The sequence below is a fragment of the Prinia subflava genome, chromosome 1 (genome assembly GCF_021018805.1).
Source record: "Prinia subflava isolate CZ2003 ecotype Zambia chromosome 1, Cam_Psub_1.2, whole genome shotgun sequence".
Taxonomy (NCBI): domain Eukaryota; kingdom Metazoa; phylum Chordata; class Aves; order Passeriformes; family Cisticolidae; genus Prinia; species Prinia subflava.
Window position 1 is genome coordinate 11,294,771 of NC_086247.1, and position 288,358 is coordinate 11,583,128.

General features: G+C 42.0%; 5 protein-coding genes across 17 annotated transcripts; 3 read left to right on the forward strand and 2 right to left on the reverse strand.

Moving 5' to 3' along the window:
* The first annotated feature begins 4,479 nt into the window (after positions 1–4,479).
* On the forward strand, positions 4,480–130,264 carry MTSS1 (MTSS I-BAR domain containing 1). Of its 9 annotated transcripts, XM_063414076.1 has the most exons (16): positions 4,487–5,166; positions 21,392–21,453; positions 24,173–24,246; positions 95,373–95,457; positions 96,889–96,980; positions 98,701–98,775; positions 104,689–104,700; positions 109,881–110,038; positions 111,242–111,349; positions 112,323–112,420; positions 114,403–114,613; positions 122,155–122,274; positions 123,274–123,468; positions 125,544–125,708; positions 126,052–126,214; positions 127,336–130,264. In XM_063414076.1, the coding sequence occupies exons 1-16, from the start codon at positions 5,095–5,097 to the stop codon at positions 128,019–128,021; spliced, it is 2,376 nt and encodes a 791-aa protein (XP_063270146.1). In that variant the 5' UTR covers positions 4,487–5,094; the 3' UTR covers positions 128,022–130,264. The 9 variants fall into 9 exon arrangements, with proteins under 9 accessions (XP_063269899.1, XP_063270319.1, XP_063270146.1 ...); XM_063413829.1 differs by lacking the exon at positions 122,155–122,274 and having other exon boundaries at positions 4,480–5,166; positions 127,483–130,264; XM_063414160.1 differs by lacking the exon at positions 104,689–104,700 and having other exon boundaries at positions 4,488–5,166.
* Positions 130,265–132,829: 2,565 nt separating this feature from the next.
* NDUFB9 (NADH:ubiquinone oxidoreductase subunit B9) lies at positions 132,830–136,341 on the reverse strand. Its single transcript, XM_063418900.1, has 4 exons — positions 136,256–136,341; positions 135,931–136,123; positions 133,907–134,020; positions 132,830–132,961 (listed from the first exon to the last, which is right to left on the reverse strand). The coding sequence occupies exons 1-4, from the start codon at positions 136,339–136,341 to the stop codon at positions 132,830–132,832; spliced, it is 525 nt and encodes a 174-aa protein (XP_063274970.1).
* Positions 136,262–152,452, forward strand: TATDN1 (TatD DNase domain containing 1). 4 transcript variants are annotated; one of them, XM_063414675.1, is made up of 13 exons: positions 136,443–136,461; positions 137,871–137,936; positions 138,472–138,521; positions 138,844–138,995; positions 140,799–140,862; positions 142,069–142,212; positions 142,312–142,354; positions 145,984–146,069; positions 146,175–146,215; positions 147,613–147,689; positions 148,391–148,461; positions 149,336–149,462; positions 152,203–152,452. In XM_063414675.1, exons 4-13 carry the CDS (start codon positions 138,939–138,941, stop codon positions 152,303–152,305), a joined length of 813 nt encoding a protein of 270 aa, XP_063270745.1. In that variant the 5' UTR covers positions 136,443–136,461; positions 137,871–137,936; positions 138,472–138,521; positions 138,844–138,938; the 3' UTR covers positions 152,306–152,452. The 4 variants fall into 4 exon arrangements, with proteins under 4 accessions (XP_063270566.1, XP_063270652.1, XP_063270745.1 ...); XM_063414496.1 differs by lacking the exon at positions 138,844–138,995 and having other exon boundaries at positions 136,262–136,461; XM_063414582.1 differs by lacking the exon at positions 138,844–138,995 and having other exon boundaries at positions 136,389–136,453.
* On the reverse strand, positions 151,921–160,333 carry RNF139 (ring finger protein 139). The gene is made up of 2 exons (XM_063414376.1): positions 159,936–160,333; positions 151,921–155,020 (listed from the first exon to the last, which is right to left on the reverse strand). Exons 1-2 carry the CDS (start codon positions 160,114–160,116, stop codon positions 153,210–153,212), a joined length of 1,992 nt encoding a protein of 663 aa, XP_063270446.1. The 5' UTR covers positions 160,117–160,333; the 3' UTR covers positions 151,921–153,209.
* Positions 160,334–193,148: 32,815 nt separating this feature from the next.
* On the forward strand, positions 193,149–224,268 carry TMEM65 (transmembrane protein 65). 2 transcript variants are annotated; one of them, XM_063414894.1, is made up of 8 exons: positions 193,149–194,050; positions 196,735–196,974; positions 214,507–214,551; positions 216,616–216,683; positions 217,429–217,483; positions 218,671–218,713; positions 219,362–219,467; positions 220,940–224,268. In XM_063414894.1, exons 1-8 carry the CDS (start codon positions 193,732–193,734, stop codon positions 221,030–221,032), a joined length of 969 nt encoding a protein of 322 aa, XP_063270964.1. In that variant the 5' UTR covers positions 193,149–193,731; the 3' UTR covers positions 221,033–224,268. The 2 variants fall into 2 exon arrangements, with proteins under 2 accessions (XP_063270964.1, XP_063271054.1); XM_063414984.1 differs by lacking the exon at positions 196,735–196,974 and having other exon boundaries at positions 193,493–194,050.
* The last annotated feature ends 64,090 nt before the right edge of the window (positions 224,269–288,358 follow it).

The following is a 288,358-nucleotide window of genomic DNA, read 5'->3' on the forward strand; positions in this document are numbered from 1 at the left end:
TTTCTAGGACTTTTGTTTGTTTGCCTTTTTTTTTTTTTTCTTTTTTTACTACTGCATTTGTATTTTTAATGTTCCTAGTAAAGCGCTATTATTCCTATTCCCATATTTTTGCCTGAAAGCTCCTAACTGCAAAATTGTAATAATTTGGAGGGAGGGGGGTTTTACATTCTCCATTCCAAAGGAAACTCCAGTTTTCCCTGACAGATACCTGTCTTTCCAAACCAAGACACACTGTAAAGCCCTTGATATAATACACAGACCCAAATTTTTTAGATTGCCTTGCATGGACATAGCTGGGGGCAGGACTTTTTTTCCCTATTTGTTGGTGAGGGGGAAATGGAAGACAAGTTTAGTCCCTTAAAAATAAGCATCTTGTCTTCTATGTGCCCTGAATAAATGGCATCTTGTGTTGAACTTTGCTGAAAATGCTTTTTTTTTGCCTTCTGAGAAAAGCCAAAAATGAGACCGCATTGATATTTTGCTGCAGAGTTGTTGCCTGTAGGTAGGCTTTAGATGGAGCTGTTCTATGGAAATCAATCCTGGTAAAGCAATAACAGCTGTTATTTTGCCAGCACGCAGCAAGCAGAAACAATTGCAGAGGTACCCCCACTACAGCAATGCTACTTGGTAATTTAAAAACAGTGCATGACATAAAATAACCTGGATAAGGCTGGGGAACCACAGCATTGTTATTTCTCCTGTTCTGAAATGGCAGACTGTAAACATGCACTCCTGAAAAGAAGGGAATTATCCTTCACCTCTATGTATGGCCAGTGAATCATGTAATATTTATAATGCTGTTGGGACAGCTGTGTGAAATGGATTCTGTTTGGTTTGCTCCATTTTCATCAATTCCTTTTGTCATCCTTCTGGCTGTATTGCCTGCTATCCGACCTCTCTGTCCAATACAGCACGGCAAAGTGAGCTCATCTGCTTCCATGGACAGAGCAGGATTGTACCCTGTGAGCACCTTGAGGACTGGAGGGATGTGAGAGACTCCACTTCTTAGAGGCTTTTGGGCTCTTTTTTCTTAATCTATAAATAGGAAAACACTATCATCCTTCAACATACACATCATTATTAGAAAGCCTCAAATGGGGACAGAATACACTGGTTTCACAAAAAAGAAAGTATTTATTTGCTTTTCAAGTTTGATATACTTTATGAAGGCTCAAGGATGAAAGATTCTGAGGCAATATAATGGAGTATTATAATATTAATTTGCATCAATTTCTTTAGGAGATAATTCAATTAAATAGTTCAGCCTTTAGCAACCTATTCTTCTAAAATCATATCTCTTTTAGAACTGTCAACCACTTGAAGGAACAGCCCTTGATTCTTTCTTGATTGTAAGCTAGATGAGGCAATTTTTCCTTGGGGAATAACATTAGCTAAATTAGGAACACTGTAATTTAAAGGTGATTAAGTACCTTTTGTGATTATTGTTCTACGACTTCAATCTGATAACACTTAAGTGCATGTGTAATCTAGTCTTCCACAGGGCTACTCTCATTCATAAGAGGGTTTAAATCCTCCTAAGATCAGGACCTAAATAAGTACCACAGTTAAACCTTTTATGGCACACTGACAGAGCATGTATTTGTTCTGATTGCAATGACATTTCACACATGTGCTTGGTGCATAAACAGTAGAAATGCTTTTTAAAATTGGGATTTTCATTTTACAGAAGGAGAAAGCAAGGAACAGGAATGTAAATGGATACATTCTGGTCATAAGGCAAGTCTGCTGGAACACCTGGGAACACACTGTGGACTCCTGATCCTCACGCATTTGTGTCCAGCTTCACTCCAGCTGTACTTTGTGCCTCGGTGCTCAGCATGGGAGGAGCAGCAGGAACCATCCAGGCCAGGCAAAGTGACCAAGTCATTGCTCAGCCTGCCCACTTAGGTATTCTTGGGGTTTCAGTGGAATTTTTGTCAGCAGAGCACCCAACGTGTTGAAAAATGTCAGAACATGGGCTACTGTTGCACCACTGACAAATTTAGGGTTGACATCTGTTGGGGGCTGCTGAGCAAGATGCACTTGGCTGACCCATTGTCAAGAAGTGGTGCTGGCATTTGTCCATGCACCAGGATATTTTACAGAATGTCATCACTTGGTAATGAAATGCTCCCCGGTAACGATGGCTCACGAACACAGAAATAGCCTTTGCCCATAATAAAGTTTTGCAAATAATGCTTGCAGGAAGTGATTTGCTACGAATCAATCAAGCAGATCCCAGAAATAATGTGGCAGATGGTAACCCGACATTACTGCAACATCACCAAACTACTTCTTACTCGCACTTTAAACAACCATTTGGACTCAGGTCTTTAAAGAAAAATGTTCACTCTCACTCTACAGCTGCTTGAAGCTGAATTGTCACCCCACAGAAAATTCTACCTTAGAAGTCAGTAAAAGGCAGAATAAAATTAAAAGTCTGAAATGTCCTTCAATGCAAAAGAAAAAAAATTCAGTTATCAAGACTCCATTTTTATGCCTTCAGGCTATATGCCCTTTCTTTATTTTTAGCTGTTAGGCTACAAACAAATAAAAATTTTAAGTATAAAATGAACACAATCTTTGTTCTAAGTGATATATACAAAGAAAATTTAACAAAATAGACTTGAAAAAGAAAATGCTGGAAAGAACAAAGATGCTCCTGTTTGCATTTGGATTTTTTGTCCTATGAATATAAAAGTTCATTGAAATCATCCCGTCTCCATTTTTCACACCCTAGCACCTTCTGAAGGAAAAAAATATTCCATCTGAACAGTTTTGATTAGATCTCTCTAGGCTGTGACCGGGTACACTTGAGTTACAGTGGTTTAAAAAGTTACTCTTCGTAACCAGTGAGGTGCACTTTCTTAGTTGCAAGGTAAAACCCATTATCTTACATTGTATGCCTAACTTACTTGTTATAACTGAGATTTAAAATTATTAATTCATTTTTCTGTTTATACTTACATATTTTTTCATCACTGTATGAAGACTTGTTGCATGCCACAGAGCAGGTAGCCCTGATTTATTTACTAAAGTATCAATGCAGTCCCTAAACAGCTTTATTTACAGAAAGAGATTTTTCACCCTCCTCTCCCATGCACATCGTTGCACTCTGAAACCTTTCCAGAAATGAGGTTAGCCAGGCCACTGTTTGCACTAAAACAAGGATCATCCCAGAAACAGCGTGGCTGAAGAAAGCAAAGTAGGCCACCAACTTTCCCTGCCGGATTGCTGGCTGTGGCTCTGTCCCACAGGAACGCTGTCACGCTGGCTATGCGATGGCACCTGGAGGTTGGCATGAGATGAGCTGGTGTCATTATCACGAGCTGCTGGGGACATTTGCTGGGCTCTTCTTTGGGAGTGAGGGTCATGCAGAGCTCCAAATGAATTGCCTGGTCAGACCCGTGCGGGACAAAGCAGAGGGAAATTGCTGCTGCAGCTTGTGCTGCCATGGCCCTGCTGGAGACAGGGCACCTGTCCAGCCTTTTCATTCAGAGATAAATTAGCACAGAGGATGCAATCCCTCATGTGTGCCTACCTAGGTACTGGCTGAAATGAAGCAAAATGCCCTGGCACGGACACTGGCTCCTCTTGGGCAGAGTTTGTAGGATATATTTTAATATTTTAATAAGTCGAATTCCCGTATTTCCGTCTCAGCCATTGTTGTTCATGCACCATTGAACAGAAAGACCCTTTGCACCTGTTTCAAGGCCTAAGGCTTATTCTTCCGTACATGCATGTTCCTGGCTCTACAGCAGTTTCTTACTAAAACTCGTAGCAGCACAGCCCGTCTCCCTCGGTGTGCCACTTCGCTGGGGTGAGCAGCAGCGGGACCTTTGGAGCTCCGCACCCCGAGCCATGGGGGCAGTGCTCCACTGACACCCACGGAGGGTCTCGGACCCTCGGGGTGCTCGGCCTGTGCTGCCCTGTGCCACACGCGTGCAGGGTGTGAGCCACCGCCCGTCGGCGTGCGCAAACAGAGGCTTTTGACCACGCTGTTTCGTAAAATTTGGCAGAGTTAATGTGCAAACTGAATTACTCGAAACCCCCACGTTTTATACAACCCACTCTCACAGTCTTGCCTATCGTCTGGCATTTGTGGGAGAGGATGAATGAGCAGCCTCACAGCTGCTGCCGGCTGCACTCCTCAGGCTGCAGCTTTGCTGACGGCTCTCAGCTCGGTATCGGGGGGCTCAGGCAGACGCTTGTCACCAGAAACAGCCGAACTTCCGAGAATGTCACCAGAATAAAACAGTTTTCTTCGCCGAATGCTAAACACTCAATTTAGCTTCTGCCCTGAAAAACGCGACCGTGACCAGCGATGTCCCCGGCGCGGCCCCATCGGCAGCGAGGCGCGAACCCGCGGCCCCCGGCGCACCGGCCGCGCGGGGCCAATCCGAGGCTGCGCCGGTGACGCGGCGGGGCGGGCGGGGCGCTCGGCGCGGGGCCGGGCGGGGGCTGGCGCTGCCGCCGCGGGAGCGGCACGGGCAGGCGGAGCGGGCTGTTCCCGGAGAGGACAGGCAGCGGGTCGGGTGCTTTGGCGATAATCTGGTCCACTGGGGTTGCCAGAGACCCTTCCAGGCTGCTCCACGAGGACCGGCTTGACGCTCGCTCCTTTTTTATAGAGACCGATCTTTTCCCCCCTTGTTTTTTTTGGGAGCGCTTCGCCCAGCGCCGTGGGCGCCCGCTGCCCTGAGCGCTGCCGTGCCGGGAGGCGCGGGGGGCCGGGGCCGCGATGCGCAGAGATGGGGCCTGTGGCTGCTCCCGCATGGGGTCGTAGTGCCCGCTCGGCGCTGAGTGCCCGGGTGCCGGGGAGGTGCGTGTAGGAGAGAGGCGCTAGTAGCGCTGGATTTTATCCCGTTGTAGAGGTGCAGGCAGACAGGGGTTCAGGTGTGTTGGGGTGTGGTTTTGGTTTTTTTATTTTTTTCATCTCGTTGCCTACATCAGCTTGTTTGCCCCTTCCCCCCCTCCGGTTTGTTTTTTTGGGGGGGTGAGGTGGGAGCCCGGGGTGTCTGATTTTCCTCCAGCTGAGCAGTGCAGTTGCAGCGGTAGCGGTGAAATCCTGCTCCTCTGTGAGCTCGAGCCAGGAAAATGGAGGCTGTGATAGAGAAGGAATGTAGTGCACTCGGAGGGCTCTTCCAGACCATCATAAGCGACATGAAGGTAAGAGGCTGAGGGATGTGGGAGAGCACAGGGGAGGGAAAGCGTCTTCCCACCTGGCCCGGCGAAACTTAGCCGCGGGCGGTGCAGCCGCATCGGGGGCTGCTGGCGGCGCGACCTCCCCGCGGCGCTGGGGGGACGCTGCCCCGGGGCCGGGTGCGCGTCCCCGCCGGCGGGGCCAGCCTGGCACAGGGGCGCCCCGGCTTCACACCCAGCGTTTGGGGCTTGCGAGTTGGTTGCAGGACACCACCTCTCCCTCCCTCCCTCCTCCTTCCCTCTTTTCTCTGTTTTTCCTGCTCAAACATGCAAGCTGTTACCTTGCACCAGGGTCAGCGATTTCCAAGCCTGCCTCTTTATTTGAGAAATATTTTTATTCTCCTTTTTTCTCCCCTGCTGTGGGCTGTCAGATCGGCAGCAGAGTGAATGCGGCGGGGCGGGAGCGTGGTGCGGAGGAGCCGGGCACGGAGCATGTCAGCCGTGGGGTGGGGCTGGGAAGGGCAGTGTGAGCGTTTCGGTGCCAAGCTGATGGGCACGATGGAAAAAATCTCTGCCTGGAGATGCTCAAAAGTTGATGTGTGCCTGAATTAAAATTGCGGCTCAGTCGGTTATATGGTATTATTTTCACGCTGTGTGGGCTCGTGGAGGTGGCATTTCCTTCGTTCTGTGAATGGATGCGAAGGTTTCAAGTCCCCGGGTGTCTCCACCAGCCTCCAGAAACCTGACTGTGCTGATCCCGTCTCTGCCAAAGGGTCCCTTTGAGAGCGGCGCTCCCACTCTATCCTTGGCAGCCAAGGGCACTTCTGCAGGGTTTTCTTTGGGTGAGCGGGTGCCTCCCACCCTTCTGTCGTGGAAGTAAATAGCGTAAAAGCGATGCTGTGTTCTGCCCGTCATGTCTCCCCCAAAGCCCAGGGCTCGAGGCGCCCAGCCTCCGGCACACGGCCGTACTGCAGAATACTGCAGTGTTCCCCTGGACAAGGGCAGCTTGTCTTCCTGCCAGGGCCGGCTGGGAACGATGCAGTTGTCGGGAGATGTTGAGGGACGTGTCAGATAATGGGGGACTACCGTAATTTAAAGGCAGCAGCCGTGCACGCTGTGCTTTTCCCAGCCAGGGCACGGGATTTCTCTGGGTGTTTTAAGCCACGCAGGGCTGGTGAGCAGCGAGGGCTGCAGGGGAAAGAGCTGCCAGGTGGTACTGGAGGACAGGGTCTGCTCTCAGAGGCAACCTGGCAGAGGTGAACGGCTTCTAGTGTATTTTTTTTGGGAGAATGGATAAGTTGTTTGCAGTAGAAGTTATTTTTTGGCAGGTGTTCATATGCACTTTCCTCTCAACAGAGCTTAGGAGACATTTAATTAAAAGCGTGGCTTGTCAAGAGCAGGCAGATTGCAGAGAGGAGGGGGGAGTCTGTGTATATCTGTCAAGACAATGCTGCAGACCTGGCAGTGGTGGTCCTCAAGCTTTCAGCCCCCTTGGATTTTTAATAATAACTGCACTTTAAAATAAAAGAACCCCCCCCAAAAAGAAGGAAACGATCACAAATCCTGGAATCATTTTAGTGGTCAGTGCAGGGAACAGGCAGGAGATGTTCTGTTCCAGATGAAGTGTGGTTTTGGGTTTCCTCACAGAGGGACACCGAGTATGTTTATTCTTTCCTGCTTTTCATAAGTGATGCATTTGGTTTTTCTTGCTCTTAAGCCAGTGGGCCTCTGTGTGGATTCATTTTTTTTTTCTTCTACACATTGCTACTTGCATGGGAATGCTGCTCATCAGAAAACATGTTGACATGAGCATATGGAGATGGGCACAGGTGTGAATATTTTTTTCTTAATGCTCCGTAGTAGTGGAACCTGTTTTGTGAACTGGCAGTTACTGAAGGGGGAAGTCTGGAAGGAATCAGTGCAGATCTTTAGCAGCTTGGTAGTTGTTAGGGTTTAAAAAAATCTACTCATTATTTAGTATGAGTAGAACAAAGAATTTTTACCTGTTGTTCAGCAGCTGATGCTGTACTACTGATGAGATTCACTAGGATTCTTTGTGACTTGTGCACAAAGGAGCACAACAATTTCTAAGGAAAAGTAGCTATTTTTTGATAGTTAACCAGAATCTTTCAACTAATCATACCTTTAGTAGTAAAGTGAAAATTAGCATGTTAAGTGCTGTTTCACGTAGTCAGATCTGTGTGGGCAGGCTTCTGGCAGGATCTTGGAGATTCTGCGTGGGGGTCTGCCCACGCATACCCAAGTGCACTATCCGTGCCTATTTCTCATCCCAGGCTGTGATCAAGGCCCCACATGCCCTGCAGTGCTGAGGGGTTTGATGCAGCATCCGCCTTTTTTTTTAAACTAAATGGTTCACAGGTTCTTTTATCATATGCATTACTCTACCTTAAACTTTGTTATAAAGATGTTAGGGTTAATCAACAGCTTAATTACTCTGAAGTCTTGCCAGTGGATGCAGATGGGTGCTGCAGCTGAGGTGATGAAGATGCAGTACATGTGGACTGATTTTTCTCTTTGTTCACAATAACACAGAACTAGCTCAGGTGTACCTGTTGTTAATTTTGAGCGCTGCCTGATCTTGACAAGGTTACAAAAACTGGAATTAAAATTGTGAGCAATGTGATTGTTTCCATTTGTCTCCATATACTGTGTAGGATTTGAAACTTCATTTGGGCAATATAGGTCAGTGTGACTAACACATCACATTTTTTGACAGCAAGATTGTGTCTTGCTGGCTGAGGTCTCTTGAATGGTGTTTAATGTTTTCTCCATATACCCCAAATTTCTCTCCACCCCCTACAAAAAAAAAATTGTGGCTAATACTCAACAAAACCTACTGTAAAACAACTCAGTGTAAAGCGAAGTGATTGGAAGAAATGATGTTACTGAGTAAATGTAGGAACAATTAATAAACATCTCATTTGTACTGCACATTATTGTACATCACGGAGTCACAGAATATTCTGGGTTGGAAGGGGCTCACAAAGATCATCAAATTCAGCTCTTAGCACTGCACAGGACACCCCAACAATCCCACTATGTGCCTGAATACTTTGTCCAAATGCTTCTTAAAATCTGTCAGGCTTGGTGCTGTGACTGCTTCCCTGGGGAGCCTGTTGCAGTACCCAGACACCCTCTCGGTGAAGAGCCTTTTTGTGATATCCAACCTAAACCTCCCCTGACACAGCTTCATGCTGTTCCCTCGGGTCCTGTCACTGGTCACCAGAGATCAGTTCCTGCCCCTCCACTTCCCCTCTTAAGGAAGCTGTGGACTGCAGTGAGGTCACCCCTCAGCCTCCTTCAGGCTGAACAGAACATTTGTAACCTCAATCCCCTGACAAGGGAAGTCCAGTTTTTCCATGCCCAACAAGGGTCAGATTTGTTGAGTAATATGATGGTGTACATGATGACAGGTTTGTTTGTGTAAAGTCCACAATGGGAACTGTACTTGGCCATTGTGCTCAAGAATTGGATTTCTGTGCCTTGAGATTTCAGAATCTGATTAAAGAATCATAAAGGTGGGAGCATGTGTGCCCATCCCATCCTTATTTTGATCCATTGTCGCAGCCCTGATGTTTCCTATGATACATCGCTGAGCATGTGGCACTTACGATTTGTTACACCCTTATGCAAGATCTTTTTCAAAGCAATCAGAGTTTATAAAAATAAAATGTGCATGTCCCCTCAGAGGAGTAGTCCTGTGTGCTATGTGCAGAAGCTGTGCAACTTGTTTTTGAATGTGGCAAATTTTCTGTAGCTCCATGTGGGAAGGGAGTATTTGATCTGAATGGTTTGTAACTCATTTCTTGCAATTGAGAAATGAGATGCTGCAATGTGCTGTTAATTTCAATATCTCTTCTAGTGCAAAGCAAATGATTGCAGTTAATTTTTGGGAGGGCCTGTTGCGGATGGGTTTCAAAAGAACTTGTCTTCTCATGCAGAGCAGATTTTCTTTAATGCTTCTTTTCCTTCAGAGTTGATTTTACATTCCTTTTAATCACATTGTTCTCCGCTATCCTGAAGAAAGAAACTAGCACCTCCGAAGACATTGAAATTGCCTGTGTTTGTAGTTCATCACTTGCTTGATAGTGTTTCTTTGGCTTTTAGCATTCTCTTTATTTGTCCTGCCTCTTCTGCCAGCATGTGTTTTGACAGAGCAGGGGCTTTCTGTGTATGTACAGCACCTGTCACCTGTGGGGTGGGCATGGGAGGAAAACGAGTAATGAACAGTTGGATGAAGACAGGTTGTCTGTGACTTCATTTATACCAAGTCAGAGGATTTACTAAATTTTTATGGGTCAGGTGTGTTTTACCAGTTAGTCTAATTCATCTCCCTGCACGTGAAGGATGAGCAGGTATTGTCTGAAACAAGGGTCTCAGTGGACGTCTGAGTTGTTGGAAAAATTTAGAAACTCTTACTGTATGTGTGTGTGCTTTATTTATATTTGTTTAGCTGAAAGCTCCATAAAATCAACTTTTTGCTTCTGTCAATAACCCCTATTTTAATACTCTAGAGGAGATGCTGGGTCTCCTGGACTAGGTCGTGGTGCACCTTTTCTTTCAGCCCTGCAAAGCTCTTGATCAAAGCAGAAGAGACATGAACATACAGGCATGAGAAACATTTATGGTTTTGCCTCTTATCTGCTTTTAGAAAGTGATCTGTGACAAGCAGCATTTTAATCTTGTTTTTGTAGAAGTTTGGACCAGGGGTGGCCACATCAAGGATTGAGAGTTGTTTGTTAAGTAGCCGTGTTTGCTTACAAGGGATGTCCTTGTGATATTCACACAAATGGCGTAAACTGAGGAAAAATATTTGATGGAACAAATAGTACTGCTAGAACTGAATAGAGACAGTTACTACAGCAAGTACAGCTGCAAGTCCTCAGCCTTCATTAATCCAAGGAACAGCACACATGTACCAGAGAACCTGGGCAAGTTTATTTTACCATGGCATGTCTTAGTGCAACAGCTCTTCCCCAGCTGTGCTTTAGTTGAAGCTTGAGATCTCTGTGGAGATTAGGAATGTTGGGTTGGATGATTTTAAGGGCTAGCTAATCCAGTTGTTAAGGATGATAACTACTGTAAGGAAAAACAAATGTCATGTACTGGGACGGGCACTGTTCAACATCTTTGTTGGTGACTTTGACAGAGGGATTGAGTGTTCCTTTCAGCAGGTTTGATAATGTCACCCAACTGGGTGGTGCAGTCACTATGCTGGAGGGGAGCAATGCCATCCAGAGGGACTTTTGACAGATTTGAGAGGCAGGACTGTGTGAACCAGGGATACCTTATTGCATCTTGAGTACCAAAAGGGGTCTGCAAGAGAGTTGCAGAAGGACTTTTGACAAGGGCATGTAGTGACAGGATGAGGGAGAATGACTTCAGTAAAGAGGGCAGGGTTAGATTAGATATAAGTAAGACTTTTTTTACAGTGTGTTGAGAACATATTTTCCAGAGAAGCTGTGGTTGCCCCTTCCTGGAAGAGTTCAAGGGCAGGTTGGATGGAGCCCTGAGCAACCTGGTCTAGTGGAAGACGTCCCTGCCCGTGGCAGGGGGGTTAGAGCAGATGATCTGTAAGGCCCCTTCCAACCCAAAGCATTCTGTAATTTTCTGTGCAACAGATAAGTAGGTGGAGGCTTGGAGAGGAAGCACACCTGCTATGTTGTACTGGCATGTCCCTGACACAACAGTCCTTAGGACAACTATCTGTTTCAAACCTAGCAAAGTGGTGTTTGTTCCCCTTCACAAAAGATCTGAAATGAGTTAATTTAGAGCTTTTCTTAGCACTTATTTTATTCCTCAAAGATTTTACCACCAAGGCATTTGGAGCATAGCTGCTCTGATTTCTTACCTCTCTGCCTCCCAACAACCTGCTTTCTCAGGCAGCTGGTTTGTGTACACTGAAATTCTTGCCTTTTCCAAGCAGCTGCAGTATCTTTCTGTAAACATCTTGGAGGGGGAGGGATTGACATGCAGCAAAGGCTGAAAGATGTTGGAGGAAGAGAGCCACTGCATGCCTACCTAGACACAGGAGTTCAAGCAACAGGGCATAGCCAGGAACATACTCAGTCACAAGGAGTTTATATTTTAGGAACACATGCTTTCTAGATCTAAATGCTCTTGTGCGAGTGTTAATTTATATGACTGCTGAACATTCGCTACATAATGTGTATGAGGCTGCCTTACCCTGTGATATACCTGGAGCAAGGATTTTTAATATCTGTTAGGACTACTCCTTTTGGACCTGGCAGGATACCAAGAGCTGCACAATAAGGTTTGTGAGGTTCTAAGTGTGGAAGGAGTTGTGCAGTGCTGCATGAAACAGAATTGACTGAACAAATGTTGGAGAACAAGAAGTCTGTGTAATTATGGGCTTAGTGCTGGTTAATACCTAACAGAGGGTGATATTCAGTGGAGGTTGCTGCTTCCTTCTTGAGTTCTGAGTGTTCATGAACTGAACCCAAATATTTGTTATAAAATACCTCAAAAGCTCAGTTTTTTGCCTTTTTTTTAAAGTATAGAAGCTGCGAGAATTGATGCAATATTCTTGTGAATCTGTGAGCAGCATCTTCTGCATAGCAGTTTATGTGTTTTCAGTTTCTGAAGAACATTTTTAAGGTTCATGGTCTGCCCAAAGACAGTGTGGTCTTGAAAATAAGCAGAGAGCAAAACAGGAACTATATCTAAAAAGGCTTTTTGGTCTACTTCAGAGTGTGCAAAAATGAGTACAGAAAAGTTTGAGTTAATATCACAAAGAGGCTACTCTTCAGAATAAAGTAGTCTCTTTAGGCTACATATATAGAAATGCATTTTCCTTTTCAATGGTACATTTTCAATTTGAAAATTATGTCTACCTTGATACTATGAGGTGCCTAGCACTGCTTTGTTTGCTGGGATCTATGCTGACCTTTAAGGACATTGATTGACTTCTTCCTGCTTGGCTGAGATAGCTTGAATGCCAAAATGTTTGGAAGGGTTGGAGACAAAATGTCTGGTAGCTTTGTGGCTAAGGCCATAGCAGCTTTCATCTTCAAAGTGCTCTCTGTGTGACTTGGCTCCAAAGAATGGCTCCCACTTTACAGAAAGGCAAGCTATGGCTGCAGGTTTAGTGACTTCTACTCCCTCCCCCTAGGACAAGAAGAAATTGGGTTCCTCTACAACATGAAGTTAATGAGGGGATGCTATTTATGCTCCCAGTATAATAGGTTTCTATCTTCACGTACTTTGATTTTACTGATTGTGTTGCTGTTCACCCCAACAATAACCTGGTGTTTGCAGGCAGAAGAGATGACACATAAAAATGACTGATAAATTCTCAACAGAAGTGTCCTGAACTCCTCTACTGTATCTGAAACTACAGGACCTCTCTCAGGTTTTAGTGGAGATGCCTGACTGGAACATCTTAACCATAAGATGATTGATCATAAGGAATTTGTGTCTTGTGGGGTTTTGTGTGAGCTCTGTACTTTTCACTCTTCAGGTCAACAACCGTAAGTGATATGCTGTTGATTTGAATTCTAGGATGCCAGCTGGAGTACAGTCATCTTTAACAAACGATTCTTGCAGGAATGAGCTTGTGTTGGTGTTACAATGCTACTGATGAGTGTGTAACTAGAGACACTTGGTTCATGGTACAGAAAGGTTCACATTTGTTCTCATTTTTCCTTCCACATAAATTGCCGCCGTGCTTCTCACCAGAGGATGAGATGTATCTTTTTTTTTTTTTCCCCACCGAAGTCACATGTGTGCTTTGTAATGTCTATGAAGCCCTCTATGTAGAGGCACAATTAGGAATTTTTTGCTGATAAAGCTGTATTTGTGATGTCTCCTAACAATAATGTTCATGAACAAACCACATAGATGCTCATGCCCATGAGCAAACCAAGGGTTTAATTTGGAGCTTGAAAGGGATTGTCTTCTCCTGAGTAAAATGGAAAGAAAGTAGCCTGTGATAAGCATACCTGCACTTCACTGTCTGTCATGAGGCAGAGTTCAATAAGCATTAAAATCTTGGGTACCTGGCTGCTGCCTTACTCCCAGCAGATATCTTTCTGGTCAGCTTGAGTACTTGCTAGTAGTTTGGGTCCTGGAGACTGTAATGACTGCTTGTAGGATGGAGATTGTGTTGAGTGGATGGTAAGAAATTAGGGTTTCTGCTTGCTTGGAAAGGAGTGATGAGACCCCAGTGGTGTTGGTGACATTACCAACACAGGGCTGTTGGCTTGAAGCTGTTCTGTGTAGGTATTAACTTGACTGACTGCCTCCTGATATTTTAATTATCTTCATTTTGATCCAGCAGAAATATTGTGGGTTTAGAAAATAGCTGCTGAGTATGTACAGTGGCCACTTAATGATTGAGTGGATGAAAGGCGGTATTGATGAGTCTCTGAGGAGAAATCTGCTATTCAGGCTTGCAAACTTGTTCAGACCTGCAGTGAAGAATGTAGAACTAAATGCTTCCTCTGGAAGATTACTTAATGTCGAGCTTTTTTAATGTGGCATGGGATAAAAGGTCTTTAGAAGCTGTGGCTAGTTGTTTCCCACCGCCCCCCATGTCTTGTGAATAACTTCCTATGTTTAGAGAAGGAGAGACACTATGTTTATGCATGATGTATTTTCTCACAGTATGAGTCTAACTTTTGTTTGCTAATTACCCAATCTTGGATTTAAACCATGAAGTGGCTGCTTTGGAGCTGAGTTTCTTCATCTTATAAACCATGAAACTGAGCTGTGGACAGTAAAGATTTGACATGGTCCCTACTGACATAGAAGGAGGCTCATGAGTTTGATTTGTAAGCCAGGATGAGTTTTCACAGGACCTTGCTGTACTAAAGATTGGAGTCACAACCGTAGAGCAACTGGTATCCTCCACTGGGGATATTTAAGCATGGGCTAATTCAGTGCAGGTGTTATTATAATACAAATTAAAGACTCCAGAGCCCTGACAACAGAATGGTACAAGACTTAGGTTCCCTCCCCCTCTAAATGGTTAGTGAGATCTAATAAATATGTGTGTTCTTGCAAGGTAGTGCTGCATTTCAGTGCTGCTAAGGGAAGTGGGCCTTCTTTAGAGTTCTTCAGGTGGTTTGAGAATGTAGAAAAAATGGTATCTGTGTTGTTGTTTGAGTTTTTTACTGCAGTGGTGTGAATACCTTTTTCTGGACTTTCTTGACTGGATTTTATTCTTGGGTTTTTTAATGTCATTATCTGTTTTCTTTATTGTCCTAATATACTATTTAAACTAAAAATGAAACAGTTTTGAAAATACTAAACACATGGTTCTGTGATACACAGAGGAAATACCCACCCAGTTGACAGGTTTTTTTAATAGCATATGAGATGTCAGGAGTGTTTTGTTGCATAATTTTCAATACTGTGATAATGTATCACCTTGAAAAGCAAAGCTTAGGATGCCTATTTATACTATGCATGCTGAGGAAAACTAGTTTCTAATCCTGCCATTCCCTAAACAAGAGGCAGAAATAATGGAAGTAAATGTATGGATACAAGACTGTGAATTTAATTACCCCTGCTTTCTTTCCTGAAGGGTAGTTACTGGTTAAATGACATGTTATTCTGATCTTTGAAGTGCTTTTACTTTCACCTGCATGCACTATAATCTCAGACCCTGAGTCTGTACCTGTCTGCTCCTCCATTCAGTAACGTGTGTTCAGCTCTTGCTATGAAATCCTGTGAAGTTCATGTCTTTTGCTGTTGATGCCTTTTCACTCCTGGCCCAGCACAAGTTGAGAGTCCCTCTTGCTGATGGAGCTAAGCTCAAACTTCCCCTGTGCATGGCAATACCTTTAGCTTAGAAAGAAAGATGGAACTTGAAGCCAAGTGATCCCATTCCTTGTCTTGTGGAAGTATTTCTCCAAGACCTCTATACAAATGTGTTACTCTTCCTGAAAGAGTTCTAGTGAAAGGAATCTGCCCGACCTTTCAGAATTGCCTGTTACCCAGTCTCATAGTTGAATGGGTTGTGCAATCTGAAACTTCTCTGCTGAAGCCAAACTGATTGTTTCTTGTCCTGCACCACTGGAAAAGAGATGATGGACAGCATCAGGCTATGGGATGCTCTTCAAATCAGTATTGGGACCTGGCTAACTGAGTTCTCATTCTGAATTTAAGAAATAGAGAGTAGATAGGGAAGATTTAGATTGGACACAAATTCATTGATTTTACAGTGAAGGTGGTGAGACAGTGAAAAAGGTCGCCCAGAAAAGTTGTGGATTCTCTGTCATTGGAAGTGTTCGTGTTCAATTGGATGGGGCTGAGAACAGCCTGATTTAGTAAAAGTTATTCCTGCTCATGGCAGGGGCTTGGACTAGGTAGTCGGTAAATGTCCCTTCTAACTTAAGCTGTTCTGTGATTCTGTGTATTTAAAATGAGGTGGGTAAAACCAAAGGACTAATGGAATAGGTTTTATGTACATGTTTGTGTCATTATAAAGAGCAAAGTCTCTCTTGCCAGCAAAATTCCTGTTTCAGTGTGTTGGAAGATTTGAGACTTCAGATGCAGTTCATGAGGCAGGCCCTTCATGCTTTTCAGAGTACAAAGAGGCAAAGGCAACAAGCAGAGTTTTTTGGGTGAAGAAGAGCAAATATGAATTTCAGGCAAGATGATGCTGTTTCTGTGCTCACCTGTATGCTGCAAGACCTTTTGTGACTTGTTAGGGGTCTGGGCAGTCCTATCCATGGGTCATGGACTTGGTTAAATGAGTGGATTGTACAGAGGATGTATTAGTGTTTGGTAGCACTTTGTAACTCTTGCAGTTATGGCTGGCCAAGTGCTCTTTCATTCAGTTGACTATTGATTCTTCTAGAAAAGAGGAAAAACTTCCAGTGCCAAACGTTGCCCAAGAAGGGAAACTGACTGTCAACCATTGTGTCTTCCAATGTGTTGAGACATCTGTGGCTGGAACCCCTTTTTTTTTTTTTTTTTTTTTTTTTCCTCCTCTCTCCCCTCCTTTTTCTTTCAGACTGTTACTGTTTTCATCTTCTCTTCCCCTCCACTCTTTCCTGATTTTGTGTGTTAAAGCACTCTGGAAAAGTGGTAGTCTCTATGTGCAAACCATACGTGTTGATTGCCATTTGTAACATCTGTGACCTTGTGTGGTGTTCAGCACAATAAAGTCTCTTTGCTACTTGGAGGTAGTGTAGCAAATGCCATAGAAACGAGACATGCATAATAATCCTTTTGATGCTGTTATCTGGTAAAAATATAAAAAGCCATCTTTTGTTTCCAGCATAATTTGCTTTGGAGGGGTAGGAGGACACATGCACAAGCCAAGTTACAATTTTTATTCCAAAAATAGATGTATGGCATTTGGATATGTTACTGGGGCGTGGAGCTCTGTAACACTGTTGTATGTGTTGTGTGTTTGGGACTCAACTTTTTAGCTTGTAGCTGAACAGCAACACTGAGGTGGAAAAGTTCTAACTCCTGTAGCCTGTGCAGTTGGTTTTTTTTCCATTTCATTGAAGTCTTGCAGTTAGTCATTGTTAGTACTTTCCTGGAAGGCATATAGCTCTTGGTTTGATAACCCTTGAGATAAAACCAAGGCGCTACTCTTGCCTGGTTCTTCTCTCTGTTACCTCTCTAGCTGAAACAGCCAAAAATAGATTCTGGCTTTGCTTTACTGAAGAGCACCTCCCTGTCTCTTTCCCCTGCCCCAGAAGTTTAGATGGGTTGTTGCTGTGAACATGATTCCAAACTGTTATGCTGCCTTTGTACTTGATGTCCCAGCAAGAGCTGGTAATAGGCCTGCAAAGCCTTCCTGATAAATGAAAGCACTTATAACAACACTGTCAAGGGTTTTTTTTAAGATAGAATGAGTCTTGTCTGTGGAAATTGAGGCACATGGGAATAAATTAATAAAGTAAACGTCTTTTTGTTTAATGGGGAAAGAAGAATTATAACTTCTTGGCAAAAAGAGTGACAGAACATTTTAAAACTGTCAAGGCTGCTGATACTTAAGTTGTAATCTTAGATACAACAATCTGGGTTTCTATTCTTGCCATTAGATGTCATCAATAACAATTTCAGTAAATAGGATCCTTTGCTGCAAGTCTAACCTTCCTTTTTTGAGAAATCATTGAGTTTCTCATGAGTGTCACTTCTCATTCCTAGTGTGGGAACTACTGGCCTGAAAGGAAGGGAAAAACTATTTTCTATAATTTTTTTGTAGAGTTGTGTTTATGTAGGGTGATTGTGCTGGTTCACCAATTAAAAAAAAAAAATCTACCCAAGGCTTAAATTCTTTTGCCGAGTCTGCATCTTGGTGATAATTTCCTGCTCTTCCCAGGTTTTGTAGGCTGACCTTGGCCAGCTGCTTTTTGTCTCCTCTTCCTCGGTGGGATGGGGCAGAAAATAGAAAAAGCTCAATGTTTGAAACAAAGACACAGAAATCACTTACTAGTTATTGTCATGAGCAAACCAGACCTGAGTGGAGAAGATTTCCAATTAATATAGATGTGAATGGTGAGGAAAGTGGACAAAAATTAAGACATCTACCCACGTCCATGGGTCTGGGTGTCGGATGGGATTTCCCTGAGTGATGATGGTCCACCCTTTTCCCAGTGGCAGTTCAGGAGCTGTGGCTTTGGAGGACTCCGCCCAGGTGTGGGTGTTGGTGTCTGGCACTTCCAGACACACTTGCTGTCCCTGAGGGAAGTTGTTTCATGTCCCTAATTGGGGACTGGCTACCTGAGTGACAGGCACGAGGCACCGGGTTGTTTCTCAGCCCTGAGGCAGAAAGGTGTTTCCCGTGTTTTCCCTGCCTCTGTTTGGCGTAGATTAGCTGGAGCTGGGCTGTGGGATCAGGTGACTAATCACCTATAAGCCCACTAATTAAGCAATGGGCTAGGATAATGGCATGCTGCAGCTTACTGGTGACATGCTGGGCGGGCAGCTGAGCCCCACTGAGGAGCTCCAGGAGCTCTGATGCCATGGAGTGTCACATGGCACTGGAAACACCCATTCCGTGGAGGACAGGTCAGATTTCTTCCTTTGGTGATGAAGAAATAATTGGGCACAAAGTTATTTTGGGGGAAACAGTCCTTGGATTAATCCTTTAACAATTTTTAAGAAAATTATTTAAACAAACCCTCACTGTAATCGATCCCTGGCTTAATCCATGAGGAGCTAAATGGGAATTTGTGACCCAGAATCCTGCCCTAGCTCTTTCCTAAGCGTGGCTGGACCTGGGGGAGGCCTCCTGCTTTCACAGATAACACCAGCCCTGACATTTAAAAGGGGAAAAATTATTTTCTTTATCAGCCAGCTGAAATTGGAAATTGCAGGGGGAGCAGAGGAAGCTCTGGGAGAGGCAGCTTTAAAAATACTGTTATTACTCTTCGGAAGAGGCTTTATGTCACAAAAGCATGTCTTGGACAAAGATGTTGAATTCCACCTGCTGTTTCTTTGTGTTTAAATTCAGAAAGTAATACATGTCGAATCAAGGATGTGTGTGTTTTCCACCCCTGTTGACATTTCTCTTGACACTGCTTTGACAAGAGCAAGAACAGTCGCTGGAGGTGAGACACAGCGGGGCTGCCGTGCTCCGGGTGGCACAGGAAGAGGTCTTGGAGAAGGAGTTGCTGCCCAGGGTAGATTTACAGCACCAGTTTGATTCCTGCCATCTCCTTGGTTTGTCCCCACTGGCATCACTTAAATGGCTTCCTTGCTTCCTAGGTGCTGGAGTTGGTTGGGATAAACCCCTGGTTATTTGGTCTTGTGAAGTGGTAGGTGTTGTGCACTTTTGCTGTAGGTAGGAGTGAAGGGGGTTTTGGTTTCAGCATGGATGTGGTGGTGGCAGTGTTCTTTGGAAAAGCTGAAAGGAATGACACAATTTAGTGTGTAACTTCGTGATCTGAGGGAGAGATGAGCTTGTGGATGTGGCTTCAGCAGGGAAAAGTGAGAGCTAATTATTCTGGAACCCAGATGAAGTACATGCCTCTTACTTTCAGCTGAGTTTATTAGCAAGATCAAGATATGGCAAGCTGAGCGGATAATGTAGGACTTCATATCACTAATGTAAAACTGCTGGAAGGTTTTCTTTAAAAATGCAAAAATAAGCAAAAAAAGAACTCCAGCAAAATCCACCAGCAAAGGTATTAATCCAGTGACATTAAAAACCCCCAAAAGTTCAATTTTTCTTCTGTCTGAAATGAGATCAGGTGCTCTTGACCACTATATAGGGATCCCAGGTAAACAAACTGCATTGATTTCAGTCAAACAAATATAGCAAACTATTAAATAAAGGGAGCTGTTGCAGCTTACTTGAGCAGGCTTGGTTTAAGGAAAAGAGCATTTTTATAGACAAGAACAAATAGTTGGGAAATGTTTGATTTTTCCAGGCTGACCACAAAATAAGGAAAGGTTTCTTCCTGAGCTGTGTTTTGATGGGAGTGTCTTAAGCTTCCCTGGGAAGCGGCTAAACGCAGGGCTGGTGTCAATCTCCTGCGTGCCATCAGGTGTGCTTAGCTGGATAATACACAGTGAGATGGAAACATAATCGGGCTGCTTTGGTATCCTCTGCTTGCTGCTTGCGTTTTGCTGGAGAATCCCGTAAAGCCTTGGGCCCTGCTGGTGATTGTCGGGCTTTCAGGGCTCCTGGCACACACATGCATTATGCATGCACGGCGTGCAGGTGACAGTGAGAGACGGGTTCAGAGGAGGGATTGCAGTAAGACTAATAGGTTTAAGGAAATAGCATTTCTTTCGCTTCTTTTAAATAATTTGGTTTCTTTCATTTTTAAAATGTCTGACAGTTTTTTGCTTAGCACAAAGCATTTTATATTCCAGGTCTTGCCACCCAGATAACTGCTATTCTCTCTTTCCCATTCTCTATTTACCACTGGCTCTGTCATGTGTAGGGTGTAACAAGGCTTTACAAACAGCTGCTTTGCATTGTTTGGGGTCTTTTTTTTTTTTTTTTTTTCCTAGCAAAAACCCCAAAATCCTTGCTGAAAATACAGGGAGTAGAGTAGCAATAAGCTTTGAGCAGGTGTCTGGGAGCTGCCTTGCCAGGGTGTACTGAGGAGCTGGAATGTGTCTCACAGCTTTTGGGGAAGGACCTGTGTTTGCCCTGAAAGCAAAACACTGTCTCTCACAGCAGTGTGGGCTGTGGATTTTGGTTTACTTACAAAAAGCAGACCAGTTTATAAGGGTGGATTGAGTTTGCTACAAGCAACTGCACTTGCTGGCAACCTCTTCCAGTCAGAGCTGGGGTAATGTTAGCCTTGAGGATCTGCCTTATCTGGGTTTTATTGTGTTGTTGCTCTGGTAACAGCAAGTCTTATACCTTTATTGAAGGAAGCAGGGATATTTTATTTTACTCTCTAGACTCCAATCAAAGGGAAGTTTTGAGGTTTCTTTCTACTGCATTTTTGCTGTTAGCGGAAAATTTGAATTTGCTCTGCAGAGAGCAGTTTCAGTCTAAAAAAATCATCTTTTTGTTTGTTTTAACTTTGGCAAATAAAGATCAGGACTTGCAAGAATACTTTGTGTCCATATCCTAAGTAAAACCTTGGATTTTAATCAAATTTTAAAAAATAGGTAGAATTCTACAGGAAACTTGAGGTCAGCAAGAATTAAACTGTCTTAAGCACTTTGTATACACTCAGTGCCATGCTGTTTTATCAGCTTCAATTCATAAATTATCTCCATAGCTTTTGACTATTTTGGAAACAGGTCTTGCAGTGACAAGGCAGCTGTTGGGAGAGTTGATTGTCTTGAGCTGTCACTGTGCTTTTCTGTGTCTGAATACAGAGTTATCTCGAGGCAGTGCTTGAGGTGGTCTCTGGGTCGAGTCACACTTATATTGTACAGGCTCTGAACCTGGAAAAAACACAGATGATCATTTGGTAAAGAAAAACTGTGATGCTGCCTTTGATTTTGGGAGCTTCTCTGTACAGGCTGTTGCAGTATACTGGTACCCTGCTTTGAATGGGCTTGGTTTTTGCTGTATCCATCCAAAGGAAGGCATTTCTTTTTGTTGCTCCAGTTGAAATCCCTTTTGCCCAGTGTTTCTATTCAGAAAAACTGTAAAGCCTCATCAGAGGACTGCTGTTTCATCTGAATTCAGAAGCAATTGATTTTGGTGTTCATGGATTAAGATTTAGTAACATTTTAGTTATTGTTTTACATCTAGTTCGATTTGATCTATAGTATTAAAATCAGAATGCTCAAACTAAGTGTTCATTGTTGTGTTTTGTTTTTCTTGCAGGGAAGCTACCCAGTGTGGGAAGATTTTATAAATAAAGCTGGGAAACTGCAGTCTCAGCTTCGGTAAGTTTTTGTGTTACACAGTCAAGATCCCCTACAGTTCCTTGGATGTGCAAACATTAAGATTAAATGCAGCTTTTGCAAGGATAATTTTCTAAGCAGGTGCTAGTAAAATTGTGCATGTTTCTTAGTCAACACCTGCATGTAATTTTTTGAGTACTGCTACTGGTGTTTTAATGTATTTAGGAAAATTCACAATATGCCACCAGCTATACATAGTAAATATAAAATGAGCTGAATGGTTTTCTTGGATTTTGATGAAAAATTGGAAAGACAGTGTATTGATGTTTAGTGAGCACACATTTGGAGTTAGGTCTATGTTGCCCTTTCTATTAGTGTAGAATACAGAGGAGGTTATGTTGGACGAGGGCTCAGAATATTAAAAAAAATCTTTGGCAGCCTCAACAGTATTTTCATCAGACTTAAAAATGAAGGAAATTGTTTTGCTGGAGCATGCATTGATGATTATTAAAATTTAAGGGTTTGGGGTATACTTTGAAAATGACATTCTGGATTTTTTAAGATATGGCAGAAGTATCACACTCAGACCAATTCTACCTCTAGAGTTCATTCACTTGTAAAATATTGTTTCTTCTAATTCAAATACAAGCGCCATTTCCTCACGGCTCTCCCCAAACCACATTCTCCTCTCTGCTTTACAAAGAGCAGCTGTAGTAGTAACAGGTTATTGGCAGTCTAGTTTGTGGTTCTATGTTGAATTATGAACCATTCCCAGAGAAGCTGGGGGTTAGCTTCATTTGCCCTAAACAGCTGGAATATGCTGTTCTGCTACACCATGCCACACTTGCATGTGGTTTTTTTTTTCCTTTTCCAGCAATTATGTCACAGTGAGTATGGAAGATGCAGAGGAAGTAGAGAAAGAAGAGAAATGGAGAACTTTCCTAGCCTTTTGTACTCTTCAAACACAGGCCTTCTGGGATGGCATAGGGCATAGTTTTGTTTATTTCCCCAGTCCTGTAGTGTTGCATTCAATCCGTGCAGTGCTACAGGAACATGCAAGCAGGCAGCTTGAAAGCCTGTGTTCGAGGATTTGCTGTTTGTTTCTAGCAAATGTGAGCCTTTTGCTGCTGTTTCATTTCTATGTGCTCTGATAAAGGACAGCAGATGTCATTTGAGCTGGAGCCAGGTCTTTCTGGATCTTGTTACTGGGGAAATGGAACTTTGTTATTAGCAATATAATTAATAATTAACAACATAGTACATGAATAAGAGTGTGACCCACAAGTTTGAAAGATGAAGATCACAGTGTTAAGGAAAATTTTAGGAAAGATTTTCTGGTTCCAAGGTCCGATATTGCTAGCTAGCTGTCAGGGTGGGGGATTTGCCCTCCCTTTAATCTCCTGGGCATGTGGAGAGCCCTTATGCGTTTGCTTGGTCCTCGCACGCCTGGGGTGTTTTCTTCTGTGTGTGTTCAAATCTTTTGTGCTGTCAGTAGGCCATTTACTACACTGCCAGTTATGTCCTCTGTACCTTGAGCATATTTGGAGTGAGACTTGCATAAAATCTGACCTAATTAAGCAGTCCTGTGGTCTTTCTGGCCGAGGATCAGCTTCCCTGCAAGTCTGCCGGGTTTTTTGAGGCTAGCAAGGAGCTCTTGAAACAAAGTGAATATGCTAGTCCTTGTTCTGAATTTTGCTTGAAAAGGCTGACTGACACCATCAGGAGAGAAAATCAGAGTTAGTGTTAGAAAAGATGTGAAGAAACAGAACCATGAGGTAACTGTGGAGAGGGCACAGTTGTTCTTTACCTGTAGAGCCCTGGCCCACTTTCTCTTTAATTGGGTCAACCAGACTCTAAACCTTCAGAAATCAGGACTGACCTGAGGTGTTCAGGGCTCTGAGGCGTGCTTATCTAGAACAAACGTGTCTGGAAAATTGTAACTCACGTTTGCTGTCCACTTGAACAGATGTGTGGTCTGTGGGTGCTTTCCAAACATGGAGGGAGACTGGGCTGGTGAGGTTGACACTTTGGATTGTGAAATCTGCCATCGCTGGTGTACCTCTCAGGAAGGGTCCTCCTGGGAGGAACACTGGATCAGAAAGGGGTTTTGTTTATTTTGGGGGTTTGGGGCTTGATGTTTTTTGGGGGGTTGAGTTGTTTTGTGGTTTTTTTTCTTGAAATTTAGGGTTTTTTTCTTCTTTTCCTACTTTTCCATTTGTCCAAGAGCTCCATACCAGTCTGATTTCCAAGAAATTTTCTGTTTCCAGGGATGATCATGCTCCCCAAATGAAAAATGCACAAAATCGTTTGGCCAGGATCCTAGGTGAAAGGAAGTTCCTGCATGTTTATTCTTAAAATACGAATGTTCCCCGAAAATAGCAGTTGCTGTAATTTGTTCACTAATGGGTGAAGTATAATGTGCGTTAGATTTGTTTTTCATGTTTGACTGCTTAATATTACTTCATCAGAGGAAATCAGCTAGAAGGAGAGTGGCTGTGCTCTTTTGAAACAGCACCTGTCCTGTGCAATTCTCAGCATGGAATTAGTGTGGCTGCCTCCAAGTCCATAGTGCTAACACAAAGCGAGGAAGGGATTAAGAAATGAGGGAGGGAAAAGGCTAAGTTCAGATATAAAAGAGAATACTTTTTGTGGCCTCTGCAAGTTCACAGTATTATTCTTTATAAGCCTAAATGTTTTTGGCAGTAATTAAATAGGCATCAATGAGACACTGCTAATGTTTTGTTATCTGTATGCATTTCAGGACTACAGTAGTAGCAGCTGCTGCCTTTTTGGATGCCTTTCAGAAAGTGGCTGACATGGCTACTAATACACGTGGTAAGCAGATGTGTCAATATTGAGTTTAACAGAATGCTGTGTGGTTTATACCATTTGTCGTAATAAAAAGAAGTCTTAACTTGTTACATTGACAAGCAGATCTGTGAGACATCTGTTAGATGGACTTGCACTTTGAAAAAGTGGCACGTGAGAAAGGAAGTTGTCTTTACGGAAAAAAAAAATGCTGAAAACCTGTAATTTAAATGTGTCATCAATCATGTGAACACTTCTTAATTACCATTTGAATTATACGTTGATGAATAATATTTTAGAAAGCAAGATTTACAGAAATCTTTATTCACTGACATTTCTGTACCTTGTGTAAATGTAAAAGGCTTGTTACTCAGCTGGAATAAACAACCATAGGGCTGCTGGAGACAGAGCAGATACTGGCTGATGCTCTGGCCTTTGGGGTCTGCCAGTGATGATGACAGTTACCTGTACTTATATCTTTGAGCAAAGACTTTGCTTGTCCTTCCTCCTTGAGTCTGATGTTCTTGGCCAAATTGCATTTTCCTGGGCTGTGGGTGTCTCTGGGTAGCAGTCTCAGCTTATTGGTGAGTATGGAGAGCCAAAACAGTGCAGCTGGCTTTCTTTCCAGGCTGCTGAGCTGGAAGGAGACAATAGGCTGCTTCTCTCTGATGCTGCATGCCCAGCGACCAAGGCAGCGTGTGCAGATGTCCTGCAGTGGTGCAGGGCATTCCCCATGGTCACTGTCCTTGGACTGCTGCTGAGGAGTAAATCCAGAGTGCAGATAAATCACTGCTGAGGGAGCAGCACTTGGTCACCTCTAACCCTAAAGGTTTTGTAGAATTTTTTAAAGTCCTAATGTGCTGTTGACATTTGACTGGAGAGTAAGAAGATAATATTGCTGACACAAAGGATGTTCATTCCCCATTAGCAGAGTGCAAGCTCAGACTTCTCTTAGCTCTGGTTAACAGGAGTAGTAGCAGCTGCTGGAGTGAGTACCAAGTCATAGAATGACAAGAGGGAAGAATACTTCTTTTTCCTGTCTAAAGCTAATATTTACATTCTGGTAAGAAGTTCCTCATTATATGCATACCTACTGTAAATTATAGGTAATCTACTCAAATAAAATAATGAACATACGGAAAGTGGAATAAACTAAGAATGAGACCCAAGGCAGAATTTAACTTGGATTTCTAACATGTCCTGCCTTCAAGCATCTTCTCTTCTCTTTCTTCTGCCTTCCCCAGGGGGAAACAAAGTAAACTACTAAAATCCTTGAGACTTGTCTTCTAGCTATGCTGGCAGGCTTATAGGACTAGCATTGAGATACCAGAATGACTGAAACTTTCCCACTCTCAAACAAAAATTGCTTGTGTGGGTTTTTGAAGGGTATTTTATACTTTCTGCTGTGTCGTGTCTTGTCTCTTATCTCTTAGAGCACATCCTTTACAAAAGGAGCTCTGTGAATCCAGGCATGCCAAATTTGTATAGCTCCTCTGTTCTGTCTTCTTCCTTCCCTGACTGAAAGTATAGAAGAGAATTTTGGTTTTATTTTTAGAAAGTGATCTGGGCAATGGATCAAAATTCCAAGTTAGCTGGTGGTTCTGATCTGCCTCCCAAGCCAGCTTCCGTTTGTTGCCCATTCAAGTTTATCTCTGAGGCTGCACCTTTGTCCTTTAACAAATACAGATCATTCTGCCTTGCTGTGGACAGGGATAAACACCTGTCCCTGGGGAAGGTGATGGTAAAAATCCCTGTGGCTCATGAGGGCACAGTTCAATAAAAACATATTTTGCCATCAGTATAAAGAATTCTATTCCAAAACTGAAACAGAACAAACTTAGTATTTTTCTTCTCTGATGTGGGGATTTCAACAGGCTCTAAGTTTTCCCTTTTAAGGGTTACCTAAAGTGAAGAATTATTTCTTAAATTTTGCCTGTTACTTACCCAGTTTATAAAATCATGTATCTGATTGTCTAGTCAAACATCTGGCTGTGTTTCACACTGTTTAGAGGGTTAACAGGTAAACCAAATTTTACAGTTAACAGTATTACTGAAGTCAGACAAGTTCATGTTCAGTTGCTGGGGATATATGAGACTCGTGTAGCATTTCCTGTGACAAAAGGCAGGGAGGTTGGTATATTTTCTCATTAGGTTGGTTTATCACTGCATGAACCAAATGCTTCTTCTGGGAACTAACTGTATATGAAAATCTGAAGCAAGTGCCTGCTCTGGAGGGATAGCGTTAGTTCCTTGTAGGATGACTGAAGTTCTGTGAAGCTGCGTGCTGCCTTTAATTTGTAATTGCTTGTAGTTCTACAGAAAGTGGCCTGTTATTTTAAGACTCACTGATCTAGCTGATGAAAGTGTTTTATCAGTCAACAGAACAATTCTGGCTACTCTTTAATCTATTTGCATCAGCATTAACTTTGAAAGAAGAAGAAGTGTTTGCATGGATATACATGTCCACACACATGCAAGGGGAGACAATCTCCTTTCGGTCACCAAGTGTTCAAGAATCAGAGCTTATTTCCATCATTGCCAGTCTGCTTTCCAACTGGTATCCTTACCTTGTGTGCCATTACTGTTGTTCCCAAGCACTGTCTTTGCTCTTTTGGTGCATTTTCTCTCCATGCCATTTACTTCCTTCTAATCCTGCCGTGGTAGCAATGTTCACATTCCCATCTGGAGCTCAGACTGAAGGCATAATTGGAGCTCTGCCTGTGGTAAAATCTATGATTGGATGAGTCAGATAACCTGTACTTTGCTGTATTTTCTTCCCTTTGTAGCTTCTAAAGTAGGAAAAGCCTTGAATGTGAAGTACCTGATGTTTTGTGGTGACTCAATACACAAATTAATTTCCCAACCTGCTCATTTCAGCTTTTGTTTCCTCCTTTGCTGACTCTCCATTTAGATGTGCATCAACCCAAAGTTGTCTCTTTTTTCCTCAGTTCAGTTACCTTGGTTCAATGCTTTGATTTTAGCCTGACAAGAGAAAACACAGGGAAAGTAGTTCTGATGCATGTATCACAAAATGTTAGATTTCTGTGGGTCCGGTCATCTGAGAATCATCATTTGAATAGGGCAGATTGTCAAGTTATATTGCTAATTTAAAGTAGTGCTAGTTGTATAGCAGTGTTTTTGCTGGTATCAGAGATTTTTGAAAACAAAATTCCTTCAGATGTTTTGATTTTTGAGCTCTGACAAAACAGAGACATCTATGTAGCAGTTTTTGTTATTCAAGCTGCATCTGTTTGGCATATAGCCCAGCAGAACCCGGTAGTCTACAGTGGAATCTGTATTATCTCTTACTTTGATTATTAAAGAGAATGCTTACAAAATACTAAATGAATGAGGTATTTCAGAATACCTTTAAATAGTGTAATAACTCTTGATTACCTTAAAAGTGAAGTCTCCTTTTGGGAAGATGTGTGCTCATGAGTTTCAGTTCAGGTTTTTCTTACATGGCTTATTTCTTTCAGTATTTGAGATTCTGAGTGCTTTTACCTGCATCAGTTCTAACTGAAGCATGGAAGAAATTTAAATCTAATTTCATGTAATTTCTGTTTGCTTGATTATTTGTGCAATAAAAATATATTCTCTTATGAAGGCAAGACCTGTGCATCCCAAATATTGTGTTTATATGTGATATATCTTTATAAGTTTGCTTTCAACAATATGTAAAAGGATGTGTGTAAATTGCTTTGCTTTTTGTATGCTAGTCTTCTGCTGCCTCTGCTGCATTTGAATGTCCTTTGTAGATAAGTACTAGAGCTCAGGAACTTGAAAAAAGTAGGTGTGAAAAATAACTATCCTCCTAATGTTGTGAGGGAGATTAATGTGAAGATAGGCACGCTTCTTCTGTATCCACTTAATACACCATCAGCAGCCTCCGTGGATAAAACCCTGCCCCAATCTTGCCTACCTGCATCTGCACAGGTGTAAATTAAAATTTATGGCAAGATGATCTAAAAGCTTTGATTTACCCAAGCTTAAAATTGATCTTCAAAGTGAGATTGTTAATGAGGCAGCTGATACTCAAGTCTTGTGGTTGTTTTTCATTCCTGTTGAAGGGTTTTGCATATACATAGGTGTGTTTGATATTAGCAGATTAGTTAAATCACTTCAAGAGGGTGTCAGTGTATCACACAGCTTTTTCTGGCCGGTTGGATTCCATGGATTGTAATGCTGTTTGAAGTTCCCTCTTGGCATGTGCTACTAGAGGTATGTTTTCCCTGCCTTTGGTAATTCTGACATCTAGTACATTTTCCTTCTTTTTTATTTTACAAATGTCTGAGAAGATTTTAAGGCAATGCAGAGTTGCAGGAAATTCCACTGAAATTCCACTGGAGGGGGAGACCCTCTCTGCTGGACTGTGGGGTTTGAGACTGGGGAGGATACTGTGCATAGTCAGCCAGCTACCAAGGGGCACTGAGTAGATTTGGAAGCAAAACTCAGCCTGTGTCTGCATGGCATGCAGTAGCAGCAGGGTACCAAAATCACCACAGTAATTTTAATGTTACCCTTTTGAGGGGCAGGATATATAAATATGGAAGAAGTGCTACATTAAGTGTCTGCACTTTTTTCAGGCCTTATTGAATTTCAGCAGCACACAAAAATGTAAATATGGATGAACACTTTTACTTACAAAGTTACATTTGATTAATATTTGTGAGTGTCTACGTCAGATAGCTCTTCTATGGCACTACTCAGTGACTGCTATCCATGTTTAATAAGGCTGCTTAAAATAGTACCTCTGCTGCAGATCAGTGTTCCTGGGCAGACTGTGCATCCATGTTGCTCCAGGTAGTGTGTAAACACCCCTTCAGGCCGTCCTTAGTCTGGGTGATCCATTTTTATTTTGGCCTGAATCTATATTGTATGTATTGAAGTAGTTTTCCAAGGTGACAAGGTGCACTAAATGTTGCAGGGCTGGAATTATCTGTGATCTCCCAAGTAAGTGTGCTTGGGCCTCCTGAACCAGTGTCTCGCTCATTGTAAATACGGCAAGGTGTGACCCAAGGTAGGGTAAAGTGTTGATGCTACAGCAAAATGTCATGGATGGTACTGAAAGGTGGTTTTGGTTGATTTATTTATTTTCATGGAGGGGAAAAAAAAATGAGCCATAAGTGAAGCATGGGGAGGAGAAAGACACCACAATCTACAGCAGTAGACCTAAAAGCTGTGTAACATTTGTGAAATAGAGAGCTTTGCTCCTGCCTGTGGACTGGGGAGATATGATGGTGATCTGTGCCTCATTTCAGAGTGAAAACAAAGCTGATCACAAGAGGAAATGCATTCTCATTGTCTAATTCCTTTGTCTTTCTGACTCTTTAATTTCAGATACTCATACTCAAATACCAAAACTTTTGTTTGAGCTTCCTCTCAGTTAAGATATGACTTCGTAATAAGTACTTATTCCTCCTGTGGAGTCTTTGAAGAAAAATATTACAGGCCAGACTTTTTCTTTTGTTATAATCAGGAAGAAAAGTACTTAAATGAACCATTCAGTCTTCCATTATGTTTTCATGAAGATGCAAAACACAGGACCAAAATCAGAATCATTGGCAGATAATTTTGCAGCTGGATGCATATTACCTATCTGTTGTGTTTGGAGAAGTGGGACTTGGGGATTCTGCTTTACAGCAGCTAAAGCTACAAATCCCAGAGGCCGTGCAGTGAGATTTGCTGTTTCCGTGTTCCCGTCTTTCTCCAGACCAGGAGCAAATGTCAGTCCATGTCTGTCTGTGTTGCCCTGAGAACTCTGCTTCTGTTGTGAGCCCGTTCGGCTGGAACAGTCATGTGGGGGTGAACATCTAAAATGCTCAAACACAAGAAAAGTGGTTTGGTTATTAATGACTAGATTTTATATTTAGGGGCTTGAAAGGGCTGCACTAGAGGTAAAACATGGCCATTGTCTTTTCTTTGAGTGAGTGCAGGCATTGCAGCATAAAAAAAATTATTTATTTATGCCTTATTTTTTTACTTGAGGTCAAGACAAAATCTAGCTCAGGGTCATTGACAGCATTTGTGCTGATTTGTCCCTACCTAAGGAGAAATATTTAGGGCAATAGACAAAAATAATTGCTATAATAACTTAGTCAGGTGCCCCTTGGTACAGTGCAGAGAGTGACGCAGGAGTAGAGTTTGCATTTGCCCTACAACCCAGTATTTTTTTGAGCTTGCTAAGGTGCTTACTAAGAGACTTAGATGTTGTTAGGAAAGGCAGTAAAGCCACCAAGTGATTGTGTGTGCTAAACAGAAAATTTGAATGCAAGACCAGCTTCTGTGAGGGAGGAAGAAGCAAACAAGCTTCTTTAGTACTTCGTCCAAGGAGTGGGCTGGTGTGTTAAGATAGGAGTGGCTGGACTTTTTTTACATGACTGAATGTAAGTCTATTCACTGTCATCTGAATTGGAAATCTTTGGGAGTGTGGGGAGGGGGAACAGCTCAGAGTTAATTTTTCATACACTTGCTTGTGGTTCTCTCTCCTTATACAGCTGTGTTGCTTTTAGGAGGGTAGACTATCAGATCCTGGTTTTTCTTCAGGCTTGGGATGGATGGATTGATTGTTGTTTCCAGCTACATGATGAATTTATATCTCTGTGGGCATCTTCACACAGAGCACTTATGCTTCAGTAACTAAATACTGGTTTTGTAGCTGTAAAGCATTTTCTCAGTCTTGGCAACAGAACCAAACTTTTAATGTCTTAAACATCCAGTTTGGGAAGTAATGAGGATAAAACATAAGTGGCTCTAGGATTTCCTTCAGATAATTTATTAGTTAAGAATCAAAGATGCAAAAGCATCCTTTTGATGATGGGATGTGGATTTGAAAGTGGTGGCTGAGGTTTTGGTTGGTGGTTGGTTTTCCCAGTGTAGCACATGCTTCTGTAGTGGGAGATCCCCTTTCAGGCTAATTCAGGCAGCCTTTTGATGTGATAAATTACTAGTTGGCACATAGTTACAATCGTGTAGTAATCACAAGACAGTTGTTGCAGCTCTTATTTATTTTTAATCTGTCACTAGTTGGGTAGCAAAGGTAGCTGAAGATCTGTTCACATTGAGTTTTATTTAGTATCTTTTTTGTTTGCTGTGTCAGAGAAAGGGAAGTTCTGTGTGGTGTGGGAAGAGAATAAAAAAATCAGTTCAGTCTGAGCAAGGTTTCTGTGAAGTAGTGTAGGGCTTCTTGCCTCATGGACCTTGTCCATGACAACCTGTGGAGGTTGCAGAGTAGTTTCTGAGCTTCTGTGGTCTCATGCTTTGCACCTCACAGCTGCCTGGAAATGCAGTTTTGGGGTTGTCCTTTTGTTGGTCACCTCAGTGGTGCCTTCCAAGAAGATGTGCTGGTGAAGTATCACATTTGGTCCCATCAGCTGGGTTTTTCCAAACTTGCCAGACCTCTAGGGATGTGAGTGTGGATCTGACCAGAGTCCTGCAGTTAACTCAACCTCATTACACCCCAGTCCACATGTCCTTAAACCACTTGTGAAGTTCCTTTGTGTCAGCAATGCAATTTGTGCAAAGGTTGTGATATAAAATGTGTTCTTTCATGTGGGGTGTCTTCTCCAGTTCCCTCAGTCTATTCCTACCCTGGCTGGACAAAAACTGTGTTTGTTTCTAATGACATAAGAGAGCTACACGAAAAGTGGAATTACAAGTTGCAGCAGACTAATTGCGAGTGGAGTGTTTATAACAATGGACTCCATCTAATCATTAACAAAAGCAGTAACAAAAGTAATTTTCAGAAGCAGCAGTGACATTTGCATTGTCTAACAGTTTTTTTTTTTTTTGCTCTCCATAATTCAGACTGCCTCCCAGAAGGATGCTCTTCCACACATTTTCGTAGGTGTGAAGGTTGTAGATCGTATATGTTCACTCTGTGTGTGTCCATGCAAACTAGTGTTCCACGGCCAGGTGATTTACTTGGCGATATGATTCATCTCATGTTTGCATACCTGCTGCTTCTCGGGAGGCAGTGCATGTTCATGGTAATAATGAGGTCTTGCTTAAAAATAGACCAGCTTCCTTCATTTTCTTGTCCTTCTGTTTGCTTGATGATTTGTCGGGTGTTGCCAGCACAAATGTTTGTCCCTGTTGCTGTGCAAGCTGTTCACCCCTTCCCTCCTCCCTTCGCGTTAGTTTTCTTCAGTGAAGCAGTTCCCTGCTCTTTTCTTCCCTGGCTGATGTAGTAAACCCTGCCCTGTTCAGGCTTATGGGCTCATTTAGAGAGGTGGGGAAGAGTCCCCACTGGTTCTTGAATTGCAGTAGAAAATTAAGGTCTGCCTGGGACAAGAAGGGCATTGTGCTGTGTGTCTTCCTCTTCCACTCCCACGCATAATGGAGTCCAACCTGTAGAACTACTTTGGAAAAGTTAAAATAATATAATTGCCTCACTGTTTCATTTCAGAGCTCAGAGTCCTCCCTCTTGTCTTTGTGCTTTCTACAACAGGTTTTTTTTTTCTAGAAATTAATCTGTGACCTGCCCTCCATTCAGGTTGTTTTTTTGGACAGGGTGGAGAAGGAAAGGAAGATGGGCTGTTTCCAAAAGAACCTTGGGTTGTGACCTGACAGTACTTCCTGTGAAATGTTAGGACTCTCTGTACTTATATACATGTCTAAATCTTCCTACTGCTTTGCAGTTGGTGCTTCTTTTGTTGTTTTTCACATGGGCTTGCATGTAAAAACGAGTACGTTTTCCAGTCTAATGAAGCCACTGAAAAATGCTACCATCTTTCCAGCAGCCATCCCAATTCAAGCTTTGTGGAAGCCACTTTAAAACCAGGAGTAGTGGCAATTGTGTGTGTGGGCACGTTCATCCACAGTGTCATGGGGTAGAAGAGGTCTGGGTTTGTACAATCAGCTCCTGCAATTGTTGTGAAATTCTCCTCTCCCGCAGCATTTATTACTATGTAAAATTGAAATCTGCATGATTTCCTGCTGTGAGCGCCTGTGCTGAGGGACTGGTTTCTATAGTAACTAATATCAAGGCGCTGGCTGGGACTTCAGTTTGGAGCAGTATTTGAGCCTGTTTTGCAGTTTGATGCAACCCTGTGCGAGTAGCTGATGATGACAAACAGTCAGGCAGGTTTGCAGCTGCCATGACTGCAGCAGTGGTGCTGTGCACCTCGGCATGTGCGCTGAGGGCTAAAAATAGGCATTCTGCAAAATGGAGTTGGAGAGGAGAGGGGATGTCTTTTTCTCTAACACCACTCACTCCTCTCCCCTCCCTTGGCAAACCTGCCAAATGGAAACACTGAAGAATACATCAGTGAGTGTTTGTCCTGGAGTCACTTCAGCCCACCCCAAAGTGAAAGATGTACCTGGGAACTGGGTCCATTTTCTCCCAAGAGTAACAGCCATCAGTATTGCCATTTTTCTGTTTTGAGACAGAGTTGGTGTTTGTGCTGCTGAGCATGATAAATAGCATTGTTAATGTGTTTTCATCTGCAGGACCAGCTTCTGCCCTTACTTAGGCCCAGACACACCTGCTTAATGTGTTTGGTTTTGCAGGGTTAAGCAGGGGTTGGAGTGTTGAAGCTTGGCTTGTAGAGACTGTAGGCTTTCAGAGTAATATGCAAAGCTTGGTTTGCACCATTTGCAATCAGTCCAGAAAGGCATAGTGGGGTTAGGGTCATGAAAATGAAACTGTCTGCTATTTAGGCTGACTTTAAAAACTTGAATCATGTGATGGAGGTGAGAAAGGAATGCAGAACAGTGCTCGCTGTCCAGACAAGTCCTCTAAGTACAGAAACTTAGGCAGGCACCAGTAGTTCCCTGAACTGTGATGATCTCTAAAGGAAACTTGGGGCATTGATTAAATAGTCCAAAGTGTGAAGGTGTCATTTTGTATGACTGATGGTTGTTTTTCCTGGCTGTGCTAGAAAAGGAGATATAAATCAGATGTGCTTGTTTTCCAAGCCCTCTCTCCTCAGAAGCCAAGCATCTCTGAGGAGAGAGTGAAGTTTTATGTCCTGTGTACCTGTAGATATGGACATGTGTGCACACACACAGAGTGCCATTTGCTCAGCCAGCTCAAGGGGAGCCTTGATTTGGCCACCCTCAGAGCCACTTGTTCATTTGGTATTTAGGAATGCTGGAGCAGACTGAGGAAAGTGAGTGTAGAGAGGAAGAAATGTATGGTGGACAAAGAGGAGCTGGGAGTCTTGTGCTGAGAATATTTAGGGGACATTTGGTACATATCCATGAAGAAGTGAGTGGTTTTATTTTAAAAAAAAAAATCTGTTCAGACATGTAATTTTTTTTTATATTCACTGCTTACGTATGCAAGTTCATAGTAAAAGTATTACAGTGATTTTTAAAAAACCCGATAAATTACTGGATTAAACTATGTGCGTCAAGAGAGTAATGATGCATTTGAATAATCTGAGATAATTTGGCACTGAGATATGACCAGATTAACAGTTTGAGAAGTAGGATTGGAAACTATCATTTAAGAATAAAATTACTCATGTTGCTGAGAAATGGTCTTTACCTTTGTCCTTGAGTATAAGTAAAAAATTCTCCATTTCTTTCAAGCAGGTACTAAGCAGAGTGCTAAAATGAGAATCTTAGAGTAAGACTTTGTTATATTTACACAATATAGTGATGGAAGTCCAGAACATTGCGTTGTTATAAATAAATGAAATCCAAAGTACATTTAGTAAATACTTAAAGTGCATATTGTGATGGATTATCCCTGTTTTTAATGCTTGTTCATTTTCTGCTAGTTTGCAAAATCACTGGAGTCCAGTAGAGCACATTTCTGTTGGCTGCTGTTGTGACTGTGTATCCATTTTAAATCTAGGTTGTCTTGCATGAGAATAGCAGCTCTGCGTGAGCATTAGTCACTTTGGTTCAAAGGTAAAGAGTTCATGTGTAGCTCTTATGGAGCTGCAGAGGCAGGAGCCTTGGTTATGAATATAGTCAAGGGAATGTTTTAGCTATTAAGCTGAAATGTAGCTTGCTGCTGGGGAAATGAGTGTTGTCACTGAGTGTGTGCTGTGATGCAAAGCCCTCCCCAGACTGTTGGGTTCAAGTGCACAGTGTGTGCTCGGGACGGATAATTGATTTAGACGAACAGATTTTAATCTTTCATTGTAAGCTTGAGGCCGGCTTCACTCACAGCTATAAACTCCATTTTTCTCAAGCTGCACTTTCACAAGTGTTTTAGCTGTTCTCTCTGAAGTGGCTGTTTTCGGAGACTCTTTGTTCTTCACAACATGTTTTCTTTGTTGGCAACCTTACTAATTTAACATGGCTTTCAAAATTAGGAGTGGGAGAAAAAGCCTTGTTCATGTATGTTCCCAGCTAGGGTGAAAGTATGAAACTTGTGGTGTGCATCTCTAGAGAAAATGGAGAAGCTGGTTTAGATTTTTTTTTTAGGGTGACTTTATGCACAGAGTAATTCAGCTTAAAGTTTAGATCTAAGTATTTTAAAGCAAATGTACTTGTTAGAATGAAGCTTTCTTGCTAAGGCTTTATGTTAGAGTTAATGGGGTCTCTCACAGGAAAAAAGCTAATGCCTTCAGAAGAGCATACAACCACCCATCTGCCCATCATGAATATTGCTAAGGGATTTTTGAGCCTAAGTGGCAAGAAGTCTGTCCTGTCCTCTTAGGTTGGTTAAGGAAAGCTAAAGCTTGCTCAGTTTAAAAAATTCATCTATTCAATATCCTTTCCAAAGCTCCTTGTCTCCAATGTTTTAACAGTTGCCTAATCTGTTTAAATTGGTCTGAATTTCAGCCTCTCTAGAGTTCAGTTTTTGAGGTCATGATCATCATGGATAAAGCAATGTATGTTTTCTTGTTAATGCTTAACTTTTGTTTACTTCCAGTCACAGTTTGATTTCAAGTTATTTTCACTTTTTTTTTTTTTTTGTCAAAAAAGGAAGCTGGACTCAAAATTTGTACCCTCTTGGTGTACCCATAAGGTGAAAGATGTATGAATAGCTTTCTTTAAGAGAAAAGGTCTTTTAGATGAAACATATTCAGCATATAAAAAGCTTCTTGTGACCAATGGGAGTAAACATTAAACATTGATGATGCAGCTTTAAGTTGCATGGAAACAAACTGGGGCAAGTCAGTTCATTTTACCTTTGATTCACTGCTTCCAGCCGTTAGGAAAGGTTGAAGGGACACAAGGCAAACAGGAGTCTCTTCCTTTAGCTTTTTCTTGTAATGACATATTTTGCCTCAAACAACAGTTTCGGTAACTAGATGCGTAAAATTTATAATTTATTAGATTTTTTAAATTATTGTTTTTGAAAAGCGAGCAATGAAATACCAGCATTTTACATAATTGTAATGATTTCTAGTTAAAGGGAGATCTAGTTCTGTTTAACAGGAGAATAAAATAAAGACTTCCTAGAATAATCCTGGATTGTAGAGGTTTTGACATCCCCCGGAATGGAGGTGTGAAGTGGTAGTTTGACCCCAAGGCTTGGATGCCAGGCACATCTATTTTGTGTGACCTGTCTGTAGCAATGAGAATTTCTTTTGGTCTTAATCTGCAAAGTTTGTTCAAGTTACTTGGAGATCCAGGGTGAGATGCCATGTAATTCCTGCAAAGTGACTACATTAAAAATTGAGAATCTGTATTTCCTGGTACCTGATTCCTTCAGTGATGTTATTTAGGATCCTATTCATGCTGCTTTGCATGCCCAGAACTATCCCAAAGCATTACTGGGACTGGACAGGTGGATATAGGTGGGTGACTTGCTTACAGGATCCAGGGGGCAGTTAGTTTCACAGTTACCCCACTTTCTTTTCCTTTTTTTAAAAGAAGTCTGGGGTAACTTGTTTCCTGGTGTTTTGTGGCTCTGTCTGGATTTCCCTCTCTGGCTGACTTAGTTCTGCTTTGCAGAGGGCATTGTTTGTTTTTATTGGAAAGAGGCTTACCTGTGGTTTTTAGTTTTCAACTTCTGTGGCTTTCTGTGCTTTTTCCTATCAGATTGTGGCCCTGCGTTTTTCCTGCAGCATTTTCAACATATTTGCATTAAGATGGATGATTCACAAATATGTATGTAGAACAGCCTCATTTTGCAAGAGGATTGGTAATAACAAGAGATGAGCAAGATGCAGTTTTTATTGGTTGAATGGGATTAGGCCTAGCTGAAGTTATATTACTCTTTTCTTGATCCCTGAAGACTTCAAGTGCTCTTCTTGCAGCACATACAGACCTTTCTCAGTGGTTGTAGAGGAAGGATTAAGGCAGACAAACTCGTTTCTGCTATGTAAAGTAGGTGTCAGACTAGACAATCCTGAAAGCCTTGTTTTTAAGGCTCCACTTCCCTGGCCATATTAGTTCAGGGTTTAATTACACAATAATACGATTTCTTGCATGCAATGTATTCGACCAAAGACCTCTCCATGCAACAGTGAACACTTTGTTTGTAATGACTTACCTTCTCTTTTGTTTTCTCTTAACTTGGTTTTGATTTCAATTCTGTAGGTAGAGCTACAACTCTTTTTAGGATATTTAAAAAGGGTCTACAGGGAGTTTGCTTTGTTGGAATAGTTGTCAGTCTTCTCACTAGTTTAAGCTATAATGAAATTCATTTTAATATTCTTATAAGGCTATTTTTAAACTCATTTATGCTGATGGAAGAGTAGGAGTAGAGTTGCTTTGGCACAAACACGAGGCACAGCATCCTTAGGTTTGATGGATATGTTCTCAATATAATTTATCAGTTAATTAATTCTGTTTGGGAAGCTTTCTGTGAAAGCACTAAACAGTGATGACTTTGCATGATTTAAAGATCTGTGAGCCACTTTAGTATGGACAACTGGACAGGTCAGTCTTGGAGAAAAAGTAGCCTCTAAGCTTAGAAGAAAGCCTCTTGGGTTAGCCTTGTTAATAGTCATCTAGTGCATGATTTTAAAAAAAAAATCTTTTATAAAGTATTAGGGTGAAGCAAGATTAGAGGATTATTCAGTTACCTGTGCAAGAGGCCAAATTTTGCCCAGCTGATGTGAGAAATGTTCTTTGATAAGAATGACTGAGTGAATGAATATTGGGGACCAGTGGCTGCCATTTTAGGATTTACTTATGGAAAACATCAGGCCAGAAAGCCTCTCAGGCTCTTTGTTGCCCTACCCTTTTGTTTCTTAGCCGACTGAGTGCCTCCCTGTCTCACAGACAGAGAAGCCTGTCTGGCTTCACCTCTCTTCTCTGGTCATCTGCTTCACCTCAGTTTTGAAATATGTCTGTGTCGCTGACCACAGAAGTAAAACTTGGCTTTGATTTGAGTTTCATCTTGCAGTGGCTGGTCTCTGTCTGTGGGAGAAACTGGACCAGGGCTTCAAAGCATCAAAGTGATTCACAGCTAATTTTCTTTTTAAGGACCAGGAGGACCATTAGATCATCTAACCAGATTATCTCTGGAGGGCTGGTCAGGGCTTAGTCTGCTGCAAGCCTTGTGCTGGACACAGCCTGGCTGGGGCCCTGCAGCACAGAGAGGCGTGGGAGCAGGCAGTGCTCCTGGGCTGCAGGTGTGCTGGAAAATGCTCTAGGTGCATCTTCGTTGTAGAAATATATATGTAGAAAAAGATTTACTCAAATTAGTACCCATAAGAAATCTTGCTTGGATTTCTGAAGGAAATACAAACTTTGGTTTTGTCTGTCATCTATGGGTTTTGTATTAAATTTGCAGACAGGGAGAGACTGTCTTGCCACGATTCAGAGTGTGCAAGAAAACTTACCACCTTCCATAACATGACTGTCCTGGTGCTCATGGGCTGCATCAAGCCACAGCCTGGAGCGAAATGTCTTGGCCAGGAGAGAGTCAGGTGGTGTGGAGAGACTGCTGACTCCTGTCTGGGGGAGGTCTAGCTGCAGGAGCCCAAGTGAAGCTGCTGTGCAGGGATCTGCCTTTGCCCTCGCAGGGCTCGTGACCTGTTCAGCACAGAGCTCCCATGGCTCACACTCGTATTGGTGACTGAAGTCCTCTTCAGAGCTGTCAGTTTTGTGTGCTTGCTTTTTTCCCTTCCTCTTGTGGATTGGAATTTCCCCATGGCAAATGATTCTACGCCCAAACTTGCCCGAAGGTTACCCCTTCCTGTGAAATAAGCAGAGCTGTGTCGATGGGAGCAGAGCCAAGAGTAGAGGCTTGCATCTTGATTTCTTATGGACTTAGTTCATTAATGAAATGGATGGTGGTAGTGGGTCACTTAGCACTTGCTTTTTTTGCAGTTTTTGTCAATGAGAGGAGACAAAAAGCCCAGCTGCAGCAGCGGTCATGGAAGCTGCAGGTGTGAGCTTGGTTGGAGAATGCCAAACTGCCATCTGTGGCAAGGCTTTGTGGAGATTTTTTTTGTAGGCTATTTGCCTAGAAATGAGAGCAAGAATACAAAATAACAGGAGTAAGTGAAGATAGCTTTCCTCCAGTTTCTGCCACCTTGCTTGTTAGCCAGAAGTCTGTAAAAATGTAAGAGTTGAAATTGCATCAGGCTCAAGGGATGAATGTAGGTGGTTTGCTGCCAGCATGTTCAATCTTTTAGGTACTTTCTTCCCATGTTGCTTTAAGTAGGCTTGTCCTCTGCTGTCTAGAAGATGTGGAAAAAGAGAAGAAAAGTTGCAGGTGTTATTTGCATAAAATATATAAAGACAAGAAAAGCAGCAGCATATTGCATTGCTTGGTTATGTGGTTAATACCCATTTTTGTGCCTGTGCGCTGACATTTTAAAACTAGATAAATACAGTAAGTAACATTAAGCGTTTTAAAAAAATAAAAATAAAATGTGATGTTTGCCATCATAAAGTCAGTGATGTCCTGAGCGCTTTAAATTTGTAGTCCCCCTATGCTGTTAAACATTTTTGTCTGTTATGCAGCATGTCTGCTTGTTTACAAAATGCCTTGGAGCTGCATGGATTCCCTCACACTGTGTGCAGAGTGGTTTATAACAGTTAGGTATGTGTTGTTCTGACCAGGGAGATGTTCTTGGAGCTGTGCTTTGGATTGCACACATAACAGTTTCCAGGAATGGTCATGAGGATCAGCAGGAGGAGCTTTGAAGAGTGCGTGGGTGCAGCATGATCTTTGGCTGAGGGGAAGCCCTTTGCTGGTGGCTGGGGGAGCTGATGCTATTCTGAAATGCACAGCCTGAGCAGTTATTTTCCCAAACAGCTTCTTGGAATAACAGAGAAGGAATCTAAGCATGCTGTCTCTCCTCCCTTTTCCTCCTGATTTGCACTACAAGAAGGAGTAAAGCAGTGAGGAAAGTGGTTTTCTTTTAAAGTTGAAAACATTTGCATAGGGCAAGTCACGTTCACAGCTGTCTACTTTTGAGAATTTTTTTTTTTTGGAAGTAGAGGCTTTAAGCAGCTGTAAGACCAGAAATGCAGCACAGTGCATTAGTGACTGTATTTGTCATTCTCATCTAGAGAGAAAATGTGCTGATTACATTCATTTCTTTTTTTAGCTGGAGAGAAATGAGATGCTGGTCTTTATTCAGCTAGCTTTGTGTATTTGCAAATTACAATTTCAACTATCTGGGCAAAGTGATGGGCACTTAACAATATAAAGAAGTTCATATCTCACTATCTCTTCATAGAGTTGATTGACTTGTCTTTTCATAACAATGAAATTTACATATTTATGAGCTGGACTTCGAGTTCGGGTAATTTTTTTATTGCATTAAATTTAATTATATCAACTACTGCTAGATGATTTTTCTTCTGGTAGAGGCCGAAAGATCTTCTATTTGACAAGACTTGAAAGAATTAACAGATGATTTTGCAACAGCTACCCAGCAGCTTGTTACTTGGAATTTTGATTTGCACTCTAGACCACTTCAATTGGATGTGTCCACTGGATCTGGAGTAAGCAGACTTGCTAGTGCTTCTGTGCAACTTCCAGACTGGCAGGGAATACTTTGGTTATATCACATTTGCAATAATATCTCAAGGTTACTTGTGTCTCTTGCATACTAGTCTCATAGTTATTCTCTTTAGAACCCGTGTTTAAGTACTAGGCATCATTTTTTTGGTGTTAAAGTGATATCAGCTTTAACAGCAGATCTCTGGTTTGGATCCAGTTCCTGTGACCTGGGCAGTTTGTCTGTACCACAGGCTGCAGCCTTCAAATGTCTTCCATGAGACATTTCCAGTGGGCCATGAATCTATGGCTGGTATGACCTGGCTTCTGCTGTAAAGGGACTGAAATGAGCTATTCCAAGGGTTCCTTGAATGGATATTTAGCTCCTGCAAGTTAGCTGATGGAATGACCAGTGTGGAGCCTTCATGGATCTGCTGGATTAATTACTGTAATAAGCATGAAAAAAAGGTGGACAAAGTATGTAAAATGGGCAGGATTGCAGCATACCCGTTATCCAACTATTGTCTTCCTCTGTGTGCAAGATTTGAGGAGACAAGTAGGAAGTATGATCCTCCTCCATAATAAGCTGCTTCTGGCATGCAGGGAGCTCTTTGGCAGTAAACTGTGGTCATCCTAGTGATTAGAGGAGCTGGTTGGTCACAGATGGAATTTCACAGCTCTACAGAGGTTTATGTCTCAGGATTGAGGCTCAGTGTTTTACTTTAAATGGGACGCTCTGCAGAAAGTGTTAATGCTAGACCTGTACATCTGCCCTGCTTTGAGCACTGATCTTGTCAATTGTTAAATGTCCTGAAAAAAGATGAGGCTTAGATTGTATTCAGAGCTGGATGAGGGGCATGGGAGCTGAGTGACAATGCAATTGCAGGTCAGTAGCTGCAGGTTAATAGTTAACAATATGTTTAATTAACTTTCTGATTGCAAGACCTGTGAAACATTGTGATTGCATCCTCAGCACTGTGTGTGGCTGGGATTGTCTTGGAGGAAGGAAAACTTTATATGTCTGGTACCATCAGAATAACAGCTTGAGAACCCTTCACTCCTCCAATTCCTGAGACATCTACACCACAGAAATAATCAAAAGCATAGGAATTTAGTCCAGAGCATGATTTCCTTTAATCCATGACTTTTAAAGCATCACTGTTTTGTTTCTGTTAATGCACTGCAAAACACGTGTCTTGCAGTTTTGGAGTAGTTCTTACTGGTAGGGGCACCTCTAATAGCTCAGACATATGGCATCCAAATTAAAATATACAGGGACCTGTCTATAAACCTCTAGAGCCAGGTTTATGGCACAGACACTGACTGAAGCTACTTGTTCATTGTGAGAGTGGACTGGACATTTAGCTCTTAATTCCTATGAACAGGGTTTTTCTTAGCTAACCTCATTTGAATGGAAGTGAGAGATTGGGGGAGATAAGAGAAATGGGAGAGTGTTCACATTTGTTGGGCAAATACTTTTCAAAACCCTTGAAGTTATGTGCTGTAAATTATACACTATAATGCACGTATATAAGGTGCATTTTTGTAGTTGCTGGAATAAACACAGATGGCTGTGACCCTTTGAGATGAATATTGCAGTCCTAAATTTAGCACTTCCTAATTAAGGAACCTCCCTTGCTAATTTGTACCACTGAGTGGAATAAGGGCTGTTATTTCAATACACTGAAAATGTATTCCTTAAAATTTTGCAGACCTGTTTGTGACACTGTGAATGCTGTGTGATATTCTATAGAAGACTCAAGAATCAGGAGAGTTTCTGGGGCAGCATCCTGGTGTTCAGGGACACCCAAATGCAAATTCTTGAATTAGTCATACATTTTGATCTTTGTCTTTGGATGTTGTATGTTTTTCAGTTGGTGGCAAATAGAATTTTCATGTGTGCAAAGGAGATAGTAATGTGGTATGTAAATGAAAAATTATAGGAAGGGAAACATTATTGGTTGCTTTACAAAATATTTCCCCATAAACATTATTGGCAGAAGGTATTGCAAACTTACAGCTACAATAAAGGAATTTTACTACATCCTTTTTAGCATCCTTGGAAGTTGTTTTATGGCACAGCAAGTCAATTTCCTGGACCCACTAATATCTTCACTCATATGGAGGACAGAATCATACAATCATTTAAGCAGGAAAAGACCCAGAATAATCTCGTCTAACGATAATGTTCAGGTTTTGTTTAAATTTTTCTTTCTTGAGTTCTGAAGACAGGATGTATTTTTTAAAAGTGACGGTGCTTGATTTAAAAATAAAACAAACCTTCAACAAAATGGCTACCAGGCAGATAATATAAAAGTCAAAAGCAAGGCACTCTGCTAATTCAGACAGGGACAAAATAACTTGGTTTTCAGCTTGTTTAATAAAAATAGGTTTTTATTGCTCTTGGCTTCAGATCTTTTCAGAAAAATGATGGTCAGACAAAATATAATGTAAGTATTTCAGTGAATAAACAATCTGCCCCAGTAATAATACAGCACATCCTATCAGTTCCATGTTTTTACTGCTGCAACTTCAAGTGCGAAAAGGGATTTTTTTTTCTTTACACTCATTCTACACATCTTTTTCCAAATCCATGAATTGATACTGCACATCTGTGCTACTGGAGAACAAAAAAGTATGAAGTCATAGTCCCATAAATAGCTTGTAGGATGAAAATGCTGAAGACAGCCTTCTTTTCATCTCCTGTGGGTCTCTTGTACGGGACTCTGGAATCTTGGCTTTGATTCTTCATGCAGAGTCTTCACAATATCCACATCTGGGCTGTGAATGTAGCTGAAAACAGATCTGCTTTAGATCTTCATGGCTAATAATAACTTCAAGAAACAAATGCTTCTAGCAGAAGAATGTTTGTGTGGTCTCTAAAACAGACCAAGTTAAGGCAAAAAGGAGAATCCAGAGCATCCAAATAGCATTGAACTGGTGTCAGATGCCAGAGCTGTACAAGCAATTTTCTCTCAGTTGAGAAAGAATTTATTTTTTAACTTCTCAATAAATCCTCTCTGTCACAGTGAAAATTCCTATCTCATCTTCCTTTTGTGGTATCTGCATACTCTCCCAGAAAATCTGCATTGTATTCGGTACAGTCTCTATGTTAAAAAGGGCATTTTGCAGAGCTTACTGTTTCCATTGTTTCCTTTTTTGTAATAGCATACTAGCTCCTTTTCACTAGCATACATTTTTAATCATATTTTCTTGGAAGCAGGATGTTACCTGTTTAAATAGCACTGTTCAGTGTTTCTTAATAACTGGTAAAAGATCAATATGTTTTTAATTGCTAATTACTTTGACTACACCTGCATCTTGTAAAAATACCAACAATACCTTAAATATGACTACATCAGGCACAGGAAAACCTCATAATTTAAATATTTGAGTAAACAAATCCAACACATTTTGAGTGGGAGGAAGAGAAAATTGATGGTTGGACATTTTTATTTTTAAATGTCATGAGGGTTGTGCTTTGTTGTGAAATAGTGTCTAAAAATGAGAGGAGGAAAAGAGATTGGCAATGTTTCCTCATTCTTCTGAGAGGAAGCAGCATTGCACAGCTGACCTGGGAGCCTGTGCCAAGAGATGACATGAGCGTCTCGGATTCATGCGGATGTTGCCGTGGTCTTTGAGTGTCTGAGGGGGTAGGGTGAGGCTGGGAGGAGAACCTCAGGATTTCCAGTGTTGGAACAGAATAGGAAACGAGATTCAAGTGAACTTCTGAATGAAAGTTGAAAGAAGTCAAGGTGACAGCAGCCTCACTGCAGGTCTCAACACTGATTTGCCTTGACAGTGAAGTTCATCCTGGGTGCCTGAAAGAAGAAGAAGAAAAAAATAATTCTATTTGGATTTGAAGGTTTTATACTTCTACAGTTATCGGGTTGGGGTGTTTTTTTTGTTTGTTTTTAATTGCAAGAGAGGAAACACTGGAATAGGCAATGCTTATAATAGTCTGAGCTATTTAACATCACACAGTCCCATCAGCACTGAAAGCAGGAGGGTTTGACAGTAAATTCATAGCTTCAAGTTCATTGAAGTTCATGTGCATCATTACAGGCTTGGGGAAGGGTGGCTTGAGAGCTGCTCAGCAGAACAGGACTTGGGGTGCAGGTCATCAGCAGCTGAACATGAGCCAGTTCAGGTGCCATGTGCTCAGGAGTCCAAGAAGGCCAGTGGCATCCTGGCCTGGGTCAGCAGTAGTGTCACCAGCAGGACCAGAGCAGGGATTGTCCCCCTGTACTCAGCAGTGGGGAGGCCACACCTGGAGTGCTGTGTCCAGTTCTGGGCCCCTCAGTTCAGGAAGGGTATGAAGGTGCTGCAGGGTGCCCAGAGAAGGGTGGTGGAGCTGGTGAAGGGTCTGGAGAACAAGTCTTATGAGAAGGGGCTGAGGGAGCTGGCAGTGTTTAGTCTGGACAGAAGGAGGCTCAGGGGACATCACTGTCTCTATAGCTGAAAGGAGGTTGTAGTGAGAGGGGGGCCGGTCTCTTCTGCCATGTCTCAGGTGAAAGGATATGGGGAAATAGCCTTAAATTGTGACAGGAAAGGTTCAGAGTCCATATCAGAAAAAGTTTTTTCTCTGTAAGAGCAGTCAGACATTGGAATAAATTACCCAGGGAGGATGTGAAGTCATCATCTCTGGAAGTGCTCAAGAGCCCATCTGGGTGTGACACTTGGGATTGGTTTAGGGGGTGGTTGTGGTGGTGCTGGTTGATGGTTTGAGAACATGATCTTGAAGGTCTCTTCAACCTTGATGATTCTTCGAAAATCAAATCTGGCTCAATTGGTTCACATATGTTTTAAAGAAGTTTATAAGTAAAGATTTAAAATTCAAGTTTTGGCGTGCCTTTTCCTGGGTTAAGCATGAGCTGTTGCCAATGGATGGAGTTCACTGCACATGAGCTGTGGCCCTACCAAGACCTCCTTTGAGCGCATCCCTTGGTGCTGCACCTGTGTTTGCTGGTGCCATTTTTAGCAATAAATGACAATCCATAAAGCAGCATGAATGCCCAGTATAACATCCTGTGTCTCTAGTCTTTGGAGGAAAGGCTATAATTTAGTCTTTGTGGAAGTAAAACATAAATCTGTAATTATGTAATTAAAACTACACACATTTTTTTGATGTCTCATTCCCTACATCCACCAAACAGTAAAAGCTCAAAACTATCAACATTTTAAACAGGAGGAAAAGAGGGATTGAAAAGTTTCATATAACCTCATGTGAGGATGGAAGAAGTAAGAGTTAAACAGATATATGAATTTAGTGGTAACAGGTTTTTTAAAGAATTACATGGCTTGTTTGTTCTGCCTTACTCATTTAATTACAGCAGTATATTAAACTTCTTATTTGCAGTGAAATAACCAGTAACAGACATGTTTAGGTTACATTTTTTCCAGAGACAAGTCCCTGCAAAAAACTGTATTTACTATATTTGCACACACACGTAGGTATAATAGGTGTCTGCTTTTAGTTTTGAATACTTGTTGAACACCCAAAAATAGGTTTCTGGAGTCTGTGACACATTTGAAAACCAGAGCTTGAAGGGGAGGCCAAGGTTCACATCAGTCATGCACGACAATGTATTTGTTACCCTACTGTATGACAATAAAAAATTTGGGGGATTACTTTGGAGGCTCCCCAGACATGTGAAAGGAATGTTCAATCCTTCTACTTTGATGTTAACTGAAATTAATTTTCAAGTTCCTGTGGAACTCAAGTCTCTTCCCAGCCTTCACCTCAATATTCTGTTGGATCTGAAATCCTTGATGTTACAGTGAAGGGGGAATTTGAGGTAGCTGATTTTCAGTTTCTGTTCTTCATAAACATTTTATCAGAACTAAAGTAATGCTGAGGTGGCACAGTTAGAATTAAGAACGGGGGGATTAGGGTGCAGTTGAGATTTCACTGTCATTATCCATTCACATGTTGCAACCAGAAATGTTTCTGCTTTCTCTGCCAAGAAGCAGATTAGTTTATGATGCTCCAATTGTGGAATTAAATTTTCTGTTTTAAATACTGCATCAGAAAGTTCCGTTTCACCGTCAGGAAAACTTTCTTCCAAAGTATTTTGGATCTCTTTCCCACAGTAAGAGAATGGGAATCAAGTAGATATTAAAGTAAGTAGCATCTTCAGACATATTCAGACATATTTAGTCACCTAAGCCTCAAATAGCCACTTGGAAGCTTACATCTTCTTATTTAATTCTCAACCTGAAAAAGTGTCTACTAACAGCATTAATTCTGGAATTCGGAAGTGTTTTTTCACTTCCATAAAAAGGTACACCTGATAACCATTGACACAATTTTTTACTGCCCAGTTAGTTAATTTGTGAAAGGAAAAGAACTATTTTCAGAAACTGAAAAGGGAGTATTCAGACAGGTCTCCTGTTTTATGAATTAATTGCTGAATATCCCTTCAGTTCTGAAAGAGCAATTTATTTTCCTGTGACTGTTTCCAAGAGGAGAACGAACTCCTGGGAAGGAAGCTGTGGAGAAACAATGGGACACACGGAATACATTAATCTAAATGTGAGTGCATAAATGGCATAAAACGTGTTCTGGAAGATATCCCTTGGATAGAGGTAACCTGCACTTGCTAGCAGAAAGCTGCATCCTGTTGATGTCAACCAACTGTAAGGAAATAATGTTGGATTCTTAAAATAGGATTAAAATAGGCTGTGTGGCTTCCATGAAAGTGTATCATCCTTGACCTGCTGAGACTGACCACTTCAGTCAGAAGAATCCAGAGAAAATCCTTGCCCCTCTCCAAGAAGCTCAGCTTCGGTTCCCCCAAATGCACAAGTGCCAGCTGTCTGCAGCCTGACTTGTGCCCTCCTGGGAGGCTCTTAGCTGGTGAAACAGTTCCCAGTTCCTTTAAATATAGCAACACCATGAGTGGTGAAACTGGAGAGAGTATGAACTGATGGTATTTTAGCAAGAGTAAAGCTTTGGTATCGAACCATCTTACTTGCTTCCTACAGACTGGCAGTGTTTGCTTTACCCGGATTAATGTATCCCGGTATTCTTTCTTGCACTGCCTAACTTGCTTGCTGAAGATAATTGTCTACTCTTTAGGGGGTGGTGAGTGTGTCTGGTACTTGCACTTACAGCAGTTAATTTCATTATGGTTAACTTTCAAAAAGATACAAAAAGGAGCTGCAGTTGATTATGGACATGGCTTTGGGAAAAATACCAGTGTAGTGCCTGATTATAGATAACAGATTTGGTGCCATGGCTTTATTGACAATCCAGTTTTGTCAAAATGATTTGTGCTAGGTACTCGTAACCTCAGAGAGACAGGGAAAAGGCTTAGAAAGCTGGATAGTTCTCATGTGATTATATTATCATGGGTGTGTTTACACCCAAAATAGAGAAAGCACCAGAATAAATAGCACCAGTGTTTATTGCAGAACTTTGTGTTCAGTTTGTTGTGCTAACACTGCAAGTAGTGTGAAATAGTAGTGACAGGGAAGTATTTGTGTAATTAGGTGATTTCTACAATACTATCCTTGTTCTCCTCCAGCTACTGCACTTGCTGCATGAGAACCCCACCTGATGCTGTACTGTGTGTTTTCTTTCATTCATTGATTCATTAATTTATTTATTTCCATTCTGGCATTAATTTTTGGACTGAAAGTTGTGTTGTAGTCACACTTATGAATGATGTAGTTTGTCCTGACCAGATTTAGCAAATGGTTTCTCTGTACCAGTGACTTTAAAATTGCCCATATAGTACCTGAAAAACAGGAGCTTTCTTACCTTTTTCCTGGGGAATCACCATTTTGGCTTCTGTGGTCTTCGACATTATGACTACAGCTTCTCATAAGAAGTGACAAGGTATAATGTCCTTGATACAGCCAAAGAAATAAATTGGATCTCTTCACAGAGGTGAAATCACTGGAGTAAATGGGAAAATCCTAGCCAGATCCTAACCATTACATGTGCCATTTTCCTGTGGCCTCTCTCACAGGACAATTGCACTACTCTTTACCATCCATTTTTTTTTAATAAAAGTTTTGGCCCAGATACCAGAATTTATGTTAAGGTGGGGTGATAAACAGGGAAAACATACTTTCCACCTGGTCATTCAGAGTGCTTTTTTGCATGGTGTTTTATCCTTAAGGTTTTCGCTGCAGCTGAAGTTGGTATGTCAGGAGTGTCAGGATGGAGTTCCTTTACTTGGGTGTAATTCTGTGGTGTGGTGCCTCTTGCCCCTTGCAAGCCCCTGACTCTGCTTCCCTGGGTTTCCTCTGTCCTCTGTTTCTCAGTCCTGGTGGGGATGATACTGGCTTGGTGAGATCAGTATCTGCAAAGGTTACAAATGTGCTGCAGATTCTCTATATAAACATTTTGGTTTTGTTTTTGTACTAGTGCTGGTACTGTTGCCAAATACTATTATCATAATTGGCCAAAGGAAACAAGGGGCCCAAGCTTGTACCAGAAATAGCAGCTCTTGTTAATGTACAGTGATTTGTGTTGTCTGTGTGTCTTGCTCCAGCGCTCTGGGAGGCAGCTGGGTGTGTTGCTTTTTTTAAATGTTTGTATCAGAACTGGTTTTGGAAGAAGCAGAGTTCACTCCTGGTCTATGTTCCAGGAAGGCTGTAGTTGGTTAACTGGTAAAGGTTTGTATCAGAGGAAGACATTTGTATGATTGCACCTGATGGGGAAAAGAGAGACACTGGAAGTTTAAATAATTCAACCCTTTCTTTCAGTCACTTCTTTTCAGGTGTGGTATGTGTCTTCATTAAATCTTGCATGAGTGCTGAGTGATGAGAAAAATGAGTTCCTGGCATTAGGGCCAGAATGCAAACTCTTCGGGATGGTGAGTGACCACAGCTGGATGTGGGGTGCTCAGTCTGCCCCATTCCAGCCCCAGGGGAACAGCAAAGCTCAAGAAGTTCTTTCAACAAACAACAGCACATAAGCCACCCTTGCAACAGGGTTGGAAGGATTTGAGAATTATTAAAGTTCACAATTTAAAAACCACTTCAGGCTCCGTTCTGCCCCTGCGTAACACTCCACAGAGTGCTGTAATTGTGTACCCAGTGGGTCAGTCTGTCTCATCCCAGTCTGAGAGGATTCCCCCAAAATGCTTCTTTCCTTGTGCTTGTGGCTGACAGGAAGGCCAGGCTGAGACTGTTTTAGATTTAGTTGTAAAGCTGCAGTTTGTGGTTGCTCTCAACTCCTCTTGAGCAGCTTGTTTCAAAAAAGAGCTGCTGCCTTTGTGTGTCCCAGTCAGGAGACTGTTTCCACCAAAACTGGAATGTTGTGGACGTGGTGGGAGGCAGAGGAAGGTCATTGCCAGTCCCCTGGAAGGAGAAGGGTGCCAAGCAAAACTCCAACTCTGTAGGGAGCTGGTAGCTGAGGCTGCAAGGCTCAGTTGTGCGCTGTAAACATGCAGTGGAGCAGCAAGCTGCTCTGGGGTTTGGAGCTGCTTCCAGCTGTGCAGTGATAGGCAGCAAGATGTGTCTCTTGTGTTTGAAGATGACTGTCACCACGCACTGAAATGCACTTGAATTTGTTGGTCTGAAACAGTACTGACTGATGTGAGCAGCATTGCATCAGTGACTTCACATGACAAATGGCATGGCTAATAGTTTTCACTTCCCTCAGAAGTTTGCCTTTGTCTTCAAAATAAAATATTAAGAAATTGCGAGACAGTGTGTTTCCCTCTCATTCCCCCACCCATATCCCAAAGGTTGGGAGCAGTGATCCTGCAGAGGCAGGGGTATTGCTTTGGGCCCGTGTGCTTCTGCACGGTGACAGAGCTTAACCCTTTGGAACCCGTCGAGCACGTGGCCAAAGAGCTGTTCCTGTTTATGTCCTACAGCAGCTGCCCCCGCCCTCCCTTCCGTACCAGCTGGTGGGGAAGGCACAGAGAAAAGCCTCTGCACCCACACATTCCTGTTCCTCTGAACTGCCTGTGGATTGCTGGGAGTCTTCATTGCAGGTTATTAAAAGAGCACCCAAGTCTGCTGAGCCTGAGAAACACACCGGTGTTTCTGTGAGTGGTTGCTTTAAAACTGAGGGGAAAATACAGATGCTTTTATTATTATAGCCAACTTTTCTGTGAGTGAAAGGGTTTCATTTGCATTTTCTGTTAATGTGCATTTAATTTGCACATTAACAGAAAAGTTGGTTTTCACTCTGTGTTTCATAACCATTTGTCAAATTCTCCATGTCTTAGATGCTTTGCTTGCCCTTTAATCCCGGGAGCCCTGGCTTGCCCAGGAACTTACTGTTATTTTTTTACGTTCCTTTTAGCCCCCATCCATCCTAAACACTGCATTTTCTTTCAACCAGATGAGAATTAAGTAGCTGAATCCATTTGATGAAGGCTGTTCCAAATAGCTCCTGGTGTTCTCTCACCCAGCGTTGAGGTTGTATGGTTTGGTTCCTGTGTCTGCAGGGAGTTTCTTTCAATATTAAAGACTGAACAAATACTTTCCTCTGGAGAGTCTTCTGACAAACTGGTGAGAGGAAGCCTGGTTTCAGTAAATCACAGGAGAATGACCCACAGTGGCAGAGCTTTGAAGTGGTGGTGCACTGGCACAAGGAAGCTATTGAACATTAAATTATGCCACTGCTGATTGGGATCAGTGAGCTGCCTCTTAATACTCTGGTTTGGTCATAGGACAAAACTCAGCAGTAGAGATCTGTGTTTCTTCACTGCCATTTTAAAATAACCCAAATGAAAGAGCTTGAGCTTCCTTGATGTGCAGATGCCTTTGAGCTGGAAAAGCAGGGCTGCGGCTCAGCCGAGTGGTGGCTGGTGCTCTCAGCAGGGCCACAGTCCTGTGACTAACGCCGGTTTGGGATATTTTTAGTGTTCTTCCTTGAGTTGTTTGCCTGGTCCTCTCTGCACTTGGTTAGTGCTGTGAAGGTCACACGAAGATAATAGACAGTTGTAAAGAGTGCTGAGAGGGCCAGCTGGTCGGGATGGCACTCCACCAGCAGTGCTCTGCTTTTGAGATAGAGGGGTCGGGAGGGCTGAGAAGTACTGGCATGCTGCCTTCAAGATACCAAACCCAGCCTTCTTCACACCTCTGAGCTAGGAAATAGGTATGTGCCAGGAAACAAATCCAGGCATCAGAAAAACAGCGACCTGGTCAGTGTGTGTGAAAGGATTAGGGAGTGATGTACAGGCTGCAACCCAATAGTCAGGATCTCCTATCTCGCATACTTCCCGTTCAGCAGGGGTAGCAGTACCCTCGCTGTGGAGGGGAGGGGATCTGCCATCACTGAATATATTGACAAAGGGAAATGCCAGGAGACTCCCTTTACTGCTGGACTCTCCTGTAATCAGGTTCCCCCAAGTGTTTGTTTTTCTGCTTCTTACCTTTCATCTTGCATTGTGAGTACTAAAATTGCTGTTGGTGGAGGGTGAAATTAATCCAGCCCAAGGACTGCTGCTGTCCTTACACAGTGCTGCTGTTCAGGTTACTGGGAACTTAATTGTGGGGCAACATCTCATGAAGAGACCCTAAAACTACCTAAGGAGATCAGGACTGAAGGGAAAGTATGCTGCTGAAGCCATGTAAGACTGTCTTTCAGGAAAAGCCTCTGGGAAAAGTGGGGAAGAGATGAATAAAGTAAGTCACCAAAATAACACAGTGGTGTGTTACCAACACGTTTCTAGGTTTCAGTGCGAAGCACAGCATAACTGGAAGGAAAGGATATTCTTGGGAGCAAATAAGAATACAAGTAATAAAATTATTTTTTCTATATGTATTAGATATTGAATGAAATACGTTGGACTACCTTCAAAGCAAGAACCACGAGTGAATTGTTCTAATTTAGCTTGCAAAACACAGTTGTTTTCCCTATATCCTCTGCCTGGAATTGCCTCATTCAAGGGACATTCAGCAGAAGCAGGCCTTGACTCCCAACTATTCCCTTCACTTCTCCTCCTTGTTTCTTCTTGTCTCCATTTACCCAGGTTCTCTTGAGGGATGAGAGATGCTTTTCATTTTTTGGAAACTTCTGGCTGTGCTGTTTTGTCTGTGGTTTCCTGAGGAATGGTTGTGTTGGGTTTCTGAACAGCTGCTCAGGGCAGACCCAGGCTGAGGACACACCAGCCTTGATACTCTTTCCATTACACTATTGGCATTTCCCCTGGGGCAGGACAGCTATCTGTCTAATGGAATGACACATTTTTCAGTGCTATCAGTCCTTAAATATCAAGTGAGTGAATTAATAGAGGGCAGGTGAATGTTTCTTCAGAAGAAAGTTTAATGTCATGTAGCTGTTTGATGCATTGCCTCTGGTGCAACTGTCTTGTCATAAAACCTGACATAATTTGTTCAGTTGTCTTTCAGAATTATTTGCTGCTTTTCAGGTTTGTTAATTAAAAGTGGCATTACACATAGTCTGATATGAGCTAGAATTACAACTTTGAGATTGACTGCACAGAAAGAAAGCACATTTCACTAGGAGACAGTGCAGCCTTCATCAATGAACCCATCTGTTGATTGACAAATATCTGAAGGAATGACTTACTAGGGATTGCTCTGGCTCCAGCATTCAGTACAAATGGGTCTTTTTGAGTAGCATGGCACTGCCACAGGAGCCTTTCATCAAACTATTTGAACAGGCTTTCTGCTTGGTAGTCACTGCCTTAATCCAGTGGTGCAGATGTGAAACCATGCTGCAGGCTGAGGAGCTGTAGTGTTGTGAGGAGGCTGGTGGTGCTAAGCTGCTGTTGGAGAATGAACTTGTAAACTTTATCTGAGCACTGTTTCTCCCAGTGAAGCTTTTTATTCCAACCGCAAAAAAAGGTGACAATGAAAGCCCCACACCTTTCTCCCACAGTAACAGTTTGTAGTAGTGGTGTGAATCAGCTGTTCATAAAGTGTATCCCCAAAATGCTGTCCTTTAAACAGGAAAAAGTGGGTTGGAATCAGATGTCCAGTAAGTTTATCTCTAGACAGAAGCAGGGGGTCTTAGGAGCACATGCAGTGAGATAACTGCTGACTGCAGTTGAGGGTAAATGCAGATAAAGCTCTCTTGCTGTAGCCTGCTGGAGGATAAATGGCTTATTAGGGCATAGATGCAGCAGTGGGCTTGCAAGGAGTTCATGTGGTTGTCTGAGAGAGGTACCATGGAAAAGGGAGTTGTAGCAAGTTCTTCCTGTTTCCTCTACTCATTAAGCCACAAACTTTGAAGAGGGCTCAAAAAATCCAAAAGGGAATGTCTTGATCATTGAGCTGCCCCTGTTGGGAAAATCTCAGTGTGTTGGGCAGATAGGTTTTCATGTATCACAGAGAACCTTTGTCCTGCTGCTTCTCCCCCAAGACTGTGGCCATCAAGTAAAGGCATCAATATGAAATGGAGTCCTTTGCCTCCCATTGAGCCCAGTGTTCTTCCAGTATTGTGCATGTCCTTCACCTTCAGCATCCTTTATCTGGACTGCCTGAGTGTGTTTGTATGGTGATGCTCTATTGCATTCTGTTTTCCAGAAAATAACTATCAAATACTTTTCCCTATCTTTAAGTAGGTCAACCGTTAATCTAATTGATTAACTTTGTAGGTAGTCAATTAAATAGATTTATTCATATATGGGGGGCATATTTACCCACTGTATTGGTGTAACTCACTATGTAGCTTTGTATAGAGGAGTTGTAAAAAAAAGCTTTGCTGGACAGAACTCCAAGGGGAAAACCCAAAACCTAGTAGGGAAGGCACTGCTTTTAAAAACAAGTTCAAAGATGTTGGTGCTCGAAATTTCAGACTATCAGCTCACAGCTATCTTCATTGAATGGTGAGTTTGAGGGTGTTACAAGGCAGTACTGGAAGCTAACCTATGAAATGCCCCTGTTTTGACAAAGGAGTCACTGAAAGATAATGTTTTAAAGAATAGTTCCTTTGGGGAGTTCAGCAGCCACTGCACTTTCATGCTGGGAGCCTGAAGTAGCTGTAACAGCTTGTTGGTGTTATTGAGGAATGGACCATCATTCAAAAGCTGCCATGAGTTATCCACAGAGAACGGCCCTTGGATAGGAGCCCCTTGGTGGTTGGTTAGTATAATTAATACACACATCTTGCTGCAGCTTTACATTTTGGTTTAGCAACTTCTCAATTTGAGAAGAGTCTTGGGACTGCCTGGATTTCAATTATCTCCCTGATGCTAGAGGTGGAGTTTTAACTTGAAGCTAATTACATTCCTCAGGGGAAATGCAGACAGCAGGCAATGGTTAGAGTGGTGCAGACAGCATAGCTCACACCAAACACCTGAACCCAAAGCAAATGTACCATTTAGGAGTTAAAAGTGCTAGTTGCTTTTTATTTTAGAAAGTTGGGGTTTTTTTGGGTTTTTTTTTTTGGTTTTTTTTTAAGGTGGCCTTTGTGGGATGTAGCAAATATGGAATGTTACCAGGCTTGTATTCAAATCATGTTTTCCCCGTTTTTTCAATTTTTTGTGAATCTTTGCTAAATACTTGATTAAAAGAATTCTACTACAGGAGAACATGAGAACATGAACTGAATGTGCTGTAAACACTGAAAAGCTAGAAAATGGCTCAATTGCTTTACCTGTAGTACCTTTTTACTATTAATGTTGGCTGTGCTGCTGACATGGTAGACAGGTAAGCCTTTGCTGATGGATTAAGCAGGGTTGGGCCTTCAGCTCAGTGTTCTCTCTTTGGGCAGGTGCAGCATGCAGGAATTGCTGTGGAACAAATCCCTTGGAAAACGTCTTAGGCATTGCTGTCCAGAAAGAATTGTGTTCTCTTTGGAGAAAGACCATCTAGAAGATGGAAGGGAATTTGAGAACAGAGCAGAGACCTTTCCTGTAATAATCAGAGGCAGCAGCTTCAGCCAGAACCATGGTCACAGATGAAATTATGAGGGTCATCTTGAACTCTGTAGCACTCCACGTCTCACAGGGCTCATTTGTCCAACATATCCCAGTGTTCTATTTAGTGATCCTGTGAATTGCTGCTATTTTCTGTTCTTGGGAATGAAGTGATGCTGGACTGATGACCTGGAAGATACAAACACCCTTGGTACTGCCATGAGGGGAGGCACAGAGGGGTGGCTGCATGGGGGCTACTCTTTCATAGTGGGGAGCTTGTAAGGGTGGAAAAAGGGAGGCAAGCAGTGCTTAGCATTTGGGAGTTAATTCAAAGAATGCTTGGATTTTGTTTTTCCCTTTTGTCTGACAACACAACCTCCTCCCAGTTTTCCCACACAATTTCACAATTAAGAATGTTTCAGCACTGACTTCTGTATGCACTTCTGCAGTTTCTGGAGGCAGATGTGCTGCATTCTGTTGGTGGTTTTTTGTTTTAACATGGCCCATGGTCCTTCATGCTGAATAGCTCTTCAGTATTCAAAACATGGGGAATTGGGATAAGGCTCAGGTCTCTTTATACGAACAGCAATGTATACACCCTTCTGAGAAACATCTTTGTTCTGTAAATGCCTTTGCTCTTGCAGCCTGTTAGAATATGGGTGGATATTGATATCTTTTTATAGATGGAGCAAGTCAGCTTAGTGTGCTGGCTTTATGGCTGTACTTTTTAGAGGGGCAATTGAGTTAATGTTACCATGACCAGGCTTTCATGCAAAGCTTCCATTTGGAAAACTCTTTCTCACTTGTTTTATCAGCTGCACCAGATCTTATTAAAACCCAAACAGTAGCCAGCTCTGACTATTAGCTTAATGGTTTAATACCAGCTTCTCCATAAAGTAGAAGCAACAAGTTATTTAAAACATGTAGGTCAGATTGGTCTGGTGTTTTCCTGTGAGATTATGTAAACACATTATTATTACTATCAAAACTCTCAAATGCAGGAGATGCTCCTCACGCAGGACATTTTTGTGTGTGTTCCTCTTTGCTTCCTGAAGTTCTATTGCAGAGAATACTCTGAGGAGATTTTTTGGTATTTACTTCCAAACTTGATATTACACCAAAGTGTTTCTGCTGACTCTTTTGCAACGGTATTCTTAATGTAAATGTTCTACTACAAGTTTAGGCTCAGGTTCAAAATGAAAATGTTTTCCTGTGAGAAATCCCATCCTCCTTCTGCAAGAGGGCTGTAGTATAAAACAAAAAGTAAAATGAATGCTAGGTAGCCAGCCCATCCCTGGTTTTTTGGTTATCAAAGCTAATAGCTGCAGAAAGTAAACTGTTTAAAAGATTTTTAATTCTGCTAGAGTATTGCTTAAAATTTAAAATCCTGAGGTTTTGTTGGTGTAAGGACAGATAGCTATGTAATATGACTTCTGCATTATGGGAAAACTAGACTTTGTTAGAAGTACAAATAGATGTTTCTGAACATTTAGGGCTATTTGCTGTAAAACTCTGAAAGGATCCATAAATATTTAGGGCAGCCTTTTTCCTGAGACAGTAAAATCCATAGGTGCCTTCTGTAGGAAGTGAGGAAAAGGGCAATATTTACATACAGAAAGGAGACAGATGCTCATCTGCTGGAATCTCAGCAGTGCAGGAAAGGTACCATTTACAATCTGTTGTAAACTCTGGTGTTCAAAAGGCAGCAGTAAGACTCCCACTCAGCACTGAAACTCAAGCAAGTCTTTCTACAAATGTGTCTCTTTGCTTAGTTGTTGTTAATTGGTTTGGTATTGTGACAGCTTTCAGTGGAAGCGGCAAGCCACTGCATTCTGGAAACAGCTTGGTAAGTTCTTGTCATCGTAACTGGCTGTTTTTAATATTACCAGCCCACAAAGAAAGGGTGGAGTGGGAAAAATAGATTTTGACGTTACTCTGAGAAGGTGGAGACAGGCAACTGTGAATTTTATCAATCCAAGCAAATGACATGCTGCACAGGCAGGTTCAAAATTCATAGTCCTCTTCAAAAACAATTCTTACGATTCTATGTGTGTGTGTGAGAGAGAGCAATCATAGAAAACTACAACACCCTTGGAGGAAGGAAACAGATGGCAGGAAGAGCTTCCAGATACTTGACAGGCTGCAACAGACTTAAATGCAGGCAGTGATAAATGGGCACGAGATTGGGTTTTGCTGTAGCTACTATTGTTTGGTGTTAAAATGCCTGATGTGCTCTATGTTAGCAGTACCAAAGTTTTATGTTCTCTCTGCTTTGGTGGTCCTTTGTTTAGCTGCTGTGGCCACTGGAGTGCTATGAATGGGAATGAAGATCCAGGCATTTCTATGAAAAATGAAGTTTCTACATAGCAGTAATAGCAGGACTTAATGTTGAGTAACAGCAAGGGAGAAGTGAAACTGAATTTAATTCCTTCATCTGACTTATTCCAGTCTCTCTGGCAGAAATGGCCATGTGAGGCTAATAAGTAAAAAAAAAAAAAAAGTTTTTGCATGTGTTGGAATGATTCATTCCTCCACCATCCTCAAGTGCAAAGATGCTGTGATTTCTTACTTTGGGAGCTTTATCAGGGACACAAATAGGTAACAGTTGATGTTTTATACCTTGCTCAGACTGCTGGCAACGCCGGGGAGCAGCCTGCTGTGCAGCCAGTGTCTGTCCTGTAAGCCCAGTGCCCAATTTCATGTTATTGATTATAACAATTAATAGATAAATGTATACTGAGGAAATCCTGTGGCTTCTGATAGGAGCTACCAATGTGGACTTCTGTGAGGCTGTTTGGACCTGAGTGAGTAAACACAGCACCTCCTCCTTTTAGGTGTGGGCAGAGCATAGCTGATTTTCCTTCCCAGGTTCAGCCTGCAGTTGTGCAAGGAGACAACTATGCTGCAACGTAAGGCTAAAACCATCAAGCCTCGGCATGAGGGTAAAACTCCACAGGGTTATTTAGCCATGTGACTTCTCATTGCTTAAATCCTGTAATACTTAACAGAAGTTTTCTCCTGCGAGTTTGCAAAGTGGTTTTATAGGGCAGTTTAGCCTTTTTACCCTGGGTGCTCTTTTCCCCTCCACTGAACTGTCTTGTGGCCTGTCAGACCGGCCTGAGTTTGTTTTGAGCCCTGAAGTGTGATGTTACCCAGGCTCAGCTGGAGAAGGAGCTGCTGTATTTCCAGGCCAGGCAGAGCGTGGGCAGGGAGCTGTGCAGGCTGCCTACGTGACTGAGGACAGCTCAGTAAGCAGGTACTTAACATCAGCAAGCAGTAGAAGGAATGCAAGGCAGGGACAGATGGCTTTGGGGCAATCTGAAGAACAGGGAAGGCAATTAAGTATCTGCCTGAGCTCTGGAGCCCTGTGTGTTCTTACAGCCTTGGTTTTCACTGCTGTCTGGATGGCTTCTCAGTGATGCTGCAGAGCTGCCTGAAGTGATTGGCTTCACATCCACCACGTAGCTGTGTGCAAGCAGAGCTTCTCAGCTGGTAGCATTTGGGCTGAGGCAAAGCCAGGGCATGTATAAAGTTCTGAAGGTCAATATGGCCAGAAGGAACTGAAGTCAGTCTGTTGTGTGCTGACAGAATGAAAACATCTGGCTGAGGTGCTGCTGGTTCCACACTGAATACCCAGACCCTGCTCTGCACAGGTAGTGCAGAACTGCCCCATAGGGAGTGTCTTTGAGACAGCCTGGTCCTGCACCACCTAGGGCTCTGAGTGCTTCAGATAGTCAAGTGTGAATATGATGGCCTCCTTTGAGCAGGAAAAAAAAGCCCTAAGGAGTTGCTCCTCTTTTGCAAAGTCTCAATTAAAGGAGAAAGTCAGATGTCTGTGTCCTCAGTTGACTTGCTGATGTAATATTAGACTGGACTGTAGGAAGTATCTGATAGAGCAACCCTGATGATACCAATGATGTGTGATAGAGATAAGTTGCTATGTAGTATCTGATTGAAAAGGTCACGGAGTAAGATTTGGTTATTTGTGATCTGCATTATTGCTTGCTTCTCTATTTGCAAGGGTCAGATGTAATGTTAGTCTGAAGTGATTGTGTCCTGTAGCAAAATGATGTCAAAAAATCAGCTATTATATTCAGCATGCTCTTAAAGCAGCCCTTTCTAGCAATGGTTTCCTTCATCCTGAGCTTGCTGTTTTGCTTGGTTTTTTTGAACTTTCATGACAATGCTTTGCAACTGAGGTGCTTTTGTTATGGGTGCTTTAATTCTATTTGCTCATGTTAGATAACTCAAAGGACCCCCTTGAAAGAGGGCTCCCTTCTGCCTGTGCCTGCATCAGCAAATAGAGACGCTTTTTAAGTGTGTGGCAAAAGTTCACTTGGAGCTGAGGACTACAGAATTCCTTTTGTTGGGAGGAAGATATTAAGGATGCCTGGTTTTCTTTTTATTAGTTTTTTGATAGTTGGATTACTCTTTTTATTAATGTCTTGACAGTTATTTATTTCAGCATCTGTCCAAACAAGGGAAAAAAGTAACTGGCTATTGTGAAAGAGGGCCTAAATGTATTGCATATTATCATCAGTCCAGTCTTTTGCAGGCCTGGAAAGTGAAAGAAGTAGGGGTGTCCCTAAATTTTCCTTCATGGGCAATAAAGATGGCAAATTACATATTTAGTCACACCAGGATTACGGCTAATCCTGTAGGTCACATCAAAAGAAATGACTGTCATTGAAGTTGCATACCCAGGTTTTTGCCTCCAAGGCTTGTCCACTCATGGAGTCTGTGATCTCCTGGCATAATATTTACTAGGAAAAGCTCCCTCCAGGAGCTGCCAGCCTGCCCGGTGTGAAACAATTAAAAAATTGCAAAGATCTGGCGAGTGTCTCCCTGGTGAGTCACGGGGCAGAGGGAGTGCAGGGCTCTGCATCATCCTCCCCAGCCTTGCCAGGTGCTTCACTGCCTACCTGAGGGTACAGACACTTAATTTTTAAGAAGTGAAACCGCTCCTTTGTGATCCAGGCACAAAACTGCTGTCACTTATGCCAAAATTGAATTCCTGCCTGGTTTTGTTTTGTCTCCTTTGGTGTTTGTATTGGCTTGGCATTTTCATATTTTGTATCCAGTGTCAGTATTTGTTTCTGGGAAGAAAGTTTTGCTTAAACTTTAATTTCTGCAATTTGTTTGTTTAAACTTGTTGGCAACTTTGAAATGCTGCAGTCTGCTCCATATGCTAGTATCAGTGTTGCTATTAGTGACTGCCTTCCAAAGAAAAAAGCAGCAATTAGACAGGGAATTTTTTTTATGAAATAGTTGGGAGTATTCTCAGTTACAATAATATTTGGGAATATTTTGGAGCTGTTTTGTGGCTAGTTTTTAATAAACGTAGGGTTGCTTTGTGGCTGGTATTGAGTCAAGTTTGTACAGAGCTGAACCCAGCAAAAGCATTTTTTCCCCATGCAATGAATATGAAGGAAATAGTTCATATGTATTATAAATATATAATCATGATAAGAGTATGGATATGATAGGCTACAGCTGACTTGAGCACAGCAAAAGCCATGAGGACAGACAGACTGTGTTTGTATGTGACAGATGAACAGTGGGTTCATTACAGAAAAATCCTGATGGTGGTATGTTGTGGCTTACCAGGTTAGCTGTGACAGCTGGACAGGTTGGCCAACCTGAGTCTCTAGCTGACATTTCAATAGCTCAGTGTAGTCAGTCTGTGAAGGTTGAAATAGCATAAGCTTGATGAAAGGAGAGAAGAAGTTGAAAATCAGAATGCAAGCAATGATTTTAAGAGTCATCAGTAATATTGGACTAGTGGAAGGAAAGCCACGTCTGAGGAAAGCCACAGGACACGTGTATCAAACAAGGAGCTATTAGCATCACCAGAACCCACACTTAGTTGTGAGTGTCGATGCTCAGATGGATGGGAAGAGCCATCTTTGCTGCTTTCAGAAGGAAAGTAGGGATCTGGAGGAAGAGTTGAGGAGCAGAAGGCAGCCCACCCCCACTGGCTGGGTCTCAGTTGGGTGGTTGTGTCTCCAGCCATCAGGAAATGGGGCTAGAGGGGACTCTGTGACCTTTTTTCACCAGTGGTTCACTTAAAGTGATGCCTGAACCTCATTAAAAAATGGAAGCAATCCAAGATGTTAAAGACAGGGAACAAGACTGAAGAGCTAATTTGAATCATCCACATGAAGTTGTTTATTTTATGTTTACATTTGAGAATACTGAAAACACAGATACTTTATTCAGTGGTTGAGGGTGCTTCACTCCAGCTGATCACAACAAAAGTATTTCAGTGGGAATTTGGACCCTGAGGAGGAAGCTGAGCAGAGTGCAGGGATTAAAAAGTCTGGGGGATGGAGCCATGTATGACTCCTGGAAACAGCTGGAGCAGGAAGGATGAGGAGAAAAATGGATGAAGACTAAAGCACAAGAAACAAACAAATGGGCAATTAAAAGAAGGAGGATGGCTGCCTGTGCTGAAGACAGCTGGAAGGCTGGGAAGAAGGGAGTGGGTTGCTGAATGTTGTCCAGAGAAGGTAATTATTTCTGGCTTTGAGTTCTGGCTCTGATTCATATAATATTTAAGGAATATATCTGTATTTTTCATGATAAGCTGCCTGAAAGGAAATGCTGGAAATTTGCCATCTATGGAGAAACTTCTTTCGTGTGGATATGTACCATAAAAGTGAGTGGGACTGAATCAAAGTCCATTAAAAAATTCCTCTTTTTAAGGGAGTAAGAGGTGAATGCTCTGGACCAGCTGAAATACCCAGTTTAAAAAAGTGCTTAACTGCTGAATTCCTTCCCAAAAAAATTAAGTAGCACATGCAGATTTTTCAATACCAAAGTCAGTGTACAAATAAAAAAAAAGGTGTTGGAGGGAGGCAGTACAGGGTGTTTTTTGAAAGTTATGGTTCAGATGCAAGAAAAGGAGCAATCATACTTCATGCTGGATTGGCCTACTATTATAATAAATTAGGATGGTTGACCTTGCTGTGAGTATTTAATTTTGCAGTTTTGCCTTCATCTGGGCTTACTCCATGATCTCAAGAGCAATCACTGGATGTTTCCATCTGTAGTCCTAAGCAGATATATTAACTTCTGCATCTATTTGGAGAGCATGTGTATTTTGAGGAGGTTTTTGAAAACACACCGTCTCTTTATCTTACCTGATCTCATACTGAATTCAGACCACATAGAAATCCCTGTAATGAGATCTCCCTGATTTGACTGGGAAGCTTTTGTGCCCAGAACATTTGGGCAGGCTGTTCAAATCTCAGATTTGGAAGCCTGAGTGAGGATGAATTTATTGCTTTCCTTGGTACACTGGTTAATCTGACCTAGCTCGCTTCTGCTGAGTAGAAGCAAGAAAGCAAGAATTTGTAAAACAAACTCAGCTATTTGTTTACACATTTGGGAAGAACACTCTTCTAACAAGCTATTTGAATAAACTCAGAAGAGAGGGGAGAGTTGGGGTGGATGTCTTGAGCCTGCACTGCACAGTGATGAGGACGCACGGTCACGTACCGCGGGCTCATCATTCAGGAGAGCAAGGAGCAGCCTGGGCTGCAGGCACAGCTCCTGCCTCAGGCTGCTGTACCTGCAGCTCTGGAAACAGGCTCTGCTCTGCAGGGAGACAGGGACTGCCAGCCCTGCAGTGCAGAAGTCTGAAAGGAAATACCCCTCTGGAGGGCTGTGGTGCTGTAGTTGCTGCTCTGATCACGACCCTTAGTGTCTGGAGATAATTTTGGCCCAGCTGTTATAAATTAGAAACCACATGAGTCTTTATTTCATCTGTCATGCAGTCAGTGATTAAATTCTACTTTTCTATATTAATAACTGTCTGCAGGAGGCAGTTTTTAACCCTACTTTACTGCTTCAAAATAAAAACCTACATGCTTTAAATTGCACGTTGTGTACAACCTGGGTAACAGGTTATAGGATTCTGCAGCTTCCTACGGGGTGACACTTCCAAATCCTGAGTATTAACTCAGAAAATGGGGGACTATTCAGGATGGCTGAATATACAGTAGATTTTCAGTTTGTTGAAAACATCTGGGAGCAGTGTCTCATATAGAAGTGTATATGTGTTTGTAGAGGGTTTCTGTGGTTGACTCTTTGGGATGCAATCATCTTCTGCTAACCTGAAATACAATATCTGAAACACAACACGCCCCAAACAATATTTATCTTCTGTCAAGTATGACTTTGGATTGGATTTTGTATATTAAACTGTTTTGTTTCCATTTTTAAGTTTGAGGTTTGGATAGGAATTTATAACCTTGTCTAGGGAAAAGTCCTTAGCCAGATGTTTGCATGGAGTTTCTTAGAAGAGCAGGGATAAAACTGTGGTGGTACTTGCAGGTTGTGCAGAAAGCCCCTCTAAATCATTTATCTTTGAAGGGGCCACATATGAAATGTGAAGGTGTTGGAAGCTACCCAGGAGAGCACAGCAGAGAAGATAAAAAGAGGATATAAAGCCTTTCACTGGAGGCTGCTGGCTTTTAATGTCTTTGTGCATGGGAAAGAGCTCATTTGAGGAGTCCACCCGAAGGATGAGTGTCAGCAGCAAGGGGAGGGCACATTCAAGGGACTACTGGACATAAGCTGCCACCACTCCCCCCCTTTCCCAGTCTGAGGTTATGATTCCAGGTTATGATGGAAGAAACCACGGTGGGAGAGAATTCTGCTTTTGCTGCGGGGCATGTGAAGAGAGGACTTCCCTTTGCAAAGTTGCTTTTCTGGGTCCCATCTCATGTTTTCTAAATTCTGTGTTTAAAATAATTTTCATGTGAAGAAATCTCTCTTGTTCCTTAATAGCTTCAGGCTGGTTTTTGAACATGGAATTTTTACTTACAGCAGATTTAAATGTGTTGCATCGGATTAAGAAACAGTTAGCATGTTATTGGCAGGGCAGCCTCTTTGCACATCAAATGGCTCTAGAGGGTGGCAGATACTGTAGCTGGGAACTGTGTAATAGGAACAAAGTCTTGTCACACTGAGCCCTGACATCTGGGGAGGTCTGGATCCACGCTGTGTGGTATGGAGCTGACTCCAGCAGGGAAGCTTAGCTTCCTCCTAATCTTTGCCCTGACTTGCAGTGCTGCTGCAGCAAAGCTCCGGGGGCCACACAGGACTGGAGGACAGTTTTTGTGTGTGTTTGTTAACTTCACTGCACAGTCACCTACTTGAAAGGAAAAGATAATTAAAGAAAATAAATAGGGTAGGTAGGGAGTGGAGGAGACCTTTGGTTTTTCTGTGGCACTAGAATTGACAATTTTCATATTGTTTAGGCCTTGTTAAAAATGTTTTGTTCTGCCTTTGTTTTATAATGAATCCTCTGTGCTTGGTTAGCTTCTTTTCAAATTAAAAAAAAACCCTCCATACATGGATTGAAGGCTTTATCTGTTTATCTCCTCATTAAAAAGACTGTCTATGAAAAGTGCTGACAGGGCTTTTACTCTCTTGCTTTCTATTCTCATCACATTTTCCACTGAAAGCCTCCCCTCTGCTATTTCTAGTTCCATAGTAAATGGGGCTTTCTGGTGGTGAAGGCTCTGGATGCCGTTCCTGGCTGCTCACAGGCTGTGTCCATTGCCGTGTGTGGGAGACCTCAAATGTACAGTCCAGGCAGCAGGGAGGCCACGTTGGTGCCTGGGCTTGATCCCCTGAGAGGCACTTTAACAACCTGGAGGGGTCCCAGTGTCAAACATATAGTGGGAAGCACATCACAGTCATCTTCCAGCTGCATATTTAAGCAGAAGGCCCCATTCTGCAAAGTGTGTGTGAGATGAGCTGCTGAGGCTGGTGAGGGAGAGCCTCAGTGGAAGCAGAGCTTCTCAAGAGATGGTGTCAGGACATCTGGAGCCACTTTAAGAAATTGCTGAACAATTTGCTTGAGGGCAAAAAAGTAGGTACAGCAAGCATTATACCATTTGAACCACTTTGAGATCTCTAGTAGCTGAGTATCCTTGCAGCCAGAGCAAGTTCTGGTTACAGAAGAAATTATGAAGAATAACTTTTTGGTATTTTTACTGATGTAATTGAAATTCGCACAATAACAAGTGATAAAAATGGTGATTATTACCCCAGTGTGAATAATGTAAGATCTGGTCTCGACACTGGACCGGTGATCTCCAGCCTTTGCTGATCTCCACCATTGATATTGATCATCCATCACTGTTTGCTCTGCTCTACCTATCACTTCTGTTGCACCTGAGCACTTCTGGAGAGCTTGGTGGTTTGTGAATGGTCACATCACGCAAATAAAAAGTACATGCATTTGTATATATGTCTCTATATTTGAGAGTCTATTTTGTTTCCATTTACAGATCAAGAAGTTACTAGATAAAACAAAGTTAATATACTGTGTGTTTCACTCCTATGTAGTGGTGTCCCTCATTCTCCACTGTGAAAAAATAAGTTAAACAAAAAGAATAAAAGGAAAAATCTTTTCATTATAATAAACAGAATTGCAGATTTTTTTGCAAAAGATGCATCACAGTGTTCATGTGCCAAGTCTTGCAAAAGACACAGTCGCCTGTGGGGCGAAAGCATAGTCATGGATGAGCAGAATAAACACTTTGTTCTGGTTTTTGCACTGCTTTCGCCTGCTCATCCCTTGTAAAAAAAATCCTGTGCAGCAACATGAACTTTGTGACATCTCATATGTAGAGCAGACAGCTGCAGGCTCAATTAATTCACCCCTCTGATTTTTTTCATAGTATTATTTTCCCAGGAGGCTGTAGTGACTTCCAGCCCTCACGGATGAGTGGTGTTCATGGCTTGTTGACTTTGATTGAAGTGAAGTGCAGAGTGCTGTTCACAACGAGACAGAGTTTGCATGTGAAAGTCTTCACTGGATGTCTTGTTGGGTGGATGGCCTGAGCTGGTGGGGACATGCAGCTTCACTGGCACCCGTCTTGCCCAAAGCAAATGAAATTTTGGGTGGTGGGCACAGGAGGCTGAGCCTGCCTGGAGTTAAAGCAAGCCCTGGGAGGTGAAAGCAAGGAGCTGGCTATGGAAGCAGAGGGAAAAGCAAAGTTTGGCAGCCCAGTGTGTGCATCTGAGCCATGTGTGCTGTGAACGCAGCGAGGAAAAGCTGGCAGCTGCCTCTCCTCCTCCACCCACCCGTGCAGTCCCCTGTGCCTGCTGGGGGTGAGCAGGAGGAGCAGCTCCGCAGTGCTCTCTGCCAGGGCACACACCTGTAATTCAAACACGGTGCCTGGGACAGCCCTGTGTGCCTGCTGCTGTCTGACACTCGGGTGCTGCCCGGGAGAGGGGTGTGGATGAGCAACCAGAGCCAAGAGTAGAGCTGGGGGGACTTGCTGCAGAGCCCTCCCCAGCTTCCTAATAAACATGCAGGAGGGGGAAGAGCATGGGGCAGTGTGGCATCTTTGATGAGAGAGCGTGGGAAAGTCACCACTTTCTGTCCATTTGTCTGCTTTAGAAACTGCTCTCCTTGAATGTGCTTCATCCACATCCATGCTAGTGGATCTGCATCGTTTTTGTAGTCTAATAACACAAGTGGATTGTGTTATTTTTGTTATATTGTTTGGTTTTGGTTTTTTTTTAAACAAATAAAAAGTGATTAAAGAACAGGCTGTGCTAGACTGATTGTTTCACTTTTTAAATTAATAGATTAGATTTTGTCTAAAGCACTGTCTCCCCTTCCCCAGCAGTAAAGCAGCTTGATGCTGGTTATTGTCCCTGCTTTATGGTACCCTTTTTTTAAGCTTCTGGCTTCTGATATAGGTGACTGTGGGATATTCTAATGAAGCTGAAGTTATTAAAAAAAAAAAGAAATCTATTACATTTCAGGGATGTTTGGGCTTCATGCTTCAATAGTGCTAATTAGATATGTGACCCATTTTCATTCTGCTTTAGCTCCTGGGGATGGTGGAGCCTCATTATAAATAGAAGGACAGAGAATGCCCGTATTCCTTACTCTAAATAGCTTCTTCAGAACATGCCCAAAGGGCTTTAGGGTGTTTTCTGTGTGGGCATTGGTTATGTTTTCTTTTGCTTTAAGTGAGGAAGTGGGACAAGGGGAGATTTCTCTCTCCAGAAATAAATAATTGAATATTTTTTTCCTTTCATTTGGAAAACCTAGTGCCAAATCAAGGTCCTCTTGAATTCTAAGTTTGCCTTGTTTTTATTGACAAGGGAATAAACTTGAATTTTTTTAAGAATAAAAATGTGTTTAATGTTGCAGTAGCTTCCCATTACCTGGTATTTTTAGCTCACAGAATCTGTGCAGCTCGTGTCTTCGTGGCATGCGCTGAGTGGCTGGCTGGGTGCTGACGAAAGGTAGCAATCATAAGAGGTACTTGTTGAGAAACATCCTGACAAAGTGCACAATGTGACGCAAAATTGAGGCTGGAAGGAGCAAACAGCCCATTCCAGAACCTGTCCTTGGAAAGCCCTTGTGTTCTGTGCTCTTCTTGGCAGAACTCAGTTGTTTGCAGAAAATCTGTAGTAAAGAGACACCTCCAATGACTGAAAATGCTGAACTCTCTTTGGAGTGAACCCTGGGTGAGACCTGGGGATAAGTATAAGTGTATTAAAAATAATATAAATGAATAAAAGATAACAGAGCGTTGCCAGGCAACTGTCAAAGGAGCTGTGGCTCCTGCATCTCTGGGCTTTGCTGAAATGACCTCTTATATTTTGAGCATCTTGCCTGCTCATGGATTAAATGGTTGTTCTGAACTTTGCTGATATACCTCACAGGCAGCAGTTGAGCTTGAGTGCTGCTGTATTTACTGTTACAGTGCTCATGTCCCTGCCCTATCAATATATATGTGTATATATATAATCCAAGGATTTAGGGTAAAGCTGAGCTGGATACAGCTCTCAGAACAGCACTCATTTATGACTGAATAAGTACATTTTTGTGATTTAGCTATGTCAGTGGGGTTAATCTGAAAGCAGGCAGAGGAGGGAACTCTCCTGTCACTACACTGTCAATGACTACACTAAATAAAAAGGTAAGCTGGGTTTTACCTCTGAATTTACTGGTCTGAGGACTTATCCATAGAGTGTAACTTGGAGGCTTGCTGTTAAAACTGAGTCTACTAAAGAAGCAGACTGTGGCAGAGGAATTTGAGGCAGGTTAGTATAACACTACAGGATGGTTTTCTGGGGATTTTGCTGGGATCCTCCGAGAGGTCCTTTGGTGCAGAGGAATACAGGGCTGCTCTCTGCAGCTCCTTCCTTTGCATGATAGTTTGACGTGTGTGCAGCAGATGATGAAGTTAACCTTTTCTGTTTGCAGAGGAGGAGGGAAATAACCTTTTCAAAAGCTGTGTTTATCAGTATAAACATAACTTTTTACATTGTAAACATGAACAGCATGACTAGGTTTTGGGTGGCTGCTTTATTGCTTGTATCACATTCCCATTTGGAGTATGTTAGGTGCTGTCATCTGTCTCCACCATGAGAAAACTGCTGTCTGAAAATTCCCAGTGCACAACAGGATGAGAAAAATCACTCCTACAGGGAGTCTATGATGGAATCTTACAGTTATTTAAGCTTAATTCACTGTAGATACGTAGGACTAGACAGAGTGAGTAAAGGTTAATGCATTTACAAGGCTTTGAAGATCAGAAGAAAACTTGATTTAATTTCAAATTTGCGTTACACTGTGTGATGCCTCATTGCTAACTATTTCTTAGAAGATGCTGGTGGCATGTTACATGGCTGTTTGCTTTGGTCATGGGTTATTTTGCAGTTTTTTATCACAAAACCATTTCCACATTTTGCCTCGTCCTCACCACCTGTTTTTCTTAATTCTGCTGTTTTCATTTTTCTCCTCTGTGTGTTATTTTCAGAAATTTTGGCTTAGTTGGCTTACTGAAGACTTAAAAAACAAAACAAAAAAATTCTTCCTGAAAATCAATTCTGAATATTTTCCTTGCACAGAAGCATTGAATAGAAGCTAGGTACTGCCAGGGCAGGGCCCGTCAGCCTTGGTGAACCAACAGCTGACCGTGTCCTGTTAACGCCGTACTGCACAAAGGTACAGTGCTCCACAGCTGGTGATAAGTAAACTTTTCCTTGCAAAAAAAGTGATCCTGAGGTGGTGATCTGGCTGAATGTTTGGAGTGCCCGTACCCCAGGCCAGCTCCCTCCCCAGGAAGGCATCCGCGGTGGTGGCGCTGCGCTGAGGTTGCGCTGCCCGTGCGCTCCCAGAGGAATGCGGCTCCGTGCCGGGCCCTGCGTGCCACGCTGGGGTTTTGCATTCCACTGGAGATAGCGCCCAGGACTTTCTCTTGAGAAGAAAACCAGAAAACACCTGTTACTGCTGGCAGCTGCTGCCTCAGCAGCAAACAGACAGACAGACAGAACAGGCTCCTGCATTCCTGCCTACCAAATGCATAGGCTTGGAAAGTCCTGCTTGGGAATAAAGAAATGATGTCTTAAAGAAAAAAAAAGAGTGGTATTTTTTGAGTTTAAATGGATTAGACTCACCATGGGTCTGTTATCTAGGAATTTGCAAGGAAGCTGATGGACACATCCCAGAGGTGTTTTTTTTTTTTTTCCCTTTAAAATAACTCACCAAATAAGTTGAAATGTATAATTGATCAAAGCTTTCCTCTTCAGTAGGGCTGAAGTATAAGCAGATAAGGATTTTCATGAAATTATTGGTAGGTGTGCAGAATTTTTCTGTAAAGATCACAAGGTCCACATAAGTTCTCAGGCATAAAGATAAGTTACAACAAAACCCCAAACTAATTAATCTATGTGTTTAGTCTTTCAAAATAGTATTTCAGGCTGGATGAAACAATTTTCAAATCTCCTGCATTGGACCCAACAGTAAATACCTATAGCTAGCATGTTCCCCTGCAAGCACTGCATTTTACAACCAGGCATGCAGGGAAGGGATGCGGAATTTAAAGCATCTGAACCAGGTTTTGTTGTTCCACTGGTTGAAAAAGAGCTGAGGGACCTCGCTAAACACCTGGGGAAGCTACTGGTGCATGTTAACAAGTGTTTGTTTTTGAAGAGTTGGTGTTGTTACAGAAGAAGCATTTGAAGAGGCTGCTCTGTAGAAGACGCTTTGTTCCGCTGTCTGGCTGATGGCTGGTTGCTTTCCCCAGCATGGGGATCATGATGTGCCCGTAATTGCAGTTAAATGAACATGGCTGGCTCTCAGGCAAATGAAACCTAATTTGTCACAGCTGTCAGAATGATCATGTCATGTTTGTTGCCTTCAGGAGCAGTTTTAGGCTGCAAATCCTGTTAAGGTCACAGCTTTTTCTTGTTAAATATTGCACAGCATGTTTGCTGACCCTAGGATTTATCTTGGTGGGGTTTTTTAAAGGCAAACACGCAGTTCTGTCTCTTACATAAGCTGGGGTTGAACTTCTGTGAACCTTAGTCATGTGGGCTAGAGCTTATTAATTTGGTGGTCTTCAAGGACTTGAGCATAGATGTAATGTGAGGGTTTACATAGAGCAGTTGAGAGATTTGCTCATGGATTCTGATGACCAAGATTTTGGAAATCATGCTTCTACTTTGCTTTTAAAGAGCAGTCCTCCCAGGCTGGATTGAACACATAGTTACACTGCACATCAGCAGCAGCAGACAAAAGCAGCACCGCAGCTTTGAATTTTACATTTGTGCCAGCAGGAAATACAGTAGAATAAATGTAAGAGTCTATTCTTAATACCTCAGAAAAACGGAGTAAAATGTAGGCTTCTTGAAATCCCCCTTAGTCATAATTTCAATATTTTTTATGCTTTTGTTTCTAGATTAACAGATTGGGTCTAAATTGAATAGAGCAAGTCTTGTTCTGTAAAACAAACAATTGCTGATTTTTGGATGTTGAGCCTGAGGGAGCAGAGAGCTTTACTGCTCTATTCTTCTAAAAAAATGGAAACATGGTTTCATGTAGTTATTTGGATCCCTAAAATACCTGAGGCTCATTTCTCCTTCCACTGTGGTGGTGGCTGTAGTGGAACTTCAGAGGGAGAGGTGAAGAGTCTGTGCCTAGAGATTGTTAGACTGCAAGGCTGGAAAATGTCAGCAGTGTCCATGGAACTGCCCCTTGCTTTGGTCACTGCTGAGTCTTGGAGACATGGCCACATGTCCCCTGGGGCTGCAGCTGCCCCTCTCTGTGCTCCTGCCCCAGCCTGCTGGGGAGGACACTGGGGCACAGCTGTCTGCCTCTGCCATCAGCTGGTGTCCCAGAGGGATGTGTGCAGGGCCATCCTTTTCCTCCTCCACCCTTCTGCCTGTGCAGCAGTGCCCAGCCCTTGGCTTTCCATCTTCCCAGCTATTCTGGGCCTGGGGAGGGAGAGCACAGCTGGCTGGGGATGACCAATGCTGTGTGCAAGGGAGGGGGTAGGAAAGAACTGCTGACCCTGAAAAGCTCCTTCTGCTCTTGAAATGAGCCTGCCTTCTCCCAGTCTTTCTGCCTGTCCTCCCCTCTCAGGGCAGGAGTGCCACGGCTCACAGGACTTTCCTTCATTGCTGAGGAGCCTCAAACTGCCTCTGCTGCTGCCTTTACCTTGTTGTATGTATCATATACTTGAAAGTCCAGGGATGGAGTGTACCAGAAGAGTAAATGAGGGAAAATGAAGCACAACTGGTAAAAATAATCTCACAGAACTGCCTTGTTATTGAAGTTTTGGGCACATCTAGCTGCCAGAGCATCAGGAGAAGATGAGCAGCCTCACCCTCAAAACTTTATTTGCATATGTTTTATCTCCAGTTACTTTTTCAAAATACAGATTAGCATTTAAGTATCCATCCCTTCCATTACAAGAAACTGCAGTCCCTGCTGCTCAACACTTTAAAAAAAAAGCTTCAATCTTTTGTAATAGTTACATGACAGTTTAACAGTTAATAAAAGAAAAAACGTTATGCATCTACTTCTGTAGATTGTGAGGACATGACATTGCAGATAAACATTGGAAGCTTTAGCTTAATGATTTATTGAAGCTCATTTTTTCATTTTATTGTAGCTTTCAGTCTCTTACTGTGTAGCTGTCTGGTTTCCCCAGAGAACAGAAGACTAGCTCAGAGATATAAATCTCTGTTAATGATTTTAAATAGCTATCTATCTGTATATAATACAATTTTTTTTCTTTGCCCTGGGCATTCAATCATGGGATTAGGAGAGGATAATCAATAATCCTGAATGCACAGCAGAGCCACTGTTGGTGGTGAGGGCTCAGAGCTGCTGCAAAATCCCCTCTCTGCCTTCCAGCCCCTCACTCTAAGGCCTCTCTCTCTGTTGAGCATCATGAGATTTCTAGCAAAAATGGTCTCTCCCAGACCTTCAGCCTGCACTGCATGCCAGAAGAGATCACTGTTTTCCCAGACAGCTCACGTGAGCTGGGCACCTTAACTTTTGCAGAATGAGAGAAATAAAGAGCTGTGCCATAGCTTGTTTGGAACACTGTGCAGTTCCATTAAAGTTTTGTTTGTCCTCAGCAAATGAAGGTTGAGTGAGGTTTGTGCAAGTAGAAGAACCTGTTGTGAAATAAGAGATACTGCAGGCAGCCGTACTAAGGAACATGCAGTGAATGTGAACAGACCCCTGGGCATTAGCCAGGACATTCCTCATCTCCTGTAGTTTGTGTCTGAACCAGCCCTGGAAGGACCCTTTTCATCATGGAAAAAATATGCAGACCTTGGAACCAACATTTCCATCTATTTGTATCCCCAGTGATCCCAGACAACTTCCTGCAGTTGGGATGCAGGACCAGCAAATACCTGTATTTAAAAGGGGAGGATTATTATGACTTCATGTCTTTTCTTTTGCTTTACTCACATTAATGATGTATCAGGAAAATAGTGATTTAAGAGATGATGTGTGCCTGCAGGGCCATTTAGCTGTACTTTAACTGGGAACACACTGATTTTAACTGAGTATTGCTTCACCTTCAAAGCTCTCCAAAAGCTTGTGCAAATAAATTTGTTTACTATCCTTTTTTGCACTGGAGACATGCTCCCAGCAGAGAAGCCAGCACCAAAGTTAGTGTTGGATGGAAGTGTCTGCTTGTGAACTTAAGGTGTTGATATCATTTTAGATCAAATAATGTGGTGGTGTTGATTCAAATGAGTAATACAGAGGCTTGTGAACCAAACAAGCTTGTGCTACTGTCTGTATTTAGCCTTGAAAGGCAGGTTGTACAAAAGGATGTGGGGTAGTGGTTATGGGACCTCCTTAGAAGGTCACTGTCCCCTGTACTGAATATACAGAGCACCAGAGGCTCGTATGTGCTCTCTAAGATGCAGAAATCTTCTATAGCCTTGAGAAGTAATGATCCTGCCATGCAGAGGAATCTGGTTATGATGGCAGATGTGTATTTTATGTGGAAAACAGGAGGAAGAGCAGACCTGCCATTGGTGGCTTTGTGCTCTGAAGGCTCTTTGTTCCCCTCTTTCACTTCCCCTTTTGCTCCATGTTGATTCCTTTGATCATTTACCACCAGTGGTAACAGTCCTGCCCTTCATGGTGTCATCTCAGTGGGCTTCTTTGATGGCCTTTTTGGCACACCTGCAAACAGGACTGCCTGGAACAGCCCATGTTCCCCTCCAAGCTGTGTTGTCCAGCAGCATTTGCAGGCTGGCTCTAACAGCAACACCAGCATCCATTTCTGTAATGCCTTGACTTCAGGGTTCAGATCACAGTTTCGAAAGAAGAAGGAGTCTGTCCTTGCAGGTGAGATCACCTGCTGTTAGTGTTCCTATGATCACTGACTATCTCACCTGTCTAATGTGCATTCTGAGCTTACTGGTTGGAGGTAGCAGTCCCAAGCCTGGCGAATTGCTTGGCAACCCTGCCTGCTCACCAGCTTGTAGACACTGCAGGACTTCTCAATTTTTTCCACCAGTTTTTGGCTTAGCACAAGTGAATTGGGAAGGGCTAGAAGTAAACCACTGCAGGTGAAACTCTTCATGGTATGTTACTGTGCCAGGTGAACTTTTATCATTGACTGAAAGGCGTACATGGATAGGAAATAGGGCACCATTAGGATTTGTGGTGCTGTTACAGTGTGAGACCTAATAAATCTTATGTGTGTCTTGTACTTAGTTCATGTGCTTATTCTGACCACTAGGATTTATTCTTAGCCCTGCTTTTTCTTCAGGAATTGCTGTTACTTCATCAAATGGGAGCAGACTGTCTGCTATGCCAGACTCGCTTGTGTCAACTAGGCACAGATGGAGATGGGAAATGCCTTGGAAAATGAGACAGAGGGCAAAATCAGTTTGGAAGTTAGAAAGGGCTGGATCTGATCTCCTTGTACTTGTTTTTCTCTTCTTGAACCACTTTTTACTTTCTGAGTTAATGCCCATTTGCCATATGCCATTTTCAGAAAGTCAATAAATAGCCCTGGCAAGAAGACCTGTCCGTCTCCTACCTGATCTGTCTGTAACTCCATATTTAACTCTTTGTAGGAATCTGCTTGTGTTGTTTTACATATTGAAGTCTAAGGAATATGAGTACTTAAACCATTTACATAAGGTAAATCAATGTTTTTCTTAGTTTCCATGCTTTTGAGTTTGCAGTGGTTGTGTGTACTCTGAGACCCCTGTTCACAAATTTAAATGCAGAAGTGGGAACATATTAGGAGCAACTGGAGGGTGTATGTGTTGGAATTGACACTGTTGGTGCTGCTTTTTGTCTGTCACTGAAACGTCAGTAGCAGGTTCTTACTGACTTGAAAAAAAGACGTGTAGCTCCTGAGAATGGAAAGAAGCACAAATAAACCAACACTTCCTACAGAAACTTGTTTGACATCTTCCCTACTCTGTTTTCACATATGAGTTTTGCTGCCATGGCTCAGTTTTGTATCAGGAGAACCGAGAGGGAGCTGCACTGCTTGGTGATTCCTGGCCCCCTCTGACCTGAGTTTTATTTTTGAGCTCATAGTTATATTTTTAATTTCTTCTAATGATCTCTCTATTTTGTTTTGATGCTGATGCAATCCATTCAAGATGGAAACAGCGATGCTGAGTTCTCTGAAAATGGTGGCTGGAGTTCCCTATGCTGGCTTTTTGTGGAAGGGGTTTAGAGGGTAGCAGGGTTAAATCCAGCTGGTACAACAGGAGCTCTTTCATCTGCTCTGCTCTGGTGTGCAGTTGCACAGTAACAAGCCTGATCAAGCTGGTGGTGTGTTTAAGTTGAGGCACTTGCTGACTCATTAGCAGAAATACAGTGGTGAGGAAATCCTCTGCCTGCCAACTGACCGTGTACTGTTACAGTCACTGTGGCAACACCGTGGTGCTGCCTGTCAGGGATACCCAAGGCATGCCCTGGTTTTTGTTTTTTTTTAACTTAAAAAAAATTTAAAATCCCTGAAATGGGAAGGAAGAAATGTTGCAAAGCTGATTAAGGCTTCTTAAGGTGGTCTGTGGGAAGTAGTTTTGGAGTGCAAATCCCCCTTGTTTCATCCTTCTCTGCCTTTTTTCCATGAGTTGCCCAGAAGTTTGGACAAGCCCCCCATGTTGACACAGACTAAATTATTCTTCTTAATCGCTTCTCCACTGTCTCCTGTGCTAATTACTGCTCTGCAAATCTGCCCTGTGGTCTGATTTCTAAATTCATCCAGGAGGCTGAGCAGCTCGGAGGATCTGCTGTAAACATGACTTATCCAGCAAGCAGTAAAGCTGCTCTCGAGCCCTCCAAGGAGAATTAAGCCTGTCTGTTGGGCAGCTGGTTTTATCAGTCTGTGTTGCAGATTAAAATGTGTTTCAATGTCTTTTCTATCAAATCAGGAAGAAAAAAAAAAGTTCTTGTTACCAGGTCCCTTGCTGCATGTTAATAGAGAACTAATTGACAAAATGTCAATCACCCGTGCTCCTTGAAGGACCATCTCCCCTGTGCTGAGCCTACATGAGCACAGCCCGTGCCTGTTCTCAGGCTGATGGTGATTTTTATGTTTTACCCACTAGAGACAGGAACTGCTGAAGTTACAGGATGTGGAGCCCAGACTGCCACGCTCCTGGGACATGGGATGTGGTGTAGAGATTGCACTGCTTTTAAAATTGAAGGGTTTAGCATCTCTCCTAGCCTAGCTGTCAAATATATGCGTTTTTCAGGCTTTTTCCCCCTTAAACATCCTCTTGTGATGCCTGTGGCATGCCTCATTTCAGCAGAAAGCTCTCTAAGGCACCAGTTCAAGTTTTGAAGGGATTTATACCATCTCAGAATTTGCCATCAGCTGGTGGGGAGATGAAATCTTGTAGGTCGAAGAGCTTCACAGCTCTGTACAGGGCACAGGTATTTGGGCATTTTGGTTGCCCAAATGTGTGGTGACTCACCAGGTTTATTTTTCTTGTAGGAGTGTTGAGGGATTGAGGCACTGAAAGTGATTTTAGTTGAAAGCAAAGATCGTGGTGCCTACGTACTGCACCTTTACAGTTACTTTGCAAACCAAAGCACAAGATTGTAACAGCACAAAAGAGACACGGTTCAAGGCCTTCCTTAGAAAGAAATACGAGACTTTGGATTTAAGTATAAACCAAAGAGATTGCATCTTCCTTGCTTTCTAGTCATGAGATTGATACATGACTTCAATCTTCACCTGCTTTTTTTTGGCCAGCTTATCTTCATGCTGTGTAAGATGACTTTTTTCCTTGATTCACTTTCTGTTACAGAGAAAGTGTTTGTTTTTTACCCCTGTAAAACAAAATATCTCCCATTCAAATTGCTATAGATATCTCAGACATAAATCTTCCTGCTATAACTGGTTCTGGAGCCCTTTTGCAATAGTGTGTTGCAAAACTCTCATTAAGGCTTCCCTGTGTCACAGTAATATTATGCCCATTAAGCAGTAACCCTGCTTTGACACCTCTGTGAATAGCAGTGCAACACCTAATGAAAATGCAGTTTTATGGGGATGAAGGTGTTTATGTTAATGAAGCTATGTTCATACATGCTGGAGCTTACAGTACAGATATTTTCCTTGCAAAACCCTGAGTGATATGCTCATAAGACTCTTGGTGAGTCTAATCTGGATAAAAAACTGTATCATATTCAATGCGGCCTTAAAATACAACCAGGATAGGTATGAGGTAAAAATAAGCCTTTCCATAATGCAGAACACTTGGTTTAAGAAGTGGAAGAATATTTAATAATAGGCTTTGATCAAACTACCTGCTGTGGAACAAAAATGTTTCATTGCTCTCTGGGAAAGCTTGTAATTTGGTTTTTCCTAATTGTTACAACTGTACAACCCAAATGAATGGACCACAGCAGTGGAGTTTGAACTCAGGATTTCTGGATCAAAACACATGAGCAGATGTTTTGTAAGGTTAAGTACTTAACTATTAACACTTGCAGCCAGTAAGAAATTCCTAAGCCTTATGAAATAGTCAGTAACAGGTGACCAAAGGTAATTTTTAAGTAAAAACTTGACCTGTGTACCCAGTGGTGCAGGCTTGAAACAGAAGGTACTGTGTGTAGTTCAATTCTCAGTAAGCGTGTTTGACAATGGGTTGATGAAAGAAACGTGTACTCTTCCTACTAATTTATATTTGTGTTTTGGTAGCCCTCTGGACTGTGAGCAGAAAAAGGGGCTTGTCCTATGCAGCCATGAGTGCAATTTGAGTACATTGTGCTGTGCCTGGGCTTGGTGAACTCGAGTGCTGAGGGAAAGTGAAACAGTTCTAGGGGTCCAGAGGCCAGCAGGGTACATGCATACTTCAGGAGTTTTCTGTTGCTGACTCAGCTGTGGAGAGGAGGGATGTATGTTTTTCATTTTCAGAATTGCTTATCAAGCTGTTGGGGAAAAAGAAACTACTCTGGAGAAGTGGAAGAAGCTTTGTCTGTCAAGAAGGCAGTTCGAGCTTGTAGATCCTTTCCTGTATAACCTCTGAAATCCAGGTGTGGTTGAAGGACAATGAAGTTAGATATTACATGGGAAACTTCTATTCAGTTTCTCCAGCAATTTCCTGATACCATAACAGCAGCTGAGGAATGGGTCAGGCGGTGAGGGTGGGGCGGTGTTCATACACTGCCACATTGAAGTAATTTCTGGAGATGTGAGTTCCTTAAGAGTATATTTGCAGCAGCTACAGCAGAAAGTGAAGAATGGTGTGTCCAATGTAGCTGAAGGATAGTGGATAGCCTGAGCAAGTGAAGTATGTGCATCCTGAGATCATGAGAAAGAGAGGCCAGGCTCTCTGTTGTAGCTTGCTGAAAGTTTGCAGCTTGTATCCAGGCACAAGCTCCAGACCTTCTCCCAGATTCACAGCTCAGGAAACAGGCCCATTGCTTGGAGCATCTGGGAATTTCTGCGAGGCATCTCCTTCAGTCCAGCACTGACCTGGGCTGACCCTGCATAGCTTGTGAGGCAAAACAAAATTGTAGCTAGGGGATGACGGCTCTAGTAAGCAGATCCCAAACAAAATTGAAGGCTGTTAAAATGTCTCATTGAATTATGGAGCTACAGGAGTGTAGTGACTCATAGTGAAGCTAATCACCTGCTGCTTTGTCTTGACTGCAAAGAATGGATTGCTAGTTAAACATTTAAAGGTCATAATCTTAGTTGTATTAGCGTTGCTTTCCTCCTTTCCTCCTCCAACCCCATTATGCCTGAAGTTACTAGGGGAAATCAAGCAGATACTCTGGAGGTCTGTATTCTGAAGGTGAAACTCAGTATATTTAGCTTTCAGGTTCACTCTGCAGACATCTATGTGTTCATTTATGAGAGAGACCATGCTGAAAAACATGGCATTGGCTTTGCACAGACTTCCCTGAAACATCACCAGTATGACATTGGTGTTCTGTGCCATTTTAAATAATAGATATTTTGAAGTTTATTTGTTCACTGCAGGGAATTCCAGGAGTGAAACTGAGCTCAAGTCCCTATTCCCAAAGCCAGGCAAGATCAGTATTTTCAAATTAATAGTGCTTTGTTGTTCACTGGGCTAAGAGCATCTTCAAGGAGACAAAGATTCCTTGGTTCTGCCTAAAGGCACTGTAGACCTCTCTAGTTGGCTGGGAAAAGAACAGACTTTTTTTTCTGGCATTAACTTGTCTGTGTGGGTGAGCAGAGGAACTGTGTCACTTTGACAGAACTATCATTACTGTCCCTGCAATTGTCCCCAGTTGCAGCAGCCATTGTCAGGAAGGTTCTAGAGAGAGGACGAGGCTCTTTGCCTGGTGGATCTTCCCACAGTCTACTGTAAAAGAGCCTTCCAGGTTGATGAAGGTGATGCTTTTCTATCAAAATGCCGGTCTAGCTCTAGCTCTTCTAAATGATTCATGCTCCTTACATCCAGTTCACTGCTGGGAGTCACTAGGACAGGTGGTGTCTGCCTTGGTGGCTCTCCTGGAGAAGCATTCAGATGGTGGTGGAGGAAAATGTGCAAATAAAATAACAGCAAGTCATGTAAAGCATCTAAACCTCTAGGTCACTTTGAAAGTCAGTGAGTGCAGTGGATATCATCAGCAATATCAGCAGAGTGTTATCACTCCAGTTTAAGTATAGATTTTGAAGAGTGTATGTAATATTTTCTGCATATGTATGTTTTATGGCAGGAAATATATCCTGTTATAAATTATTTTGTTTGAGAGGCTGCATTAAAGACTGTGTGTGAGTTAAGCCTGGAAGTTCTTCCTTTCAGAAGTGTTGGCTATACTAAACTGATAGACCACTGGTATGTTTTAAGCTTGACCATTGCCTTACTTTGGGCTGGGCCAGAGAGAGCATGGTGTCAGAACAACATGTTCCCCATCAGCTGCCAAGTTTTGTTCTTGTAGAGTGATCTGGACAAGCTGAATCAATGAGCCAAGGCCAGTGGTATGAAGTTGTGGTGGGTCTAGTTTGTAGTGCAAAACCAGCAGAGAGGTTCCACAAGGTGAAGTATTGGATCTTGTACTTTGGTCACGGCCACCCCCTGCAGTCCTACAGGCTTGGGGAAGAGTGGGTGGAAAGCTGCCCTGCAGGAACAGACCTGGGGATTATGGACCAGGACAGTGAGTGCCCCCCTGTACTTAGCACTTGCCAGGCCACACCATGAGCCCTGTATCCAATTTGGTGTCCCTCACTACAAGAAGAAAATTGAGGTGCTGGAACATGTCCAGAGAAGGGCAGTGTAGCTGGGGAAGGGTCTGGAGCACAAGTCCTAAGAGGAGCAGCTGAGGGAGCTGGGGGTGTTTAGTCTGGAGAAAAGGAAGCTAGGGGGACTTCATAGCTCTCTACAACTCACTGAAAGGTGGCTGTTGCCAAGTGGGGTTTGGTCTCTTCTCCCAGCAAACAGATGAAAGGACAAGAGGAAATGACCTTAGACTGCACCAGGGGAGGTTCAGGTTGGGCAATTCAGGAAGAATTTCTTCGCTGAAAGCTTGGTTATGCATTGGTACAGGCAGCCCAGGAAGATGGAGGAGTTATCATTCCTGGAAATGATCAAAGAATGACTGGACATGCCATTTAGGGCTGTGGTTTAGTTGAAAAGTTGGTGTTTTATCAAAGATTGGACTCAATGATCTTGGAGGCCTTTTCCAAGATCTGTGATTCTTTTCTAAGATTCTGTGATACCTTGGTGGCCAACAACCATGTGAAGCAGTTCTTGTGAACTGAGGGAAGATGGACCTTGGTCTGACATGTGGTGAGGTGTTGGGAGATGCCCTGTGTTGATTTCTGTCTTTATGCCCATCTTTCTAGTGGGGGTCCTCATCTATAGTGGTTCTTACTTTTAGGAGGAATCCTTGGATGCCCTAGTGGCCTTTTCCAGGGTTGCAGAACTGCTGTTGGGAGACACCGATGTAAATAACATAGAGGCAGAAGGGCCCAAAACTTGTAAAGGAATAGGGTGGATAATAGCATCCTACTGTACATCCAGAGATCCCCGTTTGTGCCTGAGTTTGTAGTCTGCCTGAGGTTGTTGCTGGCCAGCCTTGCTTGAAGTGCAGCACATCACTTTGGCCAAAGAGCTGGCTTAGATCCTGAGCCCATCAAACATGTGCTGCTGGCTGTAGGGAAAAGGGCCCCTCACTTGTGAGGGCTGCTGGCTTGTGCAGATTTTGGATTGACCTTTGACCTCACTCACAGATGGCAGAATAAATTGATGGTGGATGTATTTTTAAATGAGCAGATTGTACTTTCGGTCTTTGCCTGCTTGTCAGAATATTTTTTCTTGAGTTGTGCCTTGGCAGAGAGATTACTGAGGTAGATGCTTATCCTGCCTCAAGCATTTGAGGTACCCTTAATTTAGAAACAGGTCAGTGTTTCACACTGACAAAGCCCAATAGTATTAAAGTTTTTTGAAATGTGTCCAGTGCAACTCTGTTAACAACACCTTAAAGCAAGGGTGCATTTTCAATAGTCAACAGCTACATTTGGCTAAGGAGCACCTGTCCATATTACTCTGTGGAGGTGACTCCAGACAGGGAACAGGCTGAAGGAAGGGAATGCCATCTTGGAAAATAGCTTCTGCTGAAAAGTCTCTTCACCCTTTTTTTGCAAGTCGATTTCTTTTGATGTTGTTTATTCTTCCTTTTGCAAAAGGCAGTCAAACTTCAAAGGAAGCTGTATCCTACCATGTTCTCCATGCACTTCAGGTTTAAAGTGAAGTCTTCACACATTTAGTTAGAGGTAGAAAAAAGTGTCCATGGGGATCATCTCCCTCTTCCTGCCCATTGTGACTGCTGATTTGACTTGCAAGAGCTGCCTCTAGTAAGCAGCAGTAAGGGGATGGGTAATTGCTGTTGCTGATTTATACCTGTTTTCTCTTAAGTCCCATTCTTAAGTGCTTTAAAATAGTATTAGGTTTACTTTTGTTTTCATAGCAGACAACTTGCCATGTCTCTCTTTGGAGCTCAATACATTTTTTTAACTGCTTTATGCCTAAATCTGCCCTTAGCTCAGGCAGACTGCATTTTAGCAGTTCTGGTATAAAGCTTTGTTCAGTGTGATTCTGTTCTTACTAATGTTTACAATTCAGGAGTCTGCCACAGGATTTTTTAGTGCTTCCCACCTTTGCTGCTGTAGGGTTTTCCCATATCGTCCATAGAGGAAAATAGTGCATGCCTTGTGAGTACTGGGGGTTTATCCTGGCACTGAGGTACAGTTTTCTTCTTTTATTATCATCTGACCTGCAAGCCATGCCTTTCATAGCCTTTTGATCCTGTTGGGAATGCCAGATTAATGAGACTAACTACCTTCTTTGGACAGATTTTTTTTCTTAAGCAGAGAAATACTCCTTACATCAAGACCCAATTATACCGTCCTTACTCCCATTTCAAAAACCAGTTCTTTGGGGGCTGTCTTTTTAATTGAATCATTTATTTTAGCTACTTTAAACAAACCTTTCAAAAAATCTAGGCTAACGCTTATTGCAAGCAGTTGTATCTGAAATGGATTGCAGCTGGACAGATTAAATGTGACAATTATTTCTGTGCAAGGCATGCCCTTGAGTTCACTGGGGATGAGTGGCAGTGCTGCTGCTGCTGCGGAAGAGGAATTCAGAGAAGCTGGTGGCCCGTGCGAGTGCTGCATTGCAGTTTCTGTCAGCTTACGTCACGAGCAGATACTCCAGCAGCCCGGGGCTTGTCGGGAGCCTGAGGGAGCATGGTTTTAATACCATGTAACAACAGGTCTCATGGCCTGCGTTTTCTGTGCTTCTTGGTGCATGTCTTGTGCCTTCTGTGCAGGGATCCTCCATCAGCAGCTCTCTGTTCTCCTTAATGCGGTATAAAAAGCTGTGAGTGCTTATCCATTTACAGCGTTTGGGTTGGAGGGCTTTTTAGCCTCATTTTTTAATGCATGTTTAGAGACTTACACATGTCATACTGTGATTACAGCATTGCACCATTTGAACCTGTCTGTTTTAATTAGCAGTTGGCATTGCCCTATTTATAGATAGATGGAAAAAGCACAAGCCAGCCAGTTTGCAGTGCAGAGTGCATTTTCTTCTGTTGGCAAGTAGTTTGTATCCATTTTTCCATAGCTAAACTGGCTTGGCAACCTGCAGATGTTGCAGGCATTGGGTACTGATGCTTGAAATAGAAATGGACTCTGAAGAGGATGTGGGATGGGGAGGAATAAATCAGAAACTGCTGTTGCATTGGAAGTCTATTAAGACTGATGATACGACACCATTACCAGAGCGTAACTGCAGAAGTTGACCACATGAGAAATGAACACATTAAAAAAATATATATTTTAAATCTTGCTTCCACCACATTATTAAGGTTCCTTTACACTTTGGCATGTTGTGGTAACAAAAGTAGTTACTAGTACAAGTGTTTGACTGTCCAGCATGGTTAAGTTGGTTGGTGGGTATTTGTACAAAGAAGAAACAGATTGATTGTTTCTGGAAGAAGTTGTGTCTAGTCTATAAATAATGTGAAAAGTATGTGTGTTTTTCTTTCTAACTGCAACTTCAAATTTGCAAAAGTTTTGGCCTGCGTTGACCCCGGAATGCCCAGGAGACTGTCACGAAACCAGAACAGCATTGTGTTATTAAAACCCTGGGTGTTTGCTGCTCCTCAGGAACTGTCTGCTCATGCACTTTACTCTGGGGAAAACAATTTGAGGCACCTTTGCCCTCTTCAAGAAGCTCTCCTTAAATAAAACTATAAATTACTTCTCAGATGCTAAATACAGGCACAGGAGTGCTGTTGAGCAGCTCACATGGAGGTTGCTGGGTACAAGGTGAAAAATGCTTTGCTCTGTACAGCATTTGGTTGCAATAATTTCAACACAGTTGTGTTGCAGCCTGGGCTTTGCACGGCCTGTGGACTTGTGGTAAGGTACATACCATTGTCCTGAAAAACACTGCTCATGAATCAGTGCCTTAAAGCATCACTGCCTACCCATGAGGGGAAGGTCAGCAGTTCAGTAACTCCCTCTTTCCTGCACACCTTTCCAGAGCAGCTGCATCCTTATTCTGCAGCCTGTATTTTGGATTGTCTTGCAAGATTTCAACCTTTCAGTCTAGGACCAAGCTGACCACGCTGGTAGCAGCAGGTGGATTTGAGTCAAGCCTACACTTGGTGATTTGGGACTAGAGCCCAAGCCTGAAAGCTTCCAGAACCTGGGAGTTCTCACATTGGTTAGCAGACTAAAATGTCGTCATCTCTGTTGGCTCTTCATTTTACAAACTGCATTTTAGACCACATGGCAAGAGTTGAGTGATCCAAGACTCTTCTCAGCATGTCCAGCACAGTAATACAAATGTGGGTTTCCTCAGACACACTGTGACTGTGTGCACATTTGTGTGTGTAATTTCTGAGTGACCTGTGCTCAGGCTGACTGTCTTTGGGAGAAGAGCTGGTGGAATTGATTCTGCTTCACATGGCTGAGCAGGATGCAAGTAAGGGGAAACCTTTCATGTAGCAATATCACTGTGAAATATTGGAATGTGGGTTACATGGTGCTAAGTCAGGGTAGTCTCTGGGGGAACACAGTTAATAAATTCTAAATAGGGGATGACCCTTTCTGAGCACTTTTTCTACACTTGTAATTTATATGCTAGTCCTGTGCATTACAGTGTTTAAAGCCTGGGTCAGAAATCCTCCATCCAATTTTGGCACCTACTCTTGTCCTTAATGGCTAAATTAATAGCAGTAGGTCACAGCCAGCTGTTTTGTAGGTGTGGGTTGATGAGGTCTGTTAGAAGAACAAGGGAGCATCAGAGCGTATGAGGAGTTGTGAGGTTTAGATGGATTTCCTGCATTACCAGAGATGTCAAATGATCAGATGAATGTTTCTCTCTGAAAATCAACTTAATTGTAAAGCACTGTTCATTATTTTTTTAAGAAACCTGAATAAATGAAGCAAGTTAGCAATTGGACTGGCTGCTTTTTGTAGGTACACTTTAATTGATTTTGTGTGATTTTCAAAATGCCACAGACTTCATTTCTTCATAGATTGGGTTGTGATAATGCTGCTTTGTGTACTTATGGTGGGTGTTCACATTCCTTTGATATCAAAGCTTTTACTTGCATAAAACAAATAAACACTTTCCACATGTATTTGCTGTGTTATGTTGACAAAGCAGTGCCAAGGGTGCTTGGAAAGCTGTATATTTGAACTGCTGGGACAGTGGACTCTGGATTTTAGGTAAGGAAAATAATTTTCACAGTGGCACTAATCAGCAAATGGAAGAGAAGCCCAGGAATCTCCACCCCTAGAGACACTCAAAAGCTGAACTAGACAGACCCCCAGGAACCTCATGAAAGTTGGCCCTGCCTTTAGTGGGCAGTGAGCAGACCAGACAGCCTCCAAAGTCACTCCCAGTCTTGTATCTCTGGTTTTTGCTGAGTGAGATACTGAAAAGGATTAATAACCAAAGGCGTTACATCAGTGTTTGGAGGGGAGCAGAGACTTCCCTCCTCTGGAAAGAGGGGCATTCCCTAGGATGAGTGTTAACATAGGTTTACATGCTACTGCTAAAGCCTTAGCAGCACTCTGTACGTGGATTGCAGCCTTGTTTAAAGCTGCCCAGCCCCGTTGGTCTAGTCTTCAAGGACTGTAAGATGAGCAGGACTTGGCTAGAATAGTAATAGTGCTCTGTGTCCTGTGTGGAATGTAAGGTGTGAATACCCTCCTGCTCCTCTCCTTGGGGTCTGTTCAGACAGAGGAGGTTCTAAAGATGTTCTGCACTGCAGTGAGAGAATGGATAAAGCGATTGAGAAGAAGAGCTTCTGCTCCTCTTTCAAGGTTTAAATTTCAGGATTTGTAAAGCCCTGTTCTTAATTAATCTTTGCTTTTCTTCTGCCTTTTGATTTCTAGTCTTTCTCATTGATTCAGGTCCTGACTTTCTGAAGCTTCTTGCAGTTGTTCTCACTACTAAGGGTGATGGAGTGATATTTCAAAGCTTGGCCTTCCTGCCCAGGTCTTACCAACCTGGTGTGTGGGTCACAGTGTTGTCCAGCCAGATCAGGTGCATCTGAGGCTTCAGGGGTCAAGGTGTGTTCACTACAGTTCAACAGAGCTTGTTTGCAAGAAGTGCAGTTACTCTGCCCTCACAGAAAGAGATAAGCATGTTCTCGGTGTTGGCATGCCAGTCGGCACGGCTGAGTGTCCTGCTGTACACTGTGCTTGTCAGGCTGTACACCAAGGCAGCTTCATCTGAGCTTTTCTGCAAGATACGCCTTTTTCCTTTCTGTGACTCAGACAATCAAAGGTTTTTTCCTGCTGCACTCTTCATGGTTTAAGCAGGCACACTTCAAATGCAGCCTGACAGCATAGATTGTTTGGAAGGATTCACGGGATAAACAGGAGTTTGCCTGCAGAGCATGTGAATCTGTGCATTCAAAGCAGCCTAAGATCTGGTGAGCCCAGCCCTGTGCCTGTAAGATGTCTCACCTCTGCATGCAGCCTTCTGTGAACTCCACTTGCTGCTTACAAGGAGAAAATGTACTTTTTCTAAATTCAGAAGTTCGCATTTTCCTGTGTTTTTAAGAACATGTGTTTATTGAGTTTCAGGCCAAAAGCACAAAGACCTTTAGTTCCTCAGCTTGGAGATGGCTGTCCTCATTTCACTTTCTGTAACAGGTGGAATATATCTTTTTTTAAAGCCGGGTTCACTGTTGTGTATCAAATTCCTTTGTACTGCAGGCTCCAACAGCCAGCTGGTGTCAAACCCATGTGGTGACATTCTCCTTTGCCTTTGTGAAAATTCATTATATTTTAGTAAGGCTGAGGAAGCTGAAGTTGAAAATTAGGGGGATGCAGCCAAATTTAAAATAAAAGCAGCCCATGAGTGAGGACAAAACTGGTTAACTGTTCAAGAGCTGACCTGATAAACAGCACAACTGTCTTTATACCAGGCAATATGAGTTTTGAGGCAATTTGGATAACTAAACACTAAACACCAGTTCCCTGGATTCCTGGTACCCTTTTGTTGTCTGCCACTTGATTAAAGAGGTGTACAGGTTTTCCATGTGCCTACTACAGAGTCTTCTGGGGTTTAGGGTAGAAGTCTGCAAAGTCAGTGTGGTTTTAATATCTTCTACTAAGAAGGCCTCTACCAAGCCATGTTGAAATGAGCTTGGAGTCACAGTAAATAAGTCAGTGGGGATGAAGATGAGTATGTATTTCAATACATATTTGAGGTTATTTTTAAATGGCCTTTGGAGCACACAGAACAGCTGCCTTGAGAAAGTACCAAAAAGAGAATGCATGGCCTTCTGAAGCACCACCAGCATCCCCCTGTATGGATGAGCTGCAATTAGAGATTATTAACTCTGAGCCAAAGGCATGAGATTGTCTCAGGAGAGGAAACCATGTCCTTAAATACCTGGGGCAGGGACAGAGCTTTCCCTTGCATCCAAGGTCTGAGATGTTGCACTCAATGCTTAGCTGTGACTTGAGCCTTTTGATGGGTTGATGATGATGTATCTCTGTATAACTAACTGAAAAATAACAGGCATTCTCCAAAATATCTTCAACTGATAATTTCTTAAGGTGGTTTGAATGATTTTTACCTCGTTTTGTACCCTCATGATCTTTCCCTCAGTTCACTTAAGGAAGTGTGCTCTGCTGGAAGAAGTGACAGCATGTAAAAATAGCACTGCCTTATTTTGCAGATCTGCTTGCTGTGGGGTTTCAGTTAGATCTGCTGACTTGGATTTAAAAATAAACTTTTCTTCTGCTTTTTGCACCTGCTTGTCCTGGCGGTGCTTCATTTTGTGCTTCAGAGGCAGCAGCCACTTGGTGGTAGCTGAAATCCTTGCTGGATTGGGATCAGCAGCACAGGTAGTTGGGACACCTGAGTTAAGGGGTCAGAGGTGTTTGTGAGACCAGTAACTAAACATAAAGAGGAGAAAGACCTTGCAGGCTTTTCAGAGCCTCTGTGGAAGTTGTCAGTTCAAAATAAGCAGTATGTGTTTTGCCAAGTGTGCAGTGGAATTGCAGTTGGTGTTCCAAGCCATTTGCTGTAAGTGTATTATCCCTTCCCCTCACTGAATATTGCTGTAATCTAATCACATTACATGGCAGTTCAGCGCTGGGCCCAGGCAAAATAAAGAGCTGTACTTCAAAAGACCATGAGTATCTTGAGTTACTGGCTTCTTCACACATCAGGCTGACATGAAGTGTCCATTTAGAGCCAGATCCGTGGAGGTGTGGAGATCAATGAGTCTGGCCCTCTAAATAGGCCTGAGCCAGATGTCCATCTCTGCACTGTCTGGAGCGTGCAGCCGAGTGTGCTCCTCAGTCAGCGCGTGTCCCTGGCTGTGGAGCTGGCCCTTACACACCCTTTGGGATTCTGCACAGGGGAGGGGCTGCTCCAGACTAGCACACAGGCTTGGCCTGCTGTTCTTCAGCTTCAGGAATAGTTCTCCTTACAGAGTTCTTTTTATTAGTGTGTTCTGGTTTATACTGAGAGCACCAGCTTGGTGACTCGTGTTGCCTGCTTTCCTTGAGCCGTTGATGGGAGCAGCTGGAACAAAGTAGTTGGATCTGCTCAGATTAAGACTGCTAGGCTTGCTGAGCTATGCATAGACTGTTTCTGGAAATACATTTCACTATAAATCTGAAAAGAAAAGGAGAAAAGGTAGGAACAGTGTTAGTGGACAGCTTGATTGTAAGCACAGATATTTAGCAGGCCTGTATGTTTTCAGTGCTGAAACTATTTGTATTCTAAAGAATAAAATGTAAGTAATGGAAAACACTATTGTGGCATTTGCTCTTCTAAACAAATCTGGTTTTAATCATGCTTTGGTTTTGTGGCATTAAAAACTTGATGCAGAATTCTAGGTTCGTAAAAATTAACAACAGGCACTGTGAGGAGGAATGGATATTAATTCCTGCAAGAAATCACCAGAAGCAAAATTCTATCTGTGCTGGCAACACCATTTGTGAAAGGAGAGAAGGAGGTAGCAAGCCAGCTTTTTCTCCTGACATAAACACCTCAAACTTGAGCATTTTGTTCCTGGGAAACACTTCTGCCTGGACTTCTGCTGCTCTCTGACAGGATGTCATGGTTCAGTGATGCATTTTGTATCTCTTTCCAATTTTGTGAATCAGTGACAGACTTAGTTTTTCAGAAATTGAACTGATGCATCCTGTGATAACTTAAACCTTCCCAAAGCACTTTTATCCACCTGTGTGTGTGACATGATCTTTCAAAGCAGAGGGCCAGGGGTGAGCTTTGCATTCATGCACTGGAGGCTGATTTAACTCAAACTGTCCAGAGATCATATCAGGGCTGGTTCATGACCATATTTATATGTTGGATGGACTGTGTAGTGACCTCTGTGTGCATGGGTGAAATTCTGACCCTGCTTCTTTAATGGCAGTGCTTGTGTTGACTCCCATGGGGTGAGGATTTTGCCCAGTGCTGAGCTAGAAGAAGAGCTAAAGTAAGCAAAAACGCTGCTCACTGAAGGAATAAGCAAGATCAGAATAAGTCACAAGAGCTTTCTTGCATTTTCTTTAACAAAGTGACTGGAACATGGTCATAGTCTGTTACAGGGACTTTGGAATGATGGGGGTTACCAGGGCAGGCTGTGGGCTAGGGGTGGCTGAGGTTTCTTGTTCCTTTGGCTTCTTTGCTGCTTTAACTGGCTGCCACTGCTGCTCTTCTCAACTCCTTTGTCATCTAAGATCAATGACAATGCAATTTGAGATCCTGCTAGTCCCATCCATGAACAAATGCTAGTTTCTTCTGCAAATGGGAAAATAAGCCACCCACTGCATTTTCCTCTCAGCTGGACTGTGTGGGGCTCTGGCAAATGTGACAGAGAACTTCATAGCAGGCTTCTGTAAATATGTTTTGCAAGTATTTGCCCAAAAGGGCACTCGACCAAACATTGCAAAGCAATCTGTTCCTTTGCAATGACAACTGCAGAGATGTGGGATATGACAGTGGCCTGCCAGAGCTGTTTTATTAAATTTGGTTAATCTAAAATTCATAGGTGAGTTTGACCTTGAAGCTGCATTTGTTGATCCAGTCTTCACTGGGAGATGTCTAAATTAAATTCTAAAAAAAAAGCCTCAGGAAATTTTTTTTCTGATTTCAAGCAGCAGCTTTCAGAGACTTTACCAAATGCTGCTGAGAAAGGCTCACAGCTGTAGGGATAAGGGCATCCTGTTTTCTTTTCCTGCCTGGTGGATGCTGAACAACATCTGTCTGTTGTCTGCAATTTTTGATGTGTTTTTCCAACTTACAAGCCATACCTGGAGACTGCTGACACCCTGAGCACAGAGAGCTGCCATAGGCCCACTTTCAGGTTTCTGTCCCAGTAGTAATACCTGTGCTAGTCACTTTTAGGCAAAAGTTGTCTTTTATTCTCTGGTTGCTGTAACTATGGAACTGATCCCATCATCTTTGAGTTTCATGGAGGCATCCACATAAAAAGTTTGGCAAGATCAAGGTCTGTGCCCCATGTAATCAGTGATGGAAACTGCTTGCTCTTCTACCAGCATGAGTTTGGATAAGGGTTGAGCAAATGGCCATTAGCTTAAAATGTCCTACTGTTAGTCATTTGTCATAGCCTTAATGTTCAGAAGTGCATTTAATAATCCAGCCTCTGTTCTGCTCCTGCTTGACTCAAAAATGGAAACCTCTTCTGATAACTTCGAAATTACAAAAATATTACACTCATTTTTCATCATTCTCTCCCTTTGGGGAAAGAAAGGAACTGGCTGATACATTTGGACTATGGACTTGAAGATAAAGGTGAGCTCGTTAGTAAGCTGGAACCTTAAAAGCACTTCCTGAAAGGCAGCATCTTCTGAGCCTGCTGGAGTTGCTAAACAGTGAAGTGAGAAGAGGAAAATAAGAGGTTGATTGTAGCGAGTTGTTTGGAGTATATAGAGGCCATGCAGTTGTACAGCTGCACATTTCATCAAATAATCATTTCCTTGATATATGATCATCATTAAATACAAACATAATGACTCCCATAAAACAATTGAGTCTCCTTCCTACAAACTGCCTGTTGTCTCTCTGTGATGCTGAATGACAAGCAAGCATCGAAAGAAATGATTTCTGCCTTTATGGTAGACTCATTGTAGTGTCGTGGTCCACAGACTTCTGCTTAATTATCTTACATGAAAAAAGTTTGTGGTCTTTTACAGGCTTAGGCAGGAAAGGGAAAAGCAGGGAAGGTGAGAGTGTGAAGGCACATTTTGCCTTGCAGAATTGCCTTTTACTTATGAGAAATAAGGCTGATGTTATCACCTACTTTCTAATCAAATTTGACAGGAGCATTTTGTAAAGCCACTTTCTCTGAGTGGGAATTCTGATGAATACAGCTCTCATCTCCGGTTTCAAAGTATTACTTTACGCTCTTCCCAGGCATTGTTTGCCTTAGTGGATGAATTATTATAGGATGTCAGAGAAGCAGATAATTCACAGCCTCGTTTTATAAACTGAGAGCTCAAGGCACAGCAGTTTGACTTGCAGAGCTGCAGGGCAGTGAATGGAGCCCAGGTCACCCACCCAACACCCTCATGATTTGGTGAAAAGTTTGCTGGTGTGGCCTCAGCATTTCTGTTTGGGAATTTACAACTGCAGGAGGATGTCATGACTTTCCCATGGACCTGCTTCTGGGTGGAGACAGACAGTGCATTCGGTGTATTCCTGACACACTTTTCTGTCAGATGCTCTTTTTGCCACCACATCTGTGGGTTGATAGCACTGAAAAAGAAATTATCTCCATTGTCTGCCTGGCTCATGGTTCCATCCTTGAGTCAGTAGGCAATTGGTCATTGACGGAGCAGGTTTTGGAAAGATAAACCATAAATTTGGAAGCTGAAGCAGGTTTTGTGTGACTGTGGCATTGCCCAATGCAATAAACTCGTTAGATTTTGATTACTCAGTTACGTAGCCAGTACCAGGACTTGCAGACACATCAGTGCTGCTTGTAAGGTTCATCTCTGTGTGCAGAGTGCACATGTTGGCCACCTGCTCCAGCTGTGAGTAACCTACTCATCAAACCATAATTTATATAAAGCATATGTCAGTCAGTCTTGTTCACTGCAGCTGATACTGGATGAAACAAATCTAAATTACCATCGCTTGTTACATTTGGATATTTTCAAACCACTGCAGTGGTACAAAATGGTTCCTTTCTGCCAGTTTGTGTAGCCAGCTGATCCCAGGCCTTTGGAGACAGGAGCATCAGTGCAGTTCTGCTGGTGGGAACCAGCCCTCACAGTAACCTGCTGAAAGCTGAGATAAACCCTTTGCACTGTGGGTGTTCTGGGAGAACAGCTGAATGCATTGGTGATGGCCATGGTCCTCCAGCTCAATAAATCAAGGGGTGGTGAGAGGCCTGTATTTAATTTTTTTTTTTTTTTTACTTTCTCAGGAAGCATTTGTATCCTTGACAGTTAATATAATTGGGAACAGGGAAGTAAAGCTCTGTGTAACTCCAGTGCTGTTGGAGTCGTTCATATGTTGAGGAGAAGCAGTGGGATTCAGGTGTGGGACAAGATGGTCTGGTACTGTCCTTTGTTCAGTCTTGCCAGCCCTCCCTGGGTCCATGCTGACCAAGCAGAGGTGCTGGCTCAGCTCTCTCAAACTTCTCAGCAGCACTTCTCATTCTTCTACCCAAGCAGAATCCTCAACCCATCTTCAGCAACACCTTGTTTCCAGAAGGGACATCAAAGATTTCTCACAACCATTTCTTTCCTTTTACCTTCCTTGCATTAGATTAGTCTTCATTCACAGAATAAAATTAACACCTCATCCTTTGATGTCCTTGTAAGCACTTATGGATATCATGAAGTTTCAAAAGGTGGGAAGAACCAGTAGCCCACTCATCACCAACTAGTTGTGTTTGGTTTTTTCCGTGGAAAAACATCTTTATTCCTGGCTTAATTTATTTTGTTGTGGCTTGGTTTTGTTTTTCTCTGAACTTCATTTGGCTGTTCTGCTGACCTTGCCTATCCATCTTTACTATGTGTTGAGGGGATATATTTATACTTTGATCGTGTTTCAGTTAAAATTCTGTTACCTTGGAATTTAATATTAATAGTAACTGACCCTTGTTTCCTAGTCTCCCCAAACACATGGTGCCTTATTTCCTTTTTATTGTTCTGATACGACCCTTCTTTTTTTCATATAACAGACTTAGGAAAGCAGTGTCACTTAACCATTGATGGTCCTTAATATTTCAGTGAATTTTCAATCTTAAAAACCTACCTTTTGCCTAAACTCAATGCTGGTAGCCAGGGAAGTTTTTGTTTCGTTTCTTCTTCTCTGCCATTGCAGTTGTGTACCACATAGGCTTGGAAATAAAATTACTTTTTTTTGGCACTAGATCCAGAGAAAAATGCCCATGTTTTGGGAGCGAGATCCACTCTTTGTTGTGGATGCTGTCCTCTTTCTCCACTTGCTTTCTCTCTGTTACACCACTCCCCATCTTCTGTATTGCTTTTTGAGTTACTGGAGTCTGTCTCAGCTTGTGCAAGTGCAGCATCACTAGAAGAGACAGGTACAGATCCAGCCTGGAGTCTGTGCGCTTTTCCCACCTGTATGCAACGAGGCTACAGAACTCTGATATTACCAAATAATAGTATTGCAAAAGCTCCTTATAAAAACAGGAGTCTTCAGGCAAGTGGCAAAGGACTTTCTGTTTATCTTTTTGAACAATACCAAATAGCCACAGTTTGTTCCAGTTTTTTAGTGTCTTTGTTCCAGAGGCATTTCATGGGCACAGGAGTTAATTTTGCAAGAATGCAGGAAGATGGTGACTTGGTTTCATGATTAAAAAAATCAAAATTATCAAATTTTTTTAAGCTTCTTAGGAAGATTTTTTAATTTAACTTGAGCAATACTATTTTTCAAGCTTAGGGAAGATTTTACTCTATGATACAAGTCTAAGGTTATTTTAATAATCAAATAAGACTTCTAAACAGATGCTGATATATTCACTTTTCCCGAGAGCACTAGAGTTTGGAAACAGTTCGTAAGAAGGTTGATGTTTATATCCTGAAATAGTAGATTTGACTTGCAAATGGGAACTAAGCAAGCACCCAAACTAGCACAAACCGAAGCAGCGTTCTCTGGAGCTTTAGCAGGCGGTGGGAGCCGGCGCTGCGCTGCGGGCGGAGGCCGGGCCGTGCTCGGGCGGGCTCGGCCGTGAGGGGCCCTCAGCGCGGCCCGGGCGGGGCGGGCGGGGCGGCGGCCGGCGGCGCCACCTGCTGGAGCAGCCGAGCGCCTTCGAGACATTGGCTCTAAAGAATCCAGGGATGGGAAAATTGCATCCAATCCCCCGGGTCTGTGACCGAAATGTGGAAATAATTCCTTCACAGATTAATAATTTGCCCACTCCCTGGACAGATGTGCTACTCGGCTTTTGACATCTCAAACCCTTTCCTTTCAAGTCTTCTGCTTGAAGGATTGAGCCTTCTGCTGCAGGGTTGAACCTGATGGCACAGAAGGCTGCCTGGAAGAACTGTGTTTAAATTGTGTTTGGTTGCTCAGTTCTGCTCTCTAGGTGAACAGGAATTAATTTCTGTCTGGGGTGGCAGATACCACTGAGATCTGCCCCGTTAATAGCCTAGTTGATTCTACGCTTACTATTAATCTGTTTTACAATTTCTCTAGAAGACTTGGCATCCCTCTCCTGGTTGTTACACCTCTACACCACAAGCAGGAATATCATCAGGGGTCTCACCTGCCTTTTGTTTTTTGTTTTTCAGGTGGTACCAGAGAGATCGGGTCTGCTCTCACCAGGATGTGTATGAGGCACAGAAGTATAGAGTCCAAGCTCCGTCAGTTCTCAAGGTGAGTGCCTCCATACCTGGCCCAGCACTGGAGACAAAGAGCACACTCTTTCGTGTGCTGCTGGGGAACATCTAAAGCTGCTCATCAGCACTGGCTTCTCAGCTGACCTCTGCCCATGTCACTGAGAGCAGCAGTTGTTTTCTCCCTGCAGCGTTTTAGGTGCTGTGAACATGCAGGGTTTCACTGCACATTTATGGGGCTGGGCCAGTTCACCTCAGATCACCTCTAAATGCTGCAAATTGCCACTGTCAGTCCCTGATGCTCAGTGCTGAGCAGGCGGCTGCTGATGTGACCAGCTGACCTGTCTTTGTGTCAGGACTTTGAGCTTTGTCACTGAGTTTTAAACAAGCAGCAGCAGCAGCAAGTTGTGCTACTTCCTCAGCTTACTGCAGAGCCCAAACAGCTTGCAGCCAAGAGAAAGACCTTCATCAGAGCAGTATAGAAAATGCAAATTCTCTCATCCTGTTTTTGCAGTTGAAGTTAGACTGCAGAAGTAATGAGAAAGGATTAACTCAAGTGCAACCTGGGCTGTACAAAAACAACCTACTTCTGTAGTCAGTAGCAGTTTGCATGTGTGCCTTTTTTAACCAGACTTAAAAGTTAATCTTGACCTTAGGTGAACAATAATGATGCTTCACCATTTGCTTGATGACCTGCTGTGTTTTTTCCCTTTCTCTCCCCATCCTTGAAAGTGTTCAAAGCCAGGCTGGATGGTATAAGCAGCCTGGTCTAGTGGAAGGTGTCCTTGACCATGGCAGGGTGGTTGGAACCAGATAACCTTTAAGGTCCCTTCTCCAATCCGAGACATTCTATGATTATTTTGTGATTACATTAAAACAAAGTTTTTTATGAAATTGCCCATGAAGAGACAATTTTAGTCTCCAGTTATCACAGAGTTAGCTTTTTAAATGGTTTGATCCCAGTCTCAGTAATTAGTGGAGCATTACTGGTTCTGTATCATGGACTCCACCAGTGTGAGGTGAGGCACATCAGTGGGCAGGATATTGTTCCTTTGTACAGCTGCTCTGTCTTGTGTATATACATGTGCTGTTTAAGTTTATAATCTCCATGGCTGCATGAACCTTTCTGGTCTCCAGAGTTTCCATTTAAATTGTGTGACAGTTGAGTAGATTCTGTTTACAGTGAATTGTTTCAGGTCGTTTCTCTGCTTTACACTGTTCCTCACTGTTCGGGGCTTTTGTAATTCTGGTTATCTTGTGATGTGGATTTTTGATTTTTTTTAATCTGGTTTTTTTTTTTTTTTTTGCTTTCTCTAGTGTAAACGTTTTTATGTTCTGATATTTACATTGTGACACTGGTAGCTGTCACAGCAAAAAGTAAAAATACTCCAGTACTGACCTTGGCTCTCTCTGTAAGAATAGGGGCATCTGCAGGATTTGATTGCTCTTTGTGTTTTTTCAACAAAATTAGTGCTTTAATTGACTGTCTGATAAACCCACTTCAAGAACAGATGGAAGAGTGGAAGAAAGTGGCCAATCAGCTGGATAAAGACCATGCAAAAGGTAGTTACAGAGGAAGAATTCTTTAATAGGAGTAAGATTATAATATCAGTTTTGCTTCCTCTTTTCATGTTTTTACTGGGGAACTGAATGACATGCTTAAATATGTATAGCAGTTTTTCTCTTCTAAAAAACTCCTCTTCCAAAGTGCCTAACAAAATTTTAGCCCTTGCCATATGCATTTTAAAGATTTAGTTTGCTGGACCCCCAGGGGTGAGTTGTTTTTCTAGACTGGTGAGCAATGACTGGGTTTACACTCTGTTAGCCCACTCTCCCTGTATGAGCTGAGGACTGGAGATGCCACATCCATCTCTGCAAAGCCCTGGGGTGTCATTAAAAGCAGCTTGTAAGATGATGTTATGCCTCAGTCAGAGCATCCTCCAGAGAATGCACAGCCCTGTAAAACACTGAGCACTGTTATTTTATACCTGATGCCATTCTGAAAGTGCACCTGGGGAACAGGAGGGCTCTGCTGTGGGACATGGCATGCCCAGGGCTGCAGTGGTGATGATGGCTCCAGAGGCTTTCCTGGGGGAATGAGCAGCCAAGTCTTGCACACCAAGCACACGCTGGTTGTAGATGCCTTTGGCTTTGCAAAACTTGTACTGGGAGTGGTGGCCCTCTAGCACAGGTGCTGAAAGCAGGTTGCAGTTCACCACTGACTGACTCCTGAAAATTTAAGACTTTTGTTATGACTGAAAGAAGCAGCAGCACCATGGGAACTAATGGGAAGGGGTGGGCCTGACCTCCAAAAGAAGATTTCCTTCTTGCCTTGTTATTACTGTGGTCAAATCAAAGCAGTTGAATCAGCAGCTCTTGATAAACTTCCTGCCTTGTGCTGCCAAGAGTGTTAAGCATGTAATGGGCAGGAGAGAGGAATCACATGGGGTCATGCCAGGAGGGGTGACCAGGCCAAAGTGGCAGTGAGATTTAGAGTTGACTGGGCAGACTTGGGTGTTGGGAATGCAGTTAGCCTCAGTACAGTTCCTGTGCCTGCCATCAATCTGCTTCTGTTTTTCCATCTACAGAAGAGTAGTAACACTGATCTTTGTTAAAGTGTATGTGTACATGTATATACATGCATACATGCCTTTTATATATATTTTTTTTTAAGTATCAGTTTTCATATCTAGTGCCTTTAGTGTTCCTGCACTAGAGGTTGAATTAGGGATTCTAATTCTCCTGGAATTTTAATTCTCTTGGGATGTGCAGCTCATCTGAAAATGAGGACAAGTGCAGTGTGCTCCACTTCATCAGAAGGAGCTGGCAATGTGACCCTTCCCTGAGCAGAGTTTTAGCACCCTCTTCCTCTGCCTGACTCTCATGCTGGAGAGGGATCACAGGAAATTCTCTGCCTTGCCATTTCTGGATAGCTGTTTTTTGAACACAGATGTTTCCAGAAACCTGTCATCTCTGTTTTCCATTCCTGAGAGTGGATGAAATGAAAAGCGCTCTAATTTTGTACTCTGTTCTCAGTTGTTATTTCTGTAAAGGCTTTGTTTATTTGGGAAAGATTTTGGTATGTGAATGTGCTCACACCCTAAAAAATTATATTAAGCCAAATGTATAGGCTTTACAAAATGTGAGTTCCAAGCTGCTTTGTTTAACAGTAGCTGTCCTCTAAAAGTTTGTAGTCTAATGTCTTTTAATGTAGCCTTTTCTGTGAAAAACATTCATTTTGACATTGATTATGTTGATAATAGAGATTGTGTGTGTTTTTTAGAATATAAAAAAGCCCGCCAAGAGATAAAAAAGAAATCATCTGATACACTCAAGCTACAGAAGAAAGCAAAGAAAGGTAACTTGCTTCACCCTGTACTGTTAATAGCCCTCTGAGCTGTGCTCATTGACAAAGATTGAATAGCCATAGGACTTTCTACTGATGTATTTCTACTGATTTCTCTGATGTATTCCTGATACTTACTTGGGTACCAGGATACAATTACTATGTGTCATTTAAATCATTTAAAACATGTTCTGAAGCTGCTGTCTAATGTTCTTCTACAAAAGCCTTAAAACTGTTTGTGCAAAGTCAATCATGTTTTAAAATAGAGTCCTTACTGCTAACTTTTTCTTTTTAGGAACACTGACATTCTTAACATGACTTGTGCAGATACCCATAAAATTTTCTAGAATCTTTTGGAATAGTATAAAAAAAGCCATTATGCAAATGTTCCCTAACTGTTAACATTTCTCACTCTTCTTCCTTTCAGCCATTTTTCCTCTTTTCTTCTTTTTAACAGCCTGTAATCTCATAAATCTTACTTTGTTGATCAGACTGTGGGACAGTGGCATGGGTTGTTTTTTGGGGGTGAAGGGCACTTGGCAAGCATAGAAAACTAAAGATGAGTGAGAAGAAAAAGGGAATTTTCCTGAAAGGCAATTTGCCTTTTTTGGCAGCCATATCTCATGCTCCTGTTGTGCTCCCACCTCCACCTTGTCACGGGTTTCACCACTGTTGTGATGCAAACATGCAGCACTGCTAGCTGCAGCATTGCCATCACTGAGGGTTTTACTTGGCCAAGTGCTCCTGATCACTGTTCCCACCAGGCTTTGGAACAATGATAGGGAGCTTGTGCAGAAGATTTCCTGGTTCCCTTTCCTGCACTGGGCTCTTCCCAGCTGGGTCTGAAGTGTGCTTTGAGCAGCTCTCAGTCTGCAGGTTGAAGCTTGTCCTTCCCCTCCTGCCTAAAAGCTGTGAACCCAGGGACAAGAGTAAATGCTGGGGTGGGGAGTTTCTTGGTATTTTGAAATCCTGTAAGTGTTACCCAGAACAGGTGAGCTGTCTCTAACTGTCTGTCCATAGATGTGAGTCAATGATTGCATTGGTGGAAAGCCAGATGACTGGAACACTGCTCTTGAATGTTAGCTGACTTTAGATAAGAGATGAGGAAAGGCGAGATGAAAGCCAGCAAGAGGGAGCTTAGCTCAGTAGGTTCTGTGTGTCTGTCAGGTTAGTGTTCTAAATTAGAATGGTGGTCATTAGGGGAACGTGACTTTTTGAGATAAGATTTTTTTTCTGGGTGGTGTGAAAACGTGTTTCCCGTTTTGTGTGATGAAATGTCTGACTTCAGACCAACAGCTTTATAGAGTTTGTGATTTTCCTTCCATGACTCCTCCTGTCTACCCCCCTGCCTTTTCTAGTCTTATATCTTCTTATCCTTGTGTGGTACAAACAACCCATCACTGCATGGTAGGTAAGCACTGAGAAAAACAAAAGCATGGGATGGTTTGGGTGAATGTCTGAGATCTGTGAAGAAGGAGCCATTTTTGGTTCTCCTTCTGTGGATTGACAGCTGTCTGGCTCCATCTCCTCTTTATCCTGCTTCTGAGTGTTCAGTCTGCAGTATTGAAGGAGGAGACATCATTTTTTGTAAAGTATGAAGAGGAGGGAGAAGAACTTAAAAGCTGATGGAAAAAAAACAACCCACTGTTCTCATACTGCAGATGCCACCTGCATCTGTCAGCAGTGGTTAAAGCAAGCAGACTTGGTCCTTGGATTTTCTGCTTTCATATCCCCCTCCTCAAATGTGAGGCAGCTCTCATGATCAGCGTCAGGAAACTGGTGTTTTGTCCTCCTTCAGGATTAAACATTTTTGACAAGGAGTGGAACAGGCCTCATTTTGCCATCGTTTCTGTAGCAGCCATGATGTGATGGAAGTTTTAGGGGGTTGGGAGGTTTGTTTGCTTGCTTGCTTGTTTGTTTGTTTGTTTGTTTGTTTTAAAATCTGATTCTCTTGCTTGATTTTGTTGTTATGATTATGTTTTGGAGTTGTGGTGAAGGTGCTGGGTCTCTGTGCTGTCCCCCTTGGAACTGCTGTCAGGCTCATGGTGTTTGCTCCAGAGCACAAAACCAAAGGCAGTCAGCAGGGGTTTGAGTGTATGGGGCAGATGGAAGAGCTGAGGACTCACAGGTAGCCAGTACAGGGAAAAGGAGGAGCTGCAATATTTTTGAGGAGCTGAGAGTTGTTCTTCTGCCCCCTGGGGAGGAGAGATGTGAGGAGGCCTTGGTTCATATGGCTGTGAGTATGAGTGCTCAAAGCAGTTGGCCCCAGCACGAGTAGAGAGGGGATGGGAGGAAGTTCTTCCTCCCTTCTTGCAAGTTACCTACAATGCTTAAATGTAGAAAAAAAAACCAGGAGCAGATGCTTTTCCCCCTCTTCTTTCTTTTGATCCCTATCTTGAGGAAATAAAGCTTTGGTCTGACTGCAGTGTCAAATGTTGTTGTGAAAATGTTTTTGTGTGCACCCATTATGACAAATCTGTTCAATGTCCTGTGTGGTGAAGTATGTTGCTCTTGCTTCTACTGAGGGATAAAAAAATGAAGAAGGGGTTTATTTCATAACATGATAAAGCTGCAGAAGTGATTCTGCTTTAGGGCACAAATGAGGTTTGAACTATAGGAAAACTATGCTGGCAGGCATGTGGCTGAGTGCATGAGTGTCTTCCTGTGTCTTCAACTCTCCTGTTTCTCTGTTTTTCAGATTTTTTTGTTTGTTCTAGTCTTCCTCAAGCAGGACCTGTCCCTTTGATTTTTCTGTAAAGTTACTGATTCACCTATGGGAACTCTAAAACAACCAATTCATTCCCTTCCTAGCACTTGTAAGAATACTTTTGAATTAACTTTATGATGACCTGTGGGCAAGCGGGATGTTTGCTGAATTCTGGATTTGCTTCAATACTGTGCATGCTACTAAAAAGGTCCTTTAAGCTTATTCTGCTATTTCCCATCTGACCTTATGGGAAAGTGTTTTTCTGCTGCTTTGGGCAGCTCCTGATGGAGGAGCTCAAATACACCCCTCTCCTGTCCTTGTTCATGCCATGGCAGAGGTGTCCCCTGGCCCTGCTGCGTTGGGCTGCAGAGGCTCTCTCTCGCAGCTGCAGCATGCACAGCAGCTCCTGGCTCCTTTTCTGCATCCCAAGGACATTTAGGAAGGAGAGTCATGGGCTGTGTGGCTTGTCCTGGCAGGAGAGGTGCAGGTTGGGCTCCCTGCCTTAGCTCTGAGGGGCTGAATCCACAGGGCTTTGCCTCTTCCATGGCTCGTGCGTGGTCTGTTTGTTCTCGTTCCATGTGGTCAAGTTGAAAGTTCAGTCCAGGCATTTAGGATCATGTATTAGAAATTATGTTTGCAGAGTATGTTAATTGCAATAAGGGTATTTCCAAAGCTTGAAGTTATGGGGAAAACACCATGCTTTCCAAACAAAACAAAGGGAAGTGCAAGGCCTTTTGTGGAAATTTGCTAGGGTATTCCTAATGAAGTGATACAACTGTGAAATGAAAGTCTTGCATTTCAAATGACCTCACAGACAAAATTTTTGCTCTGTTATCTTTAACTATACTGAAAAAAAAAAATCTATCTATCTATCTATCTATCTATTTATCTATCTATCTATCTATCTATCTATCTATCTATCTATCTATCTATCTATCTATCTATCTATCTATCTATCTATATCTCCACCTGAAGCTAAATCTGTGTATTCTTAACTAGGATCCTGGTGCACCTCCGAGATCCATACAGTCCCTTGAGAGTGTCGTGGTGATCTTCAAGGTTTATAACTTTCCTCACACCCTTGTTCCCGTGGGGAACAGGCCCCTAGGGCTTGTTGCCCACCCCAGCGTTGACGCTTAGTTCATGTCTGACAAAATAAAATTGTGTAGTGCATGGAAATGCAGACATCTTCTGAATTGCTCTTTGTTTTCAGACAAACATTGGCCAGCTACTATTCTGCTAACCTGAGTCAGCAGAATAATTATGCATACACTTAAAATAAATTCCATGTTTAGGCTTCTGCTGAGTCAGGGCCTTGTAAGTGGATCCATAGCTGCTAGAAGCTGTTGATGCTACGTTGAATCAGGAGAGAATCAGCAGCTGTGGCTCTGCATGTAACCATTTGGATAGGTTAACAAAATGCATGATTCTTGAAGAAAAAATGATCAAGTGATTAAGTTAAAATATATCTGAATGTATGTGTAAAATCTGAATGTGTGTTTGGTCTATTTTCTGGGTTTCAGGTTGGCTATTAATGAATAAATAGACATTCATAAATAAATGAATATAATAAACCTATAGCAGAGGTTTCCCTTCTGCTATAGCATGACTGGTAGGTTCCATTTTCAGGTTCTTCATTTCACACCATGTGAGCTTTGAGGAAAATGTTTAAATCCAAGTGGATATGTAAGAAGTTGTTGGATGTAACACTCCCAATGATATGGCACATGTTAATAAGAAAGCTGAGTTTTATCTGTAAGACATGTAGAAGTTTCTGCAGAATTCCCTTAACATTCAGTACAACATTTCTTCTTGTGTCCCATCAGTGCTGAGTATCCAGACTGACAGTCTCTCCTTTTTAGTATGCAGCAGTTTTGGAAAGTATTCTGTGATTCTAATGAAATTCGGAGAATAGAACATGATTTTTAATTTACTGTAGAGCATGGTTATTAATTTGCTGTAATACTGCCAAAAGTGCTTTTTCTTCCTCCTCCTGGTTAGCAAATATTACTCTCTTTGTGTTTTAGAGCCTTTTTTAGCTGTTTTTGTTGTTATCCTCTGGTCTTAGTAATATTGTTATACTTCTCTCAAGATGATTGTGCAAAGCCTGTGACTCTAAAAAGCATAAAGCTCTTCAATGCAATTACAACTGAAGAATGTCTCAGTTCTTAAGCAAGTGCCGACCTTATTCAAGCACTTTGCACTCTTTCTGTAAATGGCACTTGCCCCATCTGGAGTGACAGGCTGGGGAGGGAGAATCCCTGGGCAGAGCCTCCCTCCCCCAGGAGGGAGCCTCATTCCTTTAAATTGATCAAGTGTGGCACCATAACTGAAGTGAGAGCCAAAACTGAAGTGGAGTCAATAAGATGCAGCTCAGGAGGGAAGGTAATGAGCAAATTATCTGTTGCAGGAAAAAAATCCTGTGTGGATGAGGCCCTGGTGCCTTCAGGGCTTTTTGGTGTGTTTTGTTGTTTTGGGTTCTTTTTTCCCTGCAAGCTTATAATGTGAGCTTTACTTTACAAAAATGCAGTGAAGACATGTTGCTAAATCAGTGACTGAAGACATTTCTTCTATTTACTCTAACTCCTTGAGTTTTGAAGTCCTCTTGATAGTTTCCCCTGTTTATGACAGCAAGCCGATTTTATTACAAAATTTTATTATATAAAGTTTTTTAATTAAAATATCATAGTTAATCTTTTTGATGTTCTTCCACATTGCATCAGCAATTAGGTTTTCATTTAATTAACAATCTGTTAATGTAATTGCAGTAGAGAACATGAAAAAGTGCTGTGGTTACTCACACAACACCCGCCAAGAGTTCTGCAGGTTTGAGTTCCCTCTTCCCTGTGAGGGGATGAGCTTTGTGCCACTTGACCTGGGTCTGGTTGTGCATGTTGTGCACTTTCTCTGAAGACAGGTTTACATGTTCTCACTGAGGAGTCTGGACTGGTTTAAGTGTCGTAAAGTAAAACTGTGTGGTGAATAACCAGGAGTTTAATTTGCAACAGCTCACCGGGATGCAAAATGAATGCGTTTGTCTTTACCAGCAATGGAAGAAGTCAAAATATTCTAGTTCAAACTGCTCACTCTCTTGTCTTGGCACTGATGATAATGTCTAAATTCTAGGAATGCTGGAATACCAGTTTGACTTTTTTTATTTTCCTTTCTGTGTCAATTTTGTGTCCTGCAATTTCTCACCATGCGCACCTGCCTGACAGCTGAGGCTCTGGGTAAGTCTGTGCCATGCTGTGACCCTGGTGGCTGGTTTATTGTAGCCCTTGCTGTGGCCTCTTTATGGTGTCTGGTCTCCACTAACTGCCTAGACTTTAATTTCTAATGCAACTAAAATATTGCCTAATCTTAATGAACAAACCATCTTTTGATTTATTTTCTTTTGGCATCTAATTGGAACACTGTAAAAGAAGAAAACCAGTATTGTGGCTAAATCTCTGGTTTATTTTAGAAAGGGATTAATATGAACAGATAAATCTTGTCACAGCTGGGAGAGAAGTTAAATGGAATAGAGATGTTATCAAGGTGGTGTTTAAATAATTGAGTATGTTACTGTTAATATGACTTTTAAAGTCTAGAGCCTAAAGTCCTTAATGTTGGTCTTTGTAACCTGTGATCCAAATGCCCTTTTTTCTGAAAATCGCATGCATCTTTCTTACCTGATGGATAAGAAATCACTGTATTTACTTCAAACTGGGGAAAGGGTTGGAATTCAGCATCACAGTTGTCTCCTGTTGCCTGATCACATCTCAAATATGTTTAAATTGGGGTGCTGTTCCAGCTGTTTTGTAAATTTAACGTAACTGCCTTGAGATCCCATTGTGAATGAAGCATGGTATTTCTGAATCTGAGCGAAGTACTCATACCTGCACTTGTAAGTATAGTGATGTAGGTGTTGCCTTTGGGAGAAGCCTGGATTGATTAAATCAGCAGCCTCTCAAACGAGGCTCCTCCACCGGGCTCCTGGAGCTGGGCCTTGTTGAGCCCTGTTGTCCCCATTTTTTTGAAACCACACATTGTGGTTTTCCTGGTTTGTAATGCAATGGAGAAATGTCGTTTGGCAACTTGTAGCTTTTCTATTAAGGCAAAACTTTGCACTTTTGAACATGAGCAGCTGACTCAGATCTCCAGTAGCCAACAGAAGGACTTGGATTTGGTTTGTGAAGGAGTCTGAGGTCAATCCCAGTTACGAGGTTTTTCACCTTTGCATAAGTGGTTGCAGAATTCTTCTGTTCTCAGCACAGACCCATGTTAGTTAATTTGGTGGCTTTACTGTGCACAATTTGAAGGAGGTGTTCATTCTGGCAGCTGGAGCAGGTGTGCTCTTGTAAAGAAGGTGGTTTGGGGGTGACTGTCTTGGAGCCTGCTTTGTTTGTACATGTAGAGGTGTACTCAGCATTGCCACATACCATGTAAATTCTGCCACTCTATCGAGTGTCCAGTATTGAATATTCAGGTTCTTCGCAGATGCTTAAAAAGGTGAAAGGGGACAGTCTTCATGTGAGGACATGGAAAATAGTAATTCCACCAATATTTGCTGCATTGCATAGTCAATAATAGCATTGACTTTAGCAGTCTGACTTGCACAGAGAGAATGTAAAAATTACTCTGCTTTGGTGTTGCTGAGAGTTTCGCTAGTTCAAGTTGTCTTATAAAATATAGGCATGAAATTGGGTTGAAAATTAGATTTGCCTTTTCCTTTTTCCCTAATATTTTTCCTTCACTGAAGTTGTTTTTGAACAATAGTTACTTAAGAAATTGCATGAGGCTTTCAGCCAGGACTCACACAAAACACTGCAAAATGCAAGTTTTATTGCATGTTGGTCCTTTAAAGCTCTTGTGTGTCATGGTAATGATGTCAAGCACCTGCTGTGAGGATGACATGTTGAGACTGTCCTTGAAGTAGCAGCAGATCCGTGTTACTTCTGATGAGAAGCAGTTCAGCTCCCTGCACGATTAGCTGTCACTTGCCTGTGTCCAGCCACAGGTCACCAGGCTGTTGGAGCATGGTGTTGTTGGAGAACTCAGTCCTCAGCTTCTGGTCTTGAATTTCTGCTCCTCTCTGCATCATCAGAGCTCTGCTTGGAGAAAAGCTGGATTTGAATTCCTCCTCAGTGTTCAGGTTGTTGTCTTGTTCCTCTGGGTGCAGCCGGACATGCTGTGCAGAACCATCCCTACCTCCCGTTCATGTCAGGCTGGCTGCAGACCAGTGACCTGTGACTGCATTGGATGCTTTTAACCACTGCTGTTGCTGATTGCTGTGGTGGGTCACACAAACCTGCCTGCAGCTGGGGTAGGAGTGTCCTTCCCAGGTGCACTTCTACAGTTGTTGCATGATCAGACTTTTCTGGAACTATCTTGCGTCATTGTGGTAGTTGTGTTGTTTTGGAAGTGTTTTGGAATGCATAACCTAAAGGCCAGAAAATGTGGGCTGGAGGAAATAATCACTTGCTGATGTTCCTTATGAAAGTGTGCCTTGTGACCACAGCAAAAACACTGCAACCAAAAATACTGCCTTGGCCTATTAACCTTCTCCTTGTCGTTTCAAGGGAGAAAAGAACTGCATTGCTCTCCAGGGATCGATATCCCTTCTGAGATAAGTGGCAGATTCAAACCAAGGTGTCTGAGGTGGTCAGCAGATGCCCTTCACACCCTTGGTGTTCTCTGGGTGTAGGAGCACTGTTGAGGGGATGTGCTCTGCTCTGCTTTGCAAAGGAAACTGCTTCCATTAGGCAGAGATCTCATCCCTCAAATTTCCTGAGCTGAGTGCAGCTGGCAATTCAGGGAGTGGGAAGAGCTATGCCTGCTTTCAATAGACTTGATAGATTGATGTCTGCATTGTGGAGCTTTGAAAGGATGTTGATAAAGCTTTCCTCCTCCTAAAAGATGAGTTACGAGAAGTCACCAGGAGAGAGCTGTATTCATCTGTAAACTTCTGACTTCAGAGCCTCGTCTAAATGATTCACCTACGCTTGTTTCCTGCTCTGAATTACACCAGAGACAGCTTCTGTGTTTTCACAGACTGCCCAAATGCCCCTGAGCATAAAAACGGGGCTGTGAAAATACTGGGGAGAAGCGGTGTGTCTGTTACTGTACTGACTCACTGGAAGAAATAAAATGGGAATTTTGTAAAGGTACAGAGGAAGTTGGAGAGTGATTTTACTCATGCCTTGACCAAAAGATTAAAACACCAGCCTGAACATTATCCTCATAACTTTGTGGAATTGAGTGAATTACACAGCTGCAAATGAGGTTTATTCTTGCCCCAGGTTTTGGCTGCTCTTGTTTCTCTGGTCCAAGATGTCCTGCTCTGAGGTGCACAGAAAGTTCTAAAATTCATTATAATTGAACTCACTTTGTCAATGATGTCCAGTTGCTTTTTAAGTGTGTGTGTTCTCACTGCATAGGCAAATGCATGTAACAAGGATTTACTGCATTATGTGCACGATTATGGTGGAGCACTGAATGTTTATAGCAGTTCTCCAGAGCTGAACTAATCAGTCTTTGATTTAGTTTGCAGCTAACATATTTTGCTTTTGGTACTTCATGGTAGTGAGCCAGTATCTAGGCTTGAACAACAGATGGTTATTTTACTCACTGTAATTCCAGACAGCACTCTAAAAGGGCCTGAGCAATGATGCAAGTTTCTGTTTTCCTAAAGAATTTGGAAGAACAACTCCAGAAAAGTATGGAATGTTTAACCAGTGCATCTGATGGCAGAGTATGGGAAGGCCCTGAAATGTACAGAATGGTCTTGAGGCAGGAAGGCCCAGTTTGTCTCCTGAGGGTGACAGACAAAAAGGCCCAGGACCTTCAGGGAGGTACCCAAAGCTCTGCTATAACTTGCTTCTGGTAGATGCTAATTTTGGTGGAGGAAGCAGAGTACCTTCAGGCTCTGTGTTTACAGTTTATTTACTTCCAGAACAGTTTTATGACCATATTAGAGCAGCCAGACTGATGTGCAGGATCAGACACTGCTGGAAGTTTGGTACCAGATGGCTTTGGCAGTGGCTGTGTCCATGTTGCACTGCATGTGATTCTTCCAGGATCCATTGCAGAGCTCTGCATGTGGGTGTCAGTGCATTTCATCTGGACTATGTCTAACTCTGTACAGAGGAGATTTGGATATATCCAGCCTGTAATGCCACTAAGCCAGGGTGATTCTCGTTGCTTCCATCACTGCTCTCTTTTCCTGCAGCTCTGGCTGTGTATCAGTGCAGGGAGGCTGGTGGCTTTGCCTTGCTCTGGGATATTAAGGAACTGCATTTGATAGTCAGGAAAAGATTTTTCCTTTGTAAGCCTGACATTGAATCATCTGCATTGTGTACTACACACATAAAGAGACTTTTTTCCTCTTGCTTGTAGTTTTAAATCCTCTGTGCAGAAAGGTTATCATCCAAAAAATTGATTTTGGGTAGCTGCTTGTAACTCATGCCCCATTTTTTCAGTGTTATATTCCTGGTAGTTAAATTGCACATGATGGCATTTCTAGGAGATTTGCAAGAAATTTATGCAACTGAGGTCCTTTAAAATATTCAGAGGTGTAATCTGCCTGAAAACAGCTTGCAACTGCAACGTTATTGGTTGTAGTATATCTAAGCAGCAGCTCTTAATTCCTAGAGGAATATTTTTTTGCATGATACAGTGTTAGCAGTCAGCGCAGAATAAGGTTGTCACAGAAAGTTTTGGTGTTATGAGTTGATTGTAATTAACACAGTGAAGCTTTTTAATTGCAAGACATTGGGTTTTTATTATATCCATTGACATATATTGTACATAAATATATATACATATTTATGTCTAATATAATATATGAGCTATGTTGAGAGATTTGGTTTAGTTTGGACTCTGGAATGAAGAAAACAGTTTCAGCAGTTGGTTTGTTCAGAGTACTTGAACCCAGAGGTCCAGTGATCAGTAATATGTCTGTAGTAGCAATTTGAATAGGAGATTGATTCATTCATTTAGTGGCTCCACAAAATTCTCACTAAGATCTTGTTGAGCACAAATGCAAGAAGGAGGAGGAGTACACCTGGCCTAGTGATTCATACTGTCCTAGTTAGTAGGATGTTGGTTTCTGGCAAGGATGATGTGAAGAGTGTCTACAGCTAATGATCTGATAAAGTCTTTATTTTAAATGGTGTCTTTGGCTTGTTGAAACCTTTTGAATTGAGCTGGATTTCCATTCTGTGCAAAACAGGAAAAAAATAAATGCTTTGAAATGCTTGATTTAATTGGGGGGGAAAACATCCTTACTAATTTGAATTAAGGGAAAATGCTGGTTGAGACCTGAATGGCAAAAGCACAATCAGCAGCAGTGCTGGCTGAAAATAATGTTGTCTTCTCTGGAGAGGCACAGTTTTGACAATGTGTGCTCTTGATTGTTTCCTGCATACAGGACGGGGTGACATTCAGCCCCAGCTGGATAGTGCTTTACAAGATGTCAATGATAAGTACCTGCTGCTTGAAGAGACCGAGAAGCAAGCTGTCAGAAAGGCTCTGATCGAGGAGCGCGGGCGCTTCTGTGCTTTCATCTCCATGCTGCGCCCTGTGATCGTAAGAGCTCTTCGTTTTCAGTCATTACAATTCCCAGATTAGATAAGTGGCCAGAAGCCTCTGAAGAGAGTATCTCGTTATGTCTTAGGAATTAATTTCTAGAGCCAAAATCCAGCCTGTATCTCTGCCTAGCAAGTGGTGAGAGTGGGGACCTTTCTTGTAGGCGTTTGAAGTAATACAGCAATGGAAAACACTGAATACCTTCAAGCTGACTGATGGGTAAACAATGAGCACAAAGACTGAAGTCAGTTTGTGTTCTTTATGCATTCCAGCCTGAGACATTGCAAATGCAGTTTTTTCCACTGCTTTCCTTCTTAACATCACATTTAAATATAAATCCTCCTTATTCTTACTCCAGTGCTAGGACTGATAAATGTTTCAAGACCTCCCCTGTGTATATAATGACATTATCTGACAAATTGCAGGCTCCTTCCATGCAGTTTTCTAATAGCTCCTTTCCTTCTACATGACAGTTTTTCAGTTCATTGGAAAGGTTTCAGTAAATTTTCATCATCTCAGGTAGTCTGAAGCCTGACAAGGAATTGTTCATGACTTTGTGCAAGCAAGGTGCATTTCTGAAGGGTCACCAACATGCTGAGAAAATGTTCCCAGTTCTTGTTTACAAAGAGCATCAGTCTCAACAGAAAACCATAGTTAGAGAATCTTAGGAAAGTCATGGCTGAGCTGGAGGAGGTGAATTCCAGACTCAGAGGACCTGGAAGAAATGGTAGGTAAGGAATTACTGTGGTAGTTTACAGTGCAAAAATCATCTGAGTTAGCTGTTGATGCAATTTGAGCCAGAATCAGTCATAGATGTATTAATTCTCTGTACTTGTATAATACCCTTAACTTAACTATCAAAAACTATGAATTTAGCCCCTGTTTACACTCAAACTTAAAATTGTTAGGGCACGTTAGTGAGTGTACATAGAACAGTTAGGTATTTGTCAAGTGCAGCAAAAATGACATTCTTTTTCTGAAGATGTCACAAAAAGAAGGTTGAGACTTATTTATCTTGTTGATGAGAGAAAAGATATCTAAATTAATATTTTCAACCTTGCATAATTACTTATGTGGAAAGAAAATGTAGCTCCATGGGGCATCCCCACAGTCATCAGCAAAATGGTAAAGGTCATATATTGTATTACAGGTCTGATTTTTAAAACCAAGGCTGTGGTTAGCCTGGCTCATTTTTCTTTTCAGGAAGAAGAAATATCAATGCTAGGAGAAATAACCCATTTACAAACCATATCAGATGACCTGAAAAGTCTCACCATGGATCCACACAAATTGCCATCCTCGAGTGAACAGGTTAGCTCTTGTTACTTGGGAAACATTTTATTTGTGGTTTGCACCACTGTTTGTTTTGTATTGTGAGGAATATTGACTATTGCTGTTAGTGGTTTAATGTGATGTTTTGTAGAAGCTTTACAGCAGCAAGGTCATTTTTAACATGAGCAGTTTAAAAAACCTATTTTGTTGTGAAAATTTATTTTCAGGGGCTGAGTGTCCCTAAAATATTTGGTGAGACCAGAGTGAAGTGGTAGAAGTAACACTTTGAAGGGTATAAAGATGCCAAATTTCTGCAAAAAGTGTTTGAGAAATGAGTGTCATCTCCTTGTCCTATGTTTGAGCATCCCTGTCACTTGTCCCTGAGCATCCCTGCCAATTGTAGTCACACAATTGCTGGGGTTGTGTAGCTTGATGGAGTCTAACATTTGAGCATTTTTCCATGCTGTTCTTAAAATGCATAGAAAAATGTGTGCCATCAAATGAATCCAAATAGGACATTTTTCTGCAATCCTGCTGTGTGAACTCAGTTTTTTGTCATACTTTATAATCACCTTATCACTGACATAGAAGTGTAAAGCTCTGTTGTGGTTGACTACTAAATCTTCAGTTAATTGTTTAAGATGCTACAGTACTTCAACTCAAAGGCTGTAATAATTTTTTAAGTCAAAACAAACCAAAAGAAACAAGAACCGGAAAAGCTTCCTTAATGCAAAAAAGAAATCTCCAGTTTACTTTTTAAAATTTTTTTTCCATTCGGATCTGAACTTTCTTTCTGTGATGGCAGCCTTAGTGTTGAAGTATGATAGTACTGGGAAAGCCAAGGATGAAACCAGCTCTCCTGTGTGATACAGCATAATTTGGAAAAGAACTGAGACTCAGTTGGCACTGAAAGATTGTAGCAGGGATGAATGTTGTGTGACAAGCAGATGCATTCTATTAATAGGGTGAACATTTTTCCACATCCTTGATGCTATTGATTATCTTTCATCAGGTAATTTTAGATTTGAAAGGTTCTGATTACAGCTGGTCTTACCAGACTCCTCCATCCTCTCCCAGTACTACCATGTCCAGAAAATCTAGTGTTTGCAGGTAAGTCAGTGGGTAATACTTATTTTTAACCTGTTTGGGGGCAAAGGGAGGCAAGTTCAGACTGTGAAACGGATTTGTATGCATTCTTAAATCTTAAATAACAAGTCTTACTGAAACAGTCTCTCATGGTCTTTCCTCATTTAAGTGTGTGCTGGGAATATTAAAAAGGATGGGCATGACAAAAACTTTTGAACTCAACACAACTTGAAGATGCTTTTGATTCAGTTCTCTTGAATCCATTTTGGATCAAAGAGCAGACTGTACTGATCTAAACTCTGAGATTGTCCATTCATAATTTCCTTTTCTGTTTTTCATGTGGTGACTTTTTAGATTATTCTAAGTAGCTGTTATAATCAGTAAGTTAAACTGTTTGAAAAGGGAAAAACATCCTTGACAATTGCCCTATGAGTCTGGTAGATGGAAATGCTTTTTTGATACAAGTTTTTTTGACTATTTAATGCTGTCTAATGCTGTCCTGAAATATGTTGAAACACTGGATTCTGTCTATGCTTTCTCTGTAAGAACTGTTTTCTCTCATAAAACAGTTTATTAGCATGTTGCCCCCATATCCTGGTGTCTACATTTACTCTTTCCTTTTACTGAAAAGGAAGATACCCTGTTGTGTATTCTGCTCAACACCTCTCTAGCTGCTCTCAAATGATTACCTTTCAGTTTGCTTTATGAATAATGTACTACAGGTTCCCTGTGTATGAGCAAAGTTATCTACAGCATGTCAGAGCAAGTGAACACAACTTCTATGTACCTACTTGTCTCTGCATGCAGATATATATAAAAAAAGTCAGTACTTTTATATATATATATGTGAAGACGTGCATATTTAGAGCAATGAGCACAGGCTTAAAGATGCAATATCCTGAAACTATAAAAGAAAATGGCAACAAAAACCCCCAAAATTCATCATATCTTCCTAATCAATTTCATCTCCTTGTTGGGTAAAACCTGTGTGGCACAGACTGATGTGTGTGGGTAAAATAAAGCAGAACTGCTCTTCCTCTGCTGCACACTGACTCATACATCCTCTTTGTACATGGCATTGGTGTTCAGGAGGTGCAGGCCTCCCCCTTCAGAGCCATCCCTTAGGCCAGGCTCCTGCCAGTGGAGCAGGAAGCTGCGCAGCATCAGATTGGTGCATCCTGCTCGTCCTGCTCAGCCACCCCAGCAGGAAATTCCAATAGCTCCCACATTGTGGCTGGCATGTCCATGCTGTCATTCGTGGATTCTCAGGATTAAAAATCAATCTCTTTCTTTGAAGAATCACTTTGGTTTGTTTTCATGGATATTAACTTGGGGATTTAATTTCCTGGTTGTCCTTGTTACTAACTGAAGTTCCATACCCAGTGGCTTGGCTTCACTCCATGTGCTGTCATGTGTTTTTATCTGGTAGGAAGCCTTCAAGTAAGCAACACGTGTCCCAGGTACTCTGAAGTGAGGGGGTTTGGTGATGCTTTCAGAAGTCTCACTGACTGTCCTGCTGGCTGTCTGCAGCAGCATGCCTAGAGGCAGACTTTTAGATGAACTCCAGTGTCTTTGGTCCCCCTGCTAGAAATCCCCTTGAAAATCTGGGCCAAGTGTAAGTCAGAAATAGGAGAGAACCATCAGCAGACACCTTCTGAGCACGTGCTGTGCAAATTCCAGGGAAGGCATGTAGCAATTCCTTCATCCCTAACCTGAGTTTGAAGTCTGAGTGGTTAAGATTTGATCATTTGAATGACACTCAAGACAAAATGCCATTTTCTCTCTGGTCACCAGGGATACTGCAGCTGCTTATGGTTCTTTACTGATGTATATGTGCATATATATATATATATATATATTTAATTTGTCAACATTTTTCTTTTCCGGTTTATGCTGCCTGTTGCTAGAGACATGTGGAATGTTAATTGTACTGTATATGGGTCTCTCCCCACCCTTGTGTCTTTTCCTCTCCCCTTTCCTTTCTGTGTTCCTTTTGTCTCTCACAGCAGTCTGAACAGCGTTAACAGTAGTGATTCCCGCTCCAGTGGCTCGCACTCGCACTCACCTAGTTCACACTATCGCTATCGCAGCTCCAATCTGCCTCAGCAGGCCCCCATGAGGCTGTCCAGTGTGTCCTCCCATGATTCTGGATTCATGTCCCAGGATGCTTTCCAGTCCAAATCGCCATCCCCCATGCCACCAGAAGCACCTAACCAGGTACGTGCAAGCATGAGAACGAAAACCTGAGTGTGAGCTGGACTCTGTAACTTGGCTCACCTTTCAGAAAAAGGATCTGATTTGGTTTGGGGGTACCTTGGAGTCAGTTTAAACATTAAGGGTAAGGGTAAATATCTCAGTGCATTTCATTTATCCAAAAGTTGGGCCTCTAGCTCGAGTGATTTATGCTGCTTTTGCATAAAAGGGATGAGTTGCTCTTGGGTGATAGAGTTTTCCCTCTGGTCCTGGAGGGAGCCTAGATGCCTAACTTTGAGATAAATACAGACAAGAAAGAAGTCCCACCTTACAGGAGGGAATAATACTCACTTTACTCACTGAGGTTACCAGTTAATATCCTGCACAGGTTGTAAGTGGTTAATATCTGGTGGCTCTTTGCTGTTTAATGGGCAAATATTGATGCCAGAACATCCTTTTGACAGCCACGGTACTAATACTGATGGCTTTGGCATTAGAGAGGCTTCCTTTATTCCTCCTCTGCAAAGGGTCTGGGATGCTCTAAATGCTGCCAGCATTACCATATGTAATTGGTTTTGCCATTTTTTCTGACCCCCCTTTCTATGGATAGACCTGAATTTTGGACTCTCAGTTGAGCACCTTGCAGAAATAAGGTTTCTGCATGAAAGTGTGAGATATTATTAATTCTTTATGGAGCTCATAAGAAATGATTGTTTGTGTAATCATATATAATAACATCCTGAAGCCAGTCAGATGAAGAGGATTTCACTACTAATATAAGTAAACTTCCCCTGAGCATTTTTGGGTCTGCAGAAGGAAGCTGCTACTCTGTTTGCTCATGGCATCATTCCTCTAAAAACTCACTGGCCATCTGCAGGCAGAGGTTTGCAATGCTCTGTGGCCTGTATCTTTCAGCACCTGAATTCTCTTTGCTGCTTTATTTATTTTTTTTTTTTTTTAGAAATCCCACAGCAACTATAATATTTTTAAACAAGGCTGAATTGCCTTCTCACATTACAAATCCCATTGAAAATCTTAGCTACAAACTGGAAAGGGCCTAATATCCCGTTTTTGAGTATTACTTACTTTATTACACCCTGAGGTCACTGAAGGAAATTATCTTTTACTTCAAAAATGTAGCTGCACTCCTTTTTACGTGTTGGGGAGTAGGTAGTTTTATAGGCATAGTTGGGGAGTGTTAATCCTCACAGTCAGCAAGTGTTAGTGGTTATCAAGTGTCACCTGCCCACGTAAATACCCTGGACCACCTTTGACAGCACACAGAGCCTTGCCTTTTGCAGAACATTGAGTAAGTAGAGAAAATTCTACAGTATCATCCAAAACAACACTTCATTTAGGCTTGGAACATGTTCTCAAGGGAAGCTCAATGGTTTTTAAATATATTTCCTTCTTTCATTTTAATAGAAATGCTTTATTTTCAAACAATACCTCTTCTGTCCCCAGTCTGGACACATCAGCTTATTTTTGTAGATGACATCCTGAAGAACTTTGTGCACACTAATAAAATGAATGTTTTGTTTAGATTGGCTATGGCTAACCTAAGTGAAATGCAAAAAAGTAAATGAGCAATAATAAAGTAAACTGGAATAGTAACAAGGTAAGGAAGTTGGCTTTTAAGATACATACATCAGTTACACATGCTAGCATCATCTTTGGTTTTCACAGTATCCACTGCACCTGCATAAAAGGGCAGTAATCCACGTGATGATGCTATGTTTGCAGACAAGGATGTAACTTTGCAATTGCTCTTAGCATGAAAAAAACCAACACCTCTCTTTGCAAATTCCCCTGTTAAGCAGAGGAGAGAACTTAGGCTGGTATCAGGTGGCAGAACATCCTGGAAGCCGATGGGAGTCACGCTGATTTACACCAGCTAAGTTCATATGCTTTCACTTCATTTTAGAAACTGTCCATAAGGTTGCAAACTGATCCAAGCATCACTTGAGCTTTTCATGAGCTGTAGAAGGCTGCAGCAGTGTGACAAGTGTAGTGTGTTGGTATAACAAATAGGTATGTGCTCTGTATGTCTCTGGTTCTGTTTACCTTTACGCAGAGGAAAAGGTAACAGATCATTGCCTGGCCGCTTCATCTTTGCTTAAGTGTCTTGCTTTGTATGTTCAGCACTAAGTAAACTGTGTGTGTTGTGCTGACAGATAACTGTGAGTGTGAGCTGAGCAGAAGCTGTTCAGTGGGCAGCGTTACCGTGTTGTGTGTCTCTAACCCACTGACAGATCTCCCTGTGGGGCTGTGCTTGGAGCATCCTGCTGGGTGGGAGGAGGCTGCTGCTCTGTCTCAAACACTGGTGACATTGTTTCTAGTGGTGACACTGAGAAGGCAGAAAAGCAAGCTCTGGAATCAACAAAGGAAATTAAAAGCTGTATATCTTGTGCAGGTGGATGCTTTAATGGTGTTTGCTAGCTACACACTGTGGCATATATTGGATCAACAAAGCCCTTTTTCTTTTAATAATGAGCTTTAGGAAAAAAAGTAGAAAGGGGCCATGTAAAATTCCCATATTTTAAGAATGTGAATATATGAGTTCTGTGAAGCTATTATGTATATAAGCTCATCTATATTTTAGACAAGCAAGTGTCACTGAAAACTAAACTGTATTTCCTCAAAATCACAGATGGGGGATGGGGAATTGCAAACAAAGAGTAACTGGAGGCTGAAACAGGATACAGACTATACCAGAGGAGAGATGTCTCACAAAATGAAGACTGCTTTCCAGCCTGTAGTTGTTAGTAAGAGAAGTAAGTCTTTACTGTTAGCACACTTTACATAAGAGATAGGAGAAGGAGCAGTTACAAAATCAGACTGCTCTTTCACTGGTGTGTGAGGATCACCTTTCTGCAGCATTGCTGGGAGGAAAAGCGTTAGCCTGGAGCACATGGCTGTACGTGTGGGAAGGTCACTGTAAAAGGTTTTAATCATAATTAAAAGGATACATTTGGATGTAGCTGAACAGCTGGAAAAGTGTCACAGGTCTTTCTGGAGTGGAACAGTTTCTTTAAATGCCAGGTGTAAGGTCAGGCATGGCCAGCATTGCCCATGACACACAGCGACCTCATACAAAGCCCTCTGACAGACCTGGAAGCACAGAGTGGCTCTTGGAGGGACACTGGGTGTACTGCTAAACCCACACACTGCCCTATGTGGTAGGCAAACTGAGGCCTGGGAGTATCTGTGATCACATGATGGGGTAGCAGTATAGTGGTGCTTGATTCAGGGGATGATAATAGTAGGATCCACTGGGTTTGAAATCAGCATGTTGGGGGAAGCACTTACACAGTTGGATTTTACAGGCTGCTTGTGTCTTCATGGAGATGAAAGCAAAGGGAGAGAAAGAAGCAGATGAAGATAAAAATCTTGATGTGCTGTCAGACAGTAGAGAGATAAGTCTTTATTGTCAGAACACTCTGGAAAGCACTTTCCCTAAACAGTAAAGTAGAGGGAAACTCAGCGTGAAGTTGCTTCTGCATGTACAGGTTATAAAGCTGGAAAGAGTCTGTTTTTGAGTAGATTTCATTGCAGAAATAGCTGCAAGTTAGAATAGGGGAAATACATTTTTACAGCTGTTCAGTTTTCCATTTAAATTAAGAAATGCTTCCAAATTAGACCTTAAAAAAACCCCAAAACAGAACCAAAACAAACAACACACAAAAAAAACCCTGACCAAAGTCAAGTCCAAAGTGAAACACATCTGTAAGTTATCACCAGATATTTGTTTCTCCTAAAATTCCTTTCTAAGTTGCTTCAGAATAGTTGGTCCCTGACTAGAAAGAAGGGTCAGTAGAGGCAGATTCCTGGAAATTAGACAAATTCAGGAAGTGACCTTGAGTCAGTATCCAGAGTTTTTCTAAAAGTAGCTGAGACCATCTTCCACTGACTCTAGGAGAACACTGGACCATGCTCATCATTAGGATTTGGTCTCCTGGGAAACCCTTGTCCAGGAAGCTCTGTCTCCAGTTTGAGAAAGGGAGAGGGTTAAGAAAGCAATGCTCTTTGAATGGAAAACATGGCAAACAAAGGATGCAAATAATCCAGGATAACCATGGTCCTTTATAGGTCAGTAGGACAGCAGATGGAAAATGTAATTGTACAGTCCAGTAGCTAAAAAAATCTTTTTTTTTATACCCCTGCTGGAACTCATACATACCACAACAAGCAGCGGGACACTATCCAAGAACAAGCCATGGCTCATCTGAGAGACCAGAGACCAAGCTACACTTGTACAAATATACATTTGGGGCACTGCTTGTCACTGCAGAGCATAGTTCTAGCTTTATACTCTTAATTTTAAGCTTTTTCTCAGAAGAGATGGTTTTAGAACACAGCAGAACTGCCATTATTGCAGCTGTGAGAAAAAAAATAACTAAAATGGGAGAACTGATTTTAAAAATTATTCAAACAAAACAGTCATTTAAAAAAGGGGAAACTAGTCAAGATGGAAAAATCTGATAGTCAAATTTCTCACACCATGGGGTGGTGAGTAGGAATTGCTCTGCCCTGTGTGTGTGCTTCCAGGAGAGGGTGTGCCAAGGCTTGTCCATCTAGAAGAAGCACTCCAAAGTCTGGACATTATTTGCTCAAGCAGTAGCTGTGCAGTTTCTATTTTCAGTCCCTCGTGTACTTTGTGCAAGGAAAGGAAGCCTGTGCTTCCCACACCTGGGTGCAACCATTCAGGACTGCCTCTCCAATCTAATCCAAGCATCCTTTGACCTGCTGCCAGTCATGTTTTCCTTATGCTTTCCCTCAGGAGTTCAGTATTCTTCTGCCTCCCTCTCCATTTTTGGAATCCTTTTTTAGCAAGACCAGAGATTCCCTTTCCCTGTGTCTTGCAAGTTTCTGAAGATAAGGAGACCCTGTTTCTGTACCAGCACCTCTTGCATTTCCATCAGCTTCCAGGATGTTTTCCCCGTGGCATCTTGGTTCAGCCTCTGTCTGGCTTTTTTTTCCTGAAAATGGACACACCAAATTAGTGGGAGAGTCCTTTTTGTAATCTTTTTTTATTTGGAGGAGTCACTTTGTTACAAAAATAAGTTAATTCCAGTGTTTTGTCCCCCATACTTTGCATCTTCAGAATTGGCATTTTTGACCTTTTTAAATGCATCTTTATGGTAATAAACCTCTTCTGTGAGCTCTCTCTACCATTACTTGACATAACCTTGTGAAATTTCTGTCTTGTAGACACAAATAGTGTATTAGATGTAAACTCCAAGTTCTTACTTGTCACCCGTGGGGCATCTGTAGAAAACAAGGTAGCATGGGAGATGCCATGCTTGGAACTGAGATCCTTCACTGTCCCTCATGCAAGTGCAGAGTGTGCAGACCCAGGAGGGTCATTAAGGCCATAAGGAGGAGGTTTCAGAAAGGATTTTCTGTAATTGCATTTTTCTGTCTTGTTTTTCTCCTGACTAAACCATAACAGTAGTGTGAGTATTCTCATGAGGCTTCTTTTGCTGAGGTACCTGGAATGTCAGGCAGAACTCTGGAGTTTAGTGTAAAAGCTAGTTTTCTATAATGTATTTTTGTCTGGGGATAGAGGCAATAATCTCATCTCCATTTAGTGCACCATAGTTATGACTGATGGCAGAGACAATTGCAGCTCATCTTTATCAGTATTCTTGTTTTTAGAGGCTTTTTTCCTGTAAAAGGAATTGCATTAAATCAAGAATGAGACAAGTTCCACCAAATATCATGCCTCTGCATCATCAGGTACACCACTTTCTCTGCTGCCCTTAACAACTGTGTATCATTTGTTGCTGTTCCCTCTGACTGTACCTTCACCTCAATTCTTACATTCCTCAATACAAGCCTTGTTAGCTGAGCCACTTTGAATACAAGCCTTGTTAGCTGAGCATACTTGTACCCTAAGCACATTTAACAGGTCACCTGCAGATCACCTCATGTCAGCATAGGGTGGGATGAGTGTTATTACTGTAAAATACTTCATCACTCTACATGCTTCTTAAAATTTTAACAGCCTTTGCAAAATTTCAGTTAAATCACAGTTTACCAGTAAGCTGAAGATGCTGATACTGTGTTGACCTCTCAGCTGCCCCAGCAGTCTTCACCAAAATCCTTCTGGTGACAGTGTTCATCCTGGGAGGCCCTACATCTACCCAGGCAGCTGGCTGCACATTACCCATCTGTGGCTCCTGGTGAGACAGCTCATGGGTTTTAGCAGTAATTGCTCCTCTACACTGCCTCATATCCAGATGTCCTTCTGTTGCAAACTCACCCTAGATTTTACTTAACTGGTGAGATTCTGTTTTGGGTAAGATTTCCCTTCTTCTTCAACGTGTCATTCCTTGAAATCTCTGTCTTTGCTACACAAACTCAATACAAGAGCACATTCTCTCTGCTGTCATTAAAACACCTTAGACAGTCTTGTTTCACAGGTCCTTGGCTACAAAGGGGTGCATTGGTCTTGCTAGTGTTGAATTTCTGAAAGTGGATAGAGCTCAGTACTGCCCTGACAGCTCTGCTGGTATTTGTGACCATGTCCACGCTCTTGGCTGGGCCTGGACACACATCCCTACAGAGCAGGATGCCACTTCCAAGGGGGAGATGTAGAAGAGCATTGTAGTTGGTAAAAAGGTTCACATGGTTATTCCCCTTGGCCTTTGTGTAGTTGAATTAGATGCTGTTGCGGAGATGCGACAGCAGCAAAGGTTCATAAAGGTGTGCACTGAAATTGGAGAAGTTCTTAGATTGGAGCAAAATGTTTGATGTGTTCAGTGGTCATTTTGTGCCCTGCGTTTTCCTTTACTCTCCATCCAAGCCCCTGGTTTTTCTGCCTCTGCTGTTAGGGGAAGGCAGGTGGCAAGCACATGCCACCACTTCTGCCCTCAGCAGAGTGCATGTACCTGGCTGCTGGGCAGGAGGGGTTGTGTCAGGGTGCTTTTGGTGTATGCATCCTACCTGCAGAGGCACATGCATACAGGTCATGCACTTTGGAAACCTCCAGTTTTGGTAAGTATCACTTCTTTCTTTGTTCCATTGTACTCAAACTCAGATGAGCTTTTCACAAGCACTTTTGCAGATCAGAATGTACGAGAACTTGTGAATTTAAGTGATGTTTGCTACTCCATGTTTTAAATCTAAACTTTGTATCTTCGAAGCACTGATGATCTGCTTTTCTGTATAAATCAGTTGTCTTAGTATATTGCATGTTTGGACTACAGGTGCCCTCAGCTCCCTCAGCTTCTTGCTCTGAGACAGCAGCAGAATTGAGACGCTGAAATTGCAATGAGGAGTTGAGATTGCTGCCTCAATTCCCTCATTCCTAAGCAGTGTGGCAAGTTCTCACATTAAGCAAGTGGCTTTTTTTTTTTTTCCATAGATTTCCTGAACATTAGCAATAGTTTTGAGCAGTTTCTAATTGATTTTTAAAATCCTAACCCTTTGCTTCTCTCATCCTTCCCTCTCTCCTGTGTGTTTCTGTGTATGTGCTTTTTGTCCTTTTGTTTGTGATTTTTTTTCTTTTCTGGTGGCTTGTATACCCTTTCCCTGCGTTGTGGTGCTGTTTTATGCTGCAGAATTCGTCCAGCTCTGCCTCTTCAGAAGCCTCTGAAACCTGCCAGTCAGTGAGCGAGTGCAGTTCCCCCACCTCAGTCAGCTCAGGCTCCACCATGGGGGCTTGGGCCTCCACAGATAAGGTGAAGAACTTCATCTCCAGGATATACAAACCTACAAGCTCCTTACCCAAACCACACAACACTTGGACAAAACTCCCATGCATGGGATGCAGCCAGGATTCCTTTTTTATGAGGATGAGATTAGAAACTGTTGCACGCTCCCTTAGAAATCAATATGTTTGAATTAAAACCACAATTGCCTTTAAACTAGCTACTAGGAGAAGCTACAAATTGGGTATTTTACAGAGATCATTTTCTAAGAAAAGGTCATTTTCCTCAAATTTCCAGCTTTTTTACTCAAAGAGATGGTGGAATGCTGCCCAAATGCAGCTGGTTGCCTGACAAAAAGCATCTTGCCCAGGTTGTGCTGTTTGTGGCTTCTCCCATCTCTCCCATTAGGTAGCATACATTATACTGAGTAATGGGGGTTGTTTTTTGACCAAAAAGGAAAGCAGAATACACATGGTTGGAATAAATTACATGAGATACACTCCAAGTCAGGGGAGGAAGTGCTAGCAGTCTCCTTTCTCACCTGGTAAATCCTTGCTGTTGGTTTTTGTTGTTTATTTCTTCCATATCATCACACAGCCAGAATACGTCATGTTTGAGGGCTTTATGCTTTTCCTCTCTGTCCAGCTACACAGACTAAATGGCACCAATGCAAATGCCTTCAGGATTGGAAAAGTTCTATGTCCACAGTCTGCAGGGTACCTAAATTGCAAAGGCTTTTTCACAGTGTGCTGCTTTCATGGACAGAAGGCAAAGCTGCTCAGCCTGGAGACAATGACTGCTAGATTGATGCCTGAAATTTGTTATAGGTAACAATTTTCAGGTGATCTCATTTGTGAACCAAGCATTGTATCAATTTCCTTTTATTTGCAGCAAATTGAAGAATTTCTTTTGTTTTAAGATACAGAGTTTTTCTCCCTAGAACATCAGTCACAGTGTATTTTCATATTCATTCTGTTTATATTAATTTCTCTGTTTTTTTTTTTTTTTTTTTATTTGTTTCATTTCCAGTTGTCTAATGGGTTTTATCACTGTAGTTTATCAAGTGACCCATCCGTAGCTTCAGTTGGTGCAGGTCCTTTCCCTCATTTCCCGCCTGTCTCCCGCGCGTGGACTCGGGCTCCCTCAGCCCTCCTTCCAGACTACGTTCATTATTACACCATTGGGCCAGGCATGTTACCATCATCTAAGATCCCTAGCTGGAAGGTTTGTGTTCCTTTTGTTGTGGCAGTCCTCACCTCCTCATACCAACAGCATGCACACGGCAGTTGTTGCTCCCTTTCAGTCCATGTAATTATTGGTTAATTTGCTCTCTTTGGTATCACTCTGAACAGGCACTGCATGGTGAAAATCAGACCTAAAATCTGGTTGTGGGTATTTCTGAATGACCTTGTGTGTTCTGGCACCAACTGAAACATACTAAAGCTGACAACACCTAGATAGGGAGGAATAGTTTAACTCTGAAACATTGGTGAGAACACTCTGGGCTCTATTGAGGGGGAAAAGAGCTTATTTAGCACTGCTAAAGCACTCACTTGAGCAGGGAAGCGCATCCAGTTGTCTCAGTGGGACCATACATTGGACATCCTGATGTTCTCCCTGTGGCTGGGCTCATTGCTGTAGGCAGGCACACTCTCCTAGATCCAGCTGGAGTGATTTAAGGAGGTGCTCAGCACCAGGTAAACCCAACTGGTGACTGAAGCTTTACTGCCACAGACTGGAGGTGCTCACCCAGCTCATTTTGCTCTCTTGGGGAGACCACAAAAAAAGAGTGCAGTAACTTCTCTCAGTTACTCCAGCTGGACCTGCAGGGATCTGTTTTACTTGACATCAAAACATGTCTGCTCTGCTAGAGCCTGCATGTCCATCCCTGCCAGGGGGTTCCCCTGGGAGACTCTGCCCTAGAGCAAAGCAAAAAGGTCTCTTATCTGTTGCTCTGGATCCTCAGCAAGGCTTGTGCAGTCAACAGTAGCTGTTCAGATTTTAAGTGCCTATGGATGGTTCTATAATACTGCATATTCACCACGGGACCCATGTATATACATCTAAATTGAGGTAACTTGTTACAGATGCCCCTACTCTCTGTCCAGCAGCTGGAGACCCTTGGGATACAGACAGGGTGGCCACGGTGGTCCTGGGGCTTCAGGGTGATTTGTTGTGTCTCTGCTAGAAGCACTTTGCCAATATATTTCACAGCAAAGCACTTGGAGCACAGACACAGCTCTCAAGGCAGAGCAGAGTTTCATATGAGTTAAAACCAAAATACCTGTCTATACAAGGGGGTGTGTCAGTTCAGCTGCCTTGCACTTCTCATTCCTTGAGCTGAGACACCTCAAAAACCCCACAGTGTGATCTTAGTCCATCATTAATTGTCTATCAGAAGGCTGTGGGAGGCTGCCCAGCAGGCAGCTGTGAGGGTGTGGGGTCCATTCCCATGCACAAGTTGTTTCTTTCATTTTTAAAGCAGCCTTTGTCTCAGTGAAGGAAAACTTTTAGGATTGGGATTGCCCCTGGAGCAGCTGGTGTTGGGGGAGCTGCTGCTTAGCACTGGTCCTGCATCCCAGCTCAGGTCTTGGATCAGTCAAGCTCTTTGTGTGCAGTGTGTGGGTTCTGAACACTCTATTTGCTTAATAGAGCCCCAAGTGAATACAGCCCTCAGCCCTCATGGCCTGAGGAATTTCTGTTTCAAGTTTAGCACCAGTAATTCAGAGCGAGGTTAGTTTTTCTTCAGTACAAACTATCATTATAAACTAGATTTTACTTAGTAAGTAAACTGAGAGAGAACTGAGAGAGAACTGAGAGTAACTTGCTCCACTAATGTGTATGAAAAATCTGTTCAAGCCTAATTTTTCAGAACTGAAGACATCTATAACAGCACGTAATACTAGAACCTGTGTACATCTGGAACAGTTACATCACTGATTGGACATTTATCTGTATCTTCTGCTGTGTGACAGCGATTTTTGTGCTCAAAATTCTGAAAATGTAGGCTTTAACACCATGGAATTTCATTTAGATAAAACTACAGTGTCAAAATGTTAAATACCTTCATATAAGAACGTTAAGGTAGAATGGGAAATTTAGATTCCTTTTAATAAAGGAAATAGGTTTAATAAAGTAAGATTTCTAATATCCTCAAAATTAACTTCTCACCTTATTCAGAAAGGCATATCCAGTTTGATACACAATCTGTTGCATTAAAATCGCCCTTTTGCATAGTTTTGCCTGTAATTAAAGCTCAGTTCCTGCTGAAGGCTGCCCTAACGAGCTCGTTTCCCTAGGACTGGGCCAAGCCAGGCCCGTACGATCAGCCCATGGTGAACACATTGCAGCGTCGCAAGGAAAAGCGGGAGCCGGACGCCAACGGAGCGGCTCCGAGCGGAGCCCCCGCGCCCGCCGAGGAGGCCCAGAGACCGCGCAGCATGACGGTGTCAGCTGCCACCAGGGTGAAGCTCCAATTTCAAATACGCTGTTTGGTTTAAAGGAAAAGGCCCTGCTGGCTCCTGCCAGTACTCGGGATGCACTTTGTGTCCTGTTTGTCTGGGAAGCGCTGCTGGTGTGGTCGGTGGGACTCATGGGGCAGGAGGGAATGCACCGCTGGGTATTGACTTCTACACTGCTCTATACACTCCAAAGAAGCATCTGTTCCTAAGCCCAAGCAAATGGGTGGGCACAGTCCTGTTGGATTGTGACGGTGACAAGCTCTGATGGGGAGGAGAGATAGCTAAAAGTGGGTGAAGGTGACTGCCCCTTCCGGGTGTAATGAGTCTCTCTCCTGTGTGTAAGCAGCAGGGGGAGGAGATGGAGGCCTGTGAGGAGCTGGCACTCGCTCTGTCCAGAGGGCTGCAGTTGGACACCCAGAGGAGCAGTCGGGATTCCTTGCAGTGCTCCAGTGGCTACAGCACCCAGACAACAACTCCGTGCTGTTCAGAGGACACAATCCCATCTCAAGGTACCCATTCAGGAGATGTTCTTTTTAAAGCATTCCTACCCCAGCCATCACACACTCACCCAGTGGTACCAAGGAGTAGCTATCACTGCTGGCTTTGTAGTCAGCTGGGGAGGAAGGCTGGCATTGCTGTTTGGAAGATTTTTCCACCTTGGAATGCATAGATTTATTAACTAGATAGAAACCTGCACTGCTGCAGTGTACTGAACAATTGTATTGTATTGTGCACTACTTCAGTGAGTTTCAGCCTAAGGATACCACCAAGAGGATTTTGGAATTATAAATGACACTGGTATTGCATCCAGTACTTCTTGAGTCCTTTCTGAGCTATTGTCTCAACAAATACACACTCATGAGCTTTGCCATGTTCCATCAGCACTTTCGATCTGCTCTTGGTTTCCCTTGGTGACCTTTTATCTTCCTGCCTAAGCAGAAATGTTGTAAATGGAAAAATAATCCATTGGAGAGCTTAACTTAGGCATAGCTAGGAAGCTGCAGTAAGGTTTTGGGGTTTGTACCCTGTTTCAGAACCTGCAGCAAGCTGAGAAGAGACCAAGCTTGGTGTTTGCAGTTCAAGCCTTGTTCGCTTAGCTGGGGTGGTTGTGCTATGCAGTTACAGGAGGCAGCAGGGCTTGTGGAGGGCCAGGCTTGACTCAGCACTTACGTGGAGAGGAAGGAACCCAGTGCAATAATTAAAGCTGAGTTTTCAGAGCTGACAGCTGGGATTTACTTTGTTTGCAAAGTAAACAAATTTGCTTCTGAAATCACTGGTACACGGTTCCCCGAACCCACTTGCCTAATCTAAAGTACATTTTTCAAGTGTTTCTATCTACAAGTGATGGCATGTGGCTAGTTTTGGTATCTTCATGTTGGTGACAAATTTGGAGCTCGTTCTCTTTCACAAGAGCCATGGGCCTTCTGCAGCTCTAGGATTGGTCTGCTGTGATGCCTTCAGGCATCAAATCTCAGTCACAGAACCTTGGACTTTCTTCCTTCTAAAGGTGGAAACTCCCTTAATTCTTACTGACTCCAGGCTTTTTTGGTTATCTGTACATACTTCAGACTTACTGACGTGACTCAGCTGTCTGCTCCAGCTTGATCCTAACTCTGTCTTTTGGCATCAGTTTCAGATTATGATTATTTCTCTGTGAGTGGTGACCAGGAGGCAGAACAACAGGAGTTTGACAAATCTTCCACCATCCCGAGAAACAGTGACATTAGCCAGTCCTATCGCAGAATGTTTCAAACCAAGCGTCCTGCTTCCACCGCAGGTCTGCCCACCACGCTGGGACCCGTCATCGTCACGCCCGGCGTCGCCACCATCCGACGGACGCCTTCCACCAAGCCCTCGGTCAGGCGCGGCACCATCGGCGGAGGCCCCATTCCCATCAAGACGCCGGTGATTCCTGTCAAAACACCGACTGTCCCCGATATCCCGGGGGGGCTGCCCGGTGCCCTCGCCGGGACAGAAGAGTGCCCCGAGCAAAGCCTGGAGTCTCCAGCGGCAGGAGATGGTGGGCCAGCTGTCGGCAGCGTGCCCTCGTGGAGCGGCCAGGCGTCCGTCAACCCTCCGGCGTCGGGGCAGAAACTGCTCGAGGAGCAGAGGCCGGCGGTCCCCGAGAGCGAGGGCGAGGAGAGCGAGCGGGATGGGGTCGGCAGCCTGGCGCCCGCGGGGCAGGCGGAGCCGGAGCCCGGCGAGCTGAGCCCCGGCGATGTCCCGCAGGGCGAGGATATGCTCAACGCCATTCGGCGCGGCGTCAAGCTGAAGAAGACGACCACGAACGATCGCTCAGCACCTCGCATTTCCTAGGAGCGGAGAAGCTGCCAGACTACTGAACACCGAGAAGGAACTGTGAGAAAACTAATTTGTCTCTATCCATTCCAATCTGTAATCGATGATTTTTTTTTAAGATACTCGGTAACAGACAGTCTGAAAGTACTCTAAAAGAGAAAACAAATGAAAGAGCATAGTAAGACATAATCTTCAGTGGTGTTTTAATTTGTAAATATCAATGATTTTGTTCCTGCATTTTTTTGATCTAAGTTACACTTTTAATTTTTTCTGAAGGTGCCAAATCCCATTTACCTTTTTTATAACTCTCTTTGTAAAGTTTTAAATCATAGAAGAAAAAATAAATTGTCGAGTAGTTAACTTCAGCAAAGGGATTTAATGAAAATTTGGCTTTTTTGCAAGCTTTTGTAGAGCGCCTTGTAATAGTGAGGTTAAAAAATAGAACAATGGGACTTACTACAGTTTAAGTCAAGCTATATGGAACGGATCCTCATTTAAGTATTTAAAGAAGTTTGAAAAGCAGAAATAAAAATTGACAATAAAGCAATATATAATGCAAGGAAAAAACCTGCAGTTGGTAGAGTTATTGGGGGGTAGTGGGGGGAGGGAGATGCCATCAAAATAGCAGATGCTGTTGCACAAAAGTAGCCTAGTGGGATGAATTACTAGTAGCTTCATGGTAAATGCATCAGAATAAGCCATATTGGATTGCAGTGTTTTGTTTCTGTAGGGTGTTTTAAAAACTGGGTTTTTTCACATTTCTTTTTTGACTGCACAGCAGCAACTCTCAGTCACATGCATGCAGCCTTAACTGTGTAGGCTTGGTTCTTCCACCTTCACGTTTTGTTCCACTCATCGTTCTGCTGAATACAAACAAGGACAACAGGCTTAAGGCAGTTATAAATGTGAAAACATTTTTAAAATGCAAGCAGGGAGTTCTTAGATGTTATCAAAATGCCTTTTTCTGACTGTGCCCAGCAGGCTGGGCACCTTAGAAAGCCCAACTATTTTGAGAAAACACTTAAAAATTTGACAGGTGAAACCAGCTTGTGATCTAATAAACTGCGAATGTTTCTTTCCAATACAGGGGCTTGTTTTTCTTAACTTCTTTTAAATAGCAGTCGATTGGCTTTTCTTAAACACTGAAAAGGGTTGAGGGGTGGGGGGTGGGGGGTGATACTGTTTTTTTGATAATACTGGGAGTCTGACCACTATAGTCTCTTTTTTTGTACTTTTAAGTAATGTTTTTTGGAACGCTATTGATAGAATCATTAAGAGTTGGATTTTTTCCTTAAAGTAAAAGTAAGTTATTGCTGCAATACCCTTGTCCTAAAGCTGACAGAAATGTGCAGCCCCCTTGGCACGACACGTGTTCCAGTCAGACAATCCAGAAGGATGCTGTCTGCACACCCACAGCAGGCTCACGTGTGGAGGGACACCAGACTTGCGGATCCGGGATTGTTTAAAACTGCACCACGTGAGGGGCTGGTTTCCACCACACACTGCGCATTTCTGTTGGCTCTAGACTTGCCTACATGACCTCTTATGCTTTAATACATAACTGCATTGGATGTGAAACTTCTAGTAACTGTGTAGTCGCTGTGTTCTGTATGACATTTTACACTGCTGTGCTTGCTAATTTTTTTTTTGTTATGGCTTAAAAGCAAAAAGAAAAAAAAATAGCATGATTCTTAGAAAATATTAAACCTTCCTTTCTTTGAAAAACAAGCTCCTTATTACAGAATATAATAAACAGTAGTGCCTGTGGTGTAGCCCACCAATCTTGATACAGTAGCTGATGCATTGTGCAAATGAGGCTTTGAGATGGTTTTTGCATAAACAAAAACTGTTAGGAGATAATCTCAATAGTTAAAAGTGTTATTTAAACCTTTGAAATAAATGGATGTAACTGTACCCAAGTACAGCTTTTCACTTGTTTAGTTCTTAAACGTTAGTATAATCAGTAAAATTTAATATAAAATGTTGCCAAATTCAATGTAGAAAGAATGTGACAAAACACTTTGGATAGTTCTATTGTTTGTGTTTTTGCATATTGTAAAAGCAGTGTCACAGCTGAAAAATAAATTGTTTCTAATGGTAAATTATTGTGGTTTAGTTGCTAGTTTGTACTGAGAGTTGACCTCTCCCTGTGCAGTTTTTTGTTCTAAACTGGTATAAATAATTGCTGTAAGTGTGTCTCCCTTCTACATTGTAACGATTGCTTAAGCCTACATTATAAATAAAGAACTGCTGAAAACTCCCGTATTTTACTTCTTTAAGACTTTCTGCTTCCAGAGCATTGGATATCAATGCCTTCCTCAGGCATCTCACGATCATGCAGGTTCCATCTGTGTGTAATAGAAGTGAGAGAATTAAAAACCAAGTAAATAAAATTGCATATAGCTGTGTTTTACTGATGGGCACCAGCAGGGTAGCAGTGGAGCAGAAGTGCAGTGGAAATGATGGAAATTCCCATTAAACAGCAGCAGATCACATTTCCCTGCACCTCACTGTTGTTACCTGGCCAGAAAGCACAGATGACTCCGCAATTTTGTGCATCCACCTCAGTGCTGGACTGCAGTTCCTTAGGCCAGAAGAGGAAAATTGCTGCTGTCAACACTGCCTGTGCTACAGCCAGAATTTATCAAGCACAACACCAGCACCATCTCCCACAGCTCCCCGAGGGACTGAAGGGTTTCTTTTGTTCAGCTTTCTCAGCACTGAAGGCAGATGGGGGAGGATGTTGCTCCCTCTTGGAGCTGCCACACAATAGCCCAGTTTATTTCTTTGCCACTGCAATGATTTCATTTTCATCTAAAGGTACCCATTTCCTTACTGCACTGGGCTTATGAGGCCAGGTTTAGGTAGCAGGGGACTACAGGAGTGGCTTCTGTGAGAAGCTGCCAGAAGCTTCCCCCATGTCTGCAAGAGGCAATGCCAGCCAGCTCCAGGATGGACCCACCACGGGCCATGACCAAGCCCAACAGTGACGGTGTAAAGCCTCTGCAATAAGAGATTCAAGAAGGGGGAAAAGTTGCTGTGGAACAGCAATAGCAGGTGGGGAGAGAAGTGAGAATATGTGAGAGAAATGCCCCTCATACACCCAGGTCAGTGAGGAAGGAGGGGCAGGAGGAGCTGCACAGGTGCAGCTGTGTCCCTGCAGCCCACGGAGGTCCATGGGGGAGCAGAGATGCACCTGCAGCCCGTGCTGGAACAGGTGGCTGCTCAAAGGAGGCCGAGAGCCCATGGAAGCCTGTGCTGGAGTAGGCTCCTGTCAGAACCTCTGGACCCTGCAGTGAAGAACACTTAGGATGCCCTTAGGGCAGTTTGGGTCAGCTATCCTGAGTCCTAACTGTCCCCTCTCAAGGGCTTTCCCACCCCCCGTCCACTGGTGAGGCGGATGCCAAGTGGACACCCTGGATGCTTGGAGCTTAGCAGTAGCCAGAGCTCTGCTGTGTTCTTAACAGCATCCTGGGACTATGAGGGCTGCTCTGTATAAAGTTAACCCATCCCAATACAATCAGGAAGATGTTAAAGGAAAAACCAATGTGGTTTGGCTGGAATGTCTCCAGAAGGTTTCATTCCCCATCTCTCTGTGTCTGCATTTGCAGTACTGCTGAGCATCTTGTCTCGCTCAGGTGTCAGTGCTTTGCTCAGCCGTTTCAATACTGACAGCACTTGTTCCAAGCCACAGCTCCAGCCTGAGGTGTGGCGTGTGCTGAACAGCTGTGCTGGAAGAGGGCACACCTCAATGCCATCACTTTTGGACTAAGCAAAGAGAACAGATCCTGCTTCCTGGCAGGAATGAAAATTTCAGCTGTTTTTCTGGAGTTTTATTTTCAAAAATCATACCTATTTTAGCACGCAGACTTCCTGGAAAGGAGCAGATTAAACGTTTCTAAAAACCAACCGGATTAAAGCCTCATTCCTGAGCTACATGTTTAGTTCTTAGAGCTGAAGTTCATGCTTTGCCATCTTTTGTTCAGTTGAGGTTCACAGAAATATTAAGCCTTCAGCTTAAACATGGGTATAGTCAAGTAACTTCTGTAGAATGGAAGTCAGATTAGGCAACATAAAAACCTCTAGGTCTAAAACCAGGACAACAGCTGAAGGGGCAGGTTTTCCTAAGAGCTTTTGCTCAGTGGCTGTATCCCATCTGTTCTCTCCCAGGGCAGTTAATGAAAGTGTTAGTAGAACTCCCCATGTCTTGTACCAATACTCTGGGAACGTGGCCAGAAACAGCTTTTTGTCCCCAGTTCAGTGTGTCACACTGCCACAACCGTTTGTGACCCATGAATGGACACACAAAAGCCACAATCCTCAGCAGCCCTTGTGTACTAACTGATCCAGCTCAGTGGTTATCTGGGATTAGTTTTTATGGGGATCAACTTTCCTCTGGTGCTCTACAGCAGTGGTATCCATGCCATGAAGAAAAGCACCATGTTGTAAGGAAAGTTTATCCTGTGACATTTGATATGGAAATGAAAAATGCAGCAAAGGGCCTAATGAGGAGGGGAGGGAAGATGTCTTTATCCTGCAGCAAGGTCAGAAATCCCCTCATTACAAGAGCACCCAAAGCCCACGTCTGCTGCTGTGTGTATCTTTAACACCTTGCCTGTATTTAGTAACACATTCCAAGTTATAGGGCTGATATGAAGTGCCTGCACAAGCTGGCAGTGAAGTGTCAGTGTGCTAGAGAAAAGCAGTGTGCCAGAAAAACACCTTTTTTCTTACTTTATTTGGCTTTATTCTATAGAGGAGCAAGTGGTCACTGCAGTGCCACCTGCCTACAGCACAGACTGCTGCCATTCACACCCAAGGTGCTCTCACATGGGCTGCTCACGAGGTCGAGTGACGTGATGCCACCACATGGGGGGCAGATGCCCTTCCTTACGAGCTGGAGGCAAAGCTTCAGTTTTTGGACCATCAGCTGGAGTTTCTTCTTGCAACTGCTTAATCTAGAAGACAAAACACAGAATTGCTTTAGCACATAAACACATTCCCGTTTTCAGTGCCCAGGCAATGAGCAAAATGAGCCCCTATTTCCACAGAGAAGAACCACTGGTAACCTTCAGCTGACAGGTTTCTTATTTCCCAACATTAATTCCATTCAGTCACCACTGTAGGCTCATACTACCTAATTAAGAAGGAGTTTCTGGGAGCAAGAGGTGTTTTACAAAAGAAATTTCACTTAAAAGGTCATTATTTCCATGTAATTAATGTCTACCACTACTCTATCTAACAGGCTGACGTGTGCTGCTTTGGAAGCTGACAGATAATTCCAAGTCCAGACCAAGTTTCACTGCAGTCAGCAGGAGACTTCTGTTCCTGCACGTCACCAACAGCCCCTCACATGCTTTCAACACCCATTTCTTGAAGCAGCACAAGTGCTGGCTGCCCCTGTGTCAGTTCTGCTCAGGGTGCCACGTTCCATACAATCCAACTGAATCAAAGAACTGTTCCAGGAACACCAACTTCCAACCAACTCTCAGTTTAGGATGGCCAGAAATTAGTCTTGATGCCCAACTGATGAGCACTGCAGTAAATCACTTTCAAAGGTGTAATGAAAAAGTGCCAGAGCTCCACAGCAGCAGAAGAGGAATTCTCTGGTTGTTAAGTCTCCTTTCCTCCCGCTTTGGATTTTTTTTTTTAACAAAACTACTATAACAGCTCTCACTAACTGACACAAGGCTGCAGGTTCAGCTTAAACTTCAAATTCCCTTCATAACCCTTCAGAAGCTGTAACAAATGTGTAGGCATTTTAGATTGTTTCACACTGACAAGGGCTCCAGCACTGAAGAGTCTGAGACTGCAGTACAAATGCAGTAATTTTTCCAAGAACACATCTGTGCCACACAGGATCCTTGTGTGCCAAAGAGACTTTGCACAGAGCAAGCACTGACCTCTCTTTCCCAGCTCTCCCGCTGCAGCTTCTTCCACTGCTCCCGTTTGGCAAAGTAATCCGGATACATTGCCTTCTCAGAGGGGTGCCAGAAATCCAAGCACCATTCAGGAAGCTGTTGAGGAAAAATATTATTTAAAATAAATATATAAAACTGTTTTTATATATGAAATCACATTTGTACACACATGCAGAAGAAGGAAACACAAAGGCTGAAACCAGTCCTACTCCCTGGGTTTTTTTTCCTATTTTGAAGTACTACATAAAAACACCATTTGAGAGCTGCCTGACTATCTCAAGGCACATGGCAGAGGTCAGAACTTTTCACACATTATCCTAACCCACAGGAAGACATCACAGTGACTTGCTTAAATCACAGCATTCCAAAACAAGTCCCAGGTCATCTCAGTTTACTCTAAACTTCTCAGAACAATTCCATCTGGTGGAGGAGGAGATCTGATTTCTTCCCTTCCTTCTCTCAAAGGCAGCAGGTAAGAGGAATCTTTCTCTCCAACTACTGATTTATTTTACTTGACAGAGACAGAACATTACAGCTCATTTCTGCTTATCTACAACTACTAAGAAATGAGCATTTTCTTAGGCCTTTAAGATCTTGAGGTGGTCTGACCTCTAAGACCTTCTGACAAAGGAAAAAACCAAAATTTAAAATTTTGCACTGATTAAAAAAACCCAAATTGTTTACATTCTAAAGAGAGGAACACTGATTAAAAAACAAAATCTCAATTAAAAAAAGAAAATTAAGAATTTGCTCCAGTACCACCATATATTCAGTGATATTCACACTTATCATTTCCTGATGTGATTCTCATCACAGAACAAACCTTTCACTGAATGGAAATAGCACAGCTGCTGAAGTAAATATCCACACACTGCAAACTCCAATTAAAACCTCCAGTCAGCCCAAGTTCTAAAAATTACATTTTGGAGCAGCATCCACAATGGACAGTCACTGACACACAAACCAGCCAAAGCCTTGTGAAAGCCATTTTAAGAGAGTTTTAGCCCATCAAACTGGGAAAAGAGTGCATAACACAGTTTGTGTTTCTGTATGAAGACTAACATTGACCATTTATTGCTCAGCTGCCCTTTTTTCTGTCCATATTCCCTGTCACTATTATGTCCACTACTGCTCAGGCCCCTGACCTTGGCATAAGGTTAAGTAAGTCCTTCTTTTCTCTTTCACTCATATATTCTTTATTCTGTGCCTGAAAAATCTATGTCATATTTTTCTTTTTCTGTGGCTTAATATGCAAAAAGATCTGATCACATCCAGTCTTGTGCCAGCACCTTTTTCAAATTCATGAGGAAGTGGCTGCATGCAGTCTCCAGGCCAGTATTAACTTGTAATGCATTAGAAAGATGATGCCAATAAAGCAAGGTTCCTGTGTCTTTCTATGAAACTTTTGCTCCTAAATAAAACAATCTTGATGGTCAGTGCCTGCAGAAGTGCCTGAAAGAGTCTAAAAAATAAGGCTTCTATTTCCTGGCAGTGCTCCTCTCACACAGCAGCACACAAACTGCACAAGCCAGCCCTGCAGCAAGTGAAGGGAAATGGTAACTTGTACCATTACTGAAAATGCTGCCAGAACCACAGGACTGAGTGAGGGGGGGTCCCTGCCAGCCAAGGTGACACCTGAGCTCACCAGAGGAGCCGAGGCTGTGCTGGGAGGCAGCAGAGCTCCCTCGGCGCTCTTCACTTGCCCAGCTCAGCTCCAGCCCTTTCCTGTGCCAGCCTGACCCGCCACGGGCAGACTGCGCTTGGCAAAACAGCAGATGATTATACATGGGAAAAAAAAATCCCAAAAGAGCAAGTAGCGGTGTTCACAGTGACCGAGAAACTCGATTTTCAAGGACCAGAGCAGCTCCTCCCACACAAGCAGCAAGATGTTCAGCGAGCAATGAAGGGATAGTGCTGAGCCAAGCTACGGCCCTGTCCAAGCCAAGGTGCACAAAACAAGCGCAAAGCAAGGGCAGCAATTCCCAGCATTGCCGCCCCCTCCCCACCTTGTATAACTCGTATCTCTCGTAGGAAGTGCCGCCGGGGGAGTCGGGGAAGATGTACGGCTGCGGGTGCTGGCTGGCCCAGAACTCCTCCTCGCCGGCCTTCAGCAGCTCGGTGGCTTTCACCATGTCCTTTATATTCTTGTTCTGATCGAACCGGTCCCTCAGGAGGCAGGCGAAGTAGCGGTACTTGTCTCTACGGACAGAGGTCACGCACAGTGAGGAGGAAAACAAGCAACCCCCACCCCGGGCCCAGCCAAGCGCGGGGCTGAGCGTCCCCATGTGAGAACAACCAGCCCTCCCTACTGCCAGCTCCCCTCGCCCTCACCGATGGATGCACCAGGACTCGAGGTGCCGCAGGGATTTCTTGTACAGCCGCAGCACCTTCTGCTGGTGCGTCAGGTACGCGGCCATGGCGCCGGCCGCTCCGCCGCCCCTTCCCCTCCGCGCGGGGCATGCCGGGAGGCGGCGCGGCCCCGCCCGCGCTGCCGCCGCAGCCGCCCGGAGCCGCCATGAGCCGCGCCAAGTTCGTCGGTGAGGGGGCGGCGGGAGGGGGGCGCGTTTCTGTCCCCGCGTCTTCGACCCGTGCCCCCGGTCCTCGCCTGGTGCCGGGCCGAGGCGGCCGCCGCTACCTCACTCCGTGAGGAGCCGCGCGCAGCGGGCGGGGATTCGGGTTGTGCTGTGGCAGGGCTTGTCCCAGTCCTTCATCCATTGCCTGTCGCCTCCCGCTCCAGCCCGTTTTCCCGGGTTTGTCCTAGTCCTTCAGGCTTGTTACAGTCTCCTAGGCTTGCCCCAGCCCTTCTGCCAGGGCTTGTCGCTTCCCGCGCCAGTCCCTCGGGCAGAGCTTGTCGCCTCCTGCGGTCCCTCTTGGTGTCCCGAGGTTCGGCGACCCCGCAGCCCCCAGGGAGCCTTTGGGGATGTTTGTGCTGTGTCTGGGCGCTGGGGCTGCTGCTCCTCGGTTAACCCCCAGCTCCGGGCTTCGGCCACGCTTCCTTCCCTGCCCTGCACTGGCACATCAGTCGTGATTGTTTCTGATTGTATAAAACTGGTTTGGGTGAAAATCTTAGTATTTTTAGGAAATTCGACGGAAAAGCTGTAAAAAACTTTAAAAGGTCGGTTCATGTGGAAGCCCTACATGTTGCAGAGCAGCTTAATATTTCCTTGGAAAATTTCCCTTCCCGCTAGAATCCCTGCTGGAAGCGCAAGCGGCTGCAGACGCGGCTGTTCCTGGAGCCGGAGCTTCAGCCTCGGCTGCGGGGCTGCAGCCCAGGGAAAGCCGTGGGAGCCGAGTGGGGCGGGCTGGGCTGGGCAGCTCCAGGCGGTACCTGCATTGCAGGTGTGCAGTCAGTGCCCGTCAGTGCCCTGTCAGTGCCCATCAGGTCCCTGTCAGTGCCCTGTCAGTGCCTGTAAGTGCCCGTCAGTGCCCCGTCAGTCCCTGTCAGTGCCCATCAGTTCCCTGTCAGTGCCCATCAGTGCCTGTCAGTGCTGCCGGGCCGCTGGGATGGCCAGGGGCGGCACTAGGAGGGAGAACAGGCAGCTCTCAGGAGGCATTCTGCTGTTCCCATCCGTGGAAGGCTGTACGGGAGATGCTGCATTTTCTCTTCCTTTATGGTTGTTTGCATAAATTTGTGTGTTCATGCGAGAAGCAGATTTGTTTGCAATAAGAAGCATATGTGTATTCACTTTGGTGGTTATGAGGGTGTGCATGATACACTCACAGAAAGTCTGAAGTTGCACCGAGGCAAAAGTTTAATTTTTCTGTCACTTCAAGGAATTAGTGAGTTTTCAAGTTATGCAAGTAAGATTATGCTTAAGCATTTTATGTCTTACCAATGAGCTGGTCCAGGGTTTAGATAGGGTTTCTATTGTCTTCCCTAGCTGATTAATGCTCAGAGTAAAATGTAGAACTATAACCTCTCATTTATATCTTTGGTTTTCCATAGACATTGGTATTAACCTGACAGATCCTATGTTCAGAGGAATCTACAGGGGAACACAGAAACATCAAGGTAAATATTTCTTTCTTGCATGTCAGAACATGATGTTAGGGTTTTTTTTTTCTTCTCCTCCTTATATACCTGGACTTAAAAAACAAACCCTGACCATGTAAGTAGGATACCCTAACCAAAATGCATTGCCTTAGTTGCTGTTTACATGCAGGTAGCTCCACTTCTGGAGCAAAATGGACAATTGCTTAGGATTGCATTGAAAATCTGATGTGAGAGTTTTGAACAGTGGTCTGTCAAAGTATTGCATTCTGAATCACAGTTAGTAATTATGATACAGGGCTTTTTGCTCTTGTAGCCTTTAAATATGGATGTAAAAGTGGAGAGCCTTCTAAAGTATGTGGAAAAACTTCCACTGAATTTTTGGATTTAAATTGGATCTCCAGTTATTGCACTTTGTTATTGGCTTATAAAGATTAATTAAGTATGGTTCAAAGATTTAATGATAAGAATTTTTACTGCATGAAAATTGAAAAGGAGTTAAATTATGCCGTAAAACCTCAAGTTCAATTTATGACATTTTTATGAACTTTTGCAGATGACTTTCTGGATGTAATAGAGAGAGCAGTCAAAGTTGGCATTAAAAAGGTAATTTCTTATAATGAAATGGCTTTAAAATTTTAAGCTGCTTTCTAATGTTTGGTTTTTTTAGTGTTCTCCCACTAAAACAAGGTTTCTGGGACTTGAATGGAAAATCCAGTAACTTCCTTCAGTAGCACAAAACAAAAGTGTTCTGTGCAGAGCATTGTCTTTCCATTTGCACAGATCATTATTGAAGCTGGTTATTGAAGTTCAGTGATATTGTAAGTAATGTGGATGTAGAAGTTATTTTGTACAGTTTCAACAGAAAAATATTCTCCTCTCACCTGCTGCAGTGAAGTGGTGCATAATTTTCCATCTTGTATTATAGGAAATCACTGGTTTTTTCTTGTATCCTGTGTGGCTCTTAGAGAGTAAATCCTGTGAAGAGCAGCTGTGGGAGCTGGGATTTGTTTAACTGGAGAAATGGAGGCTCAGAGGAGACCTTATCACTTACAGCTCCTGAAAGGAGGCTGTAGCCAGGTGAGGGTCAGTCTCTTTTCTCAGAAAAGAAGTGACAGGACAAGAGGAAATGACCTCAGACTCTGCCAGGGGACATTCAGGTTGGACATCAAGGAAGAATTTCTTCATGGAAAGGGTAGTCAGGTACCAGAACAGGCTGCTCAGGGAAGTGATGGCCACTGTCCCATGGAAGTGTTAAAGAAACGACTGGATGTGGCACTCAGTGCTTTGGTTTAGTTGACAAGGTGGTGGTGATCAGTCAGAGGTGGAACTCAGTCATCTTGGAGGTCTTTTCCAGCCTTAATGATACTATGATTCTTAATTAACAATTTTTGCAGAAGATCAAACTCTTCTGATTGAAGTTTGCAGATATTTCTGTATGTGAAGGAAATTGGTAACTGCAGAAGAGCTGGGAGTGCCCACAAACTCTCACAGTTGAGACATCTGCATGTTTGCTGGTAAATACTGGCTTACAAGTATTAAAACACCATCATTATGAGAGAATTTGTAACTCTGAACTTGAAAGTGGTGTTTTTGGAGTGCATCACATTCCATAGTTTAGCCTGCCTCACTTTCTCTCTAAACTGAATAAATTTTTGACAAAAATATGAATTACCATAGAGTACAATGCATACTGTCCCAAACTGTTCTATTGCACTAAAAAGGCTACCAGTTTCAAAATAAAGAAGTAAACTCTCCTCTAGCAGAGGAACAGGCATCTTGGGAGTTTGTTAAGAAACTCTCATCTGAAAAGAGTGGGAAATGCATTGGGATTGCAAAAAAAGAAACCTAGTGATGGAGAAGTTACCTCACTGCAGCAGATATAGGGTGAGGTCACATTTATATGTGCTGTGTAAGTCCTATTTAATTTTTATACCACCCTCTGAAAATAAGTGGCATTTTATTTTCTTTTATCATCAAAAATAGATTACCTGCATAACTTTTTCAAGATGCACAGTGGATTGAGAAATGTTATTCAGGAGTTCCTGCCCTTAGCTGTTCTCAGTCTTGCTACTGGCCTGTACAGTGTCAGAAGCCTATTCTGTCACAGATTGTTCCTGCTTGCCTAGAACCTTAATGTGCTTATTAGAAAAGACCTTTATTTTTCTGTGTAGCTGCTGCTTTATGGTATTTTTTTGTGAAGTTTTGCTCTGTGTCCTGTATGCACTGTGCCATTTTCAGGTTTTGGTGGTGTCATTGGGATGTGTCCCTCTGTCATGGGGCAGTGCAGGGATGTGTGAGCTGGTGCTGACAGAGCTGCTGGGTGAAATATTCTGCAAGTGGTGGTTAAAGAAGTACACTGTAGGCAGTATTTCTCATGTGATAACTTTAAGGTAAAAAGAAAAGGTCAGAGATGGAAATTCTTAAATTTATAATCCCAACTCTGATACAGACTCATTTTTTGCTTTAACTGCTTACTCATGTCTTGTTTTGGGTCTTTGGGAGTCTGTACTATCTCTAGCTGTAAGACAGGGTGAATATTTCTAAGTATCATTTCTTGAGTGCAAATACAGTCTTCAGTCATTGTGTAAGGAAGTTAGTATTGCTGCACATGGAGGTATTTTATTCCTTTAGTGATTTAAATATTTAGCATACAAGATACTTGATGAAGGGGAAAAAAATCATATTTTGCTGCCTATTGTATTTAATAGCTCCTGAGAACCATTGGGGTTTATTGCTGATTGATGAAATCTTGTTGTATATATTAGTAATTGTATTCTGATGTTCTCTGTCAAGATCCTTCCTTGTATCTGAGTTTTTTCTTAAACATTCTGTTTGATGTTCAAAGAACATGCATACTGACAGTACTTTTCTTGTTTCAAGTTTTTGATTACAGGTGGGAGTTTAGAAGATAGTAAAGATGCATTGCAGCTGGCACAGACAAATGGTATTTTCACTTTAAATTTACACTGTCAGTCAAAAATATAACCTTCTATGCTCTCAGAATTGAGTTCAAAAGGACCTGCCCCAGAGGTGTTTATATAATCTCAGATTAAAATGAGAAATTACATTTTAGAGTGGGATGAAAGCATTGTATATGAGTTTGTGTGTTGCTCTTTAGATCCCCAATGTTTGAAGGAATCACTCTTTTCCTGCATGTTCTATTTCTAAATAAAAATAGAATTTGTAGGAAATTTCTGGAATAAAAATATTGGTACAAGTTTTTGTTGTAGAAATAAGGTAAAATGCTTATATGTTGTGAAATATATGGGGTTTGTTGGCTTTTTGTTTGTTTGTTACTAACCAATCTGTTATGTACAGCTTGATCAAGAGAGGTATCTTTCTTTTGATCGTTCCCCTGGCTTTTCCTTTCTTTCTGTGAAAGTCAAATGGCTCATCGTTTTCTTTAGGCAAATTTCATTCCACTAATTACTTTAATATGTATTTGAACTAAAACACATGGTAAAGTACTGTTTACTAACAGAATCATAAAATAATTTTGGTTTGAATGAACTCAAGGAGATAACTTGGTCAAACCCAGTCCACCTCCCCAGTTCCCATCAGAAAGGCAGGACTGACTTTAACATGAGGGCAAGTGTCTCAGGGCCTTATCTGGTTTTTCCCTTCCCCAGTTAGCTTTTACAGTTAGCAGAAGTGTTTGTTTTGGTAAGTTAATCTAGATCAGATACTTGGGTAAATCAGGCAGATGTGACCTCTAAAATTCTCATCTTATGCAGGGGCACGTGAGGGAAGTGTTCTCTGCAGTTCTTACAGCTGGGATACCCTGATGCACTTGGAACCAGATGTATTTCTAAATGATCTCAAGAGGTCTCATCCAGCCTCAGCAATTGTATGATTTATTGAGGGCTGCTCCACCAGAACAGTTCAGCTCTAAGCTGCAGCTTTGGAATACACCAAATAATGTGTACTAAAAAAAGACACGTGCACATGCCCCTGCTGGAGATCTGTGTGACATTTTTAAGGCAAAAAATGTCTGTCTAATGAAATTATCACTAAGGTAAATATTGTCAAAGGGAGTTTTCTTTAAAAATTGTGACCAATCAAAAAACCCCTCCAGAGGCAGATGTTGTCTATACCTTAAATAATTTTTTTTTCTTTTTCCTTAAAACCTCTTAACACTCTCTTGCTTTAGACATGTTTTTCAGTACAGTTGGCTGTCATCCTACCCGCTGTGGAGAATTTGAGCAGAGTAGCCCTGAACAATATTTATCCGAATTAAAAGATCTGATTGAAAAAAATAGGACAAAGGTAATAGCAGTTGGAGAATGTGGCTTAGGTAAGTGTTATCTTACTACTTCAATATTTGTTTTTTCTAGACATAACTAAAAAAAAGTCCTAAAATACTAAATGGGTTTTTTGTTCTTTCTGTTTGTAGATTTCGATAGATTAGAATTTTGCCCAAAGGACATCCAACTCAAGTAAGAAACTTTTGATGACTGTGAGTTGACTTGTAGCAATTTGCAAGAGTGTTTTCTATCTTATGTTCTGCCATATAACATACGGTCACATCTAGCCCTAAAATTTACAGGGTTGGGCCCAGAGGATTTTTGGCAGAAATGGGAATTTAAAGAAATATGCCTACATTCAAGTAGTGCAATGTGATAAATTTTGCTGCCTGCCTGGTGTTGACTTATGTCAACGTGTCTTACCTCAGCATGTCTTTTTCTGTAAAACTGTCAGAAATTGTAGATTTCTGGATGTGATAGATGTTTATTCTTGCTAATAGTTAAGAGCTCTAAGAACTCATGGGAAAAATAACATAAATGTAGCGTGTGAAAGAATTGGGTTATTGAGTGAAAGGCATGAGGAAGGGAACACAACTATCAAAAGCATAAGTCAGCAATGGGGAAAAAAAGAGCTTTTAGTAAGGAAAGTGTTAGCTAGGAGTAGACAATGGAGAGCTTATGGTAATCTCAGGAGGTGGAGCAGTAACTCATGCACCATAGACACTGAATGGAAAGAAGCTAACACAGCCCCTAAAATCAGCCTGCATTCCTGTATTGAGAACTTCTCTCTGCAGAGGGAACTGATTAAAAGATGCAGGTGATGATAAATTCAAATAAGATGAGTGATTAATGAATTATATTTGCATGTTACTGTTTTGAGTAAATTAGTCACTGGGGGGCAGTGGTTGGTTGTGGTTTTTCTATTTGCTGCAGGTTAGCAGTAGGAGGAGTTAATTTCTTCATAATGCGACAGACCTACAGTGAAATACTCAGCAAAGGGGACAGGACTTTTTTCCTGGTAGAAATCAGTGTACCTGAAGGTCAGCAAAGCACACCTTAGAGCACATGTTTCCTTTCTGTGGCAAACTAAAATACTGATGGAGTATCAGATTTTAAGATCCTTAACAGCCATGATTATAGAGAGAAAAAATACATAGATAAAAATACATATCTCATTTTCTTGTCCAATGGACTGCAGCTGAAGAGCTGTAGTGACTTGCAATTGGGTGCACTAAAATTGAGTTGTAAGGAAAGAGATGACAGGCGTGATCAGTGAACTAAACAGAGGAAGGCAGAGTGTGAAAGACATGGAGACAGTTCACTGGTTTTCATCTGCTCTGGAGTTCAGGTGCAGCAGTCACGGGGAGGGCTGGCATGCAGCTGCACAGTTCCCCCAGAAGAGCAATATAAAGTTAATAAAGATAAGAATCTAATGAAGATGAAATTTCTTTGTGCAGTGTTCCTAAGAACTTTTTATTTCACAAATTTTCCCCATTCTCAGAACTTTTCCAACAGAAAGCAGTGATTTGAACAGTAGTAAGATGAAGGTACTGCCTTCATATTGTGGTGAAAGTCATTTTATAAATGGACTGGTAAGCATATGGAAGTTTCACATCTGCTCTGCTACTGGGAGAGGTCTGTGGCATGTAACAACACAAACCCAGGAGTGTTTCCAAACAAACTGGGGGAAGTGAACAATACTACATGCACCATTCCTCAGATTAATTCAGAAGTGTTTGTCTGGAGATCTACCCCTGCAAGGCCAGTTTGCTTTATCTCCTTTAGTGTCTTGATCCTATAGCATTTGAACATGATGGTCAAACCTAAGCTTGCTCAAAGGAACAGGTTGTTCCTTAAGTACTGAAACTCATCAGGGTTAGTCTCCTACTGAGTTATTTTGTTATTCCAATCACTGTATGTCTGGTTTCCTCATGCTTTTCCAGGGTTTGGGATTTTTGACTTCTTAATTACTATTTTTGTGTCTTCAATAACTTCCCCATCCACCTCCCCTTTCTCTTTGACAGGCCAAGGAACAACTTGTGTTGGGCTTTGTTGTTGTTAGGAGTGGAAGAAGCTTGAGTTACCTTTCCATTTGTAGGGGCACTAAACTTTGTACTTTGAATGGTTCTACCCTTCTCAAAATTAGATTGAAATTGGCCAGTAGGTTACTTAGGGAGCTTACTTGCAGTTCTGTCTCTAAAACCACTTTCCCATATGAAACAAGTATTCTGTTAAAAGAAAACCCACACCAAAAATTGTAGCTGTTTAACCACAAGAGCAATCATGAGTTGCAATTAATTTATATTTAGTCAAACAAGCTAAACTAAGCATGATATCTAGACAAAGAAGATTCAAAGTAGGTGTAATGCATTCTCATGAATTTTCATGTTAGTTTTCAAGGTTACAGCTGATTTGTTTAACCTGTTTTATCTCAAGGATTTGCACTGATTAACAGGGAGGTAACTCTGAGAAATACCAATTTGTAATATATAGAAAATAGTGAAAATTACATTAAATTAAATGACTAGTTGTATATTTGTTTAGGGTCCTTTGTTTTGTTGGTTTTTTTAGGAAAATATAAATCTAACTAATTTAGATTTAACTATAATCTAACAATAACTAATGGTTTGCTGCCATTTTCCCCTGACGGATAAGTGACTCAAGCAGAGTAGTGTGTGATCAGTGGAGTTCCCCTTTGAATTGGGTATGATAACTGATAGTGGGAATTTCCTGGTGCCCTGGACTGTGTTTGAACAGCAACACCTCAAGAAATCCCGTGTGTGCATAGAGCCCCAGCCTGCTGGCATGGGCAGTGTTGTTCTCCTCCTTTGCCCAAAGAACATCAATTTTCCAACCCGTGTGGGCGCTGAGTCAGCCCTGCCCTGCTGGCCTTCTGCCATGCTCAGCTTCCTCTGCTGCGTTCCCTGAGCACGGGAGATTCCCTGCCTGGGTGGAGCGGGGCAGCAGGGATGTGGAATGGTAATTGCAGAGCTTGCTGCTGATGACAAGCGTAGGTTAGGTCAGTGCTAAGCAGTTTCCTTTGGCAATTGCATTGAGGAATGTGGCTGCCTCCTTACCTTCCTTCTGCCCACATTCCAGTGTCCCTTCACAGGGTGGGGCCTCGCTGTTACTGCCCCATCAAGGGCAACTTGAGGAGTACAAAGTTGGAGAGGGGTAAAAAGGAGTGAAAACGAAAGGAACACAGGAACACAGAGAAGGGAAAACAGGTAAAGACAAAAAGGCAGAATGGGGCAGAAGTATGATGTCTAATCTGATATTTGTTCCATCCCAAGAGAGGAAAGACTCACCTCCATGGATTGTTGCTCACAGGTCAGCAGCTGATGCAGTTTGGCCACTGGAGGCTGTAGAAGCCTGCACAGTGCTCCCCTGCTCACCCTCATTGTGTTTATGAGTGCTTCTTGAAACAGAGGCCTCTGTGTCATCCACACTGTCCCATTCCTGACATTTCAGAACTTTGTGGAAAGAACAGTCAGTTCCTCTCCATTAAAAATAAATAGTTAAATAAAAATGAACTCCAGCACCCGCACGACACAAGAGTACATGCTCAGCATATACACATATACATTCTGCAGTACTGAGGCTCTTGGCCACTTACCTGTCTCCAAGCCTAGATCACAGCTGTGGCAGTACACATGGGAAAGAGGTTCTTTTAAATCCTTGCACAAATAAGAATTTTTGCATGGCAAATCAGTTAATTCTGTCTTTAGCTCTGGAGGACAGAAGCTTGGGAAAAATATCTTTTACTTTCTGTATTTGTTTTTACACTGAGTTTCTCTTTAAAGGTGAATTTTATTTTACAGGTATTTTGAAAAACAATTTGACTTGTCAGAACAGATGCAACTGCCCATGTTTCTGCACTGCAGAAACTCCCATGCTGAATTTTTAGGTGGGTTTTGTTTGAAAATTTCATATTTAGAGCGAATTCTGAATATGAAAATCTTCTATATTCATCTGTTATCAAGCTGTCTTACATTTTTATTTCATTTTATAGACATAATGAGAAGAAACCGAGATAGAATTGTAGGAGGAGTGGTAAGTATGGACTTCAGTGTAGCATTCATTTTTTCATGCATGTGTGTAAATATTATTGTTTAATATGCAATTTCTTGTTTGTCATGAAATCTGGGTAGGCTTCCTGTTATATGATTTAAGCTGTTACTAAGTTTTCCGGTCCCTTTTACTATTTTTATTTTCATTGCTTATTCAACAGGATTTTTGCAAGGTAAGAAGATAGGCTGAGAAAAAGCTCTGCAGCTGATGTGAACAGTTTTTCTTGGCCTGCCAGAAGGACAGTTTAAGCACCTCATAATTGACATTGGCCTTTTCCCAGTTCCTCCTCAGTGTCTGTAACTGCAGTGCATTCAGACCGCAGATAATTTAGCTGCGTGTTCCCAGTGGAAGCCATAACCTCAGACATTTGCTTCTGACGTTAGACATCATTTTCAAATTAGATCCAGATGGAACTTTTGATTACTTTATGTCTTTAGATATTCAGATCACGTTTTTTAGTTCAAAAGTCTAACAGGAAAAGCTTTGGGTGAAACGGTCAGGGAAGTCTGGCAATGCTTTTTCAGGTTTTCATTATGACTGGATTTTTCAAAATTGATAAATGCTCGTGATAGAATCATGAGACCACACCTCCTACAAGAATATCACAGTCCCCAGGTTTGTCCTTTGTTACCACAAAACCCTTCCCCACTCTCAGTGCTTTGCATGTTCTGCTCCTGTGTAATGCTGTGAAGGCTCTCCTTCCTCCCCCCTTTTCTTTTTTCCTGCACAGCCAGGAAAGAGGGGAGAAACAAGCAGGCATCTTCTGCAGCTACCTGTCCCTGTCACAGCACAGGGAAGCAGAGCAGTCTCTTTACTCCACTCAGGCTGAGAAGATGCACTTCTCAGCTGCATTACCCTTCCAAACTTGTGACCCTCCACTTTCCTCTCTGGAATTACCGAGTCCCTGGAATGACCAAGTGGGCTGTCTCGCTAGTTCCAGTGGACTAACATCTGTGGAGAACAGAATGCTGCTCTTACAGTGGCCCTGACAGTGCCCTGAAGGGAATACTGAGGAAAGAATCTAAAAATTCAGCATGCACATGATTACTTCCTGAGGATGATCTCCCAGTTAGCAGGTACAGGCAGTTCCAGGGCCCAAAGCATATCACTGCCTAGGCCTTTTCTACACATATTTATCACTGTTAAGTGTGCTAACCACTTCTGGTGCAGCATTCAGGTGACTTCAGCCTGAACTTTGCTCAAATTCAGAATCAGCTGAGCCATGTTCCATCTTGATGTTTGCAATGATGTGTAGTGCATACTGTTGAAGGTATTTGATGCTAATAAAAGGTAATACATACTTTTGAATCACTGGAGTTTTAAAAAAAATACATCTGTATTTTTCTATGTCTGTGTATGTATATTTATATGTGTTCTAGGTACATTCTTTTGATGGCACAAAGGAACAAGCAGCAGCTGTAATAGATTTGGATCTTTACATTGGAATAAATGGCTGGTAAGTTCTTTACAAGAAATACAACTGCTTTAAAATGGCAGCTGTAGTGAACTCATTGCTTTCTTTTAAACAATGAGGTCAAGTTTTCAAAGCTCACTAGACCCTTAATCATCTGACAGATTTAGCATTGCTCTCATTAGTCTGTTAGCCATCAAAGCTCTTGCCATGCAGCTCAGCTAATCCATGTCCACTCCACTACCTTCAGGACAATCCTTGTTTGTAATTAAATAAGGTTGTTGAGTGTGGAAAGATTCTTTCTGAGGAGCATTTAAAAAACAGTCTGACTTTAAGCTGCCTGACAACTGCTAGAGCAAGGCAAATGTAACCTGAGTGCTTCATCTCCTGGTTCTGCAGTTTGGATTCTCAGCAGTCACCTGGCCAAATGCCAGCCAGCACCACTCTGTAAGGCACAGAGGCTGTCACCAGGCAAGCAAGGGCAGCCAGAGGGGTTCTGCAGCTTACTGGGGGTGAGATGGCTTCTCCCACTAACTCTAAATTTGCTGTTTTCTGCACAGTTTTAATTTACAGGCAGTATGGTTAAAAAAGGAAGCAAATTTTATTCATTAACTAAAATTATTTAGGAATTATTTAGGAATTATTTAGGAAGCTGTCTTTGCTACAAAACACTTTAACGGGCACAATAATTATTTTTATACACTTTTTATAGGTTTTTTTCTTTAACCAAACTCTAAATTTTCTAGTTCACTGAAAACAGAAGCCAACTTGGAAACACTGAAATCAATTCCTAGTGAACGATTAATGATAGAGACTGGTAAGATTGTTTATCTTGGTCAGTTGTGACAATGGGCAATGAGATATACTGGTGTAGCAATCATAAAGCAGAATCAAGACCTAAAGAAGTCAGAACAGTGGCTGTTTTCTCTACTTGGAAAAGCAGATTACAGAACTAGTCCTTTCCAGCCTTCTGCTGGAAGGAATAAGCTGCTGTGTCAGTTCCTGACATTGCAGGGGAAGATGAAAAGGACAAATTGACAACTCAGATTTTTAAATGTACCGGAACCCTGTTGTATCCTGGAGTATCTTTTAAAAGGCTGGAGATGTGCCAAGCACAAGGCAATGGCTGTGAGTTAGCCACTGGCAGCAGTAATGACACTTGGAAACAATTGCTCTTTAAATGGACTAGGTGGAAGGATGCTTGAATTCCCCTCTTAGCCCACTGAGCAATCATTTTATTGGGCTGACATGGGATGTTGTGTTTTCTTTTTTCATGTTCAGTTACCAATAACTGACAGTTACACATACAGTAATTATTTTAATTTCTGACTCCGGAAAAGGAAAATTGCTAACTGCTAAATCCTTAAATTTATTCGTACATGAAGTACAGACCTGTTGTACAGGAAGTTTCTGTGGAATGCATGCAGTGTATCTGACTGTCTTTATCATGTCAGAGGAAATTAGTGTTACATATTATTATTGCTGATTTTTTCAAGTGTAAAATCCTGAAGATAATGGTATAAAAATCCAAGATGTTAAATTGTCCAGATCTCTTGAACTTCCTTTTGAGGTGGAGGTTCTGCTAGAAAGAGATTGCAGGAATTTTTGTCTGTAGAAGTAGTTGATTAAACTATCTCATGCTATTCTCAAACAATTGCACTCCTAATTCTTTTTTTTTCAAATTAAACTAGATGCGCCTTGGTGTGGAGTGAAAAATACTCATGCTGGATCAAAATACATTAAAACTACATTTCCTACAAAAAAGAAATGGGAAAAAGGGCACTGCTTGAAGGACAGAAATGAACCCTGCCATATAATGTAAGTGTACCACTATACTCCTATTGTAAATACTTCAACTCTGACATGAAAAAAAATAGAAAAAATCCCAGTTCACTAGTAATGTAGAAAAAAGAAATTAATTCTAAAGGTACTGAAACTTGTACAAGGTTTTGCTTTATAGGCTGTCGAAAAAGTTACAAGTCTTAATTTTTCTTCTTCAGCAATTCTGGATGTACAATGCTGTTTGAAAGTGAAACCAGTACCATTTTTATTTTTCACTTGATACATTGTAAAAGAGGTTAAACCCTCTAAAGTAACCTGACTTGAGTATTCATTTCACACGTTGTTCAGGTAATTTTTAAAACTGATCCAGCCTTGGTGACCAGAGGCCAGTCCCACAGGAGGGACAGTGCTGAGGCACCAGCAGTGCCTGTGACAGGAACTGTCACAACATGAACTTAGTCAGGGATGTTTCTTCCTTCTGCTGTTGTGCTTCAAAGAATCTGTGAAATTTAGATATGAATTGCATCAGCCAAGATACAGAGTAGTGAAAGAAAACTCCAGGGGCTTATGGACAGAATTGCTAAGCACAGGCACTGTTTTCAGCCCCCTTTCCACACAGCTCCTCACAGAAGTGTGAAAAGCAGGAAAATGTATAATTATTTCAGTGAAAATATTATCTGTATTAAATACCAGTAATAGATGAAATGCTGAATTTTCAATACAATTTCATTAATTCCTTGCCTACATTTTGAAATACTGCTCTGGTACAAACTAAAGATCCAGGTATGCAGCAAGGTATCTAAACAAGAGTTTGAGAAGTGAAGGGAATTCTGTTGCTTTTTGAGTCATGAAGGAGCTTGGATGATGTAAAAGCACAGTTTAAGCTTACATGGTGACATCTCCAAGCATTCAGATATATTTAATGCAGTTAAGTCAATTTTAACACTCACTGAATTTTTTTTTATTTTAAATGTGAAGAGGACACATTAGCACAGGGAAGGGTTCCTTCAGTATTTTAAGACTTTCCTGGGTCAGTCCATGATTTTGGAGTGGGGGAAGAGACCAGTTGAAAACACTCCTCTGATCACAAGTGAAGGGCCTCTGCCATTACTATTTCTACCAGCCTATGTCAACAACACCCCACATCTTTGTCTGCTGCCTTAGTTGTAGTTTACAGAAATGTTTCAGAAACCCCCAAACTCAAAATGCACGGTTTGTCCTGCTCAGATGCAGAGTGCACAAATGCACTCAAAGATCATTACACAAATGCTGTGCTTTGGCTTTTGCCTTTTATGAAAAAAATCTTGTTTGGCTCAACCTTATTTTGAAATTATCATCCCAGTAATGTTCATTATAACCAGTTGAATTTTGAGAACCTCTTAAACCTAAAGAAAAATGAAGAATGGTAACTGATAAATGGTATTTTGTGACTTCTCAAGTAGCAAAATCTGGTGTGAGATAATGTTACTCAGTCCATAAATGTGTTTAATGTTTAGGGTATATATACTGTTTAATACAGCTCAATTGGCAGGAGGAATTTTCCATTTGTCTATTTTTGGTGGTGTTGGACACCTTTCAGTTTTGATAGTGATATTTCTGCTTCATATATATGTATATGTGTATATATATATATATTTAGAACTACTCCCTTTGGAAGCAATTTCTTTAAAAATTTGGCCACAAGAGACTTCTCTTTTCACCTCAGCAGTTTCACATACAGTGTTACAGTAACATACAGCCTTCTGCTGTATGTTACTGAGGAGAGATAAGTAAGCCCTAAGTAGTTTGGGGTGAAATTCTTTGGTATTTGTTACCTATTTCTGTGTAGGCCTGAACTCATTCCATCTCAGCTGGAATATCCTCTTAAATCAAGAAGCTGTTTGGCCAATTCAGCATCTAGGAAAATATTTGCAATAAAGTAATTATTAACAGCAACCTTTCCTACTCTGTCTTTCACGAAAAGAAGTTTAGCTATTGCCTCTGTTTAGAGGCAAAACCCAAACCCCGCCAAACCCTACCACCAAGCCTAAGCTTCTTACTCCTCACAGTGAAATTTGAAGTTTTGGCTGCTACTGGAAAATTCAAATTATGACACATCTCAGGAAGGGTACAGAATATTACTTTTTTTTTAAGAATGACTTACAAAATTAAGAAAGCAATTGCAGAGAAAAGGTTGTGGCTTGATTTAAACATGTCCATCCCCTTTATAGCCTCCTCTTCCTGGGCTTGTATCAAGGCCCTGGCCCTTTTGAAATTGCGCATTTAATATTTACTGCAAATACCTGACCACATTAATTACAATTAAGCTAAAGAACAAGGAAGTAGGGGTAAGTTACTTTGGCAGTACTGTGCTACACAGCACTGATAAAGCTGTATCTGGAATTTAAGCTTTACCATAGACCAGTCTATTCATAGTGCAGCTTTAGCCTTAGCAGGCTAACGAGTTTCTGTTTGAAAAATTAAGATCATTGATAAAGACACCCACAAAATGGCATTTCCTTCAAAACAGAAAGCTGTTTAATTACCTCCAAACAAGAGTCAAAAGACCAAAGATGAATCTGTACCAGTGAGCAAACCAGTGTTGAGTGTAAAGGAAATGGCAGTCAGTAACTTAAAAGTGAAGCTATTTGCATATCTGAGCACCCTGCCCTATTGCTCTTAGTGTAGGTTTTAATTCCAGCTTAATCTTAGTGACTTGTACATACATATGCAGCACTCTGAAGTACATTCTGAAGTACTGGGTTTCAGTCTTCTAATATAACTCTTTCTCTTTTAGTCAAATACTGGAAATAATGGCGGCAGTAAGAGAAGATGACCCACTTGAGTTGGCCAATACTCTATATAACAATACCATTAAAGTCTTCTTTCCAAATATGTAAAGTTGTTTTTCTTACATTTATTCAGCATAACTTCATTAAATATATTGCAAAAACTTAAAAATCATCATACTGCAAGTTCTAATCAATGCAATCTGTAGTGGGTTTGGGGTTTTTTATGGTGCAAGATTAAAGCTGTTTTGAAAAGGTGGTCTGCATTTGTGCAGTTTCTCAGCCCTGCTCCCCTTCCATGGCGATTCAGGATCCACTTCAAGGGCCGCCCGTGCCTGTAACTGCAGCGGGCAGTGGAGCACAGGATGAGCACTGCTGCATTCCCTGTAAAGCGCTCGCGCTCCTGCGGGCGGCTCAGGAGGGCCGGACACGGCTCTGGCCTGCGCTTTGCTGCTTCACCACAACGCTCAGCAGGGTCGCCTTTTGTTCCACATACGCAAATGCCACAGCATTAAGTCTACCAACCTAAAGTTTTTATTTATTTTTTTAAAACACAACTCACTAGTTTTTTGCGATAAAGCTCTGCTAATACTGAGTTTGCAAGTAAAGCTGCTTTGGCTCAGGCTTTCGTTTTCTAGTTGACCTGCTGAACAGTCTGTTTTAACCAGTATTTTTCATTTGCATCCAGAAGACATTGATTGGGATTACTGGTATACAGTCTTTGGCACAGCATTATCACTACATCAATTAAAGAGTGTTTTTCCAACCATCTTAAAAACGTGAAAACATTTTATTCCATGTACAATAATGTACATAATTTTAAGGTGGTCATGAAAGAGACCAGCAAAAATTAGAGGTATATTTACAGTAGCACACACCACAGTAAACAACCACCATTCACAGACTCAACATTGAGATACTGCTGTTGTGCTTAAGTACAATAACTACAAAGTGATACTTTTATTCTGTTGAAGTCAATCTTGAACAAATACCTCACGGCTTAGTAAAGGACATCCTAATCACCAAGGGAGTTAGAGTCAACATTAAGAGTCTCATTCAAGTGCTGTGCCACACAGTCGCCATCTTCCTCATCACTATCAGAACTGTCATTATCTTCATTTAATTCATTTTCAGCATCAGCAGCTTCTTCTGCAACCCGTACAGGATTTTCATTTGGTGCTACAAACCCGTTATTGTTAGAGATATTGGCATTTTCTTTGTCCTCAATATACACTTTCTGATGGCACATTGGGCATGTGTCCTGAATGTACAGCCACTTCCGAAGACAAAGTGCGTGGAAATAATGGTTGCACGGAGTAATGCGCGCAGAGGTGGTGAACTCGTGGTAGCAGATTGCACAGACGTCATCAATTTCATGTAACCGAGCTCCTTTCACCTCTGGAAGCGAGTTGATTTTCTTCACAGCAGTTCGGCGGTTTATAAAAGTCTTCCAGCCATTCTTGGCTTGCAGGTAGATGTTGAAGTAGGCGTGCAGACACATCATGCAAGCGCGAATCTTGCTTCCCGATTCAAAAACCATTGTGTAAGCTCCATTTCCAAACATGATTACTCCAAATATGAACTCAATAATATTGCCAGTTGAGCGAACATAATAGACATAATCATCAAGTTTTTCCCATAGCACATTATAGTAGCCGTCAATCATAAACAATATATAAACAGTGATAGAAACTATTACTTTTAGGCAAAGCTCTACACAGAATGCTGTGACTGCAAAAAGCCAAGTATTTAGTGCATAGTGGTGCCAGAGGATGTAACTGAGCAGAACTGGAAGAATGAAAAGGCAAGCGGAGACAAACAGTACAGGAAAGTGTCTGCGGAACGATGACACATGGGAGGCACTGAGAGACATCAGCACAGGGTCTGTCATTCCATGGATAAAATGCAGGACTGCGGTCAACAAAAGGCACATGTTTCGACTCAGGCGGACTAATCGTTCCTCTGGTTTCAGTCCACTTAAACCAGTCTGCAGAGCCAAAATGAAAAACAAGACGGGTGCTACAAACCCAAGCCTTTTGTCATCCTCATCAGTTGATCCAATGAAGGCCAGGATACCAAGTCCCAAATAATGCGCTATTGAGGAAATGACGGCACTCATGCCCAATACAGTTAAAGTAGAGTCACACCCACTTATGATCAGGCTGCAAATCAGTTCCCAACAGTTATCCCACGATATCAAGAAGAATTTTTCTTCCGTGTTATTTTCAGCCATCTTTACAACATATGTTAATACCACAGCTTGTGCTGTAAGTCTTGTTAGCCAAAAGACACGCAGTACAGCTGGAAACCGAATCCTTTTCCATGTATCTTCCATCAATAGCTGTAATCCATAAATACGATACATGTGCCTCACCAGCAGATAGACGTATCGTACTGAATAATAGAACCACTTAATTTTTGTTACTAAAATGGCTGTGGTATTTAGTGTCAGAACTAGGCCTGAAATAAAAACAAGTACTTGCCGGACATTTAAAGGTAATTCAACAACCAAGCCAATTACAGGAATCAGTATATCCAGGATGATGAGTTGAGAGTATATGGACTGCATGTTCAACAATGTAACATATCCGATTCCAAAGGTAAGCTGAAGGATGGAAAGTGCCATCCATAGCGAAGGTCCTTTATGTGGGAAGATCTGAATTCCAAATGCAGCTGTGTAGTAGGCACTGTGGAAGTTTATGTGCAAAGCAGCATAGTAATTCACCAACACTGAAGTTGCAGCCAGCAGAAACGCTGAGGCGATCATGTAGAACTTGAAAAGTGCTCGCTGTTGTAAGACCAGAACAACGCTGGATACAAAGACACCTAAAACCAGATTGAAATCATTTAGTTCTCAACAGAAGTTCAACAACAGATTTTAACCTATTAGCTTTAGAGCTACATTTATTTAATGTATCACTTCACCATTAGTCACTTGTAACTTTGCATTACCAATGGTGCCCTCTTCAGAGAGTAGGCAAGAGGACCAGTTAATAATCTCTGTATTTAACATCTGTGCACTATAGCTGATGCAAAGCCACTGCAAGCCCTAAATCACGATTACTATGAAGTTCGTTGCAGTTTTAGACTAGAACAGTGACAACTGGCATCCTTTAATCCTTATTTAAAAAAATAAACAAACCCTGCCCACAACAGATAGAGGGAGCACCACCTTTATAAGCAAAGCTAATAAAGAATAAATGAGTAAAATTTACTAAATCCCCTAATTCACTTGAACAAGGCACTCAACTACACCTGTCCAAGCTGGAGTACTAAAGATAACTAACCAAAACACTTTAGTTAAACTCTTTAATGGGAAAATAGTGAAAATTTGCTGTAGTTTGCTGTGGGGAAGGCACTCCTATTTCCCTTCAGTTTGCTTTTATTTCTGGTGACAGTGGTGATAAAAGGTTGTGTGAGGAAGGCCTTCCACAGTAGACAGCTTTTGTGCACAGAATCCAAAACTGCACCAATTGCCTCGTTGCCAATGCTAGTGCAAACCTGTCTGTCTTGTCAGAAGTCAGATTTAGGCCTTGAAATTCCTGTTTGCTAACCTCTCAGTCATATTGACCATGACCACATCTTGACCATGCCTGGGAAGTCTTCCTTCCTACGAGAAAACCTGTCAGAGCAACTGCAGTATAGGGAGTCTGGGATTACGTGTCCCTGCAGTAAACCTCTGTAGTGTAATTTATGAATTCTGTCACTGTGCACTACATAGGTAAGGGCTTCGCCCTAAGAGTGTTACAATGAAATGGCACTTAGCACTAGATTCATTTCCCTGAACAGTTTCTTTTCAGGAAACACACTGCCTTGTTTTGGACTTCTCAATCAGCTTCTACTCTATGCAACTGCTTTCTCATCCAAACCAGTTTGGAGAGATTCCGATCTCTACAACTTATATTTGATTCCAAGTTGCTTTCAATCTCTGTACTAAAACCAATGAAATCACCAGTAATCCTCTTTCTGCTGGAGGACAGCATCAGTCTTTTCTGACAATTGTAGTTTAGGTTGTTCTAAATCCGCCATAAACAAGCGTTTAAAAAAATTTAAGCTGTAGTCTCTTGATTATGAGAATAAAATCTTTGAAAAAACATTTGATTCTACCAGTAGTGTGACCACTGATTTTATAAAGAAAAACAACAAACAAACAAAACCACAAACAAACAACCAAAAAACCAACCAAACAAAAAAAACCACTTCCAAAGCCTGGAGGACTGAGAAGAAGGGAGAGGCTCAATATAAATAACTGCAAAAGGCAGGTTACAAATAAAGTTATTAATATGCCTGAACAATATTCTTTGCCAGTAGCACTGGCTGATATAAACACATTCTCCTTAACTAATCATTCACCTGGTAACCTTGTGAAGTGGACTGAGGAAAAGCCTCTGTCAGTTTTCAGAAAGTCCCTAGTAGTTCAGTTCTTCCAGGAAAAGCTGAATATTGGTTACCTGCATCACTTTTTACAAAATAAGTTTGACAGTTGCCTTGTCATTTTAACCACCACTAACATCTTTAGGAAAGCCAATACTGCTGTCCAGTTTGTAGCCTTTGTCTTTTCTCAGGAGTCACACAAAAGGTTTACATGCCTGTACAAGGTCATTATTTATGTAATTCTGATCATTTAAGCCAAAGGAGATGCATTTTGCACTAAGCAGGCTGCTCTGAAACCCGCCTTAACAAAACCTATTTTTGTGCCTTGCAGTAGCAGTAACAGGCCCATATTTAGATACTGCAGGTCATCTTAAAACACTGACGTTTCACATGCAAGACACATCTCTAAAAACAGTACAACGGGGAGTCAATAGGGTTTGTCCTACTGGTTCCTCTGAAAAGGTACTAACAAAAAGTACAGCATCTCTCTGTTAACACTTATGGGGAAAAGTCAAGACTCAGTGAAGGAGTCTCTAAAGACCCTAAGAGGTAACACATCTCAGAGGGGTCAGTGAGCAGTCCTTTCCCCCATCTCCATTGATGTCAGTCCATCTCAACATGGAAAGACTTGGCCCTGCCCTGTGCCCATCCCCCTTTGCCCTCCATAACAGTAAGTCTTTTTCCATTTTCCCTCTGCTAGGAAATGCTGCCATTCTTCCTTTGATAAGGTTTGTCTCTCTATTCATCTTTACTGTTTCTACCTGTGCCATCCCATTGCCAGCTGGCCCAGTATGGCCTCCAAACACAGCACTGAACCAAACCACGCTGTGCTTACTTTTAAAATGATTTCTTGTGTTACAATGAATGTCTCAGTCTCATTTTTTTTCCTTTATATCCTGAAAGTTGTCAGTGTCTTTATAGCAATCCACTACTTAGGATTCGACTTTCAGTCATGTGCAGGGGACAGTCACTTTTACACATCAGCATTTCATTCATGTGGAACTGCCAAACTATTTTTCCCTTGCTCCAGTCATTCCATTTCTTCCACATCTTTCTGCAGACTCAAGTATTTATAGTACCCTTCTCAAAACTCAGTCTCCTCACTGAGGAGGGACTGCTGTCTGAGGTGACAGTCACACACTGCTAGGGGTGGTGGTTCTAGAATTCAGATACCTAAACCCAGTGCAAAGATATGAAAGGTAAACATTGTGTTGCGGACAAAGCAAGGTTAATCAAAAACACGAAAGAGAAAACGTGCTCCAGCTGCTGAAGTTGGTTCTGCGCTGTGTATATCTCTATTTACTTGCAAGAAAGTAATGGAAGAATCAGACCAAGGAATCCTGCTGTAAAACTTTGTAACACCCACGCAGATCTCTATTAGCATTCCTGAAGAGCTGTACTCCCAAAATATTCTAGAGCTGTTTAACATCACCCCCAAAAATCATCAATCTCTCCAGAGCTTCAATCTTTGTGTCTGGTGGACAGGTTGTCCACTTATCCTGTGCTGCTGTGCTACAGGAAAAGTTTGGATCGGTACTTCAAAATCTGCAAATAGTAAGTAAAAGGACATTTTCCCACTATTTAAATACAGAAAGATCCAAAATAACTACATCACTTTCCTAACAGCAGCAAAAACCCAACCCTACAATCCTTAAATGCAGATGAGAAAAAAAACAGATGCAAAAGCACTCTGTTGTCTGAACGACACAGAAGGTGTTTTAGATCATCTTTAGGTGCCTACATTTTAATCTTCAATTTTGGAAAGCCAAGAACCACAGACTCCTTTTCTAAATGTTCAAGGTAAGCTTCTTGGCATAAAAAATTCCCCAAGCTTTTTTGCAGAAGGCAAAAATGAGCCACTTCTTCCCCCAACCTCTTCCAGAAAACTTCACATAAATGCAAACCTCCAAAGTGGCTTAATCCCAGTACCTCACATTTAGGAGACATCATTGAACAACACATCTGCCACTCTCGTTTACATAGGTGGACTTAATTTCAAAGCTTTTCTTACAGCATCTGGATCATATGATAAGGACTCCTAAAATTAAGTTGGTGAGGCACTGCAATGTCATTTTTTTAAAAAGGAATTATCATTCTTAACAATTCCATAAGTGTTGAACAAAAGGTGAAGAAAATGGGAAGCAGGGAGGAAGAACCCCTGCTCCCCATCCCAGAGCTACAAATGCCCGTGGCACATCAGGCGAAGGAGGCAACTCAGGGCCTCCTCAGCATCATGTGAGCAGAGACTACCCCTGACACCCTTGACCAAAGCAATAGTAATAAACATTAAAAAATATAGTAAATGTAAAAAAAAAACAAAACACCTGCTGCGTTTTGTTACCTCCTCCCTTTGCTCTCCTCTCACCTGCTGTCTTGCTGTAGGTTAGTTTTTACTTTTTCCCCCCTCTGCTCCTCGACTTGTGTGATGCAGTCACACCACACTTCTCACTGCACACATTTCCTTTAACCCTCTCTTCTCTGCTTCCTGCCCCAAAAGCTGTACCGCCTATTTCCTTCCTGTTTTTCTTCTACTATAAGCGTCAAATAAAACTTAAAATCCATCTCTCTCAGGCCTGCAAAAAAACCCAAATAAAACCCAAACATCAACGTGATTTGTTTTGTGTTCTTCCTGCCTCAGGATTACCAGCTCCAAAATGTGATACACAGCACAGGATCACCTGTACAGCAGTGCACTGAACGGGACTCCCACCAAGCCGAGGCTATATAAGAACCCAAGTTAACGATATCGACAACAGTATCACCTATTACACCAGTGACTTTCATCCTTCATGCAGGGGAAGGAAAAAAAAAAGCTTGAAAATAACCATTGGCAAGTTTCAAGAGGCTTCTCTTTCCTCTGGGAACGAAATTCCCGGCATTTCGGAACCGCTGTTGCTAAAATAAGGCTTTAACAGCGTATTTCAGGAAGACATCATACTATCCAAAGGGCTTTTAAAAAACCACATGAAAACCCTATATCCACTAAGTCATATGTCTTCCGCCTTAGAAGCCCCCAAAGTAGGAGCGGGGGTCACAGCCCCGAGCCCTCGCCGGGTCCTTGCACCGCTACGGGGACAGAAGGAGGCGGAAGGAGCCGGGGACAGATCGGAGGGGGGAACCGGGCCCGGAGAGGGGCACGAGGGTGATGATCGAGCCCAGGCGGCCGAGCAGGGCGGCTGAGAGGAGCCGGTGGGGACGGTAATCAGGGACGGGGGAAGGGGAGAGACGGGCCGCAGCAGCAGGCAGCAGCCAGGCGGCGGTGAGGGGCGGGGAGCAGCGGCGGCCGCGCCGTGCCCGCGGCTGTGAGCGGGGCCGGCGGGGCACGGTCCGCGCCTCTCGGGAGGGGGAGGAAGGGAAGGTGTCTCACCCAGCAGCCGCAGCAGCGCGCCCAGCAGCGCGGCGCTCACGGAGCCGCCCGGCAGCGGGGCCGAGTTGAAGATGGCGTCGATGAGGAACAGGCTCGGCACCCGCAGCGCGACCTCCAGCCCGGCCCGCAGCCGCGGGCCCAGCCGCAGCTGGGGCAGCCGCGGAGGGCCCGGGGCCGCCATGCCCTGCGCGGGGGGGCAGGCGGGCCGCCTCTCCCGCCGCTGGAGGAGCGGAGGGGGCGGGAGCGAAGGAAGGGAGGGCTGAAGGAAGGAAGGGAGGGCGGCCGGGAGCCGCTACCGCCGCGCGCCCGCCGCCCGGCGCGCCCGGCTCTCCCGCGCCGCCGCCTCCATGTTCCTGCGCGCGCCCGCGGCAGCGCCGCCCGCCGGCCCGGGGGCGGGGCCGCGCCGGGGGCGCATGCGCAGCGCCGCCCCTGGGCCTGCCGGGCCGATTGGCTGCGGGCAGGCGCTGAGCGGCCGGGCTGGGCCGTGACCGGGGAGCGCTCTCAGCGCTGCAGCGCTGCACCGGCCGCGTCCGGTGTTTGCTCGAACACCTCTAGGCACTGTGACCCCAGCCTTCCCGGGGCAGCCCGTTCCACCGTCTAATCAGCCTTTCTCTGACAAACTTCCTGATGTCCAACCTAAACCTCCCCTGGCGCAGCTTAAGGCCGTTTCCTCTCATGCCGCTGGTTTCCTGGGAGAAAAGACCGACCCGCACCTGGCTACAACCTCCTTTCAGGGAGTTGGAGAAAGCTCTAGGATCCCCCCTGGATCTCCGTTTCTCCAGGCTGAACGCCCCCAGCAGCCCCAACCAGCTGCTCCTGGTGCTCCAGACCCTTCCCCAGTTCTGTTGGCCTTCTCTGGACACACTCCTGGTCCTCACTGTCCCTCTGGAGTTGAGGGGCCCAGAACTGGGCACAGCAGTGAGTTTATGACCACTGAGTAGCAAAGGACAGTCACTGCCCTGGTCCTGCTGCTCACACTGTTCCTGGTACGATCCAGGATGCCATCGGCCCCCTTGCCCAGCTGGGCACGAGCCGGATCAAATGGCAGGGTGGCAGCAGGCCTGGTCCCATGAGTGCCCCTAAAGCCCAACCTCATGACAGGATTCCTCTGCCACCCCTAAGGAGGCACATTCATTCCCCTCAGGAGGGGTCATGCCCCATCCTGCAGCACTTCTCATCTCTGCAGCTTTGCCCCCCGCTGTCCGGGGGTGCTGGAGCGCTCGGTATCGTCCAGGGCTGTCAGGGAGTTGTGCAGCCTGAAGGACTAATGAGCTTTAATCATAATTCCCAGTTCTCTTGAGTGGGATGTACAAGACCTGTCTTAGCCAATGCATTACCATAGAGAAGGGTCGGAGGAAAAAAGGCATTTTCCTTTCAAATCTTTTCTCATTCCTCATGCATTACCACAGAAGCCACAAATACAAGGACAATTGGAAACTTCAAGCTGCCTTGAGTTTTCATCAGGTGCTGTGGTGAGAGTACAAGAAGTAATGGGTACAAATTAAAAGAGGAAAAATTTAGGGTAGACATCAAGAAGAAATTTTTCACTGTGAGAGTGGTGAGGCATTGGAACACATTCCCCAGGGAGGTTGTGCCTGCCCCAATGCTGTCAGCATTCAAAGACAGGTTGGGTGAGGCTCTGAGCAACCTGGTCTAGTGGAAGGTGTCCCTGCCCATGGCAGGGCAGGTTGGGACTAGATGATATTTAAGGTCCATTCCAACCTCTTAACATTCTGTGACTGTATGATTTTTACTAAATAAAGAAATTATTACTAAACTGAAAGCAATGTGTAACAATGTTAGCCCATCTGAAACTGGGACATTTCCCACCCTATCCCTTGTGGGAATTAAAAGCAGGTTCCAGGACACCACTGAGATGAGTTTGTGAGCCTGTTGGCATCTGCCACGTTGCAATTTCCCACCAGTGACTGCTTCCTGCTTCACCTGCTGGGGCTCAGCCTTTGCGTGAACCTCATTTGTCCATGGCTTAAGCCCTTGGAAGCTTTTCTATTATTTCCAAAGGGTTTTGGATTAGACCACAACAGTATTGCACAGGAATTTTCCTAAGCAATGCCCCAGCTAACAAAGCCAGAAATGTTGCCAGATTGCTAAAGGATTGTATTACAAAATCCATGGACATGGACAAAGTGCATGTTTTAATCACAGGCTGAAAGGCGTAACTCTGACCTAGTAAGTGTCCCTACACCAAATAATAGAGGTCAGGGTTTAAAATGTGAAAACATTTGAAGATGGCTAAATCACAGTGACTTGGACTTGCCTGAAACATTTTACTCCTCACCATAAAGCTGCTGAATGTAAATAACAGTATTTGATTTGAAATGAAAAGCAATATAAATCAAGCACATCAGAGTACTTCATAATTCACAGTAATCCATATGAAAATATTAATTTATATGAGGTGTAATTTCAAGAAATTAACAACTCAAAGCACCATTTATGGAAATGGAATTCCCTGACCTCCCAAAACCCTTTCAACTTCATTTAATATTCTCATCTGTAAACAGGATCTTAAATTTATTTTTGCAGTACAGGCTTCTGGATCAGAGGCGATGCTGTTGTTCATATTTATATTGCTTTAGGGACAGGTGGATTAAATGGAACCCATTAAATGGATTTTCAGGTTTAAATACATGCATTTACTGGCGCATTTACAGATGCGTTATTTGCCCATGTGAGTGCAGTCACGGATATCTGCAAATTCCTTTGTGCATGAACACTTCGAAGTTGCAAACATTCCAGAACTCTGATGTTAGCAAGGTGTATCAGATCAAATGAGTATGTTTTACACAAGTTTTTCAGAAACCTTATTTCTGTTAGGACTCCTACTTTTGATTTCGGTTCAATTTAAAAAAAAAAGTAAATCTAAATTGGATTATCAGGTACATGGGATGCAGGATGATGACATCTACTGGATATATTTCATTTTGCAATTTGCACTACCTAGCTTCAAATGTGGAATAATAAACCAAATTGAGCATTGTTACACAAGCAAACCTCTACTGAATTCACTTCAATCATAGACACAAATGCAGGAAAATTTGGCTTATCATTTTGAGAGTTAAATGCCATCTCAACTTCTTTGTATATTTGGGGATTACATACTATTCCCAGTACATTTTTATTAATACACAGAAAAAAAGTTTCCTTGGTTGAGGAATTCTTCAATTTCTCATTCATAACTAATATAAAAATTAAGGACAAAGCTGCTTTATTTGTCTGTACAGATGAATTGTTAAGGGGAGATAGTCCTGGCTCCATGTGAAGGTTATTCCCCACAGTATCACTGGGACTGGGTGTACCTGCCCTGACTTGGTGTCAGGTGTCAGGCCCACACCCAGGACACGGCAGCAGCAAAGAACAAGCCCTAGGGAGCTGTTCCATAATAAATAAGGACGTAATATTCAAAAATATTTTCAGAATAACTTAATACACCTCCTGTATGAGGCTGAGTCAGACAGATGCAGATCAATCTATTTCAATAACAGGCCACTGGAATTCTTTGATTTTCTTTACAGTATGTGGCAGAAGGTTGGGTTTCACTCTGTCACATAAGAATTATTTTTGATAGTTTGAAGTGGGCAAAATTCCTATGATTTTTTTTCAAAAGCTGTTAGCATTTTTCTAGCTGAGATTTTTGGAACAAGAGGAGCTGCATAAATACAAATAATCAGCTCTATAAGTCACATGCCTTGAATTAACTGGACATAAGGGAATTTTTATTATCTTCTGGAATGGTAGAACAGCCTATTTTCTATGTCAGTCTGCTGAGACCATGCTTAGGGGCTGTGCCCATATGTTATGACCAAATCTAAACCCACTTTTTAGCAAAACAACTTTAGATTTCTTGAAACTCCCCCATTCACTTAAATGCTCTCATGATCCCTTTCAGCCAAAGGCTTTATTGGATTAATGCAAGTGCTCACATCAGCTTGTGAAAAATCACATGGTCTTGCAAAACTCACATTTTTATAATTAAAAAATAATAAAAATGCAGGGAAGGTTTTATGAGGATCAGCTTTTTTTTAATTTTATTTCCTAACTACAAGGTCCTGAAAGCTAAATGCACAATACATTTGCCTTAAAATACCCTGTGTAAATTTAGCCTGATCCAGTAACAGTAATTTTTGTACGAATGAAAACACTTATCTCCTAAGAGAAACACTGCAGATGCTGTGTCAAAATTATTTTAGTTTGCAATGTATGTAGCAGTCCACTAACTAGTTCCAAATTTCATTCCTCCTTTCCAGAGACCTTTTGCAGTGGATTCCCTGATATGATGCTGCACTTCTTGTATAAGAATAAAGCTCTGTACAATGTATCTTTCTTTTTGTTCTAACAGTTTTTCATTATGATCACTAAGGATATCTATATTTTGGACTGAAACAAAACCCAAAGACTCATGAAAGGAACCTAACATTTTCTTCTCCTAGGATGATAATCTTGCATTAAACAGACCGATCTGCATTTTTAAATAGCCGAATGTCAATGTTTTATTAATGTGGGCTTTGATGGATTGAGCAGGCAGCTGTGCTTGGTGAGGCAGCTCTGTGCCTCCTGCAGAGAGCAGCCTGTGCCCCAGCTGTGCCCAGCTGCAGCAGCGCCCTGGCACTGGTGGTGTGAGCACTGCTGGGACAGCAAAGTGCCCGCCCAGGCACAAAGATGCACAGGCTCTCCAACATCCCTGGTGTTCGGTGTAGACAGACTTGCATACAGGGTGCTGCCAATGCAGTAATGGCAAAATATTTAAAGGTGAATGAACATATTGCTGCTTAAAGTTCACTGGAAATTATTTACACTCATGTGAGTATTTTCAATATTATTATTAAAGATACCAATAGTCTTTACCCAAGAGTAGTTTATATCTGTGACTTCTTCTGAAGAGAAAAAAGCAAATCAAAGTAACATTTTAAAAGCTAAGGTAAAACCTGTAAACAGGGTTATGACCTAGGGATCTTCTGAATATATTAAAAATTTCCCTACAAAAATTAATGTGGTTAAGATTCGTTATTAAGTTTCAGTTTTGCTCCTTCTCTACAGCTAAATACCATGGGCTTAGATAGCATGTCTCAAAAGATGCTAACAAAACAGAAAGATTTACTTATAGTTAACATGTAGCAAACCAAATTGTAATAACTTTATTGTGTGAAGGATTGATTTTGATTTCTCAACTGCATGATGTGACAATGTCTGTAACATAGGAGCACTGCATTGGGCTCTGCAACAATGGAATGACAGGGACCTGCTGGAGCAAGTCCAGAGGAGGCCACCAAGATGATCCAAGGGATGGAGCACCTCTCCTATGAGGAAAGCTTGAGGGAGTTGGTTTTGTTCAGTCTAGAAAAGAGAAGGCTTTCGGATGGCCTGATTGTGTCTTTCCAGCATCAAATGTGAATTACAGAAAAGATGGAGAGGGACTTCTTGAAAGGTCATCCAGTGACAGGACAAAGAGGAATGGCTTCAGTCTGAAAGAGGGTAGTTTAGATTAGATAGCAGGGAGAAATTCTCTGCTGTGAGGGTGGTGAGGCACTGACACAGGCTGCCCAGGGAAATTGTGGATGCCCCATCCCTGGAAGTGTTTAAGACCACATTGGTTGGGGGTCTGAGCAACCTGGTCTAGTGAAAGGTATCCCTGTCTGCAGCAGGGGGATTGGAAGTTGCATGAGCTTTAAGGTCCTTTCCAACTCAGGCCATTCTATGATCCCGTGGTTCCATGATTCTGTTCCCCTTAGTGGAGCATGGTGTTATTATGGTGTTATTATGCATTATTATTTGAAGAGAATGCTCACTTGGAAAGTTTGAAGCACCCAAAGATTTTTCTGCCTTGATATAGCAAGGCAGGTGCCAGAGAGTGAAAGCAGATGGACAAGCCTTGGGTCATCGCTGGCAGGAGGCAAGAATAACCTACAAGTGCATCATCTGCATGAGGAGAACCTCTTAATTCTGTCATTTTCCCATAGTCCTTTAATGACAACTTTTTCATTCTCTTTAAAGTAAATGATTGCTAAGAATTGTGTTAAACCTTGCTAGTTATGGCTTTACAGTTTTCTACTGAACAAAGCTGTGCAGATAAAAAGCCTTTGGCCTTTGCCTTCTGTGAAAATAAAAAGGGGCTAAAAGAACAAAGTATATTAACAGTTGTTCATTGGCACATTTGTCTCATTTCCTAACTCTGACCAGCATACTTAGCAAGGAGACAAGAAAGAGAGAGACAAAGGATATGTCTCAGCACTGCAGCCCCTCCTGCATCTCTCCTGCTCCAGGAGAGATGGACTGGAGGAGAGGCTGCCAGCCAGGCCCTGCCCTGCCTGCCCGAGGCACCTTGCCCAGGGCAGCGTTCCCCTCTGGCTTCCTGGGCTCCCCATCCCCTCTCTGCCGGGCTCTGGGATAGGCACCACTCAAGATCGCTCCTCCCAGATCCCTCCTAAGCCTTGTTGTTCTTTTGTTTCCCACTACACGGAGAAATGTCTGTCTTCCTAAATCTCCACACACACATTGCAGCTCCTCCTGCAGAGATTTGCCTTCTTTCCCAGAGCTGCTGACTCTGTATTCCAGGCCTGATTTGAAGACATAACTAAGCAAGCAGAAACCAAAAGAATTAACAAAGATCCTTTTTCTTTTTCATTTTTGCTATGTATTCCTTTGTCTCCTGCCATTGTTTTTGAATGTTTGAGTGCATCTTGTTTCAGACAGGCAGTATTACGAGCTTGCCGGTTGCGTATCACCCCCTTTCTTAGTGGTTTTCACAGCCCCCTAATCCTGTTATTAATCCATAGGAGAAAAGACAGCACGCTTTCCTACAAATTGCATACTCAGTAAAAACAGGTCTACACTGTTAAAGTAGTAAGATATATTAAAAGTAGCTCAGACCAGATGCTAGAAATTTGTACTAGGAATTAATATTCATTATATTTCTATTATTTCTATATTTTAATATTAGTTTCTGTTCTGTAGCTGCTCCTGGCTATTACTTCTTGTAATAAAAGTTCAGTATCTATTTGTTCAAAGAAAAATGTGTGTGTTAAAACAGGCAGGAAGCTGGAACACTCTGACAGCTGGTGCAGCACATTTTTTCAGTTGCCAGACAGCAGCTCAGAAATGGTGTGCCTGAGAGGGAGAAATGGAAATTATTGTGATTTTTTGTGTGGAGCACATGGAAAAGCACATGCTGCCATCATAGCAATTTTTCTGACCTCAGCCGTACTTTGTGTTAGGCAGCTGTAAATGTAAGAAATAAAATGCAGATCTAGTGTTAATTTTTAAACTCAGTAGTGAAAATTTTCCCTTTGAAATAACAAATTAAGTAACAGTTGTACACATAAAACCTTGCCCTATATGTTGTTTATTGTAGCTAAGGAAATATGCATTACATTCAACATTTTACCCCTTACAAGGTGATACGTGGCTGCATGGGGGAAGTTTGTATGACTGAAAGGCAAGATCTCCTTATTCTAATTTAATATTTTCTCAGATATTTAGTAACATCTGGAATGCAGTTATAGAACTCCTGATTTACAAAGTGAAAAACAGAGGGCGAGGCAAGTTCCTTTAGCTTGGGGCTCGACATTCTTTTTACCATTTTTGCTACTTGTTTTGTGAAAGACAGAAGTGGACAGAATCAGAATTTTAGTGGAAACTGGCCATGCCACAGCAGAAAATGTGATCTTCCTGAAAAATCCTGCCTAACAGAGGAAATGTCATCTGTGAAACACCAGTGTCCCTGTCACCCCTGAGCTGAGCCTTGCCCGCCAGGGCTTGCCTCTGCCGTGAGCTTCACACTGCAATTCCCAGTCTCACCCAACTCCACTGTCAGTACAAAGCCTTGGCAGAAAAAATCACAGTGTAAAACCTCAACTTTCTGAAGTCACATACAGAACAACCCTGCCCCTAGCTCCCCTGTCCTCTGCAGTCCCAAACAGGAACTGTTTGCTAATCTGTGGGCTACTAAATTTAGCTGGTTCCTGATAGCTGAAAACAGCCCAGAAACCAGATTGTACTGCTTTTCTCCAGCACCTGTAGCCAGATAAAGTCAGCTAGCTGATATAAAACTAGATGAAAACGACCAACTGTGTCAGCTGGTCTCTATAGTAGCATTAAAATAATAGTAATAATAACTATTATTGTTGTTATTGTTATTACATACTGGAAAGAATAAGTTTTATACTTTTGACTTAAATGATACACCTCTCAGGATGATTTCAGTCTTCAGAAGAGTTAATCTGGGAGATATGTGTTCATAGATAACATGAGAAAGACAAAAGTAGAGAGAATGCAGAATTATACAGGAAACTAGATCTGCCATGGCAGATGATGTGATCTTCCTGAAAGGTCTTCCCTGGCTGAGGAGGATATCAAGGTGAATATCAAACTCTAGCACTGGCTTTAATTATAGCCACATCAAATATTTGTGTTGGAACCTGATACCATATGAACTTTGTTCAGCCTCACCTTCCACTGCAGGTTAGTGTTTAATAACTATTAATGAAAACTGTAATTCCAGTTTTGATCAACACTAGTTTCCTATAAAAGCCACTGAAACTTGTGATTTAAACTTAAGAACAGCATAATAATATAGACTTTAGGCCAAATGTTTCCTTTAGGTTTTGAGTACATGAAACTCAGGATATATACAGGTATGAAGACAGAAGCAAAAACTCAAGCAAATCTTTATGAATCAAGAAAGACAAATTTTGCACAGCATGAAAGCTAAATTCTTCTTGATATGGGAACTTCCCAAAGCAAAATTTCTCTTCAAACTGCTTGTTTGGGTGGTTGTGTTAAGAGCTGGGAAAGCCCGTGTGGTTTAGACACTTAAGAGTGCATTTCCAGCCAGCCTCGTGATGCTTGGTGGCCTGGCCAGAAGATGGCAAGCGTGTTTTGTGGGAGAAGAGAACTGTGCCAGGCAGACAGAGGTTCTGGTGGTGTAAGAATGAAACAATTCAAAGTTAAGAGTAAAAGTGTTAACATTATTTACATGATCTCTGTAATGCTTGAACTGTGAGATAAGAAAAGAGACAAATCTGTGATTATTTACAGCTGCATATGCACAGAAGGAGGGAGGAAGCACTCAAGGAGGCCAATCCCTCCAACCCCACTGACATGTGATGTTCTCCTGAGGGATGCAGCAGGTGCCAGCCTTGCCCCTCTGCTGCCCCACATTTAGTGCCTGTCTCTGTAAGAGCAGTTCTGAAACAGCCACAGGAAGAATCCCACACAGGTTACAAATAGTACCCAGCATCTCCTCCCAGCTCTGGGCTTTCTGACCCAGCACCTGCCCTCACAACGGGCAGGAGATGCCTTTTCTTGCCTTATGAAGTGACAGTGAATTACAATCTTCAGTTAATTATTTGCATTATTCTGCTATTTCTTTCTTTCCTTCCATACCTTTAGCATGGGGAGGGGCAAGGCAGGCATGCAGTAAATTTAGATATGGCTTTACAGCCTGGCACTTCTGGCTCTCAGCTATCAAAGACTGGCAGTCTTTGATAGCTGAGAATGGCACACAGTCCTTTTACTTCCTAAGAAGTCTAGTGTTCCAGCCACTGGTAACTGGATAAAGCTCTTTGTTTATCAACTCATTTTTGAGTTGGCTGGAAGTGCAGATTGGAGAAAGCAAAAGACCTGCTTCTCAGTAGGGGCTGAACATTCAGATTATACAAAGCTCCTATTCACACACCTGGCATTCCCCACTGTGGAAACAGTCTCTGTAGGGAAGACTAAATTGAAGGGATACATTTACCACTTAGGGCAAAATGTCACAATGCTCACAATGCCTCTGAACTTACTGGAGATCATGTCAGAGTTTTGGACCAGGACTGCAAGAAGTGTGACTTTCTATACCAGGGAGCTTTAGTGTAGTTGTAAGATACTCTGCTCTAGCTGAGAGCTGAATTGCTGACACTGATTTTCATTTGTAGCCTTTAGCTACCTATCAGATACCCTGGGCACAGGTCACTGGCTCCCCTAAGGATCAGGACAGAGGTCTTGAACTTAATTACACTTAGTAAAATGAACTGTCATAGGGAGCAAAGGACTGGGCTGTGAAGAGATAGGGCAATATTGCACAGACATTTGTCAAAGGTTCTAGGCCAGACATGTTGTATCACTGTGATCCAGCTGATTCAAAGGCACAAAATGTTTCCCACTGCTGCAGACTGTTTTAGGGGAGCTGTTGGGGGCCTCAGACAACATTTTAGTCCACAGAAGTGGCTGAACATGATGGCTTAGACGGGTGGGGTTTGAGTATTGATAACCTTGAATTGGATCCCTCAGACCAGGCCGTGAGGGGCATTCACATATGGGTCAGAGAGAAAACAGGTCCTCTGTAAAATGTCCCATTTTCTGCCATTGCACAGAGTGGGCTCAAACACTAATGCTGTCCAAATACTCCAGTCACTTTGGACACAGATAGACTCAGTGATTCAATCTTTACTATTCTATGACTTTATGATTTTGCTTGCAGTGAAGCCAAGGAGTGGAAAAGAATTTTTGGGAAAGAAGGCCGATGCAAACAAAATAGAACATACTAAAAAGAGGAGAAAGGCTTTTTCCATGCATTTCCATCATGGTTGACTTTTGGTAACCTAATTTTCATATGCATATTCTAAGCAGCTAGGAATGTCATGAACGAGGAATGTCATGAACAAGGGATGAAACAGAAATTTTAGATGTTTCAGGAGTCAAAAATGTGTGTGGAAATGATACAGGAATGATAGATTTCTTCTGCTTATTTGAAAATACTGTAGCTTTGCCAGAAATTTCAAATAATCCTGACGACAAGGATGATGTTATATATGAGGTTGACAAAGAAGGAGTTACCTTCTCATCTCCCTTTTTTCATTTAAGACAAGATGTATTTCTTCTAGTTAAAAGCATTGCAGCCTTCAAACAAAAACATATCCATACACCAGGTGATTTTTTTGAGGACAAAATGACCAGTGGGGATCACATTCTCTGCATTACCTCTGAGTGCAGGAAAAAAGTGGATGGCATAATGTGCAGCAAAAGATTATTTAATTAAGTATTACAGAAAGCTTTCCATCTCTAAAGTCAGCTCAGCACAGTGATGAGCTTCCTAGTGAGCTGTGGAAATTCTACTATTGATAGATTTTATAACAGGAGGGCAGGGAAGTAGCTGTGAAGATTTATTTTTATGCCTCCTATCAGTGTATTGATTTACAGAACATTCATAATTAATTTCTACATAGTAAATGATGGAGTGTTTCTAATGTTTGTATTGTGCCACTGTGACGTGCTCTGTTCTGTTCTGTTCTATTTAGGAGCACAGCATCTCTTCAAGGTGCATCGAACTTTAAAAGGAATCCTGCTGGGAAAAAAAATCTGGAAGGAAAAAATACTTCTCTTCTACTGGCTTGGCAGTTCCTCTGTCCAGCTCAGTATTTCCACACAAGCTATGTGCCAGGACTACTTTTGAAGAAATGTTCCTGGAATTGCACCTTTAGTTTTCCCCAGTCTGGCATGACAGTTCTTACAAAATGATTTATTTGCACTGTCAGCAAAAAAATATGGTGTATTCTCCTTTCTGAGAGCCAAATTCTTGGTCCCTACACAGGATCTCATTAAACAGGATTCACTCCATACAGCTCAGTGCTGTGGGAAACCTTTGGAAAGTTGCAGTGGATGATTCCCAGATGTTTTGGCCAGGGTGTCCCCAGTGCTAATGTGAGTCTCTCTCTGCTCACCCATGTCTGAAATCCTTCCAAGTGGAGATAATGTGGAGGGCTCACAGTGGCTTTAGCAGGATTTGGATCAGGCCATCTGGCTAAACTTTCTTGATCTGTTTGAACCAATGGACTTCTGTGTCGCTGCTGAGATGGGTGGTCCCTGGCTTAATCCTCATCCTCCCTTCATCCCAGCATGGAGCTTTATGTGGCTTCACAATGAACCAGACTATGGACTGAGCATCCTTTTCCCCAGCCCCAGATTAGTTCCCTGATTTGCATTATCCCATGAACACGCGATGCAATTCTGGCCTGTGGAAGCAGATGGGATCACACATCAAAACAGGGATAGGGACAGATCCACCTGTGCCAGATCCACCTCACTGAATATGGGTGAACATCCCTTGAAAACCTGTTTATACTCCTTTTCATTATCAGTGTCCCAAAACCTTGCAGTTCACATACAGTAAAGATTGTAATTATAGGAACTAAGAGTTTTAGTAGTTTTTCCATTATCTTTCTTTGACTGGAAGGAATATCTCTTGGGAATCAGAATTAGACTTTTTTAAAAAAAGAAAATATGAAAATAAATTTTAAAAACCCCCCAAAACCCAAAAAGAACAACAACAACAAAAAACCCCAACCCCCAAACAACAAGAAAAAAACAATCCTGAAAACTCCCAGTAATCCCTTTTGGTGAAGCTCTTCACAGGAAAATATAAGTGTCATATGGTCAGTCTGGCTCAAGCTCCTAACCAAACAGGGCTGTGGTAATTGTGAGAGAGAGGAGAAAGCCATAGAAAGAGCTTAGTACATTATACCTCAGAGTAATGCTTCTGACTAACCAGGGCTGAGTGGCCCCATCCCATTATTATTCTCTCTCTTGCTGCAGATTTTTGTAGCACTTTGTTTTTTGTTTTTTCATTTGTGGGGTTTTTCTTTCCCCCTAAGCCGTTTTAAAAATAGAAAAAGTCATAACTGGGACTTCTTGTGTTGGCAGACAACAAATTACAAATATGCAACTGGAAAATGATGCATAGGTATGTGTGTTTCATAAGTGTGTTTATGAAACCTTGCATTTTTCAAAGCCAAATTAATCTCTAAAAAATAAAAAGTAAATGTGGCTGTTGCCCAAAGTCTGTTATATGGGGACCACCTATAGGATTGGTATCATTCTATCATTGTTAAACGTTCTTAGAGACATTTTGAACCTCCCATTCCTTTTTCCACCAAGTTATGTTGCCAGATTTAATAAATATTTCATTTCTGTCACAATTTTTGTCTCAGCAACCAGCCTAATATACTGGGTTTACCTTTTCTTCTTTTAGATTTTGTGTATTGGAATAACATCTAATATTTATATAATGGAATAACATTTAGCCATAAGGACAAATTGTCAGCTATTCTCAGTGAATTGTTGAGCTCAGTGGAATAAAGGAAACCAGCTGAGTCTATGACAAATGAGGAAAGCTTCTCCAGAATTGTCATTATTTCTGTTTAATGACACAAAAATCAAGCAGAAGTGTCTCAATCTAAATGTTTTTCATCAGCTCTCAAGAGAAAATGCTTAGAACTACAGCCATTTACCTTGTTTCTTCTACTGTAACAGCAGGCATTGCATTAATGACAGCAATTTGTATAAATTCCAGCAATACTGTGGCATGCACTGCAAAGTCTGCAATCAGTGCATATTCAGTTCATTTCAGATGGAAGGTACCTGGGGGTGATTTCACCTTAGCTGATGAAAATTGACTGATCTGAGGGATAGGATTTGAAGTTCTTTTATTTGAAAGTCTGACAGGACTTTATGTTTCTAATATAAACATTAGAGAGAAAGGTGACAAGCATTACTTAAGCAAGATACAAATATGTGCATAACAGAAGTTGTTTTTCTTACCTGTGGCAGTTCTGAGCCCTCAATGCTTGTGCTGTCCAATGGAAACTCCACAGCTTTCAACTGATTGCTCTGTTTTCTGAAAAATCTCTTACTACACGCCCTCCTTCTCTTGTTGCATTCGTCATTCCAGTCACTATCAAATCTTAACAGCTCTTTTAAAGGAAGTAATCAAAAATATACATGTACCATACCATATATTCAGATTTGAAAGCATTTTCTTTTGCTGCTCCCATATTTCCCTGTGCTCTTTCTCATTATACTTGAAATAACGACACTTTTAAAATATGTTGTGTGCAGCATGTCTTTCTGTGAGATCCAAGATGCACATTGTGAGCCCTCTGACAGTTACAAAAAGCAGCAGAGTGGGGAATTACAGGTCATCTAAACCTGGCTGGGATAAAAGTGTTAACCAGTAACGCATAGAGAACATTCCTGGGTTGGACTAGGAGGATTAAACAGCATGAGCTGATTATGCTAATTTTCTTCATCTCCTAGTGTCTTTGGATTTCTTCACTGAAGTTGAAAGAAAAATTTCCAGTGATTTTACATATAAACATATTTCACCCTTCGTTTCCCAGAAAGATATATGCTTTATATGATAAATACCAGATAAGTATGAATTTGTTCTCTACTCAGCCACACACTTTGTTTGCAAGAATTCAGAATACAACAGTAAATGCTGTGTTACACAGACCTGGTTTTAGCTGTAATCAAACACTGGGACAAAATTTAATATACTGTTATTTTCACTAGCACCAAATCCCTGGCAGCTTTTCACTATGATGTGAGAGCAGCAAAGTGAGTAATTTACTTTCCTTAGCTGGACATTTTCTCATTCAAACTGTTTTCAAACTCATCTAGTTTTCACATTACTTAAGCAATTAACCATATGAAACCTCTTGTTCTCACTTCTCTGTCCCCAAAAGGTAATATTCCACCAAACAAGCCCATTAAGTCCCCATTCTGGGACACGTTATCACCTCTGCTGCCGTGTACACAGAGAGGTGGTTGGAGCAAGGAGCAATTTGCTGTTTTCTAAATGTTCCCCACTTCCATATGTGCTTGGGCATCAATAGAGATGGCAAATAAGGAATGAAATAAGCTGAACTGTAACCAGGAAGAAAAAGAAAGCCTCCTTCCTTTCCTGTTAGCTGCTTTTTGCCATCGTCTTCAATCTTCACATGCAAAGCTGGAAGATTAGCTTAAGCAAGTAGTTACAGCAAGACATGGGAGCCAGCAGATTTTTAGGATTAATTTATCCCATAATGGGCTATTCAAAGCAAATGCTGAGCCTCTCCTAATCACTTTAAGAAGATGTGGCCCCATAAGCAAGTGCAATGTGTGACATCTTGGTCCCTTGAAGTAATGAGAATTTTCCATCTGAATTCACTGGGTCAGGATCTTGTGTTAATGCCTCCATTCCAACCACTTGCTTTTCTTGCTGGATCCAGTTCCAGGATGGCATGTATTTTTAGGGAAGGTGGTTCTCCTGCAGCTCTGGCTCTTGCTGGTGCAGTGTGGTTCCATGTCACTTGATGGATGGAGAAGCCCTGCTCCTCTTCTCCACTGAACAATGGCTGCACACAGATCTGTGTCAGGGGAGGTTTAGGCTGGATATCAGGAAAAGGCTCTTCACCCAGAGGGTGGCTGGGCACTGGAAAATGCTCCCCTTGGTCATGACATCAATCTTGTCTGACTTCAAGAAGCCTTTGGGCAATAACCTCGGGCACATGGTAGGACTCCTCAGGTTGTCCTGTGCAGGGCCAGGAGCTGGACACAATGATCCTTGTAAGTCCTTTCCAACTCAGGATAATCTATGATTTAATGCCTCTCATCCACTGTCTTTGTTAACTTGTCAGGTGTTGCAAAAACTGTGATGGCTGTGGATTGTTGACATGAGAGAAAACCAAGCTCCTACAGAGGCTTTGCTTGCTTTTAAAGTAAAACAAAAGCCTGGGATTATGCCCAGTGGCTCCCAAGTGGGGTTTCTGAGGCTGCAAGGTGCTGTCTCCAGCAGCAAATGGGTGCAGGTACAGGCACAGAGCTCTGCAGCTGCACCAACTGTGTGGGCTTTGGAGGCTGGGGAGAGAAGCACAGGTGAGAGTTGTGTCATGAGCTGTGTCCTCACTGGTCTGTTGGATGGCTTCTGAAGAGCAGTCACTTGCCTCCACTGGTCACCTGTAGATATATCCCACACAAGCTTCTGCATCTTCTTAGTCCTTGCCCAGCCTTTTTGTCTCAGCTACTGCAGACTTGGACTGGGATCTGAAAGGTCTCCAGCTGGAATTCTCCTTGCTCCTGTTTCTCCAGTGCCCATCCAGGATCAGAGCTGAAGTGATTGTACACAACAACCTTAGCCTCCTGAGATGACTGAACACAGGGGGTTGGTCTTTCTCCCCTGTAACACATGGCTGACCTCAACACCGTGGATAAAATTATTACAGAAAATCACCTGACAGCTTCATGTGTGCTACAGATATTATCCTCTTTAATGTAACACGTGGTGGTGGGTTTTTGATAAGTTGTGGTTTGCTCCTGTTACCTCCCCAGTGCCTGGTGTCTGGTTTGACCCAGATCTTCCCCTCCCCTGTCCCTTTGTCCCCCTTTCCTGACCCTGCCCTGTGTTAACCTGGGGCCAGTCACCTTCCTGCCCCACTCCTCTGCCCCTGGTCTAAATGTGAAGTGCACAGGACCCCACCCTCTCTCTGCTGTACCATCTGGAAGAATAAACACCATTCTGAGGGAGCCTTCTCCAACCCTTGCTTGGAAACCTAAAGGTCGAGGATTTCCAGGACCTGTAGAATAGAGAACAGCTCTGCTCTCTGCCCTTACTTGGACTGCTTGCAGTCTGGGAATGGCCATTCCTGACCAGCGTGGCCGGGGTGAGAGCTAGCTGGGGCACAACACCTATCAGTTCCTCTGAAAGTTGCTTTCCCAGAAAGAAGTGGAAACCACTTTAAGCAGTAAGAATAAATTTGTATAAAATCCCACAGTTTTAGATTGCTTTTAAACCATCTGAGTTGCTAAAATGATATGGACATGACTTGGACACAAACTTCATTGCTGATAATAGAAATTTGTAGCGAACTAATTTAGTATGGAATATTTCTGTCAGTAAACAAGCAGGAGAACATTCCACCCATTTATATTTTGTAAAACTGCATGTCTACAGCAAAGGCTGAGAAAACTGCTTTCTTGTTTCCCCACAAGGGTATCTGAAGGCTGGGACTCAATCCTGGGGCTGGAGACAGAGCAACGCAGGTCCAACCAATATGATTATAACATACGTTCTCCTCTTTATTCACAAGATGGCTGGTTATATACAGTAAGAATAGTTTACAGTAACAGGTGCATTTCTATTGTTAGTGAAGCGTGGACAAAATATGTAAACAAGCACAGTTTAAAGCAGCTACCGTATTTCCATCCTAACTATCCTAGCTAAAGCATGTACACACCTTAAGTGAATTTCTAACTGGGCCACAGGTTTATCTACTTCTAGTTTGGGACAGCTCAACCTTTATTCTATAAGTCATCCTGCTCTTGCTACAGGTATCCTAAAAACTAACAGAACTGAGTGTGATAAAAAGTAATAATCTCATTTTTATGTATAACCAAAGTTCCTCTTCTGGGATTGAATTCAGCTGAGGTGCTAACGAATTCCTCCATAACATCAAAAAATTAAGTCTGAACGACTGCATTTTAGTGGGATCTTTCTGACTCTGATGAGACAACACCAAAAAAACCCCAAAAGTCTGCAGTGTCAGTCCAAGGTTAAAATATATTCTAGGACAGGAAATTTAGAAAGCAGCAAGTCTGAATCCACCACACAGTACAAAAACTTCAGATATTCATAATAACTCATCAAATATGCATAAAGGTATATGATTCCTTTCAGCCCACTAAGCACAGTAAAGTGATTATTTTAAAATTAAGAATCTTTTACAACAGTTAATGGTAAAGATACGATGTATCTTGACAGGAAGAATGTTGACAGTAGGTTTCACTCCCCCTCACCATCTTCCCTCCTCCAGAACTGGCAAAAATAACATGAAATGCCAAGCACAACATCAAAATAATTCAAGGGTGATTTGCTGTTCCTAAAATATTTGTAGCCACATAAAGCATCATTTACAGATTAGTGCCTGCACATGAGTCTGGCTGACTTTGAGCGCAAGCCACAGCATATTCCTAAATCCAGCTGTTTGTCTTGATGCTGCTGGCCAGAAGTGTGAGTGGAGGGGCTCATCAGAGAAAGGCCCTGGTGTGCTGGTGGAGTTGCTTCTTTATGATTCAATACTGACGCTTGAATTGTGAGAATGAAAAGACACAAAATAATTGGCAAAGTCAATGAATGCAGGAAGAAGGGGGAAAGGAAGTTAATGGAGCTTCCTGCAAGGTTGTGAAGATAAGAATGAGAAATGTTATATTAATGAAGTTGATGGTGAAAAGGAAGTGCTCAAAAAAGGAAGAAACAAATGACACCTAGTTTAGAAAGTGTGGGTGGCAGGAAGAACAGTGGCACCATTAGTCACAGATAAAAGAAGTGAGGGGACAGGAATGTCAAGAAAGATGCTGAGTTCAAACACTACCGCGCTGTGACTACGCAGCTATGTAAAAAACAGTCAGTGAAAGGATCTTCTTGAATGCCAAGGAGAGATAACTGTCTTCATTCATAAACTTCAGAGGTTTTGGGAAAAAGTTTCCCTATTGCTTACACATGCAAGATGGAGTTATATAGCAGGAATAGATGAATCTGGGATAAGGTCACAGAAAAGTGAGTATCAGTAAATATTACATTATATTGTAGTGAAGAGTAGAACTGAGCAGAGTAAAATAGGGTAGAATAGACAGTTTGGGTTGGAAGGGACCTACAGTGTTCATCTAGTCCAACTTCCTGACCACTTCAGGGCTGACCAAGGGTTAAGGCCTCTTGTTAAGGGCTTTGTCCAGATACCTCTTTAACACTGACAGGCTTGGGGCATTGGCTACCTCCCCAGGAAGCCCGTTCCAGTGTTTGACCACGTTCTTGGTATAGAAGTGCTTCCTAATACCCAGTGTATTTCTGCCCTACAGCAGCTTTGAACCATTCCCATGCACCCCAGGGAGAGGAGCTCAGCCCCTCCCTCACCCCTGCGTCTCCTCAGGAAGATGTTAGGGAGCAATGAGGTTGTCCCTCAGCCTCCACTTGTCCAAAGCAGACAAACCCAGAACCCTCAGCCACTCATTACAGGATATTCCCTCCAGCCCTGCCACCAATTTTGTTGCCCTCCCCTGGATGTGTTTAAGGATCTTCACACCTTTCCTCACTGGTGGGTCCCAGCCCTGCACAGGGGGCTCCAGCTGAGGCTGCACCAAGGCTGAACACAGCAGGATAATCAGCTCTTCCTCTGCCTGGTCATGCTGTGTTTGCACAGGATGGGTTTGCTGTCTTGGCAGCCAGGGCACACTGCTGGCTCCTTTTGAGCTGCTGCTGACCAGTAACCCTGAATCCTTTTCTTCAGGGCTAATCTCCTGGTCTCTACTTGTTCCTGGTGTTATTCCATCCTAGGTGCAGTATCTTGCATTTGGGCTTGTTAATTTTCACCCCACTGCAATTATAGTATATTATATGATATCAATATATTTTTTGGTGGACAAGATAATCAAGTACCTGTCATAGCCTAGTTTGGTGTGATAATTCTCTTGGGATCTAGAAGGAATTTTTTAAATTCATGGTACTGATTTTTCATTGAAATTACTTCTATTTTTGCAAGTTTATCAAGTAATGCAAACTTTCAAGTTTGCTATTTTTGACTATTGCATAAAGGTCTAGGTGTTTAGTGGTCAAGTCTTGCTTTAATTTGAAATTAAAGAGGAATACAGAGACAACTACTTTGGAAACAAAATTTGACAAACAGTTCTGAGCTTGTGCTTCTTTAGCTGTAGTGAAATGCCAGCATCAGCATGTAGAAGCATTTGCTCCTTGTAAAATGATACAGATTTCTCCCTCATTTGTTGAGGATATGATCTTCTGAGCTTCATGGTCTACAAATAATATCACATGACTACAGAATAATAACCCAGTGGAAAATCACTATGAAGAGTTAAGAACACATATTCTTTGTCCCAAAATCTCCCTCATTATTATCACAGGCATAACACATGACAGGTAAAGAAAAGATTTTTAAAGTAAATGGAGAAAAGAAGAGGGGATTTTGCAAACTTTCATCAAAAGGCCTGGCTGTGCACATCACTCTTAGGCATGCTGCACCCTTTTTGTTTGTGTTTGTGAACATGTATTTTCTTTGGACAGGGCTGACAGCTTTTAAGATCATGATTTTTCTGTGCTGAAAAATAGAGAAGGTGCTCCTCCTTTGCCTGTATCTGTCTTGCATGGGATTCATTTTGTGCACTCTACATGAATGAAATGACTAAAACACATTCTTCTCTGTCACCCTTTCCCTTAAACTTTGCTTTCCCCTGCCGGGCTCTGCATGAGAGCTGCCCTCTATCGCCTGCAGAAGGAGCTGTGCTGTAACCTGCCACACTTTCGAGGAAAGCCCCACTGAGCTGGCATTGGGTGGCTGCCTGAAGATGGGCTTTAGAACGAAATTTGCTACAGGATCCTGAGTAACCAGGTGAGAGGGGTGATTTCAGCAAAGAGGTAGAGACAACATTGCTGAGACCACTGTCAGCATGTCCAGAGAATGTCCGCATGAGCAGAACAATTTGACTCTCTCTAAGGGTGGTAAAAACCACTTTATGTGAGTTAATCATTGTTAGGAAGTAGTTTAATTGGTATATATATAAAATATATAATTTCGTATATATAAATAGATCAAAGAAGATGTGCATAGTGTAGCAATATTCATTACTAACCTACATAATTTATATTGATACATAGTTTCAAGTACACTTAAATAATGGAAATATTTTGAAATCTACCCAAAACAAGATACTGTGTGTTTCTGCTCAACATCTTTATTTGCTATTACAAAGAGATGATGGTCTCTAGTGAACACTGTATAGGACTACAGCAAAGCTAAGGCTTCAGGGTAGATATAATTGCTACTATTAACTTTTTAAACCTATTGCACACCAGGGAGGTGCTTTGTCAATTTTAAGCTCAGCTGGGGCTATTGGATGGACAAAGCTTGAGTGCCTTGGACTCCTTTTACTAAATTTTTAACAGCCATTTTTAGAAGGCTTTAAAGCCAATTCAGGCTGCTTGGGACTTGACCTACAGTGGGATTTCAATGCCTTTGAAAGCAGGATTAATTTATCCCAGTCTGGGGTGTATGCCTGTGTGTCAGATCACACAGCAAGGTAAGCCTGCATCACAGCTCACGGGGCAAATGTGCAGCTGAGGGCTTTGGCTTCTGGAAGGGCTGGGTGGCATTGGGCACTGCTGGGCACGGCTAAGCTGCCCCTCGCAGCAGCTGCAGCTGGGAAAGGGCCCCAGGATGGCAAACAGAGCACAGCACCCAGCGTGGAGAGGAGCCCACAGTGGGGCTGCACAGCAAGCTCCTGCCACAGCAGAGGGTAAAATGGAAGTACCTTCTTCCAGAGAGAATTAATCCACTGGTGTTTCTCTGCCTCTTCAGAAGTATAAAGTGTCATACAAATATGTTTCCAGAACAGCAGGAAGAAAATTCACCTGTGACTCCTTGATTGCTGTGCATTCTTGTCACTGCCTTTCCATAATGGTTTGGTATCAAGGTTATCGATAGGAGGGTCAGTGCCAGACTCCTTTGGCACAAAGCTCTCCAAGCCAGGGCCCTGTTCTCTTATTTCCTCACAATATTTGCAGCAGCTGCAGCAAGTCTCTGCAGAAACTTTGAACTAGTAAAACAAATAAAAACCCACTGCTTGTAATTTAATCCACACAGAAGATTATGTATTAAATACTCATGAATATGTGTATGTTCTCCCGTATTTCAGCCTCCAGAATTGTATCTATTTGGCATTAACTCTATACTTCTGTGTAATTGGATCCTTATAGAAAATCTTTCTATATATGGAGCCAAGTTTTTCCTCTTTCATTTTATGATTATGAAGGAATACTACACAGGCTGTAATTTTTTTTTATTGTTAAGTCTGCTATTGAGCAATTCCCTTCCTGACTATTTGCTGAGAACTTGATGGAAAAAGAGAAGTTTCAGTCAGATCTTCCAAAACAACATGCCCAGAGGTAAAGTGCATGCACAAGTAGAATTTGAAACAAGTTCTGTAACATACTTTAGGCATAATTTCATATTCTTTACGAGAAATGCAAATTTATAGATAATCTTGGCTGCTTGTGCTTCAGTTGCACAGAGCTCTTGAGCAACTTCTAGATTAAACACACCCAGAAATCCATTAACATGGAAAGTTTCATTATACAGACAGTTTGGAAACCTGGCACAGTTTGTTTAAAACACTCCTAGATATATTAATTTATTCATTTGACTATAAACAATATTCACAAATAGAAATGTAAAGTCAAAATTGGCACATGGCACCAAGCTACTCTCTAAGTACCTCTGACCTTCAAATTGGAGTACCCTTAGCCCTAATTTCCAGTGTCTCACCTGCTGTCTCATCTTAGATGTGCTGAGAATCCCCCTAATGTCATTTGATTTGATGAGGTAAGCAAACCTAAAAGCTATATGCAAGCAGTTTCAATCACCCTTCCATGGAGTAAAACTCTGACCTGGACAATCATTAATAGTTTTAATGATTCTCATGATAACAAGTGGGGCTTTTGAGAGCTCAAGTCTAAAGTTTACACAATAGTTTTGTTGTTTTTTTTGGGTTTTTTGGGGTTTTTTTTGTAGTTGTTGCTTCTTGTAAATTTCTTGTCATTGTGACTATGATAAAAACCTTCAGAACATTGATAGAATGTTGTTTAAAAGCCCCAATTCCCCAAGAATTATAAAAGCAGTAGTGCAACCTAAATGGTGTTTTGTAAAGATGAAGCACTACAACTTTGTAAGAGAACTTCTGACTTAGGTGCAGTCTGTAGACTCATTTTAAAGTGACCAGTGTCTTCCATTTAGTGAATGTAAGCAAAAGCTACAGGTAAGTGGAAAATGAGACAGGATTGGAATAAAAACCCACAGAATTATTTTGATGCTAATTCTCTGAAGCAATTCCCAGTTTATTGAGGTGTTAAAAATTTGTTTTTCTTATATTCTACCTCCCAAATCAAGTATCTGTGTTTATAGATCTCTCTGGCCAACCACACTTTGGTAATGAAAATACACAACCATGGAAGCAACGACTTCAATTTTTTGTGCTGTGGAAAACCAAAGGCAATGTCTACTGTTGGGAAATGAACATTCTCCTGTTCTGAAACTCTTCATATGCATTTTGTGGTATCTGATGTACACTGTCAATTTAACAAAAAACAACCTTTTCTATTACTAGATGTCAGATTGCATATTGTAAAAAAGTTATCTCATATCCTGGTTTTATGGGTTATGTGCAGCATTAAACTGCAAAGTTTCAAATCACAAGTTCATTTGTTTCTGTGCCTTGGGAAATATTTACTTAAAAATGAGTATAGTAAGCTCATAGAACTGCAAAGAGGAAGAGGTAATATACACAAAGAACACAAGTGAAGACAGTGCATTTTTGTCATACATTTTGAAGAGTTTGTTCTTTCTTCTCATATAATCACATGATTATGTCACATTGAGAGGGACAGAAATCAGAAAAAATTGTGTTGCACTGACTGGTATAACCACTATGTAACTCATCATTTACTTGCCTTGTAGCAATACCAGGGGTGAAACTTCTTCTTGTGATTCCACTTGTACTTTTAAATGGCACTGCAATCTCCAGTTTGGAAGCTGCTTCTCTGGGGGACACCATATCCCCAGTATATCTACAGAGGAACATTTGCCTCCAGTCCTTAACACTGTGTCTAATCACCAGCTATATTTGTCAAACACAATGTGCTTCAGAGCCCTCCACAGCAATAATTTTGTAAACCACTTAAAAAACACGTTTGTGAGTGGCAATACAACAGAAAATAGCAATGCTTGGTATCAACAAATTGCTCCTCTGGTGCATCATGACTAGAAACTCCTAGAAAAGTAGTTGTTTCTCCTTCAGTTGCAGTTCATGTGCAAAGACTATTTGTTTCTTTTTCTCTCCAAAATAGGTAGTTGTTGTTCAGATAATAATTTGAACTGATAAAATCAGTTTATATTCTGGATTAAATTGAGAATGAAGAGTGCAGAAGAATGGGATAAATATAGATGAAGTTATTCCTGACTGTAGGATTTGCCTTGTCACACATCTGGTAGAGGATGCAGGTTCCCTTGTTCTGCACACATCAGCCGATCAGCTGAGAGCCCGTGCATTGAGCTCATGTCCTGTTGTCCTTTGGGTTTATTTCCTCAAGAGCAAGGACTCTGCTGAGCAGGTTAAAAATCCTACTCAGGGTTTGCAAGCGAAAAAGCAAAGTCAATAAAAGTAAAGTGTCATCTGAGGACAAGTAGTGTCTGTGCTTTAAAGGTGGTTTTGAGTAAGCCTACCTGCTAAAGCTTATGCATCTGGAAGTTAAGCATTAAGTCACAGTCACTCCCTTTGAGTCTGTGCAGATACCCAGGCACCAGCAGAGGGTGATTAAGCTCCTCACTGGACAAGCCTGTAAGCTAAATCGAGTGAATTGTCTTCAGAGGTGTCTGCTCCCCTCCCCACCAATACTGGGAGGCCAGACACCTACAGACAGACAGACAGACAGCTGCACTTAGATGCTGCCATGGATATCTGCACAGTTAGGTGTGTAAATCTGAGCTGGTTGCTCTACTCTCTCTTTATAGTCCATGGGAATCTGAAGTTCAGGCAGTAAAGCCCAGAGAGAAAACTGCAGATTAGCCAGACTAAGGAGACTGATGGAAAATATACAAGTGTGACACAGGGTCAAAACTGTAAAAATTTGTGTTGCTGCTCCAGATCACGTAGGCTGCAGGGAGTAAGAGGTGAGGCAGCACAGAGCTGAAATGCATGAGACAGATGCCTGGCAGAGATCACTGAGGTCAGGCAGTTCTGAAGCAGAGTAATAAAATAAAATCAATAGCTTCTTGGATTACGTGGTTGTTAAGAAGCCAGGCTCTGTCCTTCCTATGGGCAAGCAGTCTTAAATATTTAGGGGCATTGTTGGGGGAAAAGATTTTTAATATAAGATCTTTATTTCTTGTAGTTGTGCAAGCATATAAAAAGACAGTGGAGTACGGCAAATAAACAAATAAAAATATATAAATATAAACTTGCAGTTCATTTTGCTGTTAAAACTAGACCATAAACTGAATGGTTATGGAATGTTACACTGAGTGATACAAGTGTCATAGCTCCACTGAGCCTCTTTACCTCCAGGCACCTAAAAGTTTGCCTCAAATCCTCTATTTGTTTATCAGATACAAATATCTACGTAATACACAAATCCCCATAAAGGCAATTTATTCCCTCCCCATCTGCTATTTCTTTCAGAAGAAAAATCTTCTTGAAAAGAATTCCTGTACAGCATTAAAGCACCTGAGGAAAACAGGTCAATAAATCAATAAACATATGTTCAGTTATTGTAGCACCTTTCAAGCCCAAATGCAAATTTTGTACATTTATTCATCTGCTATATGTAAAGACAGTAATTCTAGGACACTTTGCTGGAGACTGAGAGCAAAAGAGTAAAACAAGAGTACTATAGTGGCTTATTGTGCTGGTAATGAATAGACACAAGACTGATCTGTCCTTTGTTTTATTTAAAAAGATCAGAGCAATGAACAATTCACAGTGTCTAACAGTGGCAGTGGTCTGTTTGAGAGAACATGGGTCAGCATATTTCAGCACTACATTCCTCCATGGGTTATGAAGATGCTGGAAAATTCAAGTTAAATATAAGCAGTTTAAAAGTAAGGTAAATCCCTAGTTTTCACAAGTGAGATTCAGTGGCAGCAAGCATTCTCCTTTATTAACAGGACTGACTGTTTGCTTGTGCATGCACTGTAAGATCTTCCAAACAAATGGCTAAGGCTGTGACAGAATACAGAAGCATTGGTTCTGACATTATTCATGTGGCCTGTCATCTCTCTAGTTCACAAAGCTCACCTCTGACCTTTGCATGAATGGAAGAAACCCACAGCAGGTAGGTATGGAATAACCTGCTTTCCATAGAAAGTGGCTCATAAGAGTTTGGCTTCACTCCCGACTCATAATGTTCATTCTCTTTTCAAACCTTTTCACATTTAATTTTGATTACCATTCTGCTAAACGTCTCATCTTGTTCTGACTCTTCTTTATCTTCAGAGCAATTTCTTAAGGGCTTGCACAGGAGAAATTTCATACCCTGCATCTTGTTTTATAACAATTCTCCCAGCAACAGCCCAAGAAAAAAAGGGGTGAGGACATCAAGAGAACATTGGGAATGGAGCCAAGATACAGTGCCCAGAACCTCATACTTTGTTGCAATGAATATTGACAGTTTTCTGCTCCTGCCTGTGAGATTAGGAGAGTCCCTTCTGTCAGCAGCTTGTTCAGGTCTCCTGGATAAGGCTGTGTACCCAAAATTTGGGAAAGAAACCAGGTTCTTTCTCTAGTTTGCTTTAAAAATATACTAAATTTGTTACAATTATAATCTAAAGTACTAAAACATCACAGATACTAACTTTTGCAGAATACATGCTGATATTATAACATACATGCAATCGTCATTCCTTACCTGTAACAGCTGGATATCAGCTTCACTGGGTCATTTGGAATTTAGTGCCAAGGCAAGACTTCTTTCCATGTGCTACTGCTCTGTTCACCCAGCTGGTGCAGCAAGTGCTCTCAGGGGCTGCCAGCAGTGACCCCCCAGTGACAGCAAAGCAGCACATCAGGCTGTGCCTTGTACCCAGCCAGCTGCCCCTGACAATTAAGATTGTTTCTAGCTTGACACAAAATGCTGTTGTTCAGGAAGGAGCTCAGGGTGCTGTACTGCCCGAGGCACTGCAAAGCAGTGGCTTTGGTCATTACTGATTTATTTCACATTTGCATCTGGTATTCTGGGGGTGTAGAAGTTTCTCTTTATGAACTAATTCTTTGCCTCCTCTCATATCCAGTTTGATATTAGGTTGAATACAATACTAGAAACAGTTGGCTGGAGTAATTAATCATTATTTACCTGCACAGGAGCCAGTCATGCAGGCATAACATGCATATTCCAATTCTTTGCTGTGAGTAGCCAGTTACTATAAAAGTTCTCTACCTTGTAACTTTTAACCTTGGGAAGTTATTTTCTTTTTGTAAAGGAAAGAGGAATCAAGACTTTCAAAATTTTGATCTTTATTAATCCATATAGAAATTAAGTGGTTAAGTAAAACCACCATGATGTAAAACATAACCCCTAAAAACACCATTTGGTTTAACGGTGGATTTAGCATCTCACAGTCACTTGCACATTTGGAGATTATTATATCTCTGTAGTTACTATCAACTGCCTATAGCTTTTTTCCCATTGCTGAATGAAATATTAGTGCAAACTATCATCATGATCTTAGACACCATCTGTTTCTGCTCCTTTTCTCATCTTTCTGTGATCATACATCTCCCTGTTTTAAATAGATTTATATGTCCCTGCAAACAATTAAATAAATCTTGTAGGCAATAGAACTTTTGATGATCTCACTGAAACAGTGGAAGTAGTCTGAAATCTAAACAGACAGTAATTAAATATTCATTGCCACTCTCAGAACAAATTAATCCACCAGTTAAATCTGCACAGCAGCTATTCAACAGGAAACATCTAAATATGAACTTTAATCTATTCTGTGTTTTGGCAATTTTTTAAGTTGAGGGCATATGCAAACATGACCCTGTTCAGGAAAGAGTTCACTCACTGGTTTAGATGACACTCAGGCTTCCAGACAATGAGGATACAAATAATTTTACAGTAAGACATTGGATCTTTTGGCACCTCACACCTGTTTATTTCCTTCTTTAAAACTATCTAGGTGATAGAATCAGTTAATTGTTTGGCATCCTAACTTGTATTCATAGAACTCATCATGTGATTTTTAGAATGGAATTTCATAAAAGAGTTTAGGCTGTGAAATTTTACAGTTATTGACAGGGGCCATCACATTATCATGGTGTAGAATTGTATTTGCATTTGTATAACAAGGCAGCTTCAAATAGCAACTAAGTTATCAAGAAATTAGGGAACGAAGATTGAAAATTGCACTGAAGACTTCAACACAAGTTGTCATGCTTACCTCTGGAAAAAGAGGGGACCAGCAAGTAGCAACTGGGCTGGGGAAAGCCTCCAAAAAGCAGCCATGGGCCCTTCTAAAGCAATGGTCCAGGCACAGCCAGGCTGAGTATGGGTAGTGTGGGTGGAAGGCTTCTAGAGTGGAAAGTGAGATAGCAAAAGAAAATAAGAGCTGGTGAAAAGGAAAAACAAGGCAAACAGAGAAATCTGTGATGTCAGACTGCCTGAAAACTGCTGTGGGGATGTAACAAAGCTTTTGTTCATGACCTCTTTCATTGAATGTGTAAACAGGCTGAACAACAGCTTGGGCTGCCCTTTTGGTGATATTTAATTCTCATCTCCTGTGATTAATTAGCTCTGCTCCTTAGAAGTAAACAGGATCAAGGGGCAAAGTGGATCATGGTGATGGCAATGTTCTATAAAGCATGAGGGAACAGCAGCCTCAGACATAGGGAGACAGCAGCAAGATAGGGTCACTAGGGGTCATCTCATCCATTTTACACCGCAAAGTGGTGGATGTCTGCAAGGCCCTAACCCAACTTGTTCCAAGGCTTTCAGACTTTTATCTTTCTTCCATGTCTCAAAGAAAGGCAATGGTATAATATCCTTGGTGTGATGCACCACCCCAGAACGTGGCAGCCAGGGACAGGTGCTGGGCAAAGGTGCTTTACAGCATCCACATGTTCAGCTGCCTCCAGAGCTGGGCAGGAGCTGCTTGTTCCTCACAGCACATCAGCCACCCAGCGCTCTGCTCAGCATTTTTATAGACACAAAAATCAATCTTACACACCTGGAAGTATGTCCAAGTACCCTGGTGACAGTCACAGGTTTACACTGATGTTGGAGACCCTCTGTATGGCAGAAATTAAAAATTTCTGCCAGAGAAAATTTTGGACCACCTAGTCCTTTTTTGGGAGAGATAAAATAGAAAACAGCTTAGTTGGCTCAGTAAATGTAAGCTATGTTGCTTTCCTCTGACATTCCTGACCCTCTTTTGTAATATTTCTCTTTTTTCATACATTCCCCCTGACACATTTTGATGCAGTTTACTAACTGAAACAGTTCAGTGCTCTCACCTTATCCAATTTACTAACACACTCGTTTTTTTGATCTCAAAGGATGTACTGATCTTTATCTTTTCCAACTATAACACAAATACTGGAGAACAAAGGGCAAAAATTTCCATTATGTTTAGTGTGAAAAGCTACAGGACTCATTTGAAGAAGTATTGTGAACCATATATTATCATTGTGGGAGGAATTACAGTAAACACCTACATTTGGCTCTTCAAAGTCAAAAGAACAACTTTGAGATTGTCTAAGCAGAACTAAGAGCATGACTAAGATAAGACTTCACTTAATTATTATATGAAGCAGATCCCATCCTGTAGAAAATTACACTTCAGAAAGTTTTCACTGCTAAAATAAAACTCTAATTCTGACTAGTTTTGGCTTCGAGATTTGCCATACATCAATATACATGGATTGCTGTGACTGTACTGTATAATTTTATTGTGTGCTAAAAATGTTGTTTTATAAAGCAAGTGTCTTAGACACTATGTTTATGTTAAACTCACAAACTTCCAATTAATAAAGTGAATAAATTGACCTTTGAATTCTCTTACTAACCAGCATTTTTCCAAACCTTTACTAATTTTCCCATTTTTTAACTATGTGCAATTTATCTTAGACTGTAGCTGAATACAATATTCTGAAAGCATTTGCCCTGAAACACAGACTAGACAGAATATGTGCAACTTCACATCTTGTATTTGATAATCCCATGTTTATAACTCAAAAAATCCCCTCACTATCCCTTTCAGGCACAATGTTCCAGAGGGAGCTTACTTCAGTGATTGTCTTACCACGATCTTTGGGTTTGTTCAAACCTCACATTGTGCCTTCTGCTTCCTGAATGTTAAAAAAATGGAATAATTTACATGAGAAAGATGAGGAGCAGAAAAGATCCTGACACTGTGTGAGCACTGTTCAGCAGTAGCTAAATATCCCTGTTATCAACAGCTTTCAGCACAAATCCCAAACACAGCCCTATACCAGTTACTGTAAAGAACTTTAGCTCTGTCCCTGAGAAAGCCAGTAGAGTCTAAGCCAAAAATTATCTTTAAATCATTTATAAGTGTTTATCAATATTATAATACGTATGATTGTACAAAGAGGGAAGTGGTGATAGTGAGAAACCACTGCATCCTCTTGCTGCACTTGATCTACTATAAGTTCTTAAGCTGGGAGAGCAGCTTTTTACACAGGCAGATCATGATAGAAAAAGGGGCAATGGTTTTAAACTTTTAAAAGAGGAAAGATTTAGATTAGATGTCAGGAAGGAGCTCTTTACTCAGAGGCTGGTGGGGCACTGGAACAAGTGGCCAAGAGAAATTATGGATGCCACATCCCTGGAAGTGTTCAACACCAGGTTGGATGGGGCCTTGAGCATCTGGTCTAGTGAATGACATCCCTGCCTGTGACATGGGAGATGGAATGAGATGTCTTTCAGGTCCCTTCAACCTGAGATATTCTGTGATTCTATGATTATTATTTTAAGACTACTGCAAATTATTATTTTATTCCTAAATTATAAGATCTTACTCTTTTTTTTGCACTATTGCAAGAAATAATGGTAATTTAACCTCCTAAATTTTTCTTATGTTCATATTTTAGACTGTAGATAGGATTTTGAATTTTAGCACATGGTCAGTGTATTTCAGGGCTCCTTTTCTGAGTGAGCATTTGTGTTTCATAGTCTGTGGTTTCCTCCACCTGCCAGCTACAAAGGACTCTAGGGTCAGTCCCCAGCTGGGCTAGCAGGACCAGAGGAGCCACTCGTTTATCAGAAATGTGAGACAAAATAAAAGTAACTTGTACTCTCTGGGGCTATTTATTTGTAAGTTTCCGAGATATTTTGACCTGCATAGGTCAAAATATAGTACTTTATGTAAAAATATAGTACTTAACTAGTAAAACCCAAACTGTGTGTAGTTGCAATTTCTGTTATTGATTATCAACCTTTAAATTTTGGTCTCACCTTAGCTAACAATATTCACCTTTACACTGGGCAGAGAAATCATACTTAACAGAAAGTTCCTTTATTAATATTCTATTACTCAACCACATAAGAATATATTTATTAAATGTACACCCATTATTTATATAGGATGAGGGCTGCAAAGTATTTCCTGCCAATATCCACAAACAGACTTGTCTCTCAGCTCTGCAGTCCCTAGAAGGCCTTGCAGAAATTCTCTTAAAGATGGTTGGCATTTTTCTGCTGCTTTCTACATAAACTTTCAGTTTTTAAGGCTGGACTTACCTAACTTGCTGTGTAACATTTTTAACGAGTTTCTTCTAGTTCTGTCAGTTGGTGTATAAGCCATCTCTATTAGTTTGGTCACTCATAATATAAATCATATTAGGAGAAAATTAGGCTATCAGCAAAAACCCGAATAAAATACAGGGAAACTTCTGCATTTTTCAGAACATTGTGAGAAATATGAATTTCAGCATGTTCTCAAGCTCTGCTGGAGTGTCAGACACTAATGAAAGTTACTGTACACCACCCACTGAAGAGAGTTAAGTAGACAATCTGATTAATTAAACTGTCAGTTCAGCCAATGGTTTCAATTTCCCTTTTTTTCAGAAAATAAAAGCTCCAGCAAAAAATTATGGAAAAAACCTATTAGGTTATTTGGGTAATTTCCTGTCCTTGCTGAATAGTCCCTCGAATTACATTTTTATTCCAATTTGTTCAATGCAGTTTAAAGGCTTGGAAAGGTGTAAACCACAGCTGATGGCCACAGAAGAATTTACCGTCTGCTAAAACCTGATCTCAATCCTGACACATAAGTAATGACTTTTATTTTCATAACAGTATTGCATATTGTCTATTTAAATAATGTCCTCGCACATCTCTACAGTGAATATTCCTATACAGCAAATATCTAAAGGCTACGCTAGAAACTTCCTGCTTGTTGTCCTTCAGTGTCTGAAAAGACCTGCACTGTTTTGAGTCAAAACACCCCAAGAACAATCCAGATGCAATCACCTTTTTTAATATCTGTATAGTGTGACACGGGCTGCAGTGGTGGGAAAGAGATAAAGCCTGCTTTCTTTTCAGAGGCCAGTGCTCCTTCTTTGCTCTGTCTCTGTAGTCTGGTGCAATCCAGCTGTGTGAATGTAAAATCAAATATAATATATAACATAACCAGACATATGTCAAATTGAAGTATCAAAGGTTTGGCCTCTGGAAAGCTTTGGTTTTCCTTATTTTTCCTGTGACATTTTTTTCAAGTGTTTGTAGCCCCATTGCATGTCCTGCCTTGCCATGTGGAAGAATCCATTTTTACTGTAAAAGCGATCTGGTTACCAAAATTTTAACAGAATTTTGGAACAGATTTATAAATATTGTTGGAACAGTTCTCCAGGAGTGAAAACTGTTACTGATTCCTATATTTCCCCCAAAGAGCAGCAGAAGATTCCACTTTTTCAATGAAACAATTGGGAAGATAAGCACAGTTCTGAACACCATCAAAGGCTGAGTGGCTCTGGAGCAGGAGTATGCAGAGAGACAGAATTGAAAAAAGTCTCTCCTCTCAGAGGCAGGCTCTATTAGATGCATGGAAAAAAATGCATTTAAATGAAAATAGTGACCTATACTCCTTTATCGCCGCTATTTAACTAACAGGGTGAGAATTAAAATATATATCCAGGCCTTTACAACTTATTTTCTGCATTTCTGCACTATTTCTGCACCCTCTGTACTGTGCACATAGTATATGTAATAGTTTTGAATGCATAGTCAAGGTAAGGCACCTCTGTTTCTCATGAGATCTTTGTCTTTATACCATATGTTAGCTCTGCAGCCATGGAAATGGAAAGAAAATGCTGCTTTTTCATGCTAAGCTAAAACTTTGTTTGCCTGCCTCCAAGAAGGCAGCAGATCCCCCTGGCTGAAGAAACCACTTGGTCTGCTACCTCTGATTTTAAAGAGCTAGAGATACAGCAGTAAATTCTGAGTGCCTTCTGAAGTCGTATTAAACGAGCTAGGCATAAAATATGTGAGTCCCTTGTGGTTGTTTAGGTTCGTTGCAGTCTACTTACAGTATCTAATACAATCTGAATACAGTGTTTTGAAAAAACAGTGAACAATTGCGGATTAACTCACATGGATGGTATTTGTAGCAGCGAAGCTAAGAGAGGTTTAAAACCAAACCTGATTTTCAAGCAACCTGTGTTCCCTCAAGACATAAATTCTGTCCTGAATGTGTTCAGTGGGTTTTTTGGTGTGGTGTTTTTCTTTTTGTTGTTGTTGTTTTGGTGTTTTGGTTTTGTTTCTGTTCTTTTGGTTTTGTTTTTTTTTTTTTTTTTTTTTTTTTTGGGGGGGGGTGTTGGTTTGTTTTGGTTTTTTTTTTAATAACTGTTCCGGGTGTGTTAGAATACCTGCCAATTAATTTAAAAGAATACAACCGCTATATGCAAGCGAAGTGTACTAGACGTAAAACTGGATGATGCAACACCAGAACAGTCTAAGGCAAGGGCCTGGAAAACGGGAAAGACAAGCAACACCTCACTTCTGTTGCCCTGCTGAGCTGCTGGAGAAGCCCTGCGAGCTCTCGGCACCATCACAGCGGTGCAATGCCCCGGCTTTGGGAGCGGGCGCTGCCCGGGGCCCGCGCTCGCAGCCCGCCGGGCGCTGCCGCCCGCTCCCCTCACAGCGGCCGGGCGGGCGCCTGCGCGGGGCCGCCCCTCGGGCCCCTCCGCCCCGCCCTGCGGCCGCGGCTCCCCGAGCGGAGCGGGGCTGGGCTGGGCTGGGGCCGGGGCGGGGCGGCGCTGCCGCCGCTGCTGGCGGGAGCTCGGCGGGGCGGTGCCTGGCGCGGACCGCCCGGCCCCACCGGCGGAGCAGCCGTGGGAGCGCGGCCCGGGCGACTCGGCCGCGGGCGGTTCTGGCGGCCCGAGCGCCGCGCCCTTCCCCGGCTCCATGTCGGCGTGGCTCGGCCGGGCGGCGCTGCTGCTGGGGCGGCCGGGGGGCCCCGCCGCCGTCCCCTCGTCCTGCCTGGGCTCGCTGCGGGGCCCGCGGTGCTGCTGCCGCCGCCGCCTGGGCAGCCTGCGGGGCGGCGCCGAGGGGCTGCTCCTCCCGCGGGGGTCGCGGGCGCTCGGCACCCACCCCAAGAAGGAGCCGATGGAGGCGCTGAACACGGCGCAGGGGGCCCGTGACTTCATCTACAGCCTGCACTCCACCGAGCGTAGCTGCCTGCTGCGGGAGCTCCACCGCTTCGAGTCCATCGCCATCGCCCAAGGTGAGCCGCGACCCACCCCGAGCCCGGCTGGGGGTGGGAGCGCCGGGCCGGAGCAGCGGCTGAGCCTCCGAAGTTTGGGGTCCTCCCGCCCTGCCCGAACGACTCCTTCGGGCGAGGAGGAAACTCCAGCAGGAGGAGGCATCGAGAGGCACTCGCCCCTCTGTGTTCGCGTAATTGGATATAAATGAGGCACACGACCTGAAATTTAGTTTCCAGAAGCATCCGCAGCACCTTTGGAACATAAATCGGCCCAGTGTGCCAAATCCTCGGTGGGTCTGTCATCTCACCGGGTGTTTCAGAGAGCCACGGGTGGCCATTTTTCGGAATGGGAGTAGGAAAGTGTGTCTCATAAAATCTTCCTGACACCGGGGCAGCAGTAAATTGATTTCAGACTTCTTAAGAGACGCCGGGCTGCTGCTGCCCTGGGAGCTCATTCATGAGTTACACTTCCCTGCACGGAGAGCTGCCGGCGCTGCTCCTTGGAAGTGTCGGTCCACATTCGGGAAGGTGTGTGTGTGCTGGGGAGGTTTACAGATGTCTCTGAATATAGGGCTATGGAACGCCAATTAAAGTCATTCACAGTGATTCTTCTCGTCTGATCCAACTGTTCTTGCCAACTTGACACTATTCCTTAAACAAATCAAAACCTGACAAAACCAAATCCTCTTAATTACAACCTCCTCACTTGTAGTTCTGATCCTCAGCTGTAATTTACAATCCCTATTGCAGCGAAGATGATAGTGGGTACTTAAGGGATCAGTGTGCATTTGATCTAGGCCTCTTTGTGACTTCGATAGTAGCGTGCCCTTGGAAAGGGCATTTCTGTGCCTTGTGGCTCCTCTGTAGATATCTGGAAAAAATTTTGGGTGGGCAGAGAGCAGGTCTGGGGGTCAGCTGTAAAAGTTGCTTTTGTGAAGAGACAGAACCCTTTCAGGTATCTCTTTGGTTTTGTTTGTAGCACAGTTGCATATAAACACTAGTTTCTAGTCAAAGTGAGAGTAGTTCTCTTAAACCCCTCGTTTTGGGAGCAGCAGTGCTTCGGTTTTGCAGACAGTGAATCAGTTTTGTTTCACAACACAGAGGGTAGAATGCTCTGAACTGTGAGTTGACTCTAACTTTTGAATACTAACAACTAATAGTCTTTCCAAATAAATCCTTCTCAGCTCTGAAGGGTTCTTGCTACTGAGATTTTTGTGTGAGTTTCTGTCTCGTCAGTTATTGCTCAATTTGAACGGAACGGAGCTGTGTACCTGGAGGATCGTGTAGTGGATATCAAAAGGAGACTTTAAAATTTCAGTATAGCCTCTCAATGCTTATACAGTTATAAATCAACAGATGGTCGTATTTAATATCTTGTTGCTCAGATGCTGTCAGTTATAATATGAAAGTCTGCTGTGTAAAATGAGATGACTTTCTGATGATTCAGGATTTAGAAGCAAAGTAACAAAAGCATTAGTTTGAATTCGGAGATTTTACTGCATGGGAGATTATTAGTTGGTTTTAAGTTTATTCCACTAGTGGAAATTGCAATTCACTTGTGCCTGAAACTGTAATAATTAATCTTGCTGGAGAGGTTGTTTCAGCAAAATCTCAGTTGTGGGCTTAGTAGTCTCATAGGTAAGGGCTGCATAAAGGATTATAGTGCCATCGGACCTCATCCTTGGAGTCAGATTTTTGATCTGCCCATCTAGCTTGAGAAGACTTTTTTTGTAGGTAACCTTTTCCTTTAGGCAGCTCTGTTCATGGGATATTTTTAAGAGACTGCAGCATGGTAACAGCTGTCAGCTTTTACCTATAAGAAATTCTGTTTCTTCGTGTGTTATGAAAAAAGAAGAATCGTTACTGAAAAGGGCTTCTAGTAAGTCTGTTAAATAGGAATTGGAGAAAAAACCCTATCTTGAATTTATTGCCCGTAGCTATTTTCTAGAGGATTGATATTGAAAGAATTCAGATTTTTGTGAAAAAGGGTCGAGAGGTGTAGGATATGTATCATCACTCTCAATGCAGTGGAGTGCCAGAAGACAAGGTGGATAGAAGGGCTACACTTGAAAGAAAATTAGAGACTTTTCTGAGATGTTTATGTTCTGTATATAAAGTGCTATAAGAGGTTTAGAAAATATTTTGTATGATTGCTCTTTCGAGCTGTTGAAATGGTGACGGTGTAGCAATGACCTGAATAGACACGCAGGTTGTGAGTAGCAGATGAGGGGAGAGCTGTTTGTGCCTTTCTTTCTAGGTACTTTCTCTGACTGACTAGTGTCGCTTTTGATCTTTACAAATCATGAGTTCAGTCCAGACAAAACTGTTTTAGAGGTGTTGGGTTTCTTACCAATCTTCTCATCTGCTGGCAGCATGCTGCAGCTCCCAGCAGCTGATTCTTTAGCTGAGGTCATTGGTTGTGCTTTTGTGTTGATTTCCAATGAAAGTGATCCAAATGCAGCCTTCAAATTCTCTTCTTTACTGCTTGCGTAAATTCTCGTGTTCTGTTTGAGTCTGAAAAATCAGTCTCTCCTTGATCATGAAATGCCTGTGCAGTTTTGGTACTGTGCTTAAGCTTGTTTTGTGCCTGTGATCTTTTCATAATTCTTTATGGAAAGGGAGGTGTTAGTCCATACCCTTAACACAGTCCTTGTTGGGTTAAGTTTTGACCTTCTTCCTTCACTACCTCTTCTGTGCCCTAACAGACCCCATATCAGCTAGGGGAGGCTGTCAGCAATATGGGGAGACCTGGGCACATCAAGAACCAAATGGGGCAAGTTCCTCAGCCCATTCCCAGGCCTACCACCAGAAGGATGCAGTTCCAGCAGCTAATTGCCCTAGCACGAGATATGACAGGACACACTATCTGTGGCCTCCGCTAATGGCAGAGGCTGCGGGGAAACCCATCCCTTGCTGCGGCTGCTACGCTGAAGGACGGTCCTCAGGTAGGTGAGTTGTAGCTGTTACCTCTAAGTTAGATGAGTCTCTCATTTTTGTTACTTAAAGCATCTGTTTGTGCTGTAGTCACAATAATTGTAGGTGGGGAGAGGTTTGTGGATATTCCTGCCTGCTGTCACCTTGGCACCTGTATTACCTGCAGGTTTAAGGAGCTTCCAGACACTGGGCACTAGAGGTTGGTTAAGCAGTCTAGCTTATGGATAAACACCGACTGAAATTCTGCTGTTTGTTTTAGTGCTTCAGTAGACAGAGCTCTTATCTGTGAGCGTGTGATGGCTGAGAGCTGAAAGCCTGAGCTGAAATTCATAGATGCGTTTTGCATAGTAGAAGCAGGGGGAAGACTGTGAAACTGAATCTTGATAGAATAGTTCTCAGAAAATATTTTGAAAACTGTCCTGATTTAGACTATAATCTGTATCTTACTATCTTAAAATTTAGTCAAAACATCACTGAGCTGTTTTTTCCGAAGACAGCTGCAAATCCTTTCTCATCTAGATTTAGTTTTCCTTCTGCATTGAAGTCTTTAAGTCTTTTATTTTTTTTCCCTTTTGAACCTTGGAAAGATGAATAAGGTGTCCCATTTTCCCAGGAAGAACTCTGAAACAAAGTTTTTAAATTTTATCTGGTGTTTCTTGTAAGGGTGAGCCACTGAACCACACTAGCTGGAGATGATGCATGTGGAATTGAATACAAGTAATTTGTGTTTTTCTATTTTCATAGTTACAGGAACACTGAAGTAGCAAATAGGCCAATTGATTTCAAATGTAATAGTCTTGCTTTCTGTTTCTAGAAGTGGTGCCCTGTAATCAAGGTTTAGTTTTGTTGGCTTCAGATAGTCAGATTTCTGTTGTTTCTTGCATGATGGAGATGAAAGTGTAAGATCTTCCAGAAAATATGGAGAATGATTTAATGCTTCTGACCTTCCGTAGCAATATTCCATTGACAAAAGTGGCGTTAGGAAGAAGATGGAACTTCTTTCTTAAGGAGCTTATATTTAGGGTTTTTACCTTCAGTTTCCAGTGTATGATATGAGATGATTCATGAAAAATCCACTTGTAAGCAGTGTAGCAAGCCTGGTAAATGAGGAGGGAGAATACTAAAAGGTTTGGCTTTTTCAAGTAAGAAATCCTAAACTTGGCATTTTTGCTGTGTCTTTATTACTTCCAGGGTACTGTTGGTCCTTTATGTGCTGCTTTGCAATATTCTTCAGCCCAGATCTAACTACTTTCCATTAATATTACTAACACAGTGATTATCTAGGGCCTCTAAGAAATCTCAGGTCTTGACAGTGAGAGAATCCTTTGTTTTCCCATCTTTTGTTGCAAAGATGGGAAAACAAATCCTGTCTTCCTATGTTTGTGTACATACATATAAAATATGTATGTGTATATATATTACATAAAATAGATGCTTTTGGTATATAATGTTTGTACATTGAACACAATTGCTTGAAAGCACCCAGCTGCATTTTATATTTTTAGTGGAAGACTTTGTGATATGATCACTAAATAAAAGGCTTTTTGAAGTGGAATTTCTTCTTCCTCTGCCTGTTGAGGTTGTGCATTACCTGGAAGACATATAAAAACACCATACCAATGAGTCTTGACGGCTGGTTTTGTCATTTAATTTGCAGGTTTTGGAGAATGCAGTTTCTAATTAGATTTTCTTTGAAGGCCCTGGGATGTCATACCATACATAATAATCTGAGATACATAAATAATCTGAACAAAATGGTGCATTCTGATAGAATAATGTTCATAAGTTCAAGTTACTGCACTTTTTTCTTGTTAAAAAAACGCCCAACAATACAAAAACCAAAAAATCCCACCACAAAACAAAAAAACAACCCAAAAAACACAGTGTGCAGATAAAGTGTGCACCTCCTTGCATTCAGTTGGGCTGACAGCTGGTGCAGAATCTCTAAGGGAATTCACAAGGTTTTAGTTTTTGGTGGGTGAAATCAGACTTTGGTCTCAGAAGAAACCTTGCTGGCTGTGTTCTGGTGCTAAATGTATGAGCTCCCCAGTTTACTGGGGTAGCTTAGAGAGTGTTTGAGCCTATGTGCCTCTACTTCCACAGCTTTACAAAGAACAGTTAATTGAAAAGATGCAATGTCATCAAAGATGAGTGGATTTCACCGAGGTTTTTAGACACTTTAAACAAGTCTCCTGTGAAAAAGATTCTGTTGTGTGTATCAGATGCTTCTTGCTAATATGAACAAACTGGTTCGTCTGCCATGGTGGTTTAGAACCACTTGGATTTTAGTGCCTCTTTTTGCTAGAATTGAATCTCTGCTAACACAACAAAGCATAATTCCATCCTTCTGGAAGTACTTGTCGTTTGAAGAGTGATTTTACAGTGCCAGTGTGAGGTTTGTGGTGAGGACTGCCCTCAGCCCGCTGAGCTGGGAGGGGAGGAGCAGTTCATGCTGTTGTGCTTTGACAGGTACCACGGTACCTGGTGGGGACAGTTCTCTCTTCCTCTCTCCTTTACGACCCAGCACATGCAGGTGAATGCCATGCTGTGTGTGGAGCAATGTCATCTTCTTCTCTCTCCCTTGCTGTTACCTAGGTCAATAATTTTTTTAACTCTAGTGTTTGATTGCTATTCTAGGAAAAAGTCTTCTGGCAGACTGCTGGCAAGTGTCTAATTCACAGGTTTGAAGTCCCTGTCAAGCTGGTGAAATGACAAACTCTTGCCAGCCTGCTTGTGTGAGTTCCTTTATGCTCTTGGACCATTGCAGCTTACACCAGGACTGCTACTAATCTCACTGCTGAGTCAAAAATACTAGGTGTTGAAAGAAATACTGTGTTTCAGATGGAAGGATATGCTACATTTTGATTTTAAAACTTTTTTTTAATATACCCCCACCTCCTGTCCTGAGTTTTGGAGCCCTCATGAAGGCAAAGTGCAGAAGGAAAAGTGCTACTGAGGCTCTACTGATCATTTTCATTAACATCTGAATCTCCTGAATCACAGAATCAGGGAATATCCTGAGTTTAAAGGGACCCACAAGACTCATTGAGTCCAGGACCTGGCCTTGCACAGGACACACTCAAGAATCACACCATGTGCCTGAGAGCATTGTCCAAGTGCTTCTGTGAGTTCTGTGAAGCTTAGTGCTGTGACTGCTTCCCTGGGGAGCCTCCTCCAGGACCCAGCCACCTTCTGGGTATGGAACCTTTTCCTAATATCCAACTTCAACCTCCTCTGCAACTTCAGGCCTTTCCCTTGAGTTTGGTACAGTCCAGAGATCAGTGTCTGCCCCTCTGCCTCTGTGTGCTGAATAAGTTCAGGCTGTTCAGCCTGGAGAAGGCTCTGGGGACACCTTGGAGCACATTCCAGCACATAAATGGTGTTTACAAGTGTCCTGGAGAGGACTTTTCACAAAGACATGTAGTGATAGGACATGAGGGAATAGCTTTAAAGTGGAGAGGGGTTTAAATTAGCTGTTAGGAAGAAATTCTTTACTATGGGGATAGTGAGACACTGGCATAAGTTGTCCAGAGGATCTGTGAGTGCCCCTTTCCTACAAGTCCAGGTTGGATGGGGCTTGAAGCAGCTGGGTCTAGTGGAAGGTGTCTCCTGGAGCTGGAACTAGATAATCATTAAATCCTTTCAAACACAGATTATTAAGTCATGTAGGGGCTTAGGTTTGATGCCATAAACAAGAAAATTGGTGTATGGTCACTCATGGTAAAACTATTCTGAAACTTCACTTTGAAAATGTCAGCTGTAACTGTCTGCCTTTGAACTACCTGCAGCAAGGTAATGTTTTCTGAAGTTCATGCTTTTCCTGTTGTGGTTTGGTTTGCTTTCATATTCTGAATTTTTACTTGCTCGTGTAACTTAAAACAGGTTCTAGTCTGCTTAAATGCAAAAACTTTGTCTTATTTTTTTGCCGATAAAACCCTACAAACAATCAAGTGGAATTGGTGTAAAACCCACAGAAATCCAGTCTTAATATTTATAAAGGATCTTTTCTTGCTGGCAAATGCTCTAGTATTGATTGGAAGATTTTAAATGATTGCTCTTTTGCTTTTGAAAACTCGTTATAGCATGCAGGTATCCTAAACCACTGGTACCACTTGAGAAGCCAGCAGAGGAGGTAGAGTCACCAGAGACCACCAGTGCATTTGGTACAGTAGAAAAAACCCAAATGGAAAAGTGTGTTTGCTGACATGTGCATTGCATAAGGCCAGCAGGCTGCTGGTTTGACAGACTTCCTGCATGCTTGTTTTGATGCATTTGGCATGTATTGCTGCAAGAAATAGAAGTACACAGTTTTTGTTTGTATTCATATAAAGCCTTCAGTCTCAAGAATTTCAGCAATCAATATCTTCATGTACTTACACTTAATTTGAGCAAGGTGTTTCAAATATAGATCTTATGGAAACTGCTGCACTCTATTATAGGTTATAGTTAATACTTCAGAAATTTCAGACAATGAAACAACTTCATTTTTTTGAAGCAGCTCAGTGTCAGCTACCTTATGCTTTTTTCTTGGAAAGTGGGCGTAAATTACATATATAATGCAGAAACAATACTGGTATTAAAAAAAATATTATTTAGTTAGCTGCCTTTGCCCTTTCTTGCCAAAGTTAAAATAAGATTGCTTCAATTAAAATAAAAGATTGCTCCAATAAAATTTGTTTTGTCTTTTGCGTGTGTTTAAGCATGTGATGAATACAAAATGGGTGTCATGCACAAATATCTTTTAAATAACGAATCACAAAAAATATCTGAATCTTAAGCCATTGTTATTCAGCTGTGTCTTTTGCAAAATAGTACATTTTAGAGCTAAAAGGAAAATCTGTCTCCCAATAACTCTTGTCCAGTACAAAAGCTGCTTTTGATTCAGGGCTTTTTACAGAAGATCACTTGAAATGCAGCTTTTAAGAGGCACTTAAGAGTGCAACTTAAACCCTTGAAAATGATAGATTCAAAACATTTAGATCTCCCTGCAACAGGCATGAATGAAATAGATCATGAATGTTCTGTGAACACAGCGGTTCCAGTGTGTAACCTCAATTAAAAGAAAAGGAAGCATTCCAGTTTCTCTAAGAAAACAATTATTTAAAGCTGACTCATTCAACTGAAAACTCTTAGCTTTAATCAGCCTTATTTATTATTTAATAAATCCAAATATGAAACTACAGAGGCATCTGTTGTCTCCAGAAAAAATTCCTTTCTAAAAACAAGAAGTAAATGGAAAAATAAGTGTATCATGCAAGCAGAGTACTTAAAGAAGCTGCGTTGGGTCCCCGTGCTGCTGTTTAGATTTTTTTTCAAAAATGGGGGAAAGCTGGACATGAATATGTGACTGCCTTGTGCCCCCCTTCTTCTTAATCCTTAAATTAGCACACTGATATTTCACATATTTTAAAAGCATGCCTTTTGGTTTCTGTTTTGTTGCTGTGTGTGAGAACTTCCTTTAACAGTGAATGAACATGGAAATTTTTGGGACATGACTAACTCATGCCTGAAACCCATACTTCCTCTGAAGTATGGGGAGCATTTTAAGGCAAAGCCCACAAAATACGTTTTTAACTCAGCAGAGTGCATGTTTCATTCAAAACTATGGAATATAAAACCATAGCTGTTTTTTTTCCAGTGTTCATTTACTTAGGATTCTTAGATATTTATGTACTAATTGTTAATAAAATACTTTCCCTCACAGCCATAAGACATAGTGATACTTGCTACTTGCTGTACTTTTTTTCCTGCATCAGTTGCCAGTTTCCTTTTGTATGTGATTTGCTCATGATGTTCATTCATTTTTGGGTATCTTTTGAGTTTTTATTAAATTTTATTTAGACTGAGATATTTTTGGCAAATACCACCATGTCATTTTTTTTTTTTTAAATCACATTATTTTCTCTAGATAATAAGAAGGGAAAATAGGAACATATTTAAGACTCTTTGAGATGAATCATATTCTGTATCAACTCTCCTGTTGGTTTAAAATAAGTCAGTCATAAGAAACAGGTGGTTTGTTCTATTATCTCCTACTGCTTGTGTGTAGGGATAAAACCTTTCCTCAATGCTCTTAAATACTTCATGGCTTTTAGGCATTTCCAGAACCAAAACATGCCTTACCATTTGGCAAAAGGCTCCTGCATGGCTGGGGAGACGGATGCAGCTTTGAAAAATCTTTCTAGTTTCAGGAAAAATGGAAAAGTTTGAGACAAAAAGGTTTCTACAGTGAGACCAACTTCAACTGAGAGGAGCCAGATGCAGTATCCACAGTTCCCAAAGTTCACTTCTTGGAGAGAGTCAGGGACCTGTTCTCTGGGCATAAGCACTTTCAAAACATCCTGGGAAGCCTTGAGGAGGGAGGGTTAGGAGACGACCCCTGGTATGTGATTCTTTTCAGTGCCATGGACAGAGGTCTGTGCTTTGGGTTGTGTTCTCATATGGAAAGTTGTATTGCCACGAAGCTCAGGTCCCAATGCTTACTGGGAACGAATAAGTAATTCCTGCACTTTGACCTGCTACATTTTTCTTTTAGGCATTATCAGTTTCTGGTTATTGTACTGTTACAGTAACATTTTAAATTATTTGCACATGATAGCATTTGACTTTGTGCAGTGCTCTATCCCTTAGTGCTGGCTGGTTTGCTGTAACCTCCCTTACACTAAGGGTGTGAATCGTCAGTCTCCATGAGGATATTATCCCATCTTTCATAACAATCTGAATTGCTACAAACTGTTTTATTTGCTTTATTTAATTTTGTGGAAGACTGGAGAAAAATGTGCATGGAACAACCAATTTCTTTAGCCAGCTGCCCTTTCAAATACCGTCAGCTTGTGTTTATTACAGATAACCTTTTGATGATCCAGTTGTTTCTTTGCTTCAGTTCTGGCAACAGGCTGATTTTCACAAAGTGCAAGTAAAGCTGTGATGTTACAAATGTAAAATTTACTGTTTCACTCAAGATTGAGATTTAAGAATTTCCAGCGAAATTTACAGCGCTCTTGTCTAATAAAGATTTTTGCCATAAAGAAGAGAGGGAAGAACATCTTGAAATCTACCACTCCTTCCCCAATTTCATTAACTGTTTATATTATTTTATGGAATAAAGTAAATCAAGTAAATAAGTAACTGCAAAAGTGACAGTGCTGTTATAAATAATCAGTGATCTTTTCTGCTTGCAAATGTCTGACTTCTGATTCAGTGTCCTTTTCCCTGAACAGAAGAAATGTACCAATGTGCAGCTAAGTTCTGATAAATCACAAATGGCCCAGACTGAAAAAGACTGTTCTCATTGGGAATGATAGGTGACCTTTTATAAGTGTTTTACTCGTTTATTGGATCTGGTTTACCAAAACAAAACAAAAAGTCCTTGGATTTGTAAAGTTTTGACTGTTGGATTACACCTCAGGGTTGGGTGCTAGGAACCTGTTGTATCTACCTCATTTCCATGCTTACATCAGTTTTTGCACTTGCACATTACTATGGCTGAGTTTTACTGTGATTTGTGTCTAATCCTGTGTTAAAAGCTCAGTTAAAAAAAAAATAAAAGCTCACTTTGATTACTTTTTCCCAGCCATAGAGGAAAAGCATTCTCCTGGGTTTCCCCACAGTGGGTAAGAGCAGGCCTGGATGAGCTGTGGATGAGGAAATGTGTAGTAGATGTGACTTGGCCATATGGGTGTGGATTTATTGCTGGCTTCACCTGTGTTGTTGTAAAGGGTGTTCTGTTCTTTCCCTGTCCCAAAAACCTCTGGGTATGAAAGTCTCAGTTTTGGTTCCCATGCTAGCACTGCAGTTCTTCTCTGGGCCTGGCTATGTACCTAAGAATTAGTGCCAGAATAAAAGAGAAGACCCAAATACATGAGCAGGAGGGAATTTAGCAACAGGAGAAAAGTATCAAATCACCCCTTGCAGTAACAACGTGACTTTATATCACTTCAGGGTGCAGTTTTGTATTTGACCTAAGGTTCTGCCTTTCTCTTTTCTCCTGGGAAGGGTCACAGGAGGGTTTTTGTGCCTCAGGCAGGAGTCTGTTCTGGGATCTGTGTCACTACTAGCACACAGTGACTGGCACTAGTGAGCAATACTGATTTCATCTCCCAGGTTACCTTTGCAGTTTTGGCAACTACTTGTAATTATATTTTTTTACCTCAACATTTGTCTTGAGACTAGGAAAGGAGATATCTCTCCTCTTGCTTCCTCTGGCTCTGTATTCAGGAGTATTCTTAATGGTCTGAGTGGCTGGCCCCCACATCACACAGTACTTTTCTCAGCACTGCAAAAAGCAACCTCAGCCTGAATCCATCACCTTCCTTGCTGCTGGAAAAGGGGCTGTGTAAACATTGCACAGATTTTGCAGAAGCAGAGGGAGGAGAGAATGAGGGAGAGAAGAAAGCTGGAGGCATACTGTGATTGCTGTCCACTGCACAGCGTGAAAAACTGTAGGGGTGCATATTTCATTAAGATCTCCTGTAAATAGTGGCATTGCAGTGTGTCACTGATGTGGGCAGTGCCACAGCATACTTCCCATTGCCACGGGGAGAAGTGTTAAATACATTAAAATCCATATTTCCTCTCCTGTGGAAAACAAAACAGGCTTATGCATGCAGAAAACTCTGAGCTGAGGATTTGTGTTTGTACTTCACTAACTTTCGAGCTGATTAGCAGAACTGGAGGTGAGGGCATAATTTCAGCAGTCACAGGGTTCTGCTGCCTGCTTACAGTGGAGCTGTGACAAAAGAACAGGTTAAAAAAACCTGGCAGTAGAAAGGAGGAAATGTACAAAGTTGAAAACAAAAACTCTCCTAAGCAGCAGAACTGTGTGTTTCATAAACTGACAGTGGGTAGTTTCTGGGAGAGTTAAGAAGCATTGGGATTAAAAAGATGGACCAGATGTGCAGCTCTTCCTAGAGCAGAGGTCCTGAAGCAGCTTTAGAGGGAGTGTCTGCATAGCTGGCACTTGCAGGGGTGTGACGGGAACTGAAGCTTGTGTTGGCTCTGCAGCTGGAAGCTGCAGGGATGCACTTGCAATTGAATCCTCCTGAGAGAGGCCTCTTGCTTACCAGGGGCTGGAGAACCACTGACCAGGAGAATGATATTCCTTTTTTTGTTTTGCATAATAAAGGCCATTGGTTGAAAGAATAAAAAGTGAGCTTAGTCAGAACTGTTCACTTTTAGGAAGAGTAGGGCACAGTAGCCTTTGTCTTCTGCTTCTTCCTTCTGTATGACTTTATTTACAGAACCAGTAATCTTAATATTTCGGATAATTTCTGTGAACAGAGTGAGTTCTTTATTAGAACTTAAAATTCACGTGCAGAATAAATTATTACATAATGCCGCTGCGTAACAACCCAGTAGATATTCCATACTCTTATAACATAAAAGCTGAAAGAAAATATTTTAAGGCCAAGTTCCATGTGAAGTGATTTTATCTGTTTTTATATTATAATCATCCCTTCAGCTGTTTGCCAGAGAGAGCAGCCATTGCAGCTTGACTTTGACTATGCAGGGAGTCAGATGGGAGTCAGACTGGTTTCACAAATGCGGCTTTGCTAAGTTACGTGGGGAAGGGAAGGGTGTGTCAAAGTGATGAATCTACTGCACTACCTCTAGCAGTAGGTGAAGAGTTAAGAATATCTTCATTGCTACTGCATTCTGTATTCATTAGGCATTTATGTAGAGAGGCACAAATTACTTGAGTGTAATTTATGACAATTTATGTAATTGTCAGTGGTTTCTTATGGTGTTCCGTTTGCTGACAGGAATGAATAGATTCTTAAGGATTTCAAGGCAGCTCATACTTTTGTCTTTAATGCCCCAATGCAATGAAAAATTAGGAGGAATGTCATTGCATTTAGTATGATTCTGTAACAAAATGTTTGATGATCGTTTGATTTATCTGTTCTCTTAGTCTCTCTTACTTTAGGTAGCTCTATTAAGTCTGAGATAGATGGAAAGCAATAAACTCTACATGCATTTAAAGTTATTTCAGACAGAAGCTTATTTCTGCAATTGTACTTGCTTCCAAGGTCATCCTCAGGCAGGGAATGGAACTTTCTGCTTACAAGAGGGCTGGTACTTAGTGGTGTGTGATTTAATGGCAGTTTGTCTTCAGCTTCTGTAAAGATTCTGGTCGAGTTTTCTTAAAGACAAAGAATAATCCCACCGAACACATTTAACGTGCCAGCCCCTGCCTGGTGCTCCTGTGCTGCTGCAGCTGCCTGTGGGTGGTGGTGGCCTTGGGAAGGGCTGTTGCTGTCTGAGTGCAGGCACTGCTGCTGCGGGGGGCTGTGGGAAACGCTGCTGTTGCTGCTGCTGCTGTTGCTGCTGCTGTTGCTGCTGCTGCTGCTGCTGCTGCTGAGGCACAAACCCCTCGTGTTGTTACACTCCCAGTTTGGTGCCATGGCAGTGGAGGAGGGAGTGCCCTGTGTTCCCTGCGTTCTGCACAGGCTGTTGTCAGTGAGCTGTCTCCTTTAAGGGGTTCTGCTGCTGGCTGCAGGTATCAGACCTGGGCTTGAAAGCCAATGCTGCTCTCTGTTCTTAAAACCATTTTCCCACTCGCTCTCTTTCCTGGGGAAACAAGTATAGTTTTGTGCAGGAGGGGAAACGTCATAAGGGGAAGGAGGGATAGGAATAAACAAGCTTGTCTCTCACCAGCTTTTCAGATTTCTTGTTAAAACAGGGCCTGGGGGGAACATAAATGAATAAAGGATAATATAATTGTACATTTAACTCCCTAGATATTTCATGAGCTCTCATGTTTAGACTTCAGTGTTGCCTTACACAACTCTATTTAAAGGTGATGAAAGTCCTCTAACAGATCAGATCTGATTGTGCACAGTGCTGATAATCGTTGTTAACAAATCTTCTGTGGTGTCCCACAGAATTGCTCTGCTTGTTCTTTTGCAAGAATGTATCACACTCTGATAATGCACAGATACCGTGGTCTTGTTTCCAGTGCAGCACTGTTGAGTGTTGCTGCTCTGCTCAACTGCAAACCCATGAAATGATGGGTAGATCCCTGCCTCGAACAAGAGGGGCCCAAAAAAACCACCATGCTGACAGAGAAATGCCAAAACCTCACCTTACTGAAACAGTTAAATGAATATATTTGGGTGAAATTAATTCCACTCTGTTAGTCAGATGGACTCATCTGGTCTTTTTCCAAATCTAGTGGAGAGGTTGTTAATAATCCCAGGCAAAGATTCATTCATCCAAAGATGGACGAGTTTGCTGTGCCATTCAGAAGTATCCTTCCTCTGGCTTCCAGAAACTCATTGCAGTCCTCAAGCATTGAAATGGAGAGGGTGAGGAGGGAAGGCAGAGCCAGCCTCCTCTTGGTAGGATGAGTATTTGTTTTTCTGAGGCACAGAATTTAACTCTGAAGATGATACTTTCCAGTCAGGGAATTGCTATAGCAATTTGTTTGTTTGTTGGTTTGTTGAAACAACCAAGTTTTTTCCTTGGCAGCTCTCAACTGCCTTCTTATCTTTTTGCTTTGTTTGTTTTTTAAATGATAATATAACCATTTACTTCTGGAACACAGATCAGGATACCTCATACTTGTTCCTGTTTGCTCTCTTATCAGTGTTACTATGTTGCTGGCACTTCCATGCAAACACTTCAGCTGTTTTTCTGACATTTTCCATTTCTCTCTGAAGGAGACAACTCCAACTCTCTATTTCTATCCTTATGCTGCATCTCTATTACAAGCTGCAAGTCCTGTCTGTGTTGTCATCATTTTAGCTGATTAACCCCCTTGAATCCCTAGGCAAGCATCTTAAGTCTAGCTTTTTGTTTCCCAGCTGTGGTTTGAGACCTTTTTAAGCAAACCACTGCAAATACTATTTTGGCATGAACCTGCTTGAGTGGAAATGCTGACCTTCACATTTATAAGGCACTGATGGAGATTGGGATTAGATCAAGGATAAAACCCTCTTGATGAGGGCAGTGATTTGAGCCTCTACATACCTGTTTGCATTTTATGCTTTCTTCTACATTTCCAGTCAGCATCTCCACCTTAGGTCTCTCTGTTTTGTCAAGCATCTTTAAAAGGATATGAATGCTGTGCTGCATTTTTGGAATGGATAATAGGTTAAGTGTATGGTATACTCACTACAGGGGATCACAGAGGTGAACTAAGCCTGAAGTCACTGCTGGGGTTTGTTCTGAAGGGAATTGATTGGCCAGGGAGCACACTGTATTCCTGCAAAGCTTGTTCAGCTCTTTGTCCAGCAGATGTAACCAAAGTTTCAAATAAAGGTGATAATCTCCTGCTACTTCAAGGGTTTTCAGGGAGGGTGATGCAACATGATCACTGTGTAATTCTCTACAATGTTATAGGGAGTATTAAAATATACTATTGTATTTGTATTTATGCAGAATATTTATTTGGACATAGTTACCTTCTCCAGAGTAGTAGAGGAATTTTCTATCACCTCCTCTGTCTGTTTGTACCAGAGCTCCGCCCAGCTTTCCCTCTGCGGGGCATGTGACTGAAGGGGCTGACAGCCAGGTTTATATTTAGCATTGCACAAGTCAGCATCCTTTAGTGCATTAATTGCTGTAGTAACAGGAAACCACTTGTGAATTATAACAAATGATGCAGAACTTTTCTTTAGTGTCAACTCATGAATTGTTTCCTCATCTGGAATACTAAGGGAATCCAACTGAAGATCAATGGGACAAGATTTTTCAATTTTGCTAGATTGCAGTTAGGTGAAAACATTGAGGAAGAGCAGAGGAGGGAAAAAGGATGAGGAGGTGCCTTATGAGCTTATTCCATAAATGAACTCATGCATCAGAGTGAGAAATTGCTTTTGAGGATCCACCTCTGAACAAAACAGCAACACATCTCATTTTTAGGCTCCAATCCAGAATTTTGGTTATAAAGATCTCTCGTGAACTCACGTGCAAAGGAATACCTCTTTTTAGTAGACACAACAATTGCTCTGATTTCTTGTTCTGTGTAAGTAATGTTTTTGTTTCAGTGATGTGTATCTGAATGACTGGCTAAAATTATCTGGACAGGCTTTTTGGAGGAAATAGATTGATGAATTCAAGACAAAACCCTCTGTAACTTCTAGATTAGATGCCTTTGGAGCCTAAAATGATGTTATAATAGGTCTATATTATTAATATTTGTATATTCCTCTTCTTAATACTCATTGTTTAATAATTAATTTAAACAGTTTGGTCACTATTTAAAAATCTATAAAACACTGCTCATATTTTTGTCTCAGATATGGCAATACTCAGCAGTAGCAAATATTTTCCTAGGGTAGCTCTGGCAATAGTATCTGCATTCAGTGTCAGTGTTTTCTACCCTTGGGTGACAGTAACAAATTCAGCTATAAAATTTTATGGTAGTGTTAGCTGCAATTCAAATAACATAATGCATAGCTCTAGGCTTGCAAGTTCTCTTGTATGCCAGTTCTCAAAAAATTGTTGTGGTGATGACAGCTTGCTGAGTTTGGTTGGGTTTTTTGTTTTAATAAATGCACTCCCAGTACCTGTTAGTCTGTTGTGGTTAGTTTGTCAGCTAAGAATAATAATTCTAAAACTAATTTGCAAGTACTTGGCTGCAGTTGGCAGAATGACTTTAACTTGCTGGCTTTGGACCAAGTTGTGTATGATGGAATTATTTATATTGATGGTTTTATATTTCACTCCTTCACCCCCTGTACTCCCCCCCGGGTTTTAACTCTTTTTAAAAATAGTTACAGAAAAAGATGATTCTAAAAATTTTAAAAATATCAAGAACAGATTTAAGAAGCAGTAAATGTTTTTCTGCTTCCCAGACTTTGCTAATTCAGAACTCATGACATGTATTGCACTTGAACCTTGGTTTATAACCTCATTTATGGTAATGAATGTCAGTTAGAAAATAGCAGTTCCTCACTCCACCATTTCATTTTATTCCTTCTGCAAGATGAATTCTATGTCTTACTGAGTGCTGTGGCACAGGATGAGCTGGTAAATGGCCATCATGAAATGCAGTTCTGGAGTACTTTAGAGTACTCCAGACATTTAAAAATTGTTTGATTCTGACTGAATTGAGCTCTTTAAAGAGAGTTTTGCATTTTGGATTTTTGTTTTCCTTCTGGTAAAACAAACAAAGGGCACATTTCTCTTGCTGTACTCACTGAATATTTTTATTCTTGTTTTTTGCTGAGTCTTGAAAATTCAAATAGTCAGAACTATGAATAAATAGACTTCCTATGAATAAATACCCTGTTCTGAAATATATATGGCTATCTAGAGTTTTAAAAATTTCATTTAAAGCAATTTTTTGGCTCTCAGTGCTTTCATATCTTGCAGAGTTTTAAAGTATGTGATGCTTTAAAGAGCTGGTGTTGGAAGTGATTCTATAAAAAGGTTTTTGGCTTTCATTCCACAGTAGTTTGGAGTCTTTTTCTGCTTTAGTTTTTTTCCTTCCCCCCGTCCCAGCTTTAAACCAATCTTTGGCCTCTGCAAGTAGAGCTGAGCTGGAGCAGCCCTTTCCTGCAGCAGGCAGTGCTCTGTACCTGGCACAGGCAGAGCATCAGTTCTCAGGGAAGCTTTAAAGCCTTGTTTTGGTGCTCCAGAGGGCAGAGGGTTTCCCATGCAGGTCCCATGTGACAAGGTCCTGAGCCCTGGTCTGGCTTGGCCCTGTGCTGTGCTGGGGTGGGATGAGAGGCTCTCTCAGGCTCTGTCCTGCCTCAGGCAGAGGGAGCTGCCCTGTCCAGAGCTTGTGCAGGGTTCCCCAGCACCAGTCATCTGAGCTTCATCTGGCAGACTTCTCCTATCCCTGTCTCATTAATATGTGTAATCACAGATTTTTTTCACAGATTATTTTTTATCTTGATGATGAGGTAAACTGTAAGCCAGGCATGCTTCCACGTGAGTTTGCAATACTCCCTTTTATAAAATAAAGTTCTTGCATGTGGAGCAGAAGATGCCATTACTGGCATGAGCTCCCTGTGGCTGATCAGAACAGTCTGGTCTCCAGAGCTTGGTGCCACCATGCTGTCCCCAGTGACCTCTCTTGCAACTTCTGCCCTGATAGTGGTGAAGGACTGCCTGATAAAATGCCTATTTAGCAGGAATCCCATGCTACTGAAACAGATTATGTCAATGATTAAGTAATTTTTGTTTATATTTGATCCCCTGGTATTTCCCTCTGTCTTGTACTAACTCATTTTTCCTCTAACCTCAAAGCAGTGTCCCTCAGCCTCTCTTCTTTTAGGAACATCCCAAGGTTGTCCTTGATGTATATTCTGAAGGAGGAGCTGATGTTCTTTTTACTTATCGGGAGTTGGAACTCCCGTTATTCCTAGACACAAGACTTTTTTATTTCTTTTTCCTTCTACGAAACACCCTTAATTCTTCCTTTTGGTACTAAATTTCTAAAATCAATTATGCACTGGGGTTTTTTTTAGCTTTTTTTAATAGCTGTCTAGCTAGACTGAGTAGAATGTAATTGTGTAGACTGACAGGTGCTATCAAACTCAGTTGTAGTTAAATCCAGAGAACTGATGTTCTAGAGCTTTGTAGTATTTTGTGACAAGCTGAATAGTCTTTTGTATTCTGTATTGATACCCAAAGTAGATGGAAATTATCTAATCTAACTGGCTGTCATAATCAGGGAAAACTATGAAAAGATGTCTTCCTCAGAGGTAGAGTGTTTCCTGGAAATTTGTTTATGTTGTTACAGTTTCTTATCACAAAGCCTTTTGTATGGAGTGCTAGATGTAAAACTAGATGGGCACTGCAGCAGGGTGGTTTCAGTGGCAGTGCCACAGGAAGCACAGGAACCACAGTGGTTTGGTGTGAGGGCTTGCCATCAGAGCAGAAAGCCATGGAGGGCAGCACTCTGTGACCTCCTGTGCTTGTGTTTAGTTTGGGGTTTTTATTCTCTCCCTGGCATTCAGCGGGATGGAGCAAATGAGTTTAGGGAAGCTTCATTAGAAATGTGATGGTGTTGACTTAGGTTGCCTGGCCACCCTCAGGGCATCTGGAGCTTTTGGAAACAGTGGCCTTAGGTGATCCCTTTCTTTCAAAGTGGCTCCGATTTTCCCCAGTGTTGTGGAAATTTACTGTGTCTGAGAAAAGCTGCCCAAAGGGCAGTACTGGTGTATATAGATAGTTCTTTCTTTGTCTAGGCTTCTGTAAAAGAATTGCTTAACCTGTGAGAACAGAAGGAGACCATATGAAAATGGATCCCCTCCCCAATCCCAGCCTTCCTGAACACAAGCTGATAATTTTGGTCAAGTTTTCTTGCTGTTGATACTCAAGAATTCAAAAGATTGACTCTCACAGGGGCCCCCCTCTGTTTACCGTGTTCCTCTTCCAGCCTGAGCTTTGTGTGAATTCCTAGGCATTTGCTAGGGAAGAGCAAAATAATGTTTATTTCTGTAGTATTTGGGCTGTACTTGTCCCGTTGGCATGGTTAGTACATCTGGTGTTTGTAGAGCTTAGGTAGTGTTTATGTTATCATTTCTTCTTTACAATAGCTGTGAATATGAGTGACTTGGATGCAAGAATACTCACTATGAGCACTATGTCTGCAGTGCTCAGATATAGGCTAAAATTAATCAGTCTGTGTTTGTAGCATTGTCTTTCCATGTACTTGGCTGCCCCAAGTAAAATTGGAATACTTGAGTGTTGGAGGTTCCACATTTTACCTGTGCCATTTTTAACCTCTGTCTGTAGAAGTTATCTCAGGAGAAGTATGGAATCAACTTGTCAAAACATCTGGGCTTATAATATTGGAAAATATTGGGGGAATGATTTTTTTCTTTTTAAAAAAGAGGTCTTATGCTCAATATCTACATTAAAAATACAAGAAAAACCCCCCAAAAAGTCACTATTTTTTTTCTCTTGCTGCTGTTAAACAAGTAAACCGCTGCTGCATTCTGCACAGCATCTCTGATCACAATTGCATTGGTTTCCTATAGAGAAAGTACTCTGTCAGGTTCAGGAGTGATGTCCTGGTCCTTGCTAACTCTTAGTGATTTGAGTCCAGGATACCTGAAATGTGCACCAAATGACCAAACTTAATCTGCTCTTACCGAAATCAGTGGTCTGTATTTTTCTTTTATTCTTACATTGCTCTGAAAAATATCTTTTGTGAGAATATAAGTGGTAGGATTTGTTTTGGAGATTCTCTGGGGGAAGGAAGGTTATCTGCTGCATGTTTAGAGGACCTCTAAAACAATAACATACAATTGTCTCTAGAAGATTTGATTTTTTAAAATTTTAATGTGGTTTTGTAATTTTCAAATGCAGATGGCTGTTGGACTGCTTCTGAAGTATGCTGTTTCTTTGCATAATCACTTATACTACTGTAAGCTTGTAATATTCTAAGACTTTTGGCTTTTAATACTCTGTTACCTTTTGTAAAAATACTAAAAATGTAGGTGTGAAGTATTTTTCTTTCCCATTTGAAAGCTGTTAAATAACATAACTGCTTTTTGGTCTGCTAGTAATTTGGTAAAGACTTGATAATAAACCGAATTTGTGATGAAGCAGCTAACTTTCTCATTTCATTTTGACCTCTCTAGAGAAGCTGGAGGTTGCACCACCATCTCCAGGACAACTGAGACATGGTAAAAGAAGAATGTTTGTTGAATGTGGTTTAGTATTTGTGCAGTCTCTCTTTGGATTGGCTTCATCTTTGTTCCACAAGTGCTGGTCTGTCCTCATCCCTGTTGTGTGGAGTAAGAGCAAACCAAAGCAAGCACCAGCACTCACCCTGCTGCCTTTGTTTCATAACACCTCGGCTGGAGAATGTGCAACACTTAGTGAAAGTAGGACAGAAAGCCCAAATGAGAGCACGCTGTTCAAAGCCAGCAGCAAGCATTGTTTCTTTAAGCCAAACAGTGTTGTTGCTGCAGTGCCTTGTGGAGGTTTTGTGTTTTAAAAGGACTGAGAAGTGGTATAAAATTGCAGAGAAATTGGAAACAGATTGTGTATTTATAATACCATTATTCAAATTCTGATTTAGTTTCCAAATTAGTGTATTTTTGTGGTTTTGTACTCTAGAGTGAGCAAATTTATGTAGGCAAACATTTTCTTTTTCTAATTATCTACAATTATCTACATTTTTTCTAGTTTGGTTCCTCCCCCCCCCAACCCTTTTGTCCCTGGGGTTCTGTTTGCTCCATGAATTCAAAAATTCTGTCCATTTCACTAAGAATCTGAGGTCCCAGTTTAGCTCCAGCACACACATTTTGAAAATACTGGGCATATGTGTGCTTTTTTTGTTCTTTATATATTTATGTTCTGTGGGGTTTGTCCTGTGATAGTTTAAAAATAATTGAAAAGTTTCATACGTTTTGTGCTGTAGCCTTTTACCAGTACAGTTTAGAAGATGGGTGTATTCTCACAAAGTTACAGATGTCCATTGATGTTCGAGTATGTAAGCATGAAAGATCTTGAATGTGGCCTTGGTTTTTTGTGGGGTCATGGATTCATTCTGTCTGCAGAAAGGAAACCCAAAAGGTACTGGTACCAGTTTCTTTTCACATGACTGTGAGGTTCATGCACTCTTCTTTCATCCCTCTTCCAAGGTTTGCATCTCTTTCAGTTTATAAAATGTAGGAATTATAGTCCAATGTGAAGTGAAAAAAACTCCCGAACTCCAACCAAGTCCAAACTGAATATCTGCTGCATTTTAAATGTTAAAAAAATGACAAATTTCAACTTTCAGCTGTGTTTTTGTCATGTAGTCTGTCTTTGTGTTGTATTTAGTCTTATGAAGTAAGCATCTTGAAACTCAGCTGGAGACAATGCTGTGCAAATTCAATCCCACCCACATCAAAAGCTTACAGGCTAAAACCTGAGAGAGAAAATGAAGCAGGACAAAAAGGAATGATACAGTAGCACTGTGCTCATTCTTAAAAATTACTCACAACAGCATGTTCCAAGCTTCTGCAACAGAAAATATTTTCAGAAAGGATTTAATGGGTTTCACAAGTAAAAAAGAAGAAAATGCGTGAAACAAAAGGTGGAACTTGGTTTCTTAAGCAGTGTGTTAAGGAGCAGCTACAAGTCTGACTTGCACTGAGGATAGTGCACAAACAAATTAAGATCCAGACATTTTGGTTGAAATTATGAGATAATATATGACACTCTAGTGAACCCCACCTGAGCATTTGCAGATTTGGCTGGAGGAGTTTTGACAAAATTGTCTAGCTCCAGAGAATGCCTTTAAAATATGAAATTTTAGGAATATGTGAAGAAGATGCTCAGAAATAGTGAAGGACTTGCAGAGAAAAGGCCTTTATTTCAAGCAAGAGAAGAATGCAGGGAGTCTGGTGAGACAGTTTGGTGATCTTCAGCGATACTGCAATATCGCTGTAAGGTCTGTAAATAATACCAGAGTTCATGTAGTTTTGAGTATTTCTTTTATGCACTAGTAGGCATAAGTGGCTTTCACCTGAAATTGTACAAGTATTTGCAAGTAGGTTGTTTAGCTGGTTCTTCACAAGGCATTAGTAACATTTCTGTGTAGCAAAGGGTTTTACCACACCTGCCAGCAACAAAAAGGTGACCAGTAGGAAAGGAATTTTGTGTATTTTGCCTTTGAATCTCTTAAAACCAGTATTAGGCATTTCAGTTATTCCTGTGCACTAGTGAACTCTCTTATAAATATTTATTTTTTCTTTTAGTGTTCTTCCACAACGCATTACCTTTTGTAGGGTTTGGATTTTTGGATAACGCAATTATGATTGCTGCGGTAAGTTCACTCTAATTCCTTGATCAAGTTTGTAAGATTCATATTTTTCAAGAGAACAGAATAGAATGCCCTGTGAGGTCTAGACTAGGAAGTCTGCCTGCTCAGGACCTTCTCAGGGTCTCTAGTCTAACCTCCTGCTCAAAGCAGAACCAGTGAGACCAAGTTGTTCCTGGTTTTATCCTGAGGGACTTGAGAAATCCAAGGGCAGCCTGTCTGAGCAACCTGTTCCAATGCTCAGCTGTCCTCACGATGGAAAATGTTTTGCTATATCCAACTGGAACTCGTCTTGTTTTAGTTCATGCACATTGTCTCTCACCTATCGACCATGTACTGGTGTTTCATAATGCAGACCATGTGGTTTTGTTTCTTCAGCTGAAAACATGAGGAGCTGTGATACTGTGTTATATTTGTTTGCTCAGTATTTGTAGAAGTTTCTGTTCAGGGCTGTACGTTCAGCTAAGAAGTGCAGTGGGGAAGTTGGTATGCAGGGATAGGGGTTGCAGGGTTGTCTGCCAGCTGCCTGCTACGAGAGTATGAAATATTAAAAGACTTTCAGAAGTAGGTCCTTGCCTTAGGGGGAAATAGATATGCCAGGAAGATAGGATCTCTGTGATCTAGCAGAAGAAATGTCTATTTATCCTTTCACTTTTAACATAGACAAGCAATAAACAATACTTCTGTCAGTTGTATCAATATAATTTAACTCCAAATCCCTCAAATAATGAGAAAACTGTTTATTTTTCAGGGAACGCAAATTGAATTGTCAATTGGAGTTGTCTTAGGAATTTCAACTATGGCAGGCAAGTATTAAAATTGCAGCACATTTAGACTACTGTGGCACATTCCTATATTTTAGGCTGAAAGTAACACACAGGGCTGGAAATGGCTCTTCCTCAGTCTTGCAGCTGCCTTTCCTAATAAAGAAACAACTTCTTGGTGAGGCAAGGACAGATTCCATTTGCAGAAATGGAATTTCAGTTCAAATAGCTTTTGAAATGCTTGTTGTTGATTTCAACCTAACAATTCAAATCCTGGGTCAGTTGGGAAAGTGTATTTGCATTTCTGTAATGGAACTGCTCTAAATTCCCCAGGGCCCAGTATCAATGTATGTGGATATATGTATTTGTATGTTGCTGTTTGCTTGCAGTGCTGAGTGGAGATCAGTGTTGGTGTTTTTTTACTGCAGTTCTTGGTAGCTCCTCTGCCTTGGTGAGATACCACAGGAAGGCCAAGCAGCCACCCTGCTCCTGCACTGGCCAAAACTGATAAGCTTTGCTCCACAGCTTTGGTGCCTCTGCAGCTTGAGAAGGGTGTGCATGGATCCACCAGCTGCAGGTGCAGCATTGCTCAAAAGTACAAGGAGAGAGAGCTTAACTGAAATGTTACAGCAGAGCAAGTCAAAGATTTGGAAATTTGCAGGCCTTGGTTCAATGTGAGACAGTCACAGGGAAGCTTATCTTAGTAAGGTCTGCTGTGAAATCATGTATTTTGTGTGTAACTTTGTTCACTTGTGTACAGTATTTCTTCTTAAACTGACACAGTTCATGGATATGTTGACACGTTTATCAAAGCTGCATACCCGAGTGACAGCTCCTTCTATTTCCAGTGCTCCTGTGCCTCTTCAGGCACTGGACCTTGCTTGGTGTCCAGCATTAGCTGCATGGAGCTGACAACCATGCACAGCTGTTCTTAACCCTGATCTCAAAAGTTACGTTGATTTCCAGATGGTAGTGTTGTCTTTTTGTATCTGTCAAGATTTTTTCATGTAAATTGAGAAAAATAGTTGCACCTCTTACTAATTCTAGTCTGCTGCTGTTATTAAACTGTAATAAGATCAGAATAAAACCACTAAAATAGAAGGACCTTAGGTCTAGTCTTTAATTCTGTATAAATTGAGAGTAAGCGAGGGTCATTGGAGGGTGGGAGCTGGTTTGTTTTGTTTGTAGCTAAAATAATACCTTTTTCTCTTCCCTCTTCCTCCCTCCAGCTGCAGCTTTGGGAAACCTTGTTTCAGATTTAGCTGGACTGGGGTATGTATGAACTTGTGTTAAGAATATTAAGTGCATTCATTGAGATGCAAAGTAGAAAAATAAGCATTTTTGTAATATAATGTAGCTCTGCCTAATATACCTTCTCAAGTTGTTACCCCCAGATCTGAAGAGATTTCCTTCTCCTCAGCTAAAACAATATCTCTGCAATGTCTTCAGGTCTAGGCATACCTATTGTTGATAAAAACAGATACAGCTTGTTTTAGATTTTAAAGGAAATTTCTGCCTAATTGCTGAAAGTAAAGCTGTTTGTTGTACCTGTTTTTCCAACTTTCCCTCTGTTTTGTTTTCTGCATATTACAAAGCTTGCCACTGACTAGTCTGAGTGTGACCTTTCCTCCAGCAAAGATTACTTAAAAAACTCTGCAAAAATGCATTAACATTCACACCATTGTGTTGTACTGCGTAAAGTTTTTTGGAAATATTGTCTATTAAATCAGTGAGATAATTAACTTATGTTGCAAAATGTGACCTTTAGAAGTCTGAACTCTTTCCCATCATTTTCTCTCAATCATTTTGTTGGTATGCTGAAGGAAAAGCTCTTGGTTTTAAGTTCAAGTATTTCAAAACCTGCCCTAGAAGATACTCTGAGATTCAAAATCGTTTGTTCTTCTTTTCTTGTTCCTCTAGTCTTGCAGGTTATGTAGAAGCTTTGGCTTCACGACTGGGTCTGTCAATTCCTGACCTGACACCCAAACAAGCTGACATGTGGCAGACCCGTCTCAGTGCACACTTGGTGAGTATCCTGTGGGCAGCACTGCTGGTGTGGAGCTTTTTGTGTTTCAACAAGCTGATAAATGCTTTTTGTCACTTTTTCCATTTATTCCTTGCTGACCACCAACATTGTGCATGTTCCTCAGAGGGTTTAGTGTTGAGCCCATGTTGGGGAGAAACAAGAGACAGGATTTTTTTGAGCTTCAGTGGTTTTTTTTGTTGCAGATACTTGGGTTGAGCTCTGGCTATAGTGATATGATAATTTATTTGGAAGTTATGACCCCTGAGTAGTTTACTCCTATACATTCTTCGTCAAGTGCTTGCTATTCATATACCTGTGCTGGTTTGTACTAATTTTAATATTCTATAATTAGATATGAATATGAAATATGGATATAAACTTAGCTTTTCTCTGGCCAGACTTTTAGCATTTGAGTAATATTCACTGCCTGTGTTTACAATTGCAGGACACTCATCTTGCAGATGTATTTGCAGGATGATTACTTACTTAACTTTTAAACATTTGAAGTGGTCCCACTTCATCAGTGAGAGCAATGATTAAAGAAACAAGTTATCAGAAACTGAGTAAAGAAACAGATTCTTCACTTTGCCAGAATGAGCCTTCATTGGGAAAAGTACTTTTGCAGATTTAAGGGAAGAGAAATAGCACTTACTGAGGAAAAGTTATGGTAGAAAAAGTCAGGTTTTAGCAGTGATAGATCTAAGCACAGAGAATGAAGAGTTGTCTGGGGACTGCCCCATAATCTGAGAGTCTTCTCAGTAAAAGCTGAGCCTGTGGCAAAATCCTGTCATTGCATTTAGTTTGTTCATATTCCTTTTCTGTGAAAGGGCTTCTGTGCACCTTTGCCTGTATGGTAGCATTTTTTTCATTTTACCTGCTGTATCAAGATTTTCAACACTATCCACCTACTGCTATTGATGTGGTTTGGAGGCTGCCTGTCTTACCATATTTCCTCTCCTCTTGACTTACACATTCAGGTCAACTGAAATGTTTTCCAGTTTTTGTTGGTTTTGCCTTGTGCCTTTGAAAGCCATCATGTTTGCAAGGAGCCACTCATTCCTTTGATGATTTGCAGTACCAGATACAAGCAGATGTATTTATAATTGCACCTAAAATGTGTGTAGGTCTTGTTTGGTGGTTTGTTGTTTTGGTTTTTTTTTTCCTTTTTTGTCTTTCCGGCCATTCTGCTAATCCTTTGAATGCCTGTTTCCTCCCTTGCCACTTGTGCAGCTCTTCATGATCATTGCCCTCCTCCTTTTTCAGAATTGTCTTTTGTCATAGCAAATACTATTTCTAACCTTGTCATATCTGTCTCTCTCTCATAGACTGTGTTTCTAGTCTGCATGCTAAGAAAATGTGACTCCCAGCTGAAAACTAGAACAAGGGGTGTGTGTTCTTGGTTGTGGTGGTATATGGGAAATGAACAACAACTGATCAGTGAAAAACTTAAATTTTTTCCCCCCTTTCTTTAGGGTAAAGCTATTGGAGTGACCATTGGCTGCATTTTAGGAATGTTTCCTTTGTTGTTCTTTGGCGAGGAGGAAGAAAAACTGGAAGAAAAATAATAATCTTTTTACAAGACATATACAAATGTAAACTACTGTACCTCAATTATTCAATTATGCTGTCAATATTTAGGAATTAACAGACAGTAAAAAAATGTATAGACTTGGGAACAAAACCTTCAGCATGTCATTTTATGGAAACACTAATTTATTGTGGCCTTGTTGTGTTCAGTACTTCTTTTTATAAGATACCATCTAACTTTTTATTTAATTGTAAATTTTTGAAGTGTTTTCACTTATGGCAAGATGTTTACCACTTTCCCCTCTGAACGTGTTCTCTAATGGATTATTATTTCAGTAATCCACCATGGATACAGTATCACTCTTGAGTTGCATATTGGTTGCTTAACAGTTGTAATTGCATGACAGAAATATCACTGGTGTTCATCAGGTCCTTCAATGCAGATTATTAAGAAGATCAGTGATGAGTAATTTGAAGTCCCTCACTTTGCAAGGTGACTGGTTGCCCCTCACCAGCCATCATTTTGCACTGCCTTAGATTAGATATTTCAATGATCTTTGACAGTATGGTTTCATTTTTTCACAATTCTGACTTAAGTGTCTCTGAATTGTCTTCTGAGATGATCATGTTGATGCTTTGACAAGGTAAGTGTTTCCAGTGTAGGCTCTCTACCAAGTCCATTTTTAAAGTGGTGTTTTAACACCTTCTGTACTTCCATATTCATGCCTCTTTTTTCCTTTCTAAACAGTGTTTTGAGAATTGAGTTGAAATACCTTTAAATTTGTCTTCCTCTGGTTTGAGTATGCTATTAAAGAATTCAGACCAACTGTTTCAAAACTGCAAACAACTTTTTAAATTGTTCTGCTTAAAAAAAAAAGTGAATAGTTGATTTGTGTAGATGAGGCCAGGGAACAGTTCAGGGTATGAATGAATGCTGGCATTGCAAGTTTGTAATGAGTAGTTCAGCTGAAATGTTAAGTTACCGTCAGTCTGGATTAGAGGACCTGATTTGATGATAATACCTTTGTGTTCATCATCAAAGACTAAAGCCTTTGCTACTTTTCTTTTTCTGAGACAATTAGTTAAAAAAACCAAGCAACAAAAAATAGGAGAATTGAGGCCTTTTTACTTTTTTTACTTTTATTTTTGCAGTCTGATTTGGCATATTACAGACCTGACAGTGCAGTGTCATATTACTATGCTTTTTTATATGGTTATAAATAAAATGATAACAAGTTTTGAATATTCATACTATTTTAGCATCTTACTTGCCACTAGCATAATGCTAAACTGCTAATTGTCCTGTAGAGGATAAGGTTTCTTACTTGTTTGAATAGCATTTGGAGAAGCCACTAAAAAGTGACACAGCCAGGGCACTTTGAAAGTTTTATTGCTGAAATTGCTAGCTCTTCTGAAACTAGAAAGCAATGTTAAAAAAAAAATAAGTCCCCTGATGATTTTTATTTGCTATAGGAAAAGTCTTATTGTAACACATGTGTGTTTTACAAAGCTTGTTGCTTATCTCATTGTTATAAATCTGACTTAGCTGTTCTCATTTCTAGAAGCCCTTTAACAGCAATACTGAAACTGACTTTAGTGAAGGTGACACTTGTATCTGTTTCTTGAAAAGCAGATGTTGAAAGCTGGGAGTGAGCAGTCCTAATAGTATATGCTGTACTTTGCACATTAAACCATGAAAATCTGTACCAAGCTGTAAAACTGAACGAAAGCTCAGCCAAGCATCAAACACAAATGCAGAGGAGTTTTGGTTTGCACTTCAAAGATGTTTTATTAAAATAAAAATAAATAAAACAACAACAACAACAACAACAACAAAAAAAACCCCCCACAAGTCTTAACAAAACAAAAAACCTAAAAAACTCCAAAAAAACCCCAACCCACAAAAGCAATCCAGAAAGGCAATTATGCACTCCTTCACCAACAGATTGCTGCTGGTTTACAGTACTTCAGTGTTCAGAGGTTTTGTTACTCATCCCCACATTTGTCTTGCCTTAAACTTTTAATTTTTCTGCCTCTGCGTGCACTTTTACTTCTGTACAAAATTGTATGTATTTTCCACGTTTTTCTTAAACTGAAGTACAAGTTAAAGCAGTTTTGCATCGCTTCTTTTGTCATTGTTGTTATTTCAACACTGTTTCCTGTTATGATACTGGCGTCTTGATTGGAATTTTCCAGCAGTGGCCAAATCTCTGCTCTTTGGCATTGTACCATCAGAACACTGTTTGCATCACTCTATTACGACTCATGAGAACAATTGGAAGGTTTGCCAGCTGTCAGAGTAGTATTTGTTTTTTAATGGCAATAGGAAAGACTGTCTACTATTGTTAAATAGCTTGTGCATGTAAATTGAGTACCTCCTGTTGCTGTATGTCAAACTGTTGTACTGCAACCAGTGCTTTTATTGAGAATCAATGAACTAAAGTATCTTGAAAGAAGTTAATAATGTGTCGTCTTGTTAAACTGTTTAGTTGACCACAAAAATGTGGAGGGCAAGTGACACATGGTAGGAAATATTGGGTATTTCAGTCTGATATCATAATGAAGAAGGTGACTTCTGGGGTTTCATTATTTGATAAAGGTGAGGAATAACTTGTGATGTGAGAGGATTATTGATGCTGCTGGAGGCTCAGAGAAGGTGCTTGCTGGGGCCAAGCTGCCCCCTTGAGAACCAGGTAGTTTCCTTTGGCTGTGGGATCCACACTTGAGTGGACGTGGCACTGCTTTGTTTGGAAGGAAAGATTTGTGCCTGATCTGTGCCCTGGCTCTCCGCAAGGAGAGTGGATTTTCTGGGGTATATGAATGAAAGTAATCCCTGATGCTCTGATCACACTTACTAAAAACTTAACTGAGAAGACAGAGTCCCCTTTATTTTCTGCTACCTTCTCCCTCGATAAAAGGAAAAACAAAACAATGCAGGCTTGTTCAGACTTCAGTATCACTCTATTTTTTTATTCTATTCACAGTTTGTCCTGTGTTAGCAGGATTTTTTTTTTTGCCTTGAATGGCTGGTAGACCTGAAATTGTGTTTGAAATACTGTCTTCTATTGTAACTTAAATTATAAATGTATTTTTGACTGTATGTTATCTCTAGGAACAAAGAACATGGATCTGATAATAGGGTTACCTAAATCTTCTTGCCAGTGTTTTCTCATGCATGTACTTTTACATAAATTATTTTGAATTCAGACAGCATATTTTGTATTGTCTTTAATTAAATTGTTGAACTTTCTGTAAACTTTTGTACTACAGCAAAGCTGTTCTGTGTTTCTTTATTAGACCAGATGCTGGAGGAGAAATGTTAATAATATCCTGTGGGTATTCAGCCTCAGTTATACAAAACAGGAATTTATTATATTTAAGTTATAAGCAAGTGGTCCTTTGTCACTGTCATAGGAAATACCACCATGGAGTGGTACTTCTGTCTCTTCATGCTCGGAAGAGAGCAATTGAAATAATTAAAATCTTTGCATGGTAAACTGGTGGTGTTTGTGATTAATATTAATCAGAAGTACACTTGCACTTGAACTTTTAGAATTAACTGAGGTTTTTGGTATGTAAATGAAACCTTTTTGGACTTTCCTGGACTTTGGAGCGCCTCATTTTTTTTTTACTCGTTGGTCAGTCTCTTTTGTGGATGTCTGTGCAAGAAGTGCTGTGAGTAAAACATCTGTACTGTAGGGATGATCTCATTCACTTTTGAGAACCTGCACAGGCTGGCTGTTGTTTTACTCCACTATGGTTGTGTTGTGCAGTTGAACTTCATTCATGCTGTTGAGAGAGTCTGTCACACTTTTATCTGACATTTCCCTCTTTCTGGTCTGATGTTTTACATGGTCTAATGACAAGCTGACAGAGCAGCAGTATATAAACTGAAGGCCTTAATAAAGTATGGAGGAATTATCAACCTGCTCTGAGAGTCTTATGCCTCTGGAATTTTTTGATTTAGAATGTTAAGAAAATAGCTAGACTTCATAACACAAATTCAAGCTCCCATTTTAGAGTCTTTTTTAGGTGTTTGTTAAGGCTTTTCCTTTGTCTCAGTGTTCAGGACCCTTGGTATCCAGAGTGTTGCTTCAAAATAGCTTTGAGGCAGGGTGGGGGCTGTGGACCAAGAGTTTGGGCAAACTTGAAATTTTGAAGCCAAGCAAGATAAATGCTGAAGGAATTTTTTTTGTATGTTGGAAGATGTGTGTGTGTTGAAGTGCTGATGTAGTACTTCTATAAGTAGATGATGCCAAGGTAATGCCTTCTGCAGGCAGGAAACAGTTCTGACTTAGTAATCTTCAACTTAGTAGTGACAGTATGTGAGCAAATGGCTGAAAGAACTAGATGCTGCTTCACAGTCATGAGTTGCTCCTTCTGTGTATTTGTGCAAGGATTAAGTTGCTGTGAAATACCAGAATTATTTGAGACCATAAAGTAATGCATTTTGTTTCTATTTTGTGTACTGTTCTTAATACTGTGCTTATCAGAGTGTCTTGGTTTTGTCTGTGGGTATGAAAAGGACCTTGTGCTTTTGCCTGGAGAGCTTAAGCACTTCCAAACATGTGAGTATTGATTTATCTGTTAGAAAATAGAGTATCTTGTTATGGAATGTGAAGTGTCCTGAATGCGACCATTCACTGTTCAGAAAACATGGATCCAAAGGGTGAGATTTGCCATATGGGACCTACTGCTGCCATTTCTGGTGAGAAGAGGGTTCCACTGAGCAGTACCATGGATTGGTAGAACAGTAATGGAGTGCTGCCTTGTCAAGCTGCACAGCACTGCTGCTTGGGCTTCTCAGGGTGGTCTGTGTGGTGTTTCTTCATAGTTTTGCTGAAAATTACTTATCTGTTACTTCCAGATAGTAACAAGGAGAAAAGTGAGGAGAATGAGATTCTTTTCATTTTCCCTACATGGGGATGCATAGGGGTCTTACTAAAAGAGGAGAAAAAACCCATGATTTTCATTCATGGTACTTTTCTGCTGTTCTCTGTGCCTTAAGAGCACTTTTGGCATGCTGGAATGTTGGAAAATTCCAAAGGGCTGGTGAGCCCAGACTGGCTTCTCTGCGTATCTCAGCTATTGAATCATAGAAGGAGCCATCAAAGGAAAAGGGATACAAAAGGAGAGGGGTCCTTGAACAGGAAGAGAAGAATATGTACAGATGATTTACCTTTGCAATACAAGTGCCAAGCTACCAAAGACCACACCGAAAGCCAGTTGGATATGAAAAGGGGAACAACTTCTTTGGTGAAGTTTCAGGTAGGCTTTCATGAAGATCTGTTTTTTTCTCTGCATAGTTTCCACTATTAGTTACTTGCCCTTTTTTGTGTAGGAACAGTGAAGGGATATAATTTTCCTTCTACACACTTTGCTCCCTGAGAGCTCCACAACCTCTAAGGAATGTCAGGACTGGGGAACAGTTTGCAACCAGAGCCCTTGTTTGTAGGAAAACATCCCAAGAAGAGCCCATGCTGTGATAGGCGGTCTCGTTTTCATTTATAGTCCTCATTTGCATTGTAAAGGAAGCAGACACTGGGATCGTTTCTCTGGGAAAAGAAATTATTTTCTTGGATTGTATGAATTTATGGCAAGGGTAATTGTGCTGACATGCTGAGGAGCAAGACAGTCCTTCATGTTAAAGAAAGAAGAGGTTCCTCCTGACCCCCACTGGAAACCTTAACATGTCATAGGATAGTCCTCTCCTTATCTCTGTCGTAGATGAATGGCCTGGCTGTATGATTTGGCAGATTATGAAGTCCCAGGAAAGCCAAAAGGCAGTTGCATGTCATTCTTCTATAGGTCACCAAGATGACATGGGAGGGGTTTAGGTACTTGTGAACTTAATCTCATGTGGATGTCCTTCAGGCTTCAAGGCTCGGTTTTCATATTTTGGGGGGATTCTTGAAATGGGATTTCCCTGCCTAAATGTAGATTTTTCCATATTGCAACTGGGCTGCTCCATCTGTGTTATCTATCTCATGATCCCTTTGTTATATGGCAGAATCAGTCCTGCAGAGGGTATTTTGTCTGATGTAGGTGTTGCAGTTCAGGGTGGGATTGCTCACATGCTGCAGGCAGGAGGGTACTGGCTTACAGCCTCTGCACCAAAAACACCATGCTGATGTTAATTCTTATAGTCTTCTAATAGTCTCTAAGCCATGGTGAATATTTGGAGTGTAATGGAATTTCAGCCCTGTCTTTCGCCCAGAGTCTGCACAGGTGTTGATTGACCTGTCCTGTGCCATGTTGCTTTTGGTCAGTGAAATTATGAGTTGTGCAAGATAGCTTGTTCCATGAAATTGAAGAGTTTATTTCCTCATGAAATAACTGACTCCTTGGATGGAAACTGCTGACTGTTGTAAAGCAAACTGACCTTGTGAGCGGAACAGCTTGGTAGCAAAGAGGGGTGACAGGGAAACAAAAAGTTCCTTAAAACTTTCCAGCAGGGAAGAGCGGCTCTTTTCTTGATGGCTGTTTTCTCTGACACTCTGTGTTAGCAGCAAATTACAATGGGTTTTTTTGTTTTGGTTTTCACTTCAGCTGCTGTGACAAGTGATGCCAATGTTCTGTGTTGCGCAGCAGTGGGGATCTCTGTTGTAAATTACTTAGCATGAAAAATGCAGTCTGCTAAAATAAACAGATTGTCCAACGAAAAGGAACTTAAAGTATATATGAGGCAGCTCCCACACTTTGTGCCAGTAAAACCAGAGACCAGAGGGCAATAACAGCAACTCAGAGGCTGGAAAGCTCCTGCTACCAGAGGCACCTGCTTAAGAAACAGTCTGCTGCAGGACAAGTCATAGGTGTCTTCTGACATACCAGGGGTGTCCTCTGATAAACTCTCAGTATGCACTGTGGTTTTTGCAGATTTTCTCGTGTCCTCATCTAGTTTTATTCTGGGTAAAGTTTGCAGGTAATGTCCTTTAGTTGGTGATGTGGTGATTTCTTATATTTCCTCCACATTGTAAGAAAGTGCAGAGGGAGTGGTAGTTTCATAGATGGTTAGAACAAAAGGTGGGGGAGTTTCTGCATTTTCTAAACATGCTTTTTTCTTTGCATGGATGCTCTGGAGATGTATGAGTGTTAGAAAAAATTAAACATCTATAGCTGTTGCTGTCCATAAATGACTGTTCTGCCTGCACCTGGCAGCAATGTATCAGATGTTGCAGGCATGGTGATTCTGTAGCATTTTTACAAACCGTGGTCTACAGCTTTAATACACCTTGCTTTCAGTTGTGTGGAAATTTCCTCCTAACCTTCATTTTTAACTGTTGCCAGTTTGCTGCTTTGAGTTAGTACTCCTCAGTGTGTCATACTGAGTAATTCCCCCCCATGATAAGTGTATATGCATATTGAAAAATATTAATCTATTGGAAATATACCCATACTTTTAACTACACTTATTCACTGTTGGAACATAACCACTCTTTTCAGTATATCCGATTAATCCCCTGTAGCACTATTATTTCTGCAAATAAATAAGCTCCATTTTCCAGTGCTTTAAAATACAGCATGAAGTACATCAGGGATTGTCACAAGAAAGCTGTAACAAATAGGAAAATTTTCTGGAGTTACTTTCCCTTTCTTCTGATACTCTTGTCTACAGTGAAAACAGTGTCAGCCTTTATGAGTGCACAGAGGAAATGTCCTTCATTTTCACTCATCTTTGGCTTTCCAACCCTAATGACTCCTAACACTCACTGTTGTTCTGCTTGTGCAATTAGATATTATTTTGTATTTAAAATGTTTGAATATTCTCCTAACCTTTATGAATCCTTTTGACAGTATCCAACCATTAGCAGAGTGTAAGCAGTAGTTAAGGGAAAAGTGTATTTAGTTAGTTATTAACATTAATATTTTGCTTCCTGTCTTCTAAATGCCAGTTATGTCAAATTGTGCTTATTCTCAGCATTACTTACCACCCATGCAAAACCAGTATTTTTTGCTAGTTTTCTCCACATTCTGTGTCTCTTCCCAACCCCCACCCCTCCACCAATATTGAAGAACTATTAAACGTTCAACCCAAAGGAGAAAATTCTGGTTTTGCTGATCTTAGTGAATCAATTTATAGAAACTGGCAGTTTTGTCACTTAATAATACTGCTGGAGGAATCTACAGCATGTCAGCTTGTCATTCTTTTTGCAGGATAATATTTGTCTCACTTAACTGTGGCTGTCTAGAAGTTACACATCCCTCTGAGACATGCAGGGAGTCAGAGGGGCACCTCTGCAGGATGTTGCATCCCCCTGCTTCCAAAGAGAAAGAATAGCTGGCTAAGTGTAAGTTATGCCTAAACTTTAGGCTTGTGGGTAAGCTGAGGTAAATCCAGTGCCAGCATTTTGTGCCATTGAACTGTGTGTAGTTTCTGGCTCCTCAGGACCAGATCCTGTGCTCATGGCATATCAGACTGTGGGGCTGAATTTGGAGATTTGCTGCTCAGCCTGAATCCTGGGAGAAGATGAGCCAGCAAAGTCTACTGCACATCTGAATCACGGGGGTGACCCAGCCCAGTGAAATGGGCGTTTGTGGATGTGGTGGATATCTCCAGGGGCTGTCCCACATTAATTTCCCTGGCTCTTGGGACTCTTGAGTGTATGATGATTTTGATACTGGCTTGTAGGGTCTAGAAGATGAGTGACTTTTGCAATCAGTGTACGTGTAGAGAAGAATAATAGTGGTGGATGAGAATTTAACATGACTGTCCTCCAAACCTGGAGTAAACTCAAAGCTATAATAAAATCTTTCATCTTCAGGACTAAACACTACTAAATTCAAAATGAAGGTGTTGGTTTTGGTTGTGATGTGGGATTGGCAGAGTGGCATTTCTGTTGGCAGACAACAAAAGGGCTACTGTCCTTTACTGGATGAGAAGGGAGGCTGTTACGTTCTTGGCCTGAAAGAAGTACAGTGCCTCACCCCTATTGGAGAGTTGCCTTAATGTCTTAAGTGCCTTTTGGAAAAGCAACTCAGATTCTTTGCTAAACTGCATTCACAGCTTCTAGTTCCCTATTCAGCTCTGGAAACTTGGCAGAGCAGATTCTGGCAGTGGTATACCAGGTCTTCTAGACAATTTGAAGTAGATTTGACAGGGCTGTATCCAGAACACAGTAGTAAATAGAAAATGTGCAAAGACTTCTGTGAAAATAAGTGAACAGACAGCAGGGCCTCCATCCAGTGGCTGCTGGTCTGATTGTCCACCAGGTGAGAGGCGCAGATCACTGTGAGCACTGTTTGTTTGTATTAGGTGCATGATGGTCATCTGGGGAACTGGGGAGGCTCCTTTTCCAGGAGCATAAGCTGCAGTTAAAATTGAGCAGCTGCCACAGGATGAGCACCCGTTGTATGCTCAAGACCTGGGGTGAACTCACACTGTGCTGAGGCCACTCCAGTTTACTTCTTGTGATGAGCCCTTTAGTTAAAGCTTAGTTGGCCCTGTGTGTAAGATCTGTGTGTAGGTAGAGAGTGTCTAACCATAGATATGGTGCATTCCTGCCCTCTGTAATGCTGTAGGTGTATTATTTGTCAATTTAATTGGGCTTTGAACACCAAAGTATATATGTAACTACAGGGATCCAGTCTGGTCTAGCTGGAGTCACTCAGGTGTGGAAAGCTACAGTTCAGTGTCTCCCTGCAGACTGTTTTGGTTAAAAGGTTCATAGTATCTGAGGTACAGCACCAACAGCGGGAAAGGTTTGGATATCTCTTCAGTCTAGAAGATGAGGACTAACTGTGAGCACTGGATTATTTTGACCAAATGATATATATTTTTTGTCACTTAATAATACTGCTGGAGGAATCTACAGCATGTCACTTAATAATACTGCTGGTGGAATCTACAGCATGTCAGCTTGTCATTCTTTTTGCAGGATAGTTCTGACTGAATTTGTCTCATTCTCATTAGAATTTGGAATTTCTCTTTAGAATGTGGAAAAAAGGGCGTTTTTTGGTCACACACAAGTGTGGAAGATTTTGTCATGACATTGAGAGAGGTTTTCCATCCCTGTTGCCTCTGCCTGAGACACTCATCCTGTCACAGCTTCAGCTCCCCTTGCTGACCTGATGTTTGGCCTCTAGTCATGTGGATGAAGAAATCTGCTGTAGGAGGAGCTGCTGGCAGACAGCATCAGTGACAGCAAAAGGTTCCAGCCAAGTCTGGCACCAGGAGAGGTTGGGTTCATACCAGCAACAGGGAGATGTTGATGCATTTAAAAGACAATTTGGCACTGCACACAAAAGCAGCTGTCATAGCAGCACAATGCTAAGTCCAGCTAATACTGAATGCCTGGTGCTGTGGAAGAGAAGCCTAAAAGACTGTTAGAAGCTCACAACTGGGAAAAAAACCCAAAAACCATGGAGTCAGTGAGGAAGGAGAGACAGGAGGAAAAGAGGACAAGTAGCACTGAAGTTATGGTAGTTTAAATGGGATGTAAGCTTATTTGAACAGAGATGTGACATACATATGAGGGAGGCCTGCTGCTCTGGAGCTTTACTCAGAGTGCACAGAATGGATGGGTCAGATAGGGAGGTGTGAGAGAAAACAGTATCTGGGTGTTAAAAACTGGGCTGGTGGGGAGGGGGAAATGATGAATCGGTAGGACAGAAAGCAGACAAGTGAAAGAGATGAGAATTCCCTTCTAAGAAATTATTGAAATAAAGAAAAAGTGCTTCAAAATGTTATCACATTAACCAACATCTTAAAACCTCATGGGGCTGTGTGAACTGTTAGGGATATTAAGGCAGGCAGCAGGAATACACCTTGCCAGTATTCTTTGGGTTCAGATAGTGGGTGTTGAAAGTCAGTGATGCTTCAATTGAAGAGCTTGAGAGACTACATTTTGTTGTTCTGACTAATCTGCTTGAAAGGTTTGGCCTCTGCATGGTTTTCCTTGTGATCTCAGGGTTGTTTTAGAAATGTTTAGCATTTTGTTGGAATTTGGCAGAGATGTGCAGTGTTTTGCATTTCAAAATGGAAATTGAGTAAACGGAGGGGGGGTAACTGTGTAGCTCAATAGCAGATAGAAGTCAAGATATTTCCCTCTCAACTGGCTTCAAACGAAGCCATCTTCATTAGCATGCATATTTCAGAACACATACTTAGTCTTTATCATTAATCTTAATATAGATCATGAATTTAAGTCAAGAGGCAACAAGAAAAGTCAGCATATGAATGGCTGTGGCGTCTTTTTTCACTCAAGAACACACTTATCTTGATGACATCTCTGCTGGAGCTCTAGCAAGTGTGCTTTTCTGGGGGAGATATGGGAAGAAATAGGTACTTACCTGACTGACTGTAATGCAAACATCACTCTGATGTTATAAATTGGTTATTCTTAAACGAAGCAGGAATGTATGTTGTTCTAGATAAGCATAAAACTGACTCATAATTCAAGGATCATCATTATTTAAACTTTAAAATAATGTCATTTTTCCTGTGTGTCACTTCTCTCTAGTTCTGACTGAATTTGGGTACCCTTCTACAGAGATGATGGGCAGAGTGGTCAAGTGGAGAGTGAGTGATGGATGTTGTTTATCCTGCCTTTAGTGCATGGACAGTGAAGTGGACTGAAAACTGCCTGAATGTCTGGGCACAGAGCCATGTCCAGCCAGAGCACAGTCACTACTGTGGCCCAGGGGTTCATACTGGGCCAGAACTGTTTAACCTCATTGCTAATGAACCTGGTTGGATTGTGCTGCTGTGTCAGCACATTTGCTGATGATATGAAACTGGGAGGAGTGGCTGATGCACCAGAGTTGTGCTGCCATCCAGAGGGGCCTGGACAGGCTGGAGGAACGTGATGGGATCCTCATGATGTCTTGCCAAGGGATATGGCAAATGCTGGCCCTGGGCAGGAGCAGCTCCATGCACTGCTACAGGCTGGGGCTGACCCCAGAAAGGCCCTTGGGGTTCTGGTGGACCCCAAGATGACCATAAGCCATCAATTGCCCTTGTGGCAGAGGTGACCACCCATATCTGGGACCTGTGCCAATAGATGAGCTCCTTGTTACAGGAGAGACATGGACATACAGAGCAAACCCAGTAAGGGGCCACAGAGATGGTTAAGGAATGGAGCATGTGTCATATGAGAAGGCTTCAGAGAACTGGGATTGTTTAGTCAGAAAAAGGGAAGGTTCGAGGGGACCTTACCCATGTGTGAATACTTGACTGGGGGGAGGGTAAAGAAGACAGATCTAGTTCTCAGTGGTTCCCAGTGTTGGGACAGGAAGTTCTATTTAAGCATAACAGAACACCCAATGTTTTATAGTGGGAGTGATGGAGCACTGGATTGGGTTGTCTGGAGATACTGTGGAGTCTCCATTCCTGCAGATACTGAAAACCTGACTAAATGTAGCACTGAGCAACATGCTATAGGTGACCCTGTTTTGAGAAAGAGGTTGGACTAAGCCATCTGTAGAGGTCTCTTTCCACCCCAGTCATGATATGATTCTGTGGGTAGGATATATGTTTGTTATCACATGAAAAAAAAACTTCATTGAAATGAAGCTGCAATTGTTCAGATGGTTTCAGGAAAGAAATACGAGTAAAAAGCACTGTGTAGCTAAAAGTTCATTGGTAGTTAAAACTTGAAAACATTGCTGTGTTCAAGTCCATGTTTTACCTTTTACAAGATTGTCAGTTGTTGTCAGAGGATCACCAAATCATAGAATGGTTTGGGTTGGAAGGAATGTTAAAAAATCCTCTAATTCCACCACTGCCAGCATGGGCAGGAGATGCCACCCACTAAGTCAGGTTGCTCAGGACCTCATCCAGCCTTGAGTGAGGCCTTGGAAGAGAATGAAGGGCATTTGTTTTGAATTACACTAAGAGTTTTGTTGGTGGAGGTCTGTCTTGGGAAAAGTGACTTTGAATTTCCTAGCAGGATGAGCTCCTGCAAGCAGCATATCATGTATATGGTGCTGCCTTTGTGTGTGATGTCCCACAGCTGAGGAGAACTCCTAGAAGAACTTGTCTGCTTCTGTGCCTGCCTGCCAGCAGTAAACAGGACCAGGATCTCTCTATTGCTTTTTAAATGCATCTAATTTGTTGCTTGCCTCCCTTTTTGTGTTTATTCCCAAAGGTGTTGGTTGGCTTTCTAAGTTGGTTGGCTCTGAGGAAGCTGGGAGTATAACAGCTGCAGGGTCTGATCTCCCTGGAATGAATTTCTTGGAACACATGTGAGAAATGCAGTCTAAACCTTCAGTAGCTTGGAGGCTTGGCATGAAATTGCTCTTGTGGGTCCCTTCCAACCTGAGATATTCTGTGTTTGTCTCTGTGCAACCACTGAGCATTATCCATACCCTCTGGGCCATTCTCCTCCTGGAAACCATTATTTTGTAATCAGGCCTGGAGAGTATTGATCACTGGAAGAGAATAACTTGGCAGGTTTTGATGGTTCTGTTTGAACTGGAGGTGGCAGCAGTGGGAATGGACATTTCTTTTTGTCTGTAGGCGAGAGAACAAAACAGAAGAATTTTATTCTAAACCTTCTTTGGTGTTAATGTGTGGTTTAAACAGTAACTGGGGTGGCAATATAATCTGCAGTTGACTGGTGGTGGGCATGAAGTAAAGGCTGGTTGTAGCATAGGTGAAAGATGTTAGCAACAAGAGCTGCTGAAGTACTATCTGCTGAATAGTAATCCTGGTTACAGGCACCCACAGAGTAATTACAGAGTGAGTGGGCTGTGGGGCTGCAGCTGGAGTGGAGAATTTTCTTCTAAATGTATTTATCATTGTGAATTAAAAAAGTGGAGAGGAGATGGGGTTTTTAATTAATAATAACTGTTGCACATCATCAGCTTTGTACAAATATTAAATAAGAAACATGTCTGTGCACAATGAGATGTATCAGCTGCTGGCATAAAACTTGGAAAATATAAAGGCTGTTATTTAATTACAAATCAACCCTCATTTTCCCCACTTCATTCCTTTTCTGCTTTATGTTTTTGTGCAGTGTGGGGAAGACCTTCCAACAGCTGTGGTGACAAATTCTGGTGAAACTGTTGTACCCTGAGCCACAGGGTGACCTTGGGCAATGCATGACCCTGACATGATGAAAACATGTTTCTTCCAGCTGTCTGTGTTAGACTCCTGGATCTCAGATTTCTTTTACAGTCAAGACTTTTGGGCCATCTGGAAGTAGTGTGAATTCACTGTACCAAAGCCTGCATCCAGACAGAGATCCTGCAGTAACCCTGTACCTTGGGAGTATATGAAAAGATCTGCAGAATTTTCTGGGTAAGCCATAGAAACTTTATGCTGATCCCTGTCCCTGGGGATGCAGGGCTGGATTTCTCCATCAAGAGGGAAATCCTGCTACTCCTGCATGGACAAGAAGTAGGTAGAACCTTTCTTCTTTGCCCTTTCTTCCCTGACTTTCGCAGCAGTAATGGCAGAGTTAGGCCCATGGCCTTTCCCTGCCCAGCAGCTCTAGGGGTGAGTGATGAGGAGTCATTTCCAGCAGGGCAGAAAACAGTTCAGGATGGGCTAATTTCCCTGGGTTTCCTCAAACTATGCTGATGCTCAGCCCTGCTGCACCATCTCAGTACTCAGATAACACTGAGGCTGGTGCAGAGCTGGTGGGAGTTGTTGTCTCTGGACTCAAGGCTGGACACTGCAGGAGGCCTCCACCAAGCAGGAGGTAGGGAAGAGTAAGGTTTGAAAATACACAAGAACAGAGGATGACAGACAGTGATTGCTATGAATCATAGTTGGCCTGGTGGAAGGCCCACTTAGGATGGGGCAGGGTTGGATCTGGAGTACTTATGAATAACTGCAAGGACCTAAACTTAAAATTTAGAGGAAAACTGAAGATTTTCAGAAATGATAAAACTTAGAGGAACTGCAGCTAACAAATCCTTTTGTGTTTATCCTTAGAGTTTCCCAGGGGCCAGCTGCATCAGCTAGAGCCTGCTTCAGCAGCAAAGTCCTGCTGAACTGGAGTTTATGGGAGTTGAATGCTGGAGAATGCTCCTTTCCCTTGGTGTCTGAGGGTGCCTTGGACTCTGAACAGTTGAAATTCTGCATGAAATGAGGCTGGGCTTTTTAAATGCAGGAAAGTTGTTGCTGACAAGTGTTTGCAACAATAAAACAAACAAGAGAGGATAGGGAGCAAGGAATATGTCTGTGGTTATAAAAGTAAATGCAATTAGGCTCAAAGAGAACCAGAATTGTGTTGCAATCAGTTCTCCAGGCTGGTGGTGCCTACCATTTAATGAGGCTTTCCCATTTGGGGTAATCATTTGCTGTGCCTTTGTACAGAGGCTTTTCAGGTTGAACCTGACCCTAAAGTTGGTCAAGACCAAGAAAATGCAAAGAACAGAGATGAGCAGATCACCAGAAGTGGGCCTATGAGCATTACAGAGAAACCACAAGCAGTATTCACTCATTTAGACCCTCTCTCTCTAGTAAGGATGCTGATAGAAAAAGTATTTAACTCTCTGTCATAATTAGAAAATACAATGGTGAGACTTAGTTGCCATTCAAGAGAAGATGGGCAGCCGGCAGAGAGGTGTGCTGACACTTGTCTGCTGGGGCTTGGGTACAGCTTGAGCTGGAAATCTGGGAGGAGGAAAAGGAGCCAGGCAAAGTCTCAAGGGAGACTTTCAGAGATTGCTGCAGAGCAGCCTGTCTTGGGCAGAGAGAATGTCTTCAGGGCACTGTAAGACCAAGCACAGACATGCTGCTGAGTTAAATCTGCTACAGAGATGCCTGTGATGTCATTTGCCTTTTACATAACATGGACATGAGAACAAATACAATTTGGAGGCAGGATGAGGACTATGCAGCTTGGTAAGCAATTAAATTTTATTTCTGTGTTTTGAAACCTCTGTAAGGACTGCTGTAAAATCTTGGGTATCGCCTTGGAGTTTTTGGTATAAACATGAATAAATGAATAGCGAACAAGAGGACAAAATAAAAATCTGTGAACCATTATTATAGCTTTGTAAGAGAGAGCTGTCTCCTGGGTCTCACTAGTAGGTTCTCCTGGAGTACAAGGCTATTTGCACCAGGGCTCAGCAGCTGAACTCTCAGGATAGGCCCAAAGATACCACAGGGCATCTGCATATCTGATGTGAAGAGTCTCTTCCATGTTTTTGAGAATAACGGGCTGGTTGCATTGGTATGATCCAGGTGTTGCCTGCATTTGTGCTGCAAACCAGTCATTCCTCACAGGTGAATGACCAGAACTAAATGGTCATTACCTGCATGTAGGCATTTTAAATGTTTTGTATTTTGTAGAATTTCACATGAGCTAGAATAAGTTCAATCTTCAGGCAGAATATTTTCCCAGCAAAGAGTGTAGCTTCCTCAAAATGGAAATGTTTGCCTGATACCTGCTGATTTTTATGGGTCTTTAACTGAAAGCTTTCCTTTTTTCCATTGAAATGCCTAAGAGTTTCCTTTAGGAAACTTTCCTCTTTAGGTCTGCAAAGAGGTTATTGTATTCCCTTTGGTGTAATACAATATTCAAACTTGAGTGAGTGGAAAAGATGCAAATGAAAAGTGCCAGAAGGAGCAGAGAGAGAGACTGTTCTGTAAGAAAGGTATTGAAGTTTCTTGTCAGAAGCACTACTGGCAATGCTTGTGCTGATGTATTAATGATACATTTTTCAGGAGAATTTATTATAAATGAAGTGTACCTCAGCTGTGATAATGGTTGATCTTAAGGTATGGTGTATTTAGGGGCTTTATCAATAAGGATTTGGAGCAGTTGTGAGATTACTTAGTCTGATCTCACAGACTTCTGGAATTTTATTTTATTATTCTTTTTGAAATTCTGTATCTTATTTCCTTAAACTGACACTTGTTGCATTGTGTTGGAGCTTGAATAGAAGTGGACTATAATGCCAGATAAACCCTGGGCACAGAGGAAGAGAATGAATGAATGCAAGAGGTGAGAAAGGTGTTGCATTTGGAGGCTGGTGCATTTCTAAGGCACAGGGGAGGAATCTGGCACACATCCCAGAGCTCCATTTACCTCCCTCTTCCTTTCCATGGTGTGGAGGGGATGAGTGGAGGGCCCCGGATCTCCTGCCATGGAGATGTGGTGCAGAAGGTGTCATTGCTGGTGACTGTCTTCCCACAGCCTCCAGCTCTGAGGCCAGACAGCATTTCTCTGGACCACCAGCAGGCATGGCCTGGATGCGTGGGATGTGACATGACAAAGGGACAATATTCTGCAATCAGCCCCAAGCAATTAGGTTTGAAGAGACGCTGTTGTTTTGTAAAGACGGCAGGCTCTGGGTGGAGTCGGGATGTGGGTTTATTTATTCAGATTAATTCACTTACGGGCAAGCAGGAGGATTCCCTTTCCAGGTGCTGCTGCAGGCACTGACCGTGGTGCCACTGCTCAGCACTAAGGTAAACTAAACCCTTTCAGGATTTGTGTAAGGCCTCAAAAGTTTCACTCGACAAGACACTTAAAAGGACTTAATTGTTCATGAACTCTGAGTTAGGCACACGGGACAAATACGTTTGTATTTGTTTGTATCTGATTACATTCTCGAGTTCAAATAACAAAAATAACTTTACTGGCAACTCTAGAAAATCAAAGAACTTCAACAAAAGTTTTAGAGCAGCATTCAATCAACATAAAACTCTTCTCAAAGCATTAACTTAGCCCTTTCAACTAGCAAACACTAAGCCTGTCTGAATTTAAGTTTCTCAAAATCCAAAGAAGAGGGAATTAGAAGAAAAGGAAAGTGAAAAAGACAGAAAAGATATAGAAAAGAACAAACATAACTACATCCCCTGGTTCCAGCAGTGTTCAGCTGATAGAAATTCTCAGAGAAGGTCAAGACGTGTGCTTGCCTCATGTCTCAGATTAAATAACCTTTGGCTTTCCTGAGCCCTTCTCCTAGGTGGAACTCCCAGTCATTTGGCAGCTCAGGAGCTGGGCTAGGAGCTTGAGAGATGGGTGTGGAGTGTTGCCTCTGATGTGCCAGGGATTGGCAGCCCCTGCAGAGCTGGGATACAGCTTGGAGTGTGGGGTGTGCAGGGGAGGGCATCACCTCCCCAGAGCCAAGGCCAGACCTGCCCCTTTCCCCCAGCATGAAATGTTTGAAGCCAGCAACGCTTCCAGCCTCTCACACCCCGCAGTGCTGCCCTCCCTTGGCAGGCACATGTGCACACGTGTGTACAGCAGGGCTGCAGAGAGGTGGCTCTGCACTGTCCCACCACAGACAAGGGCTGCATGTGGGATGTGCCCAGCCCCAGCTGTGTCCCAGGTAGACAGTGTCAGGCTGGGACAAAAGCTGCCTCCTTTCCCAGCTCTATCTATTTGCTAATAGATAATCTTCTTTCTGCTCATAGTTTTTCTATACCTTGACTTAGCAATTTCTGTCTTTCATCTTTCTCCAAAATTCAGTTCTTTTGACTTGAATGGAGCAGGGGAATGAATAACCTGAGGAAGGATGGAATGATTTTGTGGCCATGGCAGCTGAGTGCTTTGTTCAATATATTCATAGTAAACTTCTGGGAGCAATAAAAAAATCAGATTATGTGTGAAGAATTCAAGAAGGCTCTTTGGAGGCATAATGACTGCGCAGAAAACCATGAGATTTCACTGTTTGTGATTGTACAGGGATATATGTGGTGAAAAGCAGTCCTAACGTCATGTGCAAAATATTTGGCTCTGAGCTGACCGTTGCCATTCAGGAGTGGTTTACCTGGGCTGTGATACTTTGTGTGGTGAAGACATTGTCTTGGTTGCTCAACAGTGGTCAAAAAATAAGTTAAAGTGCCTGGGAATTAGTAGGAAGAGGACAGAGCAGCAAATTCCATGACTCTTGGGCAGCCTCAGGCAATCAGGCTAACAAACATCTCAGGATACGGAAAACTCCAGTCAAATGTGTCATGGGATCATTTAAGTAGTGGTAAGGAGGTGTCATTCATAAGGGTATGGCTATACAGGAGTACAGGCAAAACAAATTTATACCTTAAACCCATTAGACATTTATCTGTAAGCATCACTGCTGGCACTGTGCCTGGCAGAAAATTCAGTGATGCAATGCAAGTTTTTACTGGCTCAAATTCAAGACTGAGTACATTATTCATAAGAAGCAAAGGTACCACTGAATTATTCAGGGCTTGCTGAACAAGTGTTGAAAACCAGCAACATGACACTAAATTAACTGTTTTTTCTTTAATTATAATACAGCCTGCAAAGCCAAGGCCATCTAGCTGTTTTAGCTCGTTCTCTACAGGCTTGGTAGGGTAAAACAAATATTTGATGCATAGAAGTATTCATATGAGACATCAATGGCTTTTCTTCATCAATGGCTTCATGATAATGTATTGCAGCTTTGCACGTTTCCAGCAGCTTGGGGAGGATGTCTCAAAGGGATGTGGCAGGTGCTGGTAGATGAGATAGCAGCAGGACCACCGTGCTCTGGCTGTTCAGTGTATTTGTGGAGGAAAAAAATGTCTCAATCCTCTCCTCCTGAGAAGGCTGAGACACCAAGACAGCCTTCCTGCTCACACACACACAGTGCTCCCTCCTCTTTGCATCCTGGGCAGAGTGAGCCACTGGCTGCTGCCAGCAGATGCACAGCAGTAAGGAACTCCCATTTCCAGAAGTTGTAAGAGATAGCTGGTGTTTGTTAAAGGCTGAACATTATTTATCCTGCAAATGAGATTTATAGAATTTTAAATAGAAACCCTATGCCTTTAGGGGGAAAAAAAGATTTGTGTTATTTTCAGGGTTACTGAATTTTTAAAGCTTTCCTTAGAGAGTAGGTCACATTTTCATCTGGCATAAATATTGTGCAATTAATGTGAAGCATATACTGGCCTTTTGCCAGATGAGCATCTGACTTTTTATGTAATTTCCTAAAATCCATTCTAAAAATGTTTTCTTGTTTTTCTCAATGCAAGGATTTTCTTGCAAGGGGGGAAGGTAACTGGCCAGTTATGCACACAACATTGATTAAACAACAACATAAATAATGAAAACAGGTTAAAATGTGTATCTGCTCTCTCAGAAGCCTTGGCATGTTCTCTAACTGCATAAAAAACACAACTTTGGGTCAGGTTCCTGGCTGATTGAACTGGTGGTTGATGTAAGAGATATTGCCTTTCCCAATATTTAGAGGCATTAGGGTGCAAGCTGTTGAACTTGGACACAGAGCTAGTGGGGAGATGGTGAGATGGTCAGATGTAAATGGCTTCTTTGGGAAAATCACTGCTGGCTGAGAAAATATCATTTGTAGAACAAGACAAAACATTGTATCTTAATAATTTAACTGAACAGGGAAATAAAAGCACCCTTTTGATGCCTTTTTGCTTTTCCTTTCTGTGTGATACAGTGATAGCACTACAGACTTCTGGATCTACTAGTTCTGCTTCCCAGAGTGAAGCCCACCCTGCTATTAATGGGTGCCATCCAACTTGCTGAAAAAATCCACAGCAAAAGTCTGAATAAATTCTGTTGATTTCATTAAAGACCTTTGTTGACCTGCAGTGTCCTATTCCTGATTGGTGATGGGCATCACACAGGAAGACTCCTGTGCCTGCAGAAGCCCCCAGGGATTTCTGTGTCACTGTCACCTGGGCTGAGGCCAGCACAGGTAATTGGCCTTTGTCATGCTGATAAGGTGCTGGACTTATCTCTGGCATGGTTTGCATGAACAGCACTAAGTTTGTACTTTTGAACTGACTCTCCAATGGCTCTGTCACCAGCTGTCTTTCAGGGCTCCTCAGCATATTGCTCACATCCTTAGATATTCATTTAAGGATCTCATTGCTCAACTTTTCAGAGGCCTCTTGCCCAGCAGGACTTGGCCATTTTGGAAAGACCTTCTCAAAAGGACCTGTAATTTCATAATTTTATTTTCTCTCTGGTGAAGGTGACCTTATTGCCCTTATATTCATTGATTCAAATCTTCAACTCTGAGCTAAGTGCATTATACCCTAAAACCAGTCCAAATAGCCAAAATAATTTTCTCTATTTCATTGTAAGTTTTCCTGGCTAGCTTTGTCATGTGGGTTCTAAACTGGTTGTTAAGTAGCAAAGCAAAAACTGTTTTTATGCCTGTAGGTTAAATACAGCTTAAACACATCTCACAAATGAAATTTCCAAACTGAGCATGGATATACCCAATCCATTGTCATCTGGCTTTTCTGTGTTTGCTAGATAAGAATTCCTATTAAGTAGTCTGATTTATCTTTCTTTCCAATGCTTTCAGATTAAAAATAATGGTTTTTTCTATTATGACTTATTATGCCATTAAAAATGATGAGCAAACATTAGATTTAATCACCTCAATGTTTCAAAGGCAAAGTTTGCTTGATGGACTCCAAGGACAGCTTCTCAAAATTCTAAGTTCTTCATCTATCATAACTTAACGTATTGTCATGACACATTTTTATTAGGACGGTAGCAGTTATTTAGAAAAAAAAAAAAGTGCTCTTGAATGTCTTATCTTCAGCTTTAATTTCTAGGACTGAGTCTGGATGTCCAGCATTTTACTTGTCAAAGCAATGAAGTCTGCTGTCCTGAAAGTTCACAAATGAAATTTGCTTTGGTTCAGTCTTTTGCTTTTGGTAGTTCAGTCTGCATGACTTCTATAAGTAGAAACCATGCTTCTTGTTGGTGATCTAATCAACTGATTTTAATGCTTGAGCCATGTCTGTTATAAATTATTTCCTTGAATTTCACTTTTTAATTCCCTAGCCTGTTCAATTAAAGTCATCTGGTTGGTTGAGGTGACCAGTAGTGAGTCAGAATGTCTTTTGGGTATGAATCATCATGGCATCAGTAGTAATGACAGCAAAAAATACTGCCCAGAATTTAAAACTCGAGAACAATTCTAATTTCTGCTATGTTACACTGTAAGCCACACTGACCTATTAAATTTGTCAAAGCTACAGGACTGGCAGAGGCAGACAAAGCAATAGATGGGCCAATAACACCTTTGATCAATGCTTTATGCTTTTTCAAGGAAGATACTTTGCAAGCTCATTTTGCTGTTACTAAAAAATGTTTGCCTTTCTGTTGTTATATTTTTAAAAATTGAGGGTAGAATTAAACACATGGTGTCTAGCCACATCAAAAGCCCTAATCCCCATGTTTAGTGCAGGAAGGGAGACCTTTCTAGAGATGATCTATTACAGCCACACAAATCCCTATATTAGGATGGGCTCATGCTTGTCTTTTAGAACAGCTAAATGTTTAGAATCACATAGAAAAGCATTTTACTGATGCCTTCTTCCAGTGGATTCAGTTATGTTTTGAATTTGTTAAATTTAAGAAGTCTAGATTTTCTCTTTCAGGTGTGTATCTGGCATAAATATTTTATTGACTTCAATCATATGGGCTCCCTTTAAAAAACCTCTCCATTTTATTTGTCAGACTTTCACAAGAAAATGGATAGACTTTAAAACTCTGTATCAGTACTTTCTTTTGTATATTTTAGCTGTGAACTTAGTTTGCTTAGTAACATAAATCCAGCTGCTCAGATTGGGAAATATGTATTGGTGACTCCTTCTAGGAGGCTTTAAAAATATTAAAAATAATACTGAACTCCGTAATGATCTGCTTTAGGAGCTGTTTTTCTAGGCAAGGATGTAAACCCTATATTCCTCTGGGCAAATTGGAAATGCTTACCCTGGATAGAGGATAGAGCCTTTGGCCTTTCATAAACATGGGCTGCCAGAACTTGTCAGTTCAGCACCAGGAACCAGCCACTAGTACAACTGGGACAGGTGAAGGAGACTAATTATTGTATAGCTTACCTGATTGCTCACTTGATGAAAAATCATCAATTAGCCTTATTAATGTGATGGTGACAGTTCACATCTGTTACCTAAATAGGCTTGTGCCTTTTTCAGTGCTGGGGCAGCAGAGCAGACTGACAAGCCACAGCCACTCTGCTTGAAATAGGAATAGCAGAAGGCAGGAATTGTCATCTGTACAGAGGGGATGTGACATAGTGAGGGGGGCTAAGCACAACACAGATATGAACAAGCACCTGGTGCCTCAGGTGCTGTCCTTCCTAGGGGAGCTTTTCCACTCTCTCCTTCTGCAGAGCATTAACACCATAATGCAGGTGTTGAAGCATCACAGGAGGAAGAGGTTTAGGAAGGAACTGAGGTGAAGTGCCTGTAAATTTGGGTGTTTTTCCGTGGGCAGATGGACTGTAGTTAATGACAGTCCGGGTCCTTCTGTGAACAAAAGCATTTATATCTGCAAATGAAATGACAAAAAAAGAGAAAAAATACGTGCTAAAAAGGCTGTGGAAACCTTGCACAGGTGTTTAGCACTGGAAAGTTATTTTCATCATGTGTCCTGTGGTGGGAGAGAGAAGCCAGTTGTTTGTTGCAAGAGTAGCAAGTGTCAGCTACTCTCAACAACCCAAATGTGTGTCAAGTGTCATGATATGCTGTGCTAGAAGCCAGAAGGACCAGTGCACTGGAAAAATGAATGGAAAAATGGAAATAGGCTTCTGATGGGTCAGTCAACAAGTATCACAGGACATCATTCTATCCTAGTATAAGAAAGACATTTTTTACAGTGAGAACAATCAGTCACTGCAACAGCCTCCTCAGGGATGTGGCAAAGTCCCCATGGATGGAGGTTTTCAAGGTGTGATAGGATATGGTGCCAGGTAATTTCATCCAGGCTCCCCTTTACACAAAAAGGTTGCCCCAGGTGACCTTTCAAGGTTCCTTCCTGACCTCGTGTAGGATTCTAAAAGTGGTAGCCCTAGTGACATGGGCCTGGATGTGCGTATGTAGGAGCCATGAATTTGTTCTTGGAATCCAGCTACATGTTATGCTGATAAAACTTATCTGAGGAATTTGCACTAAACTTGCTTGGGGCACAGTTCCTGCTGAAAGATGTCAGCAAGAGACATTCTGCTTCAGCATTTTATTGCCCATAACAGAATGTGCCAGAGTAACTCTGCTTCGGCATGACAAGGTGAGTCAAGAGTAAATACATTGCTGTTGTTCCTGTGCAGGAGTAGTTTCTACCTTATTTGATAGAAAGCCAAGCAGCACAAGTCTTCCCTGCTTCCATCACTTTCCACACTTTGGTTTTGCACTCTTGAAATTCAGTTTCCCTTTGGTTGCTTCATACCACCAAGTTAACACATCATTAATGAAATCAGAAGCATTTTTTCCCTCTGAAGCCCTCATGCATTGATTAGTTAGGGGGTGGCAGAAGAAGAAACAAGTGTTTGTATATCCCATTCCAAGCAGCTAAAGCACTGTGCAGGTTGCTGATTCTCATTCCGAACACATCCTAGTGATGCATCCCACACTGGGGATAGCACAGCATGAAGGAGGGGGCTCAGGATAAAGATCAGCAGTGCTATTCATCAATTTTATATTTGTGAGCTATTGAGACTGCAGTCATCACTACAAAACTCCACTTGGTGCACCAGTGTCTCTGAACATGTGTTGCTACAATCTACTTTGGGAAGTGGAAAACAGTGGGAGAGGCTTTAATCAGTCCCAGGGTGTTGTGAATTCTCCTTGCTGAGCCCTTCCTCACTGGGTGTCACAACAGCCACTCTAAGTACAGATTCTCTGCTGCACCAAGGCACTGCTAGGAAAGGGCCAGGGGAAGCTCAAGAGACCTGGAGACCTGAAGAACAGAGTGATTTCCTGAGCTCACCCAGACCTAGAGACCCTTCTGAGCACACCCAGGCCCAGGAATATCCTCATTCCCATAAACACATGTACAGGATTTACTCAACACTCCACCTGATGCCAAAGTTGCATCCTTCATGATTTCCTACCATTGTGACTCCTTTCTTTTCTCCCTTTGTATTTTCCATTCCTTGTAATGTACTCAGCTCCTTTTGATAGCCCACTATCTTTCTTTTAATTTATAAATATTTTGATAACAAAACCAAACCTGGACCACAAGCTAGGATGCAGATATTTTTCCTTTCGTTAATAAAGACTCGGACAATCCCAAACCATTTTGGGGCTGACTCCTTTGTTACCATTTGATGGACTGCCAGGTATCCATAGCATCCAACTTCTAATTGTTGAGTTTGTAAACATGTTTAATGTGGAAAATCTGCCAGCTCCAGACTGCTAACAGACCTCAAGGGCGCATGGGTCATAGTTAGAGAACTACTGCAATGCAAAATAAGACCAGTAACTGTGTGACACTGTTTAGCAGATGGCAACATTGTCATTCAGTTGTGGCAGAAATGGAGCCTGCCATATTCATCAGTACTGTCCTGCTGCAGGTTGGCTGTGATAGGGAAAGAAGTGGACTTGCCTATGCAAGGCTGATGTAGAAATGCTTCTCTGTGCATACTGGGACTGTGCAGTTAGCTCCTTTGAACCCAAACAATATGTCCTAGTCACCCCAGCAATGTGTTCCACCAAGAAAACTGAAGATACCTGCTTTAAAAACAGAGAAAGTTTTCCCAGGACAGATCCACATCTCTTTATCCTGCTGAAACCTTCTACAACTCTAGGGGCAGGCTGGGGAAGGATTCACCTTCCCCCAAAATGGAAGGATTTGATCTAATCTAGGCAAGGGGAAAGCATGTCCTCCATTCCTTCATCAGGCTTAATGAGTGACCTTCAACAATCATTTCAGCTCTGTGCCTCAAGTGCCCACTTCTAAAGAGGTCATGGTGCTGACCTGCTTGTTTCACATGAATCAGAAATATCCAGAGAGGCTGGATAAGCACCAACAGTGCTGTGGATGGGAAAGCTGCCAGTCTCTGGTTTCTGGTGGCCTCTGTGCCAAATCCAGTAGCAGAGCGACAGCTCTTGTGTGTGTCTGATGGAGAATTGAGATTCCATCTAATGGAGAGTAATGGCAACTTCTGACAGCTTTGTTCAAAATCGTGCTGAGAGCAAGTGATTGGTTTTATGATTACTTGTATGGGCTTGGTTAAGAGATGAGGAGAGCTATGGCTTCCCTTCCCTTACAAAGCAATGACAAAGCATCAAATGACTGTGAGAAATGTCACTGCAGGCTGGAAGTAGTGAGCTGCATCAGCAGTATGCAATTGGAATGGGCAGGGGCCAAGAAACCTTTGCAAGGTGAGCAGATGTAGCAGTTGTCTCCATATAGATGCTGCTGTTTTTCTCACAAAAATGCCCAAGATGCTTAAGAGGTTAATCAGAAATTTGTGAAGGGATGCAGGGCAGCTGGCCAGTGCCAGTGAAAGACAGCAGCTTCCTTAAAATAAATGAGGCTGTTAACTAATCATTGAGTTCTTAACAACATGCATAGGCAAATCAACAAATGAATAATAATTCCATTAGCTTATTCACAGTGGTTTATGCCCAATGAATGCTAATTTAAGTGTCAGTGAAAACGTGAGGTTAATTCTGGCATATCTAATTATAACATAAGTAGCTTTTACTTCTCACTATTGAGATAGTTAAAATCTAAAATGAATAAAATGATTGCATGGAAGCCTCCAGTACCCTGCAGAGTCTTGCAGGAAAAGAAACCTCACACTTACTCATGCAGTCATACTCGAGGCTGAGGGCACTGTTTTATGCCCCACCTGCCCTGCAGAGGCAGACATGGGTGGGAGGTGAGCTGGCAGCTCTCGGGAATTGCATTTTCCTCCCTGGTTGCATCAGTGGCTGAGCTGTGCTGGCACTGTATGAAAACACCAAAGTGAAGGTGCAGCTGCAGAGTTCGAAGTGTGAGTAAGTGGGGTAGGAAGAAGAGGAGGAATTGAAAGCTGCTGATACTTCCAGGCTACAAATGAGATTTGAAGAGTGATAAAATTGCTTTGCTTAAGTCACACAAGGCAGTCCACTGAAGCACTCTGCTTCTGCCCCTGCACCCCAGCCCAGCATCTCACATGGGTCCTGACTCTTAACTTGCTTCCCCTGGCTTGCTCCCATGGCAGGGAAGTCTTTTTTCCTCCTCTTTTTTTCCTTTTTTTATATGGGCATATAGCCCCATATAATTGCATCCAAAAGTAGTGGTCGATGGTTGGTTTTTTTCTCTTTCCCTGTGGTTACTCATGAATAAAGAGCTACAGAAAACTAATTACAGTAAATAAATGCTGATTGCAGTGTCAGAGTGAAGCAATGAATTGTGAGGGTAACAGTTAACTCCCTGATTCATCTGCTTTATTTTTGCTTTGTGAATATTTTAAGAAATCCACAGCTCATCAGTAGGAATCTGTGAGTCAGGACTCAGGCTTTTCCACAGAACATGATGCAGTGAAGAAGTTACAGGCAGAGGTCAATGAGTGAAACTCTTCACCCTCTCTAGTCCCATGGGGATCCTCAGAGGCTGCTGCTGCCTGGGGTCTGTGCCACATGTGAGCAGTGCTGCAGGCTTACAGCCTGTTATTAGAAACAAGTCTGTAGCTGGAGTTCAAGAATTTTTAAACAATATGTAACTTTTCCTTTAGGTTCATATGAAAGACAAATGAGCATAAGCACATAGGGGCTGTCCTTAAGAACAGCCTGCTTGAGAAACTTAGTTTGTAGATGCTTTTACTGAAATCTCCCTCTGCCTTCCCCATACAAATGAGGATTTCAGCCTTCCTGTATTGACTTCAGCTCCTAAATGTGCCTTAGTATTGCAAGAGCACCATGAAGAGTTTAGCCCTAAACCGCAAATATCACAAATTAAATGCTCAGTTCTATGCCAAAAATTATTATCTAAATAAAGAAATGTTCTAGGATTGATTGGAAATAAATAAAAGCAGCACATAGTAAAACAGCAAATAGTCTCCAACAGCAAATAGTAGAACAGAAAAATGTCTTGACAGCTTTGTGCAGAAGCTAAGATATTGTTGAAAAAAGATGAGTAGAAAAACAACAGATGATTATACTGTTTATTTTTTACCATAACAGGTGTATATGAGGAAGGGGTATGAAGAAAATGCTTTTTACAAACCCACTATCTGCAGCATCAAAGCAATCAACATTGTTAAGAGAAAAAAATGGACTTGAATGTTTGAAAGGCAGCAAATGTTTAAGTGTGAAAAAGACAGAGGCAGCTGGTCTGTTTATCAGAATCTTTGAGGCAACAGTGATTCTACAACTGGATATTTCTTTTGATTTGTATTTGTTCTGTCTCGAGTCATATCATGGTTTTCTATTCTCTTTGCTGTGTTTTATGGTGGTAGCCTGTTCCTTTACTCTGCGACTCAGATTTATTGCATGTTCTACAAGTAATGCCTCCTAAATCTGGAAGAGGATGAACAAAATCTATCAGGTAGAGATTGGAAAAGTAATTGAATTTTACCAAGTTGAAATGAGCCTCTCTGGAGGCTTGTTTTGAGCTAATTCTGATTTCTTTGAACTCAATAGGAGTACAGTTCCTGTGTAGGACACTTTTGAGAGTCTCACTGGCTTTATTTTCATATTTATCCTGAGAATACTGCTGTAGTCAGATGCCTCTGGCCTGAATTCATGTTTTTTCAAATGCTTTTATGAGGCTGAAGGTGAGGTATCTGACATTGTCTGTTGGGGAGGAGGTGTGAGGTGGCAGATGTAATTTCTTTGCTGACTGTGGTGCCAGAGGCCTTGGGGTGGGGAATGGCTCACCCAGAACCTAGCAGAGCAAGGAAAAGCTGCCATCAGCAGAAAACTTTAGGCAACAAAAGTATTCCAGAGTTGTTAGATGTCCTATGGCATTCACCCAGCCACTAATCAGCACCACAGAAATGCACACAGCTACTTATGTGTTTCCTGGGAAAGCTGAATTTGCTTAATGTGATTCAGCCTCCTCTTAGGGCATAGAAACCACTTCAAAGCCAAACGAAAAGATCTTGTTTGAGCCTTAGTTCTATAAATATTATACTCATACATAGACTGTCCCCATGTTTTTCTGCCTACACTTTACTAACATGTATAGCTCCATCCTCTACTTTCTGCTCCCTGTAAACAGCTCTATAGGATCCCAAAAGGTAGATTTCTTCTTCTATACATTCATGCAACACATCACTGGAAACCCTCTCACTGACTGCAGTGCGTTTTGGTTTGCGTGGTAGGCAAGTGATAGAGAAGATACAGTCAGGTTGTTAGAAAAAACCAGCGTGTCTTGTATCTTTGCTACTGTGCAGTTGTATGGGCTTTGTTTCAAGTCAGCATTGAAAACAGCAGTTTTTAGAACAGTTTCAGTGAAGAGTGATTTTTCACAGCTGACCTGTTACTTCTTGTTTCAGAACAGTAAAGTTGCCAAATTCCTCAGAGGACACTTGCATGTAAATGCTAATTTACCACAGGTCTGCTAGTGATCTCTTAAAAATGAAATCATATGCAGTGTCTGCCTCTACTGAGAGGGGAAAGATATGTCTGATATTTGCAGTAAATCAGTAATCTTCTTTCCAGATCTCTATACTTTTGTTTTATTCAACTATAAAACAATTTAAAAATTCTTGCCCAGTGAGCCTATTTTAAACATAATATCTTCAGAAATGTGTTTTGAATTCTGAGCAGAAAGTATTTCTTATGCTAAGTGAGGAAGAACACCAAATTCAGGTTTCATTTTTTCAGCAATTCACCACAATAGCAAATTTTGACAGTCTTACATAAACAAATTTTCTATTTGGATTTAAATCTGATTACTCTATAAAACAATTGCTAAAGGAATCAAAAACCAATTGCTACACTGTTTCCTTGCACCATATAGAAAATGTTGAATAAAATTGTGATGGAAGAAATTGCTTTGCTAATGGCAAGGTATCACTAAGGAATACACATTCCTAATGAGAAATTCAGTGGAGGTGGTGGGGATGGTGTTCCTCCGTGCAGAGCACCATGGCTGCCATGACTGATGTTGGCTTCAGAGCTGACTGGTGTATGTTGTGCTGATGTGCCACCTGTAATTCTGTGTGGGCTGTGATTACACCCCATTCCTGCAATTCATGCTACCAACTGCATGTCTGTGTCTGAGCAATTCATCTAGACCCCCTTTACAGCCTGTGGGGGAAAACTGACAGTCTCACAGTTTCACTCATGTATTCTATAGTTCTAGATTTAAACTACATTTAGAATTACTTAGAACGAAGCATATTTAGAATATATTATTTAGATAAGTGTGCCTATTTCCCTCTATTTAACATAAACACAGTCCATGCTAGCCAGCTAAGAAAGATGTCCCTTGGGTCAGTTGGGGTCAGCTGTCCTGGCTGTGTCCCCTCCCAACTCTTTGTGCACCCCCAGCCTCCTCACTGATGGGGTGAGGAGCAGAAAAGGCCTTGACTCTGTGTCAGCACTGCTCAGGAGTAATGGAAACATCAGTGCTTTATCAACCATTTCCAGCACAAATCAAAACCACAGCCCCACTATGAAGAAAATTAACTCTCTCTCAGCCAAAACCAGCACAGTATTGCATAACACTCAAGTGTCTCAGGAACATCTGAGAGTACAAATATAGTGTATAGAGCTGTAATCTTGTTGGGAAAATGCCCAAGCTTCCTTTTTCACAAGCTTATGCTGATTTACAGGGTGGTCTCTGGTCAGATCTGCTGACCTAGACCCTAAATTAAATGCTTGTTTTACTGATCTGGGATAGCCTTTCTACAGTGTACATTATCTGTGGGTACCATGTTTTTCTTTGGGAGCTTCAGCAGTATTTCAGCCTGAGGGTGTTTCCCCTAGTTTCCCTAGAGATGCTGAAACATCTCTGCTTCCTCCCTCTAGGGGTCTTGTCTGCAAATTTTAGCAGATGGCACCTCACTGTCTCCTCTGTTCATCCTGTGGGTTTAACATCACCAACATCCTATGGATCTAATATATTCCTCTGCTTCTGTCCCATTTTGGCATGGGCAAGTCAAAGCCCAGAGGGCTCCACACGAGGCATAGGGTGTCTGCTCAAGCACCAGCAGTGCCTGAACTGCAGCTGCCAGCCCAGACAGGGCTTTGCCCTGCCACAGCCTGCTGGGACAGTGTGCAGGAGTGGCACAGCACGGTCTGTACCTACATGGATGACATACATACATGCATGGCATAAAGTGGTACTAACATGTACTGTGTAGCTCACAGTACCCTGGGAACTGAAAAGCTAAACAGTTGCACAGCAAGCTTGGCAGCTGTCTAAACCTACACATCTAAATTGATGAGAGCTGAAGACTTTCATATTTAACTGTTGCCAAAATCAACATATTTTAGTGCAAAAAAGTTGCAGTATGGCTGTACGTAGGATTTTCTCTCTGACATGATTCTGACTGTAAGCACAGCCCAAAGCAGCTTGTGGTAAGGACACACTTGGCCCTTTTGGCTGCCAGCTCATGCTCCTGGCTCAATCCAACTTATCATCAGCCCAAATCAAATTTAGAACTCTCGGCTGTCTAAGTGGGCAGTTTAGTCAAAAAAGCTCTCTGTGAGTCAGCTGGTGTTTCTAGGATCACTCCTGGTGTCATTGTGGGCTAAGCACAAGGAAAGTAGTGGCTCCTCTGCTGCAATGCCACATCTGAGCCATCAGCAGAGCCAGGACGTTGTCCCTGGCAATGACCAGGCTGGTGCCACACGGGCAGGGCAGCAGGTGCTGACTGGGGCAGGCTGGTGCTTAGGCTGGCTCTGGCATTTGTGCAACACATGGACTGAGAAGTGGGACCTTCTCATTTCAAGGCTGTTTGATCCAGGTTTCATGGAGAAGGTGCTGTATGAGGAGCTCAGTCATCTGGCACTGCTACAGATCAGACTTGAGTTATGATCTGAAATCAAAGGCAACAAGGTTACAGAGGATGGTATTCAAGGTTTTCCTTTATTGCTTCTGTCTCTTGCCTCTCTCAGGGAATCACCTAGGAAAAGACAGTAAGAAAGCATGAATTTTGCAGGGTGCCTCTTTGGAAACGTTTTGGCAATATTTTGATACACTTGCAAAATAAGTTATAAAATAAGTGAGTTTTTGTCCATTCATTTCTTTTTGACAAATATCTCAGAAATCAGAGGCACTTTTCAGATTCAGTAGTTCCAAGGGAGACAGCAATGATGATGGGTCAGATTTGGGCCTGCTCTTTAGTGTAGATCTACTTGTTTTCCTGGGACAGAAGAGGGACTTCAGGCAACAGTCATGACTTCAGAGAAATTAGGGCAAATATTTCAGGGGAGGTTCCAAGATGCTGCCTACTTGGTATCTGACCTAGAAAACATCCTTTTAAGCAAAAACATTAAACTCAGAAAAGGAATTTTTATGCTCTAAGCTTTTATGCTACTGCCTATACCTGAGCACTAACTCCCTGCACATAAACCTTCTCTGTGCTTTGGGTTACTACCAGAAAATGTCCCTGGAAGAGGAGATGATGGGTGTCCTGTGCTGCCATAAGTTTCTGTATACTGGAATGAGTTTCCTTTAATATGATTACTTATTTGAAGTATGAAGGACACCAATAACTCTCACCAATTTGATGGGAGTTGTAAGGACTCCGTCCATAAAATATGGAGAATGCTGTGTAGAGGTGGGTAAACACACATCATCTCATAAATGCAATAGAAAGCTGCACTGCATTTCCCCCTAGTCTGACACACACAGCAAAACCTATACATATATTTTTCAGCAGCATTTCATTTTTTATATAGCAATCACATTACTGGGAAATTAAAATTAGCCAGAGAGGCAGATCCTGCAAATTCTTTGCAGTGGAGGGAGAGAAAATAGAGTTTTATCAGGAAATGAAAATCAGGCCAGCTTTATTGCCACATCAGGTGTTATTTATTGCAACAGGCTTTTTTTAACTCTAGCACTCAGTTGAAGAACAGCCTCCAGTACTCAGTTAAAGAAAAGCCCCAAACCAGCCATCTGTCCTGAATGAACAAATTAACTTCCCGATGCAAAGCCATTCACAGAGCAGTGTTTGCTCAGTAGCTCAGTTTGTGCTGCAGAATGAATGGGAAGATTTTGCCAAGCAGTTTACCAGTCTTTTGCCATTATTACAAGAAGAGGTACTGATAGGAATGTAGCTGTATCCATGAATCTCCATCCTGCCTTCTTTCCTGAAGTGTGTGTGGAGACACTGTCCCCAAGATTCTGCTCTGTGTGTGTACCTGCAAAATGAGCAAGACTGTACCAGTTTGTGCCTGTCTACTGGCCCCATTTTCTTCATTTACCAGCTGAACACTGAACATTGTTGATTCTCCCCACACTTCCTTTCATAAAACATGTGGGATAGCCTTAAATACAAAACCTGAACCCATTTTTTTACCATGCTTGGAAGTAGTCCACTCATACAATGATTGCTTCTACAGTCAGGTTTGATTATTATTAATCAACTACTAATCAAAAAATAACATGTTATGTAAACAGATTGCTACAACCCCCAGCCTCAAAAATTACTTTTTGAAAGATATTTTTGCGTAGAGTTAAAATACTCCTGTTGATAGATTTTCACTCTGCCTCCTCTACACTTCACAGATAGCAGTGGAGTTATATATAGTGATGGAGTCTGGCAGCAGGGAGGAAGTATTTCCCAAGGAGTCTGTTATTGGTGTGTGTTAGATAAGAGTTGCAGAGACAATCCTGCCCCACCAGCATGGGCAGTGAGAGTCTCAGTGGCCTTGGAATACCATGACAGTGTGCACCTCTATCTGCCTGCATTGCTAAAGACAAACCAAGTCTGAATGGCACTTGAATGGGAGAGAAGTCATCATTTTCCATGGGTGGGAGCACTGCAGTCAAGACAAGAGGCACAAATTGTTGCTAATTCTGACATTTTCTGTAGGATCATGCGTATATAAATATTGAGCAGACACTTAATTGCTATGAGCTTTTAGGAGCAAGGGAGCTTTTACATGGTTTTACAAATTGTCTGCCAGCTTGGCAGGGAGCTATACAAGGTGAAGTCTATATTATAACAGAACTATAGTGGACTAGGGAGCAAAGATGGGCAAGAGCAGAGCCTCAGTGTTAATTCAGGGCCTTTGTTCCTCCAGGCCAGCATGTAGTAGAAGGAGATGGAGGAGTGAAATCCCACTGAGAGCAAATAAGAAAACCGAAGATGAAAGTTGGAGCAAAGTGATGATATAAAGGTCAGACAGGTCATTTCCATGGGAGCCATAGGGGGTTGTGAAGAGACAGTTCCCACTGAACTGATACTGTCTGTTCTCACATTACATTGCATTTCAGCTGCCCAAAGGCACCCTGAATCCAAACTCTTTGAACAGAACAACTCAGCCTGGTTTCTCTAGGTAAATTATGAGAAGTCCTTGTCAGTGGTTCAAGCATCAGATCTGGAATGGAGACCTGGTTGCTTCACCTCTATTTACAACACCACCCCACCCCTGCCCTTGCCTGTGCTGTACTCCACCGAGAGGGTGAAGTAGGGACAAGCCACAGCTATTGCTGCAAGAACTGGCTAGAGCTCAGCTAAGTGAGCAAGTGGGTATGAATTCTTCATCTGTTTCCTTTATGCCTTGTGTCACTCAGGATTCAAAACTCAACATGCAGAGCAAGCAGACCTGCAGACCTGCAGTTGCTGAACCTAGAGGAGCAGCATCCTGAGCCCCCGCTCAGGGCAAGGGGCTCCCCCACATGTGTTGTGTTCCATCTGCCAAAGAGAAAGTGCATTTAGAAAGCATTTTGACTCCTGCTAGTAAGAAGGTTATAAATAAGGCAGTGAAGTATCTGCCGTTTCATTTGTGCTTGATTAGGGCTTATTCAGCTTCTACTTTGGAATGGCAGCAAAGCTTTGGTCTTGAACAGTCCAGGTCTCCTGCTGAAGCTCTGAGTGAACTGAGGGCTGGAGATACTGGAGTGCCACACAGGTCTGGCTCTGGCTCAGTGATGGGAAGAAACACCTGCAGGAAGGGCCCTGGACATAACGTTTCTTCTCCTGCCACAGATTTGTGTGGCCCTGGCCAGTTGCTTAATGCCTGTGCCTGGATAAGGATAAAGGCAGATGCCTGTGCTTGTCCCCTGATGCCGAGCCCGGCTGCTGAGGGATGGCCCATGCCTTCCAGGCAAAATTCAGATGGTGTAGCCTGGCCACATCCAGTTTGTGTGTTGGCAATGGTGTCAGCTCCAAGGCAAGCTTGTGCCTTGTCTGGGGATTATCAGAGAAGGTGTTTGCCAGCACTATTGTAACAATGTAACAATATGGAAAACTGAGAACCATGCCAGGTTTCCTTGGGCTTTCCAGACTGAGGCAGATAGTTGCATTACCAGAGGTAAAATTGCAAAGGTGCACACACATGTATATGTATAAGTTATATGTAAGGCATAGTTATGAGATTAAATATAGGAAAATTTTTAGGTACTTGGATTTATAGCAAAGACCTTTAGGCCCTAATGGTCAAAGAAATGTCAGTGGGAATTCAATGTATCTATGTATTTGCAGATCTAGGCCACAGTCTAAAATCCCAGAGCGGTTTTAGTCCCACTAGATATTTCTCTGCTATCAGGAATGAAGGGCCAGCATAAATGAGGATGTGCATTTTCCTTTGATCCTTCCCTTGCTTGGCATTCTCTTCCTTTGATAAAGTGCCAGTCACTGCCACCACCCCCCCCCCCCGCCCCGCTCCCCATGTTCCTTTTTTTGCCAGACCACACAGAGGAAGCTCTGTGTGGAAGGAAGAGGTTCTTGCAGTGATTTGAGTGGGCTGATTAGCCTTCACAGCCCAGGGTGCCCCAGGTACAGAGTTGAAGGCCATAAATCTCATTCAAATTGCCATCTTAATGTGGTTTCTTGAGGCTCTTTAGGCTGAGGGTTGGATGGAGCTGCTCACTGAGTTCATTTTTCTTACTCTGTTGCAGATTTCACCAGCTTACTGATCTATATCTAGGTCAGCTTCATAAAGCATCATTTCTGTTCTAGTCTTCAGGTGGGAAGACAGTTGGAGGGGGCTGGATGACAAATGGTGAGACTGCATCGATCTCCAAGTGAGTGTTAGTCTGTGGCTCTTACGTAGTGCCTTGTAACTATTGGCAAAGATTTGTGAATTGAAGTAAGCCGTTTATAAGAGCCTGAAATTGTTAATGGCTTAAACCTTCTAAAATCATTGAAGGACTTTTGCCCACAGTAGCAAACTGCAAAGACACAGCTGAACATCTGTGAGCACTCAAGCCCACCCCTCTCCAAATATGCCTAATACCTGGAATTTGGATTGTGAGGGGAATTTGAGATAAGATAAAGGGGATATTATTGTCCAATCATCCCAGGTCTAGGGAGGAGAATGTATCCACAAATGATACAGGAAGAGAGACTGAAATGGTGATGCTCAAACATTCAGGGGAAAGCTGCTGATGTGCAGAGGTGCACAGGGTGAACACAGCCCTCCTCAGGCTACAGCTGATGTTAAATGAGGTCAGGAAAGAGGCAAACCCTTTGTGGTGGGAATTGTCTCTGTCCTTACTCCAGTGAACTCAGCTATGTTAAACTCCCCTGCTGGGGAAGCACCAGAACACTCACACATAGCCTGGAGGTGCAAACTCCCTACTCCAGGGGAGTATCTGGGCATTCCTATTTGAGTCTGAGTGAACATAAACCCGACAGAGTTTGTATTCTGGGGGTTTCCTCACCATCTGATGGATCACTTTGACTGAGATTGTGACCAACACTTTGACCAACAAACACTGAGATGGCAACAGCTGAGCCTCTTCACAAGGCCTATGGGTAGTGAGATTTTTCTACTCTTATCTTTTCCTTCTCTTTCTTATCTGTTTTCTGAAATGATATTTTTATGCTTTTATATTGTCATATTACTGTAGATAACAGCAATCAAAATGGCTACATACCTGTTTTCCTGTGCAACCAAACCATTCTACAATAAACCCTACATATATATAATTACAAACACATTCAGTGTTGTTTCACTCTAATCCACCCCAAGTGAGTTGAACATCGAGGTATAGTGATGGTATGGGATAAAAGTGTTCAAAATGGGGTGATCAATCCAAGGCTTGCTTTAGGGGGTGAGCTCTCCTTTAAAGGTAGCACACTGGGGGCTTGGCTGCTGTTGGGGAAGGGCAGAAAGGAAAGAAAAGCAGGTAGAGTCTTATGGCAAATGGTTTTCTGCTCTGTTAACCATGAAAGAAGGAGTTAAATGGAAGTCTCAGTAGCTATGAGGTCAGATCTGGCTGCAATACACACAACCTCTGCCATAAGGGTGACAGGGGGGGAGAGGGAGTTGAGTGAAGAAGAAGAAAAGGAAGGCAAAACAGGCAAAGAGGGAAAGAGGTTTAAAGGCTGAGTGGAAGAAAGAGAGAACAATTAAATTATCATAAATGCTGATTTACATTTGATGTAGAAGATATATGGCTTTTACAGACTCTCAGAAGAGAGAAATCTGCTCAGAAACAGCTTTATCTGCCACTTTGCAAGGCAAAATTCTTTTTCACACTCGAAGGAAAAAGTCATAAAACAGCACTTTGCAGAAGTGAACTGAGTTCCCGTGATCAGCTAGACTGTTAAACCTGTCCTCACCAGGCTCTTTTTCTGTACCATGGACCTGTTTCCTGTCAGTTCTGGAATCAAGTGGTCAAAGTGTAGCTCTTCAGTAAATTAAAAGGGATGAAAAATTAGAGGTCAGAACAATCTTATTATATATGAGGAAGGAGACTTACATTTTCTCTGGATCCACAGTCTGATTTTTCCATTGTAGCTTTTCTCCATAGATAAAATCTCCAAGCAAAGGAATTCAGTTTAATGAGTACGTAATAATTTTCCAGATGATATCTATTAAATTGGAAAGTGATAAATATTTCAGTTAAATTTAAAAAAAATATGCCGCTCACAATAAATTTCAGCAGACATCTGCCAGTGAGGCAGATCTCATGCAAGTCAAGTGTTTGAGTTACAAGAATATTGAAAAATAGAGGGAAAGTCTACATGACCATCACTGTGCACATACATAAATAACAACAGATGTAAACATGTAGGCAACCATCCTTTGGCGCGTTCACCAATTAAACCAGCTCCAAATCTGCCTGTATTCCCAGCACGCTGAGAAGGGATTCAGCTTGCAGAAAAGATTTCAAAATGTCACTTAATCCTGTCAGCCTGTTCTGTAGTCAGGGCCAGTCAGTCTTCACAAAGTCCTTTGGTGTGGGAAAGGTAAGTCATGAACCTCAATGAGTGAGAAGGAGATGTGAGCTCTGTTCCCATGTACATCAAATCATGGGGTGTCTGCTGCAATTGGGTATTTGGGAGGAAGCCTCATTTTCATCATCATTCAAAAATCCTGGTACAAACCCCAAACATGGATTAAACTTCCTTTCGAAAATACTAACTTGCCATTTTATGAGTTCCAGTAGGTGTTCTGCCATTTTTTGTGTATTTTGGACTTTGTCTTTTTCTGACTCCTGTTTTAATTTTCTTCTTTGTTCCCCCTCTGAAAGGCCCTTTTCTTGTTCTTGGCTCTGCTGGGATGAGACAGGTCAAGTGCAGGGGCCAGGTTTCCCATGCTGTGCCTGGTCTGTCCATCTGCAGCAGCCCCATTGCAGAGGGAATTCCTCTGCCAGGAGCCTGGAGCTTGTGCAGGATCCCTGGGGAGTGCCTCTGCTTTCCTTGCACACATTGCTATCTGTTCAATTCCCTGAGCTGTAATGCTAGACAGGAAAACAAGCACAGTGTTTGGAGCTAGAGCCCTGCTCTCGTTTAGGAGCTGTGGAGATATTTTGGGAACTCAGGATGTCTGAGATGGTTTGCCTCTCTGAATTGTGAATGTTCAGGGCCTTGTTGCCTCATTAAATAATAAAGTTACTGACTGTCAAGTGCATTGAAGACCTGGGACAAAAACTGACTCCTCTTAGACAACCTCTGATTTTAGTGTGATGGTGGTAGGCTGCCTGCTAATTACATGGCTGTCTTGAAACTGGAACTCAGCTCCCCGTGGGGACCTGCTGTGGCTCCAGACACGTGGTCTCTTAATTTTCTGAGGGCAGCAAGCAGATCAGTCAACAGCTTGCAGATCAGAGGATAATGCTGCAGCAAGCGGGAACTGAGACTTCAGGGTATTGTTCAATAAAAAACAAACCCAGCTAACTTGTTTTCTGTACAGAACACAGCCTGGTTCTTAATGATTTACTTATTCTGCATCTACATAGCAGTGTGGGGCTTGGGTTTGCTTCTGAAGAGGAGCTGAGAGCTAAAAGGTCAGGTCATGGCACAAAACCACCGGCAGTGCCAGGGGGAGGCTACAGGGTATAGAAGCATTTGGGTCTAAGACATCTTTTGGTAGAGTACAATTTCCTTTCCAAATCTATTTCCAGAAAGCAAAAGCTGTAGGCCACCGCCCCAAAAGCTTCCTGCTGGGGGAGTAGTTATCTAAACAGAAGGAGTGCTCAAACAGAACTGTGAGGACCAAAACAGAGTACTGGTTTTTCTGAGCTCACACAGCAAAGCTGAAAGATCCCACCTTCAGATGCCAGTCTTGCCTTTCCCCAGGCTCCCCTCTTCCAGGTGTCTGCTCTTGCTTCATCTGTCACCCCTGGGCAGACGAAAGAAAAGTGTTGCTGGTAAGAGTTTCTCTCCACTGTTGCTGACAAGCAATCTGTCTGTTCCTTATCTTTAGCACTGTGCTAGGGAGCCCTGCTCCTGTGTGTTCTGCTAAAGGTCTTGCAGCTGATGGAAATGTCTGACGTGTCTGCATTCCATGGACCTCGCATTACAGTGGGACCTGACATTTCCTTTAGACCTGAGGTCAAAAGCCATATAAAAATAAAAACCCTTCATATGATGATAAAAATGAACTTGATCTGTAGCTGGCCTGAACCTCCTTAGTATCCACAGCAATAAAGCCACTAATATTTTAGAATAAAATATTCCAAATTATAGAATATTTTAATATTCTAGTTGATATTTTAGAATTAAATATTCAGAATAAAAGCTTCTCTGAGCCCAGCTGGAAAATCAAAGCATCCACTTTTATTCATTAAAGATCCAGACCTTTGTTTCTGCCCTTTGAGCAGTACTAGCATCTTCCCCACAGGTCAGTCCAGCTTTGAGATCCTGATGAGTGTTACTCTGCAGATTTGTTATCTCTAAGCATTGTTGGTGTTTCAGGCACTGTTCTCTGTTTTAGGTGGCAAAATCTGATCCAAGGATGTTGAGAACATCTGGAGGAACTCGGGATAAAAGCTAGATACAACAGTCTTGTCCCAGTAATAGCCTACCTGCCAAAGACTCTTCTCCCAAAGCTTTCTCAGTGTACTGTTGTCTATTGTCATCATTATCATCACAATTATTAATAATTTGAACCACTGTACTGCTTTGAATTGCTGTCTATTCTAGGAAGAGGATCTCCCTGAAGCAGGAAGAGTGCACCTGTGTGAAGCAGAGAGGGTCCATGCAATAGAGAGCTTACAACATAGATGTGTCAGATCAGAGGCTGGGAGAAAGCAGGTGGCAGATCCTCCACTCAAGGCTCCTCTCCCTATATTAAGCTCTCCCCTACTTATGAAACCTAGAAAGAGCTTTGGCAACCATATGCTGTTAGGAGGAAAAGCTCAACTGTTCTTAAATCCTTACAGGATCTTACCTGCCCCTGTTGCTTAGCTGGTGGGAGTGTATCCATCCATCTCCAGTTATCTCACAGTTAGCCATCTCCTCTAAACTCATTTTCCATGGTCCCAGTATAACTTTGAGAAAGGGATAGGAACATACTGACTCTGCATTCCTTGGCTACTCTCTTCAAAGTGTAAAGAGTGCTTCCTGTGGGAGTGCCCACCAGCTCGTAGAAGGTGCTTAGGTAGGTTTCTTGGACTAGAATTTAACATCCATGTGACCAGATTAATTGAGATTATGAACAAGCTTGTAGAATAAGTAACAGAGGAAAATGCTGAGCTGCTGGTAAGCAAATGATTGCTGAGAAGTTTCAGGAACTCTGGCTGTATCATTTTAGGATGGCATAAGTGAATTGCATCTCAGCTACACACTATGGAAAAAGGGGTGTTTCTTCCCATGTCTTTATGGAAGTTGCAGATCTCACCCAGCAGCAGATGTGACTGGAGCTTTGGACCTCTTCCCCAGGACAAAGCCTGAAGGTTTAAACTGCCGCTGATGAGTGGTGAGTGGTGGTGGCAACAGACAACATTAAAAGCCTCAAACGACAAAGATCAGAAAATATGGAAAAAAGGGCAAGAGCAAATACTAAAATAACCTCAACACTTTAATCCCCATCCCATTTTAATCTAGGACTGCACTCTACTGGCATAAAAATACCAATTACATTTATTTTGTTAAGGCTTTGCTGAGTAGGCTGACCCCCAGCCTAATGCAGTTATGAGGTATATTTCTGTTCTACACAGAGGTGAGCAGATGGCTTTTTCGTGTGTGACTGAGTAAGAAAACCCAATTCTGCAAACAGGGGATGTCAGTCGAGTTAGTGGAACAAACTTCTACTTCTTTAATAAGTTAATTTTGTAGCAAAACAGAGCTTAGAGTCAGGTTGGTTTCCACTCAGGTCAGGTAAATTAATTAACTTTCCAGTGTGTTACTGGAAAACTGAGGGCTATGCTTGTGCTTCTGGGTGTGTATGACATCAGAACACACATTGCAAGTGGAACCAGAAGCCTTTTCCTCCTTGCTGATATCAACAGGAGCTGGTTTGATGCAGCCCAAGGTAACCCCTGTCATAGCTCAGTCTGGCTTGGATGGCAATGAATCAATGATGAATACTTTAAAACATAGCTGTGAAATCCCATTAAAGAGTAAAATATTTGATGCTAGGAAAAGCTGTTAAGGACCATCTCAACCATCAGTAAGGCAGAGGGAAAGATTTTCAGTTGGTTCAGATACATTGCACTGTATCTGATTATACTGGTAAAACAATGAAATACTATTTTATTGCTGATTGCTAATAAAAATATATTTGTATAAAAACATTTAATCTCATTAAGTAGAAATAGAAATATATATATGTGTTTAAAATGGGTATGTGCTGCTGAATATGAGCAAATGTATTGTGATTACTCGCATTTGGCTGCACACATCTTTGATGAAGACTCCATCTAAAGTTTTGGAAAGAAACAGGGACATCAAGGGCTCATCTGACTAATCTTAGGTATTTGCATTATGATGAGATGGCCAAAATCCTGAAAGACTCTATATCTTTGTGCTGATTGAAGTAAGGAGGTAATGATTGACACAGAGGTAAAAGTCTGCATCGAAGGTGTTAGCGTAGGAAAACATATAACCACACAGAGGCGATCATATGCGGTTCTTTATTCCAGCGCGCGGGACACCGGGGTGATAATACACCTAAATCTGATGTCTAAAGCATACAGAGTCGATTCGTGATTTTTATAGTTTAAATTATACACATGTTAACTAACCCCTACCCTTAGATACTGATTATCTTATTCTTTAGTTACTATTTTAAATCATACCTACGCTTCTACCCTGATCTACACTTGATTTGGTTAAAACAATAGCATGGAGCTGTTTACCGAAACTGACGCTTGTTCTCAGCTAGCTGCGTCAAGTTCTAGTTGTACGTTCTCTACTTTCTTCTCCCTATACATTACTCAATCTAGAAATTATATTTTTTAACCCTCTACCAACATTCTCCCCTTTGAAAGTATTTTTACTCTAATATACTAAGTGTAAATGCTTTCACTTAATACAGTCCATTAGGCTTTAGAGTTCATACTGGATGTTCATCTTCAAGTCCTTTGTTGTCATAGGCTTTGTCCGGGATGTTGTTGCGGATTGAAGGTGCTGGGTTCTGTGCTAATGCCTTCATTATGGTCCTGTTCTAAGATGCTTTTTTCTGTATCTCTCTCTTCAGGATTCTGTAAACTAACCAAATTACTAAAAATATAATCAGTAAAATTATTAGATTTTCAAGGATAGACTTTATCCATGAACTCACATTCTATCCTAATCTTTCAAAGATTTTACTCAACCAGCTAGTAGCTAAATCTTTTTGTTCCTTTTGTGCCTCATGCTCTATTTGTTTTAACTGACTGATGTCATGTTCTACATTTGCAGTTACATTTGGGATGTGGATGCAGCAATGGTCGATTTGTCCCTTTAAATATCTACACACTCCGTGTTCTTTTAAAAGTAACATATCTAAAGCCAAACGATTTTGCAGGGTCATTTTGGTGGTGGCTTGTAATTGCACATTGAGTTCCCTAAATCTCTCTCGTGTGATTCTTGCTAATCTGTCTACCTGACCTGTGAGTCTATATAGCATTTCTCTATTTCGATAATTTGCAATGGGACCAAACAAGGATTCTAGGGCCCACCTAATCTTTACTCTACTAGAGGGTTCCTTCCAAGTGTCATCTGGGTTCTTGTCTTCTGAGACGTCTCGCTTTGCTTTTATTTGCAAGGCTTCACTGCTCTTGTTAAATGGGGATTTCTTCCAAATTGGACATAAAGTGGGAAGGCCCAGGGTGATTTCTCTTACTTCTCCGTCCATAGGCAAGTGTGTTGTCTATGTGCCATCACTCATTGCTCATACAAATGGTCTTGGACTTCGAATTGTACTCCTGCTACATCTTACTATAATCTTAGAATCTATTTTGCCTTGTTTGTGTTTAATTTTCCTGCAGGCACAACTAATTTGTAAGGCTATTGCCAATGGTGACTACTGTTTCATTTCTAGATTGTCAGAGGTGCAATCATAAATTTTCTTACATATCCACTAACTTACTTTATTTGCTTCTTTCTGACTGCTAGTATCAGTATTTGCCACTGTGGGATCTGTCTTATTTTCAGAGCCTTTCCATTTAATGCACCAGGGTGTGCTTTCTATATATTGGAATTTCTGGAGGATGCTCACAGACCATGCACTGTCTCAAGGTTCTAGTCTTTTCTAATCCTTTTCTTCACATTTCTACACTACAACACTTTCTGTAGCGTTGTCCCTGATCTTTTGATAGCGTAGAAACCAACATTGCCATTTTGCAAGGTCTTGGTCTTTAACTCACCACTCTATGATTTGTCCCAATTTGCCATTACTAAGAATGCACTCTGACTTTCTCATGGGTTGCATATAGGAATCTTCTGTTATCTTCCAGTATTCTCTGACTACCACCCTTGACTCTGGTACTTGTTTACAGTTAATTGTTTTGTTCTCTCTTATTTCAGGTAATTTTGATGTTATTATTCTCCAGCTTACTGGGTCCCCTGCTGCCTTTGGTATTGGCAGGCAGGCCGTTATTCTGCTGGTATTATGCATTTTGGCAAAGTTTCTGACCAATCTAATCATTACATTCTCAGCCCGAATTTCATTAGAAATTTCTATTACTTGTGTTTTTGCTTGTATCTCTCTCTTCATTCTAGAATGAAGAGTTGTTAGTTGACCTTTCTGTATCCCATATCCTAAAGTAACAGCAATCCCTACTGGTGACATTAGTATCCATGAAATTAACATTACTTACAGGAAGAGCATGAGCACAGTTACCAATACTATTTGAACAGTTACAGACGTTTCAGCCTCAGCTTTGTTGGTCTAAAAGTTTCTACAGCTCACGACTGGACTCCACGAGGGACTTTCTTCACACGTGTGTAGTGTATCTAGGGTTCCACTCCAGCTACTTTGACTGCTGTAAAGGTGGTTAGCAGTACCTGATGGGGACTAGTCCACTTTTCTTTTAGTGGTTCTTCGTTCCAGGTTTTGATGTATACCTCATCTCCTGGTTCGATATTGTGGACTGGATTCTCCAGGGCCAGTGGTCTGTTCTACACGAGAACACTTCGGAGCCGAGCTAGAGTTTTCCCGAGGGACAGAACATAATTATACACATCTTGTTTCCCTGTGACATGAACATTTGGATTGGGGTTAGGAGATTCATATGGTTTCCCATACAATATTTCATAAGGACTAACTGACATCTCACTCCTAGGCTTTATCCGAACCCTCAGCAATGCTATCGGCAAAGCCTGTGGCCACTGCAGTTTGGCTTCCTGGCATATTTTACTGATCTGCCTCTTCAGTGTCTGGTTCATTCTTTCTACTTGCCCACTTGACTGGGGTCTCCACGGTGTGTGGAGGTCCCAAGATATTCCTAATAACTTGCTTACCTCTTGTACCACTGTGGCTATGAAGTGTGGGCCTCTGTCTGATGATATCCCTAGGGGCACTCTAAACCTGGGAATGATCTCCTGTAATAACTACTTAACTGTTTCCTTTGCTTGGTTTGTGCGACAGGGAAGGGCTTCTGGCCATCCAGAAAACGTGTCAACTCCTACTAACAGGTATTTGTATCCCCGAGTTTTTGGCAGTTCTGCAAAATCTACTTGCCAATAGTCTCCTGGTTCTATTCCTATCCGAATTCTGCCTAACTGTGCCTGTCGTCTAGCTACGGGATTGTTTTTCAGACAGATTTCACATTTAGACATTACTGACTTGGCCATTGTTTGCATCTGTACTGAGATTAGGTATTGTTTTAACTACTTTACCAACGCCTCTGCACCCTAGTGACACTCATTATGTTTTACCTGTAAAATTTCTCTCATTACTAAAGGAGGTACTACTATTTGCCCTTGTGCGGTTACATACTACCCTTCTGCGTTCTTCTGTGCTTTCAGCAGTTGTGCTAGTCTGTCATCTTCGATTGTATAGTTTGGCTTCGGAGGCAAATTAAATTGAGAGATATTAAGTCTTGATGGTATCAAGGCCATTGTTTTCTGCACTTCTCGCGCTACCTGACGGGCTGCCTAATCTGCTTTTCGATTTTCTTCACAAATTTTGGAGTTGCCTGATTGATGTGCCTTGCAGTGCATGATTGCTACTTGTTCAGGTTTTTGTACTGCATCTATCAATTGTAGGACTGCATCTTGATGTTTAATATTTGTCCCTTGGGAGGACAGCAGTCCTCTTTCTTTCCATAAAGCTCCGTGTACATGCACTACTCCAAAGGCATATTTGGAATCAGTCCAAATATTCACTGTCTTCCCTTCACTCAGCTCGAGTGCTCTGGTTAATGCGATTAGTTCTGCCCTTTGTGCAGACGTGTTAGGTGGTAGTGATTTTGCCTCTATTACTACATCAATTGTAGTTACCGCATATCTTGCGTATCTGGCTCCGTTCTCCATGAAGCTGCTTCCATCTGTAAAGAGTTCCCACTCTGGTTGCTCTAGGGGGACATCCTTCAGATCTGTTCTTGCTGAATAAGTGTGCTCGATGACTTCTAGACAGTCATGCTCTAATGGACCTTCTTCAGCTGTGGCACTTAGAAATAGAGCTGGATTCAAGAGGTTAGTTGTTTTTAGTGTAACATCATCCTGCTCAGCCAGGGTTACCTGAAACTTCATCATCCGGCTTGGAGAGAGCCAATGGCCTCTTTTTTGTTCCAGGACTGTAGTTACCATGTGTGGCACATAGACATCTATGTGTCTTCCCATTGTGAGCTTCCTGGCTTCCTGTATCAGCAGCACGGTAGCTGCCACTGCCCGCAGACATGAAGGCCATCCGGCACTTACGTTGTCGAGTTGTTTGGAAAAGTAACTCACTGGCCTTTTCCAGCTTCTCAGTCGTTGGGTCAGGACTCCCAGTGCCAGTCGCTGCCTTTCATGCACGTACAGCTGAAAGTCTTTAGACAGATCAGGTAACCCCAAAGCAGGAGCAGTTGTCAGTGCTTCCTTTAACTTCTGGAAGGCCTCTTTCTGTGGTTTGCCCCAGGTGAACGGCTGCGTCTTCTGAGCCTCATACAAGGGTTTTGCGATCAGTCCATAGTCCATGATCCACAGGCGACACTACCCTGTCATTCCGAGGAAGATCCGCAGCTCGTGTAGATTCTGAGGCTCTGGAATAGCACAGATAGCTTGAATACGATTAGTACCCAGTTTTCTCTGCCCTTGTGAGATTTCACATCTCAGGTAAATCACAGTCTGTTGGGCAATTTGTGCTTTTTCTCTGGATACTTTATACCCTCTCATTCCTAGTGAATTTAAGATCTTAATGGTTACCTTTATGCAGGTCATTTCTTCTTCTGTTGCAATCAAAATGTCATCTACATACTGGAGTAATAAATATTGGTCTCTTGGTACTTGCCCTTCTCTGGTCCAGATTTCTAGTTCTTTTGCTAGTTGACTTCCAAAGAGAGTGGGCGACCCCTTGTACCCCATCGGTAATCGAGTCTAGGTGAGCTGAGTTTTTCTTCCACTTTCTGGATGTTCCCACTCAAAGGCAAATAGTTTCCTACTTTCTTGGTCAAGGGGTATACAGAAGAAAGCATCTTTTAAGTTAATTACAGTAAACCATTTATATATCTCTTTTACGGATGCTAACAATGTATAGGGATTGGCAACCACTGGATGAATGTCTTTTGTTATTTCATTTATACCTCTTAAATCCTGTACAAGTCTATACTCACCACTGGGTTTCTTCACTGGGAAAATTGGGGTGTTGTATTCCGATTTACATTCCTCTAGAATTCGATATTTTAAAAATTTATTAATGGTCTTTGCTATTCCCTGTCGTGCTTCTGGTTTTATAGGGTATTGTTTGATTCGTACAGCCTTTGCTCTTTCTTTTAACTCTACATGTACCGGTTGTGCCAATTTAGATTTTCCAGGTACATCTGTTTCCCAGACAGAGGGAATTACTGCATCTTCTACTTCTTTAGGAATATTAGAAATTGGTTTTTCTTTTATCATTAAAATCTTTCCTGTCTTAGACTCTGGAATTTTCATTACGAGTTCACCATTCTCAAAAGTAATTACTGCCTCCAGTGCTGCCAGTAGATCGCGCCCTAAGAGCGGAGTTGGGCAGTCTGGCATGTATAAGAATTCATGGGTCAAGATCTTATCTTCAAAGCTCAATTCTAGGGGTTGCAAGAATGGCCGTACCTCCTCCTTCCCTGTGGCTCCAATGACTGCTGCTGACTTGTTCCCGATTTGCCTCTCAAGATAATTTAGTACAGAATGTGTGGCCCCCGTGTCAATGAGAAAATCTACGTCTTTTCCTTCTAAATGCAAAGTCACCATGGGCTCTCTTGATCCTGGCTCCCTCTCATGTAAAACCATGACCCTGGCTACACCATCTAGCTGATGCTCACCACTTTGATTAAACATACTGTCTAACTGAGGCTGACCATTCTGGCTAAACCGGTTTGGACACTCCCTTTTCCAGTGTCTCTCCATCCGACAATATGCACACTGATTCAGACCTAATCTACCATGACCAGAACCTCTGCCAAAGCCACTTCTATTAACGCCACGACTACCTCTACTACGCTCCCGCCCCTGTCTCTGTAAGACTGCCAAAAGGCTTTGTCCCTGTTTCTTGACAATTTCTCTGTCCCTGTTATTATAAACTTTCTAGGCAACTTCTAGGAGTTTATCTAAGTTTCTTAACTCTTCACCTTCTAGTTTCTGTAGCTTTTTCCTAATATCTTCCTGTGCTTGACCCAGGAAAATAAAGGCAAGCTGAGTTCTTCCTTGCTCACTGTCTACTTGAAGATCAGTATATTTTCTTTCAGCGGGTGTGGGCGGGGGAGCAGGATAGCTTTGAGCAGGTGTATGTGGAGAAGGGGGGTTCTCTGAGCAGGCAGAGGAGGGGCAAGCAGAGGAGCGGCTGGCACAGGCAGAGGAGGATAATTACCTTCAGCAGACAAAGGTGGGGGTGAAACATATTGTGCTGGCGCGAGCGAGGGGGGTGTAAGAGAATCAGGTGGGGTCAGGGTGAGTGGGGTAGAACTTGGTGTTGAGGGGGCCGTGGTGGTTCTGGGAGCCATGGGAGATACCAATAATTCCGATTCCAGTTCATCTCTTTTTCCCCTAAAATTTCACTTAAAACTGCATGTTCCATACAATGCTTATTTTGGACGCAAGCCAGACACTTATTATTCTCAAGCTTCATTGCTTTCATTTTGTCAAGCCACAAAACCGGTTTCTCAAGCAAGCACAGAAATAAGTCAATATATGGTAATTGTTCTACCCTTCCATCTTGTGTACAAAGCAATCTAAGTTGCATAATAACCTTCACATCAAAAGACCCGTTTTTCGGCCACCTCTGATTTTTAGGCAAAGCGTATTTTGGCCAGTGAACATTACAATATTCAATCAACTTATCTTTTCGTAATTCTTGACCGAAGTTCCCCTCTTTCCAATGTGCCAACAAACAACCCAACGGAGAAGAACTTGGTATAGAGGCATTATTGCTGCCTAAAACCTCTTTTAACCCTTTTAGTTTCTCCATATTACAGATACATAAAAACCACAGATGCCGAACCTGCAACGCTTTCGCGATGTCTGACGGACGGCTGCCTAGGCAATACCACCAGGAATTCCTTTTGCCCAACTAAGCGTAGCTTTCGCTGCGTCTTAATGGCAGGCCCCCAGACCAGAGAATAAAGAACCTTACCTCTCACCAGGGGTCGTTGTGAGCGGCGAGGGTCGCGGCTCCGATGGGCTCCCCGAGAAATCACCCGGTGCCGGCTGGAGCGTGATCGGGTCGCGGGGTCCTGGCTGCGCCCACAAGGTCCCATCTGGGTCGCCAAAAATGTTAGCGTAGGAAAACATATAACCACACAGAGGCGATCATATGCGGTTCTTTATTCCAGCGCGCGGGACACCGGGGTGATAATACACCCAAATCTGATGTCCAAAGCATACAGAGTCGATTCGTGATTTTTATAGTTTAAATTATACACATGTTAACTAACCCCCACCCCTAGATACTGATTATCCTATTCCTTAGTTACTATCTTAAATCATACCTACGCTTCTACCCTGATCCACACTTGATTTGGTTAAAACAATAGCATGGAGCTGTTTACCGAAACTGACGCTTGTTCCCAGCTAGCTGCGTCAAGTTCCAGTTGTACGTTCTCTACTTTCCTCCCCCTATACATTACTCAATCTAGAAATTATATTTTTTAACCCTCCACCAACAAAGGCATCCATATTTCCTAAATAAATCTGACTGGATTTTTACTGGAAAACTTCCAGTATTAAAAACAAAACAAAACAAAAAACAAAACAAAACAAAACAAAACAACAAAAAAATTCCCAAAACCCACAAACAAACAAACAAAAACCTCACCAAAACCCAAAAGCATTTCTTAGAAAAACCAACTGATGGCAAAATAGAAGAGCAAAAACCCAGTTCATGAAAACTGTCCTGAAAGAGGTTGTAAAGTGGCCAGAACGTTAAGGTGAAATTCCCAGGCTCATTTGTCATGCATCAGAAATTACAGTGGGGAAAAGCTCAACTTCGAGTGCTCTGTGCTCCTGGGATTTTACTAAACAAGGGCATGCAACTGTCAAGTGAAGACTGACATACAAACTGCATTTGAACTACACTTCATAGGGATTAACATTTTATTGAGTGTATCAGAACCATGTAAATTTAGGTTGCTTTTTTTTCAGTTGTGGAAGGGATGGTGAGCCAAGTGAAAGCAGTAGAGGCTGTGAATTATGATAAATCTGCATTACGTGTCTTTGTTATTGTAAATAGGATTATTTCTTCCAAAATCAGTTCTCTGTTCTAACTTGAATATTCAGGCAGGCATATTATTATACTGCACAAATTATGTGGTTTAAAACTTTTCTTTTGTATGATGCCTCTCTTAAAGGGCAGGAAATTTCAGTGAGAGAAGGGCATGACCACAAGCAGAAAAGTTTTTCCTCTGACTCAAGATAGCTATGTATCATCAGTGTTCTTAGATCAGCTTATTAATCTTCAGTGTACAAAGTTATTTTCAAAAAAGGGTTGAAGAGGAAAAAAGAAATAAAAATTGACTAAGTGGTGAGATGCTGAAATGCAACATTTGCAAGATCCTGATTAGAACATTTCATACTCAGAAAGGATTTTGAGAAAATAGAGCTTTTTCCAGTGCTAGTTGCTCATACAAAGCAGAATTGATCTCTTTGTGAAGCGAAGGTTTCAGTCTCATTTGCAGTGCTGAGGTTTTGTTCTCTCCTCCACAGGGGCTTCAGGAGCTCCTGGGCTCATTACACAGCAGGAAGTCGGGAATATCTCCTGTCCTGTTCTGAGGCAAGGGGCTGACCACAGGGGAGCTGGTGTGCTGACATCTGGAAAGAGATACTCAGACCTGACATGATTACTACCTGCAGGCAGTGGGTGTGAACTTACATGAGTCTTCTCATTGGTGGGAGCCTCAAGAGATGTGCCATGGATCTCAGAGCTGGGGAGGAGGAGACCTGGGCATGGCTTGCCCTGGACTGCACTGCTCAGTGTGGAGCTGGCTCTTGAGGACAGGGACCTCTTTCACCTGTTCCTCCCTGTCCTTCCCTCACCCTGGGCTGGGAGTGGTGTGTGGGCAGCATCCGTGCAGGAACACCTCATAGATCCGTCCCAGCTGGAGTCATATCCCTGTTCTGCAGATCGAGGATGCTTTTTCTCATCTCCTCTTGTTGCACAGGAAGGGTAATGATGGCAAGTAATGTGCAAAACTTCATATCCAACATATTTTGGCTTCTTTCTGCTTTCATAAAAAACCAAGTGTGTCTGACCATTTTCTCTGTTTTTAAGCAGGGCATGGAAACAAAATCAGGGCAATGTGTTGTGTTTGTTCCAGCAGCTGTGCAGCTCACATTGCAGAATAAACCAGCAAGCACTGGCACACAGGGCTACATATGGCAAAGGTCCACAGCCCCACACTGTAAAATCTGTATGGTATAATGATGCCAAATCCTATAGCTCCCTCTGGAAGCTTTGGGTGTGTCTTTCTGGGCACCCAGGAGTGCTTGACTTCATGTGCTTCTCCTTTGTGCCTTTTTCTTCTGCTTACTGCTGCTGATGAATTGCTGTCTGACAGAGAAATAACTGGGCCAAAGTACACTCAGGCAGGAGGGAGCAAAGGAAAATGTGTGTTATATTTCTATACATTTTGTAGCTGCTACAGAAGCACAAGCTTTGATGTGCAGTATTTTCAGGAGTTCAAACCCTACTAATTATGACATGAGTGGTAGTTACCGTGTATATGTTTTCCTTAAGGGAGATAATAGGAAGTCATCACTGCCATCCAGACTGGTATTTTTGGAAAAGGGCACCCTCTGTCGCTCAAAATCCCTTGTGCCTTATGTACCCCTCCCTTGGGCTGGTGGCAGCAGCTCAGCTATGTACCAAAGGTTTGCTGCTGAGTCACTGGAACCAAAGCATCCAGTGACTTACTTGAAAGCTACTTGCTAGGAATGGTGATTCACTGATTTGAGGTCTTTTCATATGAATTTGAGAGCAATTTGATTACCCTTCTTTTCTGAAAGATTTTTCCATTTCACACTTTTCCACGAACAGGAGCAGCAGAGCAGCTTGAGCAGAGCTCATCTTGGCAATTTCCAAAGCGCTGTGAGCAGGGTATGCCAGGAATCCTGTTTCTAAACAACCACTCAAGATCTTCTGCCTCTGTTAAAGCTTCCAGGCCCCTTATTCTGAAAGCTAGAAAACTTTTCCTGTGCATAAATACATGAAACCTCCCTGTCCAAACTTGGGCTTTTGGATATATCTGAGGAAGCTGCCCTAGCACTTCCTTGGACTGAATCTGCTTTTCCCTGCTTTTGCTCCACAGACCTTCAGTCACCAAGTCAGTCATCCTGTCTGCTGTTAAAGGTTGAAATTCATCCCCTACTTTTTATTTTGGTAGCATCCTCATTGGGCTATGTCCTTCCTTACACAGCTTTCAGCTGGGACAGAATCAGCTTTATCTGTGCTGAGAATTGCCTTGAGAAACTCACTGTGAGCTCTCAGAGTATTCACAAACAGTGGATAAGCATGGCTGATAAGCATGGCTTGGTAACTCACAAGTGGCTGAGTCATTTAGTAGAAGAAACAGAAACAGAACTGCAGTTTCCTAATTAGCACAACTTGACAGAGGGCAAAATTCCACTTACTGGTTTACCCAGGCCCAGGTGCACTGTACAGTGAAAGGTAATTATTGGGGCATGATTTTTTACAGGATGTGACAATAGTCTCTCTAAAGTCTTGGGGTTCAGACTCATTTTTTCATTTCATATTTGTCTGGTACCTAGCACACTTGTTTTGTCTTATCAAAGAGATTCCAGTGATAATGGTGTCATCATAATTCATAACAGCCCCTGTGTTTCCTGCCCTGTATTTCTCTTGCAGATTAAATATCTAGCCACACAAAAAACATACAAATACATAGTCTTATAGAGCAAAGGTGCAGTCTGGGCTATCAGCCTGGGATGTAAGAAGAGAATTATGCTCTGCTCTTTTGGTTTTCTGAATTGCAATCCTGCTGAGCACAGCTGGGAATTGCAGTAAATCCAAACATCCAGGACAGAGCTTAAGACTTTCTTGTGCACGTTGTCAAACACTGCCTCACATGAGAGAAAGTTTCCCTGACTTGTTTGGAAGAAATCATATCCTGACTGTATCTTTTATTTTTTAACTCAGACAGGGAAATGTAAATAGCCCAGGTGCCATGTATCGGGAGCTACAGAGCAAATGGATGAGTTGTAACAAAAGCAGAGAAAGAGGCTATTTCTTGCAGCATCAGATTGTGAGTTACAGACTATGGATTTTGTGACCAATACAGTTGAGGAGTGCCTGCAGATATGTTGAGCAGGATCTGACTGATCCTGTATCATCAGAATTCCCTGACATGGGCTCAGGGAGCTAGCTTCCCTTATATATAACCAAGAGAAACAATGATTTCTACACAGGACCCCTAATATAGACATCCATATTGACTGGAAAGGGATTTATGGTGACCAACACAATTGTACCTGCATCTATAATTAGATCACACGTTTCATTTGTGATATCATAGCTGCTCATACTCAAGAGTCCAAAACCCCTCAACTTTGCCCTCCAGGTGGTCACTCAGAGTGGTTTTCCAAGGAGAGTCCTGGCCACCTGGTTTGTCAATACACTTACCTTGGCTGCATAAACTGTCTTACAGATCAGGAGGTGCTATCCTGATGTGGAAATTCTGTCTGTATTCCTTTTACTATTTTGAGTCTATTTTCTGAGCTCGCTCCATGCATTGAATTAGATTGACTATATCTGTTCAGTCTAAGAAGAGAGATTACTTGGACTACATGAAGATTTGGGCAGTGAACAAACTGTCTTTGTAAATAGGGTAAGTATGTGCTTCCCATGCCAGACATAAGCCCTTAGGGAAAAAAAAAAAAAGGAAAAGAAAAGCTGTTTTGAATCTATTTTCTCTTTCATCCTCATCAAAGTAGCTAGGAACACTTCTTGCCACTTATTTATGAATTGAACTTGATTTAGTGATTTAGCAATCAATTACCTCCAAATCCTTGGAATGAAAGTGGTTAGAAATTAATCCAGGTGGTTTGTACTTCAAGAACTGGCAATGCATCTTAAACAAGCTTTGAAACACTGGAATCTTCTAGTGTTATGGGCCACTCAGAAATGACAGTTATTCTGGAAATGATCTCTTAAAGCAGAATTGAATTTTCTGCATTAACTCAACTGTTGAGGTCCTTATCAGCCTGTGTCAGGTTGAGTCAAATATAATCTACAGCAGCCTGAAACTTGAGAGCATCTGACACCTATGTGCCTGATGGGAGGTATTTTGGAGCTGTGAATTGGTGTGAGTTTGGACTCTGTGAACTCAGTGAACTGAGTAAAGGAGGGTGTGATGGTAACAGATGCCGATGCCCTTGCTTCCCAGAGGCTGGAGCAGCAATTGAGCATCATGAGGGCCTGAGGAAAGGGCTTTCTGGTGCTTTCAGGTGTGACTGAGAAGGGATTTTCCTAATAAGAAAAGTAAATCTGTGCAGTGATCAGCCAGACCTACTATCACCTCTTTGCAGCTGCTGCTGTAGTGCCACAAACCCCACTGCAGCAATGGAGCAATTCTGTCTCTGCCTTACAGGAGAGCCAACCTGAACTCTGCCCATCAGTCAGATAAACCTGCTGGCCTTTTGTGAGGGAATGCATTCTTTCAAACAATAGTAGGGGAACCATAGCAGTCCTTACTGCTCTCACTGAGACACCAGATGTGATATTTAACATTTTAATGTACAAGTGCAACTCTTTTTTTTTGACGTATAGCTTAGTAATGAGAACCTTTTTTGCCAGAATGCCTAAAAACCACTTTTTTCTGCTAGGCTGCCCTGACCTTCCTGTTTTCTCCTCTGAACATCATGCTCAGAACCTAGGAGAGCTGTTAGAGGGCAGGGAAAAATAAACAGACAGCATTTTCTCTTGTTTGGATTGCTGTGGTGATTTATGCACAGGATTATCTGCTGGAGCTGAAGGGAGCAGCAATTATAGATCTCAGGTCATCAGATTAGTTCTCAAGGGGACAAAAGTTCCCCTCAGAAGTGGTGACAGATTCAGCTACCGAGCGGTGCCTTTCATGGAGCATATGCAGTCACTTCAAAAGGCCAAAGGTTTTACCGCAAATGGGATTTTTTAAAAATCTCTGCTGCTGCAGACCAAAGGGCCAGAAAACAGCAGGACTTGCCCCAGGGAGCGTCCATTGCTGGGAGTGGGTGAAAGAACTTTGCTGCTGCAGAGCTGCAGGGTTGGCCCCACCCAAGCACTGGTGCCTGCCCTGGCAGGGGGTGTTTGCACGATCCAGTCTCTTCCCTGCCATGCTCCAAGCTGGGCCACTTCCAGATCTTCAAGGACCTTGAGGACTTGTGCTGCATCCCATGGGGAACAGCAGTGCCTTGCATCTGAGTGTGCTCAGAGCTGATGGGCTTCCCCAGCACCAGTGCAGCCAAGATTCTTCCCATGGACAGGACACAACCTCTCTGCTGTGCCTTTGCTGTCTGGCAAGGAAGACAGTGCAGCTCTGTCTGTGTGGCCCCATTGTGTAACTGATGAGAAGGCAGCAAGAGGCTGATGGAAATTATTATTTATACTTGTGAAATAAATTAAGCCCAACAGCAATAATGCTGCGAGCAATAATGGGCAGTATTTTCCTTGAAATTGCATTGAAGTTTTACCACTGCTGCTGTTGAGTTCATATTCTTAAGAGACCCATTGAAGCAATGGGCTGGCTGGAAAGCATGATGCACCGTGGCCCAAAGCTGGTCCCATCAATGATGGTGCAGACATCAGTACAAAACAGCTCTGTGTTTTTAAAGCAAGGAAATGAAGCATTTTATTTGCAATAACCAGTTAAAGTAAAATGCTATCAGTTTGTAATCATTGGTTGTTTAGTAGGCAATTAAAGAGAAATGCTATTCATTAGATAATATCATCAAAAGCAAAGGAAATCAAGCAATTTACTGCCACCTATGGAGGCTATTAGTTTGTTAATTTCCATTGATTTTTCTCATTTTACATTTCTGGAATGATGCTTGCCATTGCTTTCCATGAAGCCTATAAATTATGGTATGGGCAGTGCAAGCTCTATCAGAGAATCTCTAACACACAAAATATTCTCTTACTTCATTAAACAATCTAACATTGCCCAAGACAAACACAATACCTTATGATCTTCCCCTGATGAAGTCAGGGTAAGTTTTGTAGTACGTATGGAATTTCCACAGGCCAAGGAAGATGAAAAGCTGCCTCTGATGTTGGAATAAAGTAAAATATTTTCTTCATTAAGCAGGATAACTTGGGTATTGACTGGGCAATGACCATGTCCTGTAGAAGTTTTCAAGGAGAAGTAAAACTGATTTACTGGAGAGTGACTTGGGAATACCACCTCAGTCTGTCCTGATCTAAATATTGATGCTTTTGCATTTGAGGTTGAGGCTCTTCAGGCTGTTGCAGATTCACTGTGACCATTCGAATGTGGCACCTGGAGGTGACAAAAGCCACAATGTGTGGACCCAGATCCTTTATGAAAGTTTCCAGCTGCTGTAACTGTCCTGTTTGATGCAGAATAAGTATTCTTCATAGGTTTACCAACAGGAAAAGAAACCCTGGTGCTTTTCTTTGTATGTCTGTTGGTGCCCTGAATTCTCTCTCAGACATTGTCTCTGGTAGCCCTAAGCCAAAGAAATATCTTTTCTATTTAAGTATTACTCTGTGGTGACTCTAACAGATGATACTTTTTATACCTGCTTTAAACTCTAGAAGTACTTCAAATGAATAATTTCCTTCTTTTCTTTATTTTTTCCTCCTTGTTCCCAGTGGATAGATTGCAGTTGTCCTGCTTGGCAAATACAGAATTTAGATGGTTTCTCTTCAGTCAGGCTTGTGATGAGTAACTTCACAGTCCCATTTTCAATATTCACTTGAGTAATTTATACCTTAACATGGTGAAATAGCTCTTGCAATGTGGATCTAACTAATTTGATGAAGGATTTATGATAAGTTACTCTAATGACTAAGTTCTAAATTCAGAAATATCTGGAATCTTGTGTTGGTCTTACCAAGATTGTGACCTAGCAGAGGTTTATGATGACTGGTAGTACTGTGGGAATAATCATTAACAACACCTTAGGGATTCTTAGGACTAAAAGAATTGAGTAGTTCAACTTCACAGCACATTTGAGGAGGTCAGTGATGATTTGCCAGTCTCTGAGACAAGAAAAAACTGAGCTGTGCTAACGTAACTCATACCTAAGTTTTAAAGCCCAAACACAGCCCCAGTTTTGTTTGCTAACCTCTGAGGACACTATTCACTTACAAGTGGAGTCTATTCATTTAGCTGGCCATGTGAACAGTTTTGTTAGTGGTGGTGGTGGTTTGTTATTTTTGTGGGGTTTTTTTGGGGGGATTTTTTTTGGTTGGTTTTTTGGTCAAATATCTGATCAGAAGCATTTTTCTGCATTGAATGTAAAACTGTCACTCAAAACCAAACTCTCTGAACTACATTCCCAGCACTGCCTGCAGGAGTTTGGTGGGGAGTTCAGTAAAAACAGAATAACTTTGGTATTTCAGCTACTGTAGATTTGCAGTAAATAGCCAAAGTATGTAAAAAAAGTGCTTTAAGTGCAACTGAAGCTCTGCTTCAATCCCTTCTCAACTTCTTTTCTCTAGCCATGAAATAACAATAGAAAATCTGCAGCATTACGTGTTTGCCTTGCAGTCCCAAAATGTATATGGAACTCAAGAGAGAGCTGGAGAGAAATATGTCTCCTTTCTGAACGCCTCATGAGCTAGAATGAAACTTAACATCTCTGACTACAAAAATATCAGTGGTCAGACTGGCCTTCTTTTAAGGCATTGGCTTGCTCAAAGCTTCTGATCCTAACCTGGGATCAGCATGCTGCTATGTGGTGTGTACACATTTATAAACTAACGAGCTTACTTCTCCTAGTCCTTGAGTGGAAGTGAATTAGTCTTTATAAAGTGAACATAAACTGGATAGAAATAGAAATACTGGCTGCTGGGACTTTTAGAAAATGCAGTATATTTCACTTTTTATAACCATTGAATAAAATACGATTGATCAAAATGTACAACCGCATCATGAAGATAAATGTCTGTGCTATTTGTGCACATTAAATATCTCTAAGCACATATTGCAAATACAGTAAAACAGATTTTGTTCTGAAATATTCCCCAAATAGTTTCTGTAGGTGCTTTGTTCCTATGTCTGAAGAATCTAAGAGCAATTCTTTGGTGAAGGTCATTATTGATTTACAGAAGATGCATGGGTATATTTAGAATTTGAATAAATAAACAGCTCAAAAAATTAATACTCATCAAAACTGATACTATTCCCAGAACAGCATTGGCCTTGGCAGGTATTTCAATTTTAAAAGATCTAGTGATATTTTTAACCTAAAATTATGATATTTATGGCTCAGTATGGCTTTTAATTATTTAAGCTAATATTTTTGGTAAATGCAATATGACATCAAACCAAAATACTTTCTGCTATCATCAAACTTTTTTTGACATAGAATTTTAAGCTTCCAAGATTTTCAGTGATTGTCATCGTCTAAAAATGACTTTTTTATCCCCAAGATAAGAAGGAAACTGTGTATTTGTTGATCATAAAAGTGTTGGGGGTTCATTTTCCTTCCAGGCTAATCCCTTCTGGGGACAGTTAAATCTCTTATACAAATATCCTCAGATGTCCAGCATTGGCTGTGATGCTTGGCCAGAATGTGGCCTTATGTACCTTGATAGTGTTGTGTGGTTTGAGGTTGTTCAGTGTTGTATCATCCTTCCACACTGTTCCTGGGAGCCCCTGGATATCATTTAGCCTGCCAATGACACAAAGTAGATATTTTCTAATAGTGCTTAATGTGGAAAACAGAGCAGCTGAATTAGACAAAGCACTGTAATGAGATGGTAAATAATCTTGTCAGGTATTGTCTTAATAGGCAGTGGAAGGTAATTACCTCCAAAGGGATCCCCAACTAATTAATTGTTAGCCAGGCAATTCAGCTCACGGGTTGTTCAGAGAACCCCAAATGGCGTCACATCCTCCTATGGGCTGACTCCCTTAGCAGAGGGCCTGCAGGTGATAAAATCTTGTAAACATAAACAGGATTTATTTGACCATTGGTCTGCCCATATTGAAGTGCAGGTTTAGTCATAGTAATTAGTTTTAAAATTTACAATAAAAGGATCTGGCTGGAGCATCTTGTGCTGTAAATACAAGGTAGACACAGATTCTGGTTGTGTTAATCACAGAATACTTAGGGTGGAAGGGACCTCTGGAGTTTATCTAGTCCAACCTCTGATCTTCTAGTCCCCTTGTGGAAAGGTACTGCAGTAATGTCAGATTTTTTTGTGTGACTTCAGGCTGATGCTGACAAATTTTCATAACCTTGGTATTGTTACAGATCTGTCCCACAGAGCTGGAGGGACCAAGCCAAACAAATTCTCCAGGGTTACTGTGTCCCTCTGGCCAGGGTGCAGGTCTGATCTATGAGGGAAGAGCTGGGAGAATGAAAATTGAACTTCCCTTCCTCCTAAGTGACTGAAGAAGCAAAAGCTGTTGGAGCCCTGTATGAGAGTGACTGCTGGTCACTGGCTGCCCATGTTTGTCTTGGTTGTCACTCCAGACTGGTACGAGGGTCTGGTGTGGTTGGAGTGTCTGAGGACAAGCTTAGACCAACAGTGGGGATGCAACTTCTGAATGTTCTCAACCACTAACAGCCCCGTTGACCTGGCCTGGTCTGCTCTCTTTACAGTACAATTGAGAGAACAGCCAGGCCTAGGGCCATCTCATGGGGAGGAGTTTTCAGCACACTGAAGTGCTGCCAAGGGATGTTAAACCCATTTGCTGGGTGAAACATACTTCCTACTAGCCCAAGTGTGGCTGTTTGCTTAAGTACCCATGCTTGCCTTCCTCCAGCCGCAGTCCATGTGCCTCACATGTTTAACATTTGAACCCTCCTGCCCAGAAGCTTCAGTGCCTGCAAGTGTTCCAGTCCCTCACAGTGGCTCCTGCTCTTTGCAGGTGGTGGTTACCTCACCTTTGCATGCACTCAGGGACAGAACAGTGTTTCTGTGACACTATCACTTTTCAGGAAGACCAGGCAAAGCCATCAGATTTGGCTGGAATGACATGATGCAAACCATCAGAGAGCCAAGACCTCACTGACAAATCACCTTCAGAGGTAAGGTCAGGTTCACTGAAACCACTGATTTTCACTGTTTTTCAAAGCCTCCAAAAATTCACTTTCTTTCCTCACTGGGATGGCAGATGCCAGTGACTTGGCAGGGACAAAAGGAATTCTGGTGTTGAAATAACTCACTAATTTTAAGAGCATGACCTGGCAGCACAATGAAGAACCGATGATGTAAAACCAGAAGAGAGCAGCCAAAATATCTTCCTACATCAGTACTGTGCAATCAGCTTTGTTACACAAAAAAATCAGGCATTTGTGAGAATGTATTCCAACAAAGCCCATTTCAAATGAATAAATCAACTTTCCCTGATGGCAGGCTATGAGCAGTACTGAAGCATTTAGTGTAGCTATGGTGATGAGATCTTCCTGCTATCAAGGAAACATACTGCTATCAGAGAAGGATTTGTGAACAACCAGTAACTGGATATCCAGACAACAAGGGTTTGTAGAAAATAGAGATGCAAAGTTTTTGGACACAAGTTTTTGTAATACATTATTTGGGTGTTGCAGTTTGATTCTGAAAACAGTCAAATGAGTACAGGCTTGGTTTGCTGAAGGGGTGTAACTTGGCCAGAATTACAGGTCTTTGTCATTTATAAAGGTTGTGACTTTTATCTCTGCCTTGACAATTTTCAGGTCCTTTGGAAAAAGTCTCCTGAACTTTTCACCCAGCTGATGTTTGCTCACAGCCTGAATGTCCACACACAGAGCTGCCCTGTTCCTGTCATGGCTCATTATTTTCCTACACAAACCTCTAAAGATCTTGGGGAGAAAGGGTTGTTGAGGGACAATAATTACAACATGGTGGTGGTGGGCAGCCACAGGTTGTCTCCCATATCTGTCTGCCAGGTTGTATACCCATAAGGCCTATATCTATCATACTCTGCATTGCACATCAGAGGATTCATAACTGCAGTGTGTTTCTCTGAGGTCACACAGCCCATTCTGGCATAGTCCAGCAGCTGTGCCAGACTGGTGCAGGCTGTTCTGGTACTCCCAGCACCTCTGCTAGTTCCTGTGCCTGCCCCTCAGGTGGCTGTTGGGGGTCAGCAGATGGCTCGTCTCCACATTCCCAGCAATGGCATAACTCTCTTGGCTGCTCAAACAGTGTGTAAAACATGGTGTGCATTGATAACTGAAATGTTTTCTGGGCAGTCTCCATCCTGTTTGTACAACCTTTCTGTTGGTCATTTGAATTGCCAGAGGCTCACACTGTGATCACCCAGCATCTGCTCCTTTAATAACATATTCATTCCCTGCTGCAGGGCAGTTGCTATATTTGATCTATTTCTTCGTTTTCCAAGAAAGTGACAGTATGGAAGATTTTAGGAAACACATTCAGCACAACAACACTGCCAGGATGAGTATATCAGCTTGCCCAAAGCTTTCAAAAATGTTTTGTTGCACCTGTGGTCACTAGGACATAGACATCCCTGATTATCTGTGCCTCTGCTGAGTTGTGTGACAGAAGTTTAAAATCATTGGTGAAACAGAGGAGGTAAATAAGAAACAGAAGGTGAGTGTCTTCACAGCACAAATGAGAAGAATTACATAGAGGGTTCAGAAGAAACAAGAGATTACTGTTTGCAACCACAGCTGAATGGTGGGACTCTCACTGCAGAGGATTATTTTTGGGACTGGACAAGTATTTCCTTGAAGATGGGAGAAATTGGAATAACAAGCCATACTCTCACCTCCTAAAGTCCCTGAGCAGCATTTCCCTGGAGTTCTTTAGGTCAGTGTTACATTCTGGTTGCCTGGCCTTTGTCTTACAGCATCTGCTGGCTATTATCAGAGATGGAATAACACGTTTTCTTAGGCTTTAGCTTCGCACACTGTGCTTGTTCTCACCTGTCAGTGCTGCACTGCCATGGTAATGTGCACTGAGAGCCTGAGATGGAGGAGGAGGCAGGGCCAGGAGATATTTCATCTTTTACTCTGCAATGGAAAGAGGAACCCAGTTCATGGACCTGGTCCATTATCCCTGCCCAAAACAATGATGCAGTGCAGCCAGGCACACCATGTGGCTCTGCCTGCCTATTGATGGCTACACATGCTGGGAAGTTGTCCAACACCAAGAAAAAGGCCCTAAATCAGCAAGCCACTCAACTGTGGCTGAGTTCTGGAGCAGGACTATGTCATTTATTTGCCTGGAGGCCAGTGTGGTGAGCTGGGCACACTGCTGTATCAGCATAGCTTCCCCAGTGTGAAGACCTGAGGAATCAAAAATTTTCTTCAGTATTCCAGGAGACCCCTCACCCTGGGAATTCCCATTGCAGTCATGTCCCAGGAGGGTGGGCTGCCCATACAAAAGGGAATCACAAGGCATCAGAAAAAAGAATGTTGAAAACTTTCTAATGGCAGCATTTCACCAGTTTACTTCAGACAAGCTCTTCAGTTTGATGCTGCCCACTGCTCTTGATCCCAACTGGGCAGACCATGCCTGAGTTTGGCTGGCTGAGCCCATTTTTTTTCTGAGTTTGCTGGGCTTTTTAGTGTAGTAATTTTCCTCCATGTCTCACTGAGAGTGGTTGGATTGTGTGGTTATTATTAGCACACATTCAGGCTCTTAGCAGCTGTAGGACACAAGCAGTAGCACATGTAAGGAGACTGTGTAATGTGACCTTTTGTTTGTGCCAGGGTATGGGCATGAGTTCAGAGATACAGGAATTACCTTGGACTTTTCTTCTCTACCTTGTTCTATTTACAACCTGAGTGTATTTAGGGTATAGGGAAGTGAATCAAAACTGACTTGGACTTTATTTAGCACTGTAGTTGCAGTTCTTACTTTGACCTCGTTAAATATTTTCTTAGAAGATTGATTTCCTTTGGCTCATTTGTTGATCATTTCACATGAGAAGTATCCAGGAATTTTACTGATTTTTTTTTTACTGCTTTGCCTCTACAGTTAAGTTTATAAACTGGTTCTTCAGAGCAGTAGGTGGACAGCCAGTATTTCAACACAGCTTATACATAAAGGTATCGGCTTTATGTACCTGGTGTTATAAAATGCTATGAGGAATGAATTAACCAGTATCTGCCATGTGTGAGCTCAACATGCTCATTAAACAACCTTTTCACGCTTTTTCTTTCTCAGATAGGAAATTATGATATAAAAGATGATCATCAAGGAATATGGAAGTAAACAAAGCAGTAATAATATTTAGGAAGTGTATATCATCTTTCACTTCAAGATTTACAAGTGTTTTATAAATTACTAAGACTCAAACCTAGCAGGGTGTTATTGCAATGAGTATTGAGACGTCCTAGCTCACCCTGAGCTGAAAATGGTCCTGAGCATGCTAATAAGTTTCTATTAAAAATTACCCTATGGTCAGTGTTAACAGGGGTTGAGATATTATGAACAAGATGGGCAGTCCAATATTAACGTAAAAGTAAGAATTGTTGTGGTTTACAAAGACAACAAAAGTAGTTTCTTTTCCAAATGCCTCCGAATTCTGTTTTATTTTTATTAATATAAATGTTTATTTATCTAGCACGGGAAAGGATCCTCTTCTCAAAATTTTAATTGTAAATCACGTTCTAAAGCCCATCATATGAATGTTTTCATCATTTGATTTGGTTAAGTTTGTGGGGGAGAAGCTTTTTTTTTAGAGCAGTTGTGTTCACATCTTTGTGTGATTTGAGAATGTCTAGTTTTAAGTAAAACACCAGATATTAAGAGTTTTGTGATAAAATGATAAGAAGTAACAAAAATTACAAGAGAAATATTTATTGAACCCAAACCAAGTCTTGTTCCTTATTTTCTTCATGGATCATAGGAGTTTTAAAGGAATATAAATTGTTATAGAACAACATGAGTAGAGGGGTAAGGAAGGTGATACAAAATTCTTGCATAGAAAAGAACAAAACCAGGAGCATTTTAAATTTCTGAATGGGACATGACACTAACTATGTTGTAAAAAGCAAAGGTGTTGTAAATAAGTTTTAAGTTTGCATTTCTTGTCTCATGGTAAGCAAGACTTTAGTATTTCTAACTTTGCTAGAAATATCTAATCCCAATGTCACTGAACTTCAACAACTGAAAATATGAATAAAGTCACAGAATGATGTTTTTGTCAGTATTTGTTGGTAAACTCAGAAGGAGCATGAAACTGTCAGCAAAGAGTTTTAAAGTGCTTTTAATAATGACATGGCATCCTTTGGGAGTCCAGGCCCAGGTCATTACAGCCCAGTACTTGCTGGATTAATCACAAATCAAATTAATAACCCATCAAACATACTGAAGATTTTTATTAGTGGGTTTAGTACAGAATTATTAGGTGCTCATACATGTGATGAGCTTTTCACCCATCTAAATGAGGATATATTTTCATTTGAAATATGCTGTATGAAAACTGTTGCTTTCCTACCCATAGAAGTCCTTGTGGTTTCTAGGTAGCCAAGGGCTTTTTGTATTCTAGTTTGATGTATTTTTCTGGTTTGGTCTATCTAATCCTGCTACTTTTCTGCCTTTCCTGTTACACAGCAAAAAGATCAAGGAATGCATTTCAAAACAATAAAAGGTTCCTTCTGTCTCTTGATTCAACAACTGAAGTAGACAGCTTAAAAAACCTGGAGGTTGATGCCTGCTATTTTATTTTCTGCTTTTTGTTCAGCTGGGAACATTTTTCTTATGCTACTTGACTAAACAAGTACGGTCTCCCCAGTATTCAGTACTTGCCTATTTTATGTGTAGGCATAAAGGCAGCTTCAAGCTTCAAGGCAGTAGCTTTGAAGCACACAATTTATTGCCCATTTCTTGCTAAGATGTGACTCATCCTCACAGATCACGAAAACCGCACTCACTGAGAAGATTTGTGCTGCCTTTCCTCTTTCTGTAACATTGCTGGGACAAGTCTTGTGCACACGACCATTGCCAGCACCACACGTAGCCCAGGGCAGTCAGGTGTGCAGCACTGACCTAGCTCCAACTGATGAAATGAACTGTTCAAACCTGCACTGAGGCTTTCAAGTTTATTAGGAATCTTTAATATCTGTGTGGGGTAGCACAGATAGAAACACATTTTTCACAAGAAGAGGTGTCCATTCAACAGTTCCTCTCCTCATCTAATTTGGTGGCAGATCTTCATGTGGTGGGTGACAGAGATGTGGTACAGCCTTCTCCCTGTCATAGACAGGTGACAGAACTCTTGATTCAGCTCTGAAATGTCTGTATTTTTCATATGGAAATGAATGAACTCAACCACAGCATTCCTGTTCGTAAAGGCTGGCTGAACCTTTTACCTGTAAAGAAAAATCCTGGTAGCCAGTGATACAGGGAACAGCTGAAGAGACTCAGTGGCTGGAGACCAGTGCAAGAGGCAGTCCCAGTGCACTGCCCTACAAGCTACACTCTGACTTTGGAATTATAGCAGAATCATATTCATTTCTTAAAATGCTTCTCTTGACACGTGCTTGTGTTCCAGCTTGGAAATCCACCAGCTGTATGGTAATGCCCAGATGGATTTAGCTCTGCCTGTACCTTGGGGAAGGTTCACCATGGGTAGCACAAGGAGCTTGAAGGAGCACACCAGGAATAACCCTCCTCAGTCACAGCCAGCCAGCTCGAAGGAGAGTGGGAGTCTGTCCTGAGAGGGATGGAGAACAGAGGGGCTTCAGGCAGCTTCCCATTATGAGTTCTGGGTTTAGCATTATTTCTAGAGCAGATGCAATTTAGTCTCCTTTCAGTCAATACACAGACATTTGTTTTCTGCTTAAGTCAGGTATATACCTCAAAAAGATATATAGAGCTATTATTCTAAAGCCACTTGGCCACTTTTTCCTTGCACAGACAAAACAGTCAGGAACAAAATGTGCTTCGATATTTTGGTAGATAGATTTTTGAGGAATGTTGTGGAAACTTAAGGTAGCTGGCAGGAAAACATACCAACTCTGTGCTGCCTTCAAAATCTCGGCATTTTTGGCTCTTTTATTGATGTCTGTTTTTTACTGCAGATATTGATTCTGTCAGTTCTGATTTCAACCAGGCTGCAAGTGGGAGAAAAGTGAGGTCTGAGTAGATGGTTGAACATGACGTGAACAGCAAAGAACTGCACAGCTGTAGGAAGTCCAGCACGTTCTGTAATGCTCTAAGTCTGCATGTAATACAGATGCCAAAGCAATCAGACTTGAGAGACACTCAGACCTTTAGGAATAGAGGATAAGTATACAGCCTAAAGACTGAAATCCTTGATCCTATGAATAGAAATGTTTTATCAAAATTTATATAGATTGGACTTCTTGTTCCCCTCATAAATAAAGCAATTATGACAACATATATTGAGGGAATATGTAGAAATCCAAATGTTAATTCTCTCTGCAGTGACACTTTCTGCAGAGGAATAGACCAGATATCCCAAGGCACGGGGCTTGATTATTTTAAATGACTGAACAGGAGCTAGAAAAAGATTAGACAATTGTCTTGATAACAGCAGTACCTGCAACCAGAATAAGAGAGTGAAAGCAGTTGTGCAATAGATTTCTAGTTTATAGTCTCGGGTCACAAGGTAATTAATACCTAAAAGGACATTGAAGGAAAACCTTTTTCAGGGCAAATCATTGCATGACAACCCTGGAGACAGCTCTTCAACTTCTGGATCCCTCAGAGATAAAAGACCAGGCTTCAAGCACTGGATGGGGTGAAGCTGACCTGGTAGTCCCTTGCTTGCTGTATGTCTTATCTAAATGACTGGCAAAAAAAAAGCATTAAAAATTGTGTGTGCTCATCATCAGAATGTGTTGTGGCTGGCATCTAGTTTAAGTGGCTCCATCCCACCCATGTGGTACCCCTCTGTGCTTCTGGGCAGCAAGAGAGAGAGCACAGTTTATGGTATCCTGCTTTTATGTCTCAATACAACACACCACCTCATTTCAGTCACAAGGGAAATCTTCCCTAAATCGAAGTTTTCCCAGCAGTTGCTGACTTTGCAAAATATTTTGAAACCAAAAAGGTGTAATGAGTGCACTAAATGAGTGCAGAATTTTCTTATTAATTTGAAAATAAAGTAGTTCTTGGATGATCTGGCAGTGCTAAATCCTAGCAGTAATCTTTCTGGCCAGAAACATTTCTTCTCCAGTTTATCTAGGTCACAGAAAAAGCTAATTCAATA

Excerpts from the sequence above, each read along its gene's own strand:
- MTSS1 (XM_063414076.1), top strand. The coding sequence starts at position 5,095 with ATGGAGGCTGTGATAGAGAAGGAATGTAGTGCACTCGGAGGGCTCTTC. Across the intron at positions 96,981-98,700 it reads GGATAAAGACCATGCAAAAG|AATATAAAAAAGCCCGCCAA; the intron begins GTAGTTACAGAG and ends TGTGTTTTTTAG. Across the intron at positions 122,275-123,273 it reads CTTGGGCCTCCACAGATAAG|TTGTCTAATGGGTTTTATCA; the intron begins GTGAAGAACTTC and ends TTTCATTTCCAG.
- NDUFB9 (XM_063418900.1), bottom strand. The coding sequence starts at position 136,341 with ATGGCCGCGTACCTGACGCACCAGCAGAAGGTGCTGCGGCTGTACAAG. Across the intron at positions 136,124-136,255 it reads GAGTCCTGGTGCATCCATCG|AGACAAGTACCGCTACTTCG; the intron begins GTGAGGGCGAGG and ends CTCTGTCCGTAG. Across the intron at positions 134,021-135,930 it reads AGAGATACGAGTTATACAAG|CTTCCTGAATGGTGCTTGGA; the intron begins GTGGGGAGGGGG and ends TTTCCTCAACAG.
- TATDN1 (XM_063414496.1), top strand. The coding sequence starts at position 136,383 with ATGCCGGGAGGCGGCGCGGCCCCGCCCGCGCTGCCGCCGCAGCCGCCC. Across the intron at positions 138,522-140,798 it reads TCAAAGTTGGCATTAAAAAG|TTTTTGATTACAGGTGGGAG; the intron begins GTAATTTCTTAT and ends TCTTGTTTCAAG. Across the intron at positions 147,690-148,390 it reads TACATTGGAATAAATGGCTG|TTCACTGAAAACAGAAGCCA; the intron begins GTAAGTTCTTTA and ends TAAATTTTCTAG.
- RNF139 (XM_063414376.1), bottom strand. The coding sequence starts at position 160,116 with ATGGCGGCCCCGGGCCCTCCGCGGCTGCCCCAGCTGCGGCTGGGCCCG. Across the intron at positions 155,021-159,935 it reads CGCGCTGCTGCGGCTGCTGG|GTGTCTTTGTATCCAGCGTT; the intron begins GTGAGACACCTT and ends ATCTGGTTTTAG.
- TMEM65 (XM_063414894.1), top strand. The coding sequence starts at position 193,732 with ATGTCGGCGTGGCTCGGCCGGGCGGCGCTGCTGCTGGGGCGGCCGGGG. Across the intron at positions 194,051-196,734 it reads GTCCATCGCCATCGCCCAAG|ACCCCATATCAGCTAGGGGA; the intron begins GTGAGCCGCGAC and ends GTGCCCTAACAG. Across the intron at positions 219,468-220,939 it reads CCCGTCTCAGTGCACACTTG|GGTAAAGCTATTGGAGTGAC; the intron begins GTGAGTATCCTG and ends CCCTTTCTTTAG.